Source organism: Pseudorasbora parva, chromosome 14, assembly GCF_024679245.1.
Source record: "Pseudorasbora parva isolate DD20220531a chromosome 14, ASM2467924v1, whole genome shotgun sequence".
Classification (NCBI taxonomy): domain Eukaryota; kingdom Metazoa; phylum Chordata; class Actinopteri; order Cypriniformes; family Gobionidae; genus Pseudorasbora; species Pseudorasbora parva.
The window spans coordinates 28,335,517-28,623,874 of record NC_090185.1 but is presented as its reverse complement, the minus strand read 5'-3'; the positions used below and the strand labels follow the sequence as shown (position 1 = coordinate 28,623,874).

At 39.1% G+C, this 288,358-nt stretch overlaps 11 protein-coding genes and 1 pseudogene across 17 annotated transcripts in view; 6 read left to right on the top strand and 6 right to left on the bottom strand.

The window, feature by feature from the left end:
- gde1 (glycerophosphodiester phosphodiesterase 1) overlaps nucleotides 1-1,257 on the top strand; it is a 5,860-nt gene extending 4,603 nt beyond the window's left edge. For both annotated transcript variants that reach the window (XM_067416161.1, XM_067416162.1), the window contains exon 6: nucleotides 391-1,257. In XM_067416161.1, the coding sequence (XP_067272262.1) occupies nucleotides 391-538 (148 nt within the window). In that variant the 3' untranslated portion in view covers nucleotides 539-1,257. The remainder of the gene's footprint in view (nucleotides 1-390) is intronic.
- A 948-nt stretch (nucleotides 1,258-2,205) lies between these two features.
- Nucleotides 2,206-6,483, top strand: mcrip2 (MAPK regulated corepressor interacting protein 2). Its single transcript, XM_067416160.1, has 5 exons — nucleotides 2,206-2,674; nucleotides 2,818-2,887; nucleotides 4,115-4,248; nucleotides 5,716-5,817; nucleotides 6,119-6,483. Exons 1-5 carry the CDS (start codon nucleotides 2,620-2,622, stop codon nucleotides 6,187-6,189), a joined length of 432 nt encoding a protein of 143 aa, XP_067272261.1. The 5' UTR covers nucleotides 2,206-2,619; the 3' UTR covers nucleotides 6,190-6,483.
- Nucleotides 6,484-6,933: 450 nt separating this feature from the next.
- slx4 (SLX4 structure-specific endonuclease subunit homolog (S. cerevisiae)) lies at nucleotides 6,934-18,566 on the bottom strand. The gene is made up of 13 exons (XM_067416159.1): nucleotides 17,742-18,566; nucleotides 16,348-16,513; nucleotides 16,010-16,234; nucleotides 15,325-15,557; nucleotides 14,947-15,239; nucleotides 13,527-13,779; nucleotides 13,371-13,453; nucleotides 13,138-13,284; nucleotides 12,883-13,052; nucleotides 10,204-12,785; nucleotides 9,986-10,085; nucleotides 9,258-9,533; nucleotides 6,934-7,591 (listed from the first exon to the last, which is right to left on the bottom strand). The coding sequence occupies exons 1-13, from the start codon at nucleotides 18,154-18,156 to the stop codon at nucleotides 7,207-7,209; spliced, it is 5,328 nt and encodes a 1,775-aa protein (XP_067272260.1). The 5' UTR covers nucleotides 18,157-18,566; the 3' UTR covers nucleotides 6,934-7,206.
- A 1,008-nt stretch (nucleotides 18,567-19,574) lies between these two features.
- Nucleotides 19,575-82,512, bottom strand: crebbpa (CREB binding protein a). Its single transcript, XM_067416157.1, has 31 exons — nucleotides 81,693-82,512; nucleotides 61,483-62,120; nucleotides 50,146-50,310; nucleotides 49,825-50,068; nucleotides 43,235-43,348; nucleotides 38,743-38,988; nucleotides 37,262-37,355; nucleotides 37,010-37,147; nucleotides 36,444-36,561; nucleotides 36,151-36,322; nucleotides 34,871-34,933; nucleotides 34,648-34,760; nucleotides 34,265-34,444; nucleotides 33,918-34,157; nucleotides 32,743-32,889; nucleotides 32,374-32,554; nucleotides 30,163-30,281; nucleotides 29,837-30,076; nucleotides 28,525-28,613; nucleotides 27,662-27,742; nucleotides 27,470-27,526; nucleotides 26,940-27,017; nucleotides 26,268-26,335; nucleotides 24,955-25,105; nucleotides 24,568-24,714; nucleotides 24,358-24,471; nucleotides 24,107-24,272; nucleotides 23,830-23,997; nucleotides 23,512-23,673; nucleotides 23,074-23,355; nucleotides 19,575-22,873 (listed from the first exon to the last, which is right to left on the bottom strand). The coding sequence occupies exons 1-31, from the start codon at nucleotides 81,769-81,771 to the stop codon at nucleotides 20,672-20,674; spliced, it is 7,056 nt and encodes a 2,351-aa protein (XP_067272258.1). The 5' UTR covers nucleotides 81,772-82,512; the 3' UTR covers nucleotides 19,575-20,671.
- A 3,762-nt stretch (nucleotides 82,513-86,274) lies between these two features.
- On the bottom strand, nucleotides 86,275-161,361 carry adcy9 (adenylate cyclase 9). Its single transcript, XM_067416156.1, has 10 exons — nucleotides 157,869-161,361; nucleotides 107,537-107,700; nucleotides 107,323-107,421; nucleotides 105,436-105,677; nucleotides 105,238-105,340; nucleotides 102,069-102,277; nucleotides 98,019-98,172; nucleotides 94,807-94,955; nucleotides 94,305-94,331; nucleotides 86,275-89,453 (listed from the first exon to the last, which is right to left on the bottom strand). Exons 1-10 carry the CDS (start codon nucleotides 159,619-159,621, stop codon nucleotides 88,178-88,180), a joined length of 4,176 nt encoding a protein of 1,391 aa, XP_067272257.1. The 5' UTR covers nucleotides 159,622-161,361; the 3' UTR covers nucleotides 86,275-88,177.
- LOC137040831 (5S ribosomal RNA) lies at nucleotides 99,161-99,277 on the bottom strand (annotated as a pseudogene).
- A 1,369-nt stretch (nucleotides 161,362-162,730) lies between the features above and the next one.
- LOC137040494 (sarcalumenin-like) lies at nucleotides 162,731-178,200 on the bottom strand. 2 transcript variants are annotated; one of them, XM_067416155.1, is made up of 7 exons: nucleotides 177,604-178,200; nucleotides 169,106-170,299; nucleotides 167,621-167,719; nucleotides 166,424-166,519; nucleotides 166,192-166,308; nucleotides 165,844-166,077; nucleotides 162,731-164,706 (listed from the first exon to the last, which is right to left on the bottom strand). In XM_067416155.1, the coding sequence occupies exons 1-7, from the start codon at nucleotides 177,659-177,661 to the stop codon at nucleotides 163,901-163,903; spliced, it is 2,604 nt and encodes an 867-aa protein (XP_067272256.1). In that variant the 5' UTR covers nucleotides 177,662-178,200; the 3' UTR covers nucleotides 162,731-163,900. The 2 variants fall into 2 exon arrangements, with proteins under 2 accessions (XP_067272256.1, XP_067272255.1); XM_067416154.1 differs by having other exon boundaries at nucleotides 169,106-170,302; nucleotides 177,604-178,199.
- A 1,433-nt stretch (nucleotides 178,201-179,633) lies between these two features.
- On the top strand, nucleotides 179,634-215,168 carry glis2a (GLIS family zinc finger 2a). The gene is made up of 7 exons (XM_067416153.1): nucleotides 179,634-180,775; nucleotides 196,741-196,886; nucleotides 198,483-198,622; nucleotides 203,028-203,198; nucleotides 208,096-208,229; nucleotides 210,345-210,463; nucleotides 211,772-215,168. Exons 2-7 carry the CDS (start codon nucleotides 196,751-196,753, stop codon nucleotides 212,407-212,409), a joined length of 1,338 nt encoding a protein of 445 aa, XP_067272254.1. The 5' UTR covers nucleotides 179,634-180,775; nucleotides 196,741-196,750; the 3' UTR covers nucleotides 212,410-215,168.
- An 837-nt stretch (nucleotides 215,169-216,005) lies between these two features.
- On the top strand, nucleotides 216,006-222,144 carry b3galt10.1 (beta-1,3-galactosyltransferase 10, tandem duplicate 1). Its single transcript, XM_067414883.1, has 2 exons — nucleotides 216,006-216,082; nucleotides 221,019-222,144. The coding sequence occupies exons 1-2, from the start codon at nucleotides 216,027-216,029 to the stop codon at nucleotides 222,142-222,144; spliced, it is 1,182 nt and encodes a 393-aa protein (XP_067270984.1). The 5' UTR covers nucleotides 216,006-216,026.
- Nucleotides 222,145-229,743: 7,599 nt separating this feature from the next.
- LOC137039773 (beta-1,3-galactosyltransferase 2) lies at nucleotides 229,744-230,697 on the top strand. Its single transcript, XM_067415048.1, has one exon. It carries the CDS (start codon nucleotides 229,744-229,746, stop codon nucleotides 230,695-230,697), a length of 954 nt encoding a protein of 317 aa, XP_067271149.1.
- Nucleotides 230,698-231,845: 1,148 nt separating this feature from the next.
- Nucleotides 231,846-243,880, top strand: b3galt11 (beta-1,3-galactosyltransferase 11). Of its 5 annotated transcripts, none has more exons than XM_067414880.1 (3): nucleotides 231,846-231,909; nucleotides 234,075-234,134; nucleotides 242,793-243,880. In XM_067414880.1, exons 2-3 carry the CDS (start codon nucleotides 234,121-234,123, stop codon nucleotides 243,826-243,828), a joined length of 1,050 nt encoding a protein of 349 aa, XP_067270981.1. In that variant the 5' UTR covers nucleotides 231,846-231,909; nucleotides 234,075-234,120; the 3' UTR covers nucleotides 243,829-243,880. The 5 variants fall into 5 exon arrangements, with proteins under 5 accessions (XP_067270981.1, XP_067270982.1, XP_067270983.1 ...); XM_067414881.1 differs by having other exon boundaries at nucleotides 231,877-231,909; nucleotides 234,020-234,134; XM_067414879.1 differs by having other exon boundaries at nucleotides 231,894-232,034.
- A 26,693-nt stretch (nucleotides 243,881-270,573) lies between these two features.
- capn2l (calpain 2, (m/II) large subunit, like) lies at nucleotides 270,574-283,340 on the bottom strand. Its single transcript, XM_067414876.1, has 19 exons — nucleotides 283,058-283,340; nucleotides 280,684-280,753; nucleotides 279,889-280,007; nucleotides 279,372-279,505; nucleotides 276,863-277,031; nucleotides 276,637-276,720; nucleotides 276,478-276,563; nucleotides 275,206-275,280; nucleotides 274,923-275,083; nucleotides 273,739-273,908; nucleotides 273,573-273,584; nucleotides 273,231-273,442; nucleotides 273,089-273,125; nucleotides 272,942-273,007; nucleotides 272,787-272,844; nucleotides 271,271-271,335; nucleotides 271,086-271,154; nucleotides 270,894-270,972; nucleotides 270,574-270,813 (listed from the first exon to the last, which is right to left on the bottom strand). Exons 1-19 carry the CDS (start codon nucleotides 283,292-283,294, stop codon nucleotides 270,650-270,652), a joined length of 2,067 nt encoding a protein of 688 aa, XP_067270977.1. The 5' UTR covers nucleotides 283,295-283,340; the 3' UTR covers nucleotides 270,574-270,649.
- Between the last annotated feature and the right edge of the window lie 5,018 nt (nucleotides 283,341-288,358).

Genomic DNA, 288,358 nt, shown 5'->3' with positions numbered 1-288,358 from the left:
GGTATTTATCATTATTTCATCCAAGAAAGAGGACACATACTTATTCGCGTCTGTTTCACAGTTTACATCACATTTAGAAAGAATGATAATTTCTACAAATGTTCCACCAAAAATGAATGAGGCATTTATATAGCACTTTCATACTTTACACCCAAAGCGCTTTACACTCAGCGGCTAGAGAATGCCCATAATGCTCTGTGAGAGTAGCGAGCCGAATTAATTCCCGCGTCTCGACAGAAGATGCCGTGTACAGTACAATCAAACACATATTTACATCTCACTTAATGTATAAATCTGATGAAACGTTCAAAATGTGTCCAAACTACAGCGCCATCTACAGTGTGGGAGTTTGTATTGCGCTTTGAGATGGTCATTGTGTTCTTTCATCAGGGACTACGTGCAATACTGGGCCGCCCGCGGTGTGGAGGTGGTGAGCTGGACGGTGAACACGGCTGTAGAGAAGCAGTACTGCCAGCAACTCCTGAAGATCACCTACATCACCGACAGTCTCGTAGAAGACTGTGAGCCTCACTACTGAAGCGCCACTTGTACAATCATTAGACTAGGCCTTTTATAGTTCAAACTACTCTGTTGTCCTTTACTCAAAATATAACAATATGAATCTGTATTGAATTGCTTTGATTTTGGCAGCATGCTATAGACTTCAATTTACAGGGTAACTAAGTGCTTTCATTGTGTGAAATTTACAATATGGGAGATGTAAATGTGTTCGATTGTACTGTACACACCCACTCAGGTGAGCCAAATTATGACTATCTTGTATAGTTATTATTACATCATTAATTTGATACAATTCCCATTTTAATGCCATTTATTGAAGAAGGCATTTTTTGGAGGAAAGTGAAGGAGATTAATTTAGTAAGACTGCCTTTCTTTTACGGCAACTTTATTTGTGAAAACAGCATTGAAAAAATGGCTGCGCTACAGAATATTCAGTCTAATGTATGACATTAGTTGTGTATATTGGTTGTTTCATGTTTGGAAGTTTGGTATCAATAGCTAATGAGCAGGATACTTTTAAAATAACATGTCTGTGGTTATATCTTACTTATGGGGGTTAATAGATTTATTATATAGCAATAACGATGGTCTTAATCTGAGGTCAGTTCTCTGGCAGCTATCAAATGCTAACCTAATGTTGGACACATAACTACTAAATCAGGATTACTTGAAAGTGGCATGTTTCTCAATTTTTCTGGTGCATAATACAATAAAATGAATAAATTTGTAATTAAACAGGCATTTTGAAACAGACTTTACTTTTTAAGGACTGTTGTACAATAGAACAATTGAACCTTGTTGCTATGTGACCCTGGCTAGACCACAAAACCGATTTTTGAATAAATAAGATTCCCATTGATGTATGGTTTGATAGGATAGGACAATATTTGGCTGAGATACAACTATTTGAAAATCTGAGGGTGCAAAAAAATCGAAATATTGAGAATATCGCCTTTAAAGTTGTCCAAATTAAGACCTTAGAAATGCATATTACTACTAATAATACATTTTTAATGTATTTACGGTAGTGATATCTTCATGGAACATGCTCCTTACTAATATCCTATTGATTTTTGGCATAAAAGAAATTTGATAATGTTGACAATGTATTGTTAGCTATTGCCACTAATATACCCGTGTGGCTGACTGGTTTTGTGGTCCAGGGTCACGTGTGTCTTATATAAAAGTGTTTAATGAGTGAAAGGTGTAACTTTAGTACCTGTATCGCAGATTATGGTTTAGTTAAGTACCCAAACACCGCAAGGTTCAGAGGACTGTTAATGTGTATCAAGCTATTTTTTTTTTTTTTTTACAGTCTATGGTATCGAGTAATATCATGCTGCGTGAAGCGCATCACAGCTGCGTACATTTGTGCAAACCGCTATTAATACGCGCGTTATTATGTACCGTTTAATCGATTTTTGACGTCACGAATACTCCTGTTTAGATTTTACACAAGAGCAGTCGGTTGCTTGCATGTTACACACGTGGTGTGTGTAGCACCTCATTGCAGCGCACATGTGCGCAGCCTGAAGTTAGTCGTTTTTTTAAACGCGGCTATCAGTTGAACGTTCGTCGGCATGATGCAACCCGTGTTTAGGCTGCACACACACAGCCGTGTCCACAAGGTGAGTAGGTGAAGGGTGACCCCGCTTGTACGTCGCGGGGGCGTGCCATGACGTCACGGAGGAAGGTTAGCGATCTGAACGTCCGAAATTTTTATAGTAGAGTCCAGACTGAACCAGTCCAGACCTCAGAAAGTTCCCCCCCGCAGACACACACCGCGTTCCTCGAGTTAACCCGACGCGTAATTAGGGTAAACGCTCTTAACCTTGACTGACCTTACGCCTGCTGTGGCTGCGAGTAAATACACGGCGCTTTAAGTCCGGTCGCATATGTTGGCGACTGAACGACAGATTTGCGAGCAGGATCGACGCTGCTTATTTCCAAGGTGGCTGCGCCAGGAGAGCTCCGTCCTGAAGGGGGATCGCGTGACGCTTTCTGGCGTGCATTTAATCGTGACATTCGCACTGACCGATCCGTAGACCTCGCGTGGATCCATCGTGCCGCAGGGGTTCTTCAGAAACCGTCTCTCACATGATGTACACAATAACCAGAGGTCCCAGCAAACTTGTTACACAACGGAGGACAGGTACGGCTCTGAACGGCATGCATTCTATAATATAAGCGCAATCGCCGTCACTGATCGGTAATTGAACGCTATTATGCTGAGAATAACCCACGAATGACCCTTTAATCTTCTAGAATCGTATTAACAGATATTATTTCTTGCAGGCCCCACGCAACAGATTGAGAGCAAAGCGAACGACCTGAAACAGAAGCAAAGCCACTGGCTTGCATCGGAGTGAGTAACATTTATATGCCATGAGCTCGCGATGCTCTCTTCACGCGAGTTTAGTCGCTGAGGAGAAACTTAAAGTGATTTAAAAATGCATTGGTTATAAGTTTAACACATTTAAAAGTACAAGCTGGCCTCATTTATAAACCGGGACGTCCTTTTTTATGCGTTTGCCAAATTCGCTTGTTTTTTCTAACACCGTGTGACCTTGCAAATGCAGCGCGTGCGCGCGGAGTGACGGCGTGTTTGTCTCAAGATTCCGTCGCGAGTCTATTCGTCTTCATTTCTGTAGGTTTAATAACTAACCTTTTGGAGTTATTATAATGCGAACACATGCTTGTCACACCCCCCTTATATTCCCACAAGGACGTTGTGGAGCTCCGCGTGCTGCCGCTTTCCGAGGCTAAAGTGTCACGGCATGTTTTACGACACACATTCGCGTTTGTGACCGTTCAATTTATAAACAAACAATTCATGTCGAGATTATTTTATGTTTATATAATCCACTGGCAACCAGGTTTCATAACGTGTAACCGTCACTATAGAAACGACATTGTGTAAGGAAGAAGTATTTGGCCTTAAAGGAACAGTTCACCCCTAAAATTCTTATTCGTTTTCTAACTCTCGAGTCGTTACAAACACGTATGAATATGTTGAAGAATGTAAAAGGGTTGTTGACGTGACATGGCATTTTCACTGTTTACACAAGATAAAAACGAATATAATTTGTATTGTCATTTAAAATGCAGTAAATGGTTAAACATTTCTTCATCTTACACGGACCTGTTTATATAAACTTTTCGATTTTTGAATTGTGAAATTGCACTATGGTGTGACTGTCTTAAGCATGGTTTAATAAATTACAACTTTTATAAATTAAAGATAAAAGCACAAGTGTTAATAAATACCTCAGGAGTAATTTTACAAATGTCTATTTTAGTAAATGACAATCATTCATGTTTTCTAAAAGCATAGCTAATACATTTTGTCACTCATGAATCCTGAATTTAAGTTGTCAATTCCATTGACACGTTTAATTAGTTGAAGGACCCCATTCAAGGTCATGTTAATTCTTATATATATAAATGAAAGGAATGAGAAATGAAAAAAACTGAACATAATATATTATGAATGGGGTCTGAATGTAAAATTTCAAGGATTTAAATTTTATATATGTAATTTTCAACATTAAAACCCATATTAAATCAATGGGATTTCCCTTTGTCTGTGTAGTTCACCAACGCCGAAGATTGTATTTCACCGGCTGAACGGAAAGCGGTACCACAGATCCACCTCTCCAAAAGCCGCCAACACTGCTGAAGGATTCACCCCAGCACACGAGGAGAATGTTCGATTTGTTTATGAGGGTGAGCTAGTTTTCCAGAACAGCTGTATTTTGGTAACCTTGATGTTTAAGACCTTGAGGAGGGCCAAGGTTGGGTTGTATTAGCCTAGGAAGACCTTAATGAACTTTGGAGACCAACTGGATTCAAGGCTCTGCGATTACTGGAAGTTACACTTTTGCGGCCTTAATGGTGCATATTAGATGTTTGAGCTATTGCAACAATTCTGAACCACTAGGATTGCACTTTGAGAGGTTAGTTCAGCAGAGTTTGTGTGAAGAAGGGCAGTTGTTATCTTCAGGAGGAGGGTTTTTGTCTGCAGGCCAGACTCCACCTCCACAGGCTTATGCAACAGCCCCTCAAGCGCAGGTTTATGCTCTTTTTTTTTTTTACAGTGACAGGCTAGTCAAATGAGGCTAAATACTTTTTAAAACTGCTTTACAGTCAATAGAAAAGAGTTGTATAATCTAGTAAAATCCCACAACCGGTTTAGGGAGTGTAAAGGAAGTGATCCGAATTTTTTAAATGTGTCCACCTATTTTTCTACCAAGTTCCCAATGAGAAGAGCATGTTTTTCTAGCTTTAAATTGCTCTTGGTGGAATACATGGCACTGTTTTCAGAACTACTGTGAAACATGTTTCTAAATAGGCTGTTTACAGTGTCCCTGTACTTTTGTTTGCTGAATTTTAAAAGCCATTCAGATTTAGACAAAAATAAACTGGCTGTTAAATCAGTTCTGACGCTCACTGTTGGTGCTTTCGGCTGTGGACAGGGGTCAGCATGGGCACCCTGACTGGTCTGCGATTTTGCAGCCCCATACGCAACAAACTGCGATGCGCTGTGTATTCTGACACCTTTCTATCAGAACCAGCACTAACTCATTGAGCAATTTGAGCTCCAGCAGCTCGTCTGTTTGATTGGACCACACGGGCCAGCCTTCACTCCCATGTGTATCAATGAACCTTGGCCGCCCATGACCCTGTGGCCGGTTCACCACTGTTCCTTCCTTGGACCACTTTTGATAGAAACTGACCACTGTAGACTGGGAACACCCCACAACAGCTGCAGTTTTGGAGATGCTCTGATCCAGTCGTCTAGCCATCACAATTTGGCCCTTGTCAAACTTGCTCAAATCCTTACACTTGGCCATTTTTCCTGTTTCTAACACATCAACTTTGAGGACAAAATGTTCACTTGCTGCCTAATATATCTCACCCACTAACAGGTGCTGTGATGAAGAGATAATCAGTGTTATTCACTTCACCTGATGGGTGTGTATATGTGTGTGTGTGTATATATATATATATATATATATATATATATATATATATATATATATATATATATATATATATATATATATATATATATATATATATACACATACACACACACACACACACACATACACACATAAAGGCCCCCATTATACATGATAGAATTTATGCTATGTTTACATATTTGCTGATACAATATGTTTTTAATTGCAGCTTGGCAGGAGGTGGAGCAGAAGCTCGGAGAGGGATCCCAGCCGGAGAACGGGAAAGGCCCAGTGCAGTACGCGGAGAGAAGCCCCAATCCCGGCATGAAGAGTCAGTCTATGACGTATTTATTTTCTTCAGATAGTCTCTACTTTGCTGACTTGTTCTCTCGAATCAGCCACTTGTGAAGGCCTTCAATGTTACTAGAATTTACATATTCACATTATTCAAGTAAAAATAACAATTCTGCCATTTACTCACCCATAGTTCATTCCTTTCAGGAAATTAAAAGGATATATTTTGAAGAATGTTCATGTTGGTTCCACACTATGAAAGAAAAAGTGTATATTTTGTGTGTTATTGTTTAATAAATAGCGCAATCTCAAAGAACTTACCTAAACTCTTTTGACAGATTTTGTGCCTATTGACCTCGAGGAGTGGTGGGCCCAGCGTTTCCTGGCCAACATTGTCAACCTGTCATGACCGGAGCATGATGGGGCATGAGGAGACATGGCTGAGCGGTCCTGACTGAGGCAGTGCAGGAGGAGCTCAGGTGATGATGTGAGAGAGTCACACGCGGTATGAATTCAGCCCTTCCTGTGGAACTGTTTGCCCAGCCGGACCCAGATTTCTCTCGCGCGTACACGGAAGATGATCAGAGATTTTTCTTCTGCTTGTCTTTCTTTGTTAGAATGTGAGATGTCTGTTTTTCTCTGCAGATCTTTGCAAAAAAAGTGATATTATAAAACGAACAAAAAAAGTAAAAAAATTACAAGACGTCTTTGTTCTGTCTTTTTGTTCACTGTTGGTTGCAATCTGAAATCATGGGATGAATTATTTATGGGTCATATTTATATAATTTTTATTTCTTTTAATTTGTATTTTTTTTTAAATAGTTTCTTAAGTGTGTGTGTGTGTGTGGATGGGGGGGTGGGTGGGGGGGATTGTGATACTATAATGAAAATCTTAATTTCTGCACACGTTACATACGTATTTCAAAAAAATAAAAAATCCCTTTAAATTACAGGCTAATGTCAATTGGATGAGTGCAGTTAAATGCTTGTTTGACGTGAAAATATTGTCTCAATGCAAAATTTGTTCAAATATGACCCTCAGATTTAATTTTCGTGACTTTTGTTTGAGAGGAACAGTTTAGTTCTGTAAAACGGCTGGGTAAAATTGAATTACAACAGCTGAATTGAACCAATTACTGTATAAAACATAAGACACATTAAGAAATGTATTTTAATTACATTATTCAGACATTAAATTAAATTCATTTAAAATAATATTTTCAAGTCAAATATTGTACAAAAAAAACAAACACATCAATATAAAGATGATGAAAAAAATATACAAAAAAAACGTCCTTGCACTGGAACCCGAGTGTGCGTTAGATACGTTTATCAACTACTGTTTTCTGAAAAGATGAACATTATTGTCATTCAACAAATTATTCTGAAAAGTATGTAGTTTTACCGCATTATTTTATTTCATCCCTCATGCAACTCCTCCACTGGGCTTAGCTGCTTTTGTCCTCCCTCTTCCAGCTACACGGCCACTAGTTTTCGTTTTCCCACCTCGCTTCCTGCGGGAAGAAGCTTTCTGGCCTTGTTTGGCCGTGCTGAAAGTGATGCACTGGGAGTCCAGGAAGTCTAGCAGTTTAGCAGCGCCTAACCTGATGCCCGCTGCTTTCAAGCTGGACCGCAGCTCCGCCAGGGAGAGAGGCTGGTACTGCAGCACTCGGCCGTACAGTTTTGGGTCGGATAGGATGAACCGCCGAACTGCGAGGAGTTTGTCCTTCTCGCGCACAACAGCCTGAGACGCTGTGATGCCCTCGCCGTCCGAGTCTTCGTCTTCGGACACACACAGCTCTGGGTTTGACCTGGATGAGAGAAAAGGGTTGAACAACGTTTCTTTGTAGTGTTGTGTATACAGCAGGGATGGATTAACGAGGGTTTCTGCAGGTTTAATGAAGGTAAATTTAAGACCTTTTAAAGAAAACGTAAGGAATACATTGAAGGGAACATAACATGTCAATATGTTCTCTAAATGTAAATGTCTATCTAGGAAGCACATTTGTATTAGCAACACCTCAACGTTACAAAATACAATTTCCAACAGATCTCCATAACCTTTTTACTCATTTTTTACAAAAAAAAAAGAAGCTTAAAGTCTTAGTTCACCCAAAAATGAAATGTATATAATTAACTCCTCACCCTAATGTCGTTCCACACCCGTAAGACCTCTGTTCATCTTCGGATTTTTTAGATTTAGTCCGAGAGCTTTCTAGAAATCTAGACGCACCCATGCGACAGCAAATCTAATCTGCCCGTGAGTGTCGTCTAGCAACTCTCAATACCCTTCTGAGCTGTAATCGCCAAAATCTTGCCAGGCCAATCACATCGTGTATAGAGTCGGTGGGCGGGGCCATAATGACGACGGCAGAGTTGCGTTTGCGTGCTTCTAGTAAACACAGAAACTGGTGAACGGCGGTCTTTCGAATCAGCTTTGACCGCGACTCTGGAAGACTTGGAGTTAAGCTTTTCTCTGAGAAAAGAACAAAGAACGGCACTGAAGTCATTCTTAAAAAGGGAAGATGTGTTCGGAGTTTAGCTGACCGGATACGGCGAATGTTTAATCTATCAACGAGCTCTGCTTCACCTTCGTTGCTCTGGTTGGTGTAGCGCTATCCTATCTTGTGCAGAGGGAGTTTGAAAGACAACCGTTTATCCCGCCCCTCGATTTGAGCCCTGTCTATGGTGAGTTTCCAGACCAAACATCTTGATGAGGGTCTGGCTTGTCAGGCTAAGAACTTTGTCTGTCCATTGAAAACGTTGGCACAGTATACTGTCCCTTTTATATTTAGTCCGAGAGCTTTTCTGTTCCTTCAATGAAAGTGTATGCACACTATACTGTCCATTTCCAGAAAGGGAATAAAAGCATCATCAAAGTAGTCCATATGGGACATCAGTTAGTTCATTTGAATCTCTTGAAGCATCAAAAATACATTTTGGTCCAAAAATAACAAAAACTACGACTTTATTCAACATTGTCTTCTCTTCCGTGTTTGTTTTCAATCCTCAAACAAAGATTCAAACGGTCATGAATCAGTGTATTGATTCATGATTTATATTGCGTGTCAAACTGCTGAAATCATGTGACATTGGCGATTTGAATCAAGAATCGATACGCTGATTCATGACCGTTTGAATCATTGTTTGAGGATTGTGGAACGACATTAGGGTGAGTCATTAATGACATAAATTTCATTCTTGGGTGAACTAACCCTTCAACGTTTGAGATAAGAAATCTCTTGGAAATTTTGTTAGTGATTTTATGACTAAAAGAACAACAAATATCTGCCAATGAGTTCATAAAATTTAACAAAAAAAAATCTAAATTGTGGATTAAGACTTTTTTTTAAAAGACCTGCAGAAACCCTGATTAACGCACATGCTAGACCAGAGGCGGGGCCCAGACATGGCCCATGCCCAGGGCGCGACCGCTTCATAATCCGTCCCTGTTATATAGCCGTAAAGGAGCTGTACCTCTCAGACTCCGCAGTGGAGGACGTGTTAGAGTTTTGAGAGGCTGATAAAACCTCATCATCTTCACTTGGTGGCAGTTTCATTGGGGAGACAGCAGGGGGCGCTGAAGGTTGCTTAAAGGAGAGCGGCGCAGACTGGGAGTTGGAGGCATTCGGGGGGCGTCGGGGTCCAGAGGTCTCCTCCTCAGACTCAGAGCTCTGCAGCTGGTGGGTGTACTGATGGATCTCTTTCAGCTTCAGAACCATCTGTTTCTTGGGCAGCGGACGCACACCAAACCTAGACAAAAACAACATTATGCAACTGTGTTTTTGAGCGTTTTGCTTTGGCTTTGTGAGGGAAAAGTTGCAAAACATCTGCATTTGATTCTCATTTTTGGATTTTAAATATTATAATACTTGAAAAAATGTTTTTGGTCTAAACTGGTTTCATAACACTGTCAATTAAGAAATGGCACATAGAGTTTGTTATATACATTATAAAATAATAAACACTTCAAAATTAAGACAAAGTACTTGGATAAAAATAGCTTCTGTGATGAACAGATGAATTAAAACTGGCTTCATACTTGCACTTGGTCCTGGGACCATTAAAGTTAAAGTTAGATAAAAAAGTTTGTTCTGAACATAAAAAGTTGCAACATAATGTTTCCCCCTTGGTTTAATATTTGATTTCATAACATGAATACATTTTTAAGAGTGATCGTGTCTAAATATTATTTTTCTGCTCACCTATTGAGTCTGTTTTTGAGCTCAGGTGTCTCCATATCGGAGAAACCTGGCATGGGAGTGATGGGTACCAGCGGTTCTTTATTCCTCTTTCTGCAAGCAACTGTGCGGTAAGTTAAAATATATTAAAAAAAATAATCTTGCAGAACAATGCAGAATTAAAAAAAATTGATCCAGGGAAACATAATAAACACAATAAAAAGGAGGATAAGATGTTTTACCTGGAGTCCTTAGTTCGGCAACCCTCTTGGCAGAGGGAGCTGCCAGTCTCTGAGAAAGAGGAAGTGGCGCGTCTTGTCCCTCTTCCCAATCATCCCACATGTCAGGGTCAGGTAGGCTGTGATTAAACGGACCTGGACTTGGATCAGGAGTTTTGTTACAAGCTCCAGGAGACGTGGCACGTAGGCTTGTCGTTTGTCCCTTACTCTCGAGACCTGGTGGACTGACTGTACCTTCACTGCTGTCAAGTCTTAGACTAAAGTGGGGCTTCTGGCTTGCAACCCCTCCATCCAAGCCCCAGGAGTCATCAAACGCTATAGGAGGCTCATCCATGTCACAGAACGAGTTTCCTGCAATGTCCACCACTTCAACACTTTGATTTGCATGCTCGTCTCCCACTCTTCTTCCAAACTCATCCTTGTCACAGAGTGAATTTCCCGCAATATCCACTACTTTTTCAAAACTTTGATTTGGATGCTCTTCTCCAACTTGTCTCCAAGGCTCATCCATGTCACAGAATGAGTTTCCCGCAATATCCACCACTTCTTCAACACTTTCATTTGGATGTTCATCTCTCACTCGTCTCCAAGGCTCATCCTTGTCAAAGGATGAGTTTCCCGCAATATCCACCACTTCTTCAACACTTTGATTTGGAAGTTCTTCTCCTAATTCCATTTTTTTCATCCCATCGTTCTCACTCTCTCTTGATCTTTCGGGAAGTATGTAACCGAGAGACTTCTGGGACGGACTGGAGCATCCATGCTGAAGAGAGCTACTCTGCTTCTTCTCAGGTGTTTTACTAGGGGAAGGTGAACTCAGGTGTAGCGACACTAGGCCAACTTTCCCTTCACGGGCACCAACCACAGGTGAGCCAAACGGGATGTGGCGTTGTAAAGAAGAGTCTGAATGGAGAGGAGTGCTACTTGAGGGCTGTGGAACACCCTGGGTTGGACGTCCTTTGATAGTGCCATTGTGGGAGCCATCAGAAGGGACCTGAGACAGTCTTAGATGTTGAAGTGGTCTCTTGTAAACTGGAGAGCGATCTGCATCAGTGCTAGGACACTCTTTAGAGAGACTCTGATCTGATTTAAACAAGGGCACAGGCTTCTCTTTAAGGCAGTTGCTGCTTGAAGAAGCTAAGCTAACAGGTTTCAAACCGTCTGAGACTGAGGAAGAGGAAGAAGTGGATGATTCAGAGCAAGATTTTGGGAAGAGTTGGGTTCGGCGCATGCTAATGCAGGTCTGGGCAGAGCTAGAGCGTGTGGATGGTACCGGAGTGGCTGGAATCAGCCAGGAAACCTCAGCAGAGCCATCAAACACACTTTCATTTCCATCCACAGGACTACAATGCTCTGATTGGTCAGACTTTGCTTCTGTATCAATTGTCACCTGCTTGGAAGCATTTACCTGTTTTCTGTCAGGGCCTTGGGATCCTGAATCTTTAACACTGTTTTCTGCGAGTTTAACTTTGCAAGCATAGCTTGAGTACATCTGAGGAGGTTCTGATGGAGATTTGAAAGGAGACTGAGGGCACAAAGCATATTTAGTGGTAGCTGCTTTGTCAACATCCATTTCCTCACCAGAATCATCTGAGAGAACAATGAGCTCAACCTCTTTGCTGTGTGAATTTGGAGAGGAATGAGGGTGTTCTTTTCCCAGGCAGCTTGAATTGTCTTTTCCTAGGAGAGACTTACCTTCACCTGCTGTATCTTCATCCTTATGTGGAACAGGAGATACACCAGGCATGGGAAAGGAAGTCTCACCTGACATACCTGAGCTTAGCGGAGGGCTTATAGACAAGTCAATCACCTCACTGAAACATGAAGGGCGAAACGGGGCAGGTTTGTTTCGCTGAAGTGTGTGTGGTGGCTTGTAATGTTGTTGCTGAGAGCAGGATGCTGGCGTCTGGGATGGCTCTATGTATTCGCCAATAGACTGGGAGAATAAACGGTCATAACACTTGTCTAGACTGGCATCTGGGTCTTTGTTTTCATTTGTGCTGGCATTAAATTCTGGAATCAATCTAACTCTCTCAATCTCCGGGCTGGGCTCTTTAAGTGTTTTAGTTGGACTTGTTACCATGGCAGCCTCTGTCCCATCCACGCCTTGTATGTTACTATGGCAACTGCTGGCAGACTTCTCTAAGAGGGATTCGGTCTCATTTTTCTCTATCACTTCATCCTCCTTATCATTTTCAAGAGATGCGTTTGCATCTCCCTCCTCTTCCTCAGTCGCGGTCTCCAACATCGTCTCCATCTTCCTTTGCGTCGCTGCAAACTCATAGATCTCGTCAAGCTCTTCCTCATCCACCTGGTCCTCGTTCTCTCCATCTCCTCTCTCTCCCTCCTCTTCCATGTTTCTTTCCTCTCCACCAGTCTCTTTCAAATCATCCTCTTCTTCGCTGTCCCCATGCTGCCACATTGACTGGAGCAGCTCCAGGAAGTTGCTTTCTGCCAAGTTCTGGTCTTCTTGATCCCCGAGATGAGGCTCAAGTGCTGGAAACATTTTAGATTCTCCTCTTGGGTTTTCCTCTGCGCTTCCAGAATATTCCTCACACTGCTGTTGCAGCTCAGCCAAACCAAACCTAAAACACCACAGAGATTTACTATCCACAATACACTGTTGCCTAAATTATTATTTTTTATACAGAAATAATTGTAATATACAGTTGTCATACTGACCTATCAGCAAGCTCCTGTACGTGTGGTAGCAGTGTATGTGTCAGAGGACAGTGGGCTGTGTAAAGATACTGCAGGAGGGCCAGTACTGCCTCCCCAAGCACATCGCCCAACAACACCCTCTGAGCAACAGGCATACCCTCCTCCTGAACACCAAAGCCTGAGTCATGAACCTACAAACACATGGTAACAGCTTGGTTATTCATCTGCACTTTTTTATGGTTAATATTTGTGGCGTTAGTGTAGAGATGCACCAACCATGTTGGCCAGCAGGGGGCATCGTGTGTACAGCATAAACGAGTGCGCGAAGAAGACGTCTCCACTGTCCACCTGTAACTGCACATCACTGAGTTGAGGGTTGTTGATCATACTGCTCAGATCTGATGATAGCTTTGAAACGCACGCCTGAAAAACAAACAGAGAAAAGCACTCCAGAGCCAATCACGATAAGAGTACAATAATAGGAAGAGGAAATTGAGGGAAATTCTTACTGAGGCTGTTTTGGGTGTCTTATCGTCATTTGTCTCTTTTACAAACCCACTTGAGGGAAGTTCATTCATGACACCGTCTTTATCTAAAGAACAGGGGATAGTGTGAGCCAAGTGTAATAAACAGTTTATGTTTTTGTGACACAGTCCCAGTATTACCTGAGTTGTCCCCTGCAGCCGTGTACTTTGTGTATCCATACTGGGTAAGGGTCATGCCTTCCTCTGCTAGCTCCATCAGGTCCTGCAGAGCCTGGGTGCCTGGTGTACCCGAAGAGCAGGGAGTGAGAGGACAGGTAGTCCTGCGCTGTGCTGGGCTCTGATCCAAAGGCTTTTCCTGGACCAAATCAGCCTCTGTGATCACAGCTGGAGGTTTCTTGACTGGAGTTACTTCAAGAGGCTTGACTTTTTCCCTCTGAAGAAGTAATATAAAGAAACTTTATGAAACAGCATCTGCAACTTATTAAACACAATATTCAGTGAGAAATAATATATAACAATATAATAATAGTAGAATGTGATTTGATCCATTGGGATTTGAATGAAAACTGTAAATGTTGGCAAGGAATGTAACATCAGACCAGTATAAAAAATCCTTACTGTTGGGGCCTGTAAAACGTTTTTGTGAAATTTCTAACAATAAATTAGTTTCTAAATTCCTAACTAATGATTTGTACTACATTTCATAATGTAGTAATGTTAGTTCATGTTTGTAAATGTTAATAAATTTAAATTGTTACAGTTTGCATGTTTAGGAAATGCATTAAAATATTTATAGAATCTTTTCATGAGCCATTTTTTTGACACTGCACGCTGAGGAACTGTGCACAATTAGACAAAGGGAATTTAAAGTAAATTGTGTGTATATATATAATGTTGATATTAATAAATAGCTCTCACCGAGTTATACTTTTAAATTTAAAGCTATTGTAAATTATAATGATACACATTTATAGTACTAAAACTAATTCTAACACACACACACTATTAATATTAGTAATTAATAAATAGCTCTCACAGAGTTATACTTATATACTAAATTAAAGCTATTAATGTAAACTATAATTATATAAATGTATTGTTCTGAAACAAATTATTATTAGTAAATATATATATATATATATATATATATATATATATATATATATATATATATATATATTTACATACACACACACGTCGTTGATATAAATATTAATTATTAATAATATTAATTAATAGCGGTCACCAAATTATACTTTTAAATGTAAAGCTATATTTGTAAATGATAGTTATATACATTTATTGTACTGAAATGAATTCGAACAACTATATAAATGTTGATTCATGTTTATAAAAATGCATTTTTATAATTATTACATTGAGAATAATAATAATAATAATAAATATATAAATATATATATATATATATATATATATATATATATATATATATATATATATATATATATATATATATATATATATATATATATATATATATAGTTATTTTTTATGAACAATATTTTTCTTTGGAATAATGCAAACTAAAAAAGTGTACAGTAAATGTCTAAAGTGAACTAAAGTCCAATAAATCTCTCACCTCTGGTGCAACCCATGGCTGTATGAAGTTTCTTAGTTCTGATGTGTAAAACTCTGAAACTGAGTCTGGTCCTCCTCTGTGAAGAGCACTTTTGTCCCAGAGGGGGGCGTGAGGATGGAGAGGAAGTGCGGAGGGAGATAAGGTGGGTGTTGGTGGAGAGGGGGGTCTGGAACGGAGCAGAAGAGATGAAACCCGCTCCTGTAGACGGTCCAGTGCTGTCTGAGGGTCCTGGATGAGGAGTAGTGGTGGGTGGACAGGAGATGCTCCCTTCCTTCTCTTTCCACGGCCCTTACCTGAAAGAGAACAGGAATGAAATTCTATGTGTAATAATTACCAGCAATTTTATTGCATACGTTTAACTGAAAAAAGTGAGTTTACCTGCACCGGGTCTCCACTGTAAGGCAGGAGCTGCTGTTGCTGGAGGGCTGGAGAGCTGAGCCAGTATCTCTCTTTCTTTTACTATCTCTCGCTCCTTCTCCATTTCCTGCTCTATTAGAGAGCGGGACAGAGCCAGCGCCATCATGGTGTCCTCGTCCAACTTCTGGGCTTTCCTCCTGGTTTTCTTTTTCACTGGCACACCATCCCTCCTTGTTGCGCCACCTACTTGTCGGCTGAAGAACACAGAACATTTAATACAATATGAAGATCTACTGGGGACAATTTTTATTATTGTGGTGTGAAGCAGGGCTAGGCCGAGAGCTGTGGGAGCATATCTATCAAAAGTGGTCCAAGGAAGGAACAGTGGTGAACCGGCTACAGGGTCATAGGCGGCCAAGGTTCATTGATACACATGGGAGTGAAGGCTGGCCCGTGTGGTCCAATCAAACAGACGAGCGGCTGGAGCTCAAATTGCTCAATGAGTTAGTGCTGGTTCTGATAGAAAGGTGTCAGAATACACAGCGCATCGCGGTTTGTAGCGTATGGGGCTGCATAGCCGCAGACCAGTCAGGGTGTCCATGCTATCCCCTTCTGAGAGATTTGTTTAAAAAAATAAAATCCCACAATAAAGGAAAAAAAAGTTGAATGTGTTATAAAGTCAAGAAGTGGACAGCAGCAGACTTACGGCTGGTCGGTGGTGTGGCTCACTGTCTCAGTAGCTTGTCTCCTCAGAGCTTCAAGGAGATCATTAGGCTTCACACCCATATCAGTTGAGCAACGCTTTAGGTGAACAGACCGGCTTTTTTCTGATTTAAAACTCTTTCCGCAAATTGGACACTCTGGGACCCGTGGTCTAGGCTGGGAATGATGGGATGCAGATGGAGCGCTGCTCTCACTGACATCCAGACATCTGCAGAGCAGGAGAAAGAGCCAAAAGCCAAATGTGAAACTCACCCCACATTATTTGTGCAACAGATATGAATGATGTTAAATAATCTAGTGTATGATGAGGTGGTAATGCACCTGTTGATGTGCTGAGTGCGTAGCGGTGGACTCATGCTGGACAGATCTTTCTGACAGAGCTGGCAGAAGAACAACCCTGCCTCTTCCACGCTCCCAGCAGCCCGAGCCTCGCGATCCATCTCCTGCTGAAGCTGAAGAGCCAGGGCTTCGTCTCCACTCACATCTTCTGCAGGACAACAGGAACAAACACTTTTGACAACTCATTGATTATGCAAAAGCCATAAAAAAATTCTGATAGACAATGTTTTACGAATTGTGTCAATTTTGGTTGAAATGTAGCAATTATGTTGTTTTGCACCACATACCACAATTGTCCAGTAGAAGTATGTAATTGTTATGGACTTATGATTTAATTTTTAAATGTTAACGTTACTATTTTTAATGATTTTTAAGAGTACCTTATGCTCATCAAGCCTGCATTTTTATTTGACCAAAAATAGAGAAGAAAAAAACCTGTAGTATTATAAAATAATATTATTACAATTTAAAGTAATGGTTTTCTATTTTAATATTCTTTAAAATATAATTTATTTCTGTGAAGCAAAGCTGAATTTTCAGCATCCTTCAGTGTCACATGATCCTTCAGAAATCATGAATATGCTGATTTATTATCAATAATGAAAACAGTTGTGCTGCTTTTTTTATAACGTGAAATTTTTCAGGATTGTTTGATGAAAAAAAGAATTTATTAAAAATAGAAATCTTTTGTAACAATATACACTACCGTTCAAAAGTTTGGGGTTTTGAAAGAAATTCAGCTATTTTTATTCAGCAAGGATATATATATATATATATAGATAGTGATAATAAAGATTTATATTTTGAATAAATGCTGGGGGGGGTTTTATTCACCAAAGAATCCTGAAAATAAAAAGCAGCACAACAGTTTTCAGCATCAATAATAAATAATATTAGAATGATTTCTGAAGGATCATGTGACACTGAAGACTGGAGTAATGATGCTGAAATTTAAGCTTTGATCACAGGAATAATTTAAATTTTTTAATATATTAAAAAAGAAAACCATTACATCAAATTGTAATAATATTAATTTCACAACATTTGTACACACACAACAAAAGTACATTTTTTCTGTACTTTTGATGAAATAAATCAAGGTTTAATAAGCATAAGAGATTTCACATAACAACAAAAAAATAGTAATGTTTCCAAAATTACACACCAGCCCAAGCAAACCAAAAATACTAAATGGAAATTGAATACTGAGGTCTGTAAAACATACAGAAATTATCCAGTTAAATTAACTTTTAACCTAATCATCTACACATCATACTATGATTGTCAAAGTAAGTTCATGTGCTTATGAAAATGAATTGAAAGGCTTGGGTGGGTGACTCCAGGGTCTGTAAAGATTGAAAACCCCTGCTCTATACCTGTGTGCTGGATCCCAGCAGTGGTGGGACAGTGTTCCTCAGACTCTGTGTTTGATGGTTGATTGGTCTCTGTATGTAGGAGTCTCTCTGGACTGTCTCTCTTAAACTGCTGCATTCTGCGGATCACGGCATCTTTGACCTTCCCTGTGCCAGACCCATCAGGGACGGGCTGGGGAGCATCGCCGGATACTACAGCCTGCTGAGACCTGTTGATGTTACTCTTTATTTCAGTCTTAGCAGCATCTTTAGTCTTCTTCCTCCTCTTAGGGGGATTTCTTCTAGAAGACGGGGAGGATGGGCCCTCATCCTTAACTGCTGATCTTTTCTCATCTCCAGATGCTCCTGCTCCTTTCCTCCTCACTCTTTTAAGGAGACGAGAGCAGAGGTCGGTGAAGTCCTGATCCGAGTCGTCCATGATGAGCCAATCACACACATGATCTGTCACATCAGTTGTTATATGAATCCATGTTTATGGATTAGTAAACATCATTTGAATCTTTATATTGTGGGTGAAACGCACGAAGCTACATCAAGTTTGTCCATTTAAAAGAGCGTTGATTTGTATGTGATTAAATACATTATTTACATTTGTTTACATTACACCATTCGAGCCTTTTAGGCTAGTTGTATCAGTTAACGTACTTTTATCACGATTTATTTCATAACAACTTGAATACAGACCGTTGGCAAGACGCACTTCATTATGTCCTTAATACAGATGATTTAATGTCGTAAAACGACGGTTTTCTTGTCAAATGTGCTGCAGTGGACGTTTGTGTTGTTCAAAGTACTGTCCACAACCGCCGCGCGCCGCCGTCTACAGTTCCGGTGACGTTCAGTACGCAATGACGCATTGCGTCGATTGCGAAACAATCATGTGATATAACCATAACTTACGAAAGCGTGAAATTCCTTAAAATTTAACTGTAATTTATCATATTAGACTAAGTATTTATGTATTTAAAACTTTTGAATATGCTAGTAGTTTAATAAATAACGGACGCAACAGTCTAACGTTATAGTCAGAGTAGCCAGTATACAATGCCAATTCCAGTTTTTGATCATCGGTAAGATTTTTAATGTTTTAAGAAGTCTCTTCTGCTCACCGAGGCTGAATTGACTTGATTAAAAACACACACACACACACACACACACACACACACACACACACACACAAGTTATATTGTGACATTTTAAAATGATTTCTATTTGAATATTTTTAGATATGTCATTTATCCCTGTGGGTTTCAGCATTACTACTCCTGTCTTCAGTGTCACATAATCCTTTAGAAATCATTCTGATATGATGGTTTGCTGCTCAATAAACATTTATGATTATTATCAATGTTAAAAACAGTTGTAAAACTTTTTTTCAAGCTTCTTTGGTGAAAAGAAAGTCCAAAAGAACCAGATTTCTCTGAAACTGAAAGCTTTTGCCATTGAAAAGTGAGTCAGCAAGATTTTTTTTTTTAAGGAAATAAATGAATACATTTATTCATCAGGGATGCATTAAATTGATCAAAAGTGACAGTATAGACATTTATAATGTTACAAAAATAATCTATTTAAAATAAACACTGTTTTCAACATTGAAAATAATCATAAATGTTTCTTGAGAAGCAAATCATCATATCAATGATTTTTGAAGGATCATGTGACACTGTGAAGACTGGAGTAATGAGGCTGACAATCAGAAATAAATGACATTTTAAAGTATATTTAAATAGAAAGCAGCCTTGGTGAGCAGAAGAGACTTTTAAAAACAATCTTACAGATCAAAACCTTCTGAACGGCAGTGTAGCCTAATATAAAAATAACATTAAAGACACATGGTTTTGATCTGTTGCACACAGTTTATTTAACAATATGGTATATAAGTAAGAAATAAGTTTTTCAACCAGTTTATACAGTGATTCCATTCTCTCTTCCTTATATTTATAGTACTTTGCTTAATAACTTGCATGATTTACATTGAGGGAAAAAGTAGAGGCCCTGTTCAAGTTTGTGTGAGAGGAATGAGGGTCAATACCAGAATCCATACTGCTCCAAAAACAAAACAAAACAAAAACTCTTGATCGCCCATTCCCTCTCGCTCAGCTTAAGGGCCCCTCTCTCTCCCTCTTTATCCCTCTCTCTCTCTCTCTTTACATTTATATATCTGTATAACAAAATTAGGACAAAAAGCAACAATTTTCTACATCAGCAAGACATAACCTCTGGATCCAGGCCAGTGAGATGTTGTAAATGTGTATGTCCTCTTGGATTCGGTGTTGTATTGTCTGAGCGATGCATATGTGTGTGTGTCTGCATACATGCGTATGCACAGTTCCTATCAATACAAACAAATAGTTCTCCTCAGACAAACTTCACAATGAGGAAAGGAGGAAACGCCTCCGAATGCATGTTTGAAAAAAATGGTACAACACTAGAATACAATCGCCAGGAAAGATGACAGACAGAGCGGAGAAACCCTGACCTAAACTCCCAGACAAATTATTTTACAGTCTTTCAACACAAAAATGCTGTAAAGTTAGATAAGGTACAAAACAAAAGGTATGAATATTATAATGATGTTTCGTAATTTTCTTAAAAAAAAGAAAAGGCATGAAACCAGACCCCCCGCCCCTGAAACGAAACAAAGTAAAACTGACCACACGGGTCTAAACTGAACAAAAAATATATTCTTTGTGATTTATATTTCTTTTAAACAATTTTCAAAATCCCTCTTAAAAGGAAGAAATCAGTCTTTTGTTTTTAGGGAAACATCAACATTCCCTAATCTTGACATAAATTTCTCTTTTTTTTTAATACATTTCTTCAAAATTTTACATGTCAGTACAAAAATTGTAGAATATTAGAGAAAAACCAACAGAGCCACAAAAAAAAGAGGAAACGGGGAGACTGTGGTGGGTGGAGTCTCCCATTTAACGCTACAATCCCTCCACAAATTTCTCCAGCGTGTCTCCCGTTGTGTCCCCCACCATGCCTAAGTCACTGGGCAGCCCTCCGCGGTTGGGCGTGTTAAGCTGCGGGAGCATTGCACTCTGCTCGGGTGTGCCCAGGTGTCCCTGCTCCATGGAGCCAGGCATGGCCGTCGTCAGACCAGGGTGTGGTGATCCTGTGTGCTGCGGTGACGGCTGTGGCTGAACCTGTGGGGAAGGACTGGAATGTGGAGGAAGTTGCCGCGACGGAGGTCTGGGCGACTGTACGGGAGCCGGCGAGCACACCTGATTACTGAGTGCGTTAGCCATGGGCTGGCCGGGTAGGTGTGCACCTTGTGGCTGACCGGAAAGCAGGTGAGCTTGTGGGCTCATGGGACTCGGTTGTGCCGGTGAGCCCATTGGAGGTTTGAGGACGACCTGCTGTTGTGGAAGCTGCTGTTGCTGTTGGAGCATGCGTTGGTGCAGGAGATTGGGCGTGCCGTCCATTCCCATTTGGGCCATGGGGGGCAGCTGGCCCATGGGTCCACCTGTTCCCTGCATGGCCAACTGCTGCTGCTGTTGCATTCGGAGTTGCGTGTAGTTGGTAGCAGTCCCTTGTGCCTGTGGAAACTGGCCATGTGCCTGCGGCATCACTCCCTGCTGCTGCTGCTGTTGTTGTTGTTGTTGTTGTTGCTGCTGCTGGTGTCGCAAAAGCTGACGGCGGTACATATCCTGCAGCGGTGGGTTGTTGGCGTGTGCAGGGTTCATGAGCTGATTCTGCGGTCCAAGAGCTGCCATGCCTTGCGGTGTGGGCTGCTGCTGCTGGGGTGCCATGCCAGGTCGCGGCACTCCCTGCATGGTTACCATGTTCTGCATCGCTGGCTGTGCTGCATGCATGCCCTGTGGCGGTTGTTGCTGCTGCGGCTGCGTTGCGTGGTACTTCGCAGTCCTCTGTTTGATGAAGGCGGCCATGAGTTGTGGGTTTGATTTGAGGATGTTCAACACCTGCTGCTGTTGTTGGGGTGAGCTGGGAGACTTGAGGGTTGCTAGCAGCTGCTGCAAAGCATTGGGGGCGATGGCTCCGGGTCTCTGTGGTGTTTGCGGTCTTGGGCCCTGTGTGGGCACCATCATGCGTGGCTGTTGCGTTTGCTGGGGCATTGTGGGTCTCTGCATAGGCATGGTCTGCTGAGGGCCCTGTGCAGTCTGTTGCGGAGCAACCTGCGGCTGAGCCGCTTGCATGCCTGGCTGAGGGCCTCCAGTCCACTGTCCTTGCGGCATGGGCTGCATGACCTGCTGTCCCCGTGGTCCGACAAGCTGCATGGGCGGCTGCATTGAGCCTGGCATGCGTGGCTGCTGGTGGTTAATGGGAAGGCCATTCATGGTCATGCGATAGTTCTGGTTGTGTTGAGCCTGTGCGACCATCTCTATGTGGCGTGCCATTTTGACGGCAGCCATAGGTGGAGGCTGCTGCTGAGGAGCCTGTTGCGGTGGTGGCTGCTGCTGGGGAGGCTGCGGGAGCGGAGACTGCTGCTGGTGTAACGGGGAAGCCTGTGGGCCGGGTTTGCCCTGTGAAGCTTGAGGAGGAGGTTGTCCATTGCGGGGTGCACAGGGATAGACCGGAGACATGACGCCTGCATTGGGCGTAGTTGGCTGGTTGGACAGCGGTTGTAGCGTTTGAGGGGTGGTGGGCTGCTGATGCGAGGTGGGTGTGCTGGGGGCTGTTGATGCGGGTGGTGACGGCAGGCTCTGAGGCATGGCTCGGCCCTGCATAGTGGCCATGCGTCTCCGCATCATCTGCGCCTGCTGTAGTCTGTGTTGCAGCTGCTGCTGACGCAGTTTGTGCTTGATATTGAGGCAGAAGGGCACAGGGCACTTGTTCTCCTGGCAGTGCTTGGCATGATAGCAGCAGAGTGCAATGAGCTGCTTGCACACCGGACAGCCGCCATTTGTCTTACGTTTGCAGCCCTTAGTGTGCTGCACCACACGCTTCATCTTCTGGCAAGATGGCAGAGAGCAGTTAGCATTGCGGCACTGGCAGGCGTGCACCAGAGACTGGATGCAACGCTGGATGCTCAGACGCCGACTCTCCTGAGGACTCTTGGAGGCCTCGCCGCTTTGGCTGTTGCTGTCATCGTCCAGACCCAGACCCCATTTAACCATCTGGTGCTCATGGCCCTTAGTGTTGTAGCAACTAATACACAGGTCAAAGTCCTGAGGAAAGATGAGGACAACTTGATTAAATCATCTATAAGAAGTCAAGTAATGGTAAAGATACATTAACAACAAACGGGCAAAACCTAAGAGATGTTTAGACTGCTAGTATAATAGTAGCTATAAAAAGTTTCCCCAAGCTTCATACTACTAATATTTAAGGACAGCTGTAGCGTGTTCCACGAGCCTCTGGACCTTACCTCACAGACAGTGCAGTGCCAACGTGTCTCGACATGGTGTTTACATTCATTGCAGGTGTAGACAAAGCGGTCCTGGCCCTGGTTGTGCAATTCCACCAGCATGCACATGGTGCTCCACTTGCAGCGCCGCAAAGAGCTGAACTCCCAGTGCTTATCCCGTGCTAATGTCAAGAAGGCATCTCTTCCATCCATTAGGTCACATGTCAGCGGGGGGTCAGGGTCAATGATGGGTAGTAATGAGTTGACAATGGGACCAGAGTGCAGATGGATTACAAAAAACACCTGGGAAAACACGTAAGAGGTTTCTTCAAGTTATTCCCATGAAAAACACATGCATATCAAAAGCTGACATTCGAAACCGTGAAGAACTTGACATTCAACAATGCACATGAATCCTGCAATGCAGGTTAACTGTCAGATGAAGAACATATAGTAGACCTCTTTGTGTTTCTCCATTGCGGCGTAGAGTTTCTGAGAAAGGTCATTTGCTACATTCGGCATCCCAGGTTTCTTTTTATTAGCTCTGCTCATGCTGCTTTTATTCTTATTTGTTTTCTTATTGTTCTTCTTCTTCGCATTCTTACTGTCCCCTGGCGTGCCCTGTTAGAAAGGATGAAAATGTCAGGATGTCTAAATAGGATTTTTCAGGCTTATAAAACAACAGGAATAACATAAACATCACATAGGCCAGAAGTGTACATTCATTTAAAGAGCATCAAAATATTTTTAAAAATGCACAAGGCTTTTCTCGTTTACCTCCGGAGTTTCACAAGCAGCAGTGTTTTCTTCTTTTTTCCTCTCCTCTTCCTCTTGTTCTAACTCCTTGATGCTCTCCTCCAGCACATTGGGCCAAAAATCACCCTCAAAATATGGAAGTTCGTTTGCACTCGTCAAACGATCCTCTGTAGCTTGCTTAAAGATGTCCTATCAAATACAAACACCTATTTATACCATAATACTGAGATACTCGAGTAAATATTTTCCGTTCTTACAAAATCGAAGTTTTTAAAAGATCAAATGGTCTCTGCTATACCTTGTAGTCGTGTAGTATCCGCTCAGCAAAGGCCTTGTCCAGCATTTTGCGGTACCACTCTTGCAGGCGCTTGGGTTTGGGGATTTTCTGGTCAGCGGGGTGACAGTGGAAGATATAGTCATCCCCTTCACTAGGCGGACATGCCCAGATGTGCGCCGTGACGTATCTACAGTGGAAATGTTTAAAGTTCAGGGAATGAATGGTCAACTGTATTCGTTGGACTTGAGGAAAAAGTAAACGGTGAAACCTACCCAAGCTTCTTGACGTACTCCAAATAGCCAATGAGAATTTCATGATAGACTGCCGTTCTTAGCAAGCGAGGTCTGAAGAAGTGAATACTATCGAGGTACGATATGTATACCCGTCTAGGTAGGTAAAAAATGACAAAGTGAGGCTTAATTGCATGGCGAGTGCTATAAGCGTGCAAGCCTGTTTTTTAAAGAACTCAGGTAAGACTTTACCTAGTGTTAGGGAAAGGGCATTCAGAGCCGTACTCTTGAACGTGCATGCCGAAGAAACACACGTCCACTCCGTCAATCTCCTCAAACGCGAAAAGTGCTTTGGTTCTGTAGGGGAAGCTCTCGGACATCTCTCCTGTGTCTACAAACCTGAAATGAAACAGATTAACCTTTTACCTTTTCAAAGAACAAACATTAACAAGCCACTATAGCATCTATATTTTAATTTAATGAACCAATTTTTAAATGGCTGAAACTTTGATCAGGCAAATACGCCTATCACAAGATTGTTCTACATACAAACTTGCCCTCTGAGGGGTCATCTAAAGACTTAAACACCATGTGGGATTGGCTTACAGGAAAATAAAAGGTAAACAAGGTTAAGTTTACCTGGCCTTCATGCCAGGTTTGATCTCCACCATTTTGTCCGAACTGGCTACAACTCGCACAAACACCTCTCCAGCTTCTGGATGGTTCTGTCTCTTCAAGTACTTGTTCACCCGATCCTCTATGTACGTGCCTAACCGCGTCGTCTGCAACCCTGGATCAAAGATGACAATATTTAGCATAAAAACTATTTTAAAGAGATGATTTTAGGTAAAGGGAAGCTCACGTTTGTTTGGCTGGCACATCTGCTGTATTTGATGTGCTTTATGCATGAACGTATGTGTGGATTAATATTTATGTATAAATCAAATAAATTAAAATTAAGTATGTTCATCATATAAACCAAACAAATATCTTTAGAAGACTTAAATCAGATTAAACCGCTCAATTCATATGGATTACTTTTACAAAGTTTTGGTTGCATGGACTTTCAAAGAAGGGATAGAAATCTCTCAGGTTTTATTAAAATATCTTAAGTTGTGTTTCAAAGATAAATGAAAGCCTTATGGGTTTGGAACGACATGACGTTGAGTAATTACGGGCTTTCACACCAGGTAGTTCTAAGAAGGGCAGGTCCCCGAGAACTAAAAGTTCCCCTAGAGAAATTTCCTGGTTGCATTTGCACCGCCAGTAGGAACTCTGACGTGATGTAAGCCACGCGTGTTGTTGTGACTTATTTTGATGGCGTGGCAGACCTTTATTTTGACGGCGCTGAGAAAGCCAACACCTGAGCACGCAGCTCTCACATTCTCCGTCTTCATTAGGATCTGTCTAATAAGTTATTAGAAAGAACTGTTATACAAAAAAAGTTGATGAAAAAGAATTGGCGTGTGCGATGAGGTTGATGCCCAATGTTGCTAGCTGAGCAGAAATTCATAATCATGTATTGCTTGGTACCCTCAAAGTTGCATTGGATTTTCTTGTTAGCGTTAAGGTTTAGGTCCATCTATCACTGTTTTCCATGTTCGTAGAGTTAGTTTGTGGAGTAAACATGTAGGCTATAATCGGTGTTTTTAAAAATGGCGATGTTTCACATACGTTCAGCCAATCAGAATTCACTTACGTCACTGGTAGTTCCTATTGCGGTGGGTTAGACCCTACTCTGATGTGGGACCTAATTTAGTTCCCCAAAAGGAGTTCCTAGTTCCTGCGGTTTAAACACGCCAAAATCCAGGTATTTCCGCAAATAATTCTAGGAACTATGAAAAGGTTCCTCCAGTGCAAATGCCCCTATATATCGATGACAAAATACTAATTTTTCAGGGTGAGCGATTCATTTAACATAAATGCGTCACATGAACAGAAATATTACTTACTTTTCGCTGAAAACTTGTTCTCTTTTCTCGACTTTCCACTCTTTTTCAAACAGTTTTCACAGATGAAACTGCAGAGAGAAATGCTTATTAGTGCCGATTTCCAGCATTGTGTCCAGAATCGATATCAAAGCAACTGTAGCTGGGTTTCCATTACCTTTCAAATTGTGAAAATTAAAAATGTAAATGCGTAAATTTAGCAAAAAAAGGCAATTTTGCGCAATAAAGCCATTCCCGCATTTACAGGTCACTTGGTGTTGATAGCGTGGTGTGTTTAGAGAGAAGATGAGACAGATTTCTTTATTAAACTCATAAAAGACAAAATAATTACAGGAATACTGGGTTCTTTATCAAGACCACGAAGCAGATAGGAGGGAGAAACACCCAGAAACACCTCATGCGTAGGCTTTTCCTTGCTAATAATGCTTTGATAACACGCCTAGGTCTCCTTCGATTATAAATAATGGCTAGTGCGGTGGCTGTGATATCCATAAACCTACCAACATCCGTCGCCATGATTTTTGGAATTATTTATCACGAGGGGGAAAAAAAATTACATTTAAGCCGCAAGACATCGATATTGGAAACGCAGTCGTTTGGCAACAGTCTTTTATCGACATTTAGAAAACACTGTTTTGCGTAAATCTGTTTGCTCTGAGGTGCTTTCAAACTCACCCGGAAGACCAGATGACATCATAATGTAGGACGCATATCTGATGCATCTTCCGCCCACAATCTTTACATTCAACAAACCTGCGAAGAGGAAAATTGATTAATGGGGGACATACCAGGTTCACGAGCTCTGTATACTCTCAGGTTTTACTTTGGCAAGTGTTTGAACGTGTAATCGCTAACTGCAAGTGCAGGCAGTTGAGATAAAACACATCATTCAGCTTCTTTTTCCTCCAGTTCTTACGCATTTGCAAGCAGACCAATGCAATTGCGCCTTTGTAGGAGGTGTGGACTTAGACAACTTTAGGATAATACTGACACTTTGAAACTGTAATGTTACTTTCATGTGGTGGGAGTGTCTGTATGCCCCATGTTGGTTACAGCAGGGGGCACCACTGAGCAGAAACCATGTGGTGTAAAGACAACTATATGAGGCAATACTGACCATACGGCCTTTCTATTAGAGCATGTGCTACTTGATTGAGTGCGTTGATTGCTGCCTCATGGGATTCTGGGAAACAGAGTTTACTTACGGCTCAGGATCTAACGTGTCATTCTTCTTCCTTTCAAACTGATCTTTAGAGATCATGCTGCATGCAAAGAAGATCAGATGTCAAAAGTCAGATTTGTTGAACATTGAAAACATTCAAAGGTTATCATTCTGAACTCTATAAATCCATAAAATCAAGCTTGAACATGAACGTGAAAAGAAAACAATCACTTACGTCTGTGGCTGAGCAGGATCATCTCCTAGCGTCACGCTGTCACCCTGAATCTCGTTGAAGCACTTTTCACAGAAATGATACCTAAAGAGTCGCAATAAACACATCATGTTGAGTCATGAATCACTTCAGGAATTACACGGAGGTGCACAAGCACACACAAGAGCGATTTATTTATATATTAACACGGATAGAATATCAAATGCCTATGATGAACATTCCCTGAAATGGCATGATAATGCCTTCAATTTTGTGTCAAATAATCACAGTGCAAATGTTATGTGGATGCTACTGGGAAACATTAATAGCAGGATGTTTATAACTAAGAACAAGGAGAAACTGCCAAATGCTGACATAAAATATGTCGATAGTGTTTAGGTGAGCTTGCCAATCAGCTTATTTAGATACACTGAAATGACATGATCCGTGCTGCAGGGGGCGCAAGGGAGTCTGTTATGAGTAAGAAGGCAATGCGCAGCAAAAAAAAAAAAAAGATTAAATGTGCCAGTGCAAATATTACAACTGCCAATAAATTAGGACTGGCTTGGAGACTTCAAGCTGAGTAATGTGAAGAAAGAGAAAAGTGGGAGGGGGTTGCGACTTGCGAGCAGTCTAATGTTTAGCAAACACATTTGAACAAGCCTGAGAGTAAACTATGCTAGCGGACACATATCCACACAGGGAGGTTTAATGCCAGTTTCTGATTCGCCGAATCTCAAATAGAGCTATCGCTCCGTGCCAAACCACACGACTAAAACCACACCACATGACATGGAACACGTCTGCTTTAAGGCAAGTGTCCACTTAAACGTTTCCTAAGGCTGACGACTACGTTACCTCAAGGGACGGCAAGTGCGTCGTCTCACCTGTTCTGATAACTGTAGTACGTGCCATCTCGGGGTATCGTACACAGTTGCTTGCCGTAACAGCACAGCGTCTGAGGAGAAAACTCGTACTGTGGGAGGAAAGGAAAGGAGAAAAGAGTTTAGAAACACGACTGGAAAATCCTGTTTGTGTGAAGTTTGTGTACAGATGACCTGGAGTCAGTCGACTAGCTAATATCAAAATACTGGAGTTTCTTTAACAGTACTACTGAAAATATGACTATAATGGCACTACCGCTGTATTAATATTACTTACACCACAAAAACTGAACCAAAGTTATGTTGGCAAAAATACTTCATGAATAATTCATATAATTATTAATATACTGCATAATGTGTAATGAGGATAATATGGCTAAATTAAAAATGTGGATGTTAAGATAATCACTTTATTTGTACGTTTCCTTAAATATTTTGAAATTTTTGCAGTTATTGTTTAATATGTTTATTTTCACATTATTAGTGATTATCATTATTATTGTTGTTTTAATCTTTGTGGAGAGATTTTGTTTTTTTCATTTACTACATAATAATGCATTTAATATAAATGCATTATGTTTGTGGAAAGATATTGTATAACCATTTATTATGCTATTTTTTACAACAATATTTAATACAAATATGTTTGCACAATTATTATTTTTATTATGGTGCAACATGGTTGTATAACAATTTATTATACAATCATATGTAATACACGTTTATTTGCACATTATTATTATTGTTGCCGTTGTTATTAAAGAGCAACATTATCGTGTAACCATTTATCATACGATTATATATTTAATACACATTTATTTGCACGTTAATATTGTTACTACTATTATTATTATCGTGGAGATATTTATTAAACAACAATATATATCTAATAAAAATTAATACATTATTATTATTACTTTTGTGGAGAGATATTATTGTATAACCATGTAAAACAGCACGCGCGCACACACACACACACACACACACACACACACACACACACACACACACACACACACACACACACACACACACACACACACATATTAGCACATTTATTATTCTTATTATTAATAATAATAGTGGAGCAATATAACCGTCCCATTTATTAAAAAATAAAGTTAAGTCACCTTTATTTATATATAGGTTGATACAATACAAATTGTTTTAAAGCAGCTTTACAGTGATACAGGAAAATAACAGAATCAATGCGAACAGAGTTCAATTCTGCTGTAATCTAGATCTAACAAGACAATAGTGTAATTATTCAGTTCAATATTGAATAATCCATTTATTTGCACCGTGATCATCTCACCTTCCTCCCGCAGCAGTAACCGAGGCCCTGCATGACCGGGTCGATCTCCTGCTCGAACACCTCAGCCAGTTTGGAGCAGTACTTGTACACGCGCGACGTCTTCCTGTTGTACAGCCACGCGTTGTTGAACATCAGCCACACGTCGTCTACGTACTGCCAGGGCTCCTGATACTGACCCGTGTCCAGTTTGCGTTTGATAGTGGACAGGTCTATGGGGTTCTTCACGATATCGAAGTAGTCCTTAAGGCAGGAAAGGAAACACCTTCTTAGTTAAGACAAATATTTACTCTTACAGAGAAGCAAGCAAGCATGTATGTGAGACTCACGGGGATGCCAAGAAGTATGGGGTCCACCGGCTGCCGGAAGGGCAGAGACTCCGGATCCTGCCTGTACAGAGACTCCAGAGTGGGCATCAACGCCTGCCGCAATTCTTCTGGCTTAAAGACTGCGAAGAGAGAGAGAGCAGGAAACACAAAAGACAGGACAGATGAAAGATTAATGAGGACCTATAAGTTAATTTTTTAAAATATATTTCAATTTTCTTTAGTGGGCAATGTTCCGGTTTGAGCATTTGAGAAACAGGTCTGCAAAGTTACAAAGCACAAAGTCACTCCAAAGGGAGTTATTCTTTATATCAGTGCGTAAGTTTTCTGAACTCCATGAAGCGCTTGATTACAGTCTTGCATTTATTTCTGGGAACATATACGTCACAATAATCCTCATTTCAATAATTCCCATCCAAGTCATATGCAAAATAAAGGGGTGAGGCCTGGTTAGTTGAGATTTCCCAAAAACATTCAAAGCTGTTGGCCAATCAAAACACTGTTCCAGGTGACCAATCAGAGGGGCTTCATAGAGACAGGAAGTAAACAGAGCATTTCAGACAGACTGGGAAAAGAGGTACTGCAATAATGTCAAAAATAATGTGTCTTTTGAACCTTAAAGCATGAAAACCTAATTCTAGAAGAGCCCAAAATCAAAACTTTGAAAAAGGAGCATAATATGGCCTCTTTAACCTCTTAACCCTCGCCCTGTGCTGAGAAATAAATAAAAAAATGACATACTCCAAATAAAAATGTCTGCAGCTCTTAAACCCTATGGTCTATATCCATAAATGTGGTCTTATTTTAAACTAGACACTTTAAATTATGTTACCCAAAAGTCATAATAACTCAAATAGTATAGGAACAGATTAAAACAAGGGGAAATATGCATGTAAGTGACTCACGTTTTTATTTTTTTATTATTCCCTTATGGAAAAAAATATTAGATTTTAATTTTTATGCCCTGAAAATAACCTAAATATAAAACTGAATGTCTGATCATGCTTTGATTAAAATTTGAGGACGATTCTCTCAAAAATGTAGCTTCTGTAAGCTTTTATGTCAAAAAAGACTGGGCGTCCTTTCAATAAAGTCCAATTATATTAGAACATTTGTGTAATAGTAAAGAGTAGTTTTTATTCAAATAAATCTGCAATAAACTGCTAATTATAATGCATTTGCAGTCCCTGCTAACTAAAACAACTATTTACAGAATTTACAAGTGTAAAAAAACTCATTTAGTTGATAAAAACAGTCTCTTATTTAGTCTGCGCGTTGTGTGTAAGTGTGTGCGCTTACACTGGCAGGCGCTGGATACGATGAATGAATACTGTGGAGACGACGCTAAGTAACAGCTAAGTAAGCATGAGGTATTCACCAATGCTTCTTACGACGTCTCTTACAGAAACTACGCAAAATATTGTCTTTTGATTCGTTACTACATCCATCAATCAAATCTATGCTGGCTATGCATTGGCTAGGCATTGAATGGCTTATCCAACTAAGGACCGGCGAGTTTGACTGACAGATGCATCACCCAGTGACGCGCTCCCTTTCTATTTATGTGTCCTAGTCAGCTTTTGATTGAAGGAGAGAGACCTGGGAGGGTTTAACAAGACCGGAACAGTCCACAGTACAGGGGAGATTGTCAAAATAAGGCTTACAATCGCTATTTCATTGAAAATGGACATGATTGATTACTCTTAACACAAAACGCTTATGCAAACAACGGAGGATTTTTAGTTTTTTCCCCTTATTTTTTCGTTGTTTTGGATTAAAAGTGGGATGCATTTTGAAGAGTGGACTCTTACACAGACATGTATGCTGTTGTTTCGTGGATTCGTCCGATCTGATCTGAACGTCAGGAGATGAAAGATGAGTACCGCGTTCATTATGCTAATGTTTAAATAGCCACTGCTTTACCATTTAATTTAACCCTTTCCTCTCTGGTGTATTTATTGCAAAAACGAGTTCAGAACATGAATCTTGAGTGTTTTAGCTTTCAAATGATGCATAGTTTGTGATAGTTGATTGAACAGTTTGTATAAAACAAAAGTAATTATAAGTAGAGACACGCCCACTTGCGTCAGACGCCCCGCCCACGATCCGGTGCAGATTAAGAAGTTAATGAAAGCAACCAAATAAAACTAATACAAGAGAACATCATAGATTTGTAGAAGTCAAAGAAGAGAAAAACAGAGGTTAGGTTCATACTTTTCCTGCGAGACTGGGGTGGTGAAGACGACGTTGTGCCATTTGTCCTGCTTTCATCCTCCTCTTTGGTCTCGGTCTTTAAGTCCATCTTCTTGTCTTCCGTCTCCATTGGCTCCTGCTTGGCCTCCAACCCCTCTTGCTCCTCCTTTTTGACCAATAGGGAGCCTGTGTCGTCATCCAGCTAACAGAGGGCAGAACAATCATCATCAGAATCAATGCTAAGTTTGCAGTTGGTAAAAATGATTTAATGTTTTTGAAAGAGTCTCGCATGCTCTTTAAAGCTGCATTTATTTGACCAAAAATACAGCAAAATTAGCATCTGAAAATACAATACAATAAATATAAAAAGTATATAAATGCAATACACACCTCCATCTTAGGCTCTGTTTTGATGTTGGTGTCGTATTCCTGATCTTCTGTTTTAGTGTCACTGGGCGGTACGTCAGGAACGGCATGCTGGGAGTGCAGCTCGGCGCTGGCTGCTGATGCTGGGGTGGGTACACGGTTTTCACCACTCTGAAAGAGGGAGAGTATCCGATTTACTGCCTTTAAAAAAAGTGCTATTAGAATTTTACCAAATGAATTTGTTTGATAATACCATAACTTTGTTCCAAAACCTAGTAAATGGCCTGCTGAGGACAAAGGTGCACCTTTTTCGGTAGCAAAAATTCACAGGTAAACACGTCTATGGTCTATTAACAAGTATAGTGATGTATGAAGCCACTTTCTGTTGGTCAACACGGCAAGTTTGTGTGAACAACTTGAACCCATTGCAAAATACGCATTGGGGAAATATTTTGCAATCTCGATTTCATGAATGACTTCAATAGTACGAGGGGAAATAAAATACTATGAAAGTCAGCGCAGTCCTTCATGTGTTTGGTCGCCCATATTATTCAAAGTATCATCTTTTGTGTCAAGCAGAAGAAATTCATACAGGTTTGGAACATGAGGGCGAGTAAGGGGCACAATTTTCATTTTTGGGTGAACTATCCCTTTAAGACAATATTTTTTTTCACAAATGCTGAAATAAAGTTTCTCTCATAAATATTAGATTTTTTTTTATTTCAGAGAAAAATACTAGGATAGCGATATTACTTATTAATTTATTCAGTTACAATCATTATTAATATTATTGGTTTAGGGTTATTATTTTATAATAAAACAAGCAAACCTTTAAAAAACGTTTTTTTTTTACATTTTACAGTGAAATATTACAATAGTAGTGTTACTTATTTTCCTTTCCGATTTCTATTATAATTTATATTAATTTTTAACTGACTTAATTGTTTTTAATCTTGTATAACTAATAAAAAAAAGTTGAAAATTGCTTAACTTATTTTCATGAATTAAAGCAAAGTAAAAACATGTTGTCATAACTTGATCATATCAGGTTATTACGGTGTAGTTTCTTTTAAAATGCAATTTTTGAGGTGCCATGTCCTGAATGAGTAGGTTATGGGGTTTCATTTGGAACAGGACGCTGCCTATGTGGGCAGCTCACTAAATTTTTGGTCGTTGAAAGATGGATCTGCGAGTCTCACCGGTGTTCCAGGGAGGGGCAGCTCCGTCTGGGGCTGCATGTGAGGCGGGGTGCCCTGAGCAGGTGCGGGGTTGGGTGTGGAGGCCTGACTGGGCTGCAGTGCTGCTGGAAGGTTAGTGGTGCTGGCGGTGGCGTTGGGGGGTGGTGTAGCGCGGAGTGGAGCCTGAGGGGGTGCAGGGCAGCCTAATGAGGGGCCCAAGGGGCCAAGTGCATTCAGGGGTAGGTTAGCATTCGGCTGCTGCTGGGGAATGAGAAACCGCACGCACACAAGCAGGGACAAAACATGTTTAGAGGGGACGTCGCCATGCGGAATTAGATAACTTAAGGAATGTGAGAACATGTGCGCACCTGTGAAACGGCCGCCTGCGCGTTGGGCTGGCCCATGTTGACATTCAAGGCATTGGTGTTGGCAGGGAACTGCGGTTGAGCCATGAACTGCGCCTGGTTGGCCGTCTGCGACACCATGTTCCCACCGTGGGCTCCCAGCATGCTTTGCGTAGGGGGCATTCGCGTGGGAGACATATTCATCTGCAAAAAAATTCAGAGAAAGATCAAATGAGACGTATCCAGAAAATATTGAAAGTTTTAAACTTTAAAAATGAATGAAAAACACCTTTTGAGTGTGGCTTTCTTGTAATGTTTTATTACACTAATTTAGTATGTTTATATAAACGAATCATCACTCAAATTTGATTGACTGATTGAACAAGGAACCAGAAATGAAGACTGACCGTAGGGACTTGGTTCATGTTGATTTGTTGATGGTTTATCGGAGAGGCGGCACGTGTTGCCATGGGAGACTGAGACATCGGCACATTGGACATTGCACTGAATGGATTCATCCCTGTTGGAAAACACATCACACACGATTGATAACGCAGAGATTTTTGTGGAGTTGAGAAAACAAATGCGTTTCCCGGACATGATTTGCGTCGAGTGGCCCTGGCGAGGTACCTTGAGACACCTGCATGCGATTGATGATCTGATTTGGGACATTAGGCATAGGCACGGGTCCATCTGAAGAGAGGGAGAGAAAAAAAATCAGAAAATTGGCAACGTTTGTGCATTTGTAACCTCATGTTGTGTTCAGGTTATTTTGACTGAACACGTTTTTTTTACCCTGAAAATGCAAATTAATGTTAATGTTATCACACTGAACTAAAACTTACAGACTTTGCACATATAAGTTATAACAAATCCCCAAAAAATTGTTTAAGTTCATGTTGTGGTGTTCAGGGTCAAAAATGACCAGCCATTTAAATCTCTCATGATATGTTATTGACAAATATTGGATCCAATCTTTTATGAACTTGTTTTCTTTCAATTAGCGCAGGTTTTGTATTTATTTTTGGTTTAAAGCTTAATCGTAGGCCTCATTAATCTGAGCTTATTCACCTCAAGGAAACGAAAGTGCTCAGATTAACGAGGCTACGATCAATAAACTCAAAAAATAGAGCCCAGCAGTGTCTGTTCCAGAAGTAAAAACTCTATTCAGTTTTTCCATAGAGAAATTCATTTAGTTAACAATACCTTATAAACCTTTGAAGACAGACACACTGTGAGCTACAAGGTTGTTTATCGATAGTATCCTTCCGTGGAAGTCATTAGATTGCAATATTTCAACTTAGATTTAAAATTTGCGGTGAAAAAATACATTTTCCCATGAAGCTGTACAGAAAACACCACCAATCATTGTCGATACAAGCAAAACACGCCAAAAGATTGTTAGCTCCACCCACTCCCATACGCAATCAAATCCTGTGTTCCTACTGTCTCAAAATACTTACACATTTGAATATGCATATTTTGCAATAAACATAAAATGTAGTGTAATTATATACAGTATATTAACATTTTTAAAAGAGCACTTTTATGTTTCTCAATTGTTTTTAATTTGGTTATGTATAAGGACGCGGTTAAGTATTTTGTATTTTTGTCCAATTTTCTTTTTTTTGCTTTAAATCAAAGTTTGTAAAGTTATGATTTACCTTGTTGCTGATTGGCTTGGTTTATGGCTTATATAACACTTTAACAAATAATATTTAAAATCCCTATAGGAGGAATGAATGGGAAAATACTTTTGGAACCAGCGGAGCTGAAAAAGTGGGCGGACACTATTGCAATCTATAAGTTTAAATCAATCAGCTCCAAAAAGAAAACAAGCAGGTAAAACACTGAATCCAATATTTGATGGTAATACAGCATAATGAGAGATGTGGGGATCCGTGACTCACTCTGTGGCCGAGGTCCCATGACATTAGGCTGGTTGAGGGCCGGCGGCTGTTGTCCCGCTGCAGTCAGGGGTGCCTGGTTAATAATCTGCTTCTGTAATCGAGACCTTCGCTTCTCCTCCAGTTCTTTCTGGATCTTATAGATCTTCTCCGCCAGAAAGTGATAGTACTCGTCCTATACAACACACACAGACTACATTATTCAAATCAACATAATGGGCACTGATTAATTTCACTTTACGCACTTTATCGGTCTTTAGGATGAGGTGTACGATTGACTGTTGGTTTGCGCTCACCCTGCTGTTGGCGGACTCGTACATATCACCTTCCACTTTTCGAGCGTACGCCACCAGGTTCTCCATACGGCGGTCCTTCAGGGCGGCGGGGTCTGGTGTAGGGAAGATGGCCTGCACACTAACACACACACAAGAGCAAGACTAAGTTAAAGCTAGTTATTACAAAAAACAATTGCTCTGGATCAACTGGACATTCATTCAATTTAAAATATACATTACATCTTTAATGATATTACAGAAGTTTTAATAATATTTGAACATTAAGGGGTCTTTACAATAATTATAATAATAATAATTATGAAAATTCAGCTTTGACCACAGGAATAAATTACAGTTTAAAATATATTCAAAAACAAATCTCTTATTTTAAATTGTAGTAATATATATATATATTTTTTACATTATTACTGTTTTTACTGAATTTCTGATCATATAAATGCAGCCTTTGTGAGCAAAACTATTTAAAATATGCACATATATATATATATATATATATATATATATATATATATATATATATATATATATATATATATATATATAGTTTCGAAGGAGATTTAACTAACAGTTTGTGTACAAGGTGGTTGCGGAGGTCCTGAGTGACATGCTCGTGCCAGGCTTTCCTCACACCGGTGGCTGACAGAGGGGCCGCTGTGGGCAGGTTACCCATGCTGCCTGGCGTAGGGCCGTCCGGCATCAGCTGACTGCGTGAAGGGAATCAGAAGAGACTTGGTTAGCAAGAAACTGATTTAAAACATCAAACTTTAGCACTTAAGAGCTGGGGTGTGTTTTGGTTGGTGTGTGTTTCAGTGTCGTACTTGTTTGGGTTCAAGGTTGAAGGCATGGTGCCATCTGGGAGCAGCTTAGTCTGTTCTGATGTCGGGGCGCCGATTGGGTTTATCTGGCCACCGCCTGGACAAAACAAAAAAATTAACAAATAAAAATATGTAAATATTAAAATACATAAAACTGTAAATATAAATCTACAAAAAATAAAAGCATTTAGCAATAAATAAAAACGAATAAATATATGTGAATGAAAAATAAATTTAATATATAGTTTATATATAATTTATAAGTAAAATTCTTATGTAAAATCATGATCGTGATATATATCGAATCGTGACACGATTGTATCATTACACCCCTAAAACATAAATAAATAAATGTATAAATTAATTACACACACACACACACACACACACACACACACACACACACACACACACACACACACACACACACACACACACACACACACACACACACACACACACACACACACACACACTATTTATTATGATACTTTAAAGCAACACTAGGTAACTTTTGCTAATTTACAGTTGGGAAAAAATATTGTCCTCTACTACTGTTGTCAACTGTCATCCTACATCAGGGGATGCGCACGTGCATTTGTTGACATGACAACCCTGATAGCCCTGAACTATGAGCAGGTCGTCTCATAACCCGCAGACCCCATATGTCTATTTAAATATATGTGGTGTGGGCGGGGCAAATAACTTCATAAAAATGGGACCCTGAACACTGTTCACATGCAGGTGTTCTGCTTGCGTCACGTGTGAAATGTCTTCATCCCAGGTACAGTGGCATATGTTTCAGCATTTAATATGAATATAATTTCATGGGTTTTATTTTGTTCAAACGCCAAATGATCGCGATGCTCTGTTTACAAGCCAGCGTCATTATAGTAGCCTATAGTCTATTGGTTACCGTTTTACAGAATCTATAATACTTTAATTCAATGTTTGAGTGGTAGGTAATCACCATAACAAGCATGACAGCATCGGTCGGGCACGCCTCCTTCAGCTCACGCCGACGAGCAAACGCTGGTCTAATGTTGATCCTCGTCCTGCCTTTAATTCAATCACTTTTTCATTTCCTCTTATTGCTTTCCTCCAACAAAACCTTTCCTTTCTTATTATTCTGTGCTGCTTCGGACATGACTATTTCATCCGACAAACAAATGATAGTTGGGCTCCACGTCCGAATGTAAGGAAGTGTGGGTGTTGGTGAAAGTGATGTATATGCCGTAAAGCAGTCGAATTGTGTAGTTCTTTTTGTTCTCGGGTTACTATCCGAAACCCAAAGTTTAAAAGTATGATTAAAAACGATACAGAGCTCGTCAGGCTATGGCAGACGTGTCATTCAACCTATTGTAAGTCGATGTTTCATCACAAGAGCCTTGAAAATATATTATGAATGTTTAGTAGGTACCTAGTGCTGTTTTAAAATATAATATACTTCCCTACAGTTATTAAGTGTTTAATTAAGTGTTTACCGAGTGCATTGATGGGTCTCATTTGCTGCTGGTGCTGCGGTGTCTGCGCAGTCGGCTGCGTCTGTGCAGGGGACTGGGTCTGTGTGGTGGTCTGATTGCTGTAGGGGAGGCCGAGGGCAGCGTAGGCCCGCTTCATGGAGCTGGGGTCGATGGGCGTGGAGCTGGGTAGAGTGGGTGCGGTCTGCTGCCCCGCGCTGACCGACCCTATGGGGGTTTGCAGACCAGCGTTGGGAGGACTCAGCATTGCTGTAATGCAGGAAAGAGTTGTTAGAAACCTTCTGGGAAGACAACATCTGCATATTTCAAACAAGATATGCGTGAGATTTCGTGTCTGATTCTGCTTAAACATTCGGCACAATCTGTCTATCAAAACAAAAACCAAAAAAGAAGAAGTTAAAAACCTGCCAAACAGCCATCTGGAAGAAAACGCTATTTGTGGGAAAAAAATCAGGGGAAGTAGAAAGGAAGGGGAGGGGGTCCGAGACGCCATTTGCATGAAGAAATATCACAACGCAGACTCTCTAACATGTAAATCTCCCAGCGCAAAAACAAACACTTTAGCTGCCTCGCACTCGCCGAGTCATGATGAGAGACGCTTGGCAGAGGGTGAGGCAGTTTGCAGGTTTGCTGGAGCTGTAACAGAGTGAGATTTTAATGAGTCACCGCTCAGCCAGCGGGGCGGCTCGATTCTCCTCATCTTTCCAGCCCCTCCCCCTCCGCCGTACGAGTCCGCAAACATACACGGGCCACATAAAACATTCACGCTCTCGCAGCTACTGAACTACAAGAAGCCTTTCCTTACAGAATCACTGAATAACTACTTATCTAGAAAATATGCAAACATTTTGATCTAAAGGTTTATGCCCAAATGCTTTTTGACAAATATAAACAGAGATCACACCTATTTTCTGTTTAAAGCATGACCTTGTGAAAAAGAAGTGCACTTAATTGTATTGAACGTGTAAAGATGCGCGCAAGTCCTACTTGAGTGGATCAAAAAGCAATAATTGCAAAAGAAATTACACTATAAAACATTTGCTAACACCATGTTATGCCTCGTTTCTGCAGTGTGTCTAGCTCCACCCTTTATTTAGTACTGGACTACTGTTTTGGGCTACAGAAGTCCCAAAAAAGTGGTACGGTTCATATTAGGATACCATTAACCCTTTCCTTGCCAGTGTTTTAAAAAAAAAAGTTTCCAGCCACAAAAAATTTAATAGCCCATATAATATTTTGTTTAATGAATATCTGAGCATGCAATATATCAAAATAAAGAGCTGACCCTCTTCTGTTAAACAAAAAAGAAATAAAATGTTTTATTATAGCTTCCATTCCTTTTTTATCAACACTAATATGGGTAAGTTTCATAAAAAAAGCAACATTTTGAACAAAAAGCTGAGAAAATCCTGTTTTTGTGAAAGACTGTATCCAGATCAGATCCAGAGCGATGATCAAACACAGATGGAGTAGGCCGAGTCCATCAACACCCCTAATGCTTCACAGTCCTGTGCCTCGACCTGGGTCCACATTTCATTCAGTAAAATTAGATAGTTTTGATTTATATGCTGTTTAATGATGATGATTACGTTACTTTACATATGCATATGATTACAAGCGATCGCTTGTTTTACTGCGTCTTACTCGCGTGGTTTTTGATCAGGAGATTCAGTACTCATTCAGAAGATGCGTAATACTGCCCCCCAGTGTCAAACAGTGAAAACACAGAAACCCGGAAAATTCAGTTTTTGGCCGGGAAGCGTTTTCTCACAAATAACGGAATAGTTTGTGTTTGGCGGCGAAAGAGTTAACAACTTCTAATAATGGAAACAGCAAAAATTACATACAATACTGTAGGGGTGGGACAAAATATCTATATGGCAATATATCGTTGTCTTCCGTGCGATACGAGAATCGATATACGTTTTTACGAGAATTTTGCTATTTCCATTAATAAAATAAGGCGCTTTTTATATAGATTTCCCCGCTCCCAGCATCGCTACTTCATGGCTCTTTGAGGTGGTGCTCAACACATGGATGATGGAAACGTGAACACAAGTTAACTAGCCCAGTGTTTCTCAACTGGTGGGTCATTCTGAGACCGTTCTTAGTGTGCAGCCAAAGACACATCAACAAAAGCGAGCGTAATTTATAACGTTTTACTGATGCGAGACTTATTTTGAAAAACGTGTGAAAGCTGTTGCCAGTTCTGTCAGCACCTGAGAAAAACGTGTTGTCCCAATTCAATATCTACGGTCAAATGAGAAGTCAGTGCCATTATTCTATTATTATTTCCATACCTTGTTACGAAATAAAAAGTCTCTCACCTCAGAAAACGAACTTTCCTGTGCTGTCAGACATTATACTGGGCTCGTAGCACGATGTAGCGGTGCGCACTGTATATCACTTCACTGAAGCGCAGAAGAAACTGAGCATCCAACTTTGTAGTTATGTTTAAATTAGTAAGTCATGAAATAAAAGTTAAGTACCAATAAATCACATAACTGTGTTGCGTGTTAGATGGGAAGGATTTGCATGCAGGTATAATGTTCATTCTATTCAGGGCAGTTTCCATGTTTCATTAACAGTTAGTTACAACAGTACATGTTAGTATTGTGTATTCCCCAATGGTAACTGTTTCCATAAACCCCCCCAAATAAAATTAAAAAAGGCGCCCTCTGGCTTTCAGTATGAATTAAAAACTTTTGAGTAATCAATAATAATAAAATAATACTTAATACATTTTAAAACTTATTAAACTTAAAAAATTATACATTTATTGGACAATCCATGTTTTTCTTCAATGTACAGGAGTTTTTTTCCCCACAGTGGATGAACAAGAGATTCATAATTCATATTAAAGACACTTTAAGAAATTGATATCACAGATAAACAACACACACACACACAATCTTTTTTTTTAAATCTTTTTTTTTTACAATAACTCCTTAGGCTTAGACCTTTCTAATGTTTTTTAGTCATAGGCTGTCTGCATATTAATAGGTAACCCAGCTGTTTTTTTTTCTTTCTGTAAAATAAGTTTTCTGTAAAATATAACCAAAATAATAATAATAACTAGTATTAGTATTGTATTGTTATATTTATTCTGACATACTCTTTTTTTATTTGTAATTATGAAAATGTTATTGTAATGGTAATATTTCTTTTTTTTTTTAAATATATTTTTAGCAGTAAAAATAATAATTATTATTATTATTAGTCACGTTAATATAAAAACACAGTTATATACACACACTTTTCATTTGTAAAAAATAATAATAACAATAATCGCATTTTAAATCACAATCGCAATTTTAATCAGAATAATCGCAATTATATATTTTCCCCAAATCGTGCAGCCCTAGTATGGTGGCTCATACCAACTGAATCGTTTTAACAAAAGACCCTGATCTCATTGAAAATGTTTAATTTGAGCTGTTTTCTAACAGTTTAGACTTGAATAAAGAGAAAAAACCTGCACTTTACCTTTTCAAAGGCCTTTTGTTTTCATAGTTAGTAGGGGTGTGACGAGATCTCGTGCCACAAGATCTCGGGAGACTAAAATGTGACGAGATTTCTCTTTGAGGTGAAAAACTGTCTCGTCATATTCTCATGACCTGGTCATGAAGGAGTGTGAGGGTGAAGTTTACATTACGGCTCCACTCTAGTTTAGATTTTTATAGAAATGAATACAATTTAATTCAGGTGAATAATCATAAGAGTCGCTTTAGTTCCATCAGCTCATCTAGAACGAGCTATTTGAGTCTTGCGCAGCAGTGATCACGCGACGAGAAGACGAGCGTGTTATGAGGTGTGCTGTGTGTTGGTGAAGCGCTCGCATTCAGCGGGCGTTACGACTCGTATGTGTGTGTTACATGTTAGTGGACAAGACCGTGGCAGAGGATTGGTTGCACAGCAGAAGCGTCAGATTTATATTTTAAACTGCGCTTTAGCACCACCGCTCCCTAATCACAGAGTTTACGCTGTAGCCTATATGATAATTCATATTAAGAAAATAAAAAATGAAATTACATTCATTACAAGATGATTAGTTAAAACATTTTAAATGCACCTGCAAAGAGTTTAACATTTCTAGTAATGTATTTCATCGTGGTGGATTTCTTAAAAATACTTGTCTTGTCTTGTTCTTGTGAACATGATCTCGTGTCTAGTCTCGTGAGATCAGTGTCTCGTCACACCCCTAATAGTTAGATATATTGATGTATCATTATAGAATTGTCTAGCAAGATATCTTTATTGCAGAATTGCTGTATCGTATCAGTATCGTGATCCAAGGATTGTGTATCGTATCATGAGGTACCCTGAGATTCCCACCCCTACCGTACTGAACTATACTTTAATGCTTGTGGCATTAGTGTCATTTTAAATGTAATATATATATAAATATATCTTATAAATAATTATTGCATTTACATTATAATTTTAAATTATCGTGAAGTAAAGAGGGAGGATGTTTGATGGGGGAAAGACTCACGTTGCTGGTTGCGCTTGTCACTGGCGTTCTTCAGCGGGAGGCAGACGGGACAGTCGTGCCTCGTGCAGTTCTTCCAGTGCGAGATGATCTGCCTCGATGAAGCACAGTGAGCCACTGCAGACACAGACAGAGAACAAAGCCTGAGCCAGAGTACAAATGCTGCAAAACCGGGAGCAAAAAGGTCCCGCGGGAAAGCAGGTCTTCACGGAACTGCACGCAGCAGACGCGCACACATCTGCCAAATCCAGAGCGAAGAATCCCGTCTTTCCTGTGACAGTCATGTTTCTGTCCACACAGAAAGTAAAAGGGTCCCACAAAAGTCAAATATTAAAGCCAAATAGATCATAATTGATGTTGAAAGTGGTTTCTACATCAAAAACATCCTAATTTAGAAGTAATAAGCTATTTTCTATCCTGTTTTCGACCCTCTCTTTCAAACAGTTGGAAGTAAACGTCCAGTTATGATTTGTTAATAGTTTTGCATTTCAAAATCATTCAATGTCCTCGCTACACATCATGTGTGGATTCGTTTTGAAAAACTTCCTAAGTTAACCATACGTTTAAGCAAGAGTCTCAAAAGACAAATCTACACCTCAAACACCAAATATATTTTGATACGCGACAGCTTGGTAATCAATCATCTTTATTTATATTTATTCCTTATGTATGTGTGAGGCAGCGGTGTAAATTATTTGAGTAAATATAATTAGTTACTGTACTGTATCTTTTTTATATCATACACAGCGATGCTTGTTCTCAGTAAGGACACAATTATGATTTATTGCTGCTGTGATTTATAGTTTTGAATGAAGTGCAAGAATCACATAAGCCGTGTTTCCAATGTCTGGCCCAAAGCGGGGTTGCTTGTATGTGCCAGGGCCAGTCGCGTTTTAACTGTCACTTCCAGGGCTTGATTGGGCCTTGTTCTGGGAATTTTGGCCTGCCCAATACCTTGGTCCTGACCCAGCATTGGCTTGAGGAGAGGTTAAGAACAAATGCAGAGTTTATCTGAGTCTGGAGACGGCAGCGCCGCGGATGATTTCGTATACCAGCTGACATCAGCATTCAAGACTTTTAAAATAATTTTAGCTCAAAACTCACTTTCAGACAGCAGCGAGTGTTTGAAATAACTTCTGTTTGTGATCCTATGTGGATTCTGATCACCGTATAGTGCAGAAATATGTATATGCCACTATTGGCTCTAATAATTACTATAGACCCCTTCACTATTCACGTCACAGGAAAATTTGCAGCGCGCATGCCGGGGTCAGAAAGTTCATTTCATTCCATTGAATTGTGTGTTAACCAGAGAATTTCTCGTCAAGACAAAAAAATGCCTACTTGCGTCGTGAACTGTTAAAATCAAGCCAGTTGTTGAGTCAAGTTTTTCAGGATTCCTGCAGGATCTCATCCGTTTAAAAAAAATAAAATAGACGACATCTGTGGCTGCAAGCTGTTAGACGGGCTGGGGTGTGTTGATGTTACGCTGATGGTGAAGTAATACCTTTTAATTAATTAGTTTGAGATCAAATTCATGCTAGATTTTTAGCTATAAATTATGGACATAGCATCTGAGGAGTAATTCTCTTTTGTCTCAGTTATTTTGCTTTATTTCCTGATTCAAACAGGCTCGTTCTTACCTACTAGATCACGTCCTCACATGCGCGCTCTTCAAAAAAGGTGCTTTAAATCTCTTGACAAATTAAAAGATATAAATAATATACAGTGAGGGAAAGTATTTCAACACTGCTATTTTGAAAGTTCTCCCACTTAGAAATCATGGAAGGGTCTGAAATTGTCATCGTAGGTGCATGTCCACTGTGAGAGACATGATCTAAAAAAAAAATCCAGAAATCACAATTTATGATTTTTTAACTATTTATTTGTATAATACAGCTGCAAATAAGTATTTGAACACCTGAGAAAATCAATGTTAATAATTGGTAAAGTAGCCTTTGTTTGCAATTACAGATGTCAAACGTTTCCTGTAGTTTTTCACCAGGTTTGCACACACAGCAGGAGGGATTTTGGCTCTCTCCTCCACACAGATCTTCTCTAGATCAGTCAGCATTCTGGCCTGTCGCTGAGAAACACGAGTTTGAGCTCCCTCCAAAGATTCTCTATTGGGTTTAGGTCTGGAGACTGGCTAGGCCACGCCAGAACCTTGATATGCTTCTTACAGAGCCACTCCTTGGTTATCCTGTCTGTGTGCTTCGGGTCATTGTAATGTTGGAAGACCCAGCCTCGAACCATCTTCAATGCTCTAACTGAGGGAAGGAGGTTGTTCCCCAAAATCTCACAATATATGGCCCCGGTCATCCTTTCCTTAATACTAGGGGTGTCCATGGTTAACCGATTGACCGATTAACCGTTAAAAATTGCGTAACCGAGTGAAACAATAGTTTACGTTAACAGTTTAATAGTTTAAAAAAACGAGTAGTTTTGCTCGGTTAAGTGGCGTCAATGACGTGCCTTGAATTTAGTTGTAATATATGTTTTCACCCCTAGAGACCGCCAGAGCGCTCCCAGACATTTGTAATATCCACAAGAAGAAGTCATGACCAGCTTTCTAAGCGGGCAATGAAGCGGGCAAAGAAAGCGTGGGAGCACTTTAAAAATGAGAGTGACGGGGCAAAATGCAAGTATTGCAATGTAGTCCTTACCGCATTTTTCAGGCTATAAGTCGCTCCGGATTATGAGTCACATCAGTCAAAAAATGCGTCCTGAAGAGGAAAATAACATACGTCGCACTGGACTAAAAGTCGCATTAGGGCAGAAGCAGAGCGGGAGCCGCGCGCGCTGTGCATAACGGAGCAGAAGAAAGAAAGTTTGAAGTGAGAAACTTGTGAATGACTAGAGAAAAGCAGACGTTACTTTAACTGTAACGTTAATGAAGAAAACAAAAAAGCTAATCGCGGACTGAAAGCAAGATGGCCAGAGCTGAAGGGACGAGTCCACAGATGCTTGAACTCTCTGCCGGGAGAGGCTTAGCCGCTCGAGTCAAACGCTGTGTGAATCATTCTCGGCTGCATATTTTACTACATGGCATGCCCTAATCATGCAGGCGCCCTCGCGGCCACTCGCATTGCTCGTGAACTGGAGCGCATCTCATCCTAATTTAACGAAACTCAGCGTACGCCTCGCAGACATGAAATAGATCTTAAGAAACTTGAAATGTCTTTTAACAATTTAAAACGAAAAGAAATAGGCTACTCTCTGATTATGTAATCCATGATGTGCATTTCTCTATATAGGCGCGTTCACTACGGAGATGGTGGTCGTCAAATTAATAAGCTAAAAATAACCCTGACGCACACTATGGTTAACCGAGTATTAACCGCTAAGGGCCTCGGTTAACGGTTAATGAAAAACTTGAAAACGTGCAGCCCTACTTAATACAGTGCAGTCGCCCTGTCCCATGTGCAGAAAAACACCCCCAAAGCATGATGCTACGACCCCCATGCTTCACAGTAGGGACGGTGTTCTTGGGATGGCACTCATCATTCTTCTTCCTCCAAACATGTTTAGTGGAATTATGACCAAAAAGTTATCTTTTGGTCTAATCTGACCACATGACTTTCTCCCATGACTCCTCTGGATCATCCAAATGGTCATTGGCAAACTTAAGACGGGCCTGGACATGTGCAGGTTTAAGCAGGGGAACCTTCTGTGCCATGCATGATTTCAAACCATGACGTCTTAGTGTATTACCAAAAGTAACTTTGGAAACGGTGGTCCCATCTCTTTTCAGGTCATTGACCAGCTCCTCCCGTGTAGTTCTGGGCTGATTTCTCACCTTTCGCACACTTTTTTTTTAGATTATGTCTCTCACAGTTGACATGCACCTAATGATGACAATTTTAGACCCCTCCATGATTTCCAAGTGGGAGAACTTGCAAAACAGTAGGGTGTTCAAATACATATTTTCCTCACTGTATGCATGTATTCAAAATAAAATTTATGATTGTACTGAATGTCAGCTTGCTTATTTTACTCAAGATAAGGATTTATTAAGTCCACATCATGCAAACAAGAAACTCTGCTTCTAACCACAGGTCAAGAGTCGTTAGATGGTTTCGGAAAACACAGACTCATTGAACTATGCTGATAAAACCCGAACTTGTGACCATTGTTTGCTAATGATGCTTTTGCATATTAATTTAATCTTGCACAAGCAATATAAATTGGTACGTTTCTAGTCATTGTCTTTGTATATGTGCCTTACAAATACTTGCCCTCGGTAGCGAACCTAAGCTAAAGGTCCATTACGGTGCTCTGAAATTCAGTGACTAGCCCAGGTAAAAAAGAGGAGTGTTACAAAAAGTGGTAGTATCTAGCCACAGGCTGGCACCATTATTGTGACAACAACGGTAGAGTTAAGCCATGGAAAGTAAACTAAATGTTTTCTGTAAACTGTACAATGATTTAATAGTTAGGTAAAGTTTGATATCTGGCAATAATTGTGACCTGTGAGATGCTAGAGTCAACAGACTAGTTTTACATTAGCTCTTTCACCACGACAACAGTAGAAACAACAAAAATGCCAACAAACGGCCCCTTTTATAATGTTTGTTTTGCGATCTCGCTATTTTCCAGTGATTTATTCGATTCGTTTTTTGATAAAACTTCCATTTGTCTGCAAAATTATGTGTTTGTGTGACGTTGTTCAAGAGAGGCGTGTAACGGGAGGGTTTTAGTGAAGCGCTGCGGAGCTTTTGGCCCGTCGATGGAAACGTAGTGTGGTTTTATGCTTGGTGCTTCAGGTCTGAAGCAGCGCCCGGTCTGGTCCGTTGGAAGCCCTGGCTTGCACTGGCCTGACAGTGAAAAAGTGGCTAATGTTGATGCTTTAGAAGGAAGCGAGTTCTTCCAAGAGAGCCTTCAGGAGGCATCAAACATGCCTTTCCCCAGGAGTCCCAGAGAGAGAGATACGGGTGTCACCGCGGCCAGGGAACAACAGGAAATGAGCTGGCAGTGTGGAGGGCACACTTGGCACCACGTTTGCATTTGAGTTGAAATGAAGCCCTGTGCTCCAGGTCCAACAACAACTACAGCACTGAGAGCAAAGCAGCCGGGCAGCATCGGGCCGCCGCAAGCACTCTCCTGCCGCTTGCCAACTCCTTAATTCTGCATTATACCATAAAGGCACGATTTTCTTTCTAAATAGACTGTTATATTTGAGATGGAGCTAAGCATTAGCTTGGGAAATTCCCTGTGTTGGTGAATGAAACATTACTGGTTGTGGACTGAAAGGTGTTAGGCAAGAAATATTCTCTTTGCAAGTGCAAAAACGTGATATTTGACATCCATTACTGTGGTGGTAACAAATCTCAATGGGGCGACTTCTCAATGTGCCATTAAATCGGATGTTATTCAAATAGCTAGGTACATAAATTAGTAGTAAACTACAGTGTCTGAGGCACACCAAGCTCTAAACCCCACATCAGGACAAAAGCATCTCATTACCGCTCTTGCGGAGACTAAACAGAGAACAGACAGCAGATTAAAACAGGTCTGCACACCTCAACCCACAAAATACAGCAGACTCTCTCACACACACACACACACACAAACACACACACACACACACACACACGGAAATAACATCACGCAACCTTGCTCCAAACCTATTATAAAAATTATATATTGTATTACATAAATGCATGGAAATAAGAAAGTAACATTTTAAATTATTTCCAAAAAAATTTGTTTTGATGCATGTAGGTTATTTTTCACATGACTAATTCGTCATAAATGTGTATAAAAAAAAACACTGATAAAAATGTGCACTTCATTTGTTTAATTATTTATGTATACAATATCAGCCAAAAGTTAGGAAACATTTTAAATGTTTTTGAAAGTAGTCTCTTCTGCTCACCAAGGCTGTACAGTAATAATGTGAAATAAGACTACACTATAAAATCTTTTTTTTCTGTTTAATATAATTTAAATAAAAAAATTATAATATTAAGTAATATTAATTAGCAAAATATTTACAAAATGAACATAACATTAAGTATATTAACTCTATCAATATTAAAAAGTCTAACTAGTCAAACTAAACTCTTAAATCTGAAATGAAATTGCATTTCTCCTTTTTTCCTCCAAATATTACTTTCTTAAAAAATAAATCTTAATGGAATCATTAAGGAACCAGAAGTGTTAGGAATTGGAATGGGAAAGAAACAGATATCTTGCAATACCTTTTAGAACAACATTCTCAACAAATCTTCAGTAAACCTTTTGTTTGTGTTCACTATTTACTGTGCTGTCTATTCTCGCCACCTTCTGTTTAGCAACCTCATAATATCGCCCTCCTGTAAAGGTGATCATACACGAGGCAACTTTATTTAAGCAATGTTGCCGAGCGATGTTGCGTTGGCACTTTCTCATTGAGAATGGCGATACATTTCTATTTGGATACTTTAGATCAGTCGTGGGCACTGTGTCTGTCCTGGTTGCCCGTTGACGGCAATATTGCTCAAAAAGTTGCCTCGTGTATCATCACCTTAACACTGCGTGACACTCGTATTAAAGCTGCATTGGAGCCCATACAAGAGTCATGTGAAAAAAAAACCTCAATGTTGACTCACCTTGGCAGGATTTGCCAGCCTGGCAGTGTGTCATGTGGTTGAGGACGTTCTTCATGGTCCTGCAGTGGGGCAGGGCGCAGGCTCGCACTTCGCCGTTGGCCTGCTCGCGCCGCTGGCACTTGTGGGCGTGGAGCAGCAGAACCAGCTGCTGCTGGATTAGCTTGCGCTTCTCCGGGTCGGCCGTGGGGCCAGCGGACACGCCCTGACCTGCCACCATCCCCACTGACACCTGCTGCGGCTGGGGCTGTGGGCGAGAGGACGGACGTATTAACTTTTGCCTGCAAGCTCCGTCCAGTTTGTGTGCATGATGGGGGAACTCACCATGTTTGGCACGCTGGTGACCGTCGCTCCCTTTAGGTCAGTTGGAAACGGGGGCAGGCTGTTGGGAAGACCGACTTTATTCTGAGCGTTTACGCCGGCCGTGCCCATTTGTTGCGCTCCACCCTGGTACTGACCAAACGGACTGTTGCCGCCCGCCATGCCCATCTACAGACAAAAGAAAAATGGAAATATCATTTCAGAGTCATCGGAAGATCCAGACACAGAATCTCATATCTAAAATTACACCTGGCAAACAGCACAAAACTTGATTTTGTACAAGTATTGTAGTATAAGATAGTTAACTGCTGCTCAGCACAACAGGAACCAAATGTGGTTTTTAGTCTTTATATATCTATATAACTTTTTTTTTCCTTTTCAGTTTTAGTTATTTTTGTACACCAGGTTAACTACATTAAAATAAGAAATGCTACCTTGGCAACTAGCTGAAATAAAACTTTATATATTTATGCCATTATATTCATAATCATGGCTTAACAGTAAACAGCCAATTACATGTTACAGTCGCACATGCATATCAATCAACCAATACAATTTTGACCCAAGCATTACTACATTTTTAGCAGCTGAATATGATGTTCAGGAGAGCAGGGCTTCCCCCGTCCGTCAGACAAACTCCCCTCCCTCTTCCTGCGTTTCTCTGTGCTGATCTCCAGCCGTGTGCCGGCCGTCCACTCTCCTCTGTTGACATCGCTCCAGCAGACCAGATAAAAGAGGCCAGCGGAGTGGCACACGCACCAACAGCCCCTCCTCTCTGCTCACTCATTCATGCACACCAACACACTTCTCACGCTACGCTCTCTGCTTACTCATCCACAAACACATTATCTCTATCTCTCTCTCTTTCCAACAGATCTGCACCGTCCCAGGATTTCCTCACTGTACTAATCCTCTGTGACATACGGCACACCATGCTCTATAAAGAAATAGCTCACCCAAAATAATTTAAGACTCATGTCATTGTAAGGCTGTGCGATAACTAAAGCATTTTGTTTCCAACAGCCAGTGTATTTTTGGGAGTACCGCAAATTTAAACTAGGGGTGTGCACGAATATTCAAATATTCTATCTGTAATTAATATTCGAAAGCTAAAAATGCTATTCAAATTTTTCTGCGTTGATTTGCTGGCTGTAAATGCAGTCAATCTATGAGAAATCCTTCTAAATGTGTGTGTGTGTGTGTGTGTGTGTACTAGGGATGCCACAATACTCAATATAATATTGAACCGTTCGGTACGGCATTCAGTTCAATACACGCTGGTTGTGACTTCCGTTAGGTGAGGTCAAAAACCGGCACGATCATAGAAATATATAGATTCCTCATTTATTTATTTAAGTATTTTATTTATCAGGGACAATGTACAAAATACATTAATCTTACGAAAAGATGTTTTGTACCAGAATTAGCTAATGCTAGTTTCCATCTGCAGTCCCCGGGCAGGTGCACACAATATTAAAACATAATGACTTTCAGTAGCACTAACAAATACATACAATAGTAGAAAAACACTAATGAAAAAAACATAACAACCTAATATATATATACTACATAGTCAAAAACATTTTACACGTATAAAATTTAAATGTGTTGATGCTGACACAACTGGTTATCAAGTATGTGCTTCTTTAAGTTTCGAGAGAAGTTATTCTGATCTACAGACAACTTTAGACTGTCTGGGAGCTGATTCCATTGTTTAATGGTTTTAACCCTCAGAGCCCGACGGCATCGTCCGCGACGTCACACGGGACCTCCGATAAATATTTATATTATTTAATGAAAGTTTTATCGATTTTCTTACCGTTTTTCCCAGCAGAAAGCTAACGAGCTAGCCATCACGGGGGTGTCTTTGGTGTCTTTGTAGCCTTTACAGAAGGTTTTCTATCCAGCCTGGAACATGTGCATCTTTTCGGAGTTGTTCAGCAATAAATCAAAACGCTTACATCCAAGATTTATCCACTTGATGTCCATAATTTATAAATGTTCCGTCATTTTTGCCGCTAGCTCGATGCTAGCTGCCATTTTGGATATCTCATGACGCTTTGCGTGAGGCTTTGACCAATGACAGGCTGATCCGTCAGCCACGTTGGTGTGCGTCATTACGCATGAACCCCAGCTCTGTTATTGTGGTATCCTATGGTAGAAGGCAATGTGTGAATTGCAAACAGACAAGGCAGGTCAAACAGGCCACCCCCTGGAAATGCAAAGCCTGTGATGTTGCCCTCTGTTTGATTCCTGATAGGAACTGTTTTGAGGCTTGGCACCTGTAAATATCCAAAATAGGCCAAAAACGCCTGGACTTTTTTTGGAAAAATGTAAATAGTTTTTGTTCTGTATAAGTTCTTATGTTTATTCCTGAGTTCCAGGACTCCAAAGACTTGAACAAACTGTTTTCCAGAGGAAATATGCTTAGCTTTTATTTATTTGTGTGTGTTTTCAATAAATATTTGAGTGATTCAATTTCCGTTTTATGTTTTCATTTGTCTTTATGGTCCCATAACTTTTTTTACATTCAGGTGACATCAATGCAACACAAATATACTGACAGTGCAACTTGTCTTGAAAAAAAAGAGGTGTGTCAATTGTCTGTGCACAACAGGGTTGATGTTTTACAAGCTTTTTAGTAAATTAAACCAGGCGAAAAATTAATTGTAAAAATACCCTTAGGTCTTAAAGGGTTAAATGAAAAAGCTGTCTGTGCAAAGGCAGAGGATTAGTGCCTGCGCGGATCGGTTGAATGAGGATCTACATAATGTACGTTTATGATTGCGACACTATTTGACCTCACCTAACGGAAGTCACAGCCGATGGGAAAACTTGATGAGACTCTTCGGGATATGAGGTAAAAAAACAAATACTGTCCGGTTTCTCACAGAAACCGATCGGTTAGTGTCTTAACAAACCAATGTGTCGTGAGGAGCAGCAGGGGTTTTGTGCATGTTGCCTAAGCATGTTTTGCTCTCATAGACTTGTTACCTATTCACCCCATTATATGACTGGCACACAGCAACGGTTGAGTTAAAAATCTTCATTTGTTTTCTACTGAAGAAACAAACACAACTACATGTTGGATGCACTGGGGGTAAGCAGATAAACATCTAATTTTCATTTTTGGTGAACTAACCCTTTAACATATATAAAAACATTCGGTTATGTCTAAAGTGATAGTAAAATCGCGTGCGTCTATATATGAGATGTGAGCAGGTCTTCAATTGACAGCAGCGAAGCCTAGTGAAACGCTTGTCCTTAAAGGACAGTTCACCTCTAAAATAATGTTAATGAAAATAAAGACCTTTAATATAGTAGCTTTTAATCAATGTTGTATATTGAAGACTATGTAGTTTTAATTTTAGCCTATATTTATTCATACAATTTCATACTTAATGTAACTGTAAATCTTTATATTTTATATTATACAATACACTAGGAATGTGTACAGGGGTTTTTCAAGTCTTTTAAGTAAAATAAAGGAAGAGTATTGCAATAAAAAACATTTTCTCCTTAACCTTTTTCTGTTCCTATCGCCTAAGAATAGAATAGCAAAAAAACGAACTGAACCAAAAAAACCTTGGTTAAAAACCGAGGTATGTATTGAAGCGTAGACTAACTGTATTGTTGCATCCCTAGTGTGTACGTTCTGCACAATAACATGGCACACTCTGATTTCTTAGTGTTTTTCCACTTGCGCTGCTTGAGCTTGTAATGTTTTTGGTCTTTAGGCATTTTTTTTACACATACTGTTTAATATTTTAAAACCTTAAGATATAACGTAAGTGTGTTGTGTACATTGCCTAATCATAAGCTTGTTCAGACATGGTGAAGACATGTTGATAATATATATTTTTTTAAAGTCTCTCATTTTCTCAAAATACCTAATTTACATAAACAAATATTCAATTTAAATGAGCCCAAATATTCGAATAAAATATTTTGGAGAAATGCCCATCCCTAATTTAAACACACCAGCAGCATTACGAGGCGCTGAGTGTCTATAGGTATGTTTCCATCCACCTATTTTTATGCACATTTTGGGAATTGTGTGTGAGATGGGTAGGTTTACGTTTAGGGGCAGGGCCAGTGTGTGTGTGATGGGTAGGTTTAGGGGCAGGGGCAGTGTGTGTGTGTGGTGGGTAGGTTTAGGGGCAGGGCCAGTGTAAGCGATTAGGCGTCTTGATAGCATGCCAAAATGGCATACGAATTGGTGTATCATAAGCCATTTCATGAGATCAGTCTGCACTGGATAAAAAACTCAAGTCTGAGCATAAATTTGCTGGCAAGATCACACTATAAATAAATGCATCTGAGCACTAAAGCTCGCAGTGTGAAGGTAGCCTTACAAACACTACAAGCAGGGCTCCAATACAAGTGGACAGTTTACTCAAGGTAAAGCGTGGCTGAAAAGAGCGCGCTGTACAGCCGAAAACCACTCCAGATGAGCCTCTTGTGAGGCGAGAGCATTTAACCGAAAGGGTACAACAGCTTCCTGGTGGTACACTATTAAACCACAGGCCAGAAAACCCTCCCATCTGACACCACCAGCATCCAACTACAAGTACGATTGACTGCATTCTTGCAGATTTTTTTTTTTTTAATTGGTCACATTGATCATGTGACAGAGAGACGGTCCAATGGTCTTTATTTGAAGCTCAAAATTACGCTGGAGAACACGGGGACAAAACCAAGAAGTGCTTTCACATTTGGTTCGATAGCCTGGAGCTAGATTATTTTCTACTTAAAAACTAGGGCTGGGCGATATGGCCCAAAAAAAAAATCCCCGATTTTTTGCCAAAAAATTCGAATTACGATTTTAATCGATTTTTTTTTCCCCCTCCTACTTAAAATCAATCTGCATGACAAAGAAATTGTTCAAAACAAGTTTTAACTTTATTTTGTTCAGGTAAAATATTTGCGGCTTGGTAGAGTGCCTACCTGGGGTGCCAAACTTTCAGCATGTGAATAACCCAGACCATTCCACAGTATAAATGGGCACCATATCTTTTGCAATATACAGTATACATATCAAATGTTTATTAATTGATATGCAGATCAAATTAACTTTTATTAACAACAGTAATGTGCAAAAAAGTATAGGAAAATTTTAAATGTTATGCTATTTAATAATATGCTAATGATATTATTAAATATAGATGACCATTGTTCTTCAATATTCTCACACTGAACTGACCAATAGCTTCAGTTATTATAAAATGAGCTCTTTACTTGCTTTCTGTGTAATTTAGTTTTTCATGAGACTTGGTGACTTCGTACTTTTCTCCATATATTAAAGGGGTACTTCAGCGCTGGGAAGATGAATCTGTATTTAAACTGGGTCATCAATGTAGTAGAAATGTGAAATTATTTTTGAATTTGGTGTCTTCTAGACTGAGAAAAGACAGAAAATGTATTTTTGTCCCATGGGGATGAAAGACTACAATTCCCAGAATGCTTCGCTGCCCTGTGCCATTCCTAGCCACCAACTTGATTACTGTGACTGAGTTGGAGAAGACACTACAATTAAAAACTGAACGTGTCTGTTCAATATAATGAGTGAGTCACCGCGCGAGTGTCACAGCACTGAGCACTTACTGCAGGAGTCAGATAAATGAGCTCTCATGATGAGAGCTGAGGTAATCGTGACTACACTCGCGGCATACATTCACAACGCGAGTTCAGTCTGGCGCGTTTCAGTTCATGCCTTTACAAGCTTAACTTTCATAGAAATTAATTTGAGAAGTTAAGACTTACATTGCATACCATAGCTCCGTTTAAATGAGCGCCTGTAGCTGCCAGCTGAGCTCTCCCTGCAAGCTGAGTGTAATCTCCCATCCCCCATGCGCGGATTCAAAACATGCGGAAATGGCTCCCTCTGCTGGCTGTAGTCTTTAGCTTTTGGGCAAACATTCCTCCTATGATGCAAAAATCGTCAATTTGCATCATAGGAGGAATTTTTCCAGAAATAAAATGCATAAATCTCTTGTCTCAGGGAGATATGAGGGGGGAAAGCACAATAATTTGAATATTCTCCAGGGTTTCTACTGATACAAAGCCATATGCTAATCGCTGAAGTAACCCTTTAAGGAGTGGAAATGGCTAATAAATCAATAAGTGCTCTTCTGCTGGTTATAGTGGTGGGCACTGCATATCTTTTTTTAAATAAAAAATGCTTGTTTGCCACAAAATGGATTAAACATTAAACTAAAATAATATTTCTTTCACAAGACCCCTTTACACTTTTAGTTTTACAAACCATCACATTAAAAATAGCATATTTTGGATATTTAGAGCTTTGAAGTGCTGGAAATAAGTGCAGTAAGTGTACAAAACCATTGGAAAGTGCTTGAATTTCAATCTCAAAAGGTTGTACGAATCCTGAGATAAATAATGACAACATTAAATCCATGTGGTTTTACTACAGTAAATCATGGTGAATGTTGGTGATTTGTGACTGAAACCTCTGACCTTGTCATGTTGTCTCCACGTCAGCTCTGTTTGATCTGATATCTGTGGTTTATAACAGAATTCTGCGCCGAACGCTTCCACTAGACCACAGTAGCGCTGTTATTAATTCTGTGGTGAATTTCTAACACTCTCTCTCTGGATCTCCAGCGCTGTGTATCCCTGTAAGATTGGCCCGTGTATGAGCTCGCGCTGCGCTCATTGTCCGCGCAGCTTAAATGAGCGCAGTTCCGTTCAGACTTCAAACACACTTTGCAGCGGGGTATTGTTAATAGTTCTGTGAAATACTGAACCAATGACACTTGTTAGACGCTATCCTTGTTGTTTGTGTATCTCTGTGGCAAACGCGCGGGGGAGGGCTGAGCCATTACGGGAGCCCAGAGGGAGCGTCGGCGGATATTAAAGAAAAAAAACGATTTTCATTCACAAAAATCGACATGAAACTACAAACTCGAATTAAGCCCCGTTTCCACCGCAGGAACTTTACCCAGGAACCAGGAACTTTGGGTGGTACTTCGTGTGTTTAGACCACAGGAACCAGGGTCTAAATGAAGTTCCGGGTAAATATTTCCCCCTCCAAACGGCCCTGCTCGCGAGGTAGTACTTTTTCAAACTTCAGGAACTTTCGAGGGCGGGACTTGGGCGCTGAACATGCTGATTAGTCTAGATCAAGCAGCATTTTATTTCAACGGGCATTTTTAAAAGTCTTGCGAGGTTCAGTCTCGTTCAGTGGTAAATATCAGTCTTGCGCTCTGTCTGATGGCGCGCGCCACGTTCGTCTCAGCCATCTCACGTACAATGTCCGTAATAGCTGATAATAATATACATTGACAATGTATATTATTATCAGCTATTACGGACATTGCACGTATGTAATGTAACATTGTCATTTTAAATCTAGCTTTACAAGCTTTCTGAATATGCTGCATGCTGCTGAATCTGCATATTAGTGCTCTTTTCTGTCGTTGTTAATTACCTCGTAAACCTATACATAACCAGCAAAAGCAGCACAGCTTGAATCTCTTCCATACTCGTTATTAATTTTTTTTCACCATGACCTGACCGATTACTTTTAAGTGTGCGTCCTTACATGACGTGACAGCGCGCCGCGCTCATGTTGACAAGAGAGGAAAGTAAATTTTTCGGAGGGGTAAACTTTTTATTTCTTAAGTTATGAAGATAATGTTGGAGTAATGACACAGCGTATATTGCCCCAGGCAGTTTTTACTTTAACTGCGCCTGACAGAACATTTTTTTTCTGAGATGATTATGCACTTTACGACAAATAAATAGCTATAAATAATACTGTATTAGTCCTGGTGGCCGTTAAGAGTTGCTATAGGCTACAGTAAACACACTCCAGCTGCTGGAGAAAACACAGCGTTGACATTTTTGATGCGGCAGACAAACTGCATGTGATAAATGATTGTGATTGAAAGTCATCACATGTAAACACCAGATCGGTTTAGATAACGTCTCATGTAAATAGTCCACCTTTCAATCGGTACACACAAAAATGATTACTGCAGTAAGTCAGACATGTCCTTCACTGACTTGGAGGAACAGTCGCGCGCAGTCCTATCACCGGACTAATTTGCCTAATCTTCTCGGAACTTTAGATCGCGGTCGAAACGCAGACAGCTGCAGGTCTGGGGGGAAGAAAAGTTCCCGTAAAAAAGTTCCTGGTACAAATTGTTCTGGGTAATTTTGGTGGAAACGGGGCTTTAATCGATAAAATTGATTTATCGCCCAGCCCTATTAAAAACTATAATTTTGTTATTTTAATAACCCAACTAATGACTCATCCACACTTTCCAATAGGTTGTGTGTGAGAAAAAAACAACAACAGCATAGCTTTCAACCATTCAGCCCACATTTACTTGTGATAATTCATATTTTTTATAAGAAATGCAAAATAAAAGCATTTTCCAGCTCTAACCCCAATAAATCACTAGCTATATATATGCGCTTTGGGATTTGAATTCGTAATACAAATTCACAACCTGCCATTTCTGACACCTGAGGACTGCTTTTAGACCCCATCAGTCAATAACCCATCCATCATAGAGACACGTTCTATTCATCAAATTTGCATAGAGCACAGGCGATACGCGTATGCATGTAACATGGCACTTTACGTCGAGAGCTTTTAAATTTGCCTTCCCATCCAGCATAATTCTGCAGCTGTCTTTATCACAGGCCTTCAAACAAAATGGCAGAGTTTAAGAGCGTTCTGGCACGCACGCTCTCGTAACACAAGCATTTAAGCCTAATAAAAAACACAAGTGCAGGAATGAGTCATGCAATCAAACAATGAGGCAGCAAAGAGCGGCTCCAGATAAAGAGTGATAATGTGAGTCCGTCTGCTGCTGCACTGTCAGACGAAACTGGACGGACAGCCTGATTTACACACTGATCAGATTCCACCAGCATACTAGAGCTCTAAAAAAAGACATGAAACAGATTTCACCGAACATAACGGACATAACTTATTGCCGAGTGAAACAGGGACTTGATGGTACTAATGTGGATTTAAATGCAGGGATACCTTGATTTTAAAAGTCTAGCCTATATCGTAATGCGAAAATAAAAAAACGAAATACTCTTTCATGTAATATTTATCTTTGGTTACAGCCCTTTTTAATTCACAATACCGATTTTTAAGGTCTATTCACACCGCATAGACAAACGGCAACAAACAATCTGAGTTTGTTGGATCAGCGTGTGCCCACATCAGCGTCTGTTGCCGTTGGTCAGAGTTTGTTTTCACCCATTTGAACATGTTCAGTCTGTGTTTGTTGGGTCGTGAATGTCTAAGCAGTGTGGTATGATTTGTCAACACACGACAGTCGGACGCAATCTAAGCTGGAAACTAACTGTTGCCATGACAATGAGGTAGGAGCTGGGCATGCTTAGTAAATTATCCTTGTAGTGAAAATGGCAGATTTTTGGACAAATCAGAAGACAATTCTACAGAAAGAGCAAGGAGATATTCGAGAGAACACAAAGTTTGAGTTCACACACGTAAAATATGAGTGAGAGCAGATTGATTACATGGACGAACTCTCGCGTTACAATGTGCTCTCGACATTTAACGCAGTAGAAACGGCCTCAAATGAACTATAAAATCATGTCTGAAAGCTCCAATCTTTATATTTTTTGGTTAAAATTAATGGAGAATCTCTCATCTTTTTCCGTCGGTGCTTGGCCGTTTCTGTGGGTGCTCGAGTTTGTCGTGTCTATTGGGGTAGAGTATGAACATGACAGTTATTTTTCTTAAAACTCCAAAGGCCAACTTGTTTGTGTGATGTGAATTGGTCTTTAGTTTTAATAGAATAAAATAAGTAAATTAATGTATCCGACAATAACTGAAATAGTAAAAAGCATGGATTATGGATAAATCAGGAAAAAAAAATAGAAATAGAAGTTGTAGCCACTGGGCAAACCACCACAGCTATTTTATTAAATGCATCAAATCGTGTGGTTTATAAAATAAAATAAAAACTGGGGGTGACCCCGAAGAGCAAGAATAGAAAGATTTGATGCATCGATATGCGGAGCCAGATTCGACCAACTTACAGTCGTATCTTCGCGGGTCTTATGAAACGAGGATAATACCACTTTGGCAATATGGGGGTGCTCAATATTTTAAAAAAGTGGCACTGGACTAAGCTTCACGTCCGGTGTGTGACCCCTTTAAAGGCGCTGAGCTTTGCACCGGACACGACTTTAAAATTCGAACATTATTTTCAATGAGTGTATGCGCAACGGCGGCGGCATTCGGCGCCTGTCCGCGGCGACTCAGGAATTTGTTCAAAATCCTGCCGCGCCACAGAGCGCCATTTCAAGGTTTTATATTAAATTTATATTATACTTCCCTCAAATCGACAACGTACTGATTTTACTACAAGATACACCCATCGTCTAGGTCTTCTGTCAGAAGTCGGCTCAAAATTAAACTCGTGCGTATATAATGTATTAAATGTGTTTATATTTGTAGTTTTGAACAGACATAAAGAAATGTTGGAAAGTAAGTTTAAACATGAAACTAAACCTCCAGTAGGCGGCAGCAGGTGACTGTCTTAATGAGTGAGTCATTGAGTCGTTTATTCAAACGATTCATTCAAACGTTGAATCGTTCAGTAACACACTTGTTGCTGTGAGGTGCGTTACGGTTCTGCTGTGAACGATTTTCGCTGCTGCAATGGAACAAAAACGCTCAATATTGCATCTAAAATGTAAGTGACTTTAAGTGAATGTTAATGTAAGTGAAAGTTAGTTCATTGTTAACTGTCATATGAAATCAGTGTCATTTTCAGTCTTGATGGTATTCAGGAAACAGCTTAAACGCTCAAGTGTTGTGATTTCTCCTCGAAAGGCTGCACAAGCGTCAACAAGGCCACCTTGTTATCATCAGGTTATTATATATTTTTTTCCACTATCTATCACCACTTACACTTAATTAATGCACAATCATTCTTGCATTTTGGTGATTCGCTAGTTATTTTTTGTTATTGCTGTTTTAATCAGGCTCTTGTCTGTCGGGCAAGTAAAATTCTCTTTCACTTGTCCCTTCAAAAAATCCACTTGTCCCAGACAAGCGTTAATGTCGAGCCCTGATTGTGCATGTCTTCTTCTCGAGCATGTTTTATCTACCTCCAATTTTTTGTTTGCACTTTTTTTTTATTACATTCTTGCTAATCAGCTCAGTTCCCAAAATCCCAAAATTTGTATAAAAATAACTGAATGGAAACCTGGTTAATGAGAAAATACATGCGAAGTAAAAAAAAAAAAAAAAATCTTAATCTTAACACGGCTATGAACGAGCGAACATGAAACCACAGCAAAAGAAATTGGTCATCTCACCTTGGCTTGCTGGCTGTTGATGCCCATCTGCTGTGCCCCTTGTGTGAGCGCCTCAGCCAGGACACTCGCCGCTCCTCCTGGTGTTGCCACCCCCGCTGCTCCTCCTGCCCCTGCAGAAGATGCCACCTGCATGGCGGCGCTCTGGTACTGCATCCCCGGCGCACCTCGGCCGCGGCCTACAGTCCCAGGGGTTCCATTGATCACCTGACCCGGCTGAGCACCCGCATTCTGTCCCATCATGCCGCTGTTCAGCATGGCCTGGTTAAATCCCGTGCCGAGTCCCATGCCAGCTGAGCCAGCGTTATTGCCCTGTGTCCCTGGGTTACCACCTGGTTTCTGTGTTTGAGACGGGTGAGAAGGGGAGCCCTGGCCCAGGGGACTCTTTCCAAGCCCACCCAGCTGAGGTCCCATGCCGCCGGGCTGTGGACTGGCCGAGTTCATCCCAGCGCTGCTTCCCGGCCGTAGGAGCTCGGAGAGCTGCTTGTGCTTGGCAGCAGCATCGGGGACCATGGGGCCATGACCGCCTGTACCAGCAGCCCCACCGTTAGAGGGCATGGACATCAGCCCCAGGTCTCCATTAGGAATCAGCTCATCTGGAAGATCGTTCTCCAGGTCATCCCAGGAAAGTGAACCCAACTCTGAGGAAAGAACAAGAGAGAGAAATTTAATTCTGTGCTCAGTTATTTATTCGCTTCTTGACGTCCTTGACACGGAGTTTCTCACTACACTGTCAGTCCAAATCTGAATATTTGTGTAATCAACAGGAATCTGATCTAACTGATTGACTGTCCGAACTGTGTATTGCAACTGTTCGGGACAGAATTGTGCATACTGTGGCACTCTTTCATTCTCCGGGATAGCCATGTTGATTTTCTATGGCAATGACACCACAAACAACATGGAGAAAACTAGGAATGCATGATTAATTGAAATCGAACCGCAGTTATGATTTGGCTTATGTGCGATTATGAAAGTGTAAAGGCTGTGATTTTAATGAAATGCATATAATCACAGAGCGTGTCAGTGAAGAGTAGGGCTGGACGATATGGCCAAAATTCATATCACGATATTTTTCTTAATTTTGGTCGATACGATATAATTCCGATATCGATATGAACTATATAAAAGCTTTAGAAAAAACTACTAAGAACTGCCACATAGGATGTCTGTACCTACAAACTTCTGAAAAATGTATTGGCCAAGTCTATGAATAGTCCTCCTATAAAATATAATATTTTAGAAATAAAACCAGTACAAATAAATTAATGTTCACCTTTTATTTGTATTTAGCCTTTATATGAAAAAGAAATGTGAAATCAACATCAAATAAACATAAGACTCTCACTTTATTAATATTAATATCTTTAAGTTTAAACTATAACATAGGCTGATTATATTATTCTTAATATAGATTAAACAAAAGTGCTTCAGGCAGGATTCAGCCTGACTCAGAATATTCTAGCAGAGGGATCTGCTTCAGATGGTGGATCTGCTTCACAGCGTACAGCGCTCCTATGCCGCAGACGCAGTTTATTGAGCATTTTCTTTTAAGTTTTAAATTTCATAGCGCTCTTTTTCATTTATGCAAAATTATAGCATATATTTAATGCTGCATTTATTTAATTAAAAATGCAGTAAACAACGTAATACAGTGAAATATTATTCTGATCTACATCATCTGTTCACTACGTGAATATATAGTAAAGTGTCCTTTATTTCTGTGATCAAAGCTGAATTTATCATCATTACTCCAGTCTTCAGTGTTACTCATCATTCTCATATTAGGATTTGATGCTAAACAAACATTTATGATTATTATCAGTGTTGAAAACAGTTTTGTTGCTCATGATGCTCCTTCATTGCTTTCATATATTGTCGCAATCGTCTGACTGTCGATCGTCACCTTTCAGCTCATAACGATTTGTATGTATATGTAACGTCCTTCAGCTGCAGCTCCAGCGCGACAGTAACGTTAGTTCTGCGAATCCGCTTTTGGACTTTCTGTGAGAGAGCGTCCTCCTCATATTTAGATACGAATATAATGACAGGTCATGCATAGATTATTTTTGGTCTCTGAAATTAAATCTTGATGTATTCACATTGGTTTCTATGTATACACTTGCCCGTGACCTCAAGAAGCGCGCAATCAACCGAGGTTAGAGAAAGCGGTCTTTAGCGTCCCTGTTAACTTGCCCGCCCTCGCTCCAGGTAACGCCGTTTGGAATCCCGCTCGGAGCGGGTCGACTAGGACCGGGGAGACCCAGTAAAAGTGCGGGGGACACGCCGAACCACTTCCACCCCACTGAATTAACGTTAGTCTTTCTTCTCTTATCAACTATTTCTTTCTCCTTACTTGTGGAAGTGCGTTCAGTCACATTTGTGTTGCGGTCAGGGAAACTCTTTTTGTAGCTAAAACTTGCCGCGTTGGATCTATCAGCCTACTACTGCTGAGCACTGACTGCGTTTCTGTGGTGTACGTCATCGCGCAAGTAGCCAATCATGTTCTGCTCTTTCTGACGGCTGCGCCCTGAACGTCAGTCAGTGAGGAATGCTGTAATATATTTATCGAAATATCGGAAATGTGTTTAAAAATCATATCACCGTTATTGAAAAAAATTATATCGCGATATATATTGATATTGAATTATTGTCCAGCCCTAGTGAAGAGCAGCTCTGTGATCAGGAGGAAACGCTGCTCTATCTGAAGTCAAAAATTAAGAAACTGATATCAAACATCTATAATAATAAATCACAGAACACGTTGACACGCTATTGCTCATTGGGCTCTATAATACACCCGGCAATGTGACGGCAGGCACAACAAGTGTTTTTTGCTAGTTTCAGCATGACGCAGTTATCAGTTTCATGTCCAGCACCATGTTGTTAAAATAGCTAATGAACTCCCACCTGTTTGCCCATGGTCTGAAAACTTGGTGTTCAGGCGCATTGTTGGCACGTTGCTATTTTGAGGCAACTGAAATCGACTATGCCATTGACCAACAAAAACCTGGTTTTAAGTCAATAGCGCAGTATATTTTGTGTTATTTAAAGAGCGCGTTAGTAAAATGCGCCTATAGGCGGGTGAACAACACGCGTACACTGCTTATAACACACACAGCGATGCGCACAAATATTAAACATAAAAGGATTACTCTCTGGAGAAGCGTTCATTCTATCTGCTCGCAAATTGCTCCCGTCATGTAAACAGCGAATCCGCCATGGTGCGAGCACAATTGAATGAGACTCTGATTAGTTTAATGCACGTTATGCCCAAAACACACTCATGACTCATTAAGAGACTAGGGACAATGTCCTTTTGGACCATGTGCCGACCGCTTCTTCCATAGCAAAAATGGATTCTAAATTTCTAAAATGTAATCATAACTAGGCATGTCGCGATAGTCAATAAATCAATTAATCGCACAGTGAAAAAAATGAGCTTGATAATTTTTCTGGCCACGATAATTTCCATTTGACTGCTTGTTTGTTTTCCTCATCTCTCTCACTGACTGCACACGCGCCTCGTTTGATGTGTTTATTCATACTAAACGCCCAGACCGGGTGCCGGTGTGATGAGACGTCATATGCTCGGCCAGCTTCTCCTGGAACTTGTGCTTCTTCGGTTGCGGAGCCGCACGCAAAGTTACAAAATTTGACGTGCACAGCGCCAAGCAAAATGGGGTCTCGTTGACATCCTTTTTGCAGCGCGCACCCTCGCGCTCGTGCCGAGTATAAACGAGACTTAAAGCTACACTGAAGTTGGCAGTTTGATAAATGCAAGTTAATTCTTTAGTTCAATCTTTGTGTGCTAATAAAGGCACATAAGTTCCTGTAGATAGCAATACACATTCTCCTTTTTTTGCCAAATAAATGAAAAGCATGTCATCAATGTCTACTCTCTCTACGTCTCAAAATCTCACTTAGCGTTCCTCAGAGATGGTCAAGTCAAGTTGTTTGTGCATGATTACAAGATATAACTTTTTTTTTAATGCTGAATCCCAAATTGTTGATAATTAAGTTATATATCATATGCTGAAGTAAATTTCTGGAGTGTTAACAGTTAAAAAAACAAACAAACAAAAAAACAAGAAAGGTACAGAACCGAACCACCCCTAATATGCACCTCATCAATCATTTCTTGGCCAATTTATCGTCCAGCAAAATTTGTTAGCGTGACAGGCCACAAAAACCACAAATTTCACCTGCATTCTTGCAAAATAAAGATACTGTCTACTCTAAGGTCAATTAAATTTCATATTAAACGGTCTAATTTAAGCTGTGGTTTTGACACCATGAAAATAGTTTTAGCAGCTCCATGTTGTGAGGGAAAACAGCAGAGATAGTAGCAGCCTAAATCAATATGCCTGCATGAGGCTCGATCTGCAACGGAGTCTGCTAATAGCCCTAATAAATCCACCTCATCTACTAAAATCTGCTAATGAACAACTGACACTTTATATACACATGGGAGTGCGTATGCTATAGCAGAACAGCTGGGAGGAAGGAGACATTCTCCATCACCTCTGTGACTGTGAGAGACTAACAACAGCTGTTAGGATGTTTAGAGTAAATGCCACCAACACAACAGGAGGGATGCTAAGAGATGATGCCACCACTGATTCAGGTGCAAGGGCTATAAAATAATGGATTTCATAATGATTCCCTCCATTTATTCCAATGAGATTGAGTCCACTTACAGTACAATGCAGAACACTAGTGATGTCAAATGACAATGCGGTGTACTAATACATAAAAACTTTATTGTTGAAGGAATGGTTCACATGCTTTTTTATAAAATGCATACTGCATAGTGCACCACAAGCGAGGACAAGCGACAATGAAGCTAACTGACATTCACATTTGTTACCGCAGACTGTTTCATAAATTTAAGTTTATAAAATCATTAGCAGTATATAGCACATACTGGATAGAGTGGTGCACTCTAGTGATGTCGATTGACAATGTAGTGTACAACTTTTGTAATCTTTCCTGTGGCATATCGTTTAATGTGTTTTTTGATATAAAATAGTGGGAAGAACAACGTACATATTACACAATATGCCATACACCAGTTCCCCATTCTGATAAGAGCCTAAGGTTGAGTGTTTTTTTCCCAGAGCAGCATTAAGCAGCCTATCCACGGCTCTGATTGAGATGCAGCATGGGTAGCACTGAGGTCGCACCGGTCCAGGAGTAAACACAGACGTGCACGCTGCCAGACACAGCAGGTGCTGCACACGAGGGAGGCAGGAGTAGGGATCATCCCTTTTCTTTTGCTCCCTGACGGGGCAGTTCGCTGCTTAATGACCCACATCACAGAGCCAGACTCGTGCACGTGCTCGCTTACACACTGAGCTGTGTAGTGCCAACGTCCCGCCCCCTACAACCTTGAAGCCGTGCCAAAATGCAAAGCAACGTTTGTGTTCGGAAGCACCTTCTAGAGTCTAGAGTCCCAACGGGGATCCAGAATTCTCCCTCCATCCTCGCACTGAAGCCCGTTATAGTGGCTCCGGCGGTGGGCTATAAATAGTGTCTCAGCGCGGCAGTAGACCACAGCTGTCGTTCACAGGGTCTAAAAGATAGCGGCCCGTCTGAGCTGGGTGGGACAGGTGCGCCTGGCTGGGATTTCACTCAGATGGGGAGGATGGCAATGGATACACATGAACGGAGACTTTCAGCTTGGCTATCCAACTGTCAAATTAAATAATCCTGAAAAAAGAAATGTGTCATGGATTCTACTTACAATATTGCTAATAGGGGTGGCACGGTACATGGGAAAAAAACAAACTGTTCAGTTCGCCCGTCTCGGTTCGGAGCTTGTGCGTTTCTCGGTTCGACGCATGCGCAATGTAGCCTCGTGCCTGTATGTTACCTCAGAGAGTGGGTGTCCTTTTCAAGTGAAATAAGAGGTGTGTGTGGACATACAGTAAAATAAGTAAAAGACAGTAAAAGTGGAGTGCTGCAGGTAACGCCACGTATAGAAATGGCAGGTGGGAGAGATAAGGAAGGCTGGCCGGAGCTGGAGGATGCACTAGCGTCGTATAAAGCGAATAGGACAATACCAGTTTAAACATGCTTTGGTTTAATATGCGTTACATGACTACACACGCGTCATCGTTTTCAAATACGTTGGTGTTCACAGTCCACTCTACAACACAAAAACAGCGTTTTCAAATCTATCCACTTGGGAAAGCGATTTAAAAAATAATCAGTTTTCACAGGACAAAAAAGCAGTGGCCAAAACGGAGAGAAAAATATGCATTTTCAAGCGAATTATTATTAGTGTGGACAAGGCCTCAAAAAGACATTACATATGCAAAGTCATTGCGGACATTACAATGACAGCAATCTTTCAGCAATGAAAGCAAGAAAACAAGGCTGTGCGATTTTAGTGCTTTTCCCAAAAGCCCAAACTTAAAGCCACAATCTGTAAAAAAAATTCTGCCGCTAGAAGTCGCTTATTCAAAACAAAAGGCGTATCTGTTTTTTTTTTGACGCTATTAATATACTGTAGACCCGCGCTTCCGCTTTTCCGGCCATGCATGCTCATGTTGTTTTATAATATTAGATACATTATTTGATTGTGGTCAAAGTTATTAAAGGTGTAATAAAAGTACTTGACTATTTTGACACTTTGTACTAGGGGTGTGCATTGGCACTGCCTTCACGATTCAATTCGATTACGATTCACCAGGTAACGATTCGATTCAATTCGATTACGATTCACCAGGTAACGATTCGATTCAATTCGATTCTACGATGCATTGTGATGCATCAAAATTCTACTGCACACAAAGCAAATTTTTCATCAGTCACGAGGCAATACAAGCAGATATTAAACAACAGATTGTATTGGCTGCTATGTGTCTCCTGTATCTTTGACATAAAAGTTATTAAATAAAATAAAATGTAATTAAATAAAATGCAATTAACCCTTAAATGCATGACTGTTTCACCAAACATTCTTACATATTCAGGTCGTTAGCGACCCAGATCTATATTTAACATGGATAGACCTCTACCTGTCGTGATAATATATAAAACTCCTGATTTTAGAGTAACAGCTACAGAAGAATAAAATAAAACCTATTTCGTTACCTTTTGGAGCTTGGAAGGATTCAGTTTGAGCAGATGTTTAATACCATCATCATATGACCTCGTCAGAGCTCGTTTACCAGTATATTCAGCATCTGCCTCATATTTGCCATCTCCAGCATATTCTCCAAACTCATTTTCAATGTCTTCAAAATCAATATTTTGATCACTGACAGCTTCTTGACCACATCCATCATCAAGAGACAGTGACACTAACATATGATTGTGTTTAGTACTTGCTCTCTGAAGTAAATCACTAACCCATTTCAAGTTTTGCAGATTATAATTATTGTTTCGTTTTCTGTCAGAGGTAACTAGGAGTGAAACGTCACTTCATCATTGGGTATCAGACATTGCCACCTTGTGGAATAAAGGTGAATTGTGCCGTATTTCGTCATTATAGATTAATTTATTATTGTGCAAAAAATATATACGTACAATCCTACACACCTCGGGTCGTTTTTAATTACCCGTCAATCGCGGTCATCTCCCTCCGCCTCAGCCATCTTCCTTGTTGTCGTTGTTATTCTCCCGGAACCGGAAGTATTTGAAACTTCACAACTTTATCGTCCGCCAGAAAATAAACAGTGACATAATCGATTATGGCACTTTGCCGCATCGATGCTGAATCGTTCATGCCCCGCATCGCGATGCATCGCCGAATCGATTATTGTTGACACCCCTACTTTGTACTACTTGACACTTGTTGCACAGTGCAGTGAGCATATTAGTGAGTTTTTAAATATTTGTTTTAATATAATTGAAATAGATTTTACACAGTAATTGCAATATCGTAATGCATATATCGCATTATTTAACAAGATATCGCATATCGCATTTTTCTCCAATAGCGCACAGCCCTATATTAAAGCATCTTTGGTGTTTTCATGGGTACTACAAATAAAACTCGAGGATAATGCGGGTATGATGTCACAGACAGACGATGCACAGACCCGGTTTGTGTCCTAGTTATAATGAGCATCGGTTGTCATTCAGAAAATTTACCGAAATGAGCATCCCTAGTAAGTACATACGTCAGCAAAATGTATAACATTGCTTTAGTGGTTTTGGGATATTTTAATCCAAACATCTTAAATATTCTGCCTTTAAAGATTAAATAAAATATCCAAAACCCACTAGAGTTATATATTTTGTTCTTGTTGAGTACTTGCAATACTCGCTGATATCTCTCTCTTATTAATAATCACCCCCTGCTTCATTCTACAGTTATGTTAAAAACATGAATGCATTCACTCATCCAGAAACATTATTTCCACATAAACACTATTAGATCAATCTGTATGACGACAAGTTTCATGATTCCACGCTCATACACTGTGACATCGATCTACACTTTTCATATTGTTGTAAAGAGGTTAGAGACCCCTAGCGGTAAAAAAAAAATGCATAGTGTTAGCCTGACAAGCCAGACCCACATAAAGATGTTTGGTCTGGACCAAATCATGTCCTCATAAATCACGAGTAAAGGCGGGCGTACACGGTGCGATTTTTGCTGTCGTACGAACTCGCAGACGATTTTTTTTTCTCGGGAGAAATCGCGTGGACATCGTGGATGCTCGTATGGTCGCGGCTCGCACCATGTGAGAGGAAATACGAGACGAGCCGAGCACGTTAAGAGCACCTCCCGACCTTACAATAATTTTTAAACATGTTTAAAAAGTTCGGGGAGTCGGCCCGATTTTTACCAGCTGTCCCCTATTGCCAAATCATGCACAAGCACGTCACATACGCTCAATCTATATGACTAGCTCAGTGGCTGCCACATACTGCGTTCACACACACACACACACACACACACACACACACACACACACACACACACACACACACACACACACACACACACACACACACACACACACACACTTTCTCTCTCTCACGTGCACTCTTCTCTCTCCCTCTGGTTGTTTCGGTTAAAAGGAATGGCTGTTCTCTGCTTTTCAACAAATCATTTTCACACCTTTTTTCTTTATTTTTTTGTATCTAAAGCCATAGCAGCAACATTGAAAGCTCCGGTGTCTGTGTTACATGAAAACTGGTGTGATCGCGGCCGGCTCGCGGTGCAAACAGTCGTGCCGTGTACCAGCTGATTTGATGCGATGATCAAATTAAATGACTCGTAGCGTCTGCAATATCTCACGACCTTCCGAGTGTCCGAATTCGCACAGTGTACGCCCGCCTTAAACCCACACAAATGTTGACAGGCCACTAAATACAGTCCATACCACAGAGACGGACGTCCTGTTCAATTTATTTCAGCCTCCGGATCTGATTCTGGATCATATATCTATTAGCTGAATCTGATTGATAGCCATGGTTTATTTAGGGTAATGTTTTCTTTTCCACGCTTGAGGATGTCACAGGTTTCAGACGCTCTCATTCAATAGCTGTGCACATTCGTCATTCTTTAGCTCCGCTCACACGATACGCCTCCAGGCGCTCGTTTTTTTTCGGAAAGACTCTGTACAGCCTATCTTTCTTTTATAAATATAATAAAACTAAAGACTTTTCGGAGAGATGAAGGATGCAATACTACTCTATAGGTACTCAAGATTGACATGAGATTGACTGAAACGCAGTGTTTCACCCCCCCCTTTTAACGTAATGTTTTTAGTTTTTTCAACTTTGCTAATTTAAAACATGATCAAAACACTATTTTAATGACAAAATTTCAAATAAGAATGGAAGTGACAAATGTTGGTATCGGCCAATAATTGTTTGTTAAAAATAGGCATTGGCACCAAAAAAAATCATATCTGTGCATTCCTGTTGAGCACAAGAGACTCCAAGCACGTGCCGGATCTGAGCAGACGGGTTCAGGTTTCACGAGGCTGTTTAGACCAGACCTGCTGCTGATAGACAACAGTGGAGTTGAAGGAGAGACGCGAGAAGACGCTTGGCTCCGCGGTGGAAGGTTAACACAGGGCTGGTTTGGTCACATGGCTTACCACTAAATGTTTTTATTGGTGCTGAAACACATCTTGTAAAGTGTCATGTTTCCTCCTTTCATCCTAGTTCACGAACACTGCATTCTGTCTAAATCCCTGCTTTGGTTTGAAAAAATGCTTTTCACTAACTTGCAAGAATTTGGCATTCATCTCTTTAGTCTACTTGATTTAGATACTTAACTCAATCTGAACCAGGGATGCACCGAATCCAGGATTCGGGGTTCGGATTCGGCCGAATATTGGGCTTTTAGACTGGGTTCGGTTTCTGCCGAACCTTAGAGTTTTTTTCCACTGAACCGAACCCGCTTGCACTAACACGATACTGGTCGATGATGCCGCGGTTGATTATGGCAACGTGTTTACTAGGTGGACCGTTCGAATGCAGTAGGCTGTGAGAAAGTGAACATGGAACTCGTGAACAGAAAATGTGTTGTTTGGCAGTACTTTCAGTCACAAGAAGGCAATTCAAGTCGAGCTATATGTTCAATTTGCAATGCCGATTTGTCTCGTGGTGGCAAGAACCCTAAACAATAGCCGCTGGATGTCCGGTTCGCGAACGAATCGTTCTTTTTAACCGGATCTTTTTAGTGATCCAGTCGAACCAGTTCACCAAATCGGACTGAATCGTTCTAAACTGTTCGCGTCTCAAATCAGCGCTGATCCCACAAGTTACTATAGTGACTCACTTTCTGACATGAGTGACAGTCCCTCAGACTAGAAATAAACTAATATCTTGAAGTAAATGTTGTAACTCCAACAGTTCACTGAACTGAGACATGTTTTGCTGTGAGAACCAGTGAGCTGAGATACTGAATGCGTGATAGCGTCGTCTTGAACCGAACAGTGGCTGTATTGAGTGCTTTTGCAAAACAAGAATTAAAAAACGTATCCAAGATGACGATGATTACAATAATAATTATTACTATACTAAGTTTTAATTAGAGATACTTTACATGAATGTGTTTGAATGTATTTTCATCCGCCGGTATGATAGAAATGACGTCATTACGTAAGGACGTAAAAGAAGTGGTGATGTGGTTTTTTTGTGCATGAAGAAATCTACAGACAGCAATACGGCACAGTCATCCTGGCATAATGTTGCCTTTTTTTAAATTAAAATTAAATTAAAAATACACTCTTGTGGACGTTGTTTATGTCATTAATGTGTTTACTGTGATAATGGACTAAGGATGGGAGTTGGATTCAGTATTCGGATTCGGCAGAATCTTAACCAGTGGATTCGGTATTTGGCCGAACCTCAAAAATCTGGATTCGGTGCATCCCTAATCTGAACATTTTGTAGTTTTGACAGAAATATAAAGTTTGCCAAAATTAGCATATTTAAATGTAAAGCAAGTTTGTTTAAAGTCAACATGACATTTTAAAATCACTGAATTTACTCTCTTTAGCAAATGTAGCTGTAACAGAATCAGTAGTCATTCTAAAGAACAGCTAATTTTAAATAAATAAAATGTATTATTATTATTATTATTATTTTCAATAGGCATATTCAGCCCAGTGTTCAGAATTTGTGGTTTCTGCCAAGAATTTTAATTGTGGTGCTTTGCTAATTCTTATTTTTTAGCTTTAGATTTATTATTTTAAAATAGACGAGTTTAGAGAAGTAAAATCTCTATTAATTGTATCGGTTGACAGCATGTTGTGCTTTAGCAGTAACTGTTAGCATAGTCTTTTAGTGCACCTGACTGTAAACTAGCCTAAAAGCACAAGGGTGTATTACAATTTTTTTTAACTGGGTGTACTGACTTGGATTTGAAAAAAGTTCCAAAGTGAAATGACTAGAGATGCACCGATGTATCGGCTGAAAAACTATTCTTTTCACTTTCGGCCATCGGACGATAGTTTAAAAACAGCTGATAATCAGGGCCAATGGCATTCTGTCAATTAAAAGGGTACGGAAAAATGTGTCTTACTGCAACTCATACTGTGTGTGTGTGTGTGTGTGTGTGTGTAGAAAACGCTTTGTGTTGAATTTAGGGCAGGTAAACATGACAATAGCGCATTACGATCACCTCGTTCGGATAAATTTTCATTTTAATTAAAATGAAAAATGACGATTCTAATAAATGTTTAAAGATTGACGTTTAGAAGTTGTCTTGTCACAATATCCGTCCAATATTTTCTAACAGTCAGACGTTGCCCATTGAATGTAAATACGATGGCTGGATTACGTTTATATAACACTGAAAACTGATCACAATGCGTCCCCGACTACCTCTGGACCAGGACGCACTGATCGGATAACATTCCCATCAGAAGCATGTTTACACTTGTCTTTTCAATGTGTATGGACAACATCAAGATACAGGTCGCATGTTCATGCCAAGTGCAAATGCAGCCTTATTTCACCCATTAAAGGGTTAGTTCACCCCCCAAAAAATTCTGTCATTAATTACTTACCCTCATGTCGTTCGACACCCGTAAGACCTCCGTTCATCTTCGGAACACAAATGAACATATTTTTGGTGAAATCCGATGACTCAGAAAGGCCTCCATTGGCCACAATGTCATTTCCTCTCTCAAGACCCATAAAGGCACTAAAGATGTCAGTAAAAAGCCCATCTCACTACAGTGGTTCTACGATCATTTTATGAAGCGACGAGAATAGTTTTTGTGAGCAAAGAAAAAAAAAAAACACGAAATAACGACTTATATAGTGATGGCTGATTTCAAAACACCCTCTAGTAAAGCTTCAGAGCTTTATGAATCAGCGGCTCGGATCGCCAAAGTCACGTGATTTCAGCAGTTTGGCACACGATCCGAATAATAAATCGATACGCTGATTCATTAAAGGGTTAGTTCACCAAAAAATGACATTTATCACCCTAACTCACCCATTAGACTCACCCTAATGTTGTTCCACACCTGTAAGACCTCCGTTCATCTTCAGAACACAGTTTAAGATATTTTATATTTAGTCCGAGAGTGTATCTAAGTGTATGCACACTATACTGTCCATGTCCAGAAAGGGAATAAAAACATCATCAAAGTAGTCCATATGGGACATCAGTTAGTTAATTAGAATCTCTTGAAGCATCGAAAATACATTTTGGTCCAAAAATAACAAACGACTTTATTCAGCATTGTCTTCTCTTCCGCGTTTGTTTTCAAAACTCAAATAAAGATTCAAACGGTCATGAATCAGCTTATTGATTCATGATTTGTATCGCGTGTCCAACTGCTGAAATCACGTGACATTGGCGATCCGAATCATGAATCAATGCGCTGATTCATGACCGTTTGAAACTTTATAGACAGTAAAGTGTGCATACACTTGGATAAACTCTCGGACTAAATATAAAATATCTTAAACTGTGTTCTGAAGATGAACCCAGGTCTTACGGGTGTGGAACGACATTAGGGTGAGTCATTAATGACATCAATTTCATTTTTGGGTGAACTAACCCTTTAAGCTCACAGGCTTCAGGAAGAAGTGTTTTGTAATCAGCCATCACTATACAAGTTGTTATTTTGATTTTTTGTGGGGTTTCTTTGCATAAAAACTATTCTCATCGCTTCATAAAATGATTGTAGAGCCACTGTAGTGAGATGGACTGACATCTTTAGTGCCTTTTATGGGTCTAGAGAGAGGAAATGACATTGGTGTCAATGAAGGCCTTTCTGAGCCATCGGATTTCAACAAAAATATCTTTTATTTGTGTTCTGAAGATGAACTGTCTTACGGGTGTCAAACAGCATGAGGGTATGTAATTAATGACTGAATTTTCATTTGGGGGTGAACTAACCCTTTAAGTCAAAATATCTAAAAAAGCGCTTACATTTTTACCCGCCCATAGAACTGGGGCTGAACGATACGGATCTCAATTTTCATGCCAGATATCTCGATATCGATACAATCTGAATACATGTTTGGTGAAAACCAAGCATTTCTCAGAAAAATAAAAAGATTTAAGCCTACATATCAAAGATTTGTGTCAGAAAATGTATAGTTTTTAATCCTTTCGCACGTACGATCACACAGGTGTAATCAGTCTAGGCTGGTCCCTGGAGCGAATGATCAAGTGCATCACATGATCAACTGCTAAATTCAAATGTTGAATTTAGCCATAGAGAGGCGCGTTCAGAGCTGTCATATATCACAACGTTTCGGTGTTTTCAACCACATACTGTTTATTTTAGGTTTCAACAATATAAATTCACATAAGTACTAAAAAAATAATACATTAAGAGTTTGTAAAATACACACTGATGTCTATGGAAGAGGTAATAATAATCCTTTCCATTATAATTCGACACGTTTTATTCATCAGATACACATTGTGTAAGTGACTTTAATGTTTACTCCATTCTATTCCCAGTTCACCAGCCACTTACTCTTAAGTATTTCGGGAGAAGTGGATGAATTCACGTGTTGTAAAAAAAAGGTTTTAAATCCAACAGGTCCGATTCTCTGAATCTGCGGCACAAACTAACACGGCGGCGCCCATCGCGCATTCAGCTCAACTAACACGATCGTTATAAAGGTGTTTAAACAACAATATACTTCCACTTGCATGTATTTGACAATTGGAATATCAGATATTTCATGCCATAGCGAACACATTTGTGAATATTCTGAATAAAAAAGGAAAAATGACTTAAAGCAGATCATCATTCCTTCAGCGCTGTTGCGTGACAAGCAATGAGGCGTCACCATGGAAATGCAAAAATATAGTTCCCACGTCCCTGGTAGTGTGTGTGCGATGGCTTTAGCGGTGTATTCAAGGACACTCGTAAAACTGATGTTTGTTGTGACTGCCAGAGTTGTATGCAGAGCGAGCGCGGAGAGGGGAAATCTATATCGTCGATATCGCTGCTTTTTTCGATAGTAATATCTTGAAAGTTCATATCTAGATATAGATAACGATATATAGTTCAGTCCTACATACAACCTCCCCTCAAAGAAATCAGGGCAGAAGTGGTTGAAAGCGAACAAGAGACGGATTAAAACACCAGTTGTAAATATAAATGCATCTCCCTCATCTACTTGTGATCTTAATTACACCTTAAAGGTGTAAACAGGGCATTAAATAATTTTTTAGTAATCAGATTGAAACAGACACATGTAAACAGCACTTTTTTTTGGGTTGTGTAGACCAGACAATAAGATCAAGGAGAAAAAAACCTAAGCATGTATATGCTTGAACATGACTATCTTCTCAATCAGTGCCAGTCACACGCATTACCGGAACCCTTTTGGTAATAAATCTCTGTTTACATACGTTTCACTTCCTACGAACAAGCATATATTTATTTGTCTTATCAACTGGTTGGTCAGTGGAGGAGAAGGAAAATGTACTAAATATTTGCTTTAAAAATTACAATTGCTTCTGGCACATTTGTCATCAAAGCAAAAGTAGCAACAAAAAGTAGCTTCGGTGACTTTCATAATAAGAAATCGGATTGGATTCATTCGGACTGATGAACATTAGTGCATGTAAACAGGCACTGTTAGCACTGCTCAATTGGAAATGCAACTAGAACAGTTTGGACTGATGGTGGAAAAACACTTCTTGAAACAAATGACACACATCCGTCAAAATCATCGGATCATTAAGTAGTGTAGTCTGAACGCACATAGGCAAGATGGATGCTGAAGCGTGTGATGGTCCAACAGAAGCCAGTGAAACAAGTCTCTACAGGTGAAACAAGACTTCTTCGGTTGTTAAACCGAGAGCTCAAGTTCACACACAAATACATCAGCTGCCTGCAGACAGATAACCAGACCCATTACATGCCGATTAGTGCAAACGAGGGGATATTGAACTTATGCAGCCTGTGTGCGCAAACCGACAGCTCTTAACACATTCGAGCACTAGCCATGATGCAAATCTGTAGCACGCACACTGCGACGATCACTACAGCCGTTTATGTGGTTGATTACAAGATGAGGTAATGCGTCATAAGACACTTCAAATGAGTCTGTTCAAAGTAATGGGGAAAGAGAGAGAACATACTGTTCTAACTGGGCAATACAACACATCACATTTAGGTTAATTAATCAAACCACACAACACTCAACCATTATGGCTACCAATTTAACATAACTTGAGCATGATTCATCCCATTCGACAAAGCAGCAGTACCTAGAGAGGGTTTCTACAGTTTTATGAAGGTAAATTTAAGAGCTTTTTAAGACCAATTAAAGAAAATGTAAGGAATAAATTGAAGGGAATATAACACGTCAATATGTTCTCTGGAAATGTTTAAGTCACACAACAAGTTGTCTTAGCAACACTTCAAAAGTTTGAAAATATAAATTCCAACAGATTTTCATTTTATTTATTAATTTAACAAATAAAAAGCTGTTCAGAGCTCTTCTCCCAAACATTACAATATTAAAATAACTTTTACTGAATGTTCTGATCACACTATAAAAACAAGTGGTGGTCGTTTTCAGTAGTGTTGTTTTCAGTCTTAAATCATGATACATTTACTTGAGAAGCAAACGGCATAAGACATTGTGTTATCTTGTGATAGTGATTTTATGATTAAAACAAGAATATCTGCTAATGGGTTCAGAAAAATCTACTTCATTCAAATAAAAAAGTCATTTTCAACTGACAGATACTTTTAAGCATAACTCATTTAATTTTGTTCAATTGCTCAGAAAACAAGACTTAATTTCTTCATTTTGCATGTCAAGTAAATGTATCCTGATTTAAGGATGTTTAGATATTTGTACTGGAAAACAACTTTTACTCTGTTTTAATAGTAAAATTAAATTGTATTAGTCAAAAAACATTTGAATTGAAATTGTGAAAACATACAAATTTAACATCATTTCATTAAAATGTTGTAGAATAAAATAATAATTATGGAATTCTGTGTTTTGGGGTGAACGATTTATTCACTTGCGGGTGAGTAAATAATGACAATTTTAATTTGGGGGTTAACTTTCCTTTTCAGTGAACTGACCCAAACTACTTTTGCTTTATTCATCCAAAAGTTGACAAAGTCTGTGGCCTTCCGCATTATACTGCAAACTACATTTTTATGAATGGATTCTGTGATTCTGTACGTTTCCGGAAATCATAGGGCCCTATTTCAACGCCATGATATTGACTTTAAGACTTTCTGTTCCAATTTAAGACAATTTTAAGGCTTTAAATTGTAGGTCAAATTAAGAGCTTCTTAAGACCTGCAGAAACCCCGCTAGAGAAGTTTGCTTTCTCGCAAGAGTGCTAGTTTGGCTTTTTGCTAGTTTGGCACCTCGAGTCAATTACACAAAACAACAGGTCGACCATGCAATCTCAACATAGGCCAACCCACTTCATATAACAATAATAATTATTACAACAACAACAACGCAATTCCAGTGAATGCTTCAACCGATAAAATGTATCGCCTACCTTTAGTCACTTTTGAAAAAAGTTGTTAAATATAAAAGATGCAACTTAAGCCCTATTCAGACAGGTAAGGTAGGGGTGTAACAATATTTTGCATTACAAAATGCAACCATATTTTGTAATGTGACTAATATATAAGTTCATTTAAAATTAAAATTACTGAGAAAAATCTTTAAGTGTACAGAGTTTTAGTGGCGATACTACAATAAGCTACTATATTGCTGAATATAATGTATACTAATGCAATGGGAGACCTGATAATGCCAAATATCCTATGTTACCAGTAAAAAAAATGTCCTATATTATTTTAAATATATTTAGTCAGTGACAGAATGCAAGCATATTTATCTAAAATAATTCTGTATTTTCAGTTTCATAATCATGAATATTTTTATTCTGGTGTCGGCATTGTCCTGTGCATTGGGTTCCCAGCACCAAGTCCACGCCTATTTGTTTCCACCCCTTATTATTGCAATAGCAAATTTAGCATTTTAATCTACAGGACATTTTATTAACATTTTACCATGTGTCTTGGACTATGGCAATAATGTTGTACGAGTTCAGCATTGAGGGTATCGTTACACCCCTAATTATAAGCAGAGCTTTTCAGTGACTTCAGTCCCGTCTGAATGTGCCATCTCAGTAATCATTAGGGATAATGTCAGTAAAGATTACTGCGGCTTTTACCTTCTGTTAAAAGGTCTGGAAAAATTATCTCAGGTAATACAAAATCCTGTGCGAATAGGCTCGCTGTAAATATTCTGTCTTTTCCTGTTTAAAAGTAGTTTTTTTTTTCAATTATAGGAGGCGCTTGAAAAATCATTCAGTTGCGTTTTAGGCGGTGGGACAAGGCTGTGACAAACCAAGTTTTCTGCTTACCCTTCAGATTTAAAAAAGGTCAAACGCTGTCACAGGCACAAAACTTATTTTACCTTTAGATAAGTGCCTATTACCAACAGAATCAAATCAAAATTTAATTGATAAATCGCTCGACCGGCTCTAACTGTTATATATTATGTGTTAATACAACTCAATACGCATATAACGACGCGATGGTGACGGCAGTGTGCAAGTCGAGTTACCCCTACCACTTCTGCTAGTTTTACGAAGATGTATTATCCCGTGGGACTTTACCATTAATATTACAGACACTTTGTGGTGAAATCACATCACTCCATCTACCCTTGTAAAAACGAATCCGGTCCGAATAGGGCTTTTCAATGTGTAAACTTTCTAAGAAGTAAAAATGAATTGGGTGCACCTTTATGACTGTATCATAGTGGCCACTTATAAAAACTTTCACTTTCAGAAACTGTCCCAGGACAGTCTCATGGAGTTGTCCCTTTTTTTCATTCACTCTCAACTGTAACTCTTTCTAATGTGCAGATCTGAAAGAATCCCGGAGAATGGATGTGATGATTTTCAGACTGATGCAATACGTTATGAAAGTGACATCTGGGCCTTTTAGATGGGCAACTTGAGATGATCAGTTTGACATTTCACAGATAACATAGGTGTCAAAAATGTAAAGGTACAACAGCTTGTCACTGGGGCAGTACCCTTTGGAAGACATCTTTGTACACTTCTTACCCCAAAAAGGTTCACAGTGGTGCCTTCAGGTATGTATTTGTACTCTAAAGAACTAATAGGAGTAAAAAGGTAAAAAGATGTCCTTTTAAGAGTACTGACCCGGTGACAAGCTCTTGTAACCCTAAAGCTATAATTTTGGCAGTCCTTTTCTCTTGTGTATATGCATACAAGTTTGAAAGATACCCATTCCTTAATCTCATGTCAACCATACTTCATTCCCTAAACTTGTGGAGCAACTCCATTCTTGCTATGCTAGTTTTATTAGTAACTAGACTGCACGCACTACATTGGTGAAAATGAAATTTTGCATCATTTACTCACCCTCATGTAGTATTTCAAAAATCAAAGGATACGTTCAGTAAAAAAAATTAAAATTCTCTCATTTACTCATGCGAGAATTTTCCAAACCTATGAGTTTCTTTCTTCTGCTGAACTCAAACGAAGATAGTTTGAAGATGATGGGTGACCAAACAGTGGATGGGTCTCCTTGACTTAAACAATATGGAAGTCATCAACTGTTTGGTAACCAAAACTCTTAGGAACTTGAGGGTGAATCAATGACACTAACGATTAACCTTCTAACGCATAGCCCAAAATGACAGTCAACATTCACTTTGATTGTATGGAAAACTACGTCATGAAAACTTCATACTAGTTTTGAAGGGTTCCCAGCTAACATGAAACATTCTCCGAAATTAAGCAAACGTTCTGGCAATGTTACGAGCTAACACACTCTTTTAAAACCTTAATAGGATGTTCGTTTAGGGTTATATGGTCTTTAATAACTTTGTTTATGTAACTTTTTCCTGAAATGTGTCAGTTTGACGTTCGTTTAACGTTAACTACTAGCTAAACAAAAGTAACGTTTCCACGTTTGTAAAATGATCAAATTTAATGACAACCAGGTAAAACGCTCATAAAACATTTAATAAACTGGACGTTTTAACGTTCAGATAACAAGAACGTTAGAAAAATGTTACTAGAACATAACTTAATCTGTTGAGCAAACGATGATGGCACAAACTTAACATGGAGATGAAACTTCGCTTTAAGTAACCAGTGAAGCTGACTGAACCCTTTCTGGGCTCGTTTGACAGCTTCGATACACATGGAGCATGAATAAGTGTGTGATAGTGGTTCATGAGAGAGTTTTGCAGGTTTGGGATCAGGCCTGCTGGACTTTTACCTGGTGCGTCTGGAGCAGGTGCTGTCAGCTTCGCTCGCTTCGCGCTTGAAGGGCCAACATCGAGCACATTCTCAGCCATTGCGATTAAGGATTGCTTCTGGCCGAATGTTGTGTGGGGAAATGCAAAGTGAAGGATCCTTTCGTCAGAAGAACAGATGTTACCTTACTTTTGAAAGACGTGGGGAGTGTGGAGCGGCTCGGCGGAGGATTCTCTCAAAAAAGCAGCAACAGCGCCCCGCGTCGCCACCACCATTCACCCCATGATAATCCAACACCCAACACCCACATTATCATCGTTATATTACCAAGAGAAAACGCCTCCTTTCCGCGAATTCAACGTAAAAATCCCAATTAAAATATCCACAGGAATCCTCGCGCGCGAGCGTCGTTAATTTTGCAACGGAATGCGATCCATTTTCTGACGTCAATTTTTTCCGTGCAAAAACATTCTGGCTCCGTGTAAAAATGCACGGTTGCATAAAAATGAGATCTTTTTGCAAAACAGTCCCCTCGGCGCTGTCTGTCCTCCAAAAGCGTCCGGTAAACAATACCCGCTCGCAGCGAAATACGGACGCAAGCGCCGCTCTGAAGGGGAAATCAGATATACGAGGGTTTCGTGGCCGACGAGCGCCGATTAAATCCAGGATTTTTCGCCAAAAATTCCTTCGCGGCGATATAAAGGTGCCATTTTCCGCTGAACGGTGTCGTCAAATCTCGGTTTGGATGCTCCGTGTTCAAAAATAAAAAATAGTGCTCTATCGAAATCCTGATTCCGAGCCGCGACAAGATGGCGGCTGTTGATTCCTTCGATACAAAAAGTTTTTTTTTTTCTTTTTCCAGATAGACGGAGCCGAGGGGGAGGGGGAAGCGAGAGCGCAATCACGCCCTACGTCAAACCTGTTGTGAACCCGCGAAGCGGCCGCTGGAGGCAGCAGACGATCACAAATGAGTCCCGGACTGGCATTTATGCCTCAATATTGGTCAATTGCGTCAATAATCTTGTAGAAAAAGTCGTATTTAGGACAAGAAATTGAAACAAATTAATAGCGTTAAATTTAGACAGTATTAGAGCTCTAATAGTTTGCTAAACAACTCAAATTGCGCACATTTAAATTCAACTTATATTATTTTTAAATATACATTTGTGTTATGAATATACATATGTATATTAAAATATACATGTCTTATGAATCACAAAAATGTGACCGTGGACCTCAAAACCAGTCATGTCACAATCTTTTTTAAATAGAGATGTGTGTAGGCCTACCTGAAATTTATTTTCCATTGATGTATGTTTTGTCAGGATAGGACAATTTTTGTCTGAGATGCCACTATTTGAAAATCTGCAGTCTGAGGGTGGAAAAAAAAATCTAAATATGGAGAAAATCGCCTTCAAAGTTGTCCAAATAAAGACCTTATCAATGCATATTTCTAATAATAATACAAATTTTATATTTACAGAGGAAAAATGTACAAAATATCTTATTTACTTAATATTCTAATGATTTTTGCCATGAAAGAAAAATCAATAATTTTGACCCATACAATGTATTGTTGGCTATTGCCACAAATTGTGGTCCAGGGTCACAAATAGTACACATGCCACTTCTTATACCAAAAGTGGCCATTTAAAACATATTCATAACTAATGGTTATTAATAGTGAAGTAAAATTAAAGTTAGATATAAAGTATATAATAGTACATAAAAACAGTCAATACCAAAATAGCACCATATTTATCTTTTGACATGAATGAAAATGAGGCTGTGCGGATAGACCAAATTCCATAAAGCAGTTTTTTGAAAGTTTTGAAAAATAAATGATTGTACCATTGTCAACAGCCTCATTTTAATGAACGTAAAATTCAATATGGCGTCACTGGTGTATAAATGTAAGCTTTACAGATGCATATTCACATGTGTTTTTTTTTTTTTTTTTTTTGCTGGCCCACATATTAAACAGACACACACCATTTCTGATATCTTTTCATTGTTTCTCTACTCTCGAAATCTGGCACATGCACATGTATCATCAATTTTGAGAAATAAAAATCAAATAAAACAATACATGATATGTACATACAAAGTGAGTGCACTGTGCAAATGTATACAGATTATGCTTTTTTTTGCCTGAATATAATGGCTGATAAATCAATACCTGCTGTGTCTCATGTGCATAAAAACAAATGATTGAAGAACATGTGCTGCTTGGAAGAAAGAAAAAAAAACACATCTTGCCCACACAGCTCTTAAAATTCTTTGGTATACACATATTCCCACAAAAAGCCACAAATAATTAATAAACAGCCCGTAAAATCTTATTTAAGGGCACTTTTTTCTTAACACTCGAGCACCAATGCTTTAGATTTGATTGCACTAATGTCTCCTGATCAATTAGATTTGTTACTTTTTTTTAATAATAAAAAAAAGAAAAGAATTGTAAGCCATGTGACAGTTGGCAAAAACAAAACAAAAAACAACAATTCATTCAAACTGAAGCCTCGTTAAAATTAATATACAGTGGCAGTGGTGAGAAAGTGGACACAATTGTACATAAAAACTAATTTAACTTCACACTTTTCCATTTTAGTTCATTTAAAATATCATAAAACTTTAGTAGAATTAAATCTGAGGCACTTTTTAGAGTTCAGGCCTTGAGGACTAAAACAGGTGCTTGTTACTTTAGGTGGGACTGGTGGTAAAAACCCGTCCCTCCCTGCTTTAAGTGGCTCCCTTTCATAAATATGCCCTTTTGATATTAGGCTCTGTGGCTGCACATTCATGCACAGCCTCAATAAATATGAATGCATTTAATACAAAACCACATACATTATGCACAAGTAATTCAATACTGTCAGCACTGGGCTTTTTTTAGCCAATGGAGTGATACAATAACTCAAAAGGTGAATGTGTTGGCTGGAAAGCAGTGCACCATAAAACACCAAAAACAAATCCCTTTTCCATCCCGAAAAGTTCCATTTCAAAAGATACACAGTGTACATTTAAAAAATAAAAGGCTGGAATTATAATTCACATCAAAGAGGAAATAATAATGATACAATAATATACTCTGAAAGCTGATATTTTGACACTGAAGCAACCAATCTTGGGGAGGGCGGAGTCAACATTAAGGCACTGGATTTTTTCATATTTTGAGAACAAATTAGTGATTGTTCTGTAAACAAAACGAAGAAAAATAATCGTTCCTCAACCTCAGAGGCCAGCTTTATTCATCATACATGACGGCGGAGGATACCGATCCAACCGGTGTGGACTAAAAGAGGAAATTTCAATTGCTTTGCTTGATTCATGATTGAAATGTAAGACGCATTTCAAGATATACTGCAGATTATTCCCTAGTGTTCTGAATGCATCGGAGACAAAAACCAGGAAAAGAAACGGCAAAGAAAATCCAATTTTCTCAGCATGACTGCGTAGGGAAAAAAACACGGCTGTCAAATCCCACACGGAATCTCAAAAGAAAAATATTAATATAAAGAAACCGGCTATAACGTATAAATCCAATAAGAAAGTAGGCAGATTTACACCAAAACTGCAACTAGGCTGCTCGCAGACTATGGCAACACAAGAAACATTTTCCTCAAGGCTATGGAGTGAACAGGCACCACAAGTGTGCGGTGATCAATAAAAGCTATGGTGATACCAACTAGGCAGGATCACAGTGAAAAATAACTGATTCTGATGTGAAAAAGTTAAGCACTGAATGAAATAAATTCAAATCCACTGATAAACTGAAAGGGTTAGTTCACCCAAAAATGAAAATTTCTGTCACTAATTCCTCGCCCTCATGTCGTTCCAAACCCGTAAGATCTCCGTTCATCTTCAGAACACAAATGAAGATATTTATGATGAAATCCGATGGCTCTCTGAACCCCTCCATAGACATGAAGAACACTTTCAAAATCCAGAAAGGTAGTCAAGACATTGCTAAAAGTGTCCATGTGACTCCAGTGGTTCAACCTTAATTTTATGAAGTGTGAATAATTTTAGAGCGCGAAAAACTAAAATAATGACTTTATTCAGTTTCTTCACGTGTGTGTCAGTAAATTGTTGACGTAGTAAATACAGTGCAGCACTTCAAAAAACGCTGGCTTACCATTGGCCGAAGCTGTTCACGTGAGCGCCACCACCATTGTGTGTGATGCTGACGCAGGAGCTGGCCAACGGAAACTGCATAGAAGCCTGACACACATGAAATTGTTCAATAAAGTCGTTATCGCCGTTTCATAAAATTAAGGTTGAACCACTGGAGTCACGTGGACTATTTTAGCGATGTCTTGACTACCTTTCTGGACCTTGAAAGTGATAATGAAATTGGTGTCTATGGAGGGGTCAGAGAGCTCTCGGATTTCATCAAAAAGATCTTCATTTGTGTTCTGAAGATGAATGCAGATCTTACGGGTTTGGAACGAGTAAATAATGACAGAATTGACATTTTTGGGTGAACTAACCCTTTAATACTTCACCGAAGGCTTCATTGGCAGGAGTTCACTGGATACGTTTTAAGAAAAAACAGTGTTCCTCGTTCTGCAAAATATAGTAAATGCCATGCTTATTTAAAAAAAAAAAATACAGTTGCAAGAAAAAGTATGTGAACCGCTTGTAGAGTCTGTGAAAATATGAATAATTAAATTTAAAAAAAAGATTAAAGAGATCATACAAAATGCGTATTTTTTTATTTAGTACTGTCCTGAATAAGATATTTTACATAAAACAATGTTTACATAAAGTCCACAAGACAAAATTAAGTTATAAAAAGTATATAAAATCCTCCAGGTCCTGCAAATTCTTCAGTTTTCCAGCATCTTTTGCATATTTTAACCTTTTTGAAACTTTATACAAACTTTTGAACGAGATGATGTCAATTTTTCCTATTTTGTTTAAATATATATATATTTTTCAATTAATATTGCCCTTCAGAAGCAACCGAAGATACTAACATGTTTCCCGGAAGACAACTTAAGTACAATTTACCTTGATCTTCAAGTTCAATAAGTTTTTACCCCGGCTCTTAATGCGCCGCGTTTCCTTCTGGAGCTTCAGTGAATGTTTGAACCTTTTTTAATATTGCGTTTGAGTCTCTCAGTCGTCCTCAGTGTGAAAAGATGGATCTCAAAATCATACCGTCACTGCTGGAGAGGGTTCAAATATGCAAAAGATGCTGGAAAACTGAAGAATTTGCAGGACCTGGAGGATTTTTCTGAAGAAAGTTGGACATTTTGAGTGCTCAGGACAAACAAGAGACTCAAGAACAACCATCACAAGAAGAAAAAAAACAAACAGCCGTGGATCATCCAGGGAACGACACAGTATTAAGAATCAATGGTTCATAAACTCTTGAACGGGGGCATTCTAATAAACTCAGCTTTTTTTGACTATGTAAAAAGAATATGTAAAATAACTTATCCAGGACAGTATTAAATGAAAAATAACATGCATTTTGTTTGAACTCTTTTGTATGAAACATACTTTTTCTTGCAACTGTAGTTTATTAATTTAACTTTGAATCCTGTAGGATATTCCCTTATGCCATAATTGTGTTAAGGGCCTGTGAGGAACATTCAGTACGAGGCCAACATTTTGGTATGCAAAAAAAGCATTGAAATCAACATGTTTATCATGGACATTATACTCTGAATTTCTGAATGCATTACAATCACCGGACCGCGTGTCCTCTCTAATGAAGAGGAGAGATCGGACAGCACGGTTTCTGCCATTCAAACGAACAAGGCTGATTGTGCCTTTTTTCTCATTGTACGAGTTCAGAGTGCTATTGTGCATGAGCCACGTTTACCTTCTACTGATAAAAGCTACATTATGTGAGGACAGATATATTAGATATTAATATGAGCATTGTGGACAGAAGTGTCCACTGAAGAGACGGAAGCCCATCTCCATCTATCCACCCTTGTCTTCCTTTTATTTGAATGCGATGTAGGCCCAATGAGTAGTGAAACTAATACGCTGTACATTCATTATAATTACCGTAATATATTAGCCTGTAATCCTGTTTGGCAACTGGCACTTTTCGATTATTCTGTTTTAGAGAGAGAAAAAAAACACTGAAATTAAGGAGGGGAAATTGATATGGGGTATGAGGTTCACTGTCCACGTCTATTCAAAAAGCCATGCTGATATATTTGTTCAAATATCTCTAAGTTGTTCATTTGACTGATCTTATTCAGTTTAAATATCGTGAAGGCACTTTATAAAACTATTTTGAGAACATCAGAAAAATCCATTTCCCCCTCTGTGCTACACTGTGATCCGCACAGCAGATGCTTAAAGCGCCCATTTTTCTATTTAGGTCATATCATCAACACATATGCCCTATACAGGCTGCTAATGCTACTCATTGGAACTCCAACAGTTGTGGTCGGAAAAGCCCCTTCAAGGAAGTAGAGCCTTGATTTTAACAGCTTAAGGAAGGACCACTGGTCAGCCGAGGTGAGGAGGAGATTTGAATCACTCCACTCCCCTGAGCTTTGTGCGCTCATCTACTTCATCTTCATCTCCTTGTAAAGGTGTCTCTGGTCTGGCCAACGGTGCATACAGTTGCGCTATTGACGGAGGTTGTGTACCACTTAGCGATGGTGGTTGATAAGGACTCTCGTAATCCTTTTCTTTGAGCTCAGGGACAGGAAAAGTGTCCTTAGTGTCTTGGTGCAACTCCTCTGTAATCTGAGACGGGCCTAATACACGGCCCTGATGCCCACCGTGGCCACCGATTGAGGCAACATCAGGAGAAGTGGATGAAGGGTTTAGTGGTGCAGCAGATGTTGTATTGGCGAGTTTGTTGGGCTCTAAATGCCCAATGGCATCGTCCACCTGGCGTTGTTCCAGGCTTTGTGTGGACCCCGATCTGCCCTCGTTCATTTGGGGATACAGGTAAGTCCTCATCTGCCCTTTCCCCTTTACATTTACAGTGCCGCGATAATCAAACGTATAGTTCATTCTGCTGAGCACACAGTGGCTCTCTTCGCTAATCTGTATGCGGCACTCCACTCCTGTGCTGTCCATGCGGCTAGCAATGTTGACCGTGTCGCCCCATATGTCGTAGAGCAGCTTGGTAGTGCCGATGACGCCGGCGGTCAGGGGCCCGTGGTTGAAGCCAATGCGCAGCTTGAACTTGAAGCCCAACATGTTCTTGTTAAAATCGTCCACCACGCGCATCATTTCAAGAGCGAAGTCAAAGAGGGCACGCAGGTGAGCGTGCGGGTGCAGCTGCTCCTGGCACTGCTGTGCATTTAATCCAGATGCTGCCATGTAGGTGGCACCAATGGTTTTAATCTTCTCCACGTTGGAGAAAGCGGGCTTGCGCAACAGTTCGTCAAAGTCTCCGATGAGTTCGTTGAGTACTCGGTAGCACTCTTTCCCGCCCTCGTAGCTCTCTTCGTAGAACTCACTGAAGTTGACAATACTTGCGAAGATGACCCCGACAATGTCGTGATTTTTGGAGTAGCTCTGGTTCACCTTCAGCTGCTCGGCTACATGGATGGGGATGATGTTACGCAGCAGCCAGTCTGCTTGATCTCGCATGGTCTGAATTTTGATGCGATGCTTGTCGGCTTCCACATTACCGTGGTAATGTAGGCGGTAGCTGACCTCGAATTCCCGGTTGAGGAACCACACCAGCAGCAGCAGAAGGAAGAAGGAGAGCACGGTCTCTAGGACGAGCAGGTCGAGAGCTGTGGGCGCAGAGTCCAACTCGCCTGCTTCGATACTCTGGTTACTGATGTTCCTGGAGCCGAGGGAAAGAGATTTTAGATTTGAATGAGTAGTGTATCGAATACTACAGAATAACAACACAAACAATAACAGATGCTCAAAATGCCCTTTCAATTGGAAGTTGTTTTGGCAACTTTGGTTTAGGGTCCAAATCTTTAACTATTGTTGTTTATTAGCATGCATATTATTATGATTTTGGCTGTTTCTTAGTACTCATAAAGCACATATTATTGTCTTATTCTGCATGACCATATTCTATATCCCTTAATCCCATCCAATTCCCACCCAATACCTAAATTTAACAACTACTTTACTATCATTAAGCAGTAATTAAGAGTTTATTGAGGCAAAAGAATAGTTAAGGATTAAGGATTTGTATTGTCATTCCAAGTGTTGTAGTCAAGACCACTAATCCAAGACCAAGACCAATGTATGTTGAGACCAAGACCAGACCAGCACCCCTTAAATTCATAAAGGTCCACATTACCGCCAGAGAAATTACTTATTTTGAATCAAAAATATAATAAGAAAAAGACACTATATAGAGCTGTTATACCAATTAAATTAAATGCAACAAAATTAATCTTTTCACATCTGAGGATGGTACATTGAAAGTTGATTTTTTTATTGATAGTTTGTATAAAAGCAATATCATGTTTCCATTTATGCTCAAATTTGTGAAAACAGCTCTCTTGTGATATTGCTTAAAGCTACACTGTGTAACTTTTTTTAGTTTATTCTTAGCTAAAAACACTTAGTTCTTTCAAAAATATATGTGCTCCTTAATGTATATTTACTTCTTTCAAGTAATAAAGTATTCTCGTAAGTTTATAATATGCCATTGAAAATACATACGGGTGAGGGTTCGAATGCTGGTCGTCATGTTGCCCTTCATCTTGAAAGTACATTAACCAAAAGCCCCGTTTCCACCAAAATTACCCGGAACAATTTGTACCAGGAACTTTTTTACAGGAACTTTTCTCCCCCCCAAACCTGCAACTGTCTGCGTTTAGACCGCGATCTAAAGTTCCGAGAAGATTAGGCAAATTAGTCCGGTGATGTAGGACTGCACGCGACTGCTCCTCCAAATCAGTGAAGGACAGTAATCATTTTTGTGTGTACCGATTGAAAGATGGACTATTTACATGAGACGTTATCTAAACCGATCTGGTGTTTACATGTGATGACTTTCAATCGCAATCATTTTGTCACATGCAGTTTGTCTGCCGCACCAAAAATGTCAACGCTGTTTTCTCCAGCAGCTGAATGTGTTAACTGTAGCCATAGCAACTCTTAACGGCCACCAGAACTAATACAGCATTATTTATAGCTATTTATTTGTTGTAAAGTGTAATAATCATCTCAGAAAAAAAATTCTTCTGTCAGGCGCAGTTAAAGTAAAAACTCCCTGGGGCAATATACGCTGTGTCATTACTCCAACATTATCTTCATAACTTACGAAATAAAAAGTTTACACCTCAGAAAAATAAGCTTTCCTCTCTTGTCAACATGAGCGCGGCGCGCGCCGTCACGTCATGTAAGGACACACACTTAAAAGTAATCGGTCAGGTCGTTTACATGGTGAAAAAAAATGAATAACGAGTATGGAAGAGATTCAAGCTGTGCTGCTTTTGCTGGTTATGTATAGGTTTACTAAGAGGTAATTAACAACGACAGAAAAGAGTACTAATATGCAGATTCAGCAGCATGCAGCATATTCAGAAAGCTTGTAAAGCTAGATTTAAAATGACAATGTATATTATTATCAGCTATTACGGACATTGCACGTGAGATGGCTGAGACGAACGCTGGCCATCAGACAGAGACCAAGACTGGATTATATTATTATATTACTGGATTAAGAATTATTTACTGAACGTAGACCGAACCTCGCAAAAGACTTTTAAAAATGCCCAGCTAAACCAATCAGCATGTTCAGCGCCCAAGTCCCGCCCTCGAAAGTTCCTGAACTTTGAAAAAGTACTACCTCGCGAGCAGGGCCGTTTGGAGGGGGAAATATTTACCCGGAACTTCATTTAGACCCTGGTTCCTGCGGTCTAAACACACGAAGTACCACCCAAAGTTCCTGGTTCCTGGGTAAAGTTCCTGCGGTGGAAACGGGGCTAAAGAGGGACATACCCGTAAATTCAAGCTTTGCCTTTTGCGTTTTAACACTTGATGGCACCGTGTCGAATGTGAAGAGGGGGGGTTGCCATTTTAATCTTGGACTAAATCGGCCACCGTAGGAGTTAAAATGAAATCAGAATTGAGAGGAACAGAAACTATTATTCACTGGATGGTCATATACCTTTTCACCGCTAGATGGGGGAAAATATCACACAGTGTAGCTTTAAGTATATCATGTAGATCTCATAGAAGTACTTTTTTGCAACAATATCTAGAATTTTCTAAGCATTTGTATTTAATCATTTAGATGACATTTTTGACAATCCTTCATTCATTTCTGAACTGGCACAATAAATAAATCAATTAGAAATAAGTTATTGATTGCGTCTGAAGCAGGAAGTTTTACATTAATGATGTTAATAAATAAATCAGACAATGCACTGGATATTTAGTAATATCCCAGCAGTTTTGGCCTTACAATATCCAGAGTCCCTCAAGTCTGAGACAGAGACAAGACAAAGTACAAATGTATAAGACCTTCAAAAAATGGTCTTAAGACCGGTCTTGAGTACTACAACTACAAAAGTAGTAATAAATTGTTAGCTAATAGTGAGAATTTCGGCCCTAATCTAAAGAATGACCGATTTTAGAACAAAGAGACATGAGACATGAGCAAAGAGACATGTTTCTGTGTAAGTATGATGCATTCAAAACAACTTTAAAGTCTAGTGTGTGATCCTCAGTCGGTAAGTGTTTGATGCATAGCTATTCCTCTTCAACCATTTATAGAGCCGACAAGTCTATGATCCCTAGTGTTTTAAAATCTGTTAATATTTATAAGTCGTGTTGTAGATTCCAGCCATAAGCCAAGTTTACACTAAGAGTGATAACTATAAAGATAATTATATTGATAACTATCTTAGCACCAACACCCAAGCATGATAGGGTTTTGTTTATTATAAGCCTGATCTGCAGTTTTATCTTCTGCTGCTTTAAATGCTCAAGGTCTTCAAAGTCAGGTGGATTCTGCTTGGTGGTCAGTGTTTTTATTGTTCATCTGCTGAAAAAAGAAAGAACATTCTGAAAATGATCGCTCCTTCTTATATCGTTAACATCTAGACATCGTGATGATAGTTATCAACCTTGGTTTGAATGGGTCTTTGAAGTCGTGATGAAACTGAGGTAGTGACAGATTTTTTTCTTCTGTATTGTGATGTATATTTGAGTGTAACAAATTGCAGCTCAAGGGGGAAAAAAAGTATGGAGCATTGCACTCAAAAGTGGATGCAGATAGAATAAGTATTTGAGAAGCTACAGAAGTCTGTCATTTTCACAGGAAGCTGCAATTATGACAATGTTAAAAAATTGTGAATTTAGAAAACTGATAGAATGAATTTCCATTTCATGTCGACTTTAAGGTTAAAACAAAGTTTGTTTGGCAGTTTGAAACAGCTTGCCAAAGCGAGCTTCCGGAAAAGTTTGCTCCAGATGGTAAACACCTTCGTACTACCAATGGTCCGTGGCGATTATGTAATAGGTAGGTGTGTTCAGAAATCTTTCACCTGGAAATCTTTTCTGGTTTATTTCTTCTGTTTAGTCCGTTGAGGTCAGACATCTATTAGTGAAAACACTAACACACTAGAGAGCTTTTCGTTTTCTTAATTTTATTTTTCACTGTGTTTATTTTGTTATTGAGAGGAAAGCGCACATCACATTGAACATATTGCCAAACGTTTTGGGGCGTAATTTGCCTTTACATGCACATGAACTTTAATGCCATCCCATTCTTAATCTGTAGGTTTTAATATGGAGTTAGCCCACCAGCTATAACAGCTTCAACTTTTCTGGGAAGGCTTTCTACAAAATTTGAGTGTGTTTATGGAAATTTTTGATCATTCTGCTAGAAGTACATTTGTGAGGTCAGGCACTGATATTCGACGAGAAGGCAGGGTTTGCATTCTCTACTCTAATTCATCCCAAAGGTGATCTATTGTTTTTTTTTGTTGCCAGTCAAGTTCCTCACACCAAACTTGCTCATCCATGTCTTTATGGACATTGCTTTGTGCATGTCATGTTGGAACAAGAAGGGACACTCCCCAAACTGTTCCCGCAATTTTGGAATTTATTGTATGCTGAAGCATTAAGAGTTCCTTTCATAATCCCCCCTCCACCAAACTTTACACATGGTACAATGCAGTCAGGATGCGCCTCAGCATGTGCTGACCCCTACTCTGTGATTTTACGTGGCCTACCACTTCATGGCTGAGTTGCTGTTGTTCCCAAATGCTTCCACTTTTTTTATAATAACACTAACAGCTGACTGTGGAAAATTTAGTAGTGAGGACATTTCATGAATGAACTTGCACAGGTACCAACCTATCACGGTACCACACTTTAATTTACTGAGCTCCTGAGAGCGACCCATTCTTTCACAAATGTTTGTAGAAGCATCTACATTCATAGGTGCTTGATTTTATACACCTGTGGTCATGGAAGTGAATGGAACGCCTGAATTGAATGATTTGGAGGGGTGTCCCAATACATTTGGCAATATAGTGTATTTACATAATCATTTAATCATCAGTCGTCGCTCATCGAGGTGTGACGGATGTTCGCTAACAGTATATCGCTACTCATGTATTTCAAACTAAATTTTACCCCAAAACGAAGAACAAAAAAAAAAAACTTTGCTGTGAGTATAACGAGGTCTCAAAGAAGCAGTTAAAGAAACACTCACCCAAATGCTGGAAAAATGTCTGTGACACTGCAATAAAAAAAAAAAACATCTGTTATTATAAATCAGATTTCTCTACAGCAATTATACAATCTGACAGTCACCATACATGTCCACCGGAGATGAGCGAGTGTTTTCAATTCACTCTCTATAAAAGCTGAATGGCAGTAGTGTGTGACGAATTGAGGGATTGACCAGAGAACTTCAAAAAGTTGAAAAATAACTTTTAATGATTGCTTTCAATAATAAATGACTTTATTAACCATGCATTGTAAGCAATCATAGACCATAGTGAAAACGCCCATATCGTTGTACATTTTACATTTGTTTTGGGTGGTATTGGGAATATTTCTTCACCATCGGTGGACATGACCATAACCTTTTGTTGACTTTTATGACTATGTTTTAAAACTGTAATACAGTTATGTAATTAATTGAAACACTAAGTTGATATTGGTAAAGGTTTAACTAGCTGAACTGGTAACAAAAGCAAAGGATGTCTGACCTGGGTCTGGTGGTGGCACTGTAGAGCAGGATGAGTAAAGACAAACCAGCTACAGTAGCCAAAACGGAGCGCATCCAGAAACTCAGCTGGCAGAAATTACAGTACTGGATAATAGCAATAATGAGAGCACAGCACAGGAACATGGTCACCTACAGAACCAGACAAAGAAAGAATGTAATTTTAAACAGTGAACCAATCACAGATACACATATTTACTGCACAAACGTGGGCTGTGGGTTTTTCGGTGTACTTGAATCCATGGGCGTCGGAAGCAAATAAAAAGTGGGTGGGTCAGTAGCGGGTAAGGCAAAATATGATAGGTGGGGAAATTGTTTTGCGGGGGGTCTGGGGGTTTTTCCCTATAAAAAAAAGGATTTCATAGATGTGATTTCCTGCATTATGGTGCGTTTGAGGCCATATCCCTTTCCAAAAAAGACCTCAAACCAGTCAATAGCAATAGTCTAATAAAAAGGCTCATTTAACTGCCATAGAAATCAACAGTTTCACAGATAATGATAATGAACAAGTTGCATGTTTTTTATGCTCCGTGTACAGACCGAAAAAATGCCGTTTACTAAACGATTGTTTGGGCCAGACAAAATTACAGAAATCACTGAATTATTTACCGTGGCTCTAGAGTAGGGGTAAGACGCATGGCATCAAGTTTTGACGCAAATCGAGCATGGGTTTGAATCCGCCTTTTGCCACACTCACTCTACTCCCTTTCCCCATCACATATCAGATCGGAAAGGTATTTATTTTCAATAAAAAAGAGCAAATATCAGAAAAGGGGAAATAAAGCGTTTAACATGTGTTTCAAAAAAAAGTTTCTTAATAAGTTTCTCGGTTAAGGGGTAGTCAAGGTAAGCAGAAGTGCTGAATTAGAGACGATAAAAGTGAGTGGGTCCAATATCATTGGTCTTAAAAAGTGGGTGGGTCTTGTCCCACCCACACACAATGGTTCCGACGCCCATGCTTGAACCTTGTCAACATACAGTACATTGAAATATAAAAACCTCAATAGATTGAATGCACTGTTACATTACAGCTTGATCTTGTAGAGGAACCGTGCTCTCAACATCCTCGAAGCTTCAAAACTCTTCCTCTAATTACCCATTTCTTCAGGGATAAACTTTGATCAAAAGAATCGAGGGAAAACTAACACCCATTTAAGATGAAGGTATAATTTTGATGGTATGTAAATGGTGTGTATTTGTGTACACAAGAAGGTTTACTTTGATTTGCATACAGCGTTTAAAGAATAAAACTGTGAAGGATCTAGAGATGTCAGAAGTACCAATTAAATGCTAAAATAATAATAACAACAATAACCTTGTTACATATGTTACAAGTACCATAGTACAATAACAGTAAGTTATTCATATTACATGCAGCTAACCCTCAACCAAACCCTAATCGTACCATAACCCTATAGTAAGTGCCGATGACTTTTAACCGGGTATGCTGGGTGGCACGTCATGTAAAACAAGTGCCACGTGCAGATAAATTAAATGGGTTTATATGCTCACGTTTTTTTTTTTTGTTGTTGTTGTTTTTCTTGAATGTTTGTATTTATACTCATGCGTCGGACCTGCGCCGTAGCCTTTACGTGGGCTACGCATCGATTTTCATTTACACTTCTGCGTCCTTGTTGTCGTGCAGTTACACATGCAGAGGGAGCATGTGTATCCCAGCGTTTGCGGTTAGCATCAGTATGACACAGTAAAAGACTGTGCTACACTGTGTAACTTTTTTAGTTTATTCTTAGCTAAAAACACTTATTTCTTTCAAAAATATATGTGCTCATTAATGTATATTTACTTCTTTCAAGTAATAAAGTATTTTCGTAAGTTTATAATATGCCTTTGAAAATACATACGGGTGAGGGGTTCGAATCCTGGTCGCCATGTTGCCCCTCCATCTTGAAAGTACATTAGCCAAAGAGGGACATACCCATAAATTCAAGCTTCGCCTTCTGCGTTTTAACACTCGATGGCACCGTGACGAATGTGAAGAGGGGGGATTGCTATGTTAATCTTGGACTAAATCGGCCACCGTAGGAGTTAAAATGAAATCAGAATTGAGAGGAACAGAAACTAATATTCACTGGATGGTCATATACCTTTACACCACTAGATGGGGGAAAATGTCACACAGTGTAGCTTTAAATTTTAATGTATGCCAGAAGTGTTTTTTTTTTTTTTTTAAGAATGAAAAATTTGTATAATATTAGTAGCTGAATATATAACTATTTATAACAAGTACAATAAATAAAAATAATTCGAAATGATGCAAATTGAAAACTTTAACAAACGTATAAACTATCGATTAACAATCCAAGATAGTTACAGTAGGTGTACTTACACCAGGTCTTTAACAGTTTATACCTTTTCATATAAAAAATAAAATAAAATATAATTCCCTAAGTAGAAAATTAAACTATCTACTATGAATATAGTCTTAGTTATGATTTTTTCCCCAATGATTTAGTCTAGTTAGTTTTGTATCAAATAAAATATGATTTTCAGTGATTGAGACCTGGCAGTAACTGCTCATTTTTCCTCTTGGACGAGTGATTCGCGGACAGCTTTCCCCGCACATAAAATTCCCCATATGCCAGCAAATCAATCAGAACGAGGGACAATGATGACGATACATAACAACAGAGCGTAGGCGGCAAAGCTGCTGTGGATTTGCTTACCCGGAACTCTCTGTAAATTGCGGTTTTGAAGAAAATTAACATTGTTTGGCAAATAAATACATAAATGACAGACAGTTACACAAGTATTGCCAACATTTTATCATGCAAGCTTTACGGTACACCTCCAACAAAGGAATTTATAGCCATTTATAGCGTCCACGTATTGCTTGGGTATGCAGAGTATTGGCAGCTTATATGGATGCTATAACAATGACAACTTAAAATAAAAAAGTGTTTGAAAGAAGTCTCTTATGCACACCAAAATTGTGAAATATTATAACAATTTAAAATGTTTTCTATTTGAACATACTTTAAAATGTAATTTATTCCTGTGATCAAAGCTGATTTTTCAGGATCAGTCTTTAGTGTCACGATTCTCCAGAAATCATTCTAACATTCTAATAACCAGCTCTGCATAATAAAATGTGTGATGATTATTTGATGAATAGAAAGTTAAAAAAGAACAGAATTTATTACAAATATAAAACAGAAGGGATGTTGAGGACTTCACCTGGAGCTGCGGACTGTAAGCCAGGTGGGAGAAGACCGACACAGCAGGAAGTGAAACAAGCACAGCCCCGATCACGTGACGTGGGATCCAGCCAGAGACCAGCTTCAACAGAGACCGGGTACAGTTCTGTACATCATCCAGGCAAAAGATCATACTGCAAGACAGGGATTAGATTAAATTACACCGACTACGTTTGTATGTTCCAATAATGCAACTATTTCTATTAATCTTAATTAAGAGTAATGTCTACAGTTTACATGACATTTTTTACAATTATTCGCCATTCGTTATACTACACTCAGTAGGCATACAGTATGCATGTTACTGGCCATTGTTTTAATCAAGTCATTACATTCAAAATACATTTTTATGGATGTACTGTATATTTTTTGGCTGTGTGAAGAACATCGCCGGGTTTTCCTTCACTGTTGTTGTGTTCTTCGCGCCATATGGATGAAGATATGGAGCAGACTACGCAGTACGGATGTAACGATAATGACACTCCCCTATTTATGCAAATCATTCCCTCTTTCCACACAATACCCATCTCACCTTTTCTCAGTCGACCACGGCCCTTTTTGAAAGCCTTTTCAAATCAAAGGTGTGAAAAAACACTGCTGCAGCAGGGGGGTTTCATGACCCTTTAAATAATGTTTGCGCTCTCACTGAGAAGCGCCGTTCTGGCAGCAGGTGCACTTCAGATGATCAATGCAATTAATCACAGCTCTAATCGCAAGAAAGCTCGTCAAAATGACCGCTCTCAAACTGTAAACGTTTAGCTCATCCAAGAATTTCAATTCTGCATTTACTCACTTTCATGTTGTTTCATGCGTCATGCAATCATTTGAACGTCCGTGTTAACTACAGTATGTACGTTGTGTTAAATATATTCATCACATAAAGCCATTGTGTCTCTTCAGAAGACTTCAGAAGATTTGGATGCCTTTATGACATTCTTTGCATCTTTTAAGTTTGAGAGGAATGGACTTTAAAAATGGAGGGACATAATCGGGACCTCGGTTTAATGTCTCATCCGAAGGACGGTGCTCTTTGATAGTATAGTGTCCCCATTTCTATTCTGGGGTGTTAGGACCCACACAGACCACAGGGTGAGCGCCCCCTGCTGGCCTCACTAACACCTCTACCAGCAGCTCCCTGGTTTTCCCAGTTGGTCTCCCATCCAGGTACTGACCAGGCTCAGCCCTGCTTAGCTTCAGTGGGAAACCAGTCTTGGGCTACAGGGTGATATGGCTGCTGGTGATGATGACATTTGTGGTAGCCTAAATTTGTTAATTTGTGTTTGTCACCTTATAAATAGGCCTACAACTGCAAGTTGAGCCTTGGATAAATCACCTATATCACGAATCATATAATTCCCATCAACGATACATATCGTCATATTTTTATATCACGATATATTATTTAACAATATATCGTTACACCCCTAACATCGAGATATCTCAATATAAAAATAGGGCAATATACACTTACCTAAAGGATTATTAGGAACACCATAATAATACTGTTTTTAACCCCCTTTCACCTTCAGAACTGCCTTAATTCTATGTGGCATTGATTCAACAAGGTGCTGAAAGCATTCTTTAGAAATGTTAGCCCATATTGATTGAATTTTTGCATATTGCAGTTGATGGAGATTTGTGGGATGCACATCCAGGGCACGAAGCTCCCGTTCCACCACATCCCAAAGATGCTCTATTGGGTTGAGATCTGGTGACTGTGAGGGCCATTTTAGTACAGTGAACTCATTGTCATGTTCAAGAAACCAATTTGAAATGATTCGAGCTTTGTGACATGGTGCATTATCCTGGTGGATGTAGCCATCAGAGGATGGGTACATGGTGGGCATAAAGGGATGGACATGGTCAGAAACAATGCTCAGGTAGGCCGTCGCATTTAAACAATGCCCAATTGGCACTAAGGGGCCTAAACTGTGCCAAGAAAACATCCCCCACACCATTACACCACCACCACCAGCCTGCACAGTGGTAACAAGGCATGATGGATCCATGTTCTCATTCTGTTCACGCCAAATTCTGACTCTACCATCTGAATGTCTCAAAAGAAATCGAGACTCATCAGACCAAGCAACATTTTTCCAGTCTTCAACTCTTGGTGAGCTTGTGCAAATTGTAACCTCTTTTTCCTATTTATAGTGGAGATGAGTGGTACCTGGTGGGGTCTTCTGCTGTTGTAGCCCATCTGCCTCAAGGTTGTGCGTGTTGTGGCTTCACAAATGCTTTGCAGCATACCTCGGTTGTAATGAGTGGTTATTTCAGTCAAAGTTGCTCTTCTATCAGCTTGAATCAGTCGGCCCATTCTCCTCTGACCTCTAGCATCAACAAGGCATTTTCGGCCACAGGACTGCCGCATACTGGATGTTTTACCCTTTTCCCACCATTCTTTGTAAACCCTAGAAATGGTTGTGCATTAAAATCCCAGTAACTGAGCAGATTGTGAAATACTCAGACCGGCCCGTCTGGCACCAACAACCATGGCACGCTAAAAATAGCTTAAATCACCTTTCTTTCCCATTCTGCCATTCAGTTTGGAGTTCAGGAGATTGTCTTGACCAGGACCACACCCCTAAATGCATTGAAGCAACTGCCACGTGATTGGTTGATTAGATAATTGCATTAATGAGAAATTGAACTGGTGTTCCTAATAATCCTTTAGGTGAATGTAAACAGTAGATGAAAACTATATAATTTGCAACATAGTTAGTTTTATCCAAGGCTTACTGTATTTATAAGGTATAATTCACTCAAAAAAATCCAAATTGTGTAATGTACTCACCCTCATGTCGTTTCAAACCTATAAGACTTTAATTTAACTTCAAAACACAAAGATATCTTTCCAAAAAACAGAGAAAGATTTCTGTACCTCCATTTAAAGTCCATTCCTCTCAAACTTAAAAGATCCAAAAAATGTCAAAGACATCATAAAAATAATCAGTCAAGCGTTCTAATCCAAATCCAAGTTGGCTTTATATACAGATACAGATTCACAATCTATAGCTGTAAACACACATTCAAACGTAACGACGCGCAAAAACAACATAAGAGTGAGTAAACACACCTAAACATTTACAGTTATTGATGAGGCATAGTCATTTTGACACTCTTTGTCGTGATTAGAACTGCGATTGATTGCATTGATCTTCTGAAGTGCACGCGCTGCCGGAATGACACTCCTCAAAGAGGAAGTACAAACATAATTTATGTTTTTGAACCGTTGATCATTGTAACCAATCACAGAGATATTTTGATGAACGTGTGAGCACAATGGCCAATCAGGAGTGTTTACGATTCCAGCTCAAAATCGCTCAAACATCGCGTCACATATATCTGGAGTCTGTACATACTTTCAATTTCTGTCTGATAACGTTATAAATTAATGCTAATAATTTAAGTAATATTGTATTTATAAATTAAATTATAAATGATATTAGTTTAATCATAATAAATTAGAACTTAAAGGTATAGTTCATGCAAAAATGAAAATTAGGCCATGATATACTCACCCTCAAGCCAGCCTAGGTTTACATGACATTCTTCTTTAAGACAAATACAATCGACGGTCCGGCGGAAGCTGGATATTTTAACTTTGTATAAGAAAAATATCAATTTTTAGAACTTTTTAAACTCATCAATTAACTTCAAAAGGCCGTTATTAACCCCCTGAGCAAAGACATTTTTATCATAATTCGAGTGTATTCGAAAAATAAATATTCAAGAAATAATATTCGAGTGTATTCTGAAAGAATAATGTATACTTCTAGGATGGCTTGAGGTTGAGTAAGTCATAGGCTTATTTTCATTCTTGCGAGAACTACCCCTTTAAAGTTCATTTTTTAAAACACTAATTTAAGTGAGCATTAAATTACTTATATATATATATATGAATGATATGTAAACATGGGCTGTTATGAATAATCGTTTTCATCAACTGTTTGAGCGGGACATCAAACTCACCATAAATTTTTCCCCTTTAAAAATGTTTTCGACACATCTTTTTCCAAGACCAACTTACCGAATGGACAAAACGAGAGAAACCAGTTCCAACAGAGCGGCAGTGATTGCCAGTCCTAGCGTGGTTGCCAGGGGCGTCTCCATGGAAACAAGGGGATACAGGAAGCAGGCGATGGTCAGGGCGAGAAAAACGGCACAAGACAGCAAAACATCAAGCAGAGAGCTGAACACTGGACTCGCAAACGTCTGCACAGGCACGTGATTCACCACCTGGAGGAAACGCAGACAAGACATTCATATTGGGACACTGATCTGATGATGAGACCGCAGTACTCTGAGTGACCAGAAGAGGTCTATGCATGACTGTTTTAAGATCTACACACTAGTGTGTGCCAGTGTTTTATTTGACCATCTTTGAGATACTATCAGAGATTGTCTTATTATTGGGAGATGAGGTGCAAAACTGGGATCGTATAATGGCAGTGATGTCAGTGGCCAGCGTTCAGAGTTTACATCACAGTTTCTTGTGGATTAGCATGTTCATCTTGTGAATAATCTTTTATATTTGGTGTTAAATCGCTAGTATGTACAGTGGGACTGCAATGTTTGTTGAATGTGCTTTACTGTGGAAAAATTGGGCATACATAGCACTAAAAATGTATTTGTAATTTAATTGCTGAAATCTGGAAGCCATAGAAAAGACACCTTTCTCTTTAAATCTTTATATTTTGTTTACCTTCATTCATTAAAGAGCTATATCATTATGGCATAAACAGCAGTCATAAATCATTACAATTCAAGTCTAATTTATTTGTTGAAACCTGGAAGCCATAGAGAGAACAATATAATACAAATGATTCATTTTCTCTTTATTCATGACGATGCATTATATTAGCGTCATAGTGCATGGCACTCATAGTCATTTCCCAAACATACTCAAAGCAGTTGACCAATCACAACACACTGGTGCATCTGACCAATCAGAGAGCATTGTGCTTTTCTGAAGGAGGGGCTTCATAGAGAGCAGAACTAAACAGGGGTGCGTTTCCCATACAACAATGGACTTGCTGATTAACTAACATAAGATGATGCATTGTTGGAGAAACTAACCAACTAGTCACAACTGTTTCCTGAAACTGATGGTTGCACATCTATAATTAGAACCACATTGGTTCAACAATATAGCAGTCGTTAATGAAATCACACGCAGGTAAAGGAGTAATAATGATTGATTATTAATATACTCAAGATCTCAGATGTTGAAGTAACAAACAAGGCATGTATAAAACAATTAAAAAAATATATTATATGTGCATAACTGAATAATCTTGCTTATTGTGCCCAAGAGCCTGATCTATTTAAAGGGAGGCTAGGGGATTTGTTCCAGAATTTTTTTGTTTTGTTATGCCACACCCATGAGACCTCCGTTCATCTTCAGACACAGTTTACTAGTGTTGTCAAAAATATCGATATTTCGATATATATCGATACTGGAATATCTGAAACGATACGATTCTCAGTTTTTACAGTATCGATATTAGCTGCGCTCTCCTCTCCGACCGTCAGCGAGCTGACACACACCGGCATATTCTCACTCAGCCCGGTTAACCTCTGAGCACGGCGAAGCGAGCGAACGCGCGTTCTGCTGAACTTTTTCCTCATGACAGTGTGTTAGTGTTAGTGTGTGATCGGTCTGAATTTCGCGCGGGATTGCACATAAATTAATTCTAGCCTACTAATGCCCGCAGATTTCGTGCTCCACATCTGAAGCGCACACACACATAGCCTACCCTAATAAAGCCGCCTCTGACACGATACAAGTGCAAACATTTGCTTCCTTTTCCAGCATATTATTGGTCAAATACACTCAAAGAATTATCAGTGCACATCTGGAAGAGTATTACGTAAACACAGTCGCAAACAGTTCAGGAAGAACGAGTAACAGGAACAGTGTTTAGGATCCATGCGTCTGTTAAGTCTTAAAGGGACCGCAGTCATTTGCTATTCAAACTACAAAAAGACAAACGATCAACTGCTCTTGACTGATCAACTTGTGTAACTTTAATAGTTTCATCTGTACGCTATTGAATTTTTTACAAAGAACATTATCCAATGTTGTTTTAAATGTAATTACTATGCATTTTTTTAATTCAGTTTCTTATCTGAATGTTAGACCTACCTGAAAAAATAAAGCAGTCTTTTTAATTTTTATCTTCTATTCTATTGCATTTATTTGTGCTATTGTTTGTAATCTGTTTATTTGTTCTTATTTTATTACTGTTTACTCGTCTTTTTAAATTCAATTTACCATTCGAAATCAAGCTTTCTTGTGCCGCGTGTAAGCTATTGCAACACATTTACACCATTGTAAAAAATACATTGAGATAGCAAAAATTTGTGAGATAATTTTAATAGTAATTGATCAATTGATCAATAATTGTTCAAATCAAAATGATGCCCAACCCTAAGGAACATGCTGGCCACATGAATTTTTTGTAAAAAATAACAATGAATAATAAGTTCTGTTGTCATATTAAGCATCTTATCTTATTTATTTATTTATTTATTTATTTTTTTACTGTGGTATCGATTTAGTATCGATATAACGATATTTTAGTCTGATATCGTATCGAAGTCATAATTTTGGTATCGTGACAACACTACAGTTTACGATATTTTATATTTAGTCCGAGAGCGTATCTAAGTGTATGCACACTATACTGTCCATGTCCAGAAAGGGAATAAAAACATCATCAAAGTCGTCCATATGTGGCATCAGTTAGTTAATTAGAATCTCTTGAAGCATCGAAAATACATTTAGGTCCCAAAATAGCAAAAACTACGACTTTATTCAGCATTGTCTTCTCTTCGGCGTTTGTTTTCAAACCTCAAATAAAGATTCAAAGAGTCATGAATCAGATTGTTTGTGATGCTGTTTGAGAATGTTCGGTGAAACTATGCTTTCGGGAGACGGCAAATGATTGAACTACGTTGGTAACGACAGAAATTGCAACCATAGACCATAAAATTGCTTTCAGGAAACGCACCCAGAACGTCACTGACAGATTGGAAAAGAGGTGCTGCAACAATATCAAATATGTGAAAAAATATGATTTTGAACATTTAGGCATGAAAACCTTCTAGTAGACCTGAAAATCAAGACTTTGTAAAATGGCATAATAGATTCTCTCTAATATATTTTAGGTTTTTTTTAATGGTTTGCCTCATACCTCCTCGTGGTAGCTGGTGCGGTACGCTGACTCCAGAGGTTTTTCCAAGAAGTTCAGACTCAGCTTGTTGATGGGTGGCTTGAAAAAGTAATCCTTCATCAGACTAACACAAACAAAATATGGAGAGAACGTGAAAGAATGGAAATGAAACCCTGAATTACATATTTACTATTCAAAAATGAATCTTCTTTCGCTCACCTGTCTTCCTTTATCACTTCCACAAAGTGTGCGTCACTCTTTTCCCGGAAGTTTTTGGAGCGCAGCGGGAGGATCGCTGAGTGGTCCTTGCTGCCACCTCCTTCTGCGGTCATACTTCCTGCCCAGCTCCTGTCCTTCTCCTGGAGTTTGTCGCACAGAGACGACTGGCTGACTCCCACCCGCTCCTCGCACAGAGGACTCAACAGCCCGTTCAGGGTTTTAGGGCTACGGCCTGCAGGAAACTGTGCAAAAGAAACACAACATAACTCAAGAGTCATTCTTTGGGAATAAGACCACTGTGAACTGGAATTTTACTACATTCGTTTTGAGGTAGGTTTTTGATTCATCAAAATGAACTAGTTCAAAAGGCCATTCATCCAGGAATCATATCTACTGCAGATCAGTAAAACAAACCAATTCAAAGAGCCATTAATCCAAGAATTTGGACTGGAGGCGTTACATTCATCAAAATGAACCATTTGTTCAGAAATCATTCCAAGTGCAGATCAATTATGCGACTACACTGCCACTGAGAAGAACCGGTTTGAAAGATTAATTTGTTCAGCGATCGGACTTATATTGGCCATGCTGTAGGTGGTCATGTCTTGGTTTTGATTCCTCAAAAAGAACCAGTTCAAAGGAGCCATTTGTCCAGGAATTGGTTCTTATTTAGATCACTAAAAAGAACTAGCTCAAAACCACTAAAAGGAACCAGTTCAAAAAATGTATTAGTTTAGGAATTGGACTGCAATGGTCATGCTGTAGTCTTTTTGAGTCCTAAAAAACTGGTCCAAAAAAAACAGTCATCTAGGAATCGGTTCTAATGCTGGTCAATAAAAAGAACCAGTTCAAAAGAGTAATCTTGGAATTGGTTTTTATGCAGGTCAATAAAAAGAAACAGTTCAAAAGAGTCATCTAGGAAACAGTTCTAATGCAGGTCAATAAAAAGAACCAGTTCAAAAGAGTCTTCTAGGAATCGTTTCTTATGCAGGTCAATAAAAAGAACCAGTTCAAAAGAGTCATCTAGGAATCATTTCTTATGCAGGTCAATAAAAAGAACCAGTTCAAAAGAGTCATCTAGGAATCGTTTCTTATGCAGGTCAATAAAAAGAACCAGTTCAAAAGAGTAATCTAGGAATCGGTTCTTATGTCGGTAAATAAAAAGAACCAGTTCAAAAGAGTCATACATTAGGGATAGGGGTACACTGGATATACTGTATGTTTTTGGTTCACTAAAAGGAACCGGTTCCAAAGATTCTTTTGTTCAGGAACTGGACTGCACTGGTTGTGATGTAGGTTGTTGATTCGTCAAAAAAAAAGAACCAGTTCAAAAGTGCCATTTGTCCAGGAACTGGTTCCAATGCAGATCACTAAAAAGTAGCATTTCAAAAGCGCAATTGGTTTGGGAATCAGACTACATTGACCACATTGTATGTTTATAATTCACACAAAAAAGTACAAGTATGAAAGTTTCATGATTTCAGGAATCAGACTGCACTGAAGATTTGACTGGTCGACTGATCCAAAAGAACTATTTGTCCACGAAATGGTTCTAATGTTGACTCAATGATTGCACTAGTAGCGTGTGTGGAAAACAGCAGCATTTTGGCCACGCCATATAAAATCAGCCATCTCCTTGAGCTTTTTTGGGCCTAAAGATACATAAAACCTCTCAGCTTGAGTTTTATACTCCTACTAATTCCATTGACTTTAACACTATACAATATATTTATTTACCCAAAGCCAGAGAAGACTGGCATTTCATGATCTGCTTATAAACACCTGCTGAATTTGAGTACATGGGTTTTAATGCCAAGGTGTGTGCTTCCATTGTATCACTTACTGAGTTTTTTGTTTTTGTTCCTAACTGTTAGTTTAGTTATGTACCTTAGTGCTGTTGGCTCTATGTTCATCCTGACAGCCATTTCGAATTGCCTCATCTGCTAGCGGATTGTCAACGGCATCTATGGAGATGCTACACACAGGCTGTGGACAGAAAGAGACAAACAAAAAGAAAAAGATTAACTGAAATGACAGAATAATTCATTTAATAGAATTTGTGTAATTAAAACAGCATTTCTGTGCGTGTTCAGGGACGTACCTTGCCGTGTGAGAGAGGTTCTGTGAAGGCGCTGTGTGCGAGATCTGGAGTGTGCGTGTTTGAGGATGGACTAAACATTTCGCCATAGTCTCGGCCGAAGCTGAGCTGGGAATAGCCACACTGTGAGCCCATCTTCCGGCCCGAGATCAGATACGTCTTTAAACCTATAAACCAAAGAAAAACATATTAAAATCCCTCGTCAGTTTCCTCTACATATTTACCAGCAGTCTTTAAGAAAGTTTATCACACATCTATATGTACATTTGTTATTCCTTACTGCTAAAACAGTGGCTGCAAATAAAATAATCATTATTATTCTCTTCTCATCAGTCTTGAAAAAGTTAGAAAAAAGTAATGTCAAATTAAATGTGTTTTTTAATAACAGTAAACATATTTAATTGAAATCTTAAGTCACCACATTGACAGCACCTTTAACAGCCCTTATTAATTATTAGTTTTTTATTATTAATTTTAAATGATTTGTGTTTTTAGGAAGTCATTTTAAAATTTAAAATGTATATTTTACATTTAACATTTAATTATATTATATTATATATATATATTTTTATTTATACCTTTATTTAACCAGAAAAGACTCATTGAGATTAAAAATCTCTTTTCCAAGAGTGTCCTGGCCAAGAGAGGCAGCAGCACATTTAACAAGGTTTCAGACATAAAAACATATAACATATGACATCAACATATAACAATTTGTACAAGTAATAAATAATTATAAAGTCATAAGAAATCAGAATTTCACATATTATCGCAAACGATAAACAACGGCAATGATCTTCCGTCATAATTGGGTCAATCATAACATCTACAGCCAGTATGTGTAGCTTCCATGTTTTTTAAAAGTAATTTAAAAGCAACCAATGAAACCGGCTCCTTAAGATTCAACACATTTTGCAGCTGATTCCAAGTGCAGGGTGCCGCATACTTAAAAGCCCCTTTTCCCAATTCTGTCCGGACTTGAGGGACAGATAATAAAAATAAGTCCTCAGAACGAAGACAATATCTTCCTGTACCTTTCTTTTTGATGTAAGATTGGAGGTATGGGGGAAGCAGACCAAGAATTGCCTTGTAGATAAAAATGTACCAATGATTAAGTCTACGGGTGGACAATGCAGACCAACCAACCCGATCATACAAAGAACAGTGATGAGTAAGTGCTCTAAAGTTTGTGATAAACCTAAGAGCTCCATGATAAACAGAATCCAACAGTTTCAAGCTTGTGATGGAAGCATTCATGTATAGAACATCGCCATAGTCCAGCACTGACAAGAAAGTGGCAGCAACAAGCCTCCTTTTTGACTCAAAGGAAAAACATGACTTGTTTCTAAAATAAAAACCCAATTTCAGCTTTAGTTTTTTTACCAACTGTTGAATATGAGGTTTAAAAGAGAGTGAATCATCAATTAGGATACCAAGATACTTGAATTTAGAGACAGACTCAATCTCGGAGCCCTGAGAAGTAGTGATGGGTAAAAGGTTCTGTGACTTTGATTTTGCATTTGAGAACAACATAAGTTTTGTTTTGTCGTTATTCAAAACAAGCTTTAAATCGAATAAGGTACGTTGTACAGTATCAAAAGCAAGTTGAAGGCGACAAAGAGCTTGGTTAGGAGTTGATGCAGAGCAGTATATCACAGTATCATCGGCATAGAAATGAAAATTTGCGTTGGAGACATTTTGATCCAGATTGTTGATATATAAAATAAATAAAAGTGGTCCCAGCACTGACCCCTGGGGCACACCCTTGGTTATACTAAGAGGGCTGGAGGTTAAACCATCTACCTGTACACACTGGGATCTACCAGATAGATAGTTTTCAAACCAGCAAACAGTTTTTCCTGACAACCCGACACTGAGGAGTCTTTGTTTTAATATTGCATGATCCACAGTATCAAAAGCCTTCGATAGGTCAATGAAAAGAGCTGCACAATGTTGTTTTTTATCTAAACAGTCAATAAAATCATTTACTACTTTTAGGGCTGCTGTAGTTGTGCTGTGTTTTTGACGAAAACCTGATTGAAAATTAGACAGAATATTGGTAATAGTTAGAAACTCTTTCAATTGTTCGTTTACCAGAGTTTCCATAACCTTGGCCAGAACAGACAGTTTCGAGATGGGTCTGTAGTTATTTAAATCAGTCGGATCGCCTCCTTTTAACAGAGGAAGTACAAATGCAGATTTCCATATAAGTGGAATTTCATTCGTGTCCAGAGAAAGATTAAAAAGATAAGTCAAAGGCGGTGCAATAAAATCAGATGCTAACTGTAGAAAATAAGGCTCCAAGTTATCAGGACCAGGCGATTTTCTAATGTCTAAAAGTGTGAGTGCTCTATGTACTTCCGAAACTGAAAATGGCTTAAAACTAAAAGAATGACTGACTCCAGAATGACCATGAGAATTTCCTTTAGGATGATTCTGATGTGAAATGTTGAGTGAATCAAATAATGAACCAGAGGCAATGAAATGCTCATTGAAACAGCCAAGCATCTCAGCCTTATCGGATAATTTATGTGAATCCTTAATAATACATGGTGGCAGCTCAATGCCTGTTTTGTTTCCAGCTAAGGATTTGATCGTCTTCCAGAATTTTAAGGGGTTATTTAAATTATTCGAAGTATCTATAAGAAAGTGGTCAGCTTTGGCCTTTCTGATAGCCACGGTGCATAAATTGCGCAGTCTCCTGAAGAGCAGCCAATCAGAGTCCAAGCTTGTTTTCCTGGCTTTTGCCCAGGCCTTATCACGCTCATGAAGAGAGTTGGCTAAATCTACAGTGAACCATGCATTGTTTCGGCCTTTTACTCTAAATTTCCTGAGTGGAGCATGATTGTCAACAATTTCTTTAAAACCATCATGAAAAAATTTCCAAGCATTATCAACATCTGCAATAAGATAAATTTTATCCCAATCAAAATAAAACAGGTCATATAAAAACCCTTGTATTGAAAAATGTTTTATGTCGCGCTTAATAATGACACGTGGTTTATTTTTGGGAATTTTTGTGTTTCTGACCGTGGCAACAACACAGTGGTCACTAATGTCGTTTGCAAAAACAGAAGCTGCAGAGTATTTGTGAGGAACGTTGGTTAGGATAAGATCAATTAAAGATGATTTATCTGGACATTTCAGGTTCGGTCTAGTGGGACTGTCAACGAGCTGAAAGAGATTTAGCGAGTTACAGTAAGCTTTAAAATCATCAGATACTGGATGTAACCAGTTCCAATTTAGATCTCCAATAACTACTATTTCGTTCTGATTTAGTCCTGATAAAAGCTGCATTAAAGAAGGCAAAGCATCCCTGACGGCTGATGGTGTCCTATAGCAACCAACTACAGTAATGTGGAGATTACTGGAGACCTCAAGATCAAGAGCTAAAAATTCGAATTGCTTACTCACTGATTTAGAGAGAAGCATATTTACACGAAACTTATTTTTAATATATACTGCAACACCCCCACCCCTCCTTGGACGATCAGTTCTATATACATGGTAACCATTAATACTGATATCCTCATTCAAAACAGATTTGCTTAGCCAAGTTTCTGATAAAACAATTACATCAGCTTCAGTAGAGTGTGCCCAAATACGAATCATATCTATCTTTGCAATCAAACTTCGAACGTTCAAGTGAATAAAACCAAGGCCAACCCTGGATTTAAAATCAACAGGGGTATTGAAACATATAGCAGAGTCTGGGCCTGGATTGGGTTGCACATTTCCTGAAATCAACAGCAACAGAACGATTAAACACCTCAGCTTAAGTGATTTAAATGATTGAATAGAGGATTCATTCTTTGAAATTATTTTTAGTACAAAGCTACGAAGGCAGCTTTCAGAAATAGTAAAATTGTCTTGTAAAACCATAACACTGATCAGACGGGCCAAGTCCACAGTGTCAGAGGAGAAGAACAGAGGCAGGTGCATTGATTTAATGTCTGACGCACAAACAGATGTGCACGTCCCCCAGCGTATTGAGACTGTATTTAAAAGACCTGCACGGGAGTAGTTGGTCCGGTGCGGGCTTCCATACATTCCACTCAAGGTTAGTAAACACATTACAAAAAAGGGCAGCGCCATTGCACGTTCCGTTTCTAGCCGATGCGCTAGTAATCCAGTCCAGATTTTCCGAAACTCCTGAGACAGATGACGTTACATCACGTCACATATAAACAGGAAACCAAGCCCAATGAAGCAATGCTGTGAAAGAAGTGACCAAAAATCAGGACCCGCCGGATTTTAAAACGAAGAGAAACAAGACACAAAGACAAGAAAAAAGCACTTCCCTTTCTCATGAGAAGTTTGGACACTTAAGATTCAATGCCGTGTTGGCGATTTGGCTCCGTTGAGCAGGATCCAAATTCCGCACTAACAGAGCTGTCCGGGTCATCCGAAACGTCAGGAGAGTTTCACTTCAATTAAATCCAAGTTCGATGTGTGATGGACTAGTTCTCGAAGCAAGTCCAATATTTCAGAGACAGCACCGTCAAGGGACAATAACATTAATGACAATCACACAGACAGAGACAGGAATGTAGACAGTGGTGGACATGCTGCCATCTTGGGTGTAGCGTTTCTATACATATCTATATATATATGTTTACTATAGTAATGTTACTATAATATAAAATATAAAAAAGAACAGTTTTTCTATTTGAATATATTTTAAAATTGTATTTATTCTTGTGATGTCAAAGCTGAAGTTTCATTACTCTAGTCTTCAGTGTCACGTAATCCTTAAGAAATCATTCTAATTATGCTGATTTTGTACTTTTTATTTCTTATTAACTTTGAAAACTGTTTTGTTGCTTAATATTTGTGTAGAAACTGTGATAATTGTTTCATTTTTTGCAAAAAGTTAAACAGAACATTTATTTAAATGAGAAATCATTTCTAACATTAGAAATGTCTTTACTGTCATTTTTGATCAATTTAATGCATCCTTAGTGAATATTTATTTATGATTTAAACGCTATCAGCGGCAATGGCTATATTCTTGGCAAACAACAGTATTTTCATTTTAAAACAAATAATTATGACTAAATTATCATATCAATATATACTTTAAAATAATTTAACAATTTTCTCCAACAACAACAGTAATAATAACAACAATTACACATAATCTTTTAATTTAATATGTGATAGAAATTCTTAAAATATTCTAGGAGAAACCATTAATATATTTTCTGAGCATCCTTGCTAAAAAAAAGTATAATTTCTTATAAAACATCTGGGGGGAAATACACAGTAGCACACTGGTTCTACATAAACACAAAATGAAGATTTTTAATTATAATATTTAACTGGACACTGAATTGCAATTGGTTCTTATAAACCATCTAGCTTTAGGCTACATGAGTAATGATTTATTAGTGTAAAATGAACTGTAATTGGATAATCTCATTTCCGCAAATCTACTTTTCCTATGAGGGCAAACAAGGTCTGATCCCTGCTGATCCTACGCAGACACACATCAAGCGTTTGAAAGCACCTGAGCAGGTTTGTTTCAGCATCGGTGTTTACATTAAATAATACTAAGCACGAGGATGAGCGCTTCTGTTGTGCCAACACACACACACACACTTTACCGTCCGGAGGAGAAGATCTGTTGAACCAATACAGACAAAAGCAAACAGAAAGTGATTACAGCAGGGCAGTATCAGCCTGTTCAAACACAAGGCTTACCAGCTAACCGTGTTATGCTCATATATAATCTCCCAAAACACACACAGGCTAAGTGTCAGCGCTAACACTGCTCCAGGGAAATGTCTGTGCATATTTGTACACAAACTACAATGTATAGCCTCCAGGAACGTTTTCTCAAAAGCACGGGCCAGTTCCTCAAGCAGCTTCGGTGAGACATGAAAGACACGTCTGAGAATGAACAGGACCGTGCTTTGGGCCGTAACTCACCCGAGTTGTGAGTGTCCAGCCTAACAAACTCTCATAAAGATCAGCTCTGCTGTTTCTCATGCACATCAACACAGTAGCACAACCCTGCAACACTCGTCTACACAATTATTTGATATGTTCATGTATTTGTGATAACCATTATTGAGCACTTAAAAGGCAAGTCACATGTTTTTTAGCCCCAAAAAATGTATATTTCAATTTTTTTTCTTTTAAATATTAAAAAGAATCTACATTAACAGCAATAACAATTAATAATAATACTAATAAATATGACAATAATCATATTTATTACCATTAATAATAATAATAATAATAAAAGTAATAATAAACTTTATATATTTCATATTATTTTATATAAACCTTATTGTATTGTTGAAAATAATAAAAGAGAAAAAAACACCAAAGGAGAGTAACTAACTATATTCTCCTTCAGTGGTAAATTAAATAAATAAAATATTACAATTATTTTTAAGTAAAAGTGAGTAAAGTAAGAGTAAATATCACATCTGTGGTTGGTGAAACGTTGTATTACTCGTCATATTTGATTATTAAATAAGTAATTTAATTAAATGATCGATAACAACTTATTTTTACAACCCTAGCCCTTTAAATTTAGACTAAAAACCCTTCTAATTAATTTGGTGAGGAACAAGGCGTCGACTATAAGCTTAATCGATTGTTAATTTAAACGACGAGCAATCATGGGAATGTGTAGCCTGGATGCCAGCTGAACTCATTTGAGCTCGGGCAGTTCGGTCTGGACTTGATCCATAGAGGAATTATTATACTGTTCGGACCAATGAAATTGTCAGGGCGGGCTTTAGACGATGACGGACAGATGATCAACAGTAACGTAATCATGCACGTCATCAAAGGGGCTTGGTTGAATTTGTTTAACTCCTAAACGGAGAGCTTGTTCGTAAATGAATTCACCTTCACTATTTCTCTCAGAAATGAAGATTGTGTTGGTAAGTACTCTGTGTATCATTAAATTATTTTTTTACGTTTACGTTCAAGATCGTTTACGCTCATCTTTTTCTTCTAGCGTTATTTATTCCAGCGTGCCAAGTTTTTACAACAAAACCCGCCAACTATACTAGCCCTACTCCGTTTTGGGGGATAAAATGTGTGTTATTTTGGCAGAGTTGCCTGCTAAAATTTGCATTCCTGGGTCTATATATCACATAATTGAAGTTTCTTCAACACGCGGACATGGAAAACAACCCGTGGGAAAACTGCAGACATGGCAACCCAGTGCAGTTGAGTTCTGTTGAAATTTAACAACTAACATTTTGTGTCGCTCCGTTGCTCTGATTGGTTGTAGGTCTATTTCCTATTTTCCTGTTTTCTAATTTGATGTCTTTCCTGGTTCGGTTGAAACACGGACAATAATCACAGCCTAATGAAGCAGAATCAGCCATATTCTGACTAGAACTGAGTAACCACGTCAGGCTAGGGAATGTGTAAATTGACATCCCTTATTCTGACATTTTTTTTTAAATTTAAAGAATAAATTGGAAATTAATATTACAAACATTTTCTTTGCATTTATTTTGGATTTACTGTCAGTGCTGGGCTTGCTATTTAATGGGTTGGGTACTTTGTACTGTGGATGACAGGTTTTGTCTGCCACCACTGAAGACCATTTTTGACCCAGGAAAAACCCTGAAGATGCAACTTCACAATAAGGATGTGGTAAGTTAGCTCTCAAAAGTATGTACTTTCCCATCACACAGCACAAGTATGCAAATTGATATTCAGCCACTGTGTCATGCTCAGCTACAATGGCCACTTCCGAACAAGCTCGGTGCCAAAGGACATACAGATCCGTACACATTAAATTGACCGTTGTTCAAACACAATGGGTCCGCAGAGGCCACATCAATGAGCCATTCACGAACATCAAGCCCCTTTTTAGCTTCTTTGTGCCTAGAGACGGACCTGAGCCACAGTTCAGAACAGCACTAATGAGCTTCAGGGTCAGAACCTGTCTGAGCTGGATGGCCATGTGGGCCCGTTCCTCCCGAGAGATCTGGACTCAAGGAAGTCATAAATAGTCCTTTGACCTCTCAAACATGGGAACTGAAAGCAGGCTGGGATCAGGGGATATTCTTGCAGTACACACAACCCCGGAGGCACTGCCTTCTTTCAGGGAACTGACATAAACTAAATTCAACATAGCTGGGAATCCCAGCCAGAGATTAAACCGCGAGGTTCCCCGGAATACAGTTTCCACTGAAAGGCATTAGCATACGCAGCCACGCACATACCGACACACGCAGACATTCAAGAAGGTGCATCTACAGGTTATTAGTAACAGTACAAGAACAAAGTGGCACCTTTCTGTCTGCTGCCCCTTGATGACAGTATTCCCATTAGGGCTGAAACAACTAATTGATAAAATTGATCTCATAATCGATAACAATTCTCATTATCGATTAGTCGAGTCTGCCCTATGTGCTGAAGACTTCCACCAGTTGCGCCAAATTACAGCACTGAATAACGCATTTCCAAAGATGAAATTTACCTAAAAATTGTGGAAATTGAGGTAGCTGCTGCGGGAAAGATACATGATCCGAGTGCCCAAAATATGAGCATTATTTCTTAAGTTTCAAGCGAATGCATTAGCGTTTAACATACCGACATGCGCTTTGACAGATGCGTTTCCTCTGCTCAAACCGTTCATTTTACAGGTTATATCCACTGATCTATATAGAGAACAGTAGCTATATCCTCATCTGTAAATGTTACTAATTCATGCAAGTATTTCCGTTTTGTATGAAAGCGCATCCTGACAGTCTGCAATCTTTAAACGTCACTGAACGAGCGACGGCGTGGCAGGTGCGTGCACGCGCGTCAAACAGACAGAACACAGTCGAGAGGAGAGCGATTAAAATTCAGCGCAAAAACATTCAATTAGCTGAAATATCTGCTGTTGGATGCTAAATTTAAGTTTAAAAGTCAACATGTAATTCAAGTATTTTATTAGAGTAGGATAACGGTGTGTAATTAAATATGAATGTAAGACGTTTCTTATAGCCTATTTACAGGATAACAGTTACTCTGTCCATAGTGAATGTGTGCGCGCTCAGAACATTCCTCTTATCTGGTAACATTGAGTGTGTTTTGGTTTCTTTATCATCACTTTAATGTAAGGATTTAAAGTATCCTTTTGCTTAGTAACTTTTTTTTGCACATAATGTATATCATAGACACCCTTATGACAATTAACCATGGTTCTATTAGATAGTAAAAGCATGTTTGTTTGTTTTTGGCAAATTGATTACCATTTCTATAACTACACAAATACCATGAATTTTAAGCAAAACCTATTAACTTCATTGAATGTATTTTTATTATAATTGTTTGGTTTTATTTGTTGTAAAACCATGGTTAATATTAGGAGTGACCCCTAATAGTCGAAGATTCGATGCATCGATATGCAGGACCGGATTCGACCACTGATCTCATGGTCGAATCTTCGCAGGTGTTATGAAACGAGGATCATACCATTTTGGCAATATGGGGGTGCTCAATATTAGTGTTATAAAGACATTTCGCGGCGCTGAGCGATCGCCCCATTAAGGGCACTGAGCTTCGCACCGGACAAGCCACGCCTTTAAAATTTGAACACATACACCGACGGCGGCATTCGACGCCTGTCCGCGGCGATTAAATGTATATTTCCCTCAAATCGTGAATGTACATACTGATTTCACCCTGTGCTACGAGATACACTCATCGTGCAGCTCTTCTGTCAGAAATTGATTCAAAATTGAGCTTGCGCGTAATGTTTACGAGATAACGTTACCTGAGACACGGCGCTGATCTTCAGTCCGGTGTGCGACCCCCTTCAGGCACAATCGGCTAAAGAACGAGCATATAAACGCCCTCAAAGTGTTCTTTTCCTCTCTAAGCAGGTATTTTTTTAGGTTTATTTATCAAAATGTTCTTTTATATATTTGTGTGATGTTCTGTGTTTCGATCGCGGCTTTTAAATGTTATGAGAGAACGGTTAATTTACGAATGTGTAGTGTAGCCTAGTTTTGATCACTTTATTAAAAGGTGTGGCTGTGTGCCGTGTCGTGTGTAAAGTAAAATAAAAATAGTCTTAGCCTCCTGCTGACTAGTGTCCTGCCCTTCCCAACCCGTTTTTTCCGGTCTATGGTTTACACACACATAGATGATTCGACTATCGGTCGACTATCGGTCGACCATAGAGAGATTCGAAAATTCTGATTCGAATGTGTAAATCCTTAGTCGGGGACACCCCTAATATTAATACATATATACAAAATAATAGCAGTACAATGTGACTAACCAGAATAATCAAGGTTTTTCGTATATTTTTTATTGCTACGTGGCAAACAAGTTATCAGTAGGTTCAGTAGATTCTCAGAAAACAAATGAGACCCAGCATTCATGATATGCACGCAATTGGGCAATTAGTTGAATTAGTTGAAAGGGGTGTGTTCAAAAAAATAGCAGTGTGGCATTCAATCACTGAGGTCATCAATTTTGTGAAGAAACAGGTGTGAATCAGGTGGCCCCTATTTAAGGATGAAGCCAACACTTGTTGAACATGCATTTGAAAGCTGAGGAAAATGGGTCGTTCAAGACATTGTTCAGAAGAACAGCGTACTTTGATTAAAAAGTTGATTAGAGAGGGGAAAACCTATAAAGAGGTGCAAAAAATGATAGGCTGTTCAGCTAAAATGATCTCCAATGCCTTAAAATGGAGAGCAAAACCAGAGAGACGTGGAAGAAAACGGAAGACAACCATCAAAATGGATAGAAGAATAACCAGAATGGCAAAGGCTCAGCCAATGATCACCTCCAGGATGATCAAAGACAGTCTGGAGTTACCTGTAAGTACTGTGACAGTTAGAAGACGTCTGTGTGAAGCTAATCTATTTTCAAGAATCCCCCGCAAAGTCCCTCTGTTAAAAAAAAGGCATGTGCAGAAGAGGTTACAATTTGCCAAAGAACACATCAACTGGCCTAAAGAGAAATGGAGGAACATTTTGTGGACTGATGAAAGTAAAATTGTTCTTTTTGGGTCCAAGGGCCGCAGGCAGTTTGTGAGACGACCCCCAAACTCTGAATTCAAGACACAGTACACAGTGAAGACAGTGAAGCATGGAGGTGCAAGCATCATGATATGGGCATGTTTCTCCTACTATGGTGTTGGGCCTATTTATCGCATACCAGGGATCATGGATCAGTTTGCATATGTTAAAATACTTGAAGAGGTCATGTTGCCCTATGCTGAAGAGGACATGCCCTTGAAACGGTTGTTTCAACAAGACAATGACCCAAAACACACTAGTAAACGGGCAAAGTCTTGGTTCCAAACCAACAAAATTAATGTTATGGAGTGGCCAGCCCAATCTCCAGACCTTAATCCAATTGAGAACTTGTGGGGTGATATCAAAAATGCTGTTTCTGAAGCAAAACCAAGAAATGTGAATGAATTGTGGAATGTTGTTAAAGAATCATGGAGTGGAATAACAGCTGAGAGGTGCCACAAGTTGGTTGACTCCATGCCACACAGATGTCAAGCAGTTTTAAAAAACTGTGGTCATACAACTAAATATTAGTTTAGTGATTCACAGGATTGCTAAATCCCAGAAAAAAAAAAATGTTTGTACAAAATAGTTTTGAGTTTGTACAGTCAAAGGTAGACACTGCTATTTTTTTGAACACACCCCTTTCAACTAATTGCCCAATTGCACAGCCTTAAGAGCGTGCATATCATGAATGCTGGGTCTTGTTTGTTTTCTGACAATCTACTGAACCTACTGGTAACTTGTTTGCCACGTAGCAATAAAAAATATACTAAAAACCTTGATTATTCTGGTTAGTCACATTGTACTGCTATTATTTTGAACAAGACTGTATATGTTAATATATGTAATGGTAGATATATTCACTATGTTTTCATAGCCCTCAGCTGACACTTTTGTTTGAAGGACAGCACTGGGTAGGATGTTGAATAGGGTGTTCTCTCAATAAAAGAAATTAAAGGGCATTTATCAGATTAATCCGAAAAAATAATAAATCGGCCAAAGAATCGATTATCAAAATAATCATTATTTGCAGCCCTTATTCCCATTATAGGCTATTCTGCCAACTGTAAAGTGCTTGTAAAAAAGCATAGCAACAAGTGTTACATTATGCCTGGTCAGGACACAATGAGATTTTATTGTTAGTCATTTACAGATAGAAATGATAAAGATAGAGCAGCACAAACAGCATATTTCACTCTAAGGGTCATTAAGATGGTGACTGACTTACTGCTGAATCATGGTAAAAAAAAAAAAAAAAAGTTTGTACAAGAAACAGACAAAACGTGGAATTCAGGTGGGAAAAGCAAGCCGAACCAAAGGAAGGTTGCAACATGCCCTTTCCTCTCTAGTAGTATCAATTGCTTCAGGCATTTACAAAAGAAGCTGTTTATCACGGGTGCAGTTGGGAATTAGCATCACAGCTGACATGAGTACCATAAGAAAACACAAGATATTGTGTGTTATACCAAGCAGAACTGACTCCTTGATTCCCCCTCATGACTCAAATGGATTATTTTCATTAGTAGTTGTGCACTGCAGCAAACAATAAAAAACAGCAGGTGAAGAAAAAGATAAGGAAATACAACTTTAAATATTAATATAAAAGATCTAACAAAAAGCAGGTCAGTGTCCATCTACCGCTCATTTATCAGTTGGTGGTCATTGATCAGAGGAGGATGGACCATCTGCATGATAGAGAGAGCGAATTATCTCCTGATGGACTTTATCGATTGCCATTAACAGAGTGAAGCATTCACCCAGCATGCCTCAGCACAAAGTTCAGCTTGGGATTTTATATCTAAAACGAAAAGAAGTAAAAGTCTTTTAAATAGGGATGCACAATATATGTTCAGTTTTAATCTTATTATCAGACCGTTATATATATATAAGCCGATAAACTATGGATAATTTCCTTTCGCTGAGTCACTTCAGATGTGCAGGGTTTACCATGATGGTTTAAATTGCTTGAAATATGATTGGAATCACTTACTTTGAAAAGGAAAAGACTTTTAAGTGCAACATGTGAAGTCTGTCATATAAGCTACATAAAATTGTAATGAGAGCAGAACACTGCTGTAAAAGAATGTTGTATTTCGGTCTTTGTGCACCTGTGTTTTAGCGTGCTGTTACGGGAAGAGGGCATCCACACCTTCATGACCTTCATGAGTCAAGTTTGCTTACGCAATCACAGCCTTTTGTTTTGTGCCATTGTATCTCATACAATTTGCAATTCAATTTGCAATTCTTTTTGAATACTGTCCGGATAAGAGATGGAAATTAACTTTTGTGTCCACCGGCCACTGTGGCTGGTTGATTTCAAAATGTACCAGCCACTCACTCACACACTAAAAATGTTTTTGCCAGCCACTTTCTTGTTTTTAACCGAGTGTAACTGCGTGTGAAAATTAATACTCCAAGCTCTACAATACTTAAGCAGTTTATTTAATCTCAGGTCTCAATGAAATACTGACATGGTCTCTTTCTCTCTTATACACACACAAACCATGAACTGATTTCATTAAATGAGTAGGGCTTGTGCTCTGTGCGCTCTTTTTTTTTTTTTACCTGGATGTGGCATTTGGATGATTCGTGGTATTTTATGGCTTCCCGTTTTTATTCCCAACAATGAAACTATTAGTTTTGGCATCTTCTGAAGCGTGTTGACGACATACCGAGCAGAACATTGTCAGTAGGGATGCTCCGAACTCAAAATTCTTGGCCGAAACCGAAAAAAACGAAACACCGAAATAGCACCATTGCATTTGTGCATTTATGACTGTAACTTTACTAAAAATCAAGGCATTGATATTGTATAAATTAATATTAAAGTGTCTATAATAAATCAATGATAATAAATCAATTACAAATTATGCATATATTTATTTAGCAAATTGCAAAAATGCACAGTATAAATAAAATTCTAACTAAAATGTTTAACTTGACCTCACTCATATGTACATTAAACACTAATGTACTGGCCTGCAGAAAGGTACATAGAACAAAGTAATCAAAATGTAAAATAACTGCATATTTAACTGTTTAAATTAAAGATTAATCCTTATTAAACTTACAAAAGCTATTCAATCAAGAGCAGTGAGTGTTGTTCTTATCTTTTGTTTGACATTAAACAGACAGCAGTAAACACTTCTGGACCCTTTAAGACCTAATGCAGGGATGTGTGTCATCTTTCTCGACTGTATAAAGTTCTCTTCAGGCATTTACAGTCTATGTCTGCTTGGATACTCATCAAGATGGGCATGTTGACATACTTCTTGTGTGAGTTTGTCCATTCAAGCACAAGACTTGAAAGATAACTCAATATTTGCACGCTGTGAGACGTTTGCACGCTTTCGAGTGAGTGCACAAAGATCTTCTCATTCGCGTCTTCTGGCTCTACACCCGGGTGATGACGGCAAAAACGACTGGTCGTATTCGAACATACGGCAACACTCGCATACACTGCACAAAGTTTGCAAAGAGGTGAAACAGTATGCTATTTTTATTTACCCGCCACTGTGGCCGGTAGGTGAAGCGAGTTTACCAGCCACAACTCAAAATCACCCGCGTGGCTGCTAATTTCCATCCCTGGTCCGGATTATCATTCCAAACATGAGATCTATAACACTTAGAGAAAGTTAACTATTAACAGTCACATTCATCTCAATGGCAGTTGCTCAGCTGGTCCATGCTCTCAGTCCCCAACCCCTGCTGTTTATGCCTCGGCTAGATCAAGTGAGATGCATGCAAACGGAAATTAAGTCACTGTAGACATGTTCTGATTGGCATCTGAACCACAAACTGAAGCAGCAGTGAGTAGCTCGAAGGCAGATGTTGCCTCTGTAACAATAGAGTTGATAACAACTCTGCAACAATCTTTAAAAATCACACGGCTAGAGCCTGAGAGTTGTCAAGGACTTGTTGATGAGGCAAAGTCTTGACTAGTGACGTCTTGACCGCACTGGAAGGCACAGTGTCCTTAAAACTAACATAGATTGGCAATCAAAAAGCAAAGACCTAGACAACAGGTCAAGAAGGAAACAATCTAAAACCTGGAGGAATAAATGTTCCTCACCACATGTGTCCGAGCTATGCTAGGCCTACATGAGGTGCCTCTTGTGGATCAAACTAATTGGATCTCGCAACCCAAAACCGGTCCCTCACCGGAGCAGGGGTTTAAAACTTTGCACCATAGTGGCCTTCAAACAGCAACGTTTAGCTTAAACCTCAATTAAACAGCCGGATGATGAGTGTTACGGATCACAGGCAGGTGGTGCTGGCGCAGAGTCGAACTAAAATGTGTAGGACGGAAACCCTTCAAGAACAGGGTTTACCACAGGGGTAGTAAACCCTGCTCCTGTTTGGCTACCATACTGAAGACTTGAACAACAATCAATATCAAGCACAGCTGAATCAGATGTTCAGGATTACTTAAATAACAGGCAGGTGTGTTGGAGTTTAGTTGGAACTCTAAAAGCAGGGTTGGCTTCCCTTAGTTTACCATGAAAAAGAGAACTACTTATTAAACTTCCTGTTCCTAAAGGCCTATCAACATTACACATTTTGAATGCCTCTATAATCTGACATGTCAATGTATGGTCTTGGTGAGCCATCCAAAGCCATGTTCAGATGGATGTGTACATATACACTCACCTAAAGGATTATTATCAACACCAGTTCAATTTCTCATTAATGCAATTATCTTATCAACCAATCACGTGGCAGTTGCTTCAACGCTTTTAGGGTTGTGGTCCTGGTCAAGACAATCTCCTTAACTCCAAACTGAATGGCAGAATGGAAGGTGATGTAAGCAATTTTGAGCGTGGCATGGTTGTGGGTGTCCAGACAGGCCGGTCGGAGTATTTCACAATCTGCTCAGTTACTGGGATTTTCATGCACAACCATTTCTAGGGTTTACAAAGAATGGTGGGAAAAGGGAAAAACATCCAGTATGCGGCAGTCCTGTGGCCGGAAATGCCTTGTTGATGCTAGAGGTCAGAGGAGAATGGGCCGACTGATTCAAGCTGATAGAAGAGCAACTTTGACTGAAATAACCACTCGTTACAACCGAGGTATGCAGCAAAGCATTTGTGAAGCCACAACACGCACAACCTTGATGCAGATGGGCTACGACAGCAGAAGACCCCACCAGGTACCACTCATCTCCACTAGACATGTGCCGATTTTCGATAATGCATATGCACAATATTGTTATCGTGGGCACTTTAAAATATCGCAAATAATAATTTATTAACAATTTATATATTTTTTTATAATGCACTCAAGAATAATTTGCCCATCAAACATATAAATGATCAACACCGCTGTATTCGGCGTCAAATGGACGCGCTCAGATGTAAACAAGCCCAACGTGCGTTTGCACATGACTGAACCGGTGAAGGAGACGCGCTGATGAAGTGCTGCTCAGTGACAACAGAGGGCACTGATGAACAGCAGAATGTCGCGGTTACCCCGGAAACCCCACAAACAAAAGAAACTGCATGTAGTTTTTAAAACAGCCATTCGTTTTTTGTAATCTCAATGTTCATCACAGCACCAAATACTAAATACTTAAAGACTTAATAGGCTATTTATTTTCAAGCTTAAACATTTTTATGTTTTAATCTGGACTACAACATGCCCTAATGATTAGAAATGTTCTAATTATTTGTTATTGTTCAGTAAAACGTTGAGATATACGACTTCATTAGTTAACATGTTAATTCATTACCAAACTGACAATAAAAAAAAACTCATGAAGAATGAATTATTCTAAGTAATGTTAATTTCTTAGTTACTGTTTAATAATATTAGTTTTTAATAAGTCAAAAATAACTTTTTTAATGGACCTAAGATAAAACTAACAATGATCAGTATTTCTTAACTAACATTAACAAAAACATTATAGTTTCTGTACCAAATGTAGCTATTGCTCAGTCTTAGTTAATGCATTAAATAATGAGACCTTATTGTAATTTGTTAACTGTTGTTCTTTATAGCCTAATTCTTTTGCACTTTAATCTGTTTGAAAATTGTACTTTTAAAGCTCTGAAAAAAATCAAGAGACCACTTAACATTGATTTCTCTTAATTTTTTTTCCAGAGCTGTATATATTTTTGGTGCATTATTGTATTTAAACATTCAGTTATACTAAAATAGTTCTTAAAGCTGTTATGCTGTGGCAACACTTTTTTTTGCAACTTATTTCAATACCGTGATAATATCGTATATCGTGATAAAACGTCAGCAATTAATCGCAACGTGAAAAATTGATATCAGCACATGCCTAATCTCCACTACAAATAGGAAAAAGAGGTTACAATTTGCACAAGCTCGCCAAAATTGGACAGTTGAAGACTGGAAAAATGTTGCCTGGTCTGATGAGTCTCGATTTCTGTTGAGACATTCAGATGGTAGAGTCAGAATTTGGCGTGAACAGAATGAGAACATGGATCCATCATACCTTGTTACCACTGTGCAGGCTGGTGGTGGTGGTGGTGTAATGGTGTGGGGGATGTTTTCTTGGCACACTTTAGGCCCCTTAGTGCCAATTGGGCATCGTTTAAATGCCTCTGCCTACCTGAGCATTGTTTCTGACCATGTCCATCCCTTTATGACCACCATGTACCCATCCTCTGATGGCTACTTCCACCAGGATAATGCACCATGTCACAAAGCTCAAATCATTTCAAATCGTTTTCTTAAACATGACAATGACTTCACTGTACTAAAATGGCCCCCACAGTCACCAGATCTCAACCCAATAGAGCATCTTTGGGATGTGGTGGAACGGGAGCTTCCTGCCCTGGATGTGCATCCCACAAATCTCCATCAACTGCAAGATGCTATCCTATCAATATGGGTCAACATTTCTAAAGAATGCTTTCAGCACCTTGTTGAATCAATGCCACGTAGAATTAAGGCAGTTCTGAAGTTGAAAGGGGGTCAAACACAGTATTATTATGGTGTTCCTAATAATCCTTTAGGTGAGTGTAAATTATGATGTTTTCAATGGACCAAATCCTGACTAACCATGTAAGTGGGGGGAGGATTCTACAAAAGTGTAGAATATAACCCCTTTTATCTCTGACAAAATCTTAATACATCAGTTTAATGTTTCACTGCAAGTGCATTTTCCTGCCTTGTAAGCTGATTTAATCACTGTTTCACCATCACACTCTCGTTTTTGCCGTGGAAAACCAAAGATAGGTCTCGTCTTGTCGGGGCAGGATGCCCGCGGTAGGTCAGGTGAAAGAGAGATTGAGAGACTGCCTCTTCACATGGACTGACTGTGACATTCCTCATGGGCATCCAAAGTCTCCAGAGTCAATCCCTTCATATTACGCCATTCATTGCAGAAGTGAAGGAATGGAGGAAGAGCAGGAACCCTCCAGAAAATGTAATTTACCAGGTCAAAGTAATAGAATTCTGCATTTTGTCCAATTTTAGCATCCTAGTCTCTAGGATATTTTTGGTACCTAGATATGACTGAGATTACTCCTTCAATGCAAGTTTATGGGATATTCTGGCTAGTAAGATTGCCCAAATTTGAATAGTCTTAGTGTAAGTATTAGCAATAGTTTGCCCTAGGAAGCACCCTTTAAAATGTCACTGATTATTTTGCGGTTTTCCTGCAGTGCTTCAGAGCATCTTCGTTGTGAGATCTGTACTGTTAACAAACCGCATCAAGCTTGACCTGCATTCACTTCCTGTCACATGACCTTTGACCCAAGCAACTATGGTCTTTGCCCTGCTGGGTCACGTGCCCTGCAACTCCAGAGACGACAACTTTATGCATCTAGTGCCTGGGTTTATGCCAAAACACAGCTTTTGGCTAACAAAAGTATCCAGTGGAAATATAACAAGCCAATTAGCATGATGCAAGACGACCTGTCCTCAAATCACAATGTGTCTCTTCCTCTGAAAGATGGCAGTAACTTACTCCCACTCTCTCTCTCTCTCTCTCACACACACACACACACACACACACACACACACACACACACACACACACACACACACACACACACACACACACACACACACACACACACACACACACACACACACACACACACACTCTCTCTCTCTCTCTCTCTCCCCCACTCTCTCTCTTTCACATTGTGGCTAACCACAATGTTTCCACTCGCTCTGGCAACCTTTCTAGTGCAGACAAAAACAGAGGGAAGGGTAGCAAAGATGAAAGAACGATACAAAGAGGTGATAAAGTAATACAATTGAACAGACTAGGTCAGTGTGTAAAGCCTTAAATTAATTTAAAAGACAATTCTGTCTGATTTTTTGGGGGGGATCAATCAGTTGAGGTTCATCTCGCACAACCTGCTCACGTTACATTTTGAGCTGAATGAAAATATTGCTTGTCGGCTCTAGGCCAGATGTTTTCACGCCGTTTCCTGTTTGCTCATCTTTAGTTTTCTCTTTATGAATGTGTCTCAGTCTTTTCCACTGGTCCAATAGCTTCGTTTTTTTCTTCTTTCTGACTTCCTGTCTCCAGCCCTCTTTCCACGTGTCTTCCGTGAACTGTGTCGTTGCTCTTTTGCTGATAATTCGGTTTCCATTTCTCTTGCTTTCTCAGAGATGGGCGAGGAATGAAGAGATGAGTAGAAGGGGACAGAGAGAAAAAGAGCGTGTCCTGTGTGGTTTGTGATGACACCATATTAGGTCACAGTGATGAGCCCAAGGATACGCACCACCACCCCTCGACTTGCTCTCTCAACTTAATTTAAAGCTTTATTGGAATGAGAAAAATTGTTTTGTATTGCCAGAGACAAAAGAGAAAGTTTGAAACTGAACAAGTACAGAAAATGGTAATAAATGGGCAGAATAAAAATCATTTAAAATTAAATATAGGACGGTGAATGTAAGAAGAAATTACTTGCTCAATAAGAACACAAAGGTTTTGCGAGCGAACGCAGTTTCTTGGGGGAGTTTCTTGCAAGCAAGCGCAACATTTGTGAGAGAACGAAAAAGCATTGACTAAAGCTTGGAACATACTCCGTAAGAACAAATAAATTTGTGTTTTCTCGAGGTGGCAAGAACAAGAACAAAGTTCGTTCTGGCCAGTACATTCCATACTTCAAGAGAAAAGCAGGTGCCTATCATCTGCGTTTCTCCGCATTAACCACGCCCACATAAAATTTCTTACGAATCACACCATAGTTCTCAGACACCTGCAAGAAAAAAGTTCTGCTCAGGCGATGTGTCGGGAAAAAGCTGCGAGAACTCCCAAACCAGGGCTGCGAGAACAAAATTACATAATTTTGTTCTTGCAGACCTGAGAGCGAGAACTTTTTTTCTCTGTTCTTGAGGAGTATGTTGTAGCCTTTAGGGCAGGGGTAGGCACTTCTGGTTCTGCAGAGTTTAGCTCCAACCCTAAATCAAACACACCTGAACCAACTAATTAGTGTCTTCAGGATTATTAGAAGGCCTTCCTTGACTGGAAGCAAGGCCATAACCATCCCTGCGTTCCAATTTGTATCCTATCCATCCTAAATAGTATTCGAACATAGAATTAGTATGTCCCAAATCGTAGTATGTTGAAAAGAGTATGCCAAAGATTCCCGGATGGTTTACTATTTCCGGTCCGAATTCACAGTATGAATCGATGGGCACTCTAACGGCTGATATTGCCCACAACCCATTGCGAGTTGGACGAGGATTCGATTAGAACTACAAACGCGGATAAAAAGCGTTAAAAAAACTACAAACATGACGGATGTGCGAGTTCGACGGTTAAGTAAAGAAGTTTAGATGAAGAGGTTTGAGTTACCAACTATCAGTATTTAACCTGACAAAAATATATTTATTCAGTGTTGTCCACATTATTTTTCACCTGCAGCAGCATTGTAAACTTTTGTAATGACACGTTTGGCCATTAACTTTTAAATGCATCATTATATTTAAACTGCAAACACATGAGGAGAGTTAAAGACCCACAAATGGCAGATCAACGAGCGGCTACATTTCTCTCGATATGGCAGGAGATTAATCTGAATGTGAAGGATTTGAACTGTGACGAATCTGACGATGATTGACAGGGCAGATAAACGGTGACCGGATGCACGTAACTAAGCGACAGAGTCCTTTAAAGATGGCGAAGTAGTTTGTCCCGAAGCTTGCATACTTTTCTGCTGCACACTCAAAAGTATGTACCTTTTCTTCACAAAAAGAGTACATACTTTTAGGACGTAGTATAAGTAGGCGAATTGGGACGCAGCACATGTCTGCCTTTTTAGAATGGGGAGGGGGGTATTTTTTTTTTTTTTTAAATATGCACACATTGGGCTTCATTCATGAAACTTTCATAAATATACAAGTTAATTTGGAGTCATTTGCACGTAAAATGGACAAAAAAACTCTTACGAAAACTCTTCTCCGGATTCACAAACGCTTGTATACTACGGATTCGCTAGTTAAACGTGTGTATATTAATACATTTCAAACATTTGTAAACAGAACGTTTTTGAGTTTAAGGTTTGTTTAAGGTTACACATTATTTCAAAGTGATGTAGTACTTACTCAAATACTGTAAGTACTGAGCAATATTAATTAACTACATGTACTTACTGTAGAAAGGATGGTGTGTCGGGTGAAATGCGACAAAAGCAAAAGAATAGTTTAAACTTGATTATCTTGTTTTCTTAACTGTTGGAAGCCAAAATCGAAAATCTATTTCAATTTAATTGCACAGCCCAACTATCATACATATTAATGTACTGTTTTATTGTAAATAAAGTACTTTGTTTTACAGCTCTGGAAAAAATTAGGAGACCGCTTAACATTGATTTCTCAATGTTAAGTGGTCTTTTAATTTTTTTCAGAGCTGTATATTAACAAAAACAAGAGTTGTGCATGTACTTTGGAAGCAAAGCACTTGCATCTACTTGAAAGAATATATTTGGGAAAACTTAATTTTTATGACAAGAACATAGATGAATGAGAAAAAGTGCGAGGCGTTTTTGACGTTAAAATTAGTTAAGCGCAATAAGCCGTAACAAAGATCTCAAAGGGTTACTCTAACTGAATGACATTGAGTATTGCGGTCAGATACACAGAGATTTTTATAGAAATATCTGTCTTGGAGCGTATTCACGTAAACAATTAGATATGTTACAAAATATATATTCCAATAATATATTACAAAAAACAAGAGGGAAATGTCTAGCACATTACTTTTTCTTTTGTAGGTATATAATTTGTTTGGGTCAAATGTTTATCCTACTCTCTCCCTCCATTCCAAATTTTGTTGTTGCTTACAACACTTAAATGAGGCCAGGGAATGCAAAGGGAGTCTCTCTCTCTCTCTCGCTTTCTTCCCCATCTCACTCAATCACGCTCTCCATTTCTCTCTGGTCTTGAGCACACAGGATGACGCACAGGGTGAGTGAGCTGCGTCATACTGACACACATGGACCTACTACAGCAATGTCCCTCAGTCGAACAGTGACCAAGATGGATGAGAGGCATACTTTTCTCTTAGATTCGCTCTCTCAGTGGTACAACGATTTGCTGAATCACTGATACATTAAACCATATCCTGTCCCAAGAGCATATTATCCTCCGATGGCATGATCAAGCATTTTGTCTTTTTTCATTCTCGCGCACACAAACTATACAGTACCTGGTAGATACACAAAGAAGACACTCTGAAAATGAGATCTGAAACTGCAGGACTGCAACGCCTATGATTCACAAACTTCTCAACATCTCTCACCCCTTGCATGTTTGCATATTAAATATTTGAATATGCTTTGAGATGGCAATTAAAGAAGTTCAGTACTCTCAGCTCCGTTTAACATGTTTTAATTACATGTGTAGATCCTAGGACTGGGTTGGAAATATCAATTCCTCGGGTGTAATTGTAATAAACTGATATAGATTTGAAATTGCAAAAACAAAATTACAGACGATAACGATACACGTTCACACAGATTGATAAATTGGAAAATGCAAATACACAACTAAAAGCTTGTCAATCCAGCACCACTAACATTAAAGGTCCCGTTCTTCGCGATTCCATCTTTCAAACTTTAGTTAGTGTGTAATGTTGCTGTTAGAGCATAACTAATACCTGTAAAATTACAAAGCTCAAAGTTCAATGCCAAGCGAGATATTTTATTTAACAGAAGTTCCCTTTCAAAGCCTACAGTGAACGGCCGGTTTGGACTACACCCCTGCACTTCCTCAGGAATGACGTCACTAGAACCGTTTGTTGACTAACCCTCCGCCCACAAGAACACGCAAAATAGTGGGCGTGGTCTTGTTGCTCTCCCACGTGTAGAAGAGCGAGCATTTAGTGCTTGCATCTCCCCGTTATGGTAAGAGGCGGGAACTTTCCGGGCAAAGTGCGCTAAGCTGCTGTCCAATCACAACACGGGAAGCGCTGGCCCAATCAGAACTCGTTACGTGTTTCTGAAGGAGGGACTTCATAGAACAAGGAAATCATCAGGCCGTTTTTAGGACAGAGGAAACAGCGCTGTACAGATAAGTAAATTGTGTGAAAGATACTGTGTTTTTTTACACGCGAAACATGAACTCATGTTATATTGCACACTGTAAACATAATCAAAGCTTCGAAAACATGCAAAGAACGGGACCTTTAAAGTAATTTATCTTGCATCTACTAATATGAAATATGATGCTTTTTAAATCCATTAAATATCGCGGAAGATAAACCCTTTTATAGAGGCTGTTTTCGCATTTGCTATATGTTTACAATATTTTTATTGCAAAATCTATAGTTTATTATTATTTATTTATTTTAGAAACTCAACAGGCCTACCCATGGTAAAGAAAAACATGAATTAACAGTTAATGATTAAAAACAGTTATATAAAACTACAGTTTTATAGATAGATAGATAGATAGATAGATAGATAGATAGATAGATAGATAGATAGATAGATAGATAGATAGATAGATAGATAGATAGATAGATAGATAGATAGATAGATAGATAGATAGATAGATAGATAGATAGATAGATAGATAGATAGATAGATGGATAGATTTTATTTTTTTCTTCTCACCCTAATATTCAAATGTCTTACTTTCTGTGGAACATAAAAGAAAATCATTCAAATCAAGGCTGAGCAAAATGGTTTGGCTGCCAAAATTCTTTAAAATATATTTTTTGTGTTTCACAGAACAGAACAAGTCATACAGGTTTGGAGCGACATGAGTGAATAAATGATGACAGCATTTAATAGCAGTAAATTTACTTCAATTTACTACATCCTAGCTCAAAATCAGTGCTTTATTGTCAGTGTGTGCATACAGTTAATTTCTATGTGACAAAAGTCCCTGTCCAAGTATTATATATTCATTCATTTTTTTTATTTAAGGCCCTAACCCTGGCAAAAACAACTTGTGGACTGCATGGGGTAGATTTGTCCAGGGCTGAATTTTAGAACACAACATGGCCGCACGCTGTCCTGTGTGTGTCAGGAGATTCACAGACGGCGTTCCAGAACAGATTTAGGTTTTATGTTTGTGTCTTATCAGGCTTGAATGGTTTAATGACACTTAAATGAATGATGCTGCATTAATTGCGTAAAATATTTTTAATGCGTTAAACTAAAAAAAGGCCCTAATTTAAATAAACCCTTTGTCTATACGGTTTTGAGAAAAATGTACAAATATACTAATATTTCCAAATAAATCAATATTGAATATCAATTAAGAGGAATCAAATCGAATGGAAAGCAAAATTGTGAAATCCGTATACATCCAATATCCAACCCTAGTAGATTAATTTAGCAGAATCCCAAAAATTCACACACAAACCTGGACTGCATGCAAATAAATACATAATAGCATCATAAAAAGCGTTATTACCCTCACCTAAAAAAGTAACAATCAACTAAATTGAACAAAAGTGGCAAGCAAATGAAGTCAAAGAGAAAAATAATATATAATGTAGTCCATCATATTGCAGATTTCAAGCAAATAATTCTGCTCTCCATCTTGCATTACCAAAGCTCATCTGTGGCAGAACCGTGTCATCATCCCACAGTGCACTGCAGTTAAACATCACCTGCTGGCTGTGCACTCACTGAACAGATGCATGTGTGTGTGTGTGTGCGTGTGTGTGATCATTCGGCAATCGCTTCACGTTCATCGTTACTTTTAAAAATACACACACACACACACACACACACAGCTTCATATGTCACCCCTGGCACACAAGATCTGATGCGACAGCCCCGTGTATGTGGGCAGGTGTGTTGACGCGAGAAAACGCAATGCATGTCATGCAACTTGCACTGAAGGTCACAGTGCATGTGTGTGGATTGATCCTGTAATCTGAGTCAACCTTGTAGTAGAAAAAGTGTAATGCACACAAAAATAAATAAATGGAAACTATATGAGTAATGTTCGTTGGGACAAACTTTGAGGTTGGCTTGACAAAACCGTACGAAAGTTTTATAAGCTTTAAAGGGGTGATGAATTGAGAAATCAACTTTCCCTTGAGCTTTTGATATATGAAAGGTCATGATAATATAAGATTATCCTGTAAGTTTCAGAGCTGATGACTTTGTTAGTCAAAGGAAAGCTTTTATAGACACCAGGCCCAGAAAACGATCTTGTGCTTCATCCTGTAGAAAAAAGCCTCTACAAAATAATAAGCATGTCTAATTCAGTAACCCCGCCCACCTACTCATGGAGCTGTTCGGATCACGCTAGCCAGCAGCAAAAAACATGCCTAAGATGATAGCAAGATATTGTGGAAGAACACAGTCGCTGCATAAGCTTCCTTCGGGTCCTATAGGAATGTGTGATACTTCCAGCTCACATGTTCACAATCGCTTCATTTAACTGCAGAATCGTTTGTAAACAAGTCTTAAGCCCCGTTCACACCGCCAGCGACACGCAGCGACAAAGCGACATGATCCCATTCATTTCAATGGAGCGCTGGCGACTTCCGGCGACACGAGCGACAGTGACCGTTGGCGACAGAATGTGGGCGTGTCAAGCGACACGAGACATGCGACAAAAGTTCAGAAATTTCAACTTTATGCAAACGAGAAGCGATTTTCGCGAGCGACAACCAATAGGAGTGAAGTCAGTGGAGTGCACGTGAGCCGTCTGCTTTACTGCTGCTACTGCGGTGTCCGGAGGAGTTGTTGATATTAGCTTTTAGCAAGCCCCCTGTTCTTTATAATATGTCTCTGTGTAGCCTACATACAGAGACACATTTAAAAAAATGATGCATGGAAAAACGTGTCTGGGATTGTGGGGATATAAAGTAAGTTTTGACTAAACTGCATGCAATATGGTCTACCTATTACAGTACAGTGTGTATGTATTCTAATAACTTGCTCTGTTCTGCAAAACACTAGTAATAAAAATGGTACTATAGTACAAATATATTTAATGACGTTTATATGCAACCCGTGTAGTGGGAACGCCCACTAGCGACATGAATCTCTGGCGCTGGCGACATGCAGTGACAAAATCGCTGGCGGTGTGAACGGGGCTTTAGATCTCCTGGATTTGCAGACACAATGTTGTGCCTTCTATATTGGATCCGACAGGAATGGTGCAACACACTCATGTGAGTAAAATGTATTTTTTATATGTAATAGTAGTCTCAGGGCTATGCGTTTCCAGAAGGGCTGCCAAAACGAAAGCCCGTCGACAGATCAGTGAATCTCAAATAGTGAAATAATATTCCTTTCTTGATCTGGACACGCGTGTGTTTGTGTGTGTGTGTGTGTGTGTGTGTGTGTGTGTGTGTGTGTGTGTGGTTTGCGCTTATATCCACCGATTGAGCAGGCCAAGTAATACAACAATAATATTCCAATCAATCGCGGATGGATGAGATATAAATCATTGGGTTTGTATGATAAAGATGTTTACGAGCCCTGTGATCGAAAGAATAATTTCGATTAATCATTCCAACATGTTTTACCATGTTATTATTAACATGAATTAACATGTCGCTAGCCTGATTTAACATGAATTAGCATGTTGCTAACATGTTGTTACATAATTAACATGTTAGCATGAATTAACGTTGCTAGCATGATTAAACATGTTAACATGTTAACATTAATTAGCATTTCGTTAACATGAATTTGCTTGTGGTTGTATGAACTAGCATGTTGATAACATGATTTAACATGTTAGCATTAATTAGCATATTGGTAACATTTAACATTGACATGTGTCTACCATGTTTCAACATGTTGTCCTAGGATAGTCATTAAGCTTTGCTAGTGATAGACAGCTTAAATATTCTATTAAATCTTATTGTTTAAAAGTTGTGACCCACTGATTGAAAGTTGACTGGACGTTTAATGAAAATCTTCATTAAGTCAAATCAGTCATAAAATCGGTTATAAAAGAAAAAGCACACTAGTCAGAACAGTTTAAAGGTCTGACCAGAGTTTGATGGTTAAAGCTTGAAAGCTCTAGGAGGATATACTGTTTAAAATTTTGATAAGAATAATAATCTTAAATAGTACATCAGTATGGTGGCTTTGTCAAGCCAACACACACCAACGCACACACACACACACACACACACACACACACACACACACACACACACACACTTATATGCCACCTACTTATAACTACATATCTCTAACATAGACATTAAAAGCGCATGCTCTGTAATGCACACTTTCACACGCACACACACAACATGACTCTGACCTCTGGCTACAGGAAGGTGTCTTATCAAAGTAATTCCCTGACCTGTTCACAAGCGACGCCAAGGCCAAAGCCTGGCAAATACACAAAACTAACCAGCTGTGTCAACACACACACACAGTGGTGTGGTGATGCAAAAGCTGAGTGTAAAGAGAAAGAAGAGAAAAGGAAAGAAAAAAACAAAATGACTGGAGCTGAAATATGCCATCAGCTTCAGAGCACGAGTTAGGGAACATGCCGTGGCATGTTACTCCAGAAAAAGAAGATTTTTTTTTTAGATTAGTCAAGAACAGGTCATGACATCACCTGACAAGACTGCTACTCTAAATCGAAGTCAAGAGCTTTAGCTTGAGGCAGATGAATCTTAAAGGTCCCGTTCTTCGCGTGTTTTCAAAGCTTTGACAGAGTGCAATATAACATGAGTTAATGTTTCGCGTGTAAAAAAAACTGTATTTTCCACACAATTTACTTATCTGTGCAGCGCTGTTTCCTCTGTCCTAAAAATGGCCTGATGATTTCCTTGTACTATGAAGTCCCTCCTTCAGAAACACGTAACGAGTTCAAGTTTACCGGCTGATGGAAGATGGCATGATTTCGCTTACAAAAATTCACCAAACAATTGTAAATGTGGCCGCACCTAGTCTAACTTTAAATCACAGAATAAAACCCAATATGCCTTATTCACAAAACAAGCAAAACGTGAAGTTTCTGTAGTTCGTAATACAATTTTTGAATAAGTTGCATCCGGTTTAAAGGTGCAGTGTGTAATATTCATGAGACTCTATTGACAAAAATGCAATATGCATAACTATGTTTTCAGTGGTGTATAAAGACCTTACATGAGCCATTTCTATCTACATACATTACTGGTCCCCTCACAGTGAAGTCGCCATTTTGCACCACCATGTTTCTACAGTAGCCCTAAACGGACAAACTGTAGTACAGAGCACTAGCTATTCTCTGCTGTCTCAGACGACAGCAGCTTTGTCCTGTGTTGGCCACCGTAGCTTCTCTATGTGCTTTGAAAGGGAGGGGTGAACAGTGGACGGTTGCAAGTCAACCTCAGTGCTAGAAGCCGCAAAAATGTACACAGTACACCTTTACTGCATCAGTTTATCAAAGAATGGCTTTGAACAACTGAAATTCTACTTCATGAATGAGACCCAATGAGTCTACACACCTTGGTATAATGCATTATCTGTAAATGAATCATCCTTTTATACCGGTTCTTTATGGTTGATTGACTCACAAAGTGTTTGCTCATCTCTTAATCGCAACAACTTTCTTTAGACATGTGAATGATATATTTGAATCAAGCAAATATTTTTTTTTTATTACAAATGCATAAAAAATTACTTTAGGGACTCACCTATGAGTGAGTAACTCATGGTGAATGAGCAGATTCACTGCAATAAACGCTAGCATTGTGTTGAGTTTTCTGTGTGCATTGGAAATCCTGAGTTATTTGCAAGCTGAACATAAAGTTTATTCGGCGAAAGGCAAAAGTTTTGCGAGAGAAAGCCGAGTCTGCTCCAAAGGGAGATATTCTTTTTAAAGGGGTCATGAACTGGCTTTTTTTATTATTTTTTTATTAACTGTTGTCAGAGGTCAACTAATGATGTTTGTGTGTTTTTTACATTCAAAAACACCTTTATGAATAAGTAATAGGGTATTTTCTACCCTTGTTTTGAGCCTAGCTCCTGGAACGTTCGTTTTATTATGGGCGTGCCCATAGGCTGTAAAAAATATAGTTGACGTGTCTCTTACTGCCTTCCATTGAAGAAAAGTGAATCTGCCAAAGTCCAAATATGGCAGTGACATCTTGCACAGATTTGGGTCCGAGTCTGCACAGTAGAGAACAGGAAGTAGAGCCGCCATATCAAAAGCCCGCCCACACTCTTGCAGATGCAGAACAATTCATTATTTTGGTGTGAAACAGTTATGGAAATGTAGAAATTTAAGCTGTAGCTCCAATCTCCCCCCAAAAATGCTGAAAAAAGTCAGTGGACTGGAACCAGCCACGTGGGGTTGTTCGGTTTTTAACACAAGTGCAGCAGGCTTGGTTGTGCCGGATTGAAGACTTGGAAGTAAATGCCTACTGCTATGATTCGATAACAGTAAGGCATATTATAAGATGCTTCGCTCCCTTTCAAGTGGGGAACTGTTTTATAAACTTGTGAAAAAGCAGCAACCGGAATGCTTCGGCTACAGGGCTCTCATGTCTTTATCTAACTAACACAATAAATTGGAATATAATTTTTTATTACTTGACCCGCCAGATTGGTGGATATAACTGAAAACCATGCATCACTTACACACGCACGCGCACGCGCACACACACACACACACACACACACACACACACACACACACACACACACACACACACACACACACACACACACACACAAAGTTCATCAGCAAAACTTCACTACAGACAAATCAGCATGTCCAAAACTTCCATGATTGTGTTTTTCCTTCAAATAAAAAGTCAAAAGAGTGAACAACGCACATCAAGAAATTAATGTTATTTTACAATTTAAGATAGCCCATCAGTAGGGCCCTATAATTTCCGCGATCACGGAATCGCGGACAGAATCGCGGAATTGGCATATTAACGCGGAATTTGCATATAAACGCGGAATCTAGTGTTAACGCAGATTTCCCCGGAATTGTACATATTTGTAATGAAATTCTGTGTCGTGTGGGTTAAGAACGTATGTCTGAGGAAAGTGCAGACGGGGGGGAAGCAAATCTCCGCGACACAACCCCTCCCGTCATTTCAGCTCGCCCTTCAAAACAATGAAAGTATGGCGAAGTTGGTCTCCACGGCTCTGCTTTCGGCAGCGAAAAAGTTAAGAAACTCGACGCTAACGGCGGTTTCACACTGCACGCGCAGGCAGCTTTGCGTATGGAGAGCGGGAGCCGCGCGCTCGTTGTCCTCAGGCAGCATTGGTCGCGCGCGCACCTGAACCGCGGCTCGTGTATTGCACAGACAGACAAATATTGTCCATTCTGTCAGATTTTCCGGTGTTCTACTCGACCCCTGTCATCTCGTGCTTTGATTTATAATGGGCACATTAGGCAGCAATGCATATCTGCTGCATATGCGACCGTTTTCCCCTCTGTTAGTCTGTTCCAAACATGCATTTAACATGCTGTAGCCTATGGGTAGTTTACATGATAAGTAACCTTAAAGTTAGAATTAAGCATCTAGTTTTAATCATTTAAAGGGGCCTTTGAAGTTGGGGGAAAAACTTCTGGCAGTGTTGTGTTTTCGTGTATTTTTATTTTTTAACAGCCGTGGATATCAATGGTGATTGTTAAACACACAGAACAATTCACTACATGATTTCATGGTGAAATGTCATTTTTTAATGTTAATTTTCAGCTTTAAATGTTTTACTTAATAGTACTGTATGTAAAAGATGATTCTTATGATTTTTTTTTTTAGTTCTTTTTTTAAAAAAAATACTTGAAAGAAAAAGCTACTGGAGCACTTTCATTTTAACTTATATAAACTATTATAATTTATTTTACCGGAAAGTTTAAAGCTAATAACCATTAATATTTGAAGTACTTGAAGTGCAGTGTTATGCCAAATATCATATTTGTCCTAAAAAGTAAATGTGATGTTTGTTACCTCAGTAAATTTAAGGTCATTCCTATTTTTTGTTTTATGTTCTATTATATCAACATTAAAAGCACACTCTTTTTTCACCAAAATAACAGTAAAGGGTAAAAAAAAACTGAATTGCCAAACATTTTAACGGAAAAAAAGTAATCTGCAAAAATTAAAACGGAAAAAACGGAATTTGAAAAAATTAAAACGGAAAAAACGGAATTTGGGAAAAAATTAAACGGAATTTGGGAAAAAATAAAACGGATTTTATAGGGCCCTACATCAGGCTTACCGCTTTGGTAGCCTGGAAAACACATTAGCCCCAGGACGTTGGGTTTTGTGAGCCCTGGCCCATACATGTCCGAGTCTGATCACAAATCGCAGAACAATGAACCAATAACACCTTTAAATACAAAGGATATTCAGCCTGTGACAGCGTGGTAAGTTATCGTTAATTATGTTTAGTTAGACACGTACAAAATCAATACGATCTGTAACAATGCAATACTATCACATATAAAAATAAAAATTTTTTAGTCACAAGTGCGTTGAATCATTCCCGTTGGATCAATATAGAAGGCACAGCATTGTGTTTAATCTCATTCTGCCTTGTTTCCTAAAGAATCTGCAGTGAAACGACTGCACACTATTTTGTAATCTTCAATGGCATGTTTATTGCTTGGAAGTTCGATCCGGTTTAGCTCCATGTAGGACCTATGTTATCTATCTATAACATGTCACACGCAAGTCGGTGGGCGGGGCTACAGAATTAGGCGTTCTTATTTGGTTAAGGCACGGTTCGCCACACTCTGACGTCACAGGTAAGCACATTCTGATTTCTCGACTTCTCACATTTAGATCTCTCGTTTGAAGCCATCTGCCAAAAAAAGCTTTTCTTTGATTAACAGGTTTTCAGCTCTAAGACTTACAGGCTATTCTTATATTACCATGGCCTTTTATAGATCAAAAGCTCAAGGGAAAGTTGATTTCTCAATTCATCACCCCTGTAACAGAATCCACTTTCCAAGACGAACGACTTGTTTGAACTACAACACATTTTTCTGAAAACAAAAATGTTAATTCAAAATATATTTAAAAAAACGATATTAGTATACAAATAATACTAACACAACACTGAAGCCAATAAATAATTCAGATTTTTTTGCACATTTATATAATAATAATGACATTCTAAATTAAAATACATTAGGATTAAATTAAGCATGTAAATGTAATGAGGTCATGTAGGTAAAGAGAGTTAGATCCATAGCTGCGTGGGTTGGGCATAAACGGTGCAATTGCACTTTAGGCGAACAGAGTTTGAGTCACGGCTCAAGGTCCTTTCAGTCCAATTTCCTTCCCTCTTCTCCCATTCTTTCCCAGCCTGTCCTACTACTGCCCTGTCTAAATAGGCAAAAAAGCCCCAAAATATACTTTAAAAAATGATCTGCAGTATATAGCAAGCTAGTTTTCCATTCCAAACATCTCCTATAAATAGAACACACTCATTTTGGGATAGCTGTTTACTTGCTAAATACATGCCAAAAATGTCTTTTACATCACATAAATCAAAACCAAGACATAATGGATGTCTAAAAAAAGAAAAAGGCTCACAGCTGTGTGTATTTGTACCCACATAAACGTGTCTTGTGGCTAAAGTTCCTCGACAGACTGGACAAACCTGTCCAGCTCGGCCAGGCTCATGACCTTGGAGTGACAGGACGATATGAGAAAGAGGAATGAGGAAAGACCACATAGACAGACTCCTGCACAAGCTCTGTGCCCTTCATGTATATACCGGAGAGTGTATGTATATGACACAAAAATATGGCTGTTTACGCATGTCTATACAACATATGGAGGAAGGGAATTTCTTGCCCAAATAAAGAGGTTGCCTATATCTCCTGGCATGAGTGTGTTCATGTGTGTGAACCGGGTTGGGCTCCTTATCTGCAAGAACACACTCTAATTCTAACTAAACAACATGCAATGGGACTATGGCTGGCTCTGCTAGCTTCACAAAATATACAAATGGCAATATTGGGCTTTAAAGAGATTTTTATAAATATTTTAACATTTAAAATGGTAATTTCTTTTTTAGATTTTTTTTTTAATCAGAGGAACTAAATTCCCCAATATAAACAACGATATTTAGTTAAATAAATATTACTAAAATCTGATTTTTGAATAGAGCCTTTGCCATGAATGGAAAAAAATTGGTCGTCTATTTGATGGTTTAGAATTTTTATCAAGTAAATGCATATTTGTATAATAGAAACATCCCCCTTGAGGTGATGGTACATGGTCTTTTTTCTGTGAAAAGTAAAGTAAATGCAAGAATAACTTTTATATTTTTAGCAATATTTCAAGAGGAAAACTTAAGCAACTTTATTTGATTATCATACCTTTTTTTGGTGCATTAGGCTTTTGAGGAACTTTTATATGTTCTTCTCTAAATCTTCATTGCACTGCATTATGCAAAACATAATTGAACAATAGCATGCTATAAATATAGCAACAATAAAAACTAGAGCTTTGATCATAAAACTAAGCATAATATAATCTTACCAAGAAATATTATTGGAAGATATAGAGTGACAACTGATATTTGAGCTGTACCTGTTATAGAGATCTCATCAATTTACATCACAATAAGAATTTCATCTTTCAACTTTTTGGCCATATAAGTAATCAGCAACTGCACTAAACAATAAATATTGTTGGTTTAACTTAGAAAAGTAAACTGGTTGCCTTAAATTTTTCAGTTTATTGAAATTAAAAATTTGAGTTGATGCAATGAAGGAAATTTGATTAATAAATAGAAACTAAATATTATTGTATCTGAACCACATCAAAATTTAGCTAAATCGTGAAAATAGCAGTTTCCCTGCGTCATCACAAATAAAACACACAATTACAAAAATATTCTTACAAAATCTTTTAATAATATTTGAATAAAGATTGTTGATTCTTAAAAATGTTCATTGTATTAACTCATTTTTTTTTTTTCAATCTCAAAATTAAAGGGTTGGTAAAACACATTCTCGAAGGCCTGATTGTGTTCATGCTTTGTTTGTTTTTTTAAATTGCATTATTTTTCATATATTTTAACTTTATTCTACACTGCTTTGTGCCTCCATGTAAAAACTGTCTGATGGTTTCCGGGTTCTATGAACAGGGTATATGCAGGAGTCCTGAAGTTAATTTCAATACCTTTTTAAGACTTTTTAAAGACCTTCTCAAAATATTTTAAGACCTCATCGCACTTCAAGTTCTAATCGGCAACAAACCTTTAATAAACAGTTGTAATCGAATGTAAACTTAAAATCTCTATCGTAGGCCAATTTTGTATTGTTTATATTGCATATCTGTTTTACAACGTATGGAGGGCGACACATCACCCAACTGTGCATTACGCAAAATACATGACATCACCCATGGACAGCGCTCGCCAGGGATGGAAATTAACTTTTTTCAAAGTCTACCACTCAATGTTTTTACCAGCCACTTTTTTGTTTTTAACAAATTAATACTACAAGCTCTACAATACTTGGGCAGTTTATTTAATCTCAAGTCTCAATGAAATACTGACATTTTCACGATGATTTGTGGTCTTGTATGGCTTCCAGTTTTATGGTTTTTAGTCCCAAGAATGAAACTATTCGTTCTGGCATCTTTGAAGCGTGTTGACAACATACTGAGCATTGTCAGTAGGGATTGGGAAGCACCGAAATCAAAATTCTTGGCCGAAACAAAAAAAGAAGAAACAAAAGCCAAAAACCGAAAAATAAAATTCAAACTAAAATGTTTAACTCGACCTCACTCATGTGTACATTAAATAATAATGCACATGCCTACTGGCCTGCAGAAAGGTACAGAAATTTAATAAAGTAATCAAATGTACAATAACTGCATATTTAACTGTTTAAATGAAAGATTAATCCTTATTAAACTTACAAAAGCTATTCAATCAAGAGCATTGTTTAATGTCAAACTAAATATAAGGACATCCCTCAGGCAGCAGTAAAGGCTACTGCGCCTTTAAGACCTGAGGCAGGGATATGCTCATCTTTCTCGACTGTGCACACTATACAGTTCACTTAAGGCATATTCAGACGATGTCTGCTAGGATACTCATCAAGATGGACATGTTGACATACTTCTTGTGTGAGTTTGTCCGTTTAAGCGCAAGATTTGAAAGAAAACTCAATATTTGCGCGCTGTGAGACTCGCGCGCGCTCTCGGATGATGCACAGCGTCAGGTCTTCTCTCAGCGCGCGAGTCTCACAGCGCGTCATCAAAACGACTGGTTATATGCGCACATACGGCAGCACTCGCATGCATTGAACAAAGTTTACAAAGAGGTGAAACAGCTCGGTAGGTGAAGCGATTTTACCCGCCACAACTCTAAATCAGCCGCATTTGGCTGGTGGCGGTGCTAATGTCCATCCCTGGCGAGCGCGCTCCGAGCCGATCTCAGACTGAGCGCCCCGTTGTTTTTTAATATTTATGGGGATGAAAAGAAATATATTCATAAATACTTTATGGAGTCAAACTCTTTTGACAAAGCTTGAACAAAATACTTTCAAAATTTAAGACTTTATAAAGCCGTGATAAGACTTTTTAATACTTTATAAGGGTCTTAATTTTCCCAAAATTGATTTATCACCTTTTAAGACTTTTCAAGACCCCGCGGATACCCTGATGAAGCCGGTCCCACAAACATACTCAATGGGCTCAGATTGGTTAGCAGGCCCAGCTGTGTTCTGAGTCGCTAACCGCCTAGTGCACGTGTTTGTTGATCGATAGGTTATCACAAGCTGTGGGCGGGGTGTCGCCAATACATGTTTTCAACACTGCCAGGGAGTCGGAGCCTGCTGGATTTACAACACAAGATCATCCACTTCACCTGATATATGTTATGTGACATTACGTGAGATAACAGGGTCGAAAAAGGTTGTGTTAAGCGGGTCGCACACCGGACGCGAAGCTCAGCGCCGTGTGACGTCTTTAAAATTCGAACACATTTTCAATGAGTGTACACACACCGGCATTCAGCGCCTGTCCCTGGTGACTCAGGAATTTGTTCAAAATCCTGCCACCCACAGAGCGCCATGTCAATGTCTTATATGAAATGTATATTATATATCCCTCAAATCGTCAATGGAACTAATTTCCCCGTGCTACAAGGGTAGAAAATGGTTGTGTTAGTTGATCGGTAAAGTTATCACAGGCTGTGGGTGTCTGGCCGCCATTATGTGTTTAAACACTGACGGAGATGGGGCCTGCTAGATTTTCAACCTAAGATCATTCACTTCTCCTGATATATGACATTTTTGTGATTGTGTAATGTAATTTGAAGTGTATGAAACCTAAAATAAACATTAGAAGACACCGAGCTTAGTCAGTCTCTCACTCACTCACTCACACAGCGCTAGACAACGGGCTAATGTAGATTTACATTTTTGAATATGGCAGTTGATCACTGAACGTTCTGATCATATACGTGATCATACGCTGCAGGGACCAGCCAGGAATGTGAACTTGCGACGATTTTGAGCTTTCCTTCGTGAAAATGTGCAGCACAGAGAGCAAGATTTAAATGTTAACCATTGATCCCCAACTCCCCCGTCCCTAGGAAGACTGAACAATCCGGATGAAAATCACAGCACTTCGTCTGCATTGTAAAATGGCCTCATCCCCTTATTTAATATTCTCGAAGGAGGGTTTTATGTAAATATTGAAACCGCTGATGTCAGCTAGTCTGGAGGAAAAGGCTGTAGTTCCCTACCGGCCGTTTGCTGTAGTCCTTAGAAATTGATTTCTTTAAAAGCAAATATCTCCCTTTGCTTTACACTTTGAACGTTGAAACTTTGTAGATGTTGATTATGCTCAAACAGCGACATTAAACACTAGCTAAAGATAGAAAAGTTAAATTGTTTTTACCACCCTTTTAAGGCAACCAGGTAACTCATTTTTTTAAATATTTTTTTACAGTGTGAGCTAAATACATTAAAGGTTAATATCATAAAACTAAACTTAATATATGTCTTAATTTTTTCAAAGTAGCCAACATTTTAAATGGATCATTTTAAAATGAATGGCAAAATAAAAGCACATTAAAATTACAGAGATACTCACAAGGTTTAATTTAATATAAGCACCAAAAACGTACTCGGTTACTTTCGTAACCTCGGTTCCCTGAGAGAGAGGAACGAGTATTACGTATGGGAAAAACTCCTTTTCTCGAGAATGTGAAGCAAAACTTTTAATAAAGGTATCTATGTAAAGCGCAGTGAGCTGCACGGCCATAGCCCAGCGCGAGGAGCGCTCTGATTGGCCGGGCTGCGGCAACTGCAGGAACCTATGGTGAGGCGGCTGAGAGGAACGAACCAATGGGGGGCGTTCCAGAAGCCCGCCGAAAAAGGTGCTTATATTTGCATACAGGAGGCTATATAAGACCCTAATTCGCCATAGGTGTCAGGTTTTAAGATCGACTGAAGCGATACCTGAGAAGCATAAACACGGCACGGAACGTAATACTCGTTCCTCTCTCTCAGGGAACCGAGGTTACGAAAGTAACCGAGTACGTTCCCTTTCGAGAGAGGTTCCTCGTATTACGTATGGGAACACAATGTAAAGCGCCGTGTGTGCTGACTGACCCAGTATACCCAAAGCACATGTTATAAACCCCCGAGACACCGACAGAGGCGGCTTATAAGGGGAATGAAGAACCGGAAGAGTCGGTTCGTTTGAACAGCTGATCGGACATAGTCGGATCTTATGATGAATGAATAGTGCTTAAGGACTAATGTGTACAGGCCAAAATGTAAGGCAATCTGTTTGCCAGGGTCAAGATAGAGCCTAGATGGAGAGAAGCCCTGCTTGTAGAGCTGGAACCTCCAACTTGTAGAATCTGATAAAAGTGGACGGAGAGGCCCAGCCTGCCGCCGCACAGATATCTTCCAAAGAAATGTCACACGACCAAGCCCAAGATGAGGCCATGCCTCTAGAGGAGTGGGCTTAAATGCCTGTAGGACAGGTTAGGTCCTGGACCTATATGCTAGTGGGACTGCATCCACTATCCAGTGTGAGAGACTGTTTCATGACAGCACAAACTTTAGTGCGGCCACCGAAGCAATGAAGAGCTGATCCGACTGCCTGAAGGGGGCGGAGCGCTCTAGATACAATCTCAATGCTCTGACTGGGCAGAATAGGTTTGCGTCTTATTCTCTCTGAGACGCGGGTTAAGCAGTGCAAAGACCTGCATACTGAAGGGGTTGAAAGCACTTTCAGCATAAAACCATGCCTCGGTTTGAGCACAACCTTGAAGTTGCTGGACCCAAACTCAAGACAGGAAGGGCTCACGGAGAGTGCAGGTAAGCCACCCACTCGGTTAACCGAGGCCACAGCCAGCAGAAAAACGGTTTTGAGTGATATGTGCTTCAAGCTCGTGTTCTGAAGTGGTTAGGAGGGGGAACCCTTCACGGCCTCCAAAACCATGGCGAGGTCCCAAATAGGGACCGAGGTAGGGGCAAGGCGAGCTGAATCTCCTGGCCCCTTTAAGAAAACACACAATAAGATCACTTTTCCCTAGTGAATGTGCCGCGATAGGAGCGTGGCTAGCTGCTATGGCGGAGACACACACCCCGAGTATGGAGGGGGGACGACCCGCGTCCATTAGCTCTTAGAGAAAGCGAGCGGTTCCGCCAGTTCGCATGAGTGTGCGTCGATGTTTCGCGTAGCACATTGGTTAGAAAACCACTGACCACTTCAAGCAGAGCTGCCAGATAGCAGGGGCTCTAGCTTCCGAAATAGTGTTCATAACTTGTCAGAGAGGTTCCGGGATACCGTTGATGGGCCATACGTGGAGGGCCCACAGCTCGGGATTGGGATGCCAGGCCTTCCCTTTCATTGGCAGAATAGGCATGGGGCTGTGTCTGACAGCTGAAACAGTATGGAGAACCATGTGCGGTTCTTCCAAAGTGGGGCTATTAAAAAGCACAGGCTGCAGCTGGATCGCGATCGGAGGGAACATATAGAGGGAGTCTGGGCCAACATGGGCCAGGGCATCCCTGCGTTTGCAGAAAAAATATTGGGCAGCGTGTGCTGTGCAAGCTGAATTGTTTGCGGGTAAAGGGACCATCCCCCTGGGGACATGGGTCCTCTGGATAACATGTCCGGACCCTGATTCAGAATACCTGGCACGTAAGCCGCCCTTAGGGAGCTCAGATTGTGCTCTGCCCATAAAAGGAGATGCTTAGCCATGCAGTGAACAGAGTCTGATCTCGGCTGCCCTAGCGATTTTATGTACATTATCAAGACGTGGTGGTTCTTATGCCGTAAGTCTTGAGTCTATGACAATGACTGTACTGATAAGCCTGCCCCTCGAAGGCGAATCTCAAGAATGGCCTGTAGTGGGGGTGGGGGGTTATCGTAACGTGAAGTATGCGTTTTTCAGATCTATTGAGAAAACCCAATCCCCGGGGCGAATGTGCGCGAGGATTTGTTTCACCGTCAGCACCTTGAAACGAGCGTGTCATAAGTGCTTTGTTCAGATGCCTGGAAAATGGGCCTGAGACCGCCACCCATTTTCGGCATGAGGAATTAGCGACAGTAAAAACCTGACTCGCTAGCGTCGGGTGTACTGTTTTCGCCGCTCTCTCCTTTAACAGTCTCAATGCCTCAGCGAGAAGCACGTGACTGACACTGCTTCTTACAGAGGGCTCGACCACGGCTTGAATCGCGGGGTCTGCGAGCAAAACTGTAGCGAGAACCTCGTTTTATATGTTCAACACCCAATATTATATACCAGGAATGGCCTGCCAGGCCTGGGCTCGTAAAGCCAGGGGTTGAATTAGATTCGGGGGCTGGCCGCTTAGTAATAGGGGCCTGTTAGCCGGGTTGCTTGTGCTGTAACACTGCTTGTAACACTGTGGTGCAGTGGGCGCACGCCTCACATTTATATTGTGTGTGCGAGAGTGAACTTTGTGAAAAGTGCTTGGGTGCAGGAGTGCAGACTGTAAAGTGGGCACATTTCCTACATAGAAAGCTCTTTTGTGTGTAGTGTAAACAATGTGCAGTGGCGCACAACCTACGTAGAATACCCACGGTGCAAACCAGTGAGCAAATCCACAGGGGTAAACGCACACAGCATTAGTGTGCAGACGAGCGTGTTTAACACAGGCTAGTTGACTGCAATATTTCATCTCCAGTCACTTAACTTAAGGGAACTGGGAGAATGTAAGGAAGTGCGGGTGGTATGTGAGCCATTCCACAATGCCGTTATGCTCTAGTCTAGACTGAAAGCGCGCATGCAGACAAGCGTGTTTGACCACAGGCTAGTTGACTGCAATAAGGCTAGTTGACTTTATATGGTGTAATCCGGCCGCGGCGGGATTTATTTGTGATTTTGTGAGGCTGAATTAACAGTGCTTATGTAGGGGTGCACACTGTGTAGTGGACACTTTGTCTACAGTGTAAAAACCCTTTCCAGCCGCCTGAATAAAGGGGACTGGAAGTGATAGAGTGAAAAAAGGGCTTAGCTTGGCAGCCATTTTCCGACGCCCTTATGCTCTGACAGTGAGCGCGTGCTATGACGTAAGCCGCGCTCTAGTCAGCAACGCGCTGTGGAAGGGGCGCGCGCTATCATGACAAGGCAGCCATTACAACTTCCTTGGCAGTAAGCGCGCGCTGCAGCGACATTGTTCTTGACATACCCAACAGCCCGAGCTCGCTCGTCTAACTTACTCTAGTATTCTCTGTCCGCAGCGCTTCAGCACGGCGGCGGTAGAATGAGCACGGCGAGAGCTTCGGCTCGAGTTTGTTTATTCACTCTATTATTCTCTGTCCGCGGCGATAGAGCGACAGGACGAGAGAATTGGAAGCGTGAGGAAAAACTCTGTCCGCGGCGCTTCTAGCACGGCGAGAGCTTCGGCTCGAGTTAGTTTATTCACTCTAGTATTCTCTGTCCGCGGCGATAGAGCGACAGGACGAGAGAATTGGAAGCGTGAGGAAAAACTCTGTCCGCAGCGCTTCAGCACGGCGGCGGTAGAATGAGCACGGCGAGAGCTTCGGCTCGAGTTTGTTTATTCACTCTATTATTCTCTGTCCGCGGCGATAGAGCGACAGGACGAGAGAATTGGAAGCGTGAGGTAAAACTCTGTCCGCGGCGCTTCTAGCACGGCGAGAGCTTCAGCTCGAGTTTGTTTATTCACTCTATTATTCTCTGTCCGCGGCGATAGAGCGACAGGACGAGAGAATTGGAAGCGTGAGGTAAAACTCTGTCCGCGGCGCTTCTAGCACGGCGAGAGCTTCAGCTCGAGTTTGTTTATTCACTCTAGTATTCTCTGTCCGCGGCGATAGAGCGACAGGACGAGAGAATTGGAAGCGTGAGGTAAAACTCTGTCCGCGGCGCTTCTAGCACGGCGAGAGCTTCAGCTCGAGTTTGTTTATTCACTCTATTATTCTCTGTCCGCGGCGATAGAGCGACAGGACGAGAGAATTGGAAGCGTGAGGTAAAACTCTGTCCGCGGCGCTTCTAGCACGGCGAGAGCTTCGGCTCGAGTTCGCCTATTCACTCTAGTATTCTCTGTCCGCGGCTGTAGCGCGACGGAATGAGAGAAGAGTGGGAACAACTCTGTGGCAGCGGCGGAAGAAGAGCCGCGGCGGCGGCAGAGTGAAGAGAGCTTCGGCTTGAGTGTGCTCATGTCCTCTAACATTCTCTCTTTCCGCGGCGCTATTCAGCGCGACGGGACGAGAGCAGAGGGAGAGTGAGAAGAGCTCCGTCTTTCCGCGGCGCTTAACGACGCGGCGGAACGAGAGAGTCCTCGAGTAGAACAAGCCTGTAAGCTCTAGAAGTGGCGTTGCAGCGGCAACACAAACACATATAACACTCAACATAGACACAGTTTAAAGGATATATAACGCCGGATGGCGTAGCTGGAACGGCAGAGAAGGCGGAGAGGGAGTCCGTCGTCCTCAGCTGCAGGTTCCGCTGGTGCCTTTTCAACGGCGGTGCTTCTTCCGGAGACCAGCGAAGGTATCGCTGAAGGAGATAAAATCTGACACCTATGGCGAATTAGGGTCTTATATAGCCTCCTGTATGCAAATATAAGCACCTTTTTCGGCGGGCTTCTGGAACGCCCCCCATTGGTTCGTTCCTCTCAGCCGCCTCACCATAGGTTCCTGCAGTTGCCGCAGCCCGGCCAATCAGAGCGCTCCTCGCGCTGGGCTATGGCCGTGCAGCTCACTGCGCTTTACATAGATACCTTTATTAAAAGTTTTGCTTCACATTCTCGAGAAAAGGAGTTTTTCCCATACGTAATACGAGGAACCTCTCTCGAAAGGGAACACTGAATATTCACAATGTTGCAAAGCCCTGATAGTGCATTTGGAAACTAAATTTGCTTCATTCAAACCAGGCTCCATCAGATTACACATACATAAATAAGATGTACTACGGATCTGCTGACCTCAAGTCCCTTGGAGGCATTTTTGGAGCTGTCACGTGGCGGCCGCCACCACGGGACAATTTAAAACATTAAACTGACATTAACATTTATAATGAATATATAAAATAGCAGTCTGGGGTCCCAGTGGTTAGTGTGTGCGCAGGGGCCAGAGGACTGCAGGATCCTCATACAAAAGTGAAACAGGCAGGAGGAAATAAACAGATATAATTGGTTTCTAATTAGACTCAATGTGCTGCAGTGATAATTCACAGGTCTGTTTGTTTCACAGTGTGGGTTCACAGCAGTGGAGCGGATTACAGAGCGGATTCATGCACATGCAAATATGAAAATACACTGCACACAAATCCAAAAATACACTACTGCTCAAAGTTTTGGGACCATTAATATATTTAAATATAAATGATTAATACTTTTTTTTAGCAAGGATGCATTCAATTGATCAAAAATGACAGTAATTGCATTTCAAATTTTATAAAAAGACAAAAAAATAAGTACTGTATTTCCCCCAAAATGTTTCTTGAGCAGCAGATCGTCATATTATAATGATTTCTGAAGGATCATGTGACATCACAGGAAAACATTACATTTTAAAATATACTATCAAATTAGGTATGACAATTTTGGCCGATACGATATATAAAATATATTGGCTGATGAATCTGAACAAAAACAAAGGCCTGATCATTAAATCCATGTTCCAAGCACACAATTATAATGTTCACATTATACATTTTATGTAGCCTATCTGCAGACTTGCATTAACTGTATTTTCCTTTTTTGAAGTGATTCCAGTCATATCTCAAGCAATTAAAAACCTTCATGGCAAACAGTGCACATCTGAAGTGTCTCGGCAGAAGGAAACAATCCTTATGCATCGGCTTTAATATATATCGGCCGCATTTTTGTATCAGTCCGATAACATTTAAAATTAACATATATCGGCCAAATACTGATATGATGATAAATATATCGGCAATCCCAATTTTAAAATGTAATATTTCAATAAAATGAATGCAGCCATGGCAAGCATAAGATACTTTCTTTCAAAAACATAGGGTACATATTAAAAGAACAATATTAAACAGTCTCCAAAAATGTTATGCATGTTATTAAATTCAAGCCAGAATTGGACATCATAAAGGCACAATATGTATTTAAAAAAAAAATCCAAAAACCACTAAAACAATGTTATATATTTTGTTGACTTGCATTATCCCAAATGTTTCCAAAAATCGGATAGTTCACTTTAAAATGAAAATTCTGTCATCCTTTACTCACCCTCAAGTTGTTTCAAACCTGAATTTCTTTCTTCAGCTGAACACAAAGGGAAGATATTTTGAAGAATGTCAGTAATCAAACAGTTAACTGGAGCCATTGACTTCCATAGTATATTTCTTTCCTACTATGGAAGTCAATGGCTCCAGTTAACTGTTTGGTTACTGACATTCTTCAAAATATCTTCCCTTGTGTTCAGCTGAAGAAAGAAATGCATTCAGGTTTGAAACAACTTGAGGGTGAGTAAAGGATGACAGAATTTTCATTTTAAAGTGAACTATCCCTTTAAAATTAGCATTTTTAACCAGGATGCAGACCATGTCCGTGGGTCGCCCATCAGTGACATACTTGCGTTAGCCTCGATTTCCGATTGTGTTTTATTAGACAGATGAGCAACTGTTTGGAAAACAGAAAACTAATTGTTGCTCAACACAGTTAGTCTTATTGTTTAAATCTGGTTTTCTTGATTTATCGCGTGTGCCATGTTTTACCATGCCTAATATCAATCTAGCTTACTGCAGTGTGAACAAGTGTCTCCATAGTAGCTGCCGAGTGAATGCACAGTAGCACAAAATAGCTTTCAACACAAATGTAGCTAATATGATAAAACAGTGCTGCGTTACCTCACATATGCATGTGACATAAAAAAAAAGATCAGTGAAATTAAGGAGTCATCATTTAGCAGCGACAAATTACAAACTTCGACTTTAAAGGGCATTCACACAGATAACGATTTGCAGCAACAAAACAACAAAGTAATTCGTTTTCAATGGCATTTGACATTAAAGAACAATGGTATTAATAATATTTGCAATGATTAATTTAATTGTAACTATTATTGGTATCATGGACATTTAACCCCACAGTGAACCATTAACTGGTTTCATAGCTTGTGTCCATTCTGTCTGAAAACAGAAGGTGTAGCGCAGGGTCAGACCACAGCCAGGTAACGTCCAGGGAAAATACTGCAAATAGAATCACTCGCAGCGAGACAGACAGTGACGCATCCCTCACAGAAGCTGGGTTACTAGCGTGTCACTGTTCGCACCCACCCACCGAAATCCGACGGTTACATGGGGTGACATGACCGGCATCAAGGCAAAGGGCTATTTGCGAGACCACCAGGTTAATAAACATAAGCTTCAATCACTTCCTTTTATCTTACAGAGGGAGTACAGAACTTTCTACTTTACTTTGAGCTTGAGATGGGTTTGAGCTGGAGTGGACTTTGGAATAATATATATATATATACAGGGCTCTACGCTAACTTTTTTCTTGAGGAGCACTTGTGCTCCTAATTAAAAAAAATTAGGAGCACAGTCAAAAATTTAGGAGCACATTCTAATCCATCAAACACATTCCAATTATAACTTTCCCATTACAGGACGATATTTGTCCTTTAATGTCCAGGGTCATTTTTACCATTATAAGAGCAATGTTTACTAATCTTATTAAATGTATGCATCATCTGTCAATTTCTTAAATTCAACATAATTCTGACATAATATTATCATTAACTTCTGAGAGTACAGCACAAATACACACACACACACACAAAAAGCAGAACTGGACTTCATACAATCAAACACCTATGCATTTAATGCATTAATGCATGGGTTAATGTTGTATGAATGTTTTACATATAAGTTTTTGAATTTAGAAATATGTACAAATTAAACTTTAAAAGTTTAATATTTTAAATAAAAAGCCCATGCAAAGTATAAATATGAAAATAAAACCGCCAGTAGGTGGCGGCAAGTCATTCAGTCAATAGTTCAAAACACAGATTCATTTTAATCGAATCCATAGACAGTAAAAGAAAGATCGAATCGCTTGCGAATCAGTTCTGGGGTGGCTTTGATTTTCACAAATAGACAGTGTTGTGGCTAAAACGTTCTTACTCAATATCAACTTGTCTATTAGATTTTTGTACGAGATCAGTATCACACATGCAATCATGCCAATACTCGGAGCTTTAGCAAGCCGTAACTTTTGGCGCTCTGGCGCTTCATAAACAGAACAGAACCGCATGCGCCTCGCGGAAGAACATTGCAGCCGGGTCTACTTCTCTCTGTTTGTGGTGAGTCCATAGACCGTAAAAAAAAAATACGAGTCACGCAGATATTGTGTTAATCCGCAGCGGGAATAACTTATTTTGTGTGTACAGTGATTCAGAATAAGACAAAAACCCGGTTTGGAAAAAATCTTCATGATATACTTGCTCATTATATACATTTAGTATTTTTTTAAACAGCATGAGTGATAAAGATTAACTCAAGGGCTTTTTATTATTGTTTGATGGCATTATGCCCCAAGCATCCGCTCATTTCTGAGCTTGTTTATGATAATCCAAATGTGGTATTTCCAGTTCATTTTGATTTGGCTGTAAATAAACAGCGCGAGGCGTCTGGTAAAGTGCACATGGCTGCGTCGTCACACACGTTTCACTTTGTAAACAGTCGTTGTTTGAAGTGTATAGTCCGTCGCACATGTTTTTGCACTTCTTCTGCTGACTGAAGACATGAAAAGCAGTGGATTGAAGTAGGAAACGTAGCCTATCAGTTTCTCAGTGTTGATTCACTCCGTGTTGTAGTTTTTATTCCGATTGTATTACACATCCGAATATTAGAATAGATCGGGTCACTCGCACCGGTGCGACTAAATATTTTTTCACAGTCGCACGCAGTAATTTTTAGGCGTAAATGCGCCCAAAATGGGCGTTATGTAGAGCCCTGTATATATATATATCCGAGGGAGGTTTCACACCTGTAATTTTGGTTCGTACCAAACTGAAAAGTCAGAAATTCCGGACCAAACAAGAATTGGTACACTTGTTAAAGTCCACTCCAGCTCAAACCCATCTCAAGCTCAAAGTAAAGTAGAAAGTTCTGTACTGTATATATATTTCTCATGTCTGTGAGACAAGTAGCCTGTATGCTGAGTTTCAGTTTATTTATGAGACCGCTCCGTTCATGTGCAACGCAAATGATCGCTCCGTCACGGTTTGTCTGCTATATTATTTATTAAATCTTATTTATTAAATTCAGGCAAATGATGAAACAATTATTAATTATTAATAATATGTCATAATATTAACAGTATTGGCAACGATATGCGTCTGTTTATTCATTCTTGTCAAAGTTACCTGCTGAATTGACAACCCATTGACATCAGATGCACGTCCTCTAACAAACTAATCAAGATGCAGCCTACATAGATGATGACGACAGGACGCAAGTACATCACGTAAAGTTCTTTAGTCAGGGCTTTACAATTTACGCCTGAAAAATACTGCGTGCGACTGTGAAAAAAATATTTAGGCGCACCGTAGCGAGTGACCCGATCGATTCTCATGAATGGCTGTGTACAATCGGGAATAAAAACTACAACTCCACTGAACAGAAACTGCTAGGCTACATTTCCTACTGCAATCAACTTTTCATGCAAAATCGTGTGCGACGGACGGACTACACTTCAAACAACGATTGTTTACAAAGTCAAACAGGTGTGAAGAGCCAGCCATGCCAGACACCTCACGCTGATGATTTACAGCCAAACCAAAATTAACTGGAAATACCACATTTGGATTTATCATAAACAAGCTCAGAAATGAACGGATGCTTGGGGCAAAAATGCCATCAAAAAATAATGTATTAATAATACATTTAGAAAGCCCTTGAGTTCTTGATCTTCATCACACATGCTGTTTAAAAAATTACTAAATGTATAAAATGAGCGAGTACATCATGAACATTTTTTTCCAAACCATGTTTTTGTCTTATCCTGAATCACAAGTGTTTATATTCCGACTGCGGATTAGCACAAGTGCTCCTCATGAAAAAAGTTAGTAGAGCCCTGTTAGTGCGCTTGCATAACTGCAATGTGAAAGCAAACCAAAACTCTCCAAATGGATACAATGTATCAAAACACAAACTTTGGTTCGGACCTTGGTGCGGACTTTCAGGTGTGAAAACGCCTTTAGAAACCTTGTCATCATGAAGGACCGAATCTAAAGATGCTTCAGCACTGCTGCTGAAACACAGGACCGGTTTTCTAAACCATAGCGATTGGGTTTAACAAAGTTGGTGTGCTGTGATGATTCAGTTTTTGACAAGAGGATGTCTGAAGGGATGTTAGCTGATAATGAGGGAGGAGACCCAGAAAGGTTCAGTTAGGGAACAAAATCAGGGTTCAGATTAAGGACATGGGTTGGGAGAGAGGCAGAGAGAAGGACAAGGAGAAAGAAAGAAAAAAATCCTCTGCTTATGTCACTACAACTAAATCAACAGCTCTGCTGGATGCAGGTGTTCATATAGACACTGATGTTATTGAGAAAGCAGAACTGTGAATGTGTGGTGACTGATACAAAAGGAGCCCACAATGAAAAGAGAAACAATAGCGATACAATAGAGCTACAGATGAACAAGCCCTGAATGACAGCATCTACAATTAAGACAAAAAAGAGACTATATGAGGGTGCAACTCATGTAAAAAGATCTGCAGCCAAATTTAGCTTTTTGCCACACCTGGTAATGACGAGTGATTGGAAAACAAAAGAAGAAATAATACCAAATGTAATTATTTTTTACTCTTAATTTATAAAAAGTACTTTTTATAATAAATAAAATCTAATTCCCTCCTTACAATTTACAAACCGGTTTGCTCCAAATGCTGCTTTTTTAGCATTTGGCAATAGGCGAGTGTTAATTTTGGATTGTGCACTTTATACAGAGTCCTGAGAGGACATGACTGACTGCAGAAAAGGTCAAAAACAATCATCTTTTTCCTTTTCACTACAGTTAAGTTACTAAAGAGATTATATGAGGGTGCAATAAAACTAGAGAAGAGTTGCAGCCCTTTGTACAGAGTCCTGAGAGGACATGATTACAGGGTGAATAAAAAAATAAAATCGTCTTTATCTTCATCATCATCATCATCTCAGCAAAGTTGGGAAACAGCAGCCAATAAAAAAAAAGTAGCGAACGGCACAAATACACACATCTTAACATACGAGTACTTAAGTGCCATAGATAGGAGTGCAAAAGTCTGACAAGCAAATATGTGACTCAAATTAAAATCTGAAAAATAAATAGCAAATATTTAATGTAGAGGAAACTTTAGATTCTGAAGAAATATTTTGCGATGTTTAAGAAAATATGTTTTTGTTTTTGATGAAGCACAAGATGCTCATTGGATCAATCTCAAATCACGCTGGATAAAATGATCATCAGGGGCCAGTTGTTTATGGAAAAGTTTATATGATATAGAGTTGGAAATCTCACGCTTTGCTACCCAGGATCAGGTAATCCACCTTACTTTTGTGCCGTTTTTTTCCAAATTTGTATCATCCTGATCCAGACACATTCCTTTTTCAGATGACCAAATCTGGATTACTAATTATCTAGGGAGCCAATAAAGGGACACAGTGATGGACAAAAATATAAAAATGGGGGAAGAAAAAACATTTGAATTTTTGCATTCTGTCAGAAAAGTTTAACGTTACGTTCACTTGAGAAACTTTGCGTGTGCTCGCAAAGAACTTTTAACAGGTTCATCTCTTATGATTGTGCCAATGTAGTTTTCAAACAGTGAAAAACACTTCAAATTAAATATAATATTTCAGTTTAATATTTACAGTTGGGGATTATTTTTAAATCTCCTTTACTTTACTGTAGGCTACCGAAAGGCGTAATAGGTGTATTATCTACTTCTAATTTATAATTTTAACAGTAAAACTAGCTATCAAAAGCAAGGTAAAATTATATGTGTATAATGCATGATATACATGTTTTTGAGAAGTTGTATTAAATTTGTTCCTGAAATCTGGCCTTCTGCTTGGATCAGTATAATCCAGATTTTTTGGATAAAAGGTAATCTCACTAAAAGTTTTTAAACAAAAAAAACTGATGATTTGATCCAGATCAAAACCAAGATTGGATTTTGTGATCTAATCTGATTCCAAAATCCTTTTTTCAAGATTTGATCCAATCCAATAGCCGAAATCCAATCAGATTACTTTTGAACAACTGGCCCCAGATTTGCATCATGAAGTTGTAGTGCTGCTGTCATTAAAGCAAAAAGAGAATTAACTAAATACTAAGACACTTTAAAAATTCATGTTCATTCCCAAATAAATTCTTCACTCAAAGAAAATGCAAATGAGAAGCATTTTCACTAGGCTTTTGCACTCCAGCGTACACAAAAAATAAATAAATAAATAAATAAATAAATAAATAAATAAATAAATAAATAAATAAATAAAGAGAAATATTATTATGGCATCTTACCTTTCAGCTGATCAGTAACACTGTGCCCGGCGCGTTCCATCACTCGTCCATCCTCCCTCTCATAACAGTCATCCAGAAAACCCGCTGTGACCTCCGACAAGTGCACCTTTCCCGCCACGCCCAGCTGTTCCATAAGATTGGCCAAGTTGACATCGTTGGACCAGACGTCAAACTTAAAGCGCTTTATTCCCAGAATGCCGCAGAGCACAGTGCCAGTGTGCACGCCAACACGCATGTCCACGGTCTCCGACGTCTCCTGGCAGAACTGCTCGATGGCCTGGATCATCCCAAGCCCCATTTCCACACAGCAGTATGCGTGATCGGAGCGGGGCTCGGGGCAGCCCGCCACGCAGTAGTAGCAATCTCCTAGCGTGCTGATCTTCTCGCAGCGGGTCAACTCACAAAGACGGTCAAAGCGGCCAAAGAGGTCGTTTAGCAGTCCCACCAGTGCATGGGCGGACTTGTTGGCACTCATTTTGGTGAATCCCACAATGTCGGCGAAGAGGATGCTGACTGGCTCCATGCGCTTCATGTTGAAGGGCCTGAAAATGATTTGTCCGCGAGGAATAGAGTTCTTCTTACGTTTGTTGCTTTTGGGGCTGGACGAGGTTGCGGCAGCTGCAGTGGAGACGGAGCAGGTACCTGCGCTGTATCGTTTCCCCGAGCTCTCGCTCTCCTCGTCTCCCTGCTTCATCAGCTCGTCCGCCACCAGCCGCGGCATCACGGAATGGATCATCCGCTCCTTCAGCGCCTTCTCAACCTCCAGATCCTTCCCGTGCATGATCGCCTGGCCTACCTTGAGAAAGGTACTGCGAGAGCGCACTTCGGACATGATGAATATGTGGATGCCAATGACGTGTGCGCACAGGTGCAGTAGGAATTTACCTGGGCCCAGCCAGTGCAGAGGACTCTCCTCCTCTACATAACCCCCATCCAACTGAGCAAAGTGCAGCCAACCTAAAGCCTCAAAGAGGACAGAATACAGCAGGCCGAGAATCAACGACACATAAAGGGGCAAATGCAACACACTGTACAGCAAAAGCAGCACCTCCATACAGAGTGAAAATGTCCCAACTGGTGATATACAAGGAGCATTTTGAGAAGCGGATAGTAGTGACCCATTTCTTGCTTTCTGGCCATCAAATTCAGCAAAGAAAGCGGTTTGCATCTGGGGAGCCAGGGTGATGCCAAACATGATCACTGTAAGGAGGAAGGAGGCATGGTTGTAGAATCGCGCATAGAGCCTTGAGAACGTAAACCAGAGGAGGAGAAGACACAGCACAAAAAACCCTACGGTGGGAACCAGGAAGTTTGCAGGGTCACACCTGCTGCTATTGATCCCAAAGTAAATCCCCCACAGTAGCGCAGCGGTGGCAAGGTAAAACAGAATGTAGCGAAATCTTCTCTGCATCTGTGGGAAGCAACGTTCCCTGCATGCCTCCTCTAGCGTGGCCGAGTCAAACTTGGGGTCCCACCACTGTGTGGCGGACCTCTCAAACAGCTGCGGCAATCTCCTCGGACTGCTCAAACGAGTCATCGCAGCCCGGGGAACACCCAACTCCGCTGAGCTGCAGCTTGACGAGATGCTGTATTTGGAGGGTTTGGAGGAGCCCATGTCTCCAGGGTCAACCTCTTGATCTGGACCCACCTGTTGATCACGGCTGTCGGATATCCGCACAGTAACAGCTCCCCCTTCACTATCACACCCAACCTCTGTATCGTGTAGTGGCTGGTGCTGCTCTGGCAATGCCATGGCAGTGAGACAACAATCGACTTATAATTATCACATATCACCTACTGCTGACAGTACAGAGGAAGTGGGACTTGACATGGATTCTTGTGAGCACAAAAAAACACACACACCGTTTGTATTTGAAATGGGTCCAGCCAGAACGAAATTCCAAGTGCATTCAATATGAAGATGGGCCGTCTTGGACTCTTGAGCAGTTTCTTATCCGTGCTGGGATTACGTCAGCACTCGAATTCCATTATATTCAATGGTTCAGGGGCGCGTGAACGCGCGTGTGCACTTTTGCTACGAGAGACCGACGCACCGTCATCCGCTCAGCCTCCTTTTTTGAGCACATCGTTTTAAAATTCGCATCTAATACAAAAAAGCAAGCAAGTAAGTATCCTTTAAAACGTGGGAGGTTGGTTCACATAGGATGTTCTGTAAAGGTTTTTTTACTCCGTTCAACACTGTCCCTCAAACACCCTCTCCAATGCTCGACAATGTTTGAATTTACTTTCCATTTCCAAATGACATGCAAAAGTAATACATAAGTAATAATGAGTTTATATGTCATATTTCTAAATGCCAGATTTTACACATTTCTTGTAGGCTACTCGGCGTCGGTCTAAATGTCAGTTATAAATCAGTAAATTGAAAATGTAACGGTTGCTATTTGTCGAAAGAGTTTAAGCTGTTAAAAGGCGGCAATTTCTGTGGGAAAAAAAACTTTTTTAAACGCGCCGCATTTTATATTGTCAAAAAATGATGTCATCTGAAGTAAAAAATCTCTAACAATGTACTCCCTTATGTTCTGGCATCACGAATCCGTCCGATATATCCCGTTAACGGAGAAAATTTAAACGCCTGATGGTAAGACATTAAAGCTGCCCGTGTTTTTCCGTCAAAACTCGGTGCATATCCCGTTACTGCCCCACTCCTGCCCCTGTCGAGGGTCAGAAGACGGCCTATTCCCATGGAGGAGCCCCGTCCTTTCCTGAACACACACTCCGGATGTCAACCGTGAATATTCCAGCTTTCAAAGCGCATTAAAATCCTCCCAATCTCACGCGGACGTCGTGACAGCTTCGGATGACCCCAGCCGTTCGCGAGAGGGGGCAACGCGGCGGGGCATATCTGCCAACTCCAGAAGCCCAATTATACTTATGATTTCAACTTCCAAGAAGAAACACTGATGGCATCGAGGAACTTTTGACAAGTCAAAGTCTGCTGGAGTTAAGTTTATCCTTGTTTGTATGTTATCCCTTTAACTTGGAGGTAATCTCAAATAATATGCAAAGTGTTCAAAATGAAGACTAAAGTTTTTTTTTGTTGTTGTTGTTTTTCCCCCCAGGCCTCAAGTCGTCTGATCGTGTTGGCAGTTCAACACTCGTGGAGTTCAGAGCAAGAATGAGATCTCACACTCCATTGCTTTGCTTAAAGTCCAACGCAAATGCTCCAACATTACCCGCCTCTTTAATCCCCACTTTGCCTGTTTAGCATTCCTCCAAAACTCCGTTCAAGTCCGCTTTTTCCCCCGTTGGCAAGCTCATGCCAGCCGAACGCACCGCAGCTGTGTCGCGTTGCGTCCTCTTCCGTTCGCTCTCGGTTCTCCTCCCCGTCTGAACGAGCCTGTTGAAGGGAACGGCGGTGTCGTGAGAGCCGCGCGGCTTCAGGAAGGAGTTGAGCACCGCTGGTTGGGCGCCGCGTTCACGAGCACCACCACCATGTTCTGCTGAGCACACTCGGAAAAGATGGTTGTGGGCGTGCGGGCGGTGGGGTGGACAACTTAACTACAGTGTTGAAATACAGGGGAGGGGGTAAGTCGCTGGGGAGCGCGCACGCAGGGCTCTATAAACGGAGGCGCGCACGCACGAGAACTCTTCTTCACACTTCAATTCGACTGTTCTCTAGGCAAGGAGCCCATGTGATGCCATAAAAACTAACACCAGGTACGTTGAGTATAATTACGGCGCTATCTATTCTAGGAGACTAGATTAGCTGGAATTCATAAATGTGGTAATGAGTAAAGAAAGATAATATTTTGAGTGTACTGGCATTCCCATGCGTAAATAACTTGTTATTTTTGTTTTATTCTCTTCAGAATGTGATGTCAGTTCTAACCAACGCATTTTTATGGGAGCCCATGTGTTGTCAAAAAGAACAGGTCAGGTTGTTGTGTATAATTATGACTATCTATTCTCAAAGTCCATAGATTGGAAGCTGAATTTGACCTATTCCTTGAGCAATTCATAATTGTCACAGCGGTAAATAGGTTAGTATGAGTAAATAAAGATGATATTTTGACTGTACTAACATTTCAATGTGTATGTAAATTAACTGTTTATTTTTATTTTATGCTTATCAGAATGTGGTGTCAAATCTAACCAATGTTTGCTCATGGGGACCGCGAATGTAAAAGGTATTCGAGGTAAGAAAAAACATACAGTAAAATAAATGTTCATGGTTATATATATATATATATATATATATATATATATATATATATATATATATATATATATATATATATATATATATATATATATATATATTGGTTCAATATATGTGGTATATATATATTTTTTTTAAACATTATCCAGTAATTACAAAATACCTCAAATGTAAAAGGTATTAGAGATAAGATTTTGAAACACATGCAGTAAAATACATTTTCACAGTTTCACAGTCATAAAAACCTGTAAATATGTGAACATAAAAAAGTGATTTGCAGATCTTGAAAAGTAACGGAAATCTTAAAAAGTAATGAGAACTATTATAATCAATGCATATCGTTTTATTGTTCCAAACTCTAAAATATGTCACTGAATAGAAATCGTGCAAATTGTCAAATCATATATTTGTAAAAAAATCCTTATCCAGACCGCCGAAGTCATGAAAAAGTTGTCAGGGTTTCGTCAGGGTTATTCCTAATCTGCAATATTTTTAATTCACTTTACTTAAAAACAATAGGAATATTGTGTGAATGGTATGTTAAGTAAAGTAAAAAGTGTGTGCGTGTGTATGTGTGTGTATGTTCCAGCATCACCTGGGAACATACCTAAGATTCTGGGTGTGTCTTGACCTTTGATCTATCAGATAAGTTACATCCAAGTGATAATCGTCCCGCACTTCCTGTGTCAGACATTCATCATGTCCAGTTTAGGAGACATGCTGTGTCGTGTCAGACGGGAAAGTTTATGACACAAGAGTGTGTTCAGGAATTTGACCAACACCAGGCTGTGGACTCAGTCGTCATGCTTGTAAAGCTTTTATTTCTTGGTGGCCATTTCTAGTCTCTTACTCAGAAAACACAGCTGCAGATTGTTAAACAAACAAGAGTATAACTAGCAACACAGTATTTAGTGCAAGACTCAATTAAACTCGTATCAGTTGTATACTTGGGCTACAACTTTATTACCTGTAGGAGTCATAAATACTTGTTCATGTGTATGTTTTATACAAATTGCCTTTTATGAATTTTCATTTTTATATAGATGCATAGATTGCTCCTGTCAAAACAAATAGACTGATCATTTACATAAGTTATTGCGTTCAACTTTTTATTGCAGTCAGTTTAATGATATGCTACGCCATCTAGTGGACATTTCGGGTCCTCTTATGTTCTACATTTTGAAGTGAAAAATCATTATCATTCATTTGTCTCACAATTCATCCACTTATTTAAGTCTTTTATTGTCTGAAACATCCAGTTTAATTTCCATATTGTGTAAATCAATAGCCACATAAACAAATTCATGTCACCACAGTATTAACATGCAGTAATGTGAGCAAACTCACATCATGTAATGCTAGAAATTCTCATCTCATTTACCAACAACTCACATACCTGTGAATTGTACAAAGGAAAATGATCAATATGTACAAGTGGAACTGAATTAATGAAGTCAAGATCAACTTTCTACCACATATAGCATATTCACACAACATTCGAACAAGAAATAAATAATATCATCACATGTTATTTATTCTGAACATAGTATAAATTAAGTAAAATAATGTTTTGCAAACTGATTTCAATTAAAACAAGGAAGAAAAAGAATAACAGAGGAGACACAGATTCCCTTCGTTCAAGTCTGTTTTATACAGAGTTAGACTGGTAAAATTCTCTGTGATGTGAATCTCACAAATGCTAGGTCACTTTTACTCTCTCCCTTCCTTGCTTTATTTATAACCATTAATCATAACTGTTATTCTCATCCATCCATTCATTCAACGCTTTGGTGCCCTCAGACTGATTTGTGCCTCAGGTAGAAAATAAACCCTCGCCTCGCTCCATTCTTTACTGCCTCCGCCAACGGTTTTGGGGTTTCTCCTTGGTTTCTGCAGCTGCCTCTGCCTTGGCTTCCCTTTTCTCTGCCAAACTGCTGAGCAAAGCTGGTAGGTCATCCGTGATGGCCTTCTCAATCTTCTCCAGTAGGCATCCTCCTGACCAGCTGCAGTATGAGGAGAGGAGCTTGAAGCCACTGGGAGGATTCACTCCAAAGAAGTCCCGGTATGCCTCCGGTTCTGGCAAGTCGAATTTGCTCACGTTGGTCTTGGCCAGAATGGCCTTGAAGATGTAGAATTTGTCAGGGTCACTTACGACATCCTGGAACACCTCCTGTGGGTCACTAAACCAGCCCAACTTTTCATAATACGTCTGCAAGTAGCGGTCGACCAGGAGGGCGTGGATTCGCACGCGGATGCCGTGCTGGCGGATGAAGGCGATTTTGTTTTCCAGGCGGTTCTCAATCACCTGATTTAGGTCCTCCAGCAAGGAGATCTCCTCACGTTTAAAAAGGTCTCTGTTTGTTTCAGGATTGTAGTCCTGTGGCCAAAAGGAGCTCACGTAGACCCGTGGGGGTTCTGTTACATTAATCAGGGGTGCCATGCTCCAGAAGAGGGCGCCATACACACGCATTAAGTCTTGGGTTGTCAGACTGTCAGCCTTGTTGAGAATGATACGGATCTGCGACTCACGTCCCTTCATCTGTCTGAACAACATTTCGAGTTCTAATCCTACATCCAGTTTGGTTGGGTCAAACACCAGGAAGATGAGGTCAGCACGGTCGATAAACCACTGGCACACTTCGCTATAGGGGTATCCTAAAGGACAAAGGCAGAATGTTATACTTTTATCTCAGAGTCTTATTCAGAAATGCTTATTTTAGAAAAACCTTTAGAAGATGCTGAGGGAATACCATACTAAAATACCCTGAAAACTATGCATTCAGTGGCACCGAAACACCAGTAGTGAATCTATGGCACGAAATCTAAAAGTGCAGCCAGTGAAGTATTGTCAGGATTTCCAGGTTTGCAACAAAAACAGATCAAATTACTATTCAAAACTCGCCCAATCACAGCCAACACTAGCAGCATTGCTCTCAAGTGAATTATTCATACAAAATGGTTCTTTTAGTGAATTAAATGCATTCAGCAAGTGTTGTCCAATTCCAAAAATAATTACTTTAATGAGTCATTTATTTTAGTGAGTCAAACATGCACAACAACTGTCCGGTTGTTCATATTGTAGCATTCTGAGGCAATAAAGAGATGTGCTAGTGAAAAGGGGTGTTTATTTGGACTGTTGTAGGCCACAACCCACATCGTACACACCCCGACTTGAACAGAGAACCGCACTTGAAACGGCGATGCACTCCTCTGCCCCCTTTTCCCAAAAAAACCCTAGGGGTGGAGCCTCTTCGCATATTTAACCCGAACCTCCAATAACAGGTAATGAAGTTAATGATAACAGTCCCCAACACCAAAATGTATAAAGTGTCACATGAACATTAAACTCCTTGTCGACTACAACACTATAACATTTAGAACATGTTACACTATAACAATGTGTAGTTAAAGAAATACTCTATTGTTCAAGGTTGGGTCTGTACGATTGATTTTTAAATCTCTTTTGTTCACCAAGACTAAACAAATATAAAGTAAAAAAGTATTGTTTCAAATGTAACTAATTTGAAATTATGTCAAAATTCGGAAATGGAATTTAATTTTTTTTCCAAGTATGTTTTCTTTTGTAAGTACTAAAATAATTATTAATGGAACCATAAAGGAACAGAAATGGTTAAATTCTTCAAGATCACTATTCCTACTTCGAATAAGCCAGACTGTGTAACAATATATAATTCAATTCAGGTTCAGAGAAGTATTTTGTCTGAATATCCTCTTGCATAAATCAGACACTCTATATATATTTTAGTGTCTTTGTCAGTGCTTTCTTTTCACCTCTCTCTTGTTGTTTGCGGTTCTCAATGATTCCAGGTGTGTCCACAAATGTGACGCGCTCCAGGAGTTTGTGTGGCATCTCGATTCCCACCAGCTTTTCCAGGAACCCCTGACCAAACTTCTCTAGTGGCGAGAAAGAGCGGGAACTGTCCGCAGCCATAACAATGCCCTCAATGGTTCGCATCTTCTCGCCGTGCATTAGGACAGTGTATTCTGAGGTTGTGGGCTCAGCCCCTGAGAAAGCAAAAGAGAGCGAGATGCAGACATTGTTTGTTGAACAAATATTTACAGCTCATTTATTTTGGGGCTCTCATTGTACATTCTTCCACTTAATGACTGATGTGTTACCAGTGTAAAGCTGTTGTGAAGTTTCATCAAGACCCAGAAGATAATTGATCATGGAAGACTTGCCAACGCTCCAAGGACCAAGGAACAGGACCATGGGCTTAGAGGTAATCTCTGCATCTGATCAGTGGGAAAAAAAACAGACTGGGCTTTAACTGAGGATAGGGCTTCATTTTGACACGTTTTGTGGAAGTAAAGCAGTCATCTGGAATGATGCTGTAAAACATCTGTTCACCTGACACTTCATGCTGCCTGAGCTCATTGTATTTGTAGGCATTCTCCAAGGGTTTAATCGCAGTGTGGTAGACATGCTGCAGCTTCTTCAGAGCATCTATGAGAGGTAGAGTTGATAAAATCATGACAGTAAGGTATATAGAACCTAGTAAGAATAATATTAATAATAATAATAGCAGAATGAACTTGTTTTTTTTTATTTGCATTATATACATTGCTGTACATAAATGTATGTCCAATGAAGATTTAAGATATTAAAGGGTTATTAGTTCACCAAAAGATGAAAATTCTGTCATTTTCTAACATTTAGCCTCAGACTTTCGTTCATCTTCAGAACACAATTTAAGACATTTTTAATCAAATCTGAGCGATTTCTGTCCCTCCATTGACAGCTACGCAACTACCATTTTGATGCTTTAAAAAGTTTATAAAGAGATCATAAAACAAATTGAGTTTAGTCAATTTTCTGAAGAGACTCAAACACTTTAAATGATGAACAGATTAAATTTAGGCTTTTATTCACATATAAACATTCATCAACTCACACATTTGCTTGACGTGCAAGAACTAATGTTCATTCTCGTGTTGCGCAGCATGTTTGAGCTTCCACCAGAACCATTGAGGTTGATTGTTGTGTGTCACGCAGGTTTGGTTAAGCTTTTATTTATGTTCGCTAATCAATGTTTATATGTGAATAAAAGCCTAAATTCAATCTGTTCATCATATAAAGAGTCCGTGTCTCTTCAGAAAATTTGGACTAAGCAGCTCAATTCATATGAATTAGTTTTACGATCTCTTCATTAACTTTTTAAAGCATCAAATTGGTAGAATTTCAGTGGATGGATATATAATATGGAGGGAAATATATCTTTAAAAATTTGAATTCGGAAGATGAACAAAAGTCTGACAGGTTTGGAACAACATGATGGTGAGTATTTAATGACAGAATTTTCATCTTTGGGTGAACTATCTTTAAATAAATTATAAATAAATAAATAAGATATTAAATGAATTAGTTTTTTTATATATATTTTTTGTTATTAAAAAGTTCAATATATTCTTGAAACAGTAATTCTTTTTCACACTATGTGATCAAAAAATGAAAAAACAAGCTAAAATACTAACATACTGTACAGCCTAGGAGGTAATACTTTTTTTATTTCCATAATTTGTTCTTTCTTTTCATTACATGACTCACCAATATATTCCCGTGAAGGTTCAGCTGTTACCAGACGCAGTGTCTCTTCAATGTGGGAACGATCTCTTACGGCAGGACCTGAGCGGGTTGTTTCATCCACTGCCAGAGGAAAAATAACCAGCATAAAACCTGAATATTATATCATCATAATATTTTATTTTACGTGGATAGCTCCCACAAAACAAGTTATTATTGTTTTTATTTATTTATTTATTTATTTATTAATGTGCTTTAAATTTCGCTTTTTAGTTAAATAGTTACTTTTGGTTTTTATTTTATGGAAATATTTATATTTAGTTTTATTTTAGGTATTTTCATTTTAGTGACATTTTATGCAGTCAAGGAACCATCAGAACATTTCCACTGTTTAAATTTACATCTGATGTAAACAAGATCTCTGAGGAAAGAAGCTGTATCTGTATTTACACTAGAATCACAATCACAGGAAACAATGTATCAGCTCAATGCCCTGCTTGTTGATTTAAGTGCACAGCTAAAAGCTAAAAAAGGGCAGCTTAGACCATTAATGGTTAGTGATGGTTTGGTGCTGGTTTAGTTTTTTCAAACTTAATATTGCCATCAGTGTGATGCAGACAGACTTGTCAGGTTTTTGTTTTTTGTTTTTTTTGATTAGTGTTTTTATATATAATTTTTTTTAAATATTTTTTTTTCATCTTAGTTGACAATAATAATAACTTGGCTCCAAAACAGAATACAACTGTCATGTTGGGTCCATCTACTTCAACATCTACTTCAGCTCTATTTGGAGGCAGTAAAACACACCACTGTACTATTAAAAGCATCTGAAACATTTCTTCCCCATTACAAAACTGCCCTCCATGCAGGCCAGAGGACATATTGTTATCAACTGCATTGGACTTGTGACAAGGGCTATTTATGTTAGGTTATTTTGGTGGTGGGTTTATTCTTGATACCTTCGATCAAAGTACCAGGTGGAGAAGCACTAGGAACTGACTTTTACAATAGTGTCTCACCCTGCCCCGTAATGACGGGACAGCAACATAGCTCCTTCCCTCTGGTTATTTCTACTATAACCAGAAGCTTTGTGATTATTCTGAAGCTCTTAATTATAGTAGATTTTAAATCCGAGTAAAGGTAACGAATAATTCTGTGAAAAAAATGAAAATGTGAAATCGTAAATTTGTTTGGTCAAAAAGCGGCAAAGGTGCAATCAAATTTATTGTTGTTCAGCAAATTTTTGTAAGCAAAATCTAATAATTTCTACAAGAATCCACACTATTGAGAATTTAGCAGGAGGACAAATATTTTCACACAGATTTTGCAATGGGTTCAAGCTGTTCTTTCAGATTTGCTTCAATGACCAACACAAACCTGCTTAGTTTTTTCTAAATTTTAGCAAATAACAAAAAGGAAAAACTGATTACAATTCTACAATTATACATTCTCTTATCTTAATAACATTACATGTTCCATATTGTTCATGCTGACTGAACTATACTGTACCTTTGGAAGATGCTTTGGGTGGTGGTATATCATCTGATACTTCTTCCACTGTTACTTCTTCAGCAGATGCAGAAACTTCTGCTTGGGCCATAATTTGTTCTGGAGTTGTTTCTACAAGCTCCTCGGTTACCTCCTGGGTCAATTCAACAATCTCCTCAACAACACCTGCTGCGAGTTCCTCAGTCTCTACTGTTTCCACCATTTTTACAAAGGCTTCTGGTTCAATCTCATTAGTTCCTTCTTCCTCAGTTACAGCTTGCTCTTCTACGTCCTCTTCCTCTGCTACCTCTTCTGATCTCTCTTCCTGAGGAAGCACCTCTACCTCTTCTTCAACCACCTGTTCCACACCACCCTCATCTTGAATATGAAGAATCTCCTCTTCCTCAACTACCTCTTCTTCAGTCTGAGAAAGATCCTCTTCTTCATCTGCTTCCTCTTCAGCCTGAAGAATCTCCTCTTCCTCAACTAGCTCTTCTTCAGTCTGAGAAAGTTCCTTTTCTTCATCTGCCTCCTCTTCAGTCTGAAGAACCTCCTCTTCCTCATCTAGCTCTTCTTCAGTCTGAGAAAGATCCTCTTCTTCATCTGCCTCCTCTTCAGTCTGAAGAACCTCCTCTTCCTCAACTAGCTCTTCTTCAGTCTGAGAAAGATCCTCTTCTTCATCTGCTTCCTCTTCAGTCTGAAGAACCTCCTCTTCCTCAACTAGCTCTTCTTCAGTCTGAAGACCCTCCTCTTCCTCAACCACCTCCTCCTCATTCTCCTTTTCGACAGGTTCCTCAACAACCATTTGTGCCTCTACATCACTGTCTACCTCTGAGATCTCCTCCACATCATCTGCCTCCTCAAGAACTTCCTCCTCCACCACTTCATTGGATGCCTCTAAATCAATTTCTGCCTCCTCTTCATGTGCCTCCTCCGAGGATATCTCTTCTGAAGAGGGCTCTTCTTGACTCAACTCTTCAGATATCCCTTTTGAAACAACCTCATTCTCTTCGTCCTCATTAGAGCTGACATCTTTGGCCGCAGTGTCAGTATGTGCACCGGTGCCACAGGGTTGGCAGACAGGTCTGTTTGGTGCAGGAGTGTCATTGGAGGAGCTTTGACTGATATCATCTGTGCCTTCACAGCAGTTGAACAACTCGCCTTCAGACTTCAGCTGGAGCGGCACAAGTGGCTCAGTCTCAGACCCCACTGAATCTGCTAAGGAATACAATAAAATTAACCAATATGTGATGGAATATAACTCTGCACATTCACACATTATGAAGTATAAATCATATACTTCAGCAATAGGAAGCCATGCATACATGGCTTACTATTGCTCAAACTGGATGTCAAGGTTTGATTTCCAGGGAAAGCATGTAATGATAACCTGAATGTGCACAATGTACGTTTCTTTGGATAAAAGCATCTATCAAATAAATAAATCAAAACATTAACACACACCAGCTTTTTGGTGGAGATGAGATGGAGTGATGAAGCCAATGAGAATATATGGGGATGATTAGGAGGCCATGATAAGGGACAGGGGCCAGTGGGCAAATTTGGCCTGGTTGTCGGGGTTAGACCCCTTCTCTTTTTTTAAAGACATCCTATGATTTATGATAACCACTAAGAATCAGGACATCAGTTTAATGTCTCATCCGAAGGACGGTGCTTGTTAGTGTCCCAATCACTACTGGGCATTAGGTCACACACAGCGTGAGCGCCCCCTGCTGACCTCACAAACACCTCTTCCAGCAGCAACCTGGTTTTACAAAGAGGTCTCCTATCCAGGTACCAACTAGGGCTCAACGCTGCTTAGCTTGGGGCGACCATTCTTGGGCTACAGAGTGATAGTTGCTGGCATAGTAAAGCTTCCGCAACAAGTCGCCTCACAATATTTCAGACTGGCAAATTTTAAATATTGCTGCTCTAGCATCATTTCTGGTCACAGTAAAGTGCAAACCGATTTTTTGTTTTCGGCAGAATATTTTTGGTTGCCGAGATGTTGGTGCATCACATCCCTGCCCTTCATATAACACTACTTCCTCTGAAGAAAAGTATCTCACATTGTAGGTATATGACATTAGCATTAGCTTTTAGCATCCTGTGTTTTAGACAGCATCATTTACATCGCAGTAACTTAACTAAACACAACCATGGTTACTGTCCTAAATCATGTAAAATTTTAAAATATAGCTAATATTATGGTCTATGGATTTGAACAACATGAATTGGTGTGAATGCATGTCTGATGATGACCCATGTCTGTGATTCATGCGGCGATGAATGCTCTCAATGAGAGCTAAATGCTTTTCATGTGAATCACATCCTGAAATAGGGAGCAGAGCTGGCAGGAGAAGAGAACGCCAAGTCCTTTCTGTTCATGTGGATCATCAGCGCGAAGTTTATTTTTCATACTGTCCTCCGTCTCTGATAAGGGTGTTAGCATGGCGGCTTTGTACCAAGATTTCCACCTCTAGGTTTAATGTCAAATGCTTCCACTGACAAGTACAGCTCTGCTTTTGTAAAAACAGTCATTATATTGTAACTATTGGTGCATAATTTGTAGAATAATATTTTCTTGTATAATTTGTTGCAGACTTGCATACTTTTTTCGTTGCAGTTTTTTCAGTTCATTTGTGAATTTTTTATTCATGGAAAGCCCCTTGAATGCAACATCTCGTTTTCAAGGGGGACCAAATATTCATAATTCATAGGCAATTCAGTGTCATGCAATGCAATTTATAAAGATTTTTTATTGTGATATAGTATATGCCTATACGTTAAAACTGTATTTGAATGCATATTTGAAGGACCTGTCAAACTAAAAACAATTTTTTTAACAATATATTTATTGTTTTTCCACAAATTGCAAATCACAAACTAACAAAAGCAACATTAATAAGCATTATTTGACTTAAAATTAAAATAAATAAAATATTTCCGCATTCTGACATTAAATAGTTGACATGAATGGAGCATAAAGTATTATGGAAAATGATAATCGCCATGCTCTAAGTGTGTTAATAAATAATAGGATTATCACACTTTTCTGTTTAAAAAACAGTAGGTCTTGTAATGGATATTTAGATCAATTTGTTGATCTGAGCTCAGTTTCAGCCATCTATTTAGATCTTTCAGGACCCTTTTAGAAAACACAACTGGAACAACCTGAGTTGGATAAAGCAACCTAGGCAGCACATTCATCTTAATTAATAACATTCTACCCACCATGAAACTGGAAGGGTATTCCACTTATCAAGATCCTGTTTTATTTTCTCAAACAGGGGTATTAAATTAATTTTATCCATCTGATTAAAGTTAGGGGTCACAAAAATTCCCTGGTACTTAAATCCTGTAGGAGACCATTTGAATGGAAAAGGAGGTAGGGTATTTGGCATATGGGTGCCAAGAGGCATGGATTTAGTCTTAGATTAATTTTGTATCCAGAAAATGTTTGATACAAATTAAGTCTGAAGTCATGGCTCTTAGCACCCTTATTCAAGTAAAGCTAAACTAAGTAAAGTAAAAAATTACACTCTTAGAAGAAAAGGTTCTATATAGAACCTTAAAGGGTTCTGTCAGGCTCTTCATATATAGAACCTTTGCATCATGGATTCATTTTATGGATTTAGTTTTAATTCATTAATTTGTTTTATTTAATTTTGTATTGAATTTGATGACTTAAACAGCTCGTAAACATAATTCTCCCTATATTTATTTTTTGGCATTCTTCAAAACTTTAAGTTCTTTAAAACTGAGTCAAGAACCCAATAGATTTCTTTATATCAGGGTTCCTCAAACTGTCCTGCAGAGTTTAGCTCCAAACCTGATCAAACACACCTACACAAGCTAATCAAGGTATTCAGGATCACTAGAAAATCACAGGAAGGTGTGTTTGATTAGGGTTGGAGCTAAACTCTGCAGGACAGTGGCCCTCCAGTTTAGAGTTTGAGGAACCTTGCTCTATATGAACCCACTGAACTAAAGGACAAACTAGGAAGGCCTAGTTTCACAGATTAAGCACGCTTTTTCAATCGTGCCCTATAGGAAGAAGAAAAAAACATTACTGGTGTGCATCTTTAGACAAAACAATGGACTGATATATTTTTTAAGATATGTCAGTGCAAGTTGCTATCGGTTATAACAACTCAAACATGCATTTTAGTCTGGGACAAGGCTTAAGACTTGTCTTTGAAACTGGGGGAAAGTGTCATAGTGATACACTTAAGCAACATTTTAAAACCGTGCTGACAGTAGAGGGCACCAGATTGGCTATAGTTAGTTCAGATAAACATCTTCCACCTTTGGCATTTGACCACTTGCTTGTAAAACTTCTCTCTTGACAGGCTTGTGTGCTCCTTAGAAGTCTCTAATTGATTGACTTGGCTGTGATCAGTGTAAGTGTGATATGTTTTGCACACTTATACACACGATCAGAGACCCAGGAGTGCTGAATTTAGGCCATAGTCATAGTGTAAGAGTGTCATCTACGCAACCATGAGTGTGCTAATTATTTTGAAGGCCTAAGGCCAAGTTATGTCATAAGAATTACACTTCACTGCTAGCTTGATAGCTTTACTAGTAAATGTATGGTTACATCATCGCCACAATGCTAACATATCAGAGGAAAACATGAGGGAAATGATAACTACTGTACTTTGATTTATTTGACAACATAATGAGGTATTTATTTTAATGTCAATGAAATAGGTTAAAAAAAAATTCTGGTTGTTATGTGCCACAGAGAGTGTGCTACTAGTATATAATGAGTTGAATAACTCAGTATCATATTCTGCTCAGTATCATGTTCTGCCATGTTAATTTAATTAAACCCACACATGTTTTTTTTTTTTTAGACCATTGCTGGGGAGCAACAATAAAACTATGAAACTAATACAAAATCATCTGCATTTTTTAAGTTGGACGTGACAGAGACCAGCCCATCCCCCTTCGACAGCATGTTCTGAGGTAAGGACAGGAATGGACAGGTGCTCGATCGCAAGTCCCAAGTCTTCACCATAACATGAGTAGCCTGTACACTGAGAAGTTCCTCTGTAATTCTCTGTTAAAATGACAATGAGGTTTAGCTTGTAAGCTATAAGTTCCTTTTTTGATACCAATGACTTCCTCCTGCCAAACTACTCTGTACAACCACATAATGGCAATGTCTACAGGAGTGATTTTTCAAAGATAGCTGAGGTCACTAGGCAAAACCAAATGCAATCATGTGAGACACTTCTGGGAGGTCATTATACCAATTCATTCTGACGAAACTCTTTGGCTCAGGCATTTCAGAATGATCAAACCAACATTTGCTCATGATACTGCGAGGAAAGTTATTTAATCACATCCTCTGTTGAGGCAGTCACATTTCCTTTTTTGTTGCACATTGAGGGATTTATTCGGTTAAATTGTTTCCATCATAGTTTATGTGCATGTCTTCTTATCGGATCACATTTGTTTTGCCTCACTTTAGTGTGTAATGTGCATTTTTAGAATTTATGCACATTTTGCCGTCATCTAGCACGTTTAATGCAATATCACAAAATGCACATAAAAATATATAAACATAGCTTTTGTTCCACCGGATACTCTGAGTTTGTTTCATTACTAACCAGTCCGAAATATATAGTGCAATCAATGAAGTCTAATTATTTATTGATTCATGAATAAATGACTCTTATGATTGGGTCCTTCTTAGTGAATTAATAACATACTGCATGACTGCGAATGATCTTACGATCTGGTTCTTTTTAGTAAATCTCGTTTTCAACTTATCTAAAATACATGGGCACTGCGGGCGGCAGTGGCTCAGTGGTTCATGTAGGTTGTCTACAAACCGAAAGGTTGGTGGTTCAATCCCCGGTTCCACCTGACCAAGTGTCGAAGTGTCCATGAGCAAGACACCCAACCCCAGCTGCTCCCGACGAGCTGGATGGCGCCCTACATGGCATCCATTTAAAAAAAAAAAGTTTTTTTTCTATTCTTCAAAATAATTTTTAATGGAACAATTAAAGATTTGTTGAGGAATCTGAACCAGAATTCTGTATGTATGTATTGCTCTTAAAGACCAATAGAAATGCACAAATAACATTACAATCCAAATCCTTACACTTAAGTCATTCACTACTATCCAAAATCTTTCAAAAACCTAACACTTAAGTCATTCATTACTATCCAAAACCTTACAAAAAACCTTTAGTAGCACTTAAGTCATCATCTAAAACCTTACAAAAAACCTTTAGTAGCACTTAAGTCATCATCTAAAACCTTACAAAAAACCTTTAGTAGCACATGAGTCATTACTATCCAAAACCTTACAAAAACCTCTAGTAACACTTAAGTCATAATCTAAGACCTTACAAAAATCCTAGAGTTATTACTATCAAAACTATCCGTTTGTATAGCAACATTGTTTGTATAGCAACAATGTACGCAGACATTAGTAGGCCTAATGTCTGCGTAATCTTGGCTGCTGTAAGTGGACAGTACAGGGAAAACCCCAGGTGCTAAAACAGGCCTCATACAGTAGGCAGGACAGAGGCTTTAAGTCCTACTGTTAACATAATGGTTGCCCCTACAAGGCCTGCGAGACAGAAATAAAGTCTGATTGAGACAGTACCGTTGTGACAGCAGCTGTGGACTGGAACTGTATATGTGGATAGAAAGTACAAGGGGGCGTGTAAGTGGAGCTGTGAAGCATGACCACGCAACCGCCCGAGGAAGAGTGTCTGATTTCATAGGGCACTCTAGGCCTTTCCACCTGACCGTACAGACACAGAAAGAGAACAAGAACAATGCAAGGACAGACAAGGATATTACTTCAAAGCAAGCCAGAGGAAGCTACAGCCTCCGTTTCTTGTACTACTTAGAGACAAGAAAGCTGTCAACTGTTTCCCTTACATTTGACTGGAATTTTGACCATCCAACTATCATGAATTCAATTGGAATTTTAGAGAACAAAACATAAGGATTTATACGAATAAGAAATAAGAATTTGCTTTGTTACTGCCTTTGTGCCAATAGCTTCACTGATGCATCCGAGATGACAATGGCCCTGTTTACATCTGGTATTAAGATCTGTTTTGGTCGACCAGATCACAAGTGTACACCGCTATATTTAGGTGTAAAGGTTTTAAGCTTATCCACTTTTGAGGTAGTCTGAAAAATTGAACCAATGCGTAAACATTATGGGAAGTGACTAGACAGATGGGATTTAAACTTTGTCGGCTAAAGACTGTAAAGTTTGGTTTGAACCACAATGATCTCTCACCATTCCTGATTTCTAACACACTTAAAGTGTTTGCCGTGGTCTTGCGGCTGCCACAGCAAAAACGAAAACTGATGCTCTCCGTATGCTTCTCCGTCGTTTCCTTTCGCGTTCGCATGTAAATTGCGCAAGCTAATTTTGTCCATTAGATCGAAAGATCTGAAAGAAAAAAAACAACTTTCATAGACCCTCCCCTCTAAAAAAAAAAGGACAGAAGTGGTCGAAAGTGGACAGAAGAGACGGATTAAAACACCAGGTGTAAACGGGAATGGGTCGCCCTCATCCACTTGAGATCCAATAGACCAAAACGCATTTTAAAACCGGGTGTAAACAGGGCCAATGTTTTGCAGTCAATTTCTGTCTTGTTTTCTTGCTTAATAATAAGCATCTATTAATTTTGGTTGCACTTTGTTTTACAGCCCTGTTCCCCATAGTAATTACAATAAATGTAATAGGTACTAACCTTGAACCTACCCTAACCTAGTTACATTATATTAACCAGTACTGTACTACATACAGTAAAATAAAGTGCAACCAATATTTTTTACACCAAGGCGAGATTAGTTGATAAAGATAAATTGTCATATGTGCAGCTCCCCAAAAAACTTCATAAAAATGTATGAATATTATGATATTTTTGATTCATAAACATAAACATGTAGCCAAAATTAATAAAAATAGAAAGTATTATTTCAAGAACTTAGTATGCACGTAATTTTAAAAATCAATCTTAATTTCGTCATTGACCCATGTGTGTTAATATTTAATGTGTATGAATTAAAAAAGTGTGTTTGAGAACTTCACACTTTCCATCAGCTGGTGTCACGCCTCACAACAGATGACATCTCCCCTTTTCTATAAAACTGAGTGCATGTTGTGACTTAACACCACTTTTTCACAAGTTACATAATTTAAGAGCCTATTTTTCAGGGCTTCATGTGTTGGTACAAGCTCAGAAATCCCACTAAACAAATGCAGGCACTACGGATACAGTACATGCCATCTAGAATCTGAGGATTCAGAACACACACGCACTTCTAAAATCACTTCTCAATTATATGAATATGAGCATGCCACCGATGCAGCTCTCATCTTCGCCAAAGACAAGCAATCTGATCTCAGATTAGTCTTTATCTTGTGCTAAGCCTGAGGCCAGTTTCTCCCGGACAAAAAGCCAGTCAACTGCAGTTCTTAGTTCAGCAGCCCACCTGTGTTCAAATTACAGTTTCTTTTAACGTCTTACCTGCAGCGTTGAGTGCCAGTAGAGACAGCAAGCAGCAGAAGGGGAGGAAGAGCCTCATTTTGACTGCCAGGACTGTCCAGTTCTCTTTTCAGTCTATATATACCCCTGGAGAGACGCAAGAGGGTCAGTGGAGGGTCTGGGGGTGGGGCGGCGCTCATGGACATCGCAGCATTTGCACAAGCGTCAGCACTGGGAGCAGCTGCCTTCTCCAATCAGATGGCCTTTAACCTTTGCCTGCTTTCTGTGTAACCGAACTTAAGTGGAGTTGTAAAGGAAGATTCAGTTGTTCGCTCAGAAGAACCAAATCCAGTGACTGGTCACGTTAACGGAGCATGGTTGAGGCGACTACTTTGATGCGCTTTTATTGACTATATGTTTAATGAAAAAGTATGAAATACCCGCCTTACCATGTTTTTCATGGTAAAACGATGTAAGGTCGACATTACATGGAAGTTGAGGAATTGTGGCAAGTGAAACGGGTTCTCAAAGAAGAAAAAGACTTGATTTCGTTAACGGGAAATTGATCAGATTGTCGTGGTTTGCTATTGATGTGATGTCATCAGTAAGCACATCATGATAAGTCGCTGCAAGAAAAAGAAAAAAGATGTCCATTTTGATTTCATGGGAACTTTAATTCTAGTCAGTAGGTTGAATACATAAAGGGGGTTGTTAAGTTTGATTGTACTGTAATTAAGAGCATGGCAATGGTCTTAAATTGAAGAGACACTATTTCTTTAAATTATAAAATAGTTTTAGTTGACGCAGTATGACACTGGTGGCAGTTCCTGTGTTGTTTGTTATTACAGTGAACAGGGAATAAATTGCAAATATATGTTTTAATATTAAGTATAATAATATTAAGTTATAATATTAATAATAATTAATAATATTAAGTTTTATTGTAAGATGCTTATATCTTGCTGGCCTACTTTGGCTGAATGTGTTAGAGAAAGTGGGCCAGCTGGATTCAGGGAAAGGTGGGCAACCTTTAAACTTCATTAGGCCTAATTATATTCAAATTCATTAAACAAATTAACATTCATTGGTTATTTCATGACAAATATAATCTACTTTTAGAAAACAGAAGTGAATGTGCCATTAGGAAAATCATTGGGAAGACAGAGATGGAAGAAAGGAAATAGCAGAAAATAAGACAAGAGATTAAGGCATAAATCTGGAGTGAAGAAAAGGGGAGCAAAATATAGATGCAGAATATATAGCTTTAAAATATGGAAATAATTTAGGCTTTAGTCCATTAAAATTATTTAGAGAAAACAGAAACATTTGTACAATATGGTTACCATTTTTAAATGTTCCTCTAATTAAAATGTTAGCCTGTTTGTTGTTGCATGTGTTATAGTCCCATTTTTTGGGACTACATATTATGTTGTAGAGTTCATTTTCATCCATATTCTGATTTATGAATATTCTGATAATCAGATTTAATCAAATTTAATGTAAACAATATCTATCCGTTTTTTTAATTTTACACATGAATTGGTGAATTCTACTCATATGCGTTTAGGTTTGTTAAATGTTTTTGTTTGATATGATTGTTTGATTATATGTGTTAATAAATAATGTGTTTTAATTACTATGCAGGACAATTTTTTTATAAATCAGGGACAGCCTACTTCACCTGAAAATAAATTTGTCGAGAGAGCATGACCTCAAAATGTTTAGTGGTTTATATCTTGCAAATAACACATTATATCATTTTATTATAGTCATAAGTCTCATGTATATTATATGGCTCAAAATTATCTATTTTTTTTCTTTTAAGCCAAACATCATTAGGATATAAAGTAAAGATCATGTTCCATGAAGATATTTTGTAAATTTCCTTAGTCATTATCATCATTAGTAGTATGCATTGCCAAGGACTTCATTTGGACAACTTTAAAGGTGATTTTCTCAATATATAGATTTTTTTAATATAAAGATTTTTGCACCCTCAGATTCCAGATTTTCAAATAACCAAATATTGTCCTATCATATAAACCATACATCAATGGGAAGCTTATGAATAGTATGATGTATAAATCTTAATTTCAAAAAAATTTGTGGTCCAGGGTCACATATCAACTCAAATTGAAATATTATAGCTGGACCTCAAAGTTAAAGAATAAATAAATTACACACTTTAACTGCAAGTGACCACCAGATGGCGCTTTTATTGACCAGGGATGGGCAAACTTGGTCCTGAAGGGCCACTGTCCTGCAGTGTTTACCTAATATTACACATTACTTAGAGCCAACTCTGCAGGACATTCAGCACCGAGTTTGCCAATCCCTGACTAGGACTGGATGTGTAGGCTAGCCTACTCTATCAAAAGTAGGCTACCAGTATTACCATAAGGCATAGCTACAACAAATTGTTTATAGCATTCATGTGCATTATGGTATGAATGTAGTAGCCTAGAATACTATTTTGTTTCGATAATTTGTACAGAAACATCTTAACAGTTGTCGGACGAAGCACAAACCCAAGATTAAAATGAATGGCTTTAAAGTAAGCAACAAAGATGTTTTCTTTTCCTTTTTTTTCTTTCTTCCTTTTTTCCCCCCCTTTTGCACAAGCAAAATGAGAGTTGAGTTGAGGACACTTCGACGAAGACGAGAGTTTTCACGACGCGAGACAGACGTCTTCACGCTACGTCTCCATAGGGGGCGGGGTCACACAGCAGGGCGGGATGAAGGGGGAATAATACAGTAATCTCTGAGAGAGAGAGAGAGAGAGAGAGAGAGAGAGAGAGAGAGAGAGAGACCACATCTGGAGGAAAAAATAAAGAATCATCACTTCATGTCCTCCACCCTCTGTCTTTTTCTCCTCCCTCTCCCTCCGTTTCTTTTTCAGATTGAGGAAGAAGCCGGGAGACAGTAGACAGGCGTCGTAAGCAAGCGATGCTCCTTTGAAATGTATTTATTTAGGAACGATTTATCGTAACTTGACATATTATTTCCAGACAATTTTATTCTTACCTTAAACGAACAGTTTACGTTTTTTTTGTCCAAAACAATATCGCATTTCGCGAGTTAGAAATGGTCAGCTGGATCCAGGAGTGTTTTTGATGAAGACATCTGGCGTTTTAATCTAAGCGTTAAACGGACCGCGCGCTTCAAGTCGTCTCAGCGGGTCACGTATTTCGGAATCCGACGGAACGTCATTGAGGTAAAACCGCCGGGCATTTCGCGCTCATCTGGACGGACACAAAATGTATCTGCACACCTCTAGAAAAATGTTAGGGTTGCGTGTGTATGTGTGTGTGTGTGTGTGTTATTTTTCTCAAGTTTTATCCAGACAGTCTGACCCAGTTTCTTAAATGTTGAATAGATATTGAAGCCCAAATGGTTTGATAAACAGACTCCGTCATAAACAGAGACCACCTGGTGTTATATAACTTGTGACAATCATGTCAGGGCAGCTACAGGTGTGAACGGAGGACACCTGAGCCGGTAGGTGGGGAGTCTGTTTGTGTTCCAGATGCTGTAATATCATGTTACTTTGCTCGGCTCCCTAGAATACTTGAAACTGATTGGCCAGTCTTGACATTCCACGTCAAATATTTTTTGTATAACCTGCTTTTTTCAGTCTCACACGAATACATTCTAGCTGTGATAGTTTGACATTTCCCATGTGTGGTCTCTTTCTTTACACATGTTAAAGGCTTAGTTCACCCAGAAATTAAAATTCTGTCTTATTGCTCATACTCATGTCGTCCCAAACCCGTAAGCCATTCGTTCATCTTCAGAACACAAATTAAGATATTTTATGTTGTTGCATGCCCGAGACACATTTCTCAGACCCCTCCATAGACAGCAATTTTATTATCACTTTCAAGGTAAAGACATCATTAAAATAGTCCATGTGACTCCAGTGGTTCAACCTTAATTTTATGAAGAGGCGACAATAGTTTTTGAACAACTTTTTGAACAATTTCTTCTTGTCTGTCAGTCTCCTACACATTTTACGTTGGCTAGCTCATGCGTCAGCATCACATACACTCACATCAACAGCAGTGCCCAGTGGTAAGCCAGTGTTCTGGCGTAAATCGTAAACGCTGTACTGTGTACTACTTCAACAGCGTAGAAGACTGGCACGAAATTGTTGGATAAAAGTCGTTATTTTTGTATGTTTTTTGCACACAAAAAGTATTCTCGTCGCCTCATAAAATTAAGGTTGAACCACTAGAGGTACATGGACTATTTTAGAGCTGTCTTTACTACCTTTCTGAGTCTTGAAAGTGTTATTAAATTGCTGTCCATGGAGGGGTTCAAAAAGCTTTCGGATTTCATCAAAAATATCTTCATTTGTGTTCTGAAGATGAACAAAGTTCTTATGGGTTGAGCAATGAGGGTGAGCAATTAATGACAGAAATGTCATTTTTTGGTGAACTAACCTTTTAAAATATCCCATGTTCGTTTATTTTCTATGCAGTTGCTGTGTGAAAATGGGGCTAATTTACAGGCAACAGTCCATTATTGTGAAATAAACCCCCTCAACATTATTCAATACACTTTTTGTTGCAGTCCTGATTTTATTTTTATGTTTATTTAAAAAATCCTATCCTGTGTTATTGTGATATCTTGCTGTAGCTTGGTGACATTTTTGTGATTACATAAATACATATTTTGACTGTTTAACACGAGGTGTGCTTTTTATGCCTTTTTCCCAATCACATATTTTAGTAATCGTGAACAACAATTTTTCATACCTATGCTCAAAACAGCACATTTAGCTTTTATTTAATCAAAAGTAAGACAAATGTAAACCCCATTTCTGGGATGAATAATAAATTAATGGATACCATGTCTATGGCTATGTGAAAAGCGACCGCTTTGCTGATGGTTCTCCTCCGTGCCCCTTTCCTTTTATAGGATTCGGCTACAGTTAGCTCTTTTTTAGCTAAGGTTTGTTGGTCACTGCGGTTTTGTTCGTCTCGGAGAGACTGGCATTTTTCATGTTCGGCTGGATGTCTCCGTTTCAGGTGTTGGAATAGGTTTGTGGTAGCCTGACAAGCCAGACCCACACCAAGATGTTTGGTCTGGAAACTCACCATTGGGGCTCAATCCGAGGGGCGGGATAAACGGTTGTCTTTCAAACTCCCTCTGCACGGCGTGCACGCAATTGGATAGCGCTACAACCAACCAGAGCTAGTTGAAAGATTAAACTTTCGCCGTATCAGGTCGGCAAAACTCAGAACACATTTTCCCTTCTTAAGAATGACTTCAGTGCAGTTCTTTGTTCTTTTCTCAGAGAAAAGCTTAACTCCAAGTCTTCCAGAGTCACGGTCAAAGCTGATTCGAAAGACCGCTGTTCGCCAGTTTCTGTGTTTACTAGTAGCACGCAAGCGCAACTCGGCCGTCATTATGTTAAGCCCCGCCCACCGACTCTATACACGATGTGATTGGCCCCACTAGAGTTTGCCGTTTACAGCTCAGAAGTGTATTGAGAGTTGCTAGACGACACTCACGGGCAGATTAGATTTGCTGCCGCTAGGGTGCATCTAGATTTCTAAGTTAGGTTTGTGGTGCTGCTGCCTTTGACCTTTGGGCTTTAGGCAAATGTTGCAGTTTGGGGAAACTGCTCTTGCTCCACATCTGTCGCAGCAAACCCATACCAATTCCAAACAACAGATGATTTTATTCCTTTCTTGGCAACAAACTTCCTGCTTTCACCGGTAGCCATGTTGTTGCTTTTTGTTGCTGTTTCGTGTCCTATGATGTTGTTGTTGTCGCTTGCCATACTGCTATGTGAAACTAACGCATTGGAAGCTCCGGGGAGCCAAAAATGCGGCATTACACAAAAAAAAACACTCGTTTTACTTATTTTTTAAATCGCCCACAACAAAAAATGTAAATAATTAATTCAATTTTTTTTTTTTGTGAATGAGAAATATTAACCAGTGCGTGTGTGTTCTGTTCACAAAGAAGGGGCACGATCATCATTTCAACGACTTAAGGCCCTTTAACACTGGACGCGATTTTTGACGTGCGAATAATTCGCGAGATGTTTTTTTTTTTCCGATTGGCTTCAACCAATCACATGAAAGGAAACAAGGGTGACGAAATGTCCAGTTGATGTCACATGCTATTCAATCAACTTTAACTTTTGCCAAGCATGGCATTTCTCATGAGATTACAACTGTAAGCTGTACAGCTGCAGCTGTGTTTGCCCACTGTATGATACAGACAGCAATAACTAAACAAGTTAGTATAATAACTTATAAGTTATTACCTTTTATAAATAGTTGATTTTTTTCTAAACATTGTGTCCGCGATTATGGAAAGTGAACGTGTTGCCATCAGTAGGCTACGTCTGTGGCACTGAAATGTTTACATGTGACTCGACTGGAAACATCTGCGCGGATCGATTGATTCCCTGAAGAGCGCGGTTTGTCTCGTCAGATGCGCTGCCGTCTCTGAAGGGGAGATCGTCAAATTGTCCCACAGACTTTAGAAAGTAAGTGCAGAACCGGCCATGATAAAGTTTTAGCTCCTGTTCAAGATTAGCATCCTCCCCTTCAGACTCTGTTCTTTAAGACTGGCTGCACCCAAAACCTTCCTCTCAGTCCTTTAAATAAAATGAAAAGCTCATCTTCACTGAATGATGAAGTGCCCGTGTTTTCTCAGCTGTCGCTGCGAATGTTTTGAAATGTTGGAGCTCTGAAACGTCGCAAATTCGTGTTGCGGCTGATGTGAATGGTTTTGACGCAAAATATTTGCATGCAAAATATTAGCTTATATACGTTACGCTTTTTCGTTATGCGTCCGGTGTGAAAGGACCTTAAAACATTAAGATCAACTCTGTTCTTCACATGAAGATATTGTGTGACTTCAGAAGACTTGAAATGCAACATGAGTTACTTTTATACAGTTTTTTTGTCATATAAATACATGTAAATACATCTGGCAGTGGAGTTAGTTGCTCCAAAATATAAAATTAGGCTATGTATATTAATTCTGTGAGATCAGATAGGCGGAATCACATGGCGTAGACTTACACGCGGATAACTCAAAATGCATACATATAACACGCCACTTAGTTTTAGAAAGTGCCGTGTATGTCGTAACGCAAAGTCATGATGTCATATTGCTTTTGCCGTAAGTCGACTTGCGCAGCCCGTCTGCTGGAAGCTAGTTATTTCAGTTTTTAAAGTTTTAAATATGGATATTTTTCTTACACAAATGCATGGCTTGCCGTGTGGAGTACGTTTATGATAGAGAGATGCACTTTTATGGACTTTAAAACAAAAACGTCCATTCAATGATATTATAAAACTTGGAAGAGCCAGGACATTTTTTTAAAGTGTCATGAACTGGCTTTTTTTCTTTTTTTATACTGTTGTCTGAGGTCAACTAATGAGGTTCGTGTGGTTTTTACATTCAAAAACATCATAACTAATATGCTATTTTCTACACTAGTTTTGAGGCTCTCTCCTGAACGCTGGGTTTTGATGGGCGTGCAGCACTGGAGACTTGGAAGTAAACGCCCACGGCTAGGATTGGATAAGATTTGCATATTTAATGAGCTTCAGCTCCGCTGTTATATCTATGCCCTGTCAGTTCACATGAGGGAGAGATTATTTTGAAAGCGGCAACTGCAAAAATTCTCTCGACCACAGGGCTCGTAAATGTCTTTATCAAACACAATGATTTATTTCTCATCCACCCACGATTGATTGGAATATTATTTCTGTATTACATGGCCCGTATGGTCGATATAAGCGCGAACCGCACGCACACACACACACACACGCGTGCGCAACCAGATCAAGATCGAATTTCTGCCGATGGGTGTACGTTTTGGTAGCCCATTTGGAAAACACACAGCCCCCGGACGGCTATTACTACATATAAAAAAGTTTACTCACATAAGCTTGTTGCACCATTCCTGTCGGATCCAATAGAGAAGGCACAACATTGTGTCTGCAAATCCAGCACTTGAGATTTGTTTACAAACGATTCCACGGTGAAATGAAGTGAACACACAAATGTTCTTCCCCACGTGAACTTCATTAAAAATAAATGTAGTATCACACATTCCTAATATTAAGAACCGAAGGAAGCTTATGCAGCGACTATGTTCTTCCACAATATCTTTCTATCTTCTTCCACATGTTTATTACTGCTGGCTAGCAATCCAAACAGCTCCATGAGTCGGTGGGCGGGGCTACTGAATTACACGTTCTGTAGAGGTGTGTTTTGTCGCACAATGATGTAAGGATAAAGCACACAATCGTTTTCTGGGCCTGGTGTCTATAAAAGCTTTTTTTTCACTAAAAAGGAAGTTTTCAGCTCTGAAACTGACTTTTTTTTATATCAAAAGCTCAAGGGAAAGTTGATTTCTTAATTTATCACCCCTTTAATATAACTCTAATTGTATTCGTCTAAAAGAAGAAAGTCATATACACCTAGGACGATAATTCATGGGCGAATTTTAATTTTTGGGTGAACTATCCCTTTAACTTATATTGCAGATGTACGGAAATATTGACGATTGGGGCTAAAAAACCCATAGTGATGATTGCTAATCCGAATATGTGGGTGTTTGCCGAGTCCAGCTCAGTGTCTATGGTGGTTATGGCAGTACTTTTGGGAGGTTCTCGGTTCGACGCCAAGCCCAGTCCTGATGCAACAAACTGCAACATTAACAACAGAGAGTCTGAGGAATGGAATGAGAGACAGATTGTGGCTGAATGCGTGTGGCTGGGGGAGCATGTGTATGAATGTTTCAGTGGGTCGTGAGACATTGTTCACTGTGATTTTTCAGGGAAGTGTTCATAATACTTCTGTTTTGACTTATAATGTGGTTTTCACTTGCATTGGGGTTCGTTGGGTTCAGCGAAGAGAATGGGTGAGGAAAGCAGAAAGGAGAGATGAAACCACACATTCTTGTCTTGTGAAACTCCAACCACCAATGGCTGCTTCTGAAATTCTTTGTCTCCATTAGTTCCTCATGACATTGTCCGAAACTTTACCTATACAGGAACGCCTCTTACACAACAAACTCACGCTATATTGAGCAATATATGTTCATTATTTCCAAAAGAAACACAGAATTCCTGAGCTCCCTCCCACCTTTTTCTCTTCATCAACCCTTATGTCTCATTCTATTTTCTCAATCTCTCCCCCCTTTGGCTTGAGTTTGAGGTTGGACAGAGTTCCTGGAGGCCTTTACGAATCATGAGCAATCCAAGGGGAGGAGGAAAGGCATGGAAAATCAGAGCGAGCAAGAGAGAGAGAGAAATATGAGAGCACGAGAGGAGAGAAAATGATGTCTGAAGAATTTCGAATTGCACTTAATCCACACCGTCCATTTGATTCTCAGCCGCGTCCCTCTCCCAGACTTCCTCTCTGCTCCATGTCGCTGGAGAAACTGCGCACGATTGCCGCGTTCGCTCCGCAGCTGGTTCTTGTTATTGTTTATGAGCTTGGCTCTCTCTTTGCATTTCTAATGTACACTTAAAAGCGCAGTGGAAACAAATTGAGTGAATCTGCTGTGGCCAGAGGAATGTGTGTGTGTGTGTGTGTGTGTGTGTCTGGATGACAGACGGAGAGAGAGTGAAGGAGAAAAGAAGGAAAGAGAATGTTAGAGGAGGGGAGGCTATGTTGACCTTGTCCTGTTGCCAGACGCAGGGGGTGGAAAGTGAAGAAGGAGTGAGGAAGAAAGAGAGAGAGGGAGCGATGTGGTGCTCATTGCCTTCTGTAGGATGTTGTTGTTTCTTCCTCATCAGTGATTCATTATTTAGCTGTGTTTTGCTCTCCACCCTCATCCTGTTATGGATGAATGGTAGAGAGTGTTTTTTTAATCAGGGGTCTTTAGCATAATCAACTCAATCTGTCCTCCGTTTTTTTTTTTTGATGCGCTCGTAATATCAAACTACTGTAGAAATGGTATTCCCTCATCCTATATTGTTAATAAAAAATATCGATATACCACCCAGCCCTATATATATCGTATTTGGGGATCCATGACTCCTAGAAAGGCACTCCATTCTCATTCTTTCTTTATCTGACTCTCTTCCTCATGCCAGACACTGAGATTGCAGGCTAAATAATGGGATTGCATCACTGAGATTTGGAAGGAGGGAGTGAAAAAGAGATGTAGGAAAGGAATGATCACCCACAGCTTTTCGGTGTGAGTCAACAAAAAAAGGGAAAGGGCCAGAATCACAGACACTTGCAGATGTGAAGGAATGAGAAACGGAGAAAGGGAGACCTTGAGTGTCTCTGTCTGGAGATTGCAGAAGTAGATTTAAAAAAGATATTTCTGGGTGGTATTTTAGCTGAAAATTAAAAGACAAAATAAGAATACAGTTTTAAATATATAAAATGTTTTTATTTTTTAAAGTGTCCTCACAAACCCTACACCTCACTGTGTTGAACACTTTAGCTATGCTTCCATCTAAAGTTGTGAATTTAACTTGTGTGCAAAATTGGAATATCGCATAATAATTTGCGGATAAAGCAGTGTTTCCACCCCATGTGTTCAAGAGAAAAAATTTGTCACTTCCTATGGCAAGAGACACAATTAACTGGTAGAAATTTGTCAACCAGTACAGATTGTAGACTATTACGGATCCTAAAACATGTGGAAAAAAGAGCGCTAAGCATTCCGCTAGTGGGACAGTGACAGCTAAACCCTAAAGTATACTTCGTTTTTTTTAACGCTTACATGAGCGTATGCACACAGTTGAACACACAGCCTTGCAAAGTATACTTCTTTTGACTCTTACACTTAGTTAGGTTAGGTTAGAGTTAGGTTAAAACACATAAAAAATAGTTTAGATCGTTTTTAAAAAGATACTAGATAATAATAATAATATTAATAATAATAAAACACACAAAACAGTGCTGAACTTTATTACAAGAAATAAAAAAACATTTCTGAACCATGAAAATGTTCTAACTTCTAAATAGCAAGTTCTAACAGAAAAAAATCTACAGCAAATAACTAAAACATTAAAATATTACAAATAAATATTTCTTTAGCTATAACCTAAACATGTAAGCAAATGTCAGGTAACAGACTGCAAGTTCCATTTGTTAACAAGGATTTATTAGCTTATTTAGCTAGCTTACATGAATGATATGCAATATACATTTTACACCGTGTAATAATAGTTGAGCAATACAATCGTATCTTAATCATTCATTTTAGTTCATAGTGCATAAAAAAGGTTAACAGATGAAACTAACAATGAATAATACTTCTACAGCATTTATTAACCTTACTTAATGTTACTAATGGAAAAATGTATTATAATGGATTATTGCATTATATTAAGTGTTATTTCATATAAATCCAAAAGGTTTGCTTTTTTAGAACACTTGATGGTTTTCTTATCAAAATAACAAAATATGTATTGAAATTGAATGCGTTTCTGATGTGTTTATATTTCTGTCGGATGCATGACCATACAGTTTGGTTTCTTACATCACTAGTTGTTACATCGCTTTAACTGCTTGAGGTAGCCTACATGTTACTGCTAATGTTAGCGTCCTATCAGCCTCGACGACAAAATAAAGTACATACATACTGCTGTTCTTTCGCTGTAAAAGCATCTAGTCACGAAAAAAATTACTTTATAATGATTTGGCGACATGTATTGAAGTGTTCTGTATTCATACCGTTTCCCTTTCAGTGTTTTTAAATGCGCGTCAGATGTGTCAGCGCGCTCTGTGGTGAGTTCGGTGAAGCGCGCAGCCTCACGTGTCCTCACGTGTTAATGTAAACAGGGATAGTTTTTTATTTGGCCTCTAGAGCTCGCTCTTGTGCTATATGATACCAGCAGACCCTTCTCAGAGCTCTCGTGGCTACTGTGTAATGACATCATTCCCGCAATGGACGCAAACCGGAAAAACTATCGGTATTGATTTTTGACGATAACCGATTGTTCCACCAATCGGTGCCGATTAATTGACAAATCCGATGAATCGGTCGACCTCTACTGTGTTTGACCCCCTTTCACCTTCAGAACTGCCTTAATTCTACGTGACATTAATTCAATAAGGTGGTGAAAGCATTCTTTAGAAATGTTGGTCCATATTGATTGGATAACGTTGATGGAGATTTGTGGGATGCACATCCAGGGCATGAAGCCCCCATTTCACCACATCCCAAAGATGCTCCATCGGGTTGAGATCTGAGGACAACACATTTTCATGATCAAGAAACCAATTTGAAATGATTTGAGGGATGGGTACATGGTGGTCATAAAGGGATGGACATGGTTAGAAACAATGCTCAGGTAGGCAGAGGCATTTAAACGATGCCCAATTTGCACTAAGGGGCCTAAAGTATGCCAAGAAAACATCCCCCACACCATTACACCACCACCACCAGCCTGCACAGTGGTAACAAGACATGATGGATCCATGTTCTCATTCTGTTTACGCCAAATTCTGACTCTACCATCTGAATGTCTCAACAGAAATCGAGACTCATCAGTCCAGGCAACATTTTTCCAGTCTTCACCTGTCCAATTTTGTTGAGCCGGTGCAAATTGTAGCCTCTTTTTCCTATTTTTAGTAGAGATGAGTGGTAGTTGCTCTTCTATCAGCTTGAATCAGTCGGCCCATTCTCCTCTGACCTCTAGTATCAACAAGACATTTTCGCCCCACAGGACTGCCACATACTGGATGTTTTTCCCTTTTCCCACCATTCTTTGTAAACCCTAGAAATGGTTGTGTGTGAAAATCCCAGTAACTGAGCAGATAGTAACTACTCAGACCAGCCCGTCTGGCACCAACAACCATGCCATGCTCAAAATTGCCCAAATCACCTTTCTTTCCTATTTTGACATTTAGTTTAGAGTTCAGGAGATTGTCTTGACCAGGACCACACCCCTAAATGCATTGATGCAACTGCCATGTGATTGGTTGATTAGATAATTGCATTAATGAGAAATTGAACAGGTGTTCCTAATAATCCTTTAGGTGAGTGTATATATAGTATGTGTGTGTGTTTGTGTGTGTCGCCACAAGTTAAGCTTGGAACATACTTTGCAAGAACAAAGAAATGTGTTCGTTTCTCGAGGTGGCAAGAACAAGGACAAAGTTCGTTCTGGCCAGTACATTTCATACTTCACGAGAACAGCAGGTGCCGTTCATCTGCGTTTCTTCACATTAGCCACGGCCACATTAAATGTATGACCAATCAGACAATAGTTCTCGGACACCCGCAAGAAAAAAGTTCTGCTCTCAGGTGATGTGTCGAGAACAAGCGGCGAGAACTCCCAAACCAGGGCTGCGACAACAAAATTACGTCATTTTGTTGTCGCAGCCCTGGGAGCGAGAACTTTTTTCTCTGTTCTTGCGGAGTATGTTGAAGCGTATATATATATATATATTAGGCCGCAAGTGAACATTTTGTCCTCAAAGTTGATGTGTTAGAAGCAGGAAAAATAGGCAAACATAAGGATTTGAGCGAGTTTGACAAAGGCCAAATTGTGATGGCTAGACTTGGTCAGAGCATCTTTAAAACTGCAGCTCTAGTGGGGTGTTCCTGGTCCGCAGTGGTCAGTATCTATCAAAAGTGGTCTAAGGAAGGAACAGTGGTGAACCGGCAACAGGGTCATGGGCAGCCAAGGGTCACTTACCTGAGGAACACATGGCACCAGGATGCACTCTGGAAAGAAGACAAGCTGGTGGAGGCAGTGTGATGCTTTGGGCAATGTTCTGCTGGGGAACCTTGGGTCCTGCCATCCATGTGGATGTTACTTTGACACGAAACCACCTACCTAAGCAATGTTGCAGACCATGTACATCCATTCATGGAAACCGTATTCCCTGGTGGTGGCTGTGTCCTCTTTTAGCAGGATAATGTGCCCTGCCATAAAGCAAAAATGGTTCAGGAATAGTTTAAGGAGCAGAACAACGAGTTTGAGATGTTGACTTGGCCTTCAAATTCCCAAGATCTCAATCCAATCGAGCATCTGTGGGATGTGCCTAACAAACAAGTCCTATCCATGGAGGCCCCACCTTGCAACTTACAGAGTGATGCCTAATAAGTGTGTATAGATATTTATGTGTGTGCGTGTCAAAGGGTCTGTCGCATGTGTAACCGTATATTAGATCTGGGCAGCTCTTAAAGTGACAGCAGCTTAAAGGGGTACTTCAGCGCTGGGAAGATGAATCTGTATTTAAACTGGGTCATCAATGCAGTAGAAATGTGAAATTATTTTTGAATTTGGTGTCTTCTAGACTGAGAAAAGACAGAAAATGTATTTTTGTCCCATGGGGATGAAAGACTACAATTCCCAGAATGCTTCGCTGCCCTGTGAGGCCATTCCCAACACCAACAACTTCATTACTGTGACTGAGTTAGAGAAGACACTACAATTAAAAACTGAACGTGTCTGTTCAACATAATGAGTGAGTCACTGCGCGAGTCTCACAGCACTGAGCACTAACTGCAGGAGTGATGAGAGCTGAGGTAATCGCGACTACATTCGCGGCATACATTCACAACGCGAGTTCAGTCTGGCGCGTTTCAGTTCATGCCTTTGCAAGCTTAACTTTCATAGAAATGAATTTGAGAAGTTAAAAGACTTACATTGCTCACCATAGCTCCGTTTAAATGATCCTGTCTGCAAGCTGAGCTCTTCCTGCAAGCTGAGTGTAATCTCCCATCCCCCAATGCCGGATTCAAAACATGCGGAAATGGCTCCCTCTGCTGGCTGTAGTCTTTAGCCTCTGGGCAAACATTCCTCCTATGATGCAAAAATCGTCATTTTGCATCATAGGAGGAATTTTTCCAGAAATAAAATGCATAAATCTCTCGTCTCAGGGAGATATGAGAGGGGAAAGCACAATAATTTGAATATTCTCCAGGGTTTCTACTGATACAAAGCCATATGCTAATCGCTGAAGTAACCCTTTAATATTCCTGCTGCCTTGTATATGCAAGCTTTGTTTATAGTCTGCGGGAGACTGCGCAGTCGCGAACGTAGATTGAAAACAAACACGGAAGAGAAGACTGCTGAATAAAGTCGTAGTTTTTGTTATTTTGGGACCAAAATGCATTTTCGATGCTTCAAGAGATTCTAACTAACCCACAGACGTCACATCTGGCATATGGGCTACTTTGATTATGTTTTTAATACTTTTCTGGCCCTTCTGGGACAGTATACTGCGCATACGTCTTCAATGGAGAGACAGAAAGCTCTCGAACTAAATATAAAATATCTTAAACATATCGATCTTCTTATCGGATTAAAAATATATCACCTCAATTTAGTTTTTATGCACATTTTTTCAATTTATGCGCATCTTGACATTTCCATTGAGCAATTTTTATGCGCTATCCCAAAATGCTGCTCAAAATCTATTTTAAACTGTTGAAACTGACTGACCAGGAGGTCAACATTCAGAAATTCATGCAATATTTGTGGTGTTTGTGCAGTATGTCTCAGTGTTAGTGTGCAGGCCTATATAAAGCCAAGAAAGTAAGGGTGGAGTTTGAGGAAGAAGTTAGATTGAAAACAAACCCCCATGCCAGTGACTGAGAGCGAGCGAGGGAGGAGGCGAGGGGAAGTCTTCAGCACAAAAATCTTTTGCAATACTGCGTAATATCACAGAGAGAGCGAATCAGAGGAATAAGGGAAAAGAACGCATGCAGCAGTTCATGAAAAGCCAGAAGTGTTTGTTGGGAGATCAACATTTAACTGTTAAGGCAATGTTCTCCGCAAGAAAAAGGCAACTTTGGGCAATGATGAAAGTGGGGGGAGGGGGTGTTCGAGGTACTGTATTTCCTCATTCTTGTGCAAGTGGAGAAAATAATTATATGGTTAGTATGTAATGCACATCAAGGCAGGAGAAGTCATTCAGCAGTGTCCAAAAAAAGGTCGATTTGTATTTTATTTACACATGGATATTAACAATATAAACTCATTGTTTAGTGAGTTCATAAATTGTTCATATACTTAATAATGGAAAAATATAAAACTTAATTTATACAAATACCAAAATACAAAATTGAGATACACAATAAAGTGATTGTGAAATTTTTCCATTTCCATAATCTAACAACCACTTAATGGTAATAACACATCATTTAAAGGGTTAGTTCACCCAAAAAGGAAAATTATTTCATTAATTTCTCACCCTCACGTCGTTGGACACCTGTAAGATCTTCGTTTATCTTCAGAACACAAATGAAGATATTTTTGTTGAAAGCTGATGGCTGAGAAAGGCTTCAGAAAGGCCTCCATTGGCATTCAGTACAGTATTGTTCAAAATAATAGCAGTACAATGTGACTAACCAGAATAATCAAGGTTTTTCGTATATTTTTTTATTGCTACGTGGCAAACAAGTTACCAGTAGGTTCAGTAGATTCTCAGAAAACAAATGAGACCCAGCATTCATGATATGCACACTCTTAAGGCTGTGCAATTGGGCAATTAGTTGAAAGGGGTGTGTTCAAAAAAATAGCAGTGTGGCATTCAATCACTGAGGTCATCAATTTTGTGAAGAAACAGGTGTGAATCAGGTGGCCCCTATTTAAGGATGAAGCCAACACTTGTTGAACATGCATTTGAAAGCTGAGGAAAATGGGTCGTTCAAGACATTGTTCAGAAGAACAGCGTACTTTGATGAAAAAGTTGATTAGAGAGGGGAAAACCTATAAAGAGGTGCAAAAAATGATAGGCTGTTCAGCTAAAATGATCTCCAATGCCTTAAAATGGAGAGCAAAACCAGAGAGACGTGGAAGAAAACGGAAGACAACCATCAAAATGGATAGAAGAATAACCAGAATGGCAAAGGCTCAGCCAATGATCCCCTCCAGGATGATCAAAGACAGTCTGGAGTTACCTGTAAGTACTGTGACAGTTAGAAGACGTCTGTGTGAAGCTAATCTATTTTCAAGAATCCCCCGCAAAGTCCCTCTGTTAAAAAAAAGGCATGTGCAGAAGAGGTTACAATTTGCCAAAGAACACATCAACTGGCCTAAAGAGAAATGGAGGAACATTTTGTGGACTGATGAGAGTAAAATTGTTCTTTTTGGGTCCAAGGGCCACAGGCAGTTTGTGAGACGACCCCCAAACTCTGAATTCAAGCCACAGTTCACAGTGAAGACAGTGACGCATGGAGGTGCAAGCATCATGATATGGGCATGTTTCTCCTACTATGGTGTTGGGCCTATTTATCGCATACCAGGGATCATGGATCAGTTTGCATATGTTAAAATACTTGAAGAGGTCATGTTGCCCTATGCTGAAGAGGACATGCCCTTGAAATGGTTGTTTCAACAAGACAATGACCCAAAACACACTAGTAAACGGGCAAAGTCTTGGTTCCAAACCAACAAAATTAATGTTATGGAGTGGCCAGCCCAATCTCCAGACCTTAATCCAATTGAGAACTTGTGGGGTGATATCAAAAATGCTGTTTCTGAAGCAAAACCAAGAAATGTGAATGAATTGTGGAATGTTGTTAAAGAATCATGGAGTGGAATAACAGCTGAGAGGTGCCACAAGTTGGTTGACTCCATGCCACACAGATGTCAAGCAGTTTTAAAAAAACTGTGGTCATACAACTAAATATTAGTTTAGTGATTCACAGGATTGCTAAATCCCAGAAAAAAAAAATGTTTGTACAAAATAGTTTTGAGTTTGTACAGTCAAAGGTAGACACTGCTATTTTTTTGAACACACCCCTTTCAACTAATTGCCCAATTGCACAGCCTTAAGAGCGTGCATATCATGAATGCTGGGTCTCATTTGTTTTCTGACAATCTACTGAACCTACTGGTAACTTGTTTGCCACGTAGCAATAAAAAATATACTAAAAACCTTGATTATTCTGGTTAGTCACATTGTACTGCTATTATTTTGAACAATACTGTACATTCCCACTCACAAGACCCATAAAGGCACTAAACACATCGATACAAAGTCCATCTCACTACAGTGGCTGTACAATAATGTTACAATGCAGCGGAAGTAGTTATTGTGCACACAAAAATAAAAATAAAAACTTAATCCACCAAGTTATTGACGTGAACTCGGCGCATGCGCGAGAATATAACGCAGATCCGCCATTCAGATACATGACCCGGAAGAGGAGGAGCGCCGGTATCGCGTGAGTTCACGTCCGAGACCTACATGGAAGACAATAACTTGCCGGATAAAGTCATTATTTAGATTTTTATTTACGCACAAAAACTATTCTCGTCGCTGCGTAAAATTATTGTACAGCCACTGTAGTGAGATGAACTTTGTATCGATGTGTTTAGTGCCTTTATGGGTCTTGTGAGTGGGAATGTACTGAATGTCAATGGAGGCCTTTCTGAAGCCTTTCTCAGCCATCAGCTTTCAACAAAAATATCTTCATTTGTGTTCTGAAGATGAACGAAGGTCTTACGGGTGTACAACAACATGAGGGTGGATAATTAATGAAATAATTTTCATTTTTGGGTGAACTAACCCTTTCATAACTGAAAAATGTTATTTTTTATCTAAAAAGTACAATTTTAAATCAAACACTGAAACAATTATTGGCCAGAATTTTAATATTGGCACACTCCTTATTTAACTATAGTGGTCTAAGATTGATTGATTTGAGGACTATGAAGTTTTGTTTTATTTTATTTACACAAAATACAGAATTTTAACATCGAACATGAAAATAATTCTTGTGTAGATTTTTTTATATTTTAGTGCATTCCTAATTTTAATTAGTGGGCTTCGACTTTTGGACCCCCTTGTACAAACACACACATAACCCGCGGATGTGGAGCCAGAGGCCCACTCTTCATCAACTTTTCCTCTGCATCACAGAAAGAACCTGAGAAGGGAGAAAAGAATGAAGGAAAGCAAAGAACTCAGATCTATATATCTCTGTAATGCGTTCTGCATGTTTTGACTGCAGTGGGGCTGCTGGTGTGATGAACTGCTTCTGTGTGTGTGTGTGTGCGTGTGTGTGTACATTTGTGTGTGTGCGTGACCTGTCTGGCAGAAAGAAATGTAAATGACTTACAGTTGCTGAAGTGGAGCTGCACGTGTGTGGGAGTGTGTCTGCGTGTGAGAGAACGGGTATTTCCTTTTAAAAAATAAACTGCAAAATCAGTGCTGTCAGTGTTGGTGCCACTGTGAAGTCCGTAACATAATAATATGGTTTGGTTTTCTCAGGATTAAAGCCATGCTGTCGCTGGACGAGCCCCTGGACTTGAAGATTCCCTCTGGCCCTGACAGGACACTCAGAACGTCCATCTGTGCCCCGCTGCACTTTGCTCGTGCCAGAATATCCCGGGCACTGCACAAGTCTACAAGCCCTGGTTGGTCAAACACACAAACCCCTACAAAACTACACTATATAGATGAAACTAGGGGTCTAAACCTTGTGGTAGACAGTGAATCTGTTCAGTTCACAACTATTTTTGCTAATTCAAAATGATCTGATTCTAGACGATTTAAGGCGTCAGATAGTGGGGGCAAAGAACAAAAAACTTCAGTCCATTGTTAGATCATGTTAGTTCTTAAAACTGAAAATACTGTCTTTTTACACACATACCGTTCCAAACCCGCAAGACTTTCATTCATCTCCAGAAAACAAATGAAGATCTTTTTGATGACATTTCAGAGATTTCTGTTCCTCCAGCCACACAACTAGCACTTTGATGCTTCAAAAAGTTTGTAAAAAGATCGTAAACCTAATCCATATTAATTGAGTGGTTTATTCCACATTTTCAAAGGTTCATTCTCATGTTACACAGCACATTTGAGCTTCAGCAAGAACCAATGAGGTTCATTCTTGTGTTATGCAGCACGTTTGAGCTTCAACGAGAACCAATGAGGTTCATTCTCGTGTTACGCAGCACATTTGAGCTTCAGCAAGAACCAATGAGGTTCATTCTTGTGTTATGCAGCACGTTTGAGCTTCAGCAAGAACCAATGAGGTTCATTCTTGTGTTATGCAGCACGTTTGAGCTTCAACGAGAACCAATGAGGTTCATTCTTGTGTTACGCAGCACATTTGAGCTTCAGCAAGAACCAATGAGGTTCATTCTTGTGTTATGCAGCACGTTTGAGCTTCAGCAAGAACCAATGAGGGTCATTCTCGTGTTATGCAGCACGTTCGAGCTTCAGCAAGAACCAATGAGGGTCATTCTCGTGTTATGCAGCACGTTTGAGCTTCAGCAAGAACCAATGAGGTTCATTCTCATGTTACACAGCACGTTTGAGCTTCAGCAAGAACCAATGAGGTTCATTCTCGTGTTACGCAGCACATTTGTTTTGTAAACGATGCATTGAGGGAAATTGTTACAGTCCCAATCAGTACCTTGTTTAGGTCCTTAACAAATCAGTGGATTTTAACTAGTTGCTTCATTGATGAATGATTCAATGACTCAACTGCTGCGTCCGAAATCTTAAAATGCTGCCCTCAGAGGATGCATTGCAAGGTAGGAAGGCATCAAGGCACGTTCAAATCCAAAAAAGCTAACCTTAACTTCCTGTCTCCTAAGATACCTTGATCTGACCGATGAATCCTTAGCTGCTTTTGATATCCCACAATTTTGTGCTTTGTGTTCTCTGATAGAAAAAGATGGCATCTGAAAGTTGCGGTTTGTGGTCAGTTTGTGTGTAAATGTACATTTTTGATCAACGTGTTCCACATTTGCTTAGTTTTCACCAAAGCCCGCTCTATTTTGCTGTGGATCATTATGCTGCCTCAGAAGTCTGTCCGAAATCTAAGGTACCTTCGTTCACAAACGCTGCCTGAAAAGTCATTGCCTGATAAGGCAGCGAGGCAACAAGTCAGCTTGCCAAGTTTTCGGATGCAGCCGATTAGATAGTGTTTTGGCCATGTACTGGTTTTAAAATGTAACTGCAGAAAGATTCTGTAACAAACAAACCTCCTCTCTTCTGTCCAGATGCAGCTGATAAGGACATGTCAGACTCTTCATCGTCCACAGCTGTGGATCTGAGTCTGTCTCCATCCTCCTCTCCCTCACCACCCTCTCCCATTGACAGCGGGGCCAGCTGGAGCCCCAGAGCGCCTCTGCTGGCCTCAGTGAGTAACTCCCACAGCTTAATATTTTTGAACAAAACTGTTGTAGTGAAAAATACATGACTCTGAAGCCTATTATATGCCTGTTCCTGGTATGACCAGTTTCCAAAATTAACGTTTTTATATCAGTAAATTATATCCATCTTATATCAGTAAATGTTTCTAAAGGCCTGTTTACACCTAGTCAAGAGACCTCCCCGAGATTTTCCCGCCCGCTCCCGCAAGATTCTGTCCCACATCCCTTACGAAAATTAACCATGTTGTAGTAAAAGTGTAGTAACCATGTTTTTTTTTTTTTTTGGCAAATTGATTACCAATTATATAACCACAGTTTTACCTCAAATACCATAGTTAAACTTTGGTTAGAGTAGCAAAACCATGGTTAATTTGTGGTTACTATGCTTTAACTATAATAACCATGTTTTAAAAAAATAAAAATAACCATGGTTCATTTTCATAAGGGACTGCGTGATGATTTGCTTAATCTCGGAAATTCTTGACATCGTCTTTTCCATGACTGGAGGACATCATCGGGCCCGTGTGCTTCCGATCCGTTCCAGCTTGACCTTTAAATATCCCGTTATTTCGGAATCGTATGACAAGTTGCTCTCCATGGTATCATCAGCATCCTCCCATTCTGCAAAGTCCTGAAATGCAGCCTTTTCTGGCGCCGGTTGTAGGTTTTCCTCTGTGTTTCCCTCATCAAACCCCAACTCATCAACTAGCACTTTGACGACATTGATCACAGCTTGTCCTTCACTATCATCAATCATCTTTAACTGACGCAGTTTTGGAAGCGAGAAATGTAGCTATTTTGTAGAGCATGGCAATTCCATTTGGTGCTGAACTTTTCGGCGACATTAGTTCGTCCAGAAGTTGTATGCAAGTTGATGCAATTTCAGTGAGAACGCAGTCAGTCCTGGCTGTCTCGCAGTGATTTCTTAGTTTTACAGACCACGGCAGAACAAAAGACGCACTCAAGGCTGTACTGTCTGACTCCAAGTCATTGGTTGCATCTTTGAACGGCTTTAAAAAAGTCACCAGGGTTTTAAGAATATTGTCGATGCACCCTAGCTTATCACACTGTTTATCCAACACGATGTCATCATACTGTTGAAAAACATTTCAAAATTAGAATCCCATCTTGTCTCCACTGACTGCTTTATAGACTTACTTAGCTTCACTTGCACTGGGATGTGGTCTGGAAGTGGTCAGGGAGAGCATCCCACCGACTGTGGGGCTGTTGAGCAGAAAGCCGATCTCCCACAGCACGGAGCCTGATCCTGGAAGTCCTGAGAAGACAAGTCGAAACAGAACGGAGGTTACGTGTGTGGATGTTTGTGTGGTGAGGAATTCCTTGGGATAGGTGGGTGCGTCACCATGGATGCACTGGTGAGTAAGGAGGGAGATCTTGTACTCAATCCCGAACGAGAAAGGAAGCCAGTGGAGTGATTTGAGAATGGGGTGATGTGGTCATATTTGCTCTGGAGATTTTTGCCAGGGATCCCGATAAGGGGCGCATTGTAGAAGTCCAGCCTGGAGGAGACAAAGCCGTGGACAAGCTTTTCCACATCTGCCAGTGTTAGTATGGGAAGAAGTTTGGCAATGTTTCTGAGGTGGAAGAAAGAGGGATGGGTACCGAATCCCGGTATGAAATCAGCTCCGGTGCTAAATTATGAAAGACGAATGAAAGGTTCTGCTGTCGGTACTGGAGCGATGAAGAAAATACACATACTATTTATAATTGCTTTATTGACGTAATATTGTGAGTTCTATATTGCTGCCCGTTTCTATAAGCAATAATATTAAACCATGTGTTAGATGTTTGCTAGTCGCAAACGAGAGAGAGACAGAGAGAGAGACAGAGAGAGAGACAGAGAGATCTCACGCGGATACAGCGCACACGACACGACAGTCCCTGTGAATGAGTGACGATGATGGCCAACAAAAGTTTAGTCTGGTTACACTTCAGGCCTTGTATTTTCGATTTTGGTTGCCAGGAATTAAAAATATATATGAGGTAAAACTAATAAAAATTCAGCGTTCCATCTTGCACAATTGCTTCCCCCTTAACGCTAAACTTAACGTTAGAATCAGCACAATCTGTGATTATTGTAAAATGCAGTCTCTACTGTTGCTAAATTGTGGAACGTGTTTGTTAATAAATAGATAGCGCTATTAAAAGCACAATAATCCACGCAAGAGTTTCCAGCTTCAACGCGGCTCATGCGTGTTCGCTTTGAAACCAACGCAACGTGTGCGCGTCTACACCATCAAATACACACAGCAAATAGCCTATGTCAAAATTACGCTTGGAGAGTATTGACTTAAACACAGTCTGTCTTAAATGGCCGTTAATAGTTGGGAGAAAATATTATGTTATAAGATCTGCATTCGGTCTTAAAGGGGCAGCGTCTAATAAACCCTGACGATTGTCATTAATGCGAATCAAACAAAAGGCGAAGAGAAAGAAACTCGCAGCTAGTAATAGATTAAAAAGCATTCATTTATTAATTTCTACAGTGAAAAATATGCAGTGTTATTTTATATTTGATTAAATGTCTTTTGTAGGTGAATACCCAAACAGTAATGTTAGTAGAACTTCCTGAACTTAAAGCAACGCATTTTTTATTTGCATCTTTGTTTTATTGTATATTTACTGTATTTATTTGACCATTTGTTTGTACTTTGTTTCTTGTTCTTATCGTATGCATATATCAATCAGAAAATGCCTGTAAAAATGCACTGGTGATAGATGTTTTAAATTCGTTTTGTTTAAACATTGCTGTTTATGTTGCTATGGATATTTTACATGTTCAGATTATAAAGCAATGTTAATTATTTATTTTTTCCCTTTTTATAATAATAAAGCCTAACAAAAAGAATATAAGGATACCGTTAAAGTACCGGATCGATAAGCAGTATCGGTAAGAGTAGTAATATCATTAAAACATTAACGATACCCATCCCTTACACAGATGTTTGATGTGAGCATGTGAAAGGATGATGTTGAGTATGTGAGCAGCACTATAGTTCAGTCTTGTGAATCCGCGTGGAGCTGCGATCGTGTTTGCTCCTCTCTAAGTGACGAAGACCTGTTTCTTTGCCTGTAAACTATCTATTCCAAATACTCTGAGATTTTGAAATAAGAAAGTTTAAATGTTTTCACCAGTTTTTGACATGCATGCATCGAATGGGGTTGCAAAGAGCACCCTTGACACCATGTCGTACTTTGCATCTGTAATGTATCGTGGCTGATAGGAAGAAGGTTTTTCCGATAGTTTTTGGTCCAGATGTCATTTGTCAATGCGCAGCCATATTTCACAATTGTATTGGGCATGTCATTGACAACAGCTCTTCTTAGAGTATGTGCCCTTTCACTCAGATTTTGTGACAATGTCGTTGGATGAGGCAACATTTCCTTCGCATCGAATTTTCCGATCTTGGCTGCTGTCAACGAGTTTCTGCGCTAGTTTACTGAAACCCTGGCCAGAGACAGTGTTATAAGGTCTTAGGTCGGCTAAAAACAAAGTCAACGCATTTTTTTATTGTCGTTTCATCTGTTACTGCACTTGACTCTTTCAACTGACTTGCCATAAACGTCAGGGCAGTTTGGCCTTTCAAAACTGTGCACACAGGACGCTTCAGACCTGAAGTTCCAGACTTGAATGTGAGTATTTTGCTGCATTTGTCGCAGCTTGCAAAAAGAAGGCGCTTTCCATACTACTGAAAAACATTTCCAAGTATCAGATTTACCTTTGCTTGGTTTTGTATTTTCCTTTCTTTAATAACAAACTCATATCTGTAGCACTAAGCGATTCACCTGTGTCATGCGCTTCAGACATTTTGCCTCATGTGGCGGGCCTAGACGTCCCGCAAATAATTTAAATCTTCCGCAACCCCCGCACACATGACACTCATGATTGGCCATAGCCTGGATGCAAGCCAAACTTAGCCCCGCCCACAAAAATTTTAGGTCGAGCAGTTCTTCTGACTAGAATTGAGTATGACCACGTCAGGCTAGATCAGCTAGCCATCTGATCAGAGAAAATGCATGAAGTGACCAGGTGTAAACAGGCCCTAAAATTTTGTCTGGAGTTTTTTGTAGTAAACAGATTCTAATGATTCAAATCACTGGGAGGAATCAAACTCTTCGGTGTACACAACATTTCTTCTGCGTTCTGCTGGAAGAAAAACTGCCTTATACACAATCCCATGATTCAATTCACATACACACTAATTCATTTCAGACCAGTCTCACATAGTGTCCTTAACTGAACCCTTTCTTTAGGGACATGTCCGGGCTTGTTCGGGCATGAGGTGGTCTACTACTCCCCTACCAAGATGAGTCGGACATGATTCAGAAATGAACTCCTGACACATTTTTTTAATGCTTTTTTGCTCATAGGAATCCGAAAGTACCATGTATCACGAGGACAGCACCTCTCCTCCTCCAGGTTTCCAGTTCTTTCTGCCGATTGGTGCAGAGGGCCCCCTGCGCCTGCCCTCCTCGATGCTGATTGGTCGGCACTCCCCTGAGCCCTCAAGTGATGAGCAGCTGGCCTGCCGCTGGCTAAAGGTGAGTGACAGAGAGCTGGTACTGTTTTGTAATTACTGTTATCCCATGATCATGAGGTTGAAGGCTAAATGAAATGCCATAATAGGTTTCTAAGGGAAACATATTAACAATGGCAATGTGAATGTATTATGAAACAGGAAATAATGGACAGGAGTCATACTTCAGATTCGTTTTGAAGTGATCTGACTTACACATTTTGGGTGATAAAATGCAACAACAACAAAAAAATTCTCATAGACTTAAGGGCAATTCACACCAAGGACAATAACTATAACATTTTAAGGAAAGATGGCCACAGAATGAAATGACTTTTCTTAAAGAGACTTTGACAACCACCCACAACATCCCAGCATTGTTTATACAAATTTTGTACAGCCAATCAGGCAAACTCATATTGTCTTAAAAAAACAGGAAAAGTTGCTGGTTAATATTATTATTATTATTATATCTATTATATAAATATTTTTTTTAAGTATATATCTATTTTTAAAATTATATACGTAAATATTTTTGTCTTGTTTATATTAGAAAAAACATTTTAGATTCATAAAAATGATTATAAAATATGCAATATAAAAACAAACATTGTTTAGAATATTATGCACTTGACATATTGGGCCCATTCATACTCCTGACAGGGCCCAATATTTTTTGCTGGTTTCAGCCTGACGCATTTATCATTTTCATATCCAGCACCACTAGCCTGGATGCCATCCGAAATTAGCCCCGCCCACAACATTTGAGCTTGGGCAGTTCAGTCTGTACTAGGGGTGTGCGATCGATATTATCGTGATAGTCCTGACATTAGCGAGTATATCCCTCACACACACACACACACACACACACACAGTGTGTGTGCTCGGGTACACTACGTGATATAACATAGTCTTGAAGATTAGACTAGCCCGGGTGCACGCTTTCACTGCATGTATTTTTTAATAAATATCACATGTTAACTAAACTAACTAGCAAGTGACTTACATTTCAGACACCATATTGCCCATTTTTACTCTATTTCGCCAACGAGAATAGTTCAAAACAAAGTCACAGCAAGTTAGCACTGTAATCGCGTCTCTGAGCAACACACAGTGTTTTCCTTACTGAATGAATCAGCTTTTTGAACAAATCATTTAAATCAATGATTCAGTGAATAAAGGTACCAAACGCACCAAACACACACCACACCAAACGCGAACAGAGCGTCTGGGGCAAATGATTTCCATGTTAAGTCAATGGAAAGGCGTGTTGACGTGCATCTGGAGGTCCTGCGGCGCGTTAGACGCATTTCGCGGGGTGCGATGGATGCGATTCCGCCTCATTCGCACGTCCAGTTTGCGCGAATAACGCGAATTTGAAGTGAAATGAGCGTCGAAATGAGCATCGTGCGCGATACGTGCGAGTGGTGCTTTTTGTGCATTCATGCGTTTGAGGCGAATTCGCGTCTACGCCCGAGTTGAAAAATTTGAACTTTGGCTTCAATTCACGCCACGTTAACCAATGAGGAGCCTGCTTGCTGCTGTCACGTGGTAAAGTGACGTGATAAACCCTGCATATAATTAAAAAAATACTGATATTTTGTCACTAAATGTAGTTTTAATGCTTTTCAGTTGATAATGTAGTTGTTTAAAGCTAAAATATGTGGTTTACCTATAAAGACAGTGACTTTTTAAAAAGAACACCCTTTTTGGAGTGGTGAGATCCGGGCGATCTCCGGGCGCTCAGTGCTCATTAACCCCAGCGAGAGCAGCCTTTCCTCGGCCAGTCCTTCTGGCGTTTGCCGCTGGCTCGGATGTCTATGTAGAGATTAAACATGACATATGCTTCGTCTTGTGTACATCTAATGGGCGATCTTTGGTCCAATTAATCTATTGTTGCCTACCAAATCATTTTGACTGAGGGCAAAGTGAAGTTTCATTTCATTTTATTTAAATATACATGCAGTGAAGATAATCCAGGTAGTGCGTTGGCTGAACCACATGTGGCTGTTAATGCTTAATATATTTCACCTGGAGCGCCTTTAACGCGTGTCTATTTTGCTTCAAATGCTCGATTTCTATGCGCGTCCAATTAGCTGTGGACGTGCAAATGGATTCAAAATGTTCACGCGTCAAACTCGGTAGACGCGATTTTGATGCTCAATTCGCGTTTGGTGTGAACGCAGCATAAGGCGGATTGATATAATCAAATGATTCGTTCCTGAATGATTCAGTCGTTTAAATGAATCGGTTGAATATCAATGACTCACTCATTAACAGTGACTTGCTGCTACCTAGTGGCGGTTTTAGTTTCACATTTAAAGAATCTTTTCATGTTTTGAATAATTTCAAATATCAATATTCAACGTTATGTGTTTAAAACATCAAAACATTATTTATGGATTACTACAGGTTATTTGCCACCTCTAAGCTCATTAAACCGTCTATGTAAATGCTACTTCAAATAAAGCTTCTGTTTCCTCTCCATTGCAATATATATATATATATATATATATATATATATATATATATATATATATATATATATATATATATATATATATAGTATTGTTCAAAATAATAGCAGTACAATGTGACTAACCAGAATAATCAAGGTTTTTAGTATATTTTTTTTGCTACGTGGCAAACAAGTTACCAGTAGGTTCAGTAGATTCTCAGAAAACAAATGAGACCCAGCATTCATGATATGCACGCTCTTAAGGCTGTGCAATTGGGCAATTAGTTGAAAGGGGTGTGTTCAAAAAAATAGCAGTGTCTACCTTTGACTGTACAAACTCAAAACTATTTTGTACAAACATTTTTTTTCCTGGGATTTAGCAATCCTGTGAATCACTAAACTAATATTTAGTTGTATGACCACAGTTTTTTAAAACTGCTTGACATCTGTGTGGCATGGAGTCAACCAACTTGTGGCACCTCTCAGCTGTTATTCCACTCCATGATTCTTTAACAACATTCCACAATTCATTCACATTTCTTGGTTTTGCTTCAGAAACAGCATTTTTGATATCACCCCACAAGTTCTCAATTGGATTAAGGTCTGGAGATTGGGCTGGCCACTCCATAACATTAATTTTGTTGGTTTGGAACCAAGACTTTGCCCGTTTACTAGTGTGTTTTGGGTCATTGTCTTGTTGAAACAACCATTTCAAGGGCATGTCCTCTTCAGCATAGGGCAACATGACCTCTTCAAGTATTTTAACATTATGCAAACTGATCCATGATCCTTGGTATGCGATAAATAGGCCCAACACCATAGTAGGAGAAACATGCCCATATCATGATGCTTGCACCTCCATGCTTCACTGTCTTCACTGTGTACTGTGGCTTGAATTCAGAGTTTGGGGGTCGTCTCACAAACTGCCTGTGGCCCTTGGACCCAAAAAGAACAATTTTACTCTCATCAGTCCACAAAATGTTCCTCAATTTCTCTTTAGGCCAGTTGATGTGTTCTTTGGCAAATTGTAACCTCTTCTGCACATGCCTTTTTTTTAACAGAGGGACTTTGCAGGGGATTCTTGAAAATAGATTAGCTTCACACAGACGTCTTCTAACTGTCACAGTACTTACAGGTAACTCCAGACTGTCTTTGATCATCCTGGAGGTGATCATTGGCTGAGCCTTTGCCATTCTGGTTATTCTTCTATCCATTTTGATGGTTGTCTTCCGTTTTCTTCTACGTCTCTCTAGTTTTGCTCTCCATTTTAAGGCATTGGAGATCATTTTAGCTGAACAGCCTATCATTTTTTGCACCTCTTTATAGGTTTTCCCCTCTCTAATCAACTTTTTAATCAAAGTACGCTGTTCTTCTGAACAATGTCTTGAACGACCCATTTTCCTCAGCTTTCAAATGCATGTTCAACAAGTGTTGGCTTCATCCCTAAATAGGGGCCACCTGATTCACACCTGTTTCTTCACAAAATTGATGACATCAGTGATTGAATGCCACACTGCTATTTTTTTGAACACACCCCTTTCAACTAATTCAACTAATTGCCCAATTGCACAGCCTTAAGAGCGTGCATATCATGAATGCTGGGTCTCATTTGTTTTCTGAGAATCTACTGAACCTACTGGTAACTTGTTTGCCACGTAGCAATAAAAAAATATACGAAAAACCTTGATTATTCTGGTTAGTCACATTGTACTGCTATTATTTTGAACAATACTGTAAGTGTGTCTTGACATGTTATTTCCATTAAAATGATACTGATAGGCCTACATGTTTTAATTTCCTTGCTGATATGAAGTAATCACATTTCGTGAATAATTCATTCCTCTGAAGACCTGACCCTCCTGCTGTGGATAATCAACCAATACATTTGTTTAAAGGTCTTGAGGGTGTTTGTGTGTAAGCATAAAAACCAGATTAATTTAGCAAAACAATCCTTTCAGGGACTTTGCGAGATACAGGCGTTTTTTTCTTCTTTATCTGTGTGTAAAAAGGTTGTGAAACTGCACAGCTTTTCCAGTTCAAATAGATTTGAATGACATATACTCCGTCCTACACAGATTCTAAACACATTTCCTATCATAAATGCCAATGAAAGACAATCGAGCCAATAAGAGAAGGTATGGGGCGGAGCGACTGTTGGCAACCTGGGGTGTTGAAATGCTATTGGGTAAATTGGCAGTAGGCGGAAAATCGCACAGACCAAAACCAAAACAGACGTTCCAACACGGGACGCACATTTCAAAGTAGAATAACTGGCTGTAGCATTGTTTTTCGGATAAACAAGTATGTGAACTTAGCATGTTTCCTAAATCTCTGCAAACATATTATGGTATTTTTATGCTTTAGTACAGTCACAAAAATTGCTTACTAAATATTAAGCACTATTCACACACTCTGTTCATTCTGTGCTCCTTATCTTCCTCTCTGCTCTATCTTTACTCTGTAGTGCCATCTGCTGTTCGAGAGCCTGCAGGATCTGGTGGACCATGTGAATGACTCACATGTGAAACCAGAGAAGAATTCAGGATACTGTTGTCACTGGGAGGGCTGCGCACGCAAGGGAAGAGGCTTTAATGCCAGGTCAGACAGCATACGCGCATTCATGGGATTTAAGCATTATTACTAATCAAAATTAGGTGAGGTTTATGTTTAAAACTAGAAAAGTAGGGTAAGAAAAAAAGGGTTCAAGATATATTTCTTGGAAAAAACATCTATAGTCTTACACATTTTAGTTTCTGTCTATTCCTCAAATGAAGGATGTACCATAATTTTACTGGCAAATAGGACAAAATATATATTTTTTATCAATTCATTCATTTATGCATTTATTTATTCATTTTTCATAATCATGAATAATTATTTTAAAAGTGAATGTATATATATATATATATATATATATATATATATATATATATATATATATATATATATATATATATATATATATATATATATATATATATATATATACAGTGAGGAAAATAAGTATTTGAACACTCTGCTATTTTGCAAGTTCTCCCACTTAGAAATCATGGAGGGGTCTGAAATTGTAATCGTAGGTGCATGTCCACTGTGAGAGACATAATCTTAAAATAAAATCCAGAAATCACAATTTATGATTTTTTAACTATTTATAATCCATGTATAATACAGCTGCAAATAAGTATTTGAACACCTGAGAAAATCAATGTTAATATTTGGTACAGTAGCCTTTGTTTGCAATTACAGAGGTCAAACGTTTCCTGTAGTTTTTCAGCAGGTTTGCACACACAGCAGGAGGGACTTCTCTCCTCCACACAGATCTTCTCTAGATCAGTCAGCATTCTAGCCTGTTGCTGAGAAACACGAGTTTTATCTCCCTCAAAAAGATTCTCTATTGGGTTTAGGTCTGGAGACTGGCTAGGCCATGCCAGAACCTTGATATGCCTCTTACAGAGCCACTCCTTGGTTATCCTGGCTGTGTGCTTCGGGTCATTGTCATGTTGGAAGACCCAGCCTCGACCCATCTTCAATGCTCTAACTGAGGGAAGGAGGTTGTTCCCAAAAATCTCGCAATACATGGCCCCGGTCATCCTCTCCTTATTGCAGTGCAGTCGCCCTGTCCCATGTGCAGATAAACAAAAAAAAAAAAACCCCATGCTTCAGAGTAGGGATGGTGTTCTTGGGATGGTACTTATCATTCTTCTTCCTCCAAACACGTTTAGTGGAATTATGACCAAAAAGTTCTATTTTGGTCTCATCTGACCACATGACTTTCTCCCATGACTCCTCTGGATCATCCAAATGGTCACTGGCAAACTTAAGATGGGCCTTGACATGTGTTGGTTTAAGCAGGGGAACCTTCTGTGCCATGTATGATTTCAAACCATGACGTTACAACAGTGACCTTGGAAATGGTGGTCCCAGCTCTTTTCAGGGCATTGCCCAGCTCCTCCTGTGTAGTTTTGGGCTGATTTCTCACCTTTCTTGGGATCATTTAGACCCCACGAGGTGAGCTCTTGCATGGAGCCCCAGTCCGAGGGAGATTGACAGTCATGTTTAGCTTCTTCCATTTTCTAATGATTGCTCCAACAGTGGACCTTTTTTCACCAAGCTGCTTGGCAATTTCCCCGTAGCCCTTTCCAGCCTTGTGGAGGTGTACAATGTTGTCTCTAGTGTCTTTGAAAAGCTCTTTGGTCTTGGCCATGTAGTAGTTGGATAATAAATGGAGGTGGACATTTTAAAGACAGACTAACAGGTCTTTGAGGGTCAGAATTCTAGCTTATAGACAGTTGTTCAAATACTTATTTGCAGCTGTATCGTACAAAGTAGTTAAAAAGATTTTTTTTGATCATGTCTCTCTCTCACAGTGGACCTACGATGACGATTTTAGACCCCTCCACGATTTCTAAGTGGGAGAACTTGCAAAATAGCAGGTTGTTCAAAGTCTTATTTTCCTCACAGTATTTTTATTTTATTTTATTTTTATTTTTTTGCAGTCATACACTATGGGACTAGTAAAACGCATTTTTCTTAAGGTGTGCCTTTAGCCCCGTTGTACTATACATTAATTCTTAAATAAATAATTCATGATTATGAAATTGCATGTAAAGACGTCACTCCTAGCATATTGCACAAAGCATATAGGATGTTTGCTCTTGGACAGTATATTTACAGTAGGTGAGCACTAATCCGAGATCCATTTGTTTAATACAGGTATAAGATGCTTATTCATATCCGGACTCATACCAATGAGAAACCTCACCATTGCCCTACCTGCCACAAGAGCTTCTCCCGCCTGGAAAACCTGAAAATACACACACGCTCACACACAGGTGAGATCTATGCATTTGCAACAAGAACCAGCTTCTGTGTGAGAGACATCAAATATGCACACTCAGATAATATGGTACACATTTAAATCCACAAAACTGAAATGTCAGTAGTGGATACCGATATCAGTATAATTGATTCCAGACACAGTTAAATTTTAATGTAAATATTAAGCAAATAAAGCAATGGCATGTAGCCTTTAAACTTTTCTTAAGTAAATTGTTATTCAAGTAAGAAGCCAAGCTTGTTAATCAAATAGCTAGAACAAATAAAGATACAAATAAAGTACATGGTGCTTGACGTTTTTCGGGCATCTAACAGCATTAAGTACACAAGAAAACATTCAGATATTGAAATTATGGTAACACTGTACAATACGGATTTATTTGTTAACATTAATTAATGTGTTAACTAATATGAATTAACAATAAGCAATACATTTGTTTGTGTCTTTGTTAATGTTAATAAACTACAGTTGTTCATTGTTTGTTCATGGTAGTTAACAGTGCTGATTTTTTTTTTTCAGTTTTGATTTTAATAATGTTGAAATTAACATTAACATTACCTTATTGTAAAATGTTACTAAAATTATGCCTATGCATTTATTGTTAAATAAAAGTAATTATATATATACGCACATGCACGCGCACACGCACGCACACACAATTTAGAATAAAAAAATTAATAAAATCATAGACAAATAGATAGAATAAAACTACATCTTTTATAAAAACATTTATAGTTTTCTACATTTTTTATAAAACATATATATTTATATTACATTGTTTTAAAAAATATTTTTAAATGTATAAATCTATATGATTATATTTTATAAAAAAATATTTTAGATTTTTTATATTTATAAATCTATATGGTTTTATTTAAAAAAAAAAAAAAAAAAAAAAAAAATATATATATATATATATATATATATATATATATATATATATATATATATATATATATATATATATATATATATTGTCTTATCAGACTATCATCACAGATAACACCTATTTTTTTAAAAGGTGCACCAATATTTGAATAATAATTTTAATAAGTTCAGTCTGTAGAATTAATTTTAGAATTAGACTTGTATTTATGTTTTTTTAATGTGTGGACTTAATACCAGAATACCAGTACTTTTGACTTACCAAAAAGAACATTCACGCATCAACATTTTCCCACACAAAACGACAGGTCTCTACAGGCCTGTGCTGTCTGGCTGTCCCTGACAGACCTCAGCTGTCTCGACCCCTGCATTCCTCCAGTACAGCCTTTGATTATCTCTTGCTCTTCTGCCCTCTCAGGAGAGAAGCCGTACATCTGTCCATACGAAGGCTGCAACAAGCGCTACTCGAACTCCAGTGACCGCTTCAAACATACGCGCACGCACTACGTGGACAAACCCTACTGTTGTAAAATGGTGGGCTGTCTGAAGCGCTACACCGACCCCAGTTCTCTCCGCAAACACATCAAGGCACATGGCCACGCTGTAGTGCAGGAACGCGCCACCTCGCCCAGAATCAACAGACTGGAATCAGATGGTGCATCATCGGTTGACAGCCGGGGTATGGCTCGTTCTTACCCAGGGGCGGCTCACTTCATCTTACCAGGTGCGGCGACAACCTTATTTGGGGCTCACGCTTTTACCGGACCCCTTGGCGGTCACCCTATGGATCTATCCAGGCTCGGCCCACTTTTAGGATCAGGGCCGGTGCTGTACCCCAGCTCCGGTGCTCTTGGGCTTGGGAAGATGCCTATCTTGCACCCCTTGTTTTTTCCGCCATTCAGTCTCAGTGGAGGTCAGTCTGAAAGAGGGGTTGAGGAAGAGGAGGATGCTGATGATGATGAAGATGAAGGCAGGATGGGAGCAGGACAGGGCCATCACTCATGGGTCGTGATCCCTCCAGGAATGCTGTTCTTGAAACAGGTGGCGACCTCGTAAAGAGAGTCATTGCCTTGTTCACACTGCACGCAAATCTGATTTGGATGTCACACCTGATCAAACTGAATGATCTGTTACATCTCGCCCCCGAATGAGGCTAAAAAAAACTACTTGGAAATATGATCGAACTATTATAAGAGTTCAGTTTTGGAATTGTTCACGAATGTGATGTGAATCTGGTTTGTTTGTTTCCTGTTCACACTACAAAAACGAAACTGGTTTGTCAGATAAGCCAAAAAATGCTTCTGAACAAGGCTGTTTACACTAAGGACAATAACGATAACTGTAAAATGTTTTAATAATTATTCTAACTCTATAAGAATATCACATTCCACACCACAACTATAAAGACTGATGAACGTTGTCATTGGAATCACTTTCAGAACGATTTTTTCCAGCTGAAAAATGATAAGCCGATCAAAATCCATCCTGCTTTAGCATTTAAAGCAGCAGACGACAAAACTGCAGCTCGCACTTATAATAAACAATGTTATCGTGTGTTAAAGTGATCTTTATAGTACAGTTCTTAGTGTAAACTGATTTAGTCAATCGCACACACAATATTTTGAATCTTAGTCTTTAAGGTGCTACCTTTTTAGGAGGATCGTTGTTGGAGAGTTTACGTACGGAGTGATTAAATGCACAATATTATGTGGAAAAATTCAAATATTGATTTTTCAGTACTTTCTGACAAATATTAATGCACATTATGGATCATTATGTCATCAAAGACGTCAGAATGTACATAATGTGATGTCTGACGATAAATGCTTAGTGAGCGGAGTTTCATAATTCATAATCTCCACCTTGATTTGTCCAGATTAGTCTCCTGGAGAATACGGATAGCTGCTTTGACTCACACTGGCCAAACAAAATGAACAGGATGTGATATGAAAAGCATATGATACACGACACACATCATTAGAGCTATACTATAAATACCTGCTGTGAGCTAACAAAGCAGTTTGTCCTAAACCATTCGCTTTTGTTCCACAACTAGGATGTTCAGTTAAAAAGTACATTACATAAAGAAATGAAACACTAAACGTCGAGTGAATTTAGCCATCACAACATTATAATGTACAGTATGAAAAATAACTTCATCAGTCATTCTTACTTTTAAAAGTGTTATTCGATTATTAGTGCTGTTAACTTTAGGCAAAGACAATCTAAACTAAAAAAATAAGGGTGAAATGTGATATCTTTTGATTCAAATAAATAAAAATCTCTTATAGCCGACATGTTAATAGAAATCATATGTGTGTCTTAAGCCACATTTCCACTGAAATGATGCTGAACAATTTGTCCCAGGAACTTTTTTTCCCCAGGAACCATCTTTCCCCCAGACTTGTTGCTGTCTGCGTTTCCATCGTGTTTTAAAGTGCCGTGAAGATTAGTCTGGTGACGTAGGATTGCATGCGACTTTCCAGTTCCCACTGACTTTTGCCCCATAAACTTAATAAAGCCTAAACCTTGTAGATGGACCATCGGTCGTGTTTTTTAAACTACATGGTTGATTCGAATAGCAAACAGCTCTTACTGCAAGCACCGCAAACAGACTTTTAGGTTGAAATAAACTGCTGCGTGAGCTTAAACAATGTTCAGCGCCCAAGTCCCACCCCCGAAAGTTCCTGAACTTTGAAAAAGTACTACCTCGCAAGCAGCGCAGTTTTGAGGACATTTTTACCTAAAACTTTATTTAGACCCTCGTTCCTGCGGTTGAAACACACCGAGTACCACCCAAGCGGCAAGCTCCCGCAGCCTCTCTTGAAACCAACACAGAAGTGACTTAAACTGCAATTCATCGACTGGCCACTAGGCTCCAAAAGGGAGTGAAATCTGAAAAAATATCCCTATGTGAAAATGCCTAACTTTACAGCAGAGACGATACGTTTACAGCCTGGTACAAATTGTGGTTTTGGTCTATATAGCTCATTTTTGACAACTGCGCGGCGGGGGTTATAACTCATTTGGACTGCCAAGCTAGGCGGGCATGTTTTCAGCAACCAGGCACCTCAGCTCCACCCACGTCCCGCCTCTTTGCCCATTTTCACTTATCCGGGAGTGATACGAGCTGCCAAGATGTCAACGGGTGACTTTTAGTCTTCAGAACATGCTCTTCGGAAACCTACGGGTGCAACATGGACACTATGTCCATATTTTTTTACGTTCTATGGTACCACCTCAAAATTCCTGGTGAAAGTTCCTTCAGTGGAAATGCGGCTTAATCCGTAAATTTTGATACCAGTTCGCCTCAAACTTCCAAAAATGAACCAATTCGGGACATATAGGGTAAGTTACATTTTAACAATTTCGTCAGCCGAAATGTGTGACTGCTATAAGCTTGTATTTTTATTGTTAGCCATGTAATGGTGCAACTGTGTTTATGTTTTGTACATTTTCGAAGACGAGACATTGACTGTGTCAAAACTGTGTCATATGATGACATGAGTCCACTTGGACTCCACTATTTTGTATCCATTATTAAGTTCTGTGGCTAGCGGATTGTAAAACCTTTATGCATGGCTGACATTTCTCACTTAAACGTAAAACCGGAGCCCGGTTTTGCAGCGGAAACCCCATATGTAATGTTGTATATCTGCCATGCACAATGGATAAATGCTAAGACTACGGCCTTTCACGGCCAGCGCGAGTATTTTAATGAAATGCGTTTGCACAGGATATTTTATCGAACATATGTTTACCAGTACCAAGTGCCTTCTATTGTAAGGTTGACGAAATACAATGTATTAAATACATGTGGATGTATATTGTCAGTTCATTTATGTGTATTTTACCAGTTTAATAGGCTTCAATCGTAAATGTTTTTTATGTTTTCTTGACGTTGAGGCTAATGTCTCATGAAGTCTTACCATACCACAGGACGTCTGTCAATATGACCGGAACAAGATTTATGAAATTGAGGACTATGACTATAAGTCCAATAAAGAGTGCAATGACCAAAGTGTGTACAGTGTTATTTTATCTAAAGTGGATTAAAGAATTTTAAATTTATTGTCACAAGGTTAACTGTTTGCTTGGTTTATATACATCAGCCAGTGGAAGCATATTTTGCTCTAAAAGAACTGCTTTGCATTAACTATGTATGGAAAATTGTGGTCTATTTGAAAATAAGCATAAAACATTAGCCCACTAGCCCAACCCCCTGTAATGTCTAGTGTTTTGGTTTTGCTTCATGTTCATTTTTCATGTCTTATTTTTAAATTGTTATAATCATGTTTGCTGTTTGCCTTGTCCTTGCCTTGTTTCATCCTCCCATGTGCTCCCTTGTCATTTAATTTGTTCACAGTTGTCCCTTGTCTAGTCATTAGTAGTCCGTGTATTTAAGCCCTTTGCCATGTGTCTTTCTAGCTTTGTTTGGTGAGTGTCTTCATGTTCAAGTTTAGTCCACAGTCAAGTTATAGCCATTGTTTGTTTAAGTTATGTTAAATAAAACTGCATTTGGGTTCACTATAAGTCGCTCCTGTGGATCTATGTTACACCCCCTTCCTCAGTAAACACCTGTATGAGGTGGGAGGGGGTGGGGCAACCTGTAATAGCAGGCAGCTATAACCCTGGCTTTCAGCGAAATGGGCCGGTAATTGCCCTGAATCCAGATGCACACACACCAAGACATGGAGGTTAAACTGTCCAATGGATATGGCTGGAAGAGGTGAGCTCACATTTGCCTTTGTCTTTCATTTAAACAATGAACTTGCGTCTAAAATGTATATTGTGTGTAGTTATGGTCATCTGATATTTTAATAATGCTCTGGTAGGGTCATTTAGCCTACCGTAAGAACTTTTCAGGATCTGTTAAAAACTATTTTTTTGACATTTAGAAACATTAGAATCTTGGTGGGAAGTAAATGACTACATGACTACTGAATTTAGTTCTTGTAGCACCTGTAGATGCTGCTACCCCCCCCCCCCTGCTTGTTCAAAAGGAGTTAAAGCAACACAATTGCTTTACATTTTGTCCTAACTTGATTGTGTTCAATCCACTTAAATTTAAATCAAATTGAAGTCAAACTCTTCCGTCCGTTTGTGTTGAAATTACATGAATTATTTGTTTCATTAACTGAAATTGGGCGGGGCTTGTTAGTTCCCACCATGCTCTGCACATGGCTAAATCGGGAGAGAGTAAATGTTATTTATTTTATATGTAAAAGTGTTATTTTATGTATTTTTAAGCAAGATGAGAAAAGGAATTAATTATGTTTGAATTATTAGAAGAGTTTAAATTATTGTGGGTTACCACTGGAGAAGAGTGGAGCATTTGCTGAGGCTGTGGACGAAAACAACTAATGTCATAATGGCTTAGCTTTTAATGCTTAGCATTTAAGATGCTAATGTGTGCTATTGTTAACTACAATTTTGCCAACTACTTAGTGCAGTATTATAATTCAGTTGTATAACATTTAAATATATGAAATTAAAGTTGGTGAATGAATATATGAAATTGAACGCCTGGATCATGTCAGGGAGCCCTATAAAATTAACTTTGAATCTACTTAATTGGGTAACTTCAAATGTATTCATTCCATGATTTTGAAGTTACATTAACAAATTATGTTTGTTTAATCTCTTCCATTCACCTCCTCCATTGATTCATGTGGGACCAATGTACACAATTAAATCATGTTTTTCAGTGTACCTTAAAGCAATAGTCCTCCAAAAACAATGAAAGTCTGTCGTTTACTCTAACTCAAGTTGTTCCAAAAGTGTATGAATTTCTTTCTTCTGCTGAACACCAAATATATTTTGGAGAATGCCAGTAACCAAATAGTTGATGGGCCCCATTGACTTCCATAGCATTTCCCCCCCATACATACTATGGAAGTCAATGAGGCCCATCAACTATTTGGTTACTGGCATTCTCCAAAATATATTTGGTGTTCAGCAGAAAGACACAAAAATGTTCATTTTTGGGGGGTGAACTATCCCTTTAAATGCAGTCACTTTGGATGAAATTGTGTAGAGGTGTAAATGTAATTTTGTTCAATCAAACAAACATGTGTTTGGAAGTGAACTAAACATTAAAAATAAAAGTTCCAAAAGTTTTTTTCTTTTCTTTTGTCTCAGTAGTTTCATAAAGGAACCATTGCTTATTTCCCAAAGAACATTTAATGAACAGTTTTAAAAGAACAAAATAAAAATCTTTTCCACTATAAAGAGCCTTTTAAGCAAAGGAAAGGATATGTTAAAGGTTCTCAATAAGGCTGTATTTATTTAATCAAAAATACAGTAAAAACAGTAATATTGTGAAATATTAAAAATTTAAAGGGATACTCCACCGCTTTTTCATGTTAAACTGTTATTCCCTTAACTAAAACGAGTCGATGCATACCTCTCTTGTCTGAGTGTACTAAACTTCTGAGGGTACTTTATCTCAGCGCAATAAAAAGTCACGCCTGAAACATCCTCCCTCACATCTCCCCCTCCCCCCTATTGACTGAAATGAGAGAGGGAGGGGGAGATGTGAGCACTCTAAAAACACCAATTAATAAAATGTTGGAAGAGCAAAAAAATATGTGTTGAACTAATTTCCTTACTTGTGCTTAGTTAAGAAGACATATTATATTAAGTCTGCACAAATATATTTGAAAAACATTAAATTAATTGATATTTTCAAATCCAGGGCTGCGCGATATGGCCCAAAAAAATTATCACTATATAATTTTCCATATCAGTTGATATCGATAAATATCACGATAAATGTAAAATCTTTTTTTTTTTTTTTTTTAAGCCATATTTTTGCTCCTTAGGGAAATATGTAGGAAACAGACAGTTAACTGTGGTTTTAAACTATCCTTTATTGTCAAAACATGACAAGCATTTCCCAAACAGGTGAACAATTTATTAAAACTAAGGTAGATTTATTTATTAAAATCTTAATTGTGGTCAGCATTTTTTTACTCTACACTGTATATCAATAATATCATTACTTAATTGTGTAAGTAGTATGCCTAAAACACTAAAAACAAAAAAAATGGTCCACTGTACATCTCTGTACATCGTTGTTGTACAGTCTCTCTCTCTCTCTCTCTCTCTCTCTCTCTCTCTCTCTCTCTCTCTCTCTCTCTCTCTCTCTCTCTCTCTCTCTCTCTCTCTCTCTCTCTCTCTCTCTCTCTATCTCTCTCTCTCTGGGTGAGTGGGCTAGTCGCGAGAGGAGGGAGAGAGCAAAGTTCAGTATTCGTGGATCTCCAGTAAGGGCTGTCTAGTCTGTTTTATTCACTTTAAACATCAGATGAAATTATTTCTCTTTTGATACAGGCGATGCTGATCATTAATACATCACCAAAGACAAACAATTATGATAGCGATGTACAAATCCGATGTTTTAGTGATTATAGTTTGATAGCGTTAGCTTGTTGCAAGTCACCCACTACAACTAACAAGGTAATAAGCCTGTGTGTGAATGTAGTTAATGTAGATTAACCGCTGTGTTTGGCTCAATGTTATATGGAAGAACTTCGAAGAAGCACAATCATTTCGGATGTCGGATGGGATCGCCAAAATATCTCCAAACCACTGAAGTTTAGCGAACTAACTCGTCAACCATATCTGTGTCCTCCGAGCTGGTTGTGAGCGCTGAATTTTCTTCACTATTGGTCATTTTTATCGCTCCACTTAACTCCGATCCTCCAAGCCTGTCAGCCACAGACTGTAAACAACAGCGCGTGCAGCACCCAGAAGCCCGGTCTGCAATACGCATGCGCAGAATTGCGCATAGCTCGTAAGCATTATATCGAGAATTTATCGAACTTTCGTTATCGTTTTATCGAGGAAAATTATATTGTGCTTGTTGCATTTAATCTGCCTAATTTTTAATGAATACATACAAGTGCTCGTCTGACTTCTCCAATATCATGCGGAAGGATCTGTATTGCTCATTTGATTTTGAGGAAGGATCTGTATTCTCGTTTGATTTTGCGAAAGGATCTGTTTTCTCGTTTGATTTTGCGGAGGGATCTGTATTCTCGGAAGGATCTGTAGTTTGTAGCTTCAAGTTTGAGCCAACTAAAAATTATTAATTCAGTTAACTTTAAAAATAATTGAGCAAACGTACATTTTATTATTGAAGTCAAGTTTGAGCCAATTAAAAAAATGTTAATTCAGGTAACAATTTCTAGAACGAAATTGAGTGAACATAAAAAATCTGTGGAAATAGTTACTAAATAATAATTAGTTGAAAGCACTTGAATTTTTTTTCAGTGAGGGAGGATTTTTCAGGCGTGACTTTTTACTGCGCCGAGTCGAAGTACTCTCATAGGTGCTATTCCGTCATACATTATAGTTACATTTAACCCGCTAAGAAAAGCGCCACGTTTTATTTTATGTCACCATACTTGATCGTTCAACTATTCGTGTAACTGTATTTAAATAGGGAAAAAATGGAGGTGTTTGGTCGCTTCTAACTTGATCTCTGTTTGGTACCATAGTGAATGAACTGGGCTTAGTGGGCTAAGCTAAATGCTATCAGATCGTCACCGCGCGTCAGAGCGATTAAGTGCACGCACTGAGACAAGAGAGGTATGTGTCAACTCGGCTTAGTTAAGGGAATAACATAGCTTAATATGATAAAGTGGTGAAGTATTCCTTTAAAATAATTATTTTATTCCTGTGATCAAAGCTGAAATTTCAGCATCATTACTGCAGTCTTCAGTGTCACATGATCCTTCAGAAATGCGGATTTGATGCTCAAGAAATTGTTTCAATGTTGAAAACAGGTTTTGCTGCTTAATAATCTATCTATAAAAATGTAAAATTCTAGCTTTTAAAACTAAAATCTAAAACTATTTCAAACTTAACCTTCAAAGCGTAAAGCTGTTAAAACTACTTCAAATTTTCTGGCTAGGCTTTCTCAAGCCATCATCGAAGTTTGTCTACAAACTTTTCAATCCATACTAGAGAGAGAGAGACATTTTACCTGTCCAAATTTGTGGAATAAAGTCCTGGTCAGATGTATAACAGTAGCTGCATTCTGTCTAAACCAAAAGAAACTTAAACTTACAGTTCCTGTAATATAGTTATACACCTAACTACGGTAACACATTGCTGCCACATACATATTATTTTTTTTCCACTCAATTATGTCGTAATAAGGAGATTTTATGTTAATTTAACAAAATCTTTTCTCGTAATAACGAGATGTTATGTTGTTGAAACTACATATTTTTCTAGTTAAATATATTTTCTTGTAATAAGGACATAATGTATGTGTTATAGTGACGTGTACAAAATATTCCTTTATCCACATTAGAGAATGTGCTTTTGTGGGGAAGAGAGAAGAACGAACAAACTTTGTTATTCTTAAAAAAAAGTTTGAGAAATTTTTATGTAGATGATGGCTATCTTTTATGAACTGTAGGCTACATCAATAAATTACAAAAATGTTGTGCAATGGGCACTGACATTTATAGCCTTGCTTCTAATTGTAATGTTTCCAAACTTTTGACGGGTACTGTTCAAGTTTGATACTGACACTTTAATCATCTGCCCATTCATTCAGATCTCCTCACTGTTGTTGTGCCAATATGCTTCCGATAAAATTATTAGCCTAAATTATATCATTGGAATGTATACTGTTTTTTTGTCTCTTTTAGATGCAGTTTGGCTCAGAATAGAGCTCAACAAAGGTGCCACATTAAAAAAGGATTCATTCTGCTGCTTACATTGACATTCTTATCGTCTGCCATTATTCACTTCTCTGATTTCTCTGTCAAGACCACTGTGATTCCTGACACCTTTTTTAAAAATGTGGTCAATCAGATACATTCCTATTACATGACTATTAAGTTCCCTTTCGACCGTGATAATCAAACAATATTTTTAGCACCTGCACCCAAAGCTAATCAAGAAGTCCAAGAAAGAACTACACAAATTTCTCCACAAACCACAGACATTTCAGTGCATCACTATCACTTAAACTATCACTTCATTCTGGACGAACCGGATAAATGTAGTCAGTGGGATCCGTTCCTGGTGTTGATGGTCCCTGTGGCGCCCAATCAGGTGGAAGCTCGTAACGCCATCCGGAGCACATGGGGGAATGAGAGCACAGTCCAGGGAAAAGCAGTTTTGACTCTGTTCGTGGTGGGTTTGACCGGAGGATCTGATTCTGAAAAAGCTCAACAGCAGCTGGAGGAAGAGAGCCGACAACACAGAGACTTACTGCAGAGCAACTTTGTGGACTCGTACTTCAATCTGACCATAAAGACGTTGGTGATCATGGACTGGTTGGCCACTCGCTGTCCTCAAGCGAATTTCAGTATGAAGGTCGATTCTGACATGTACTTAAACATAGAAAACCTGATGACTCTCCTATTGGCACCCAACACACCCAGACAGAACTACATCACTGGAGTGGTGATGCGGAACCGGTCTGTAATCCGAAACAAAAACTCAAAATGGTACGTGTCAGAGGAGCTGTATCCTGAACCGAACTACCCCACTTACCTGCTGGGAATGGGGTATGTTTTCTCCAATGACCTGCCAGAAAAAATAGTTGAGGCTTCCAAGGTCATAAAGCCCTTCAACATTGAAGACGCCTATGTGGGCGTTTGTCTGAAACATTTGGACATTGCGCCCTCATCCCCCCCAGACCCTTCACTGTTTGGGATCTATATGGGACAATATAAACGAGAGGATTTTCTCAGGGTCATTACGACCATCCTGGGATCCCCACAGCAGCTAATAGACATCTGGAAGGACGTAAAGAGGTCCATATAAAAGGAATCACATTTGAATGTTTAGTGGCTGCCTGCATTTGATTTACATCTTATGTGACAAACTGTGTGATGATGCATTTTGGAAAAATTCTTTCATAATTTCTTTTGTTTCTGTTTTTATGGAAGACACAATCAATGAACTCAAAATTAGTTTTATATGTATGCATAAGTCATCAAGTAAAAGGAAATAATTATTTATAAATCTACAGTAACTTATTTTTTTTCTTTTAGATTAAATATTTATAAGTTAATATTTAAGTTATTAAAATTATAAGTTAATACTCATAAATAGTACTCATCTTTCTCATGACATCCAGGTCACAATTATGTTTACAGTAATGTACTTAGTAATGGCTGTCATTACTATTTTAAATTTAGATTTATTAAAGTAAATAAAATATTTTTTGTTAAAATGCTGTAAATGTTTTTGTGGTGTCTGTGAATATACTAAAACTCACAAATAGCTTATGTTTTAAATACAGGACCAGATTTATGTTATTAGACTTTTCTTTTTTAAGTGTTGACTATAAATATCCAGAATAAATCAAATAAATGTTTTTGTTTTAAATAAAATAACTGATTTTTAGGACCGTCTGCCTGTCCAAAAAAAAAACATAGCAATCGACATTTCAGAAAATAAGATTTTTACTTTATTTTATCGGAGTTGCTTTCAGTACTTTACAACTCAAATCTTGACAAGGTCACATTGGAACCTTCATTTTGTATTTTGCATGTCATGCAAATATATTGGTAAGGTGATGTGGCAGCTTCCAGGCTATTACAACGCCTTAGATCATCAAAGCATTTTCAGACACTGAACAATCAAAGCATATTCAGACACTGAGCAATGAAAAAACATTGAATTTAGAATCATCTTAAATTTTAGGACCTATCTTAAGATGCCTTTTGGTATATTTCACAGTGAACACTGTGGAAAATATTTTGAGACAGAGGAGAATGATTGAGAGATTGGTGGTAACATGATCCTTGAGCAGCAAAATTACCCTCACCAACTTACTGTGACACACTTGACAGCCTCACCAGGTAGTTTTTAGAGGATCCAATCGGTCAGGAAAAAAGAACAAGAGGAGGAGCAAATCCTTCCGATACAGCGACTCTGAAGACACATGTCCAGTATTACTCTTACTCTCGAGACAAGACAAGGTACGTGTGAACATTTTACAGATTTGATTTTTTTTTATTTTGTTTTGCTTTAAGTATCTTAAGGTACATTGCAACTCAGGTTTTAGGAGGGGAGCAAAGTACTGCATTTGCATCAGGGAAATTAAATCTAATTTTGCTGAAAACCCTTCGAGCCTCTAAGCGCAGTAGTCAAAATCATTTGCTTGTTTACCTCAGAGAAGCACAGCGTTTTTGCATTTTATCAACTGTGTAACAATGACCCACTTTAAAAACAAATCTTTACATTTTTAAAGGAATAGACGTCATCACATTCTCACCCTATGCCTTTTGAATCTTTTAATGTCTTTGTCTGAACTATTCCTTTAAAGTTTAAATAAAAATTACAGAGCCATTAAAGGGAAATGGTGATGAAAGGAACAAATATATTTTAATGTTTTTGTGTTCCCTAACAAAACTTTTGTGTGCTCTTGCAAAACCTGTGTTCCCCAGAGAAACTTTACTTTCTCTTGCAATACCTTTGCGCTCCCGCAATAAACTTTACCTTCGCTCACAAAACCTTTGCTTTCTCCCAAAAAACTTTGGATTCGCTCACAAAACTTTTGTGTTCCCGTCCAAAACCTTTGCATTCTCCCAAGAATCTTTACGTTCACTCAGGAAACCTGTCTTCCCCTCATAAAACCTTTGCATTCTCCTGAGAAACTTTTACGTTCCCCCACAAAACCTTTGTGTTCTCCCGAGAAACTTTATGTTCCTTCACAAAACCTTTGCGTTCTCCTGAGAAACCTTACGTTCCCTCACAAAAGTTTGTGTTTCCCCAAGAAACTTTACGTTCCATCACAAAACCTTGGTGTTCCACCGAGAATCTTTGCGTTTGCTCAGAAAACTTTACGTTCCCCCACAAAATCTTTGCGTTCTCCCGAAAAACTTTACGTTCCCTCACAAAACCTTTGCGTTCCCTATATCGAGGGAACTTCGCACTGCATCAGAACGACAAATTTGGGGATGCTCCCTAAGCATCAGCGCATCTGAAGTATGAATGAAACTAGTCCAATCCTGATTAGTGTTTAGTGATTAGTGTAGTGTTGCATAGATATGACGGCATACCCGGAAGCTATAAACGGGGGACCGGAGCATAATAGCGTCAGTTATCGCTCTTCAGCATACCGCTTTGTGTGAAATTGTCTGTCTATTTAACGTTGTGTGTCTGACACCATATATATATATATATATATATATATATATATATATATATATATATATATATATATATATATATATATATATATAAAGAATATAATTGCGACTAAGTTCAAGACATGTGTGCACCCATGTCCCCGCTACATTTCGGAAATGGACACACTCTATGTGTATTTATATACTGCTGCTGAACCTGATGCTGGTATATATATATATATATATATATATATATATATATATATATATATATATATATATAATATACCATATATATATACCATATATATATAAAGAATATAATTGCGACTAAGTTCAAGACATGTGTGCACCCATGTCCCCGCTACATTTCGGAAATGGACACACTCTATGTGTTCAGTGCCTGGGCGTTCAGCATGCTCGGGCGGCTCTCGAAGAACGAGGCCGGCCAACCACGTGAGCCCCATGAGATCCAGCCATCAAGCAGGCTGGATGATTGCTTTCTCTCACGCCGGGCTCAGACACCTCGCTGGGGCTTGCCATTTTTCCCTGACCTTCACAATGAGTTGTGAAGATTGGATGCCATGGTACAGACATGGCCGACGCGGCATCTGTATGCATCCCCCCCCCCAATCGCTCTGCTCCCAGGGGTCCTGGAGAGAATCTGGCAACAAGGAATCAGTCTTCTTCTAGTGGCTCCTCGTTGGCCGGCTCAAGTATAGTTCTCCGATATAACAGCTCTGCTGGTGGGTCCCCCGTGGCAGGTCCCCTTGAGGAGGGACCTCCTATTGCAGGCAGGGGGCATAATATTTCACCCCCAGCCAGAAATATGGAACCTTTGTGTCTGGCCCCTGAGGGGGCCAGGTACCCGTAGGCTGGACTACCAGCAGATGTTATAGAGACCTTACTCAGTTCCAGGGCTCCGTCTACAAGGAGATTGTACAGCCTCAAGTGGAATGTTTTCGCTACTTGGTGTAGAGAGCGTGAGGTGGACCCAGTTAACTGCCCAGTGGTTTCAGTTCTGGAGTTCCTCCAAGACCGTTTCTCTGCAGGGCTCACCCCATCCACACTCAAGGTGTACGTGGCTGCTATTGGAGCTTTCCGTGCTCCATTGAGTGATGGGCCTTTGGCTAGGCACCAATTTGTTGTATGTTTCCTCCGTGGGGCTCGGAGGATTAGGCCTTTAGCCCATACCAGAGTTCCTACATGGGATCTGGCAGTGGTACTCGAAGGTTTGGCTGAGGCCCCCCTCGAGCCACTGGAATCAGTAGAACCTAAGAACCTGACCCTAAAAGTGACATTTCTCTTGGCTATTACCTCTCTGAAGAGAGTGGGGGATCTCCAGGCCTTGGCAGTCAAGCCAACTTGCCTGGAGTTTGCCCCTGGAGGAGTTAAGGCCATCTTGCACCCTAGGCCAGGCTACATGCCTAAGGTGCCGTCTAATGTGGTCAGGTCCTTGGTTCTTCAGGCATTTCATCCCCCGCCCCATGTGACAGTGGAAGAAGGGAGACTTTTCCTCTTGTGTACGATCAGGGCCCTGAGGATATATTTGGAAAGGTCAGCACAGTGGAGGAAATCGAACCAGCTGTTAGTGTGTTTTGGCTCGCCCAAGAAAGGCTTGCCTGCATCTACCCCTACTATTAGTATTTGGATTGTGCAGGCTATAGCCTTGGCATATCAGGTACGCAATCTGCCTTCACCTATAGCCCTGAGGGCCCATTCCACCAGGGGCATGGCCTCCTTGTTGGCCCTTCACTCTGGAGTCCCTATGCAGGACATCTGCAAAGCGGGCGGTTGGGCCACTCTTTTATAATATTTTACAGCTTACACCTCCCTGTGACACCCTGTGCCAGGGTGCTTCAGTCCTAATTGTGCCTGGTTTCCAGCTTCACAATAGGGCAGGCGTACCCTTGGTGTGGCCTAGTGGGTGCTCTTCCCCAAATTCATCATTCCGACGCAGTGTGATATAGGGAACGTTTTGGGTTATGTATATAACCCTTGTTCCCTGAGAGGGAACGAGCACTGCGTCTCGTCGCCACACCGCATATTGCCTGAGAGCGCTTGCTTCATCGCGATAATTGACGCTACAATGCGCCGGCCCCCCCTTTATAGCTTCCGGGTATGCCATCACATCTACATCATGACGCAACACCAATCAGGATTGGAATAGTTTCATTCATACTTCAGATGCGCTGATGCTTAGGGAGCATCCCCCAATTCGTTGTTCCAATGCAGTGCTCATTCCCTCTCAGGGAACAAGGGTTATATACATAACCCAAGACGTTCTCCCAAGAAACTTTATGTTCCCTCACTAAACTTTTGCGTTCTCCCAAGAAACGTTACGTTCCCTCTAGGGCTGGGACAACGCGTCGACGCCATCGATGACGTCGACGCAAAAAATACGTCGACGCAAAATATGCGCGTCGATTCGTCAGACTCAAAATAAAGATGGCGGCGCCGGAGAGTAGTAGCAACCATAGATGTACATAATAAAGTATATTATGTAATTAAGTATATTATTTATTATGTATATCTATGGTAGCAACACGAGTGGCTCCTCAGACTTTCAGAAGTGCAAGGCTTGCGGGTTGGCCACAGTCTATGGGGTTGGCGCGCGGTGCGCACGGAGCATCACAGGCATGCGTGCACGCGTTTTGTTGTCACGGCTACATAAACAAATTTCTGCACACAGGAAGACAGATGTTTTGGTAATATTTTATGTATTTTAATCACAAAAACAAACGTTTGCATCAAGTGAAAGCATCGGACACATTGGCTACGTTACCTACATAATAAGCTGTTTTAAATTTAAAATGTTCAATGTCTAATCGCGCTGATGTGACCGAGGGTATCCATCCTCTAAGTGAGCAGTTTCATCCCAGGACTATTCCGGTTTTAAACGGAATATTGGCGCCCATAATGCACTCTACATGTAAATTTTTTCACTGTCATGCCGCGGATGCGCGTGGCGTTTCTGTTGCGGGTCAGCCACGGGGCTGTGTGGCGTTTTCTCTGCCTTTGCACACTAGAAGCGTGTCTGACGTGGCGCTGCTGCTGCTATTGATGCGGAGGGAAGCCCTATTCCTAATGTTAAACATAAATAGCCTACTGATACAGCAAAGAAAACGTCGGGAGTAGCCACATATCTATGGTATTGACGGCAAAATAGGCTACAGAATATTTCGTTCTGTATTGACAGTTGCAATATTTCAAAATCGATAATTGTCGTTTTTTATTATTACAATTAGGCCTATATCTGCATTTATGTAAACCTACAGACTTTCAAACATGAAAATGTAATTTAATAATATGTATTCGTGTCAAAATGATATATAAACATCTTTTCCTATTCTATTTTGCCTGGAGACGCTCCCAACACGCGTGAAAAATAGCGCTCTTCTATTTGTAGCATGCACGCGTTTTCCGCGCGTCACAGTCAGTGTGCAGAACCTGTTAACATGGGAGCCGAAACAAAAACGGACACGCCACGCAGCCGAGACGCTCACGCTTGCAGTGTGTCCCTGGATTTGACCAACTTGTTGATATTTAATCGATGGGCATAGCCTGTAGGCTGAATTGCATACATAGAAAAATCGTATAATATGTTTCTTTGTTGTAGGTTAATACTTATTTATTTGTGTGTGTGTGTGTGTGTGTGTGTGTGTGTGTGTGTGTGTGTGTGTGTGTGTGTAGCCTACTTTATGTTTTCAAGGTTTTATTGAATGCATTGCTCTTGTATAGTCTTACTTTGGAATTTTAAGAGCAATAAACATATTGCAATGTTAAGGAATTCGTTTTTTCATTCAGATTATTAAATCAACATGTATAAATTGCTATTAGGCAATTAATGGGGAGATAATCGGTAATCGAATCGAATCGTAACCGAATCGGACAGGAAAAATGAATCGTTAGATTAATCGATGCACCGAAAAAATAATCGCTAGATTAATCGTTTAAAAAATAATCGTTTATCCCAGCCCTAGTTCCCTCACAAAACCTTTGCGTTCTCCCAAGAAACTTTACGTTCCCTCACAAAACCTTTGCATTCTCTGGAGAATATTTGCGTTTGCTCAGAAAACTTTTGTGTTCCCCTCGCAAAACCTTTGTGTTCTCCCGAGAAACTTTACGTTCCCTCATAAAACTTTTGTAAAACCTTTGTGTTCCCCCCAGAAACTTTACGTTCCTTCACAAAACTTTTGCATTCTCCCGAGAAACCTTACGTTCCCCCACAAAACCTTTGTGTTCTCCCGAAAAACTTTACGTTCCCTCACAAAACCTTTGTGTTCCCCCGAGAATCTTTGTGTTTGCTCAGAAATCTTTACGTTCTCTCACAAAACCTTTGCGTTCTCCCGAGAAACTTTATGTTCCCCCACAAAACATTTGCATTCTCCCGAAAAACGTTACGTTCCCTCAGAAAACCTTTGCGTTCTCCTGAGAAACTTTACGTTCCCCCACAAAACTTTTGTGTTCTCCCAAAAAACTTTGTTCCCTCACAAAACCTTTGTGTTCCCCCGAGAATCTTTGCGTTTGCTCAGAAAACGTTTGTGTTCCCCTGAGAAACTTTACATTCACTCACAAAACCTTTGTGTTCTCCCGAAAAACGTTACGTTCCCTCACAAAACCTTTGTGTTCTCCCGAGAAACTTTACTTCACTCACAAAACCTTTGTGTTCTCCCGAGAAACTTTACTTCACTCACAAAACCTTTGTGTTCTCCCGAGAAACATTACTTCACTCACAAATCCTTTGCGTTCCCCTGAGAAACTTTACATTCCCTTGCAAAACGTTTGTGTTCCCTTGTAAAACCTTTGCGTTCCCCTGAGAAACGTGTGTTCTTTGCGAGCCAATGCAGTTTCTTGAGGAACGCATTTTTTCTTTGAATGAACAGAGTTTCTCGGGGGGATGCAAAACTTCTGATAGAGAATGCAAAAGCATTGACAAATTCACAAGTTTGTTTGCCCATATAATCTTCAGCTTCAGCTCGAGCTTAGATATAGCCCCCAGTGGAACTATTAATGCTTGGAAGATGAGTATGGAAGCAATAATAAAGTATGGTAGAGTTGGGGAGGTGGAGGGATGCTAAAACAGATGTACCAGAGCAAGGTGAGCAGCTGCTTATGCTATATGCTATGGAAGTTAATTGAAAGATTAGATGGGTTAACTCCTCCCAAAAATTACGTTTAAGAAACTTTTCCCCCTTCATAATTTCACTTTAGGTGAAAATTCCAACTAGAAATAAAAGGCATTTTTAATCAAAATCTTTATTTTATTTTCAGCCTCGTTCAGATGTTCTGTAAGAGTTGGCTGCTGGTTAGTCTCTTCATTCTACTTAATTTCTTAGTGCTGTATTTCATTGCTACTACCCTTGAAAGAAGAAAGTGGCAGAAGGTGGCGAAACAAAAAGGGGACCAGCATGTTGCTTACCCTCAAAGTTACACATTTATCCTCGACCAGCCAGAGAAGTGTGAACAACAGAAGCCCTTTGTGGTGGTTATTGTTCCTGTGGCTCCAGAGAACTTCAAGGCTCGTAAGATTATCAGGATGACGTGGGGCAGCGAGGAGCTCATCCAGGATGGAGTGGTTGTGGTTCTGTTTCTTCTGGGCTCACAAATTGGTAACACAACACTGCAGGAGCAACTCCAGAATGAGAGCCAGCAGTACCAAGACCTTCTGCAGAGCAACTTTCAGGATTCCTACAGGAATCTGACCATTAAGACCATGGTCATGATGGAATGGCTTAGCAGAAAGTGTCAACAGGCGTCCTACGCAGTGAAAGTGGACGCCGACGTGCTCCTCAATGTGAACAACCTAATAAAAATGCTTGTGAATCTGAAAACACCACAACATAACTACATTACCGGCTTTGTATTGTATGGCAGCAATGTCATTAGAGATCCATCCAGCAAGTTTTATGTTCCTCATGATGTGTATGCTAGATCCAGATATCCTCCGTATCCTCAGGGGATGTGTTATATCTTTTCTGTGGACATGCCGGAGAAGATCCTACAAGTATCGAGGCTTATCAGTCCTATTTTTATTGAGGATGCATATCTGGGAATATGCTTGAGGCATTTGGGAATTAACCCTAAGAGACCACCAAATATCGAGCAGTTTGTGGTCAAGCCACAGCCACAAGTCAATCACTGTTACTTTTCTGGACTGATAGCAATACTTACAGACAACCTGACTCAGCTGAATTCCTATTGGATGGATATCCACTCATCCACAAAACCTTGCTGAGATGCAAAGTTACTGGTTAAAGTCTCTAAAGGTTCAGTTTAATAATTTTACAAAAGCGATTTGTTTGCTTTACCTGATAGCTGTGTGAATGTGCTTGTATTGTTTGAACATTTGCATCATGAATGATGCACTGTTCCTATGAATTTGAAATATAAAACTTTATATATAAACACTTTTTGTTTCATTTTTCTAACAAGCACATGCACACACATTGTTGTTTCCATGATTAATGAGGACTTTCCATAGGCGTAATGATTTTTATACTGTATAAACTGTATCTTTTATCCCCCTACAGTACTCCTGCGCATAAACCTACCCATCTCAGGAAGCATTCTGCATTTTTACATTTTTAAAAAACATCACTATGATTTATAAGATGTTTTCCTCATGGGGACATTTTGTCCACACACACACACACACACACACACACACACACACACACACACACACACACACACACACACACACACACACACACACACACACACACACACACACACACACACACACACACACACACACACACACACACACACACACACACACACACACTACTGCTCAAAAGCCACTAGAATGCAGCAAAGCTCTGCCAAACAACAAGACGCTATTTGGTCTCTTTAAGTGGTTGTTGATAATACATTTAAATATATATATATATATATATATATATATATATATATATATATATATATATATATATATATATATATATATATATATATATATATATATATATGTGAGACTAATAAATATGTTGACTATGAATGTTTGTTCTCATTCTGATTTTGTTTGTAATGTTTCATGCTGAATCTGGTGATGCTGTTAATGAAGAGATTGTATAGACTAACAATTGGTGTTTGTTTGTTTGATCAAACATAAAAATAATTTCAAATACCATACACATTTTTTATATATATTTTTGCAATACATTGTGATATACATGCTGTCAATAAAAAAATGAAAGAAAATGAGTTCAATTAAATGTAAAAATGTATTAAACAATGGATTTTGGACAATTAATTTTTTTAAAGGCCTACGTGATTTAAGGATATACCATAATATTAATTTAAATAGATTCATGTTTACAATTAAATGTATTTAAAAGATTTTGCAGCTGAGTTGTATTTTGAGCAATAATACGGTAAGCACGAGGTGGACAGCTATTCGATAGGGGTGTGGCTGGGGTGAGAGGAGGAGACGATGGGACACCTGGTGTGTGCTTTATAAAGATAGAGGATCTTTTTTGCTGGCATAAAAACCGACTGGGATACTTTATTGTATATTTGTGAAATGCTGTTCGCTGTCGAAACGGCAGGAGAGAGAAACGCAATCATCAGGTATCATACGTGTTTCCGAGCTGGTCGCCAGGTGTTGCTGCCTTAGACCACGGTTTTATAGCAGATAAGTTTATTTTCACTGATTTCGAGAGTTTGATTCACATTATAGTACTTTGCCGTACTTTACAAGAAAATGAGAATGTAAGGGAAATTGTAGACTACGTCAAAAATGTTGGTCAAAATATAGTTAAGTCCATGTGTAATGTGTAATTTTCTCAGCTTGTTAGCTTTCTGTATTGACCCGTTCATACTACTGCTATAACAATCATAAACCATTTCAGAATCCAGGTAATTGGGAATGTTAAATCAGTCTAAAAAGATACATTAAAATATTTTATAAAGTATTGACTTTTTGTGGTAGGGTCAATAACATATAAGGATTTTCGACAGGGTAATTTTAAAATACAACTAATAATATCTGTTGCAATTGTTCAAACATTGATAATGTTGTGTACACATAAATTTATATATATATATATATATATATATATATATATATATATATATATATATATATATATATATATATATATATATATATATATTTTAATGAAGTTATGTTTTTTGGGGGGGCCCCCAAATATATATATATATATATATATATATATATATATATATATATATATATATATATATATATATATATATATATATATATATATATATATATATATATATATATATATATATATATATATTTTTTTTTTTTTTTTTTTTTTTTTTTTTAAGGAGTCTCGTGCTAAATATGCTCACAATTCTTTACCCCAGGATTCTTTGATGAATAGAAAGTTCAAAAGAACAGCATTTATCTAAAATAGAAAGCTCTTAAAGAATCATAAAAAATATGTTTACACAACTGTTTTCAACATGATAATAAAAAATAAATGTTTCTTGAGCAGCCAATCATCATGAGAATAATCTGTGAAGGATCATGTGACAGTGAAGACTGGTGTAATGATGCTGAAAATTCAGCTTTGATCACAGGAATACATTACAATTTACTTGATATATATCACATATTCATATCATATATATATATATATATATATATATATATATATATATATATATATATATATATATCATAGAAATTATATTGCATATATTGCAATAATATTTCACAATACAACTATACAGATATATATATCATAGAAATTAGCTATTTTATATTGCAATAATATTTCACAATACAACTGTTTTCACTGTAGTTTTGATCAAATAAATGCAGCCTTTGGTGAGCATAAGAGACTTCTTTTAAAACAAGAAATGTTGGTGGATTTCTTTCAAATATTAAGCAGAGCTTTTATTTTGGCGGAAATTCACGCAGAAAGACATTAGTACTTCTATTTGTTGACAACAACATATTTATAAATGATTCTCTTTACGAATTTGGGAAGGTTTTTTGGGGAAGAAAGAATTTGCATTCCACAAAAAAAAGAAAAAAAAAAGATAATTTTAAAACTATAGCACTTGCAGAGAAGCATTTAGAGATGCTTCTCTAGAAACTGGAAGCTTTGCTGTACTCCGTCCAAAACATGCAGCATGTCAAATAAGATATTTGCACTAAACCAAAGCGCATTCTCAAATCCATCCATTCATTAAAAAGGTTACCGGCAACTGCCGAGTAGCGCGTTTTCAGCGCCGATTTGTTTTTCGCACTGTGGATTTTGAACCCTTGCGAACAAGCTAGTCGAGTCGATGGCACCGCGAGCTCGTGCAGCGCTGTCTGAATCAATCCGTGCATATATTAGAAAACGTAACATTTTGCAGTTTATTTAGTAATTGTTTAAAGGCCATTTTGCGATTTCAAACATAAAGGAACATACAGCGGCAGCAAGAAGTCATTTTATGTGCTCTTGGGGGTCCCCGATGGCCAAGGGGGCCCTAAGCAGCCGCTTAGTTCGCTTATGCCTTGGGCCGGCCCTGAGGCCTATATGTCGTCATTCTCAAAACCTTGGGTTTTAATGAGAGGCATTGAATTTCAGCCATCATCTCAAATGCAGGAGTAAGTTTACCAGCAAGTCTCATGTCTATTTTCAGAAGATAAAGTTTCAACAACAAGACAGGGTGACCCCAGCAGACCCCCATGACTGTGTCAAGGTCAGTTATTTTCTTAAAATATCAGATAATTTGGCTTTTTCCAAAAATCATTAGGATATTAAGTAAAGGGCATATTTCGTGAAGATATTTTGTAAATTCCCTACAGTAAATATATAAAAATGTTTATTATTAGTAGTATTATTAGTATATTATGCATTGTTAAGGACGATTTTCTCAATATTGAGTTTTTTTTTCCTCAGATTCCAGATTTTCAAATAGATTTCAAAATATTGTCCTATCCTAACAAATCATACCTCAATGGAAAGCTTATTTATTCACATGATGTATAAACCTCAATTAAAAAAATACCCTTATGACTAGTTTTGTGTTCCAGGGTTTTATTTTTAAAATGTTTATACAAATTTTTTATTTTATTTATTTATTAAAAGTATTTATTTTTACTTGATGGTTACGCCACATGACATTTCAGTCATTAAATGTAACTATACAGTGAGGAAAATAAGTATTTGAACACTGCTATTTTGCAAGTTCTCCCACTTAGAAATCATGGAAGGGTCTGAAATTGTCGTCGTAGGTGCATGTCCACTGTGAGAGATGTAATGTATAAAAAAAATCCAGAAATACCAATGTATGATTTTTTTTTAAAACTATTTATTTGTATGATACAGCTGCAAAGAAGTATTTGAACACCTGAGAAAATCAATGTTAATATTTGGTATTGGTACAGTAGCCTTTTTTTTGTGTGCAATTACAGAGGTAAAACGTTTCCTGTAGTTTGTCACCAGTGAAAGGGGGATTGTGAAATTTTTTGTGAAATTTTTATTCATGGAAAGCCCCTTGAGATGCAACATCTCGTTTTCAAGGGGGACCAAGAACATACAACAGATACAGTACACTCAATACAATACAAAACAAACAAAACATTACAAGACAAATCTGCTCAAAAATCCCCCCTACCCTCCCGGAACCATTTCAGAGTCTGCAGGGTATACAAATGTTTATAAAGACAGCTGTTACAGGAACCATAACAATTACAAAAACTGAAAATCAGTTTTCAAAACAAGATATTTCAAGGAACCATTACAATTAAAAGCATTTACAATCAGTTTTCAAATAGTTTAACAAAGAAGTTCTGAAGGAGCCTAAAGTAGTTTTAGATCTCACAGATGGAGGCAGATTATTCCAGTCTGAAGGAGCATTATAAGAAAAGGACCTCCGACCGACTACTTTGCACATAACAGGGACTGTAAAAGTCAGGTATTGAGAATGTCGAAGAAAATAAGTTGGAGTATATTGTACAAAAAAAATTTTCAGATATGGTGGTAAGTTCAAATAGATGCATTTAAAAATAAATTGAAACCAGTGATACTGTCGTCTTTTATCAGGCAGCAACCAGTTAAGCTGAATATATAATTGGCAATGATGAGTTCTATATGGGCACTTTAAAATGAACCTACACAGATTATTAAATAGAACTTCTAATGGTTTAAGATATACATTGTACGTGTTTTGATAAACTATATCTGCATAATCAATAATTGGTAAAATTAATTGGGTAATTATCTTTTTTCGTACTCTAAATGTAAAACAATTTGATGACCTGTATAGAGGCATTAAACAAGAATATGTTCGTTTTATTATGTAATCAATATGTGGTTTGAAATTTAATTCTGCATCAAGCCAAATTCCCAAATATTTAACAGAGGTCTCTTTTGTCACTGGAGTACCATTATCAAAATACAAGTTAAGTTCAGCAGATTTAAGAGAATGATGAGTACCAAAGAGCATACATAATGATTTTTTCATATTGAGTTTTAAGAGGTTACCTTTAAGCCAATTTTGAACTGATTTAAGGTCTGTCTGTAATTTGTTCTGAAGAAGAAATGAGTTGGAACTTGAAAAATAGACAACAGTATCATCTGCATATAAATGTACTTGACAATTATTACACACTTCCGGGAGATCATTAACAAAAATTGAAAAAAGAAGGGGGCCAAGGATAGAACCCTGTGGCACACCTTTTTCCATAATACATTCGTCAGACTGTGCATCTTTAAATTGAACTAACTGCCGTCTATTATGGAGATAAGCATTAAACCATAAGAGAGCATTTCTATCAAATCCTATGGATTCAAGCTTGTCCAGAAGCAAGTAGTGATCTACCAAGTCAAAAGCCTTGGAGAGGTCAAGAAATATAGCACCTGTACATTGGTTCTTGTCACAAGAAGAGAATACATCGTTAGTGAATTTAAGTAAGGCAGTTGTTGTAGAGTACCCAGAACGAAAACCTGATTGATAAGGAGATAATATGTTTAATTGATTAAGATATTTATATAATTGTTGATAAATAATCTTTTCAAATATTTTGGTAACTGTACAAATAATAGAAATTGGACGGTAATTACCTAAGTCTGTATTGTCACCTCCCTTAAATATTGGAGTTACTCTTGCTGTTTTCCAAACAATTGGAATGGAACTCATATCTAAAGACATATTGTACAAATTAGAAAGTGGATGTATTAATATACTGGATCCAAGTTTAAGAAATTTGGTTTCCAACCCATCAGGTCCAACACTACCATTTTTTAATTCAGAGATGGCTTGAAATACTTGAGATGGCTGAATTCTAGAAAATGAAAAGGATCCATTTGTTTGATTTGATAAACTAGAGGAAACTAAATAGTCAGAATATAGTGAACTACTAATTTGAGAAAAATGTGCATTAAATGCCTGAGCAATCATAAGAGGATCAGAAATAACATTATCATTTACAATAACGCCATTAACAGAGTCATTATTTGATTTATTAAGGAGGTGATCAAGATGTTTCCAAAACTGTTTGGGATTATTCCAATTTTGACTAAAGGCATCCTTATAATAATTTGATTTTGCATTCCGAGTTTGTGTTTTGCAGTGGTTCCTAAGTTGTCGATATTCTTCCCGATCAGTTGTGTCTCTAGATTGTTTACATTTTACCCACGCTCGATCACGTTTTTTAAAAAGGCATATTAAATCAGGACTAATCCATGGGAGATGTCGACCCTTCACACGAATCGTTTTAAATGGAGCATGTTGATTAATTACATTGTTAACTTCAGAATAGAAGAAATCCCATGCATTCTCAACAGAAGGAATTAAATCAAATCTAGTCCAATTAATATTAGCTAGGTCATTTATAAATTGTTCAGTATTTATGTTTTTGGATTGTCTGACTTTAATGTATTTTGGTGGTAGTTTGGGTATTTTGATTTTCCACACACAGAAAACAATTGAGTGGTCACTAAAGCTGTCAGACAATATGCCCGATGTACTTATCCTATCTGGATTTGTAACTAGTATCCAGTCAAGCAAAGATGACGAACAGCGACCAATTCTGGTTGGTTCTTTTATTAACTGAGTGAAATTAGCACCTGCAATCATATTTCTGTCACTCGAGGAGGAGCGGTGAAGCCAATTGCAGTTAAAATCACCAAGAACCACCATTTCACTGTTTTTTCTGAGAGAATTAATTGTATTAATAATTAACTTAATTGAATCAGATGAAGCAGATGGTGGTTTATAGATATTAGTTATAATTATATGTTTATTTTCATGGAATATTATTTTTACAACAAGTGATTCAAAATTAACCGGCTCAACAGTTGGAATGAGAAGTTCACCTGTTAAATTTGTAGAGACATATGTTACTAACCCACCTCCCCTGGAGCCTCTGTCAGCTCTAAAAAGAGCATAACCATCCATCTTAATTTCAACATCAGATATTTTATTATGTAACCATGTTTCAGAAAGGGTGATAATATGAGGCTTATGATAGGAAACCCAAACTCTCAGAAGATCAATTTTTGGTACTAGACTTCTTATGTTAAGATGGATTATTTTTAGACCCTTGAACGATTCTATTCCTCAAATTTAATAAATATGAAATGGGGCATAGGAGAGAAAGAGGACATAAAGCAGAAGACATACATTGACAAACACACAGACAAACAGGACATGACATACATAAAAGTGAGAAATAGGAGGCTCACTGCAATATTGCAGATAACAGGTAACAGGTACAGCCTGCTGCGTCTCAAATACTTTAATTAATTGTAGGGGTAATAATATAATAAGAAAAATCAAATAGACACATAAAAATGTGTATTAAATCACCAGAGAAGATAAACTCAAAATAGCAAACACATAAAAATCACAATTTGCCCACTAAGTATTTCAGTGAATTACACTCACCGAGATCTTACGCCATTAGCATAGTAATGTGCGACAGAACACCGCAGAATACGGCAAACAGAACATGCTTATAGAGTCATTAGTATACAAAAAAAAAAAACGTAAAGAAGTGTTTGCAGGGACATGACCAGGCATGTACAGTACTTAAATGAGAAGTTTAAAGTATTTACCGCATATGGTGTATCTTTCGTAATGTCAAACATTATTCAGCCGTTAGAAGAATGACCAGGGTTATGAGTTACATCATGGAGAAGAGACGAAATCCCGAAAAAAGTCATGCGCTTCCCCGGGAGTGCGAAAAAGCTTAGGTTTGCCATCGATAATGACTTTCAGAGTAGCAGGGTAAAGTAAAGAGTAACTGTTGCCTGCTTCACGCAGCTTTTTCTTGATGTCATCATATTGGCGGCGTCTTTTAAGCAGATCCATGCTGAAATCGGGATTGATGTATATGCGTCTACCTTGGAAACTAAGCTCTTTTTTCTCTCTGGCCAAACGCAAGATTTTGACTTTATCCTGGAAGTATAAAAACTTTACAAGGATAGGCCGTGAAGATCTCGCATTACTTGTGGAACTGTATGTGGGAGAACGATGAGCCTTTTCAATCACTGGCGGTGTGGGAAAGTTGTCACTGCCGAAAAGGTGGCATAGAAGCTGAACTACAAAGCCCGCTGTGTCGGTGCCTTCACTGTGCTCCGAGACATTAGTGAAGCGAAGATTGTTAATCCTGCTCCTGTTCTCGGCATCATCGGCTTTTTCCCTCAGGTATGTGTTCTCCTTTCCAAGCGCAGCAACTCGCTTGGTCAAATCTTCAATGTTACATTCAGTAGCACTTACACGATGCTCCAACTCTGTAATTTGGTCACATAGTGTAGATAGTGACCCTTGTATATTGTTTAAAGTAGTCTGCACAGGTAGAATCATATTGTCAATATGGGCAGTCGTTTCCATTTTGCTTTGTTGTATGGCACCCAAGATTGTTTGGAGGGAAAACTCACGTTGATCCATATTCTCCATTATGACACCGTTTGATAAAAATTCTTTCAATTGTTGATAGAACAGACTTTTAGGTTTAACTTTAGGTCACATGAATTTTATAGCACCTACTCAAGAAATCAAGTTATTCGCAGCAGGCTGAGACCTTTTGTCACTCAATCAGTAGCGGCCATGTTTTGGATTCTGAAATCTACTGCCGCTTCAATATACCTGTATATAGTACATGTATCCTAATTAACTTCATAATCAAAACCTTAATCAATATTTATCTTCCTTTATTATTATAATGATTCTTTCCAGTTATGATTTTGCTTTGTGTCTTGTTTTCTAAAGTGTGTATTTGGTCTCTGAGGAGTGACTGAGGGTCTGACCTAGAGATGTGTGATGTGTCACTAAACACTTGCAACAAGGTTATGTGTTTGGATTTTTGAGGTATCACAACACCCCTAACATGTCAGGAGTGCAGTAAAAGGTTTTGCTCACTTAGCCTGGCTTCCAGATATGAAATATGGATTTGTCTTTCATTTAATTTATTATATTTTATTCATTTTATATTTCCTTTTACCAAAACACTAAAAAGTCAAGATGAATATTGCCTGTACTATTGTGTGTACCTCTCATTGAAAGAAAGCACATGTTATTAGTATGTTTTGGGAAGAAATGGTTAGAACAGGAGCTTAATCAGCTCCAACCTTGGAGAGACTGTATCTGTGTATGTGCGCAATATTCTATGTTACAGATCAGTGTTGAGACTGGTGTACAATGGGCATCCAAAGAGATGGGTGGACTTGTTGTTCTGGGCAAGCTGGCGCCTGCTCCAGATCTGGAAGGTCACTACGGGCCTAATTCTGGGGTGAAAACGCGTCAACAAGTGACACGTCAGTGGAAACATGCATCAGATTAACTGACATGAGTGGAAATTTACCATGACTGTGCATTGTCTCTGAGCCAATCAGAACCATCCACATTGCATTAATGACGTGGATAAGACCATGAAAACGGTATTACTGTTGGGACAATTGTATTTACAATAGGGCGGGGCAACGAGAGTGTGAGAGAGGGAGCGCGGCCTACGAACTCCTTGTGAGACTTGAAGCTGGCTTCTGCTTTTGAAACTGCAAACTATTCTTAAAGGGGTACTTCAGCGCTGGGAAGATGAATCTGTATTTAAACTGGGTCATCAATATAGTAGAAATGTGAAATTATTTTTGAATTTGGTGCCTTCTAGACTGAGAAAAGACAGAAAATGTATTTTTGTCTCATGGGGATGAAAGACTACAATTCCCAGAATGCTTCGCTGCCCTGTGAGGCCATTCCCAAAGCCACCTACTGGATTACTGTGACTGTAAATTGTAAGTGAGTTGGAGAAGACACTACAAATAAAAACGTGTCTGTTCAATATAACGATCGAGTTGCCGCACGAGTATCACAGCACTGAGCACTAACTGCAGGAGTCAGATAAATGAGCTGATGAGCTCTCATGATGGGAGCTGAGGTAATCGCGACTGCACTCGCGGCATACATTCACAACGCGAGTTCAGTCTGGCACATTTCAGTTCATGCCTTTGCAAGCTTAACTTTCATAGAAATTAATTTGAGAAGTTAAAAGTCTTACATTGCTCACCATAGCTCCGTTTAAATGAGTGCATCTAGCTGCGAGCTGAGCTCTGAGTATAATCTCCATCCCCCATGCGCGGGTTCAAAACATGCGTAAATGGCTCCCTCTGCTGGCTGTAGTCTTTAGCCTTTGGGCAAACATTCCTCCTATGATGCAAATATCGTCAATTTGCATCATAGGAGGAATTTTTCCAGAAATAAAATGCATAAATCTCTTGTCTCAGAGGGATATGAGGGGGGAAAGCACAATCATTTGAATATACTCCAGGGTTTCTACTGATACAAAGCCTTATGCTTAAAGTAAATTTTTCTTTTAATTAATTGCAATCCTGACTCTGTCTTAATTTTTTCACTACTGGTCCTGGGTCATAAGCTGTTAACCCCTAACACCAGGTTTGCACACACTGCAGGAGGGATTTTGTTCATCTCCTCCACACAGATCTTCTCTAGATCAGTCAGGTCACTGAGAAACATGGAGTTTGAGCTCCCTCCAAAGATTCGCTATTGGGTTTAGGTCTGGAGACTGGCTAGGCCATGCCAGAACCTTGCTATGCTTCTTACAGAGCCACTCCTTGGTTATCCTGGCTGTGCTTTGGGTCATTGTCATGTTGGAAGACCCAGCCTCAACCCATCATCAATGCTGTAACTGAGGGAAGGAGATTGTTCCCCAAAATCTCACAATACATGGCCCCGGTCATCCTCTCCTTAATGCAGTGCAGTCGCCTTGTCCCATGTGCAGAAAAACATCCCAAAAGCATGAAGCTACTACCACCCCATGCTTCACAGTAAGGATGGTGTTCTTGGAATGGTACTTATCGTTCTTCTTCCTCCAAACACATTTAGTGGAATTATGACTAAAAAGTTCTATTTTGGTCTCATCTGACCAAATGACTTTCTACCATGACTCCTCTGGATCATCCAAATGGTCATTGGCAAACTTAAGACGGGCCTTGACATGTGCTGGTTTAAGCAGGGGAAGCTTCTGTGCCATGCATGATTTCAAACCATGACGTCTTAGTGTATTACCAACAGTAACCTTGGAAACAGTGGTACCAGCTCAGGGCATTGACCAGCTCCTCCCGTGTAGTTTTGGGCTGATTTCTCACCTTTCTTAGGATCATTGAGACCCCACGAGGTGAGATGTTGCATGGAGCCCCAGTCCGAGGGAGATTAACAGTCATGTTTAGCTTCTTCCATTAAAGAACCAAGCTGCTTGGCAATTTCCCCGTAGCCCTTCCAGCCTTGGGGAGGTGTAGAATTTTGTCTCTAGTGTCTTTGGACAGCTCTTTGGTCTTGGCCATGTTAGTAGTTGGATTCTTAATGATTGTATGGGGTGGACAGGTCATGCCAAACAGGTGAATCTAATTTAGGATAATATATGGAGTGGAGGTGGACATTTTAAAGGCAGACTAACAGGTCTTTGAGGGTCAGAATTCTAGCTGATAGACAGGTGTTCAAATACTTATTTGCAGCTGTATCGTACAAATAAATAATTAAAAAAATATATTGTGATATCTGAATTTAAAAAAAAAAAATTGTCTCTCACAGTGGACATGCACCTATGATGACAACTTCAAACCCCTCCATGATTTAAAAGTGGGAGAACTTGCAAAATAGCAGGGTGTTTAAATACTTATTTTCCTCACTGTAGTTTCTTTAAATTTTGTTTTGTAAATCCTTTTCTTTAAAGTTTTTTAATTTTTCATTTAATTTTATTTTTTTATAAATTGTATCTTCATTTTAATCAATGTTTCATCAGCCAAATGCCTGGATTTAATAAATAAGAAGCAAATATTGCAGACAATAGTCTGGGTGTAAAAGTGGTCATTGACCTAGTCTCTTTTTGTGCTTTTTCAGTTGTGCCTCGTTCACACAGATGTCCTGTAAGAAGTGGCCACTGCTTTGTCTCCTGGTTTCAGGAACTTCTTTACTGCTCTATCTCACTTATAGGCCTATGTTGCAAGCAACAATGAAGAAAAAACCACGAATGTACCCTCTTATGAGAAGACTAAGTACAGAAGCACCAACTGAAGAACCTTTTCAAGAAGAACCAGGGATGTACCATGTTGCTTACCCCAGAAAATACAAGTTCATCATTGACCAGCCAGATATATGTGAAGAACAAAAGCCCTATGTGGTGGTTATTGTCCCCGTGCCCCCTTGGAACGTTGACGCTCGCAATGACATCAGGAAGACGTGGGGTGAACAAAAGGTTTTTGGGGACAAAGTGGTGCTGGTTCTCTTTCTTATGGGCATACAAAGTGGAAACGATGAAGAAAAGTTGCAGGAGCAGCTCTGGAATGAGAGCCAACAATACAAAGACCTTCTGCAGAGCAACTTTCAGGATTCCTACAGGAATCTGACCATTAAAACCATGGTCATGATGGAATGGCTCAACAAGAAGTGTCAACAGGCATCCTACGCGGTGAAAGTGGACACCGACGTGCTCCTCAACGTGAACAACCTGATGAAAATGCTTGCGAGTCTGAACGCAGTAGAAAGCAACTATATGACCGGGTTAGTGTGGTACGAAAGCCCCGTCATACGAGAGCCTTCCAACAAGTTTTTCCTCCCCTACGATGTGTACTCTAGAAACGCATATCCTCCATATCCTCTTGGCATGTGTTACATCATTTCTTTGGACCTCCCACAAAAGTTTTTAGAGCAAGCAAAGCTAATTAAGCCCATATATATTGAGGATGCATATCTTGGAATTTGTTTGGAGCGTTTGCATATCTTCCCAGCCAAACCGCCAAACATTGAACACTTTGTGGTGAAACCACTGCAGTACAATCGCTGTTACTATTCTGGACTGATAGCAGTACTTACAGAAAACACAAATCAGATGACTTCTTATTGGACAGATATACATTCATCCAGCCAACCATGCTGAGGTGGAAACCTTTCAACTAACACAATGCAATATTGTTTCTGAACAATGTACCAAAAAAAAAAAAAAAAAAAAAAGAATAAAAGAAGCGTTACTTTGTTGTACTGGTTCAATTTACATCAGTTTACTTTTTTATTTTATTATTTTGTGTGTGTGTGAGCATTTTATTTGTTTCAATTGATACCATTTGCATCGTGAACATATCCTGAGGAACAATAAAAGAAGTATTACATGTAAAAACAATATTTTAAGACAAAAATTGTATGTTAAAGAACACTAATTCATCCAGGAACAAAAATGTAATTATTATTCCATAATTGTCTTAATAATAATTTACTTCTTGTGTGAACTGACCAGAATAAATTCTTAATGGTAATATAATTAGATTTTCATTGCTGTAATAAAATCATTTTGCAAAGTCTTTTCTTCCTAATTGTGATGTATATCCGAGTGAAAAGAATCGTCGAAACTGGAATAAATGTAGGGTGGGACTTGATTTTTCTAGTGGGGAATTGGTTGTGTTCTGCTATTGGTCGATCTCATATGAGTGACAGGTTGTCCCGCCCTTGTGCCGCTAAACACGTCTTTAGAGAAGAGAAAAGGTGTCTGCAAGAGTGGGGTAAAGTTATTTTGATCAAAGACTATAAAGGCACATGCATTTAAAAAAAAATGATGTGCACCGATAACTCCCTTAATAAACTGCAGTAGTCCATAAAAAATAAGCATAGTCAATTTTGTCATCACGGTGACTTTAGATATGAACACTAAAAATGCTAGGTTATAAACAACCCAAGTTGGGTTGAATATGGACAAATCCAGAAATGGGTTTGTTTGAATGGGTCCATTCACTGGATTCAAACAACCCAATTTCTGGGTTTGTCAATATTCAATCCAACTTGGGTTGTTTATAACCCAGCATTTTTTAGAGTGAAGTGTTAATTTGCATGATAGAATGACTTTCTGAACAAGCTAGAATAAATGTCCTTTAACTAATGAGCTATATTACAACACGGATACTCCCACAGCATTTATATAACCTGACTTTCATCCATTGAAAATTGTTCAAGGATAACCTTACAGTTCACATGTGAATGTGTGTTAATGTTAGCTGGAAAATGAGGATTACCTCTTTGTGAGATCAGCGACAAAGCAAACATGAATGCTCTAAGAAAGACCCCACAAAAACTTATAAGAAAGACCTGTCAGCAGGCCTGGATTAAGAACACGTTGTGGCAAACACCATCTTAGTAGCTTGTCTTGGTGTTTTTGTACAAGTGAGATGAGTCAATACATGCTCACATTTAGCCTAGAACTAAAATAACCTTCATGTTTACTCTGCCTCTTAAGCACTATTCGCACGGGATTAGTATTATATAGGGACCTCTGTGATTTAGAAATTACTCCCCCCACATCTGAGTTTTGCGTGGCGCATTCGCACGAGATAAGCAAAGCCTGTGATTTTACTCAAATTTACTGACTTCTCCTGGATATGATGTCAAGACTTCGTTATAGATATAGCTGTATGAAATTATAAACAGGCATTGATATCGTTTTGATTATTTTATAGTAATTAATAAACATAATTTCGTTCAGTTAGATAACAGACGCCATGAACTGAGCACAGACCGGCGGCAAGAGTCAAATTTCATTCATCACGAGTGAGAAGCTGACACATGATGGATGATTCAGTTTTAATGCTAATGTAAAAGCACCTATTTAAACGATCTTGTCATTGTAGCCTACTTTTCTGTTCTGTTTTTCATTAAGAATAGTATTAATGTTAATATTAAACACACCATTCAATCAGTTTACTCCCAAATTGATAATCATTCTAAAGTGAAAGTATAATCCGTACGGCTGCACAGGAATTCATAACGGTGCGCATTATGAATGCAGCCTCCATTCTTCGTGAAAGATAGAAATGCTCTCAGAAAAAAAAAAAAAAAACTTGCAAAAATTATATACGATCCGCCTGGCCAAATCACAGAGATGTTGATTCGCACGAGACTAGCCTACTATCATCACAGCACCTCGGTGTTCGGCGAAATGTGGTTGGTAAATACTAGTCCTATGCAAATGGGGCTTTACTCTCAATTTCTCACAACATGGGCGGCTGAGAGGAGCGAACCAATGGGGGCGCTCCAGAGAGACCGCCGAAAAAGGAGGCTTATATTAGCATACAGGAGGCTATATAAGACCCTGATTCACCATAGGTGTCAGGTTTTAAAATCGACTGAAGCGACACCTGAGAAGCACGAACACGGCACGGAACGCAATAGTCGTTCCCTCTCTCTCAGGGAACCGAGGTTACGAAAGTAACCGAGTACGTTCCCTTTCGAGAGAGGTTCCTCGTATTGCGTATGGGAACACAATGTAAAATGTTGTGTGTGCTGACTGACCCAAAATCCCCAACTGAATGAGGGAAAGTCAAAAAACCTTTAGAGAGACCGACACAGGCAGGCTTCATAAGGAGAGTGAACACCTGACTAGACATAGTCGGATCTATGGTGGAGTGTAATGGTGCTATGAACGATTGAGTATAAGTGGTACATAATAAGCAATCGTGTTGCCAGGGCTGCAGATAGAGCCCTAGACAGAGAAAAGCACTGCTTGTAAAGCTGGGACCTCCAAATTGTAGAATCTGATAAAAGTGGGCGGAGAGGCCCAGCCTGCCGCCGCACAAATATCTTCCATGGAAGTGCCACATGACCAAGCCCAAGACGAGGCCATGCATCTAGTGGAGTGGGCCGTTCACACGGAATGTATATTTCCATTCCTTTGTACTACTTTTCCATTGTTTTTCCATGTGAACATGTTAAACAGATCGTTGCACTCAAGTCTTACGCATTACACAATGTTCTAAAAACAAAAAAAGTTAAACTTCTAAAAAACGCGTTTGGAGGACTTGCATTTTCTCCCCATTCCACTGCCCACATCTTTAAAAGTTTTCGATTTCTGTACAGAACCGGCCCTAACTCCTCAGCGCCAAACTACATTTGAGTATCATAAGGTAAGATGCAGATTTTTGTTTTGCTGCTGTGTACTGAAATATACAGTGTTGTTTTATTTATTTATTTAATGCTGAGCTATGAACATTTAATATTATGATTCTGTTTAAAAGCCAAATACAGTTCTGGAAAAAACTAAGAGACCACTGCAAAATTATCCGTTTCTCTAGATTTACTATTTATAGGTATGTATTTGGGTAAAAATAACATTTTTGTTTTATTCTATAAACTACTGATAAAAAAATCCCAAATTCCAAATAAAAATATTGTAATTTAGTGCATTTATTTGCTGAAAGCAACAACAAAAAAAGAGGCAGTGTTGTCAGACCCCGAATAATGGAAAGAAAATAAGTTCATATTAATTTCTAAACTACACAATACCAATGTTTTAACTTTTACCGATGTTTAGGAAGAGTTCGGAAATCATAATTTGGTGGAATAACCCTGATTTTGAATCACAGCTTTCATGTGTCTTAGCATGCTCTCCACCAGTCTTTCACATTGATGTTGGGTGACTTTATGCCACTCCTGGTGCAAAAATTCCTGCAGCTCGGATTTGTTTGATGGCTTGTGACCATCCATCTTCCTCTTGATCACATTCCAGAGGTTTTCAATGGGGTTCAGGTCTGGAGATTGGGCTGGCAATGACAGTGTCTTGATCTGTTGGTCCTCCATCCACACCTTGATTGACCTGGCTGTGTGGCATGGAGCATTGTCCTTCTGGAAAAAACAGTCCTCAGAGTTGGTGAACATGTCAGAGCGGAAGGAAGCAAGTTTTCTTCCAGGACAACCTTGTACATGGTTTGATTCATGCGTTCTTCACAAAGACAAATCTGCCCGATTCCAGCCTTGCTAAAGTGAAAAGGAGAAAAAGAAAAAAAAAAGATTATGGAGGAGGAAATAGTTAGGGAGGTGGGGGGAACATAGGAAGTATAAGGTCTCTGGTTCATTGTGCTCTTGTTTGGGCTTCTCTACAACTATTTGCGGTGTGCTACCACTTCCTCTTGTCACCTGGGGCTGGATCCAGCAGTCATCCTCCACTTGCCTGTCACCGTGCCAGCGCCCTTCCCAGTTGTTGCCATTTGTTTCGCACCTCAACTACCTACTTGTGACGTGTCTGCGATATTGTTTATCAAATCTACTCACAGCACATAATGAATTTGGTTCCTTTCTCACTCAGCTCCTGCTAGTGTGTTTTGACGATTGGCCCACTGGGAAAAGTACCGGTTCTCCCAGTTGTCAGCCTATTTTTGCCTAGCCCTTATGTTAATCCACCCCGTGTCAGCAGGAAAGATGATAATTACCTCTCATTACCTCAGTGACAGGGGGTTTCACATTGCATGACTTTACAATAGGAAGAATTGCCCACAAATCCGTTTGTGAAACGTAGTTTATGGACCAGAAAAACGACGCAAGAATTTTGCAATGTGCTGCTGTTACAGCTGGTCGAGCAAATGTTTGTGCTTTGTTTCTGTTTGATATAAATATTGTAAATACATCTATTAAAATACTGATATTCTGGTCTATGACTTCTCCCCTAACTCCCAACTTCCACAAAATTAGGCAACACTGTCAGAAAAAAAGGTACGTTGCTGTCACTGGGGCGGTACCCTAAGGTACAAAACCGAAAAGGTACTACTATGTACCTTTAAGGTACGAATTCACACTCTTAAAGTACTGATATACACCTTGTACTTATACCATTTAGGGGTGAATAAGGTACAAAGATGTACCTTTTCACTTTTGTACCTTAGGGTACCGCCCCAGTGACAGCACTGTACCTTTTTTTCTAAGACTGAATGTGAACTCAGCATTACACGTTTGTTTTGTGCCACATGTAGTCAATTTGTTAAACTACTTGCTAGTTGTGTCTTATACCGAGTTCACACAGCATGATTTTACCTCCGATTTTGACTGGCCAACAGGTTTACTGAAATCTCAGACAAATGCCCGAAATCATAGGCAAATCTGTGCTCTAAATTGGCACGCTAAATATCTGTACCTGTCGGCGATTCAAAATGCTGCTATGTGAAATGTGTTCTGACTGGAAATTACATCGGCGATGACCTACAGCCGATGGCATAGCAAGATACAGGGCAGCGGGAGTTTCAGGGTAGAGTTATAGACCAAAACACCAGTATTATAATTGATATACAATTATATCAAACAGAAGCAAAGCACACACATTTGCTTGACTAGCCGCAACAGCAGCACATAATCTCGTGTTGTTTCCTTGTCACATCTTGCATGTGTTTGGTTGTGAAACGTAGTTTGCAGATGACACAATTCTTCCTCATGTTCCTCGTGTAAAGTCAAGCAATATGAAACCCGCAATTCAGTGGGAACACAGCAGCAACTGAATGCGACTCCAGAGAGTTGTGCAGTGTGAAAAGAACTGTGATCTGACTACTTTGAAAATTTTGCAGTGTGAACTCGGCATTAGTCTTTGCTACAGTTTCTTGTGTATCCTCATCAAAGATTTGCTCCTCAATTCTATTTTGCTTATTGAACACTTTTACTTTGTTTTTTTTTTTTGTATTAACGTTATTTCCTTTAGCAGCCTTGTGTCCTTGCCTTTTTTTTTGGATATCTAGTTGCTTTTATTTTTATTTTTATTTTTCATAATCTTTTATCAGTTCTCTGCGTTATCTTGCTGTCTCTTGCTGCATTGTCCTTGTTGTGATCTTGAGTTTGGTCTTGTTAAGCCCTGTTGTGTTGTGTTCTTCCCTCTGCCTGGCAGCTATGGTTAAGTGTCTTTGAACACTTCCTCTCCAATTCCTTAGTTATTTGTCACCTGGGGCTGGATCTAACAGTCGTCCTCCACTTGCCTGTCATTTTGCCTAGCGCCCTTCCCAGTTGTTGCCTTTTGTTTTTTTTGGAACCACTATGAAAGAGTTACTTTCTGTTGTCCTTTGGTGTGACACCCCTATCTTAATTCTTTCTATGTCACACCATAGGACAAGGGTTTTCAAACTCTCCTCCAGAAGGTTCTAAGGGGTCCCCAGAAAATTTCAGAGAATAAAAAGAGCAAAATTGGTTAAAGTCTACCGAACATTCTGTCTCTCTCCATTCTTGCCATATAGATACTTTCCAGAATTGTATGTTTGCATTGTATCTTTTTAGTGAGTTGTTTTCACTATAGTCCTCTTTATCTTGCTCACTGGGGTTTTAAGGCAGTATTCTTAAAGCAGAATGTGAACATGATGGATTTATAAGGGGGTCCCTCATAAAAGGTTGATCATATTTGAGGATCCTTAGCATCATAAAGTTTGAAAACCCCTGCCATAGGACACATTTCAGTAAAAATGCTCAAAAAATAGTGAAAGAAGTGACAAATTTAGGGACCCCTTACCTTTTCTCACATCAGACTTACCACTACATATATATTTCTTCTTTCTTCTTCAAAAGTGGTCCAGCTTGAGATACATGTACTCTTCCTCCTCTCCCTCTTATATTTTTTTTCCATCCATGGTTGGTGTCAACATCCAGTGCAACATTTTGAGTCATTTTTGGGACTCTGAACTTACTTGTTTAATGTACAGTTGGTACATCACATCATTATAAATAAGTATGAACGATGACAACTGTTGTAGTTGTGTTAACTTTTGCCTGCCTGTGTTTAGCTTTTTGAAATGTACTGTAAGTGCATCAAAGTGTGATTATGTGTTTTAGTGAGTGACAATGTGTTTAGAGTTTTGCAAAAAGAGTGCATGCATGAGATTTGCAAACAGTGCCTGAAATTGTTTAAGGTTTTACAGAAAGAGTCATTTATTTGACTAAATGGTTAACTTAACAAATGTGTATGCGTTCTTAAATAAACTTCTTTTTATAAACTTCTTTTGGGTTATGGTTTGAGGATTTTTTTTTTTTTAACCCTCAGGGGCTTTTTATTTTGGGGTGGCATGAAGGCTCCAGTTCGAGTTGAGACGGGAGGCTTTTGTGTGGAGTTTGAATGTTCTCCCTATGTTAGCGTGGGTTTTCTCTGGGTACTCTAGCTTTCCCCCCACAGTCCAAAGACATGCAGGCAGTGAAGCAATGGAAAAGATTAACAAGAGTTGTATTTACCATAATACACTGCACAATCCTGTGATAAAAAAGATTGCTTTTTGCATGGAAGCAAGATGGATCCAGATAAGGATGCGGAAACGGCCCAGCAAACTTCAGACGCGTTCTCAGGTGTCCGGCTCCAAATATTCTTCATGACTCGAGTAGATTATCTGCCAGTTCAGCAACTATTCGTGCTAGAGCAAAAGCTGGCAGAGGTGTCTTATGCTGAAAAAGAGGCAAAAATGATGAAAGGCGAGTGGAAGCAGAGGCAGCAAGATGCAAAACAGAATTAGAAGCTAATTTCCATGTGCTACGGGGGGAAAAAAAACAGGGCAGCAGTGGCAGCCTAGGCCGACACAGTCGAATCAGAGGGTCTGCACAGGACTTCTCAGAAGATTCAGCGTAAGGAACCATCGAGTATGTGGAGAATCATTCCCAGACTCTCAGTGCGATCTACATCTCATGCATCACAGCACTACATCTCCACAGTTCACTCCAAAAACTCCTACACCCTTAAAAATAAAGGTTCCAGGAAGAACCAAAAAGGGTTTTCATTTTTGGTTCCCTGGAGAACTGTTTTGTGAAAGGTTCTAACTATTTTATAGTCTAAATAACCTTTCTGCACTACAAAGAACCTTTTGTGCAATGGAAAGGTTTCTTTGGTTATTAAAGCTTCTTTATGACAACATACACCCCCGCTAAAGCACCTTTATTTTTATGAGTGTAGAACTCCCTTAGAGTAACCTAAGATTGACCAAAAGTGAGCATAAGAGACAGCGGAGGCTATAGTGCTCCACAGCATCACACATGCTATGCAAACTCTCATGACTCCTCCCTCAGAGACTATCCATAGTGGTAGGGGAAAAACATTTCACTTATGAATTGCGATTCAATTAGGGGTGTAAGTGGTACACGTATTCGTACCGAACTATGATGGTTGAACAGTCGGCTTGTTTTAAGCGCGGAACACACTTCAATCAGAGATCCCTCACGAACATATCAAGTATTCAGTCCATGTTATTGTAGTAGGTTGTGGGAGTGGCTATGGTTATGGCTATGGCTATGGTTGGAAGGAGCAGTTTGAAATGGCAGCTGTGGTGAACAATTGGAATGATGGGATGAAATTAAAGTTTATGGCACTTTTATTATCAGGACGCGCTCAAGATATTTATAGTGGCCTTCCATTAGAGGCCAAGCGCAGTTATGTTTTATTGAAAGATGCTTTAGGTAAATGTTTTGAACCATGCGAGACCGCGGAATGGAATCGGGTTAGTTTTTCGTCATGTAAGCGTATGCCGAATGAAACTTTGCGTGAATTTGGTAATGCGCTTCGGAGGTTGGCTACTAAAGGATATCCTTCAGTGGGTTCAGATACGCAAGACCTATTGGCTAGAGATCATTTTATTACACATGTGGGAAATGGGGAAACTCGTATGCGATTACGTAGTGTTAAACCTATCACTTTAGAGGAAGCCATTAATATTGCAGTAGAATTTGAACTTATTCAGGGGTTAGAACAGTGCACGGTCCCTTCTGATGCTAGAATACGAGTCCTGCAAATGTCTGTGGCAGAAAGTAAGGTAGATGCGCTAACGGGGGTGGTGGATGCGCTTCGTAATGAAGTACAGACGCTACAACAATCTGTGCAACAGCTCCTAGAGGCGGTTCCATCATTAAAAGCCGTGCCACCTGTAAGTAATGTTGAGCAATCAATTATTAGTAGCGCTGGGAATAGGCAGGTGCAACCCTTAGGGGGTGGTTGTTGAGAATGTGGTTGTAATCTGCATATTAGGAGAGACTGCCCTTATGTGCAGGGAAACGGGAGCGACCTTTTGAACGGGTAGAGGTAGATATTTTGGGGCCTTTGCCTATGTCTGAGGGGAAGAATAATTATATCCTGGTTATTGGGGATTACTTTTCGAAATGGACAGAAGCGTTTGCACTCCCAAATCAAGAGGCAGTATCTATAGCTAAGGTTTTTGTGCAGGAGTGGGTGTGTAGATTTGGGGTCCCACGCAGTATTCATTCCGATCAAGGTCGTAATTTTGAGAAACATTAATTACGGAATTATGTCGCCTATTGCAGATGCATAAAACGAGAACGACAGCGTAGGCCTACCACCCGCAATCGAATGGCATGATTGAACGTTTTAGTCGGACCTTGCTTTCTATGCTGTTGCTGTTCATAGATAGTAACCAAATGAATTGGGACATACTCCTGCCTTATGTTATGATGGCCTATAGGAGCAGTACGCATGCTACTACAAAGTTTTCACCGTATAGGGTTCTTTTTGGACGAGAAATAGTTCTGCCTGTTGACGTTGTCCTGGGAGTGGGAGAGATGGAACGCTTCGATTCCGTAAATGATTATGTGGTGAAAGTAGCTGAAAGTCTGTCTACTGTAGCAGAAGCTGTGAGGATACACCAATTTAAAGCATCAGGACGGCAGAAACAATGTTTTGATTTAAAGGTTTCTCATCAATTTTATACAAAGGAGAATTGGTGTGGGTAAACAATATGGCCCGTAAGCGGGGGCTATGTCCGAAATTACAAAGGCATTTTGTGGGGCCGTTTGTTGTTATGGAGCGAGTCACGGATGTTTTGTATCGAATAGCCCCGCGAGAGAAAGGATCTGAACGAGTTGTGCACTTTAATCGTCTTAAGCCATATGTCTCTAATTCCTTCGTAGGGATACCTGAAAAGCAGACTGATTCGACCCTGTTGTTGGATCCTGCGTTCAGCCCTGACTCTGCGCTGACTCCTGATTCTGCACCGCCTTCTGATTCTACCCTGTCGTCGGGTTCTGCGCTGACTCCTGATGCTGCATTGCCTCCTGATTCTACCCTGTTGTTGGATCCTGCGTTCACCCCTGACTCTGCGCTGACTCCTGATTCTGTGCCATCTTTCGATCCTGCGTGGCTGGGTAATACTTTGCGGGATGGTGTGCCGCCTTCTGCCCCTATTTTTCTATCTGTCCCTAGGCTGGATATGGCTGCTGATCTCGCTGGGGATGGTGCTACGGAGTCTATAGCCCGTGAGGCACAAAATGGACTGATTGAGGGACGGTTGGTACGGGCCAGGAAGTTACCAGCTCGGTTAATTTATTATTAGTTATCTGTTTGACTCGAGGACGAGTCTCTTTTGTCTGGGAGGGGGATAGTGTAGTAGGTTGTGGGAGTGGCTATGGTTAACGTATAAGCTACTCGTAATTAAATTAATGTGCACAGGTGATGCTGGTGAACCCTGATTATTTATGGAATGTGTGAGGGACGCTCTGGAGACAGACGGTGTGAATTGCGTGTGTGAGGAGCTCTCATTTGTGGGGAACGCCAGACGGCCGCTCGGGACAAATAGTGTCTCCGGCGGTGAAGATAGTCAGTTAGTGGGGGGCAAATGTGTTAGAGAGTTAGGGGTTCAAGCGCTGGATAGGAGAGCTCTTTAAAGACACAGAATGAACTGTTAAGTGATCTGACCCGCACCCGGACTGTGGAGGATGCTGAACCGGAGAGAATAATTTAAGCCTACTGTGATGCAATCAACAAGGGGAACCCCCTAGTGTCTTCCCTGCTGACGTGATCCCGTCCCTTACGAATGCACCCATAACAAGGGGGGGTAACGTGTTTTATAAAGTGTTGTGTTTTAACTACTAATAAAGTAAATGATTGTAAACTGTCATCCTGGTGTAGTGTTCTCTGCCTCCATTATATCCGGTTGTTACATTATCATGAAATTCAAACGATGCAGTTTTGACGCTCTTTAATGTGACATGATCAGGCGCGTCAGTTCAAACGGCGGCGGCGCGCGTTAAATAAACATTAAATAATATATCTTAAGATAGACTATGTTGAGGATACATTACAACTTACTGAAATGTATTGTATGTCGTGTAATCGCTCAATCGGTGTTTCAACCGTGGAAAGACAAAACAGCTTGCAATGTCCCACACATTTACCTCAGGCAAGTCATTTAGTGTGCACATCTGTGTTAGTTCACTAGAAAAACAGACTCTTTCGATAAAAATATGCACTATATATTAGCCTATATATTCATTATATTCTACTTAACCTGTTATTGATGTCTTGTTTATTTAATGTATGTTTAAATAAGTCTGTCATGATTTGACAGCCATGTATAAATTATTATATTTCAGTAACAAATTGGAGAAGAAAAAAATAATTAATTAGATTTAGAAGTTAATGCAAAAACTGCCTTATGTGAAGCTTATGAGTGTTGATTATTATATCTAGAAAATAACTGAATTGAGGCATATTTGGGCTCCGTTGTTAACCTTTAATATTACAATGTGTAGCCTTAGTAAGGACTCCATATATTTACAGCATTATCTTTAAGAAACGTTTAGTTATAACTGAATTAATTTAGACATTTTTTTTCAGTAAACCACTGTTGAATAAAAATAAATAAACTCATGGTATGTCTGCTGAAGTGAAAAGATTAACATTTATTGTACAGTATAAGAGAAAACAGAACTAGAACATGAAAAAAACAATCTTCGCCTAAAGAGAACCAGTTTTTAAAGTGAATATCAGCTTGGAAACATAACATAGTATCCCAAAACCTCTATCAATCAGTACCCCTATCTATGGGAATGAGTCAAGCCAAGTTTAAAGCTTGTAGGAAGAGACAGTGCAATGTTGCGTTTTAATACTTTAATGTCTAAGCGGAAATATAGAAGTGTAGATAGTGATCTATGGTGCTATTTGACTTCATTAATGTACAATGGTGTAAAACAAAATAATTTATTTAATTGACATATCACTGTAGTTATTAATTCCATCCTAAAAAAAACTGCTCTCTCACTTCTTTGGGGTTAGGGGTTAGTAACTAGTTAGTAGTAATAACTATGAAATAGTCAGGAGGCCAAAACTTGTCAGGGTTCTGTCACTTCGGTCTAGCTTTCTCTTGGTTTTGTGACAGAGTCCTGACACTCCTGTATTTTGTCTTGTCTTGTGTGAGCACGCAGCTTTGAACATGCCCGAGCTGCGTGCTCTTCTGTCTCTGTAGTTTTCTGTGTGGGTCGTGGTGTTCGGGTCCCGGCACTTCTGTCTAGTTGGGTTTCAGTTTTGTGTTGGGATTCGGACATTCATGCTCCTTGTGTTTTGTCTTCTGTTGTGAAAGCACAGAATGAGCATTCGCTTGTTCTTGTGCACTGTCTTGTCATGTGAGTGTGCGCTCTCCTGTCCGTGTGTTTTGTGTTGTGTAGCATGCAGCTGGTGTTTTACTTGCTGCATGCTTTCTTGTTGTCATGTTTCGTGTGAATATGCAGTTTATGAGCTTTCGTTAGCTGCATGTTCATGTCACGTTTGGTGTGAGTACATGTTCATGTGTTTCTTTGTCCCATGTGCTCTCATGTCTGTCTAACCCCACCCACCTTGTTTCCTGATTATTGGTTCATTTGCCCCACTTGTCTTCTCTCATTACCCTCGTTTGTTTGCTCCCCATTTAATCTCCTTGTGTTTGCAGTCCTGTGCTGGATCGTCGTCAAACGTTCCTCATGTTGTCCTGCTCGTCAAGTCAAGCCAAGAGAAGTCAAGTCTTGTTTTTCCCCCTCGGGGTTGTTTTGTTTGTCTTGTTTTATTTTATTTAAGAAACCTCCTGATCACTCATTCCTGCATTTGAGTCCTCTTTCAGTGTACCCTGACAAAAACTGATATTAAAACTTTGTCGGACACTTTTTTGGTACAAGCATACAACCTATCCAGTATTAATATTTAACCCCCAACATGTATTTTAGCCAGGTTGTCAGTTTAGATTTTTTTGTGTGTCCATTTTAACACTTTTTAATCTTAAAAGTGGTAAAAGCGGATTTTCCCCCCCAAAGTGCTTCCATTTTCTATGTTACCTACTGTAATTTTGGGAAAATATGCAATATAATCCAATTTATGTGCAAGCATGATAATAATAATAATAATAATAATAATAATAATAATAATAATAATAATAATAAAAAATACCACAAGAGTATCACACCACAAAGGGGACTGTTGTGTCAGTGCTGCTTCATTTGGCATGAAACAGCAGATCCCTAGGCTAATGGATCTGCTGGAAGGCTAATGAAAACAAACCAACATTTACCTTCTGGCTACAATACATGTATCTTGTGTCTATTCTTTTGGCATTCACACGGGCACTGAGATGTGGTGACTGGAAGCTTTACATGTCAACCTTCAAGAGCATGATGCCCTGTTTTGCTGCATATGATCACACAAAATGGGGTGCTGTATATCTGGCACAGATGGCACCACGGGTCTACCAGGGATTCCTAGATGGTGATTTTGTAGCCAAAGAGCCCAAACACAGCTTCAACCAGGGGTGGTAAGTAATGAAGTAAAAATACTTTTTCGGGGATCTGTACTTTACTTGAGTATATTTTATTTGCATCTACTTTTACTCTTACTCCACTACAGTATTAAAGGCAAAGTTTACTTTTTACTCCTATACATTTCCCCATGCCCACTCCAAATATTGCTTGCTTTCCAAACCGGTCTGGTCGGTCATGGATTATCCAGTCGGGTATAGACTTGGAAAAGCTGACAAGTCAGGTCAGGTCAGTGTTCTCCAGGTAGTTCAGTGTTTCCCAAACTTTATTTCCCGGCACACTATTTACTATGAAAACATCGGTAACACTTTAAAATATGGGTGTACTAATATGTATTAATTCATGCCTAACTAAAACACAGATAATCATGAGTTAATGTAAGACTCATGAAGAACTAAACCATTTATTAATGATTACTGCATCGGCAACTAATGAACATTCAACATAGTTAATGGATTAAGTAATATATGAATTGCTATTAATTAAATATGACATCATGAAATTCCATAATAATATATTACATTAACTAGTAATGTAAATTAATGTATTCAAAGCCATTCATTCTGACTCACAGTTGTCTGTTTAATTAATCATTAATCATATATAACAATTTGCAAAGGTATTACTATGTTATGACTTTACTTGTTGATGCACATGACTATTAACTAATTGTTTAGTAATATGTCATTGTGGTTATGGCTTTTGAATTCATTTTGAATAAGTTAATAGTATCTTGCTCATCATCTGTTTGATGCAGCTAATGTAATGTCTATTTCAAGTTTAACCCCTATACTGCGTTATCTGCTTCCTTGTCTCTTATGAATTGCAAATCTAACAAAATTCTTAATTGCAGTATCTAATCTTATCATTTGTTCAATTAAAGCATTACATATCACTCCCAAAAGAATTTATCTTTTTACTTTCGGTACTTGAGTACGTTTTAAATCGGATACTTTTGTACTTTTACTCAAGTGATGTTTGAATGGAGGACTTTCTACTTTTACTGGAGTCATTTTTTTATTTAGGTATATATACTTTTACTCGAGTATAACTTCTGAGTACTTTACCACCCCTGGCTTCAACGAGGTGCCATTTGATCTTTGCCTTGAGCACATCAACAAAACCGGAAAGGTTGCTGGAGGATTGGTAGGCATCACTCGAAATGAGACAGCTAGAAACCCTTTGTCCATCACCTACAATGAACGTGCATCTTTATCACAGGACACTAGATCCCTGTTTGGACTGACACATGATGGAGAAGATGATGAAGACAACCACCAAGACTGCCTTCCATCAAGACTCAGAAGGGATAATGATGATGTCATTCGACTTGTAGACCAAATACAGAGAGACCACGTCTTCCAACTGGAAAATATGAATGGGTTGGTGTCTTTGACAACCGGTGATGTTGCTTCAGAAGATATAAAGAATGACCTTACACATGCTGCACTTTTTCAGCATCATCAAATCCCCCACTTATTTCAATTTCAAGACCATACTGAATGAAATGCATTTCAAGTTCATTTGAAATGAATTGTGTCCCTCCTCCAACCACCAGACTTCATCATAATAGAGAGGACTGCGACTGCAACACATCTTCATTTGAACTACTTTTGGTACCGCTTTTGACATTTTTGCAATAAATAAATTATTGTGAGTACACTGGTCTGTCTGTTATGCTTTGATTTATAACAGTACGTTGTTTTAATAAATGCTAATGGGTAGGTTTAAGGGTAAGTGTAGGATTAGCCGTTCTAAATATTTTTTTTAATGCTATATTGTTATCAAAATCGTCATTTTCCAACGTTTTACCTTTTATTTTCTTTATATTCTGTATTAAATTGGTAGGTTTAGGTTTGGGGTAGTGTTAAGGGATCATACATTAATCAATAAAATGGTCAAAGGGAAGTTATATAGATATCTTTATGATATAACAAAAAAAAATGTTTTTACCAGTATAAAGTTTTTTATTCTTAACAAAAAAGATTTCATGATGGATTCGTAAATATTTTACGTTTTTTAGCTGTAAAAATGTAATAATACTACGTGTGGCAAGGGGGGCGTGGTTCAGCGAGGTCTGCAGCAGGAGAGAGAGCCGCGGGACTAGCTGTAAGTGAGTGGGTTGGACGCAGATTAATAACACCTGTATCTTGTTCCAGTAATGAGCGCGGAGAGGGGATAAAACGCCAGCGGAACCAGAGACCAGGAAGATAGAGAGGGACTGTTGACGCGCACCCACACAAGATACAGGTGTTATTAATCTGCGTCCAACCCACTCACTTACCGCTCCCGCGGCTCTCTCTCCCGCTGCAGACCTCGCTGAACCACGCCCCCCTTGCCACACTACGTTTAAATGTTGCAAATACGTCTTTATTTTACATTGTAGCACTTCTCCAAACGTACTAAGACATACGTTTAGTCTCTTTGAAAGTAACGTATTAATACCTACGTATTAACGATGAGACCAGGCTGTGTTGAAAGTGCCTTCTTGCAGTTCAAGATGCTTACGCTACATTTGATGAGTGTACCTTTCACGGAAAGTGATCGGCTGGAACTTTATACATTTGATGGTGCGTTCACACCAGACGTAAATGAAGCGACAAGTACGAGTGATTTACATGTTAAGTCAATGCAAAGGCGCAAATAGACGTTTTGTGGCGCAAATTGCGCAAGTTGAAAAATCTGAAATTTGCCGGATATTTGTGCCACGTTAACCAATCAGGAGCTTGCTTGCAGCTGTCATGTGGTGAAGTGATGGGTGTAATTTAAAAATACTCCTTTTATTGTGTCACAAAATGTAGTTTTAAGACTTCTTCAGGCAATAATGTAGCTGTTTAAAGCTAAAATCTGTGGTTTATTTATTAGGACAGTGCCTATTTGAAATTTGAATCGCAATTCATAAGTGAATTCCCCACCCCTATTGATAATCTCAGGCTGGTTTAGAAACTAAATCTGATGGTCTCCGTATGCTTTTTGTCGTAAATTGCGTGAGCTTATTGCATCCTTTAGATCGAAATACATGAAAAAGCATTCGTCTACCTGCCCATAGACCCTCCCCTTGAAGGAATCAGGACAGAAGTGGTTGAAAGTGTTCAAAAGAGATGGATTAAAACACCAGGTGTGAACGGGAATGTGTCTCCCTCATCTACTTGCATCCAATGGACCCTTAATACCAGGTGTAAACAAGGCCTGTGTCTGCGTGGGCCTGTCAAGCAATTCAGGTCTCAGTAAGAAGCACAAGAGATTCCACAGAGACTCTGTCTCCAGGGATGTTGTTAACGTAAAAGGCTTGCACAATCTCAGCACCACCTGGAGAATTAAGCATTAATGATATGTACAAAAGTCAATGGAAGAAAGTTCAGAATATTGCAGATACAAGTGACTGTCAGATATACGGTTATTTAAGATCCCATATGAAAAAAACCTATATGGTTCATATATAGTGACCATATATGTTCCTTACTTAAATCAGTCAGAATTATCTTATATGTTTAATGTAAGTCCCATATATGTCATACACAAAATCAGACCGTTTATGGCCCATTTCATACTAAAAAACACACAGAAAACTTTTGGGTCATGTATGAATACTGCAAAAATCTTATATGAGTTTTACATGTAAACTGTATGCAATGGTATATGGTATTAGTAGAAAATACATGATATTCATATACAAATCATATAAAGTTCTTATACTGAATCATATGCTAGTCATATTAAATTCATATAGGATTTATTTATATTTTGTATCATTTTTTTTTATATTTTTATAAATTTATATACTATTACATATAAACTACATATAATAATAATACATGATTTCAGTCAATATTACAACATCTCTGCATATACTAACCATATATGATTTCAATCAATGACATACACAAATTTGTGATGGAAACACTTTTATTTCAACACAAAATGAAACACTCAAATTATACTCCACATGAGTAATTTACAATTCCAACTTGATAGCAAACTGAACTTTGCTCAGGAAAAAAACAAAACCCAAAAAACAACAACAAAATACACTGAACACAGTGTAATGGCCATCGATCAAAGTTAATTAACGGATTAATTCACCCCAAAATGAAAATTGACTGATAATTTACTCACCCCCATCTCATCCAAGATGTTCATGTCTTTATTTCTTCAGTGGAAAAGAAATTAAGTTTCTTGAAGAAAACATTCCAGGATTGTTCATCATATAATGCTTTTCAGTTGCAACCAAAATGTTGAAGGTCCAGATCAACGCCGTTTCAAAGGGCTTTGATGGCCTTCATAGCCTCTGCGTGATCCCAGATGAGGAATAGGGTCTTATCTAGTCAAACGATCAGTCATTTAAAAAAATGTTTATACTTTTCAACCTTAATTGTTCAACTTGCTCAGCTCTGCGAAGTGCCAAGGATGACATAATCACGTGTAAATGGTCACATAGACAGAAGTCCCGCTCTCGTGTTTACTGAGCACTCGTGTGAAGACTAATAAACGCCCTTTAGCAAAAACACTCAATTTTCAACTTCAAAATCATCCAATATCGTTGTTTTATCTTTTTTTTATTGGCTAGAGGGCATTTGTATTAGTCTTCACATGAGCGCTTTGTAAACACGAAGGTGGAACTGCATTGATTTGGACCTTCAGTATTTTGGTTGCAACTAAAAACCATTATATGATGAAAAATCCTGGAATATTTTCTTCAAAAAACTGAATTTCTTTTCGACTGAAGAAAGAAAGACATGAACATCTTGGATGACATGGGGTTGAGTAAATTATCAGGACATTTTAAAAAATAATTAAAAAAATATCCATATTTTTGACTTTAGACTAAAATATCTTCCGGCAGTCAACTGTGCGTGTCTACTTACGCCAAAAGAGTGACCTCTGACCTGAAGCATGATGTATTGATGAATGCGGTTATGCAGAGAATAGAGGAAAACAAAACACTGGTCACGAATTTGAATTTAAAGAGGATTCGATAAAAGAGAAGCGCTTGATTTTGTTGCCCAGAGAGACGTCAAAGCTTACGCTACTCCTACATCGCATCACTCAGGTCACTCTCTGGTCGCAAGTCGTCTGCCATGAGCTGGTTATTTTAGTCAATAAGGTTATAAAAATGGATATCTATAGCAGTATCTATATCAATTACTATATTAACTTATTTCACATAGTAATTATAGTACACATATTAAAGCTTTATTTGTTGTGTTCTGAAAATAAATGAACGTCTTATGGGTTTGGAACGACATGAGGGTCATTTTAACAACATACATTTTTGGGTGAACTAAACGTTAAAAATTGACAAGGTTTAATAAATACTGTAATAATGTATTGCGCATTGTTAGTTCATGTTAGTTAATACATTACAATAAAGTCTCATTTGTTAACATTAGTTCAAGTCTTACAACTCACATTACATAAACTTCTTCAACACTTCCGCTTCAGAACTGAACCAGTCCTCATGGGATGAACCAGTCTGTGGCTGAACCTGTTCTTCTTGCGTGGTCTTCAAATGTTTTCATGAAGATCTTTCTGTGGAAGAAAAAGAAAATCTTCTTGACCACCCCATTTACATACAGGAATATTAGAAACACGTTTCAATATAACATTTTTTTTTTCAGTATAACAATATATTCTTATACAGTTACTTACTTTCTATTACAAAATTGTAATATTGTACATCATTTAGATTCATATATGTTGCAGTTACATGAATGCAAATTATAGAAGTTTATATTTTAGCTATATTTTAACTACATTAGAGCAATTTGCAAACTCAAGTTCACTAAAACATTAACTCTTTTAAAGTGAATTGGCACAAAATAGACTATTAATGATGACAAAAGGAACATACCGGTAAACAAATCACATCACATTTATTCTTTATTATTTATTATTAACTTTTGCTTTTTGTCAGTGTCACACAGCTTTCACTGTCACACACAATCGTTGTATAACGTTATCTATGCAAACCATGAGCTCTAGGGTTTAACTTAGTTACTAAATTACATAGTTAAACAACTAGAATAGTTGTTTTTTACATTTGATCATTTAGCAGACGCTTTCATTCAAAGGGACTAACAAATGAGGAGACCAATCATATAGTTTAATAACTTTAGTACAAATATAAGCATTTTTCACTTGTTTTGGTAGATTAAATACTTGTAATTTAATTTTTGCACGTGCGCAGCATAATTAGGCTTAACGTTACCTGTACATTACCTAACACTAGGCTGTGGCACCGACATGATAACACAAACGAACAATTTACAAATCTTTTAGCAAATCTTGCCATTAAATAAGTTATCATTTGCATTGAGAGAACGACATGACAAACACAAATCTTACCTGGAGCTCGACACTTCGCGGTCCCGCTGGGAGGCAATCATATCGGAGACAACAAGAACCCGCGATTGATTTCCTGGCCGCGGCGCGTTGACGCATGCGCAGTTTGCGATGACAGAACTAAGGCTATTTTTAAGTGTTTAATTATTATTTTTTAAATATTGCTGATATTACTGTTAACAAAAAGTTTGTATAGGTAGAACATTACGAAACAAAATATATGGAAATATACTGCAATTATATGCAAAATAGCCTATATTAAAGGAAATATAAAGGAATAAAGGAAACTAAAGCCTTTTTTAATATAGCCACTGTAATGTATGCATATTGACTATATTTATAAAATATGGCTATATTTTAACACATACAATATTAAGTAATTAAGATATAAATAGTATTACATGTAATATCCATTAAGTTGTATCCTTTATTGTGTAGCCTTACTGTATATTGAATTTCCCATATTAATGTGAATGCATACATGTACACACATATAAACACTTTTACAGAATGAGTTACAACAAATTTCTACTTCCCATCATGCTTTACTTCTGATTTAAAGGAGGTTAAATGTTAAAATTAATTGTTATTTCATGTGTTTTTGCTCAATTTAATAGAGGGAGATAGGTTGAGATAGTGGTAGTGAGGTTGACTTTTGGCCAAAAAACAATAAAACTGTTACTTTTATTAAAAATAATGTCGGTGCACTTTTCAGCTGTTACAGCTCTTTGCTAAATATTTAGGAACATGCCGGTGTGCTTGACTTAGAAATATATATAAAACTCTTTGTAATTGTTAACATTTTCATAAGTAACTGTATTATAATAGCACTTTTTTTCTCAGTAACTGTAACGGACTACAGTTCCTTTTATTTTGTTCAATATATGTTTGGGTATATCATCAAATGCACATCAAATACAATGACATAAATATATTGTCCCATATTTTTCTAATTGAAAGCAGCAATTCCTCATGTATTATTAAATATTGTAATATATTTATCCTGTATATTTTTAATATGCAGTTAAATAATTTAATATATTTATCATTCACATATATAAGGAAATATTTTCTTTGCATTAGGGTTACCCATTTTTATTCGTTTTACTTGCTAATTAATTTACTAAAGTTAAATCTCACTGATTTGCAGGGGTTGTATTTAACACAATCCACCATATATATTTTTTACAGTGTAGGACATATATGATTGAACATACATGAATATTGTACAATTTGTATATGTGGTTTTTGCAGCATATATGATCCTTATAGTTTTCTGTTGGAACATATAAGAATCACACATGTTTTTAGCAAGACTTTTCCATATGGGATAACAGTATTTATTTCTAAATGTTTCATTCTCAATTTTTTTTAAACTTTTGCTGGTCTGTTGAAATCGTAGAATAATGTACATTCTAATACATTTCTATTACTTTGTTACTTTAATATTTTTGACCCCAATGTACAACTTGTATATAAATATATAAGAGTGTTTTCTATTAGTTGTTTTAATGAAAAAGCAATTGCTCTACACACTATTAAATTGTCTAAAGTAACATTTCATCACAAATTTCTTTATGAATGAATTATACTGAATACATTTACCAGCTTCATCTATTAAATCGACAACATATAAAACGTTTTTCTCATTCGTTTTGCTCTTGTTTGAATAGTCTTTCTAATTATTGTAATGATCCCATTATTCCACAGGGTGAAGCCATGGTGAGAGGATCAGATGTGCCTTCCTCTTTTGTTAAAACGATTGTGGTCTCTGATTAAGAACATGTATATGCATGAGCACACTGTAATCTCTCTCTCTCTCTCTCTCTCTCTCTCTCTCTCTCTCTCTCTCTCTCTCTCTCTCTCTCTCTCTCTCTCTCTCTCTCTCTCTCTCTCTCTCTCTCTCTATATATATATATATATATATATATATGCAGGTCTCCAACTGAAAATGTTCTAGTGACTGATCACTGATCACATCTAAATTTTTTATTTAGCCAAATTGAATTTCTGTGAATGAAATTGCAAAAATTCACAGAAATTAAATTTGGCTAACTGAAAAATTTAGATGTGATCAGTGATCAGTCACTAGAACATTTTCAATTGGAGACATGAATTGTTTTACAGTGCAGACTGCAGTGCACACGTTCATATTTATATTTGCAGTCAACTCGCGAATTATTGGCACCCTTGTTCAAAGAGGACTTTGAAAATAAATCTACATAGTTTATCCTTTGATCTTTCGTGGAAGGTTCGTATAGGTTTTTATAGGGTTCAGGTCAGGGGACTGGGATATGGCTGAAGCTTCATTTTATGCTCAGTGACACATTTGTGTGTTGATTTGGATCTTTGTTTTGGATCGTTGTCCTGATGGAAGATCAGGGGCCTATTGCACAAAACTATGATAAGGGGTTTAGCCAGAATATCTTGGTGATCTTGTCATCTGTATGCAACATTTAGTACACCGATGGCATGTTAACGTACCCTGAAGGCACACGCACATCAAGAACTATAACGATAATGAAAGATAACTGTATATTAGTGGATAAATTGAGCTAGGATCACCAAGATATCCCGAGTTAATCCCTCATCCTTGTTTTGTGCAATAGGCCCCTGATTTAGATTTTTTTATTATTTTTTTTTAAATCTGTTGGTATTTACTAGAATCCATTATACAATGAATCTGAACAAAATGTCCAGGACCTCCAGCAAAAAAATAGGCCCACAACATTATATACAGTATTTAACCGCGGGTCTTTTTTATCCCCATCTTGTGGGTTTGCTGTTATAAAAACTTATATTATCAAAACCTCTTTTATAATTTCATCTGACCACAGAACCAGGTCCCTTTTGAAGATCCAGTCATCTCTGACAACTGAATATGCTGGAGTTTGTTTTAGATGAGTGTGGACCCTCCCAAACAACATGTGGTGATGTAGGTGCTGTTTGATCTTTTATTTTTATTTTAGGCTTTCTGACCCCAAATCTCTGTGATTCTCCCTCTGTGATCCTTGGAGAGTCTTTGTCCATGCAAACTCTGCTCCGCACCTTGGATTTGGACGATATAGACATGCGTCCTCTTTCATAACATCTTTAGCTGATTGGAACTTCTTAATTATTGGCCTGATGGTGGAAATGAGGGTTTCAATGCTTTAACTATTTTCCTACAGCCAATTTCTATATTGTGAAGCTCAACAATCTTTTGCTGCACATCACAACTATTCTGTGGGTTTACTCATTGTGATGAATGATTAAAGGGGGGTGAAACACTCAGTTTCAGTCAATCTCATGTCAATCATGAGTACCTATAGAGTAGTATTGCATCCTTCATATCTCCGAAAAGTCTTTAGTTTTATAATATTTATAAAAGAAATATAGACTGTACCGAGTCTTTCCAGAAAAAAAACGAGCGCCTGGAGGCATATCGTGTGGGCGGAGCTAAAGAATGACAATCTCGCACAAAGCGGTGACGTCCTCAAGTGTGGAGAAGAAAACGCTACCCTAAATCAGATTCAACTAATACATATATGATCCAGAATCAGATCTGGAGGCTGAAATAAATTGAACAGGAGAAGCAACAACATCAGGACGTCCGTCTCTGTGGTATGTCCTGTATTTAGTGGCCTGTCAACATTTTTGTGTGTTTACTCGTGGTTTATGAGGACATGATTCGGTTTATGGACTATTGTATGCGACTAAACCTTAGCAGTAGCAAGCAAAACGGTTTTGCACGTCAGACTAGTGTAACGTTATACATAGAACAACAATGGAGTAACGTTAGCGCATTTGAATGACGAAGCACACTTTGTGAGAACGTCTCCTAGGTTTATGTTTCGTGGTTTTACAATAAACAAACTGACACCTATATTGGTCAGCTAAACAAATGTATTTAAACACGCACCATAGATCGCATGCTCCATTGATAAATTAACTAATGTTATACACGATCCTGTTGTTTACTGATGTTTACTTACGCGACGATAGCCAACAGCATAGACTTCTTTGGTAACTGCCAGCAGCCAGCACCCTGTAGCCCAAGACTGGTCTCCCACTGAAGCTAAGCAGGGCTGAGCCTGGTCAGTACCTGGATGGGAGACCAACTGGGAAAACCAGGTAGCTGCTGGTAGAGGTGTTAGTGAGGCCAGCAGGGGGCGCTCACCCTGTGGTCTGTGTGGGTCCTAACACCCCAGTATAGTGATGGGGACACTATACTGTCAAAAGAGAACCGTCTTTCGGATGAGACGTTAAACCGAGGTCCTGACTCTCTGTGGTCGTTAAAAATCCCAGGATGTCTTTCGGAAAAAGAGTAGGGGTGTAACCCTGGCATCCTGGCCAAATTTGCCCATTGGCCTCTGTCCATCATGGCCTCCTAATAATCTCCATATCCTGATTGGCTTCATCACTCTGTCTCCTCTCCACCAATCAGCTGGTGTGTGGTGAGCGTTCTGGCGCAATATGGCTGCCGTTGCATCATCCAGGTGGATGCTGCACATTGGTGGTGGTTGAGGAGATTCCCCCTTTAATGTAAAGCGCTTTGAGTGCCTTGAAAAGCGCTATATAAATCGAACACATTATTATTATTATTATTATTAACTGTTAAATTTGGTGAAGTCCTGTGACAGCAGTGACCGTGGAGATCCACTTTTGCGACGCGACTGAAATCGTCATTTCTGTGTTCAAATCGGTTCAAATGCAGCACTGCCTTCCCGGAATGCTATGCGGCCGCGTTAAAGTCGCTTGATGTCACCCATAGGAATAAAGTGGAGCGCGGCGCGACAGAAGTGTTGCACGGACTAGTGGATCTGCAGCTTGAGAGCAGTGTTTATGGACGTGCATTTGCTCTCTCGCTGTGGTCACGCGTACGCGCACCCTACCGGGAGAAGAGCCCTTACTTATTCAAGGACATTCCGACCCGTTGACGTCAAGCCGACTCATACTCGAAAAAAACTCTCCGAAACTTGTGAGAAACCAGATGTAGTATTTTTGACACAGAAATACTCCATCAAACGTCCAACATTTGTTTTTGAAACTTTGTCTATGTTTAGGATGGGAATCCAAGTCTTTAACAGTGTACAAAGCTCAGTATGCATGAAACAGCATTTCACCCCCCCTTTAAGGGAATATGGCCTTTGTGTTTCCTCATATTTATACTCCCGTGGGAAAGGAAGTCATGGGTGGACAGTTTCATGTTCCTAGTTACCCTGGTGTGTAAATATGAATGGAATACTTCAGAGATATTTTACTCATAATAATTTCTAGGGGTGCTAATTATTGTGACCAACATGCATTGGAGAAAAACATTTATTTCATAATAGGAGTTTCCCCCCACTTTAAATTCTATTACTTCAATGAAAGGTTAGATTTGTGTGAATTTTGTGAATGAACCCCACTTTTGCTCACATTTACCAAGGGTGCCAATATTAGTGGAGTGCACTGTGTATCGAACTAATTAATGTACAATTTGTAATTTCATTTCTTGTTTATTATATTTCAGTTTTACAAAAAAAATGGAAAAACATTCTGGAAAGGATAAACTGTTTGTATCTAACATATAGTTTTCATCTATAATAATATAATTGTTTTTCTATCATAGTATTCTTCATAGTATTTATCCTTCTATGACCTGTAAAATAAAATAGACAATAACTAACCAGCTAAACCACCATTAATATGAATTCTAAGTACACAGCACAGGAAAACAAGATAGTGATCAGTTAGACGCAGGCCTGGAGAACATAGCCTGTAGAAAATAGTCGCATCAGTTTTTATTTTTCCCTCTGTCTCCAAGTAATTGGATGTCAATGTTAGTGCGATACATAAGAAACTACTCGGATCTTCTCCCAGCAGTCCAGAATCTGCCTATTTTCCTCAAAGCATGGAAAAATTCAGCCACTAGAGGGAGACAAAATACATTTCTTGAGTCAATTGACTGGGAACAAAAGCAAATGATATATTTGGAAGAGCATACCAGAACTTTGTAACTGTTTCTGCAGTATATAATATGTATACAATCACATTATCTGTACTGTGCATTGTAGAAAGATGAAATACTGTGTTCCACGATGCAATGCACTCAACCTTGACCTTCCATCTCTACACCCTTAAAGACGCAGACTTTTTGGGACTTTAACTTATTCACCGTATCCCCCAGAGATAGATAAATCATCATTCTCATCTCAGTGTGTGTCATAACTCTGTCTGACGTACCCACTGCTAGCCTAGCTTAGCACAAAGACTGGAGGTAAACGGCTCCATCTAGACAACTGCTCAATAAGTGCAGTGGCGCAATGATATTACTTGACGCCTGAAAATAGGCTAAATTCCGTCAAGATAACCAACATGACAGCCTGCTTGCACAGGGAGCCTGCTGGGGACTAATTTTCAGGCGCTGAGGGATATCATTGCGCCGCTGCACCCATGGTACGGCAGTAAAGTTCCCCGAATATTACGCAGGAATAAGAGTGTAGTTCCTAGACATATCGGTCTAGAAAATCACATTTTCCGTCGGCCTTAGTACACGATGTAACTATACACATCACAACATGTAAAAAGGAAAATGTTGGCATTATTTTGTCACTTGTTGAGCAGTAGGTTAGATGGAGCCGTTTACCTCCAGTCTTTGTGCTAAGCTAGGCTAGCGGTGGGTGCGTCAGACAGAGTTATGGGACACACGGATGTGACAATGGTATGAATGGACTTATCTAACTCTGGGGGATACGGTGAATAAGCCAAAATCTGTTAAACATGAAAGTATTACGCAATCATTTCAGACATTTATACTTATATAGAAACTTTTTGGGATGAAGGGTTCTTTAAAACTCAAGAACTCTAGGGTTGTATAGAACCATCTGAACCTTCTTTTCTAAGAGTTTAGTGTGGTGATTCAGAATTGGAGTCCTAAAGTAATAAAATAGTCTCTTTTAACTCATAATTTGGTGAAAGATTAGATAATTCTAGAAGCTTCACTGCATGTTGCAAGACTAACAAAGACACCAACCTCCATCATGTTTAGCTCTATTGTGCCATTCTTGTCCTTGTCCAGCATTTTAAACGTTTCTGCAAATGAGAATTTAGATATGTAAGCGCACCATTTACATCTCAGTCTTTATGCAAAAGGTGCTCTTCATCAGACACTCACTGAACATGCATTCAAGACGCATAATACAGCCCACAAAGTTATCAAAGTCGATGCTGAGATTGTCGTCGCTGTAGCGCGCGACCATGATCTGGTGTAGAGGGTTGCTCAGAGAGAAGCCTGTGAAAAAAAACCCATGAGTGTGATTAAATGAAAACTGCCCTTTTTGGGTGAACTTTACCTTTAAGACAAGATCTGACCTGCTTTCTCTATGGCTTCTCTCATCTCTGTAGAGCTCATTGTGCCTGACTTGTCCATGTCATTTTTACAGTAAATGTCCTGACAGTACACAAACACAGGCAGACCGCAATGTTACAACATTTTATAACTATCTGCCGATTACGAAGTTTGACTGTACAAATAATAAAAATGATAGAAGCATGAAAACATACCAGGTACAGCTCTATTTTAGTCCAGAGAATTTTAAATTCAACCAAGCCTAGTTTTCCACTGCCGTCTTTCTGAGACATCAATAAAGGAAAGAATAGAGTAGGAATGCATACACCAAACTTTCTTTGCATCATTTATTAGAGTAAAACTGATCCAGCTCATCTTGTGCATTTATTCAAAAGGATACATCCAGTAAGTTGACCATGTTGCGGCAAGTGTCCAAACTAAATCCATCAGTTTTAATGTCTTTGCCTAAAAAAAGATGTGAAAATGGTCAATAATGTGTGTGTGTGTATATATATATATATATATATATATATATATATATATATATATATATATATATATATATATATATATATATATATAGATAGATAGATAGATAGATAGATAGATAGATAGATAGATAAAAGGTTTAGGAGAGAGTTTATGGGAATTTTTAACCATTCTTCTAGAAGTTCATTTGTGAGGTCAGGAACTGATGTTGGATGAGAAGGCCTAATCGCAGTCTCCGCTCTAATTCATCCCAAAGCTGATCTATTGGGTTGAGGTCAGGACTCTGTGCAGGCCAGTCAAGTTCCTCACACCAAACTCGCTCATCCATGTCTTTATGGACCTTGCTTCGTGCACGTGCAGCTGCTCGGCCACGAAAACCCATTCCATTAAGCTCTCTATGCACTGTTCTTGAATTAAACTGAAGGCCACACGAAGTCTGGAGGTCTGGAGATATTGACTCTATAAAGTGGCCGACTTTTGCACACTGTGCGCCTCAGCATGTGCTGACCCCGCTCTGTGATTTTACAAGGCTTACCACTTCGTAGCTGAGTTGCTGTTGTTCCCAATTGCTTCCACTTTGTTCAAATACCAACAGTTGACCGTGGAATATTTGTTAGTGAGGAAATTTCAGTAATAAACTTGTTGGACAGGTGGCTATTGATTTTATACACCTGGGGCCATGGAAGTGATTGGAACACCTGCATTCAATGATTTGGAGGGGTGTCCCAATACTTTTGGCAATATTGTGTGTGTGTGTGTGTGTGTGTGTGTGTGTGTGTGTGTGTGTGTGTGTGTGTGTGTGTACAGTACAGGCCAAAAATTTGGACACATTACTCTTTTTTAATTTTTGGAAGAAGTTTCTTCTGCTCATCAAGCCTGCATTTATTTGATCAAAAATACAGAAAAAAAAAGTTTAATATTGTGATATATTATTAAAATTTAAAATATTTGGTTTTGAATTTATTATACTTTAAATGATCATTTATTTCTGTGATGCAAAGCTGAATTTTCAGGATCGTTCCTCCAGTCTTCAGTGATCATGATCCTTCAGAAATCATTCTAATATGAAGATTCATTTTCAAAGTTGAAAACAGTTCTGCTGCTTAATATTTTTTCATAACTTGTGATACTTTTTTATAATACTTAACTGGAGTAACGATCCTGAAAATTCAGCTTTGCATCACAGAAATAAATGATCATTTAAATTATAATTCACTGAAAACCAATTATTTACATTAATTACAATATTACATTTTTTTCTGTATTTTTGATCAAATAAATGCAGGCTTGATGAGCAGAAGAAACGTCTTTCAAAAACATTACAAATAGTAATGTTTCCAAACTTTTGGCCTGTACCTTTACCTATATATATATATATTACAAATGTCATCTGTATGTAAAAAAGCAAATGGAAAAATGGCCCTTACGTTTAGATATCACTTTGTTCATAATATTTTGCAGCTCAAATGGTGAGATTTCAGCATCCTTGTGGAAGAAAAAATATGATTGGAGAAGGTTTAGAAAAATGAAAATTAATATGAACAAAAACAGCATGATTAAATCATTATCCTGTAATACTCACGACCCCAGCAAGCTGTCCAAAGAGACTCTTGAACCGGCTATCAATATCACCGTCTTTCACATCAATCTGCAAGATTAAAATTAAATAATCCATGTTTGTGTCACAATACAGTATTATATTCATATGGAACATGGTGCAAAAATGTACCTCAGGAACCTTGCACTCAACAGGGTCATCAAGCTCACTAAAAAACAAACAAATCAACAACAAAAAAACAAATTTCAGTGAGACACAACTTTCATTAGGACTAATCTACGTATTGTGGGCCAGAATCTATCCAGGAACTCACTGGAACTCGGCCTGTTTTTCAGAGAAGACGCGCACGCAGAAGTCTCCATCTTTGTTGGGCTCAAAGGTGGACGGGACGATGAGATACTCGCCGGGGGGCAGACAGAAACGAGAGCACACCTCCCGCAAGTTGATGAAGGTCTCAGAACGGGCCGCTGAGGCATGTCGCACGAAGAAGTTCCGATCCAGATGGACGTTCCTCTGCCCGACAAACTACAACAGAATGTTTCAATGAGAAATTTGATTTGGGCAAACTGTGTCTTTAAGAGGAACTGATGAAGACACTAGTGGAATTTGTACTGTATTTCTGGTCATTTTGTGCTTCAGTATGTGCGGTCCATACCTCTTTAGGAACCTGTGGACAACAATAAGAGATATATCACTTATAATAACCAATTCTTATCACTTCTGACAGTTCTTGGCAGAATAAGCTGGAAAGTGGATCAGACTTTAAGATAAGTCTGGTTGTGTGTGTGAGTGTACTTCCATTGTTGTAGACGGCCGCTCACCTCATAGATGGCAAAGCCAATGGTGTGCATGTCCTCTCCGGCCTTTCTCATTTTGCGACGGTTCTTCTGGATTAGACCCACAACGATGCTGCATCCCACTTCATTATCAGCCGGGTCGTCATCCTCCTCGTCCAGCTTGATCACGAACTGAGGGTTCATCCAGAATGAAGCTGCCAAGAACAAAACAAAGGTCAAACACATGGCTTTTTTTATTTCATTATTCTTTTCATGTAGTTATTTTTGCTGTTTTTATTGAGTATCCTTTTTTGTTTATTGCTCTTTTCTATTTATTTATTTTTGCTGAGTATCCTTTTGTTTATATTTTTCCTGGTTGATTTTGTGTATTACTCTTTTTTTTATTTAGTATTTTGCTGTTTTTTTTTTCTTCTATTTGTTTCTTTATTTATTTTTTGCTGTTTCAGTTCAGTATACTTTTGTTTAGTTTTTGCTGTTTCAGTTCAGTATACTTTTGTTTAGTTTTTGCTGTTTCAGTTCAGTATACTTTTGTTTAGTTTTTGCTGTTTCAGTTCAGTATACTTTTGTTTAGTTTTTGCTGTTTCAGTTCAGTATACGTTTGTTTAGTTTTTGCTGTTTCAGTTCAGTATACTTTTGTTTATTTTTTTGCTTTTGTTTTTGTTTAGTATTTTTTATGTAGTTTTGTTTTGCTGTTTGTTTGTTACTCGTTTGTTTTCTTTTTAGTTATTTTAGTTTTTTGCTGTTGTTTTAGTTGAGTTTACTTTTTTTTGGCTGTTTTTGTTTAGTATCCTTTTGTCGTTGTTTGATATTCTTTTGTTTTCTTTTTATTTGTTTTGTTTAATTTTTATGTAGTTTTTTTGCGGTTGTTTTTAATTTTATTTTAATTGTTTTTGTTTAGGTTTTATTTAGCTTTTGTTTTAGTTTAGTATACTTTTGTTTTTGTTTGTTCTTTTTTCCCCTATTATTTGTTTTGTTTCTTTAGTAATACTTTTTGCTGTTTTTGTTTAGTATCCTTTTGTTGTTGTTTTTCGCCGTTGTCCTTACATTCTCTTTTTTTTTTTTTGTAGATTTTGTTTAGTATTATTTTTGTATAGCTTTTTGTTGCTTTTAGTATTCTTTTTTTGTATTCTTGGTAAAATATTTACTTTAATGTAATATAAAATGATATAATGTAATATAATTATCTGGCAGTTGTTTCAGTTAATTACTTGGGAAGTTCCTGCAGCCTCCAGCAGTAGATCCTCTCCTCCAGTTGCCATCAAACTTGGACAGCGCCCACTTATTGACGCTCTCATCTGACAGAGCATCAGGGGTCAGATTACAGATCTCCACCCGCGAGTAATGACGCAGGAAATCAGAGTATGACATCCTGGTATGCAGAGAGAAATCTTGTCAGTGATCTAAGACAGCAGAACAACTTAACTAAAATGTTGGAAAAATGCAAAATAAAAATGTAGAAAAAAATGATTAAATAAAACATTTGCAGATTACCAGAACTCTCCGTCTTCTGCTTTGGAGTATAGTTTCTCACGATCACTGTCACTGACCTGACGCCATTCCGTCGACCTATAGACCAATCACATGACAATTAGTGAATTTCCAGGTCATTTGATAAAAAAAATCAAGTCTTGCATTTTTGGCTTTAAAAGATTTTGCTTCCGGTGTAAACCAGCCCTAACTCCTGAGTGCCAAACTACATTTTAGGACCCCCTTGAAAACGAGATGATCCATCTCAAGGGGTTTATCCATAAAGAATAAAATTTGTTACAAAATTTGTTACATTTCAGTATCATAATGTAAGATGCAGATTTTTGTTCTGCTGCTGTGTGTAGTGAAATGTACATTCATTGTTTTGCCTGTATATGTTTTTTGATTTTCAAAGTGATGGTAGTTGTTGACTGAATCACCAAGGACCACAGTTTCTGCTAAAAATCTACTGCTTTACTTGACAAAAACACCTTGAGAAAATTGCTATTTTTGGACCAAAATGTATTTTCGATGCTTCAAGAGATTCTAATGAACTAACTGACGTCACATATGGACGACTTTGATGATGTTTTTATTCCCTTTCTGGACATGGACAGTATAGTGTGTATACACTTAGATACGCTGTCGGACTAAATATAAAATATCTTAAACTGTGTTCTGAAGATGAACGGAGGTCTTATGGGTGTAACATTAGGGTGAGTCATTAATGACATCAATTTCATTTTTGGGTGAACTAACCCTTTAACAGCAAATTTCAAATTTTGGGGTAAACTATCCCTTTAATATTTTTGTGGAAACCACATGTCTTCAGGATTCTTTGATGAATAGAAAAATCAAAAGAACAGAATTGTCAATTTTCTGTCAATTTTGATGCAATTTATTCAATCCTTGCTTAATAAAGGTATTCAGTTCATATTTGTATTTGAATTTTATGTATATATAATACAAATATATAATACAACATTTTATATATGTATGTAAATGGGTTAAGTTTGTTAAAAATCCGTTGATTTAGTTGTGAAACGAGGAAGAGTTGATTTAGTTGTGACAAGGAGGATGTGCGGCACTGAACCTGTTCTTCCTACACCTGAGGGCACAAGGGCCTAAACACAGTTCCCATAGCAACTCAGCTCTCTCTCCCAGTAAACCTGTCAGAGAGGAGCCACGGGTGGGTGTGGTGACTTTCCGTAACACCACCTGCATAACCTCTCTTCCTCAAACAGATTCCAGAATTATCGCTTTATGAGCCAATCGATTTGCATTGTGGGTACCCACCCATCACTCCAGGGTCCGGTCCACTCCACCTGCCCCCAAGGGTTCCTGATCCGGACCAGTTTGGTTAACTCGCCCCTGTACTCCACCTGTGCAGACACCGGAAACATTTAATGATCTATGCAAACCAATAAATTCTTGACAGTACTACTCAACACTGACCTCTTCGGCTCCTGTAAGCGAGTAGGCGTGTCCTTTGACCAGTTTCTGACTAGTAATCGCCTCTGAATCGGCAGAGCTTGTGATCTAATGCAACCCGAAGCAAAACATTACACAACAGAACCGGTTTTGCACGACTAATAATTACAGTTTACTGACGGTTACACAACAGTTACGGTTACAAACTGCTTGAAATTACAAGGTTGCACATAATTATGGAGTTCCTCACATCAATTGAGCAGCCCAGCAGTGAGCCCCAGCTCAAAGCCTTCTGGATGGTTTTGAAGAGATTTGGACCCGCTTTCGCCAATTCGTGGACCTCAGCAATGCCTCCGGTGAAATCCTCAAAACCCTCTGTGGTGGTGCCACCAGAGAGAGCCTCATAGCTGCCATTCAGCCTGAGGACAAAGAAGTCGTTTTTTCACTATTATTTCCAAGGAAGTCTCCGTTTAGACAAAATAAAAATAGGTGATATTCACAGCAAACTTTTCAGTAAATAAATCCTATTATGCCCTTGTATGAAGTCTTGATTTTGTTTTTTGGGTATACAAGAATATGCTTTTTAATGCTTGATTGTTTAAAAAAAACATTATTTTTCACATATTTTACATTATCACAGCACCTCTTTCTCAGTCTGGTTCAAACACACCAATATTTTCCTGTTTTGATGAAGCCCCTCCTTCCAAAATGCGAAACGTGCTCTGATTGATTAGCTGGCCCAATGTATTGCGATTGGCACCACTTAGCACATTTTGGGAAATTTCACGCCCTTTAACTATAAACAATAGCTCTACTAATATTAACTAATATTAAAGATGGCATCAATTTCAAACCAATTCAAGCCTAAATTCAGACTTAACAAACAAGATGATCATAGAGAACAGATTTCATGCACAGACTTTGCAAGCACGGATCTCACAGGACGTTTCAGACTCGTATGTTTTTTTGTAATGTTCTCATACATTTTATATGCGAACACCATTTAAAGGTGCACTATGTAGTATTTTTGCAGTAAAATATCTAAAAACCACTAGGCCAGTGTTATATATTTTGTTCAGTTGAGTTCTTACAATATCCCAAATGTTTCCAACTATTTGTAAATTGTGAGAAAATTGCTATTTTAACCAAGGAGCCGGGGTGTTCGCCTGTCAGTTGCGTCATATCTGCCTTACTCTCGGTTTTCGGCAGAAACGCTTTACTCTTAGCAGTGTGACATGTCACAGCAGCACCGAATGAACGCACAGAGTAACGTCATAACATCATTTTAAACACACTTAAATGTATCTAATCTGATAAACAGAGCTGCGTTACCTCATACTCATCACCGGAAAAGCGGAAATGGCGCCAGCGACTGTGTCCCGTCATAATAAAAGTCCCGCTGCTCGCAAGCAGTGTGTTTGCGTAACAATCGCTCCAGCGCCCTTGCTCAGCTCCTCAACACTCGGTCCTGCTCTGCTTCATACTACAGTAACGTTGATAATCACTTTCATAATCATGATTTGCCTGATTCTGCCTGATTCTTTTCCACCGGCTGTGAAGTGAAGACCACATGTCCCAAGATGCTGCGCTCAAACTTGGCGTCAACTACACCTTTGTTTTGAATAGGCAACCTCTAGCGGACAGAAAAGTTACATAGGGTAGCTTTAATCATATGTTGAAAAACTATGGTAAAACCAACAGTAATCCATCCCAAAACCATGATCCATTTTCTTAAGGGACGGTGAACTGTCTTAAAAACACTCCAGTAACTACTATATCAACACTAATGTTGGCTAGCAGGCTAGCAGAGGCAAAGCTTTGCCCTTTGTTTACATCATAGCAACAACATAAACTTATAATTGGAACTGTTAATAGAAACGCAATTCGAAATAATGACACATGCTTCCAAGTTTGATCTACAAACATCAGATTGTCCCAAAAAAGTGGGAACTGTTCCATTTGAGGAGAAGATTTTGTGCGTAGCGGCATTGTGCTGGACATGTTCTCCGTAAATGTGCAGTGCACAGATAAACGTTGGGGTCAGGGGCGTGGGACTGGGGGGATAAAGGGTACTGAGTAACCAGGGCCCAAGGCAGGGAAGTCCGTTTTCTATACATACACATACATGGTACGGGGGCCCAGCAAGATGGTTTGTCGCCAAGGCCCAAAATTTGGTGCTACGCCCCTGGTTGGGGTTATAATGTTCAGGGACGTCTCCCTTTGGAGTGGACTTTGAGCTTTGTAACCTTGCAGATCTTTTAATGATCAAACATTAACATTACACACAAACGTTGAAAACGTGATAAAACATTATAGGACCCCTTTAAAAGAACAATTTATTTCTTAGGGTAAAGAACATCTGGTTTCAGATTACGGCCCGGAAAGTACTGTGTAAGTAAAATGAATTTACACCATAACTTTCGGTAATTAAAGTGTAACTATAAAGTAAGTAGTGTAGGTATAAGGGAACAATATGTAATATTTGGGGAATAAAGTGGTAACTATGATAAAAATTAACAAATGACTTATTCTGTAAGTATTTTCTTAATTAAGGTAATTATCCATGTAGTTACAGGGTAAGTGTGTACCTACAGTCGAAAGCGTTACCGAACATTTTAATAAACAAAAGAAATTGTTGTGGAATAGAATGGAAAGGTGGATATTAAAGTTCTTTGTGAAATAAAGAACCTTTATTTTCAAGAATGTAAATGAGTTTGAGGTTACGACTTTTAATCAAACGAGCTGATACGAAGACTCACTTTGCATAGGCCTTCTCCAGCAGAGCGCTCCAGAACTCAGAGCCCTCGGCCGAGTGGACGAACAGCAACTCTCCTTTTCTTGCAGGCAGGCGGTCGTCAATGACCACGTCCACCCATTCACCGTACTGCCAGAACTGAAGAGAAAATGGACAATTGTGAACATTAATGGACCGTTTGACAAACGTCTTCACGGAAAAATGGCAAATAGATATAACAGCGCTGTCATTTATGAATGTATGGTAACAAATATCAAATGTGAAGCTTAATAAGGAGACAACAATAATGACCATTGCTTTAAGATCAGAAGACAATTTCTCATGAATAACAACATTACTGCTGATAAATGTTTTGATTAATAAGAAAATAAATAACGCATTGAAAACAATAATTACAAATTGGTTCAGGATATCAAACACTTAAACATTAAAATGATCTGTGTTAATAGTGTCCATAAAACAGCAAAATCAGTCGTGATATTTTTGGTTGGTTGGCTTTTATGTCACGAGAGACTATTAACCTGGAAATGAAATATTCCAGCGTAGTCTGCGTCAAAAGTCTGACCAGATGGGACCACGCGGGCGAACACGTCCTGGTTCAGGGTAAGAGAAGCGATGGCAGCCAGAAGCCAACAGTCACCTGGGGGAAGCGGTAGCTTTGTGTTCAAAACTAAATAAACTATAACATGTGATCTGCAACTTTCAGCACAATTTCAACAATGACATGCTACGATATCATTGGTCAAATGTAAATTCCTGTCGACCCATCCTATTATTCCTGCTCCTGCACACTTTGCAAACTCATTTGCATCGCAGACGTTTCCTTCATAGCCTGTAAAGTCAGTGGCATCAATTCAGCAAATGCGTCATAATTGTGATTCTTATCAAACAATTTCAGTTACAGTGGAAAACTAGGCTTGCGGGACATGTTGGCATGTGATAAACAGTGGCGTTTGAGCCAAGATAGGGTAAAAGCACACCAGCGTTGGGTTGTTTGGAGAAAAGCTGGTTTGGCAGGGTGTGTATTTGTGTTCGTTTGGGATGTAGAGTTGCAGCCTAGACAAAAAAGGTTTAGCTTTTTCCATATTCAACAACAGAAATTCATCGATTCCAGAATGAATGTTCAAACGGAGTGTTTCAATGTCCTCTACCCACCCTCTAAAGAAACTCACTCAACCAGAAAAGCTGCTTTTCAATGGCTGACTTCTGATGGCCATTCTATATGGGACAGTTCTATGAACAATCTTTTGTTATGAACATTTCTAAAGTTTCACCAGCTCAACAATGGGGCTAATATTACAGGTTTATGGACTCACCCAAAGCACCCTGGCAGATGTCAGTTCTGGTCGCTCCTCCACTAATGAACGTTGGGTTGGACGTCAGTTTCTGGAGGACAAAACATACATTCCAAAAACATTAGTAACAGGTTTACCTTAACAAGAGATGAGTTCATTACTTAATCAACATAACCAAACACACAGCTCTTTCCATACAATAGGACATGAAATAGGGCCAAATAATGGGGTTGAAAATGTAGCTTAAATACCATAACTCAGTAGGAGTTATCATTTTATTACAGTAACCTGAGTAACAGAGTAACAGTAATTTTAAGTTACATTTTGAGATTTTGTGGTTATTTTATTGTCGTGTAGTTACCGGTTAAGCTATATTTATCATCAGGATGATGTTTGCTTGGTTATAGTTAATACAATACCCTGAATGACAGTGTTGAATTACACTGGGTAAACCCAGCCTTATCTGCCTGCGATTTGATTTCGCCCGGCAACTCAGTCTGGAAACCTGTACATTAGTTTCTACTTCTTCTGTTACACTTTTGCGAGAACCAATCACAGACTGGATTATCCACCTGGCGCGCTATTGGCGGGGTTGCAAAATTAGCTTATAACTCAATAGAAGCTAGACATTTTTGTTGGTGTGTAGTTATTGATTAACATATATTTACCTTCAAGGAAAATATTTGCTTGATCATTTTTATTAGCAGTAAAAAAGTTGAATGGTTAAGCAGTCAACCCTGAATTTTTTGTAATAATTGACAATGGAAATTAGATTACCTACATGAAAACATACAATAGTGTATATTATAGTAAAATTACTCTAGTAAATACTATAGTGCTTTTAAACCATACTATAGTTAAGATATTACAGTATTATTGTAGTATATTATATTATTTACTACACTTTGTTAATTTTCAGTATATTTACTATAGTATGGTTCAAAAACACTATAGAATTTACTATAGTAATTTTACTATACTATAGTATTTTTTCCTCCTACCAAATGACAGGTTTTAAAAACAGCCAAATGTTAGCTTTTACGTTCTTTATTAATAAATTGTTGTAATTTTAATTATTAGAAATTTGCAAAGATTTTTACAACTCACTGAATATCACTCGCAAAGTTTATGTCAAAATGATTATATCTCTGTATGATTTAAATTGGTGGACACCATCGAGGTCAAAAGCTTCTTTTCAGGTTAGGTTTGTTGTATATTGTTGTATAAATCTCAGTTTTTTTTTAAGTTTTTTTTTTTTTTACAGTATATTTATTCTATAAAAATAAAATAAATACAGCTAATCATGTGATGCTATGAGTCCAACTGACACCATTCTTGATATAATAACCATCCATCATACCAGCTGGAAGGATCATATTCACTCTAATTGGCTCTAAAAGGTCTTCTGGTAAGCAGTAATGCATGGGGCTCTAGAAGCACACACATGCAGCATTTAAAATGATAATGCTCTTGGGAGAGTATATGTTCTGGTACTGAAGCAGTTTGTCAAGTTCAGACTAACAAGTAATGGCTTTACGTGGTCATTGGTGAAGACTTTTTTTTCTTTCTTGGCTGCCTTGATGGCTTTTGAAAACGCACTGATGTGCATTTGTTTTCTGAAATCAGATGCGTCTTTCTGTGGCTGAATAACTATGGTCAAGTCCAGCTTCCTGATCAAATGATGGTGAACACACACCCAAGCTAATTACCAAACACAGAACAACTATGACAAGTTGAGCAGGGTCTGATTGCCTAGAGCAAAAGAGTTAGAAAAGAAGTCACATATTGAACTTGGTTGGAGAAGAATGCACAATATATGTTACTGGACTTCAAACATGCAAGTAAGGGAAAGTCCATGCCAAAGAAATGAAAATATGGAATAGTTTTAACCAGTGTAATTTCATGTGTGTGTGTGTGTGTGTGTGTGTGTGTGTGTGTGTGTGTGTGTGTGTGTGTGTGGCCTGGTAATCCCTACGTTATGGGGACAAAATGGCAATCCCCACAAAGATGGCAATATCCGAAATCCTTGTCCTTGTGGGGACATTTTTAGGTCCCCATGAGGAAAACATCTTATAAATCACACAGAAGGAGTTTTTTTTTTGAGAAAGTAAAAATGCAGAATGTTTCCTGTGATGGGTAGGTTTAGGGGCAGGGGCAGTGTAAGGGGATAGGATGTACAGTTTGTACAGTATGAAATCCATTACGCCTATGGAAAGTCCCCATAAAACATGGAAACACGACATGTGCGTGTGTGTGTGTGTGTGTGTGTGTGTGTGTGTGTGTGTGTGTGTGTGTGTGTGTGTGTAATTCAGTAGCTTGGATACTAATTCAGTGTTTCAGTATAGACCGCACTTTATTAAATACTGTAAATATAAAAGGATTGTATTACACCCACCTTTGGTCTCAGCCACTCAACTCCGCGCACTTTAGAGGAGTTTGGTCCCAGTTCCTTGAACCCGAGCGCAGATGCATTGGCTTCAAACGTGTCATCCTGAAATAAGCGTCCGCCCTCCAGACACTCGCGCTTGAGCGCTTCATAGTCCTGGTTGAGGAACTTGACCGCTTGCGCGTTGGTACCGATGCCCGCTGCTCGCGCCCTGTTTTTCTGGAGCTTCGCCGCAATTCCTGACATCTTTGCGCGTCCGTCACAACAAACAGTGAAAACACACGCACACCTCAGCTCTGCGTGCGTTAAATGGAGGGCGTGGCCGTGGCCGTGGCCAGTGGCGTCAACCTTTCCTCAGTAGGGCACAAGTGTGCAACAAAGGGCACAAGTTCTACAGGTGTAACATTAAAGGTTGGTAGCACTTTATTTTACAGTCCTGTTTCACAAGTACTGATGTACTTATTATGTTTATTACAATAACTGAATAATAGTAACACTGAACCTACACCTAAAACTAGCCTTAGGTAAGTCCACGTCAGTGTAAAATAAAGTCCAACCAACATTTTTCTATATGCCTATATTATCTAGCATTACTATGCATGGGCTATATATGATGGGTTATGGGATGGAATGAGAAATGTTAACATATAAAATGATCTGGGACAAAGCATGGAACAAATGTTTCAATAAAAAATGATGTATCATTCAATAATAAATAAATATAACAAAAATAAAGTAGCATCCTATAGCCTATGTGATTTACCCAGTTATGATATACCTGGGAATTTTGTGGATGGGAGTAGGAGACAATTCTGCATTATTCAAGATTATTTGGGAAAATATTTTAAAAATGGCATTTGGGAGCATGATGAACTTTTTGCGTTTCGATTTTCAGAATGACATTTTGAAGTGTGAAAAAAAAACTGATATCATGCAATTATTATTATTATTATTATTATTCTTTTAGGGAGAAAAAGGATAAACATAAGATGAAGTTGTCAGGATGGTCAAATATGAGGAACTGGTTTCAGGAGTAATAGTGTTTATTAAATGACAAAGCAAACAAAACCAGGAATCACAGAGAGGAAAAGTGAGTCCACGGTCATAAGGGGAAACAGGGATGATGCCAGCCAGGTACGAGGGACGACTCTTATAGATAATGGCAGAGCAAGTCCCATCTTCAACACTGGAGAGTGGAGGTAGAAATGAGTACAGTACAAAGGCGAGTTTACTGACGAACACCTGGTGACGTAATGTCACAATGGCAGGGAGAGAGAACGAAAGAGTAAACCTGGAGAATGGAGGTAGGGACCTGGCAGTGGAGGAGGCTGAAATCCTTTGTGGCAGGCTGGCAAGGAAGATCCAAAATGGAAAAACAGGATGGTCTGGATCTGGCAGCCAAAGTAGACAGGGAAGTTGGGAGTAAAAAGAAAAGGAGAGGGGAAAACAAACTAAAACTAAACTAGCCAGACGGGGGCTAAAAAACAAAACAAAAAGTTTAGCAAAACAGGGAAAAATAAAGAAATAACCAAAACTGCAGAAAGAAGGCAGGAAAACTACTAAAATGTTACTATTTTAGTCATTTTCTTTAGCAAAAATAAAAAATAAATATTTTCAAATATTTTTATTCTCAAGGAGAATATTTTTTCAGGAAACATTTTTTAATTTCAACTTCATGTCAGGAGATATTGTTGACATTACTGTTAAAATGCACTTCCAATAAAGTGAGTGTTGGCAAAAAAGATTTTCTATGTCGTCATTTCTATGTTGATGCGGCAGGAGGGTTGTCGGCAACTGCTGAATGTAACTAATAAAGTAACTTGTAATCTTACTTAGTTACTTTTAAAATCAAGTAATCTGTAAAGTAACTAAGTTACTTTTTAAAGGCGTAATCAGTAATCAGATTACTTTTTCAAAGTAACTGTGGGAACACTGGTAACCATAGCTAAGAGCCAGGTAACACAGCAGAGTAGAGATTCACTCTGGCGCAAGACAGAAGACAAAAGGGGAATATAAAGGGTGACAAACAAACTAAAGGCTACAACATACTCCGCAAGAACAGAGAAAAAAGTTCTCACTCTCAGGGCTGTGAGAACAAAATTACGTAATTTTGTTCTCGCAGCTTGTTCTTTGACACATTGTCTGAGCAGAACTTTTTTCTTGCGGGTGTCCGAACTATTGTGTGTGTATTGTGTCAAAAATTTCAAGTGGGCAGGGTTAATGGAGTTGCTCGGCACCTGCTTTTCTCGTGAATGTACTGGCCAGAATGAACTTTGTTCTTGTTCTTGTCAACTCGAAAAAACAAACACATTTCGTTGTTCTTGCAGAATATGTTTCAAGCTTAAAACAGGTGTGAGCCCTAATGAGATAACAGGGTAACAAAAGGGGCAGAGTAACAATAGGCAACAGAGCACATGGCATGACGACGTGAAAGCCATGTGGTCCAGACAAACAAAAGGACACAACACAAAAAAGCCCATAGCTGATTGTGGCAAGGGGGGGTGTGGTTCAGTGAGGTCTGCAGCGGGAGAGAGAGCCGCGGGACGAGCGGTAAGTGAGTGGGTTGGAAGCAGATTAATAACACCTGTCTCTCGTTCCAGTAATGAGCGCGGAGAGGGGATAAAACCTCGGTGGAACCGGAGACCGAGGAGAGAGAGAGGGACTGCTGACGCGACCCACACACACACCCACGGACATTGAGTTGTGAGACACGTTGACCCGGAAGCGGAACGTTTAACCGGAACCCGGAAGTGACTGAGAGAAATACACACTGGCCATAGCCGTGTGAAGAGACTGAGTTTTTGTTATAAGAAAGAGAAGCGTCAGCAGTCAAACCGACCCCCTTGTCCTCTTCCTTCCTTACACAAACGAACATTATCACACTGATCAAACGGCACCCTGACAGAAGCTGGCTCTTTTAAATTATACAAAAAAAGATTCTGTTACAAACACGGAGGCAAGTGTTTTAAAAGCACTTGATGTAACGTTCTCTTTTTGTCTGACAGGACAGCTAACATAATGTGACTGTAGGCAAATATTCGCAAAAACTAAACGTAAATCCAAATACATTCCACACACTTTTAACCAGCTTCAAGACTTCATATGACACAGCTTTACAAAGTCTTTAAAATGGACTGTGATGGCATTATGGATGCTAATATTTTGATAGGCAATGAGTCAGAGCTTAAGTGCATTGTTCGAATGGTTAAAATTGCAAACCTTTTTTGAATCGATTCGTGCTTCAGTCAGATTTGCAAACACATCTGAAAAGAACCAACTCAAACATCACTCATGCCTTCTGATTCTAAAGCTGTGCCCAAAATCGTATACTTCTCTAGTATACGAAAAAAGCACGCCAACAGAGTAGTATGCATGAATTCATAGCATTTGAAAAAAAGTAGGCACAAAGTACCTGGATGACCTACTACTTCCCTGTCCCAAATGGTACCCTAAACCCTCAAGGTGTTCCTCTGGGTCCGCACTTTCACATCATAATGCCGCTTTGACTGCCCTGGTAAAAGTCCTCTGCGTAGCTCGAGCTCGCAAACTTGCGGGCTCAGCTGAAGTGTGCATGGAGGGCGCACAGCAGCCACAAAGGGGGTGCTCACAAGCACCCTTCTTTAAGCTTAAAAGACGAATGGGACACCTTGGGAACTTAAGAGGTCAGGTGGACTTAAAGGTGCACTATGTAGTATTTTTGCAGTAAAATATCCAAAAATGTTTATATATTTTGTTCAGTTGAGTTCTTACAGTCTAAGTTGAGTTACTTCCCCAGTCTGTTCAACAAAATAATAGTCCTCTATAGGCTACCGCTTCTTTAACTGTACAGGACAGGTCCTAGATTCGACTTTCTTCTGTGCAGCTTAATGCGTTTCACTGAAAAAAGGATATCAGAAATATGAAATATTAATCTGCACCCAGCCTGTTTTATTTAACTGTGCAAAGCTGAAGCTGCGCTACACAGCGAAGAGCGAGGGTACATTCAAGCTCAAACCCAAGCTCTTCCAGAGTCACAGCCAAAGTCGATTCGAAAGACCGCTGTTCGCCAGCTCTGCCATCATTATGTTAAGCCCGCCCACCGACTCTATACACAATGGCCCTCATTTATCAAAAGTGCGTACACCAAATTTCCAGCGTACACCTTGCGTACACCCAAATCCACGGTGACTTTGAGATTTATCAATATGGACGTTGGCGTACGGCACGCTCAAATCCTACGCCAGCTCAGGAGGTGGTGTACGCACGTTTGAGTTAGTGGGAAAATGCGCAGAAAAACAATTCCTAACACCACGAAACGCACTGACAAAAATATGCTGTATTATGACCCACTGTAAAAAACAACAACAACAACAACATAGTAATTATAAACTTAAGTGTTTATTTTTGTGCAACATGGACTTCAGTGTTTAATTTTTTAGGCATGTGTTCCTCCAGTCGCGAGCCTGTGCGCTTTAGGCCTACCTGGCCCGGCAGCTGCGGACAGACTGGGATGTAGTAACGATGTAGTTTGCATGCCAGGCCAGTGTGTGGCGCTGTAATTCTGCCACAGAAATACACTAAACACGGAGAAGAAGAGTTGTGGCTAGAAGGGGTATAGCAGTGGTCGGAGGTGAGGCAAAATGTGATGTGATGACATCACCATTTCAGAAAATATACGAATTCGCTGTACACACGAAGACGGAAGATGAGCGTTTTCAGATTTATCCGTTTTTGGACCCAGTTTCGAAAAATATCGGATTCATGCTTCAAAACGCCGGATTCGTGTGGACGAAACGCTGATACGGTACAAAATTTATACGTATACAGCGAAATGCGTCTCCTTGTGGACGGGGCCTTAATTTAGGTCCACATTTTGTTTTTGTGGGTGCCTTTAATCCCACTCTCTAAACTCTCAAATAAAACAATTTAGTTTTTTTCCACTTCCCTGGTGATGGTCTCGATGGGTGCAATCCTTTGAGAAAATCCTTTTTTCTGGGTGAAATCCTTTTTTTACAGCGAAACTTCTCCGACGTGGAGATCGGGCGCGCCTCAATCATCTCACTAGTTCAGTAGTCAGGGCACTGATCAGGGAGTCAGCCCATTGACTTGAGTGCTTTGACTAGTGGACTAGTGAGATGACTGAGCGCGCCCGATCTCCACGTCGGAGAAGTTTCGCTTCTTTGCCGTCTTCCGTGTGTCCATGGCGTAAAATGAGGGCGTGGGGGAGGCAGAGACTTGAATATATAGGGGCATGTTATTCTAATGACGATCGTTTTCAGCCGCGGGATTTATCAAGGGCAAGTATTGCGTACACCTGGATTGCAGAGGTGC

What these genes read in the sequence shown, in the direction of transcription:
- mcrip2 (XM_067416160.1), top strand. Translation starts at nt 2,620, where the DNA reads ATGATGTACACAATAACCAGAGGTCCCAGCAAACTTGTTACACAACGG. An exon ending in TGTTACACAACGGAGGACAG is followed by an intron (nt 2,675 to 2,817) that starts GTACGGCTCTGA and finishes TATTTCTTGCAG; the next exon opens with GCCCCACGCAACAGATTGAG. An exon ending in TGTTCGATTTGTTTATGAGG is followed by an intron (nt 4,249 to 5,715) that starts GTGAGCTAGTTT and finishes TTTTAATTGCAG; the next exon opens with CTTGGCAGGAGGTGGAGCAG.
- b3galt11 (XM_067414878.1), top strand. Translation starts at nt 231,988, where the DNA reads ATGCTGTTCGCTGTCGAAACGGCAGGAGAGAGAAACGCAATCATCAG. An exon ending in GAGAGAAACGCAATCATCAG is followed by an intron (nt 232,035 to 242,792) that starts GTATCATACGTG and finishes GTGCTTTTTCAG; the next exon opens with TTGTGCCTCGTTCACACAGA.
- LOC137039773 (XM_067415048.1), top strand. Translation starts at nt 229,744, where the DNA reads ATGTTCTGTAAGAGTTGGCTGCTGGTTAGTCTCTTCATTCTACTTAAT.
- capn2l (XM_067414876.1), bottom strand. Translation starts at nt 283,294, where the DNA reads ATGTCAGGAATTGCGGCGAAGCTCCAGAAAAACAGGGCGCGAGCAGCG. An exon ending in CGCTTACAGGAGCCGAAGAG is followed by an intron (nt 276,564 to 276,636) that starts GTCAGTGTTGAG and finishes GTGTCTGCACAG; the next exon opens with GTGGAGTACAGGGGCGAGTT. An exon ending in AGAAGCCATAGAGAAAGCAG is followed by an intron (nt 270,814 to 270,893) that starts GTCAGATCTTGT and finishes TTTTTTTCACAG; the next exon opens with GCTTCTCTCTGAGCAACCCT.
- LOC137040494 (XM_067416154.1), bottom strand. Translation starts at nt 177,661, where the DNA reads ATGAGGCTCTTCCTCCCCTTCTGCTGCTTGCTGTCTCTACTGGCACTC. An exon ending in ACCCAAAGCATCTTCCAAAG is followed by an intron (nt 167,720 to 169,105) that starts GTACAGTATAGT and finishes TTCCTCTGGCAG; the next exon opens with TGGATGAAACAACCCGCTCA. An exon ending in CAGGCAGCATGAAGTGTCAG is followed by an intron (nt 166,309 to 166,423) that starts GTGAACAGATGT and finishes CCCACTGATCAG; the next exon opens with ATGCAGAGATTACCTCTAAG.
- glis2a (XM_067416153.1), top strand. Translation starts at nt 196,751, where the DNA reads ATGCTGTCGCTGGACGAGCCCCTGGACTTGAAGATTCCCTCTGGCCCT. An exon ending in TGGCCTGCCGCTGGCTAAAG is followed by an intron (nt 203,199 to 208,095) that starts GTGAGTGACAGA and finishes TTTACTCTGTAG; the next exon opens with TGCCATCTGCTGTTCGAGAG. An exon ending in ACACACACGCTCACACACAG is followed by an intron (nt 210,464 to 211,771) that starts GTGAGATCTATG and finishes CTGCCCTCTCAG; the next exon opens with GAGAGAAGCCGTACATCTGT.
- slx4 (XM_067416159.1), bottom strand. Translation starts at nt 18,156, where the DNA reads ATGGACGACTCGGATCAGGACTTCACCGACCTCTGCTCTCGTCTCCTT. An exon ending in AGACACCCAAAACAGCCTCA is followed by an intron (nt 13,285 to 13,370) that starts GTAAGAATTTCC and finishes TTTGTTTTTCAG; the next exon opens with GCGTGCGTTTCAAAGCTATC. An exon ending in CTCAAAAACAGACTCAATAG is followed by an intron (nt 9,534 to 9,985) that starts GTGAGCAGAAAA and finishes GTTTTTGTCTAG; the next exon opens with GTTTGGTGTGCGTCCGCTGC.
- b3galt10.1 (XM_067414883.1), top strand. Translation starts at nt 216,027, where the DNA reads ATGCACACACACCAAGACATGGAGGTTAAACTGTCCAATGGATATGGC. An exon ending in AATGGATATGGCTGGAAGAG is followed by an intron (nt 216,083 to 221,018) that starts GTGAGCTCACAT and finishes TGTCTCTTTTAG; the next exon opens with ATGCAGTTTGGCTCAGAATA.
- crebbpa (XM_067416157.1), bottom strand. Translation starts at nt 81,771, where the DNA reads ATGGCTGAGAATGTGCTCGATGTTGGCCCTTCAAGCGCGAAGCGAGCG. An exon ending in GAGACCCATCAATGCACTCG is followed by an intron (nt 37,356 to 38,742) that starts GTAAACACTTAA and finishes TGTTTTGTCCAG; the next exon opens with GCGGTGGCCAGATAAACCCA. An exon ending in GACACGTTAGATCCTGAGCC is followed by an intron (nt 27,018 to 27,469) that starts GTAAGTAAACTC and finishes TCCTCTTCGCAG; the next exon opens with GTTTGTTGAATGTAAAGATT.
- adcy9 (XM_067416156.1), bottom strand. Translation starts at nt 159,621, where the DNA reads ATGGCATTGCCAGAGCAGCACCAGCCACTACACGATACAGAGGTTGGG. An exon ending in TGTTACTGATCAGCTGAAAG is followed by an intron (nt 107,701 to 157,868) that starts GTAAGATGCCAT and finishes TTTGGTTTATAG; the next exon opens with GTTTAAAGACGTATCTGATC. An exon ending in GACATTTTTCCAGCATTTGG is followed by an intron (nt 89,454 to 94,304) that starts GTGAGTGTTTCT and finishes CCTCGGCTCCAG; the next exon opens with GAACATCAGTAACCAGAGTA.